This window comes from Hyperolius riggenbachi, chromosome 11, assembly GCF_040937935.1.
Source record: "Hyperolius riggenbachi isolate aHypRig1 chromosome 11, aHypRig1.pri, whole genome shotgun sequence".
NCBI classification, from domain to species: domain Eukaryota; kingdom Metazoa; phylum Chordata; class Amphibia; order Anura; family Hyperoliidae; genus Hyperolius; species Hyperolius riggenbachi.
This window is the reverse complement of record NC_090656.1, coordinates 205897241-206185598: the sequence shown is the minus strand read 5'-3', so window position 1 is coordinate 206185598 and position 288358 is coordinate 205897241. Positions and strand designations below refer to the sequence as shown.

The window sequence follows — 288358 nt, the reverse complement described above, 5'->3', positions numbered from 1 at the left end:
GAACTTCAGGGGCCTTGGTGCGGTGGAACGGCCGTATGTGCGCCCGTGCTGCACTGAGAAAAGTCATAAAGGCTTGCATCATATGGTCACACAAAGTCGTATACAGTGGGGAGGGGTACTGGTAATCTACTTGTAATTAAAATAATTAAAATGTTGCCACAAGTTAGTGAAAAATGACACTTTATGACTAAAGAAAAAAACAACCAAAAATAATTTCCATTTCTGCTAACCTGTGTGACAAAAAAAAAAAAAAACCTGCCATGGACTTACTATGCCCCTCAGTTCAGTGTATACCTTGAGGGGTCTACTTTCTAAAATGGGGTCATTTGTGGGGTGTGTTTACTGTCCTGGCATTTTTTTTTGGGGGGGGGGGGGGGGGGTAAATTGTGAGCACCCCTGTAAAGCCTAAAGGTACTCATTGGACTTTGGGCCCCTTTGCGGAGCTAGGCTGCAAAAAAGTGTCACACATGTGGTATCGCCATACTCAGGAGAAGTAGTATAATGTGTTTTGGGGTGTCTTTGCATACATACCCATCCTGTGTGTGAGAAATATCTCTGTAAATGACAATTTTTTCAATTTTTCTACTCAGAACTGTCCATTTACAGAGATATTTCTCCCAGCAGGAATGGGTATGTGTAAAAGCACACCCCAAAACACCTCGCGCTACTTCTCCTGAGTACGGTGATACCACATATGTACGGTGATACCACATATATTTTTTGCGGCCTAGATGCTCAAAGAGGCCCAAAGTCAAATGAGTACCTTTGGGATTTCACAGGGCATTTTTAAGGCAGACTACTTTTCACGGTTTAGGGCCCCTAAAATGCCAGGGCAGTAAAAATACCCCACAAGTGACTTCATTTTAAAAAGAAGGAATCCCAAGGTATTCCATGAGGGGCATGGTGAGTTCATAGAAGATTTTTTGTTGTTGTTGTAGTTGTCCGTGTATAAATGGTACCCCTTCTGGAATAAGGGTGACACCAAGTCCCAGACAATCTTGCCACTGCTCACCAGGTAGTCAGAGCATCCGACCGACTCCAATTTTGAGTCTTTTCCCTTAGAGACTCTAAAACGATGAGTATAGCCTGTGGCTCGTTCACAGAGCTTATACATCTTGACCCCATACCAGGCGCGCTTGCTTGGGTTGTACTGTTTGATGCCAAGGTGCCCGGCAAAATTTACTAGGGACTCGTCTATGCAGATGTTCTGTTTGGGGTTTACATATCTGCAAATCTGATACTGTATAGCAGGGGCGTAACAATAGACCCTGGAAGTGATGCAGCCGCAGGGGGGCCAGAAGCTGCAGGGGGCCCCATAGGGGAGAAGTTTCTTTTCCTTGTCCTGAGAGACTGACAACTAAAGGCATGGAGAGAAAAAAAAACTTTATGCTCTCTGCACAATTGTTCTAATGATTGCATTTGCTCAGCCATCGATAAGGAATCATAAAAAGTTTTGCAGGCAAAGATTTGTAGACAATCCCTATTCAGTGTTCAGCAAGGTCTTGTGTACAGCTTTGCTCTACTTCCAGCCTTTCCACCCCTCCCCAAGTACTGTGTATTGTAGTGATTGAGCTTGAGGAGTCTGGGCACGAAGAAAGAAAAAGGGGGGGAGGGGGCCCCATGCAAAGTTTCACAGGGGGGCCCAGTGATTTCTAATTACGCCCCTGCTGTATAGATCTGACTGCGATCAGTACTGATCACTTACAGATACTATATAATCCCAATGCTGATTAGTGACAGTGATGAAAATAATCAGTGACTAATTAGTGACTGTGGTGCGGTGGTATGGGCGCTAACTAATGCTAACTACCTAACAAAGGAGCCTAGCTAACTAACTGGCCTAACTGTTAATACTAGTGATACTGGGCAGCACGGTGACGTAGTGGTTAGCTCTCTCGCCTTGCAGCGCTGGGTCCCTGGTTCGAATCCCAGCCAGGTCACTATCTGCAAAGAGTTTGTATGTTCTCTCCGTGTCTGTGTGGGTTTCCTCCGGGCACTCCGGTTTCCTCCCACATTCCAAAAAACATACAGATAAGTTAATTGGCTCCCTCTAAAATTGGCCCTAGACTACAGTACTTACACTACATAATATAGACATATGGCAATGGTAGGGATTAGATTGTGAGCTCCTTTGAGGGACAGTTAATGACAAGATATAGATATATATATATATATATATATATATACACACACACACGGTATATACTGTACAGCGCTGCGTAATATGTCGGCGCTATATAAATACTAAATAATAATAATAATACTAAAACACTGAGTTTTCACTGATCACTGTTTTTAGATCACTAGGATAGTGAGAGGGGGGTGATTGGGGAGGTGATCTGGGAGGCGGGATCAGGGGTGATCAGGAGCTTGCAGGGGGCTTATTAGGGCCCGATCAATGGGTGACAGTGACAAGGGGCTGACAGGAAGCGATCAGGGGGTGATAAAAGTCTATTTACAGGCCTTACAGAGGGGTGATCAGATGTAAACAATAGCAGAGGGGGTGATCAGAGGGGGATCTGAGGGCAGGGGGGGATGATCAGTCCTTCACGTCCGCCTAACTACCTGTGACCTGGATCCTGGCCCAACACAGTTCATGTTAAACTGCCCCGACCTGTTCGTACCGGTATTCCTCAAAATTGTTAACTGTTCCTTACAATCAGGGATATTTCCTGCTTTACTGAAGGAAGCAATCATCAAGCCTCCTCAAAAAACCCTCCCTGGACCCAGATGCAATGACCAGCTACAGACCTGTCTCTAACCTCCCCTTTCTGGGCAAGCTAATTGAAAAAGCTGTATACCTCCAGCTAGAAGCCAGAATCCTACAAAATAACAGTTATGACCCATTCCAGTCTGACTTCAGGAAACACCACAGCACTTAAACTGCCCTCATCCAAATATGCAACCACCTGCTCATGGCAAGAGACAGAGGAGAGTGCTCGATCCTCATACTGCTAGACCTTTCTGCAGCCTTTGACACAGTTGACCATGACATCTTGATAAACAGGCTACAGGAATACTGCGGCATTGATGGCATAGTACTTCAGTGGTTCCAATCCTTCTTGAGTGGCAGAACCCACAAAGTGTCTATGGGGCCCTTCCTGTCCACCCCTGTAACACTTAAGTATGGGGTGCCCCAGGGCTCAATCCTCTCTCCCCTGCTTTTCACGATTTACATGCTACCGTTGGGAAAACGAATCCAAAAACATGGCCTGACATACCACTGCTATGCAGACGACACCCAACTATATCTTTCCTTCAAGCCTGGTGTGACAGACCCAACTCTAACTATAAACGCCTGCTTACGTGAACTACAACAATGGATGAATGACAACTGGCTGAAACTAAATGCAGACAAAACTGAAGTCCTTCTGATTGGAGGGCAGAGCATGATAACAAAACAACTTAACTTGCAGTCTTCACCACTGGGAATAGGAGGCACGGATCTACGCAGCTCTGATCATGTGCGTAGCCTGGGAGTTCTAATTGATGGGAATTTAAACTTCAGAACTCAAATCTCTGCTGTGGTGAAATCATCCTATTTTCACCTGAAGAACATTGCAAAAATCAAGCACCTCATACCCCCAGAAGATCTGCCAACCTTAGTCCACGCCTTCATCACATCCCGACTGGACTACTGCAATGCTCTCTACACTGGCCTTCCAAAAAAGGTCTTGTACCGCCTACAGCTGATACAGAATACTGCTGCCAGACTGCTAACCAACCAACCCCGTCACTGCCACATAACGCCAGTCCTGCATTCCCTTCACTGGCTACCTATAGAATGGAGGGTCCTATTCAAGATCGGCCTACTGACATTTAAATCCCTGAATAATCTAGGCCCTGGATACATGAAAGATATGTTACAGCTGCGTAGCAATCCCCGCATTCTCAGATCCACAGGTTCTAATAATCATACCCAGAGTCCACTTGGAAACTTTTGGTCCCAGAGCCTTCTGTCATGCTGCCCCTACGTTTTGGAACTCCTTACCTCAACAGATCAGGAAAGCCCCATCCCTGGATGTGTTTAAATCCAGACTGAAAACCCACCTGTTCAGTCTGGCATTTGCAGAAATATAACTTTTGTTGTGTGAATACTTCATCCTACTAATTACTGAATCTGAGAGAGCCTAAGCGCTTTGAGTCCTATGGGAGAAAAGCGCTATAGAAATGTTATTGTATTGTATTGTATTGTATTATCAGGAGCTTGCAGGGGGCTGATTAGGCCCGGGGGCTGACAGGAGGCGATTAGGGGGTTATAAAGGCTGTTTACAAGCCAAACAGAGGGAAGATCAGCGGTAAACAATGGCAGGGGGTGATCAGAGGGCAATCTAAGGGGGATCTGAGGGCGGTGGGGGGGGATCAGGAGCCTGCACGGGGATGATTAGGGCCTGATTGTTGGGTGACAGTGACAAGGAGCTGACAGGAGGCGATCAAGTGGTTATAAAAGGCTGTTTACAGGCCTTACAGAGGGGTGTTTAGATGTAAACAATGGTGGGGGGGGGTGATCAAAGGGCAATCTGAGGGGGATCTGAGGGCAGGGGGGTGATCTGGAGCCTGCAGGGAGCTGAATAGGGCCTGATCAGTGGGTGACAGTGACAGGGGGTGACCAGTGGGTGATTAGGAGGGGAAATCATGTGTAAACAATGACAAGGGGGTGATCATGTGGTCAAATGTGCGCAAATGTGGTGCAAATGTGTGCGTGCCTTTACTTACATGGCTGCTTGTCGTCTTGGATGGTCGATCGGCGCTAAAGAAACCACCAGAGGAGAAGGGAGCCAGTAATACTTTATTTGGCTGATGTCCGCTGCATTGTCCGCACTCCTCTTCCAGATTCGTAAGTGTTTTGTGCATGGTGGAATAGCTGGGCCGCCTCGCGGAACATCCAGGTGGCGGAGGAGGATGGCGGGACCAGTTAGCTTGAATGGGACTAGAGGAAGCCCCAGGTATGTATAATTTTTATTTTTATCTTCTCAGGTACACTTAAAGAGAACCAGAGATGAAGCACCCTCATGTATTTTATTACATTTATCAGTGGGAACATGACAGTAAACACCTACCCTGCTTTTAGTTTCATTGTTATCTGCTTAATTAGTCTATTAGCAACTGTGATAAGAATCCACCGACTATTCAGTCGAGGTTTGACCTGGAATCATTATAGCTGAGTCACTCTTCTGTGTAGTCTTTTCAAGCCCAAGCCTTCCCCTCTCCTGGCTTAGATTTCCTGCTTTGCATACTGAGAGCTGTGATGATATGGGAGAGGCTGCTGCTCCTGAGAGAGAAGCTCTGTGGCTGTAATATGATCCCTTTGTGCTCTGTGTGCACTAGATACTGATAATAACAGCAGTTTCATTCCTATGAGAGACACTTCCTACAGGCAGCTGTACATCATACTAAAATGAAAGCACATAGATGAAAGGCTGCATTTAGCCTAGATAGCAGCATAGTCTCATATGGCATAGACAGCACATCCAGAACAACTCATAACCCGTAAGGAGAAGAGATATGAGCCAGCGGCCATATTTGATTTTTCCTGGAGCAATAATGGATAAAAAACACTCAAAAAGGCACACCAGAGCGGCAAAATTATCAGGTACAGCATTTATTCTTTACAAGCTATCGACTGATATGTTTATTTTGTGTGAATCGTTCATCTCTGGTTCCCTTTAAAAAATAATTGCTGTGCGATCCCTGTTCACAACAATTTTATTTTACCATTGGGGGGCTGCGCGCCGCACCGAAAATGGGCGTGGCCATGACATTGTATGGGCGGAGCTAACGTAATGATGTAACAGCAAGGCATAAGAAAGCAGTGTTTATGCCATGATGTGGTCAAACGAGGATTCGCATCATGGGTGTGCAGAAACTGTGTGATGCTATTTAATAGTATACCGTAACCCCAAAGCAGCAAACAAAGCCAACTATGACCATTAAATAATAAATGCAGCAACAGTTACCCCAGACACCACAAAATAAACACAATGGGCAACATGTCAGCACAAAATAAACGTATTGCGGGCAACATGTCAGCACAAAATAAATGCATTGCGGACAACATATCAGCACAAAATAAACGCATTGTGGGCAACATGTCAGCACAAAATAAACGCATTGCGGGCAACATGTCAGCACAAAATAAACGCAATGTGGGCACATTTCACCTGGAAAAAAAGCTTTTACTCGCCTGACAGAAGTCTTCTCTCGCTCCCGGGTGGCCTCTGGTGCGCAGCTCCCCCGGACGATCCTCCTCCGCGCTCATAGGCAGAGCAGGGCTACGGGAAGATGGCGCCCGAAGCCCTGTACTGGAGACACAAATAGGGCTCTATTCTCAAAGACTTCCCGCATGCGGTAAAGTACATGCGGGAAGTTTGCGACCAAAACACCGTCAAGTTCACATTCTCAAAATGTCCCGCATGTTTTTTCCGCATGCGGAAAAAAGTGTGGTAAAAGTGCGGGATTCATGCGGAAAAATTTCCGCAAAAGTCTGTATTTTCCGCAATAACAAATCAATTCTCAAAACTGTTCAGGCGCATTATTTAGTCGTTATTTACCGATTTCTTTATCACCTACAAGTAGGTAGGTTGACTTTAATGAAGTCTGGAGGCTTAAGGGCTGTGCTTGCTTTTTTTTTTAAACACTTTTTCATGTGACCTTTTTACCACATGATTCCCGCATGAATAATGGCTGTTTACGCATCTTTTTTCCCGCATGCGGAAAATATTAGTGAATGTGGAAAAAATGCGGAGTTTACCGCTGGCGGAAATATAGCGGTAAAATTTTGCGGAAAATTTGGCTCTTTGTGAATAGAGCCCAGTCTCCAGTACACGGCTCTGCCTCCGAACGCCATCTTCCCGTAGCCCTGCTCTGCCTGTGCCTGCCGGAGGACAATGCAGGCTGCTGAAGCAGGGCTGCGGGGAATGAACTAGCGCAGCGTCTATGAGACACTGCGGCTAGTTCATTCAGTATGGTGGCCAGAGTCCCGAGGCCGGGACGTCCCACTGATAAAAGCGGGACGTTTCCCCGGGACCTCATGCAGCCTGGGACAGCACCCCCCGAAGGCGGTACGCGTCCCGGGTAAAGCGGGACGTATGGTCAGCATAACTGAATGCATCATGAGATCTCTAAACACTGCATTATGGAAGTTTCATAACTAGCATGAATATAATGTGTTTTTTTTCCTTTCTTATTTTCTTGACTAACATGGTACAGAAAACATTTTTTTTTTCCTCTTTGAGCTGTCAAGCAATCAGCTCACAACACATAAGCTAAAGCAAATATATCTCAGTCAGACCCAGTCACATATTGCATACTGCATTCACCCATAATAATCAGGGCACTTACCAGCTCTAACAAGCGCTATGAGCAACAGAGAGAGGACACTGAAGTATCTCATCATGGTTACAAACTAACGGACACCTTTCCCCACCATCTGCAGCTCTCTGGGAAATAGTGTTAGTTTCACTTTCAGCTTCCTGACAATGAGCAGCTGGATGGGGAGAGGCTGCAGTGCGACACCTGCTGGTAAGAGAGAAAACTCCCTGTATGTAGTGAGAAAAACAAAAGTTTTCTTTCTTAAAGAGGAACTGAAGAGAGGTATATGGAGGCTGCCATGTTTATTTCTTTTTGAGCAATATCAGTTGCCTGGCAGCCCTGCTGATCCTCTGCCTCTAACACTATTAGCCATAGCCCCTGAACAAGCATGCAGCAGATCAGGTGTTTCAGACTTTAAAGTCAGACCTGACAAGACTAGCTGCATGCTTGTTTCTGGGGTTATTCAGATACTACTGCAGAGAAATAGACCAGAAGGGCTGCCAGGCAACTGGTATTGATTAAAAGGAAATAAATATGGCAGCCTCCGGTATACCTCATACTTCAGTTCCCCTTTAACCACTTGAGGACCACAGTCTTTCTACCCCTTAAAGAGACACCGAAGCGAAAAAAAATATATGATATAATGAATTGGTTGTGTACTATGAATAATTACTAGAAGCAGTGGCGTCCCTACCATAGTGCGCAGGGGGGCGGGGCGCACCGGGTGTCAGACACCCAGGGGGGTGTCACCACGACCCCCCACAGCAGCACAGCAGGAGGGAGAAGCAGGGCTAGAAGGAGGGGCAGTGGGGGCAGCGGTGGGGAGGGGGAAAATATCCCCCCCCCTCCCTCACCTGGGACCCCTCCTTCTGCCTCTCTCCCCCTCCAGAATAGCAGCGACAAGTGCGGGGCGGCCGGAGGCGTATGAACAATTACTCACCTGATTTCCGCGTTCCAAGCGTGGAGCGCAGCGTCATGACGTCACAGGTCTCTGTCTTCAATGCCGCCCACTGTGCTTCCTGATTAGTGGAAGCACAGTGGGCGGCATTGGAGGCGGAGACATGTAACGTCATGACGCTGGGAACGCGGAGATTAGGTGAGTAATTGTCTATACGCCTCTGGCCGCCCCGCACTTGTCGCAGCTATTCTGGAGGGGGAGAGAGAGGCAGAAGGAGGGGTCCCAGGTGAGGGAGGGGGGGGGGATATTTCCCCCCTCCCCACCGCTGCCCCCACTGCCCCTTCTTCTAGCGCTGCTTCTCCCCCTCCTGGGCATCTTTACTGGGGGGGGGGGGGGGAACTGTACTAGCTATACTGGGGGCAGCTATACTGGGGGCAGCTATACTGGGGGCAACTATACCAGCTATACTGGGGGCAACTATACCAGCTATACTGGGGGCAACTATACTGGGGGCAACTATACTGGGGGCAACTATACCAGCTATACTGGGGGCAACTATACCAGCTATACTGGGGGCAACTATACTGGGGGCAGCTATACTGGGGGCAACTATACTGGGGGCAACTATACCAGCTATACTGGGGGCAACTATACCAGCTATACTGGGGGCAACTATACTGGGGGCAGCTATACTGGGGGCAACTAAACTAGCTATACTGGGGGCAACTAAACTAGCTATACTGGGGGCAGGTATACTAGCTATACTGGGGGCAGCTATACTGGGGGCAACTAAACTAGCTATACTGGGGGGGGGAACTAAACTAGCTATACTGGGGGGCAACTATACTAGCTATACTGGGGGCAACTAAACTAGCTATACTGGGGGCAACTATACCATCTATACTGGGGGCAACTATACCATCTATACTGGGGGCAACTATACCAGCTATACTGGGGGCAACTATACCAGCCATACTGGGGGCAACTATACTAGCTATACTGGGGGCAACTATACCAGCTATACTGGGGGCAACTATACCAGCCATACTGGGGGCAACTATACTAGCTATACTGGGGGCAACTATACCAGCTATACTGGGGGCAGCTATACTGGGGGCAACTAAACTAGCTATACTGGGGGCAACTAAACTAGCTATACTGGGGGCAACTAAACTAGCTATACTGGGGGCAGGTATACTAGCTATACTGGGGGCAGCTATACTGGGGGCAACTAAACTAGCTAGCATGGGTATGTGTAAAAATACACCACAAAACACATTATACTACTTCTTCTGAGTACAGCGATTTCACATGTGTGACACATTTTTGCAACCTAGGTGCACTAAGGGGCCTAACATCCTATTCACAGGTCATTTTGAGGCATTTGGATTCTAGACTACTCCTCACGGTTTAGGGCCCCTAAAATGCCAGGGCAGTATAGCAACCCCACAAATGACCCCATTTTAGAAAGAAGACATCCCAAGGTATTCCGTTAGGAGTATGGTGAGTTCATAGAAGATTTTATTTTTTGTCACAAGTTAGTGAAAAATGACACTTTGTGAAAAAAACAATAAAAATCAATTTCCGCTAACTTTTGACAAAAAATAAAATCTTCTATGAACTCGTCATACACCTAACAGAATACCTTGGGGTGTCTTTTCTAAAAAGGGGTCACTTGTGGGGTTCCTATACTGCCCTGGAATTTTACGGGCCCAAAACCGTGAGTAGTCTGGAAACCAAATTTCTCAAAATGACTGGTCAGGGGTATAAGCATCTGCAAATTTCGATGACAGGTGGTATATGAGGGGGCGAATTTTGTGGAACCGGTCATAAACAGGGTGGCCTTTTAGATGACAGGTTGTATTGGGCCTCATCTGATGGATAGGAGTGCTAGGAGGGTGACAGGAGGTGATTGATGGGTGTCTCAGGGGGTGGTAGAGGGGAAAATAGATGCAATCAATGCACTGGGGAGGTGATTGGAAGTGGGTCTGAGGGGGATCTGAGGGTTTGGCCGAGTGATCAAGAGCCCACGCGGGGCAAATTAGGGCCTGATCTGATGGGTAGGTGTGCTAGGGGGTGACAGGAGGTGATTGATGGGTGTCTCAAGGTGTGATTAGAGGGGGGAAGAGATGCAAGCAATGCACTGGCGAGGTGATCAGGGCTGGGGTCTGAGGGCGTTCTGAGGGTGTGGGCGGGTGATTGAGTGCCCTAGGGGCAGATAGGGGTCTAATCTGATGGGTAGCAGTGACAGGGGGTGATTGATGGGTAATTAGTGGGTGTTTAGGGTAGAGAACAGATGTAAACAATGCACTTGGGAGGTGATCTGACGTCGGATCTGCGGGCGATCTATTGGTGTGGGTGGGTGATCAGATTGCCCGCAAGGGGCAGGTTAGGGGCTGATTGATGGGTGGCAGTGACAGGGGGTGATTGACGGGTGATTGACAGGTGATTGACAGGTGATCAGTGGGTTATTACAGGGGGGATAGAGGCATACAGTAGACAGGGGGAGGGGGTCTGGGGAGAATCTGAGGGGTGGGGGGTGATCAGGAGGGAGCAGGGGGCAGTTTAGGGAATAAAAAAAAAATAGTGTCGACAGATAGTAACAGGGAGTGATTGATGGGTGATTAGGGGGGTGATTGGGTGCAAACAGGGGTCTGGGGAGTGGGCAGGGGGTGGGTCTGAGGGGTGCTGTGGGCGATCAGGGGGCAGGGGGGGGGGAAATCAGTGTGCTTGGGTGCAGACTAGGGTGGCTGCAGCCTGCCCTGGTGGTCCCTCGGACACTGGGACCACCAGGGCAGGAGGCAGCCTGTATAATAGGCTTTGTATACATTACAAAGCCTATTATACGCATGGATCGGCAGAGATTTGTATTCCTCCGCCCGCCGGCGCTGCCCTGTGCAGTGGGCGGTCGGCAAGTGGTTAAGGTGGCCATACATCTGTAGATTTGCCGGCCAATCGACCATCTGATTCGATAATTATTATCAAATGAAAATCAGTGCCACCAATGCCCGACTGACTATGGGATCAATTTTGGGTGAAAATATATATCGATATGCTATATCGAGTGTGAGATTATGCGAAGGATGAACTCGGAAACCCCCAGACGCTGTCCCCCTAATGTACATGTACCCCTCCCGGTGCCCCTACATTAATACTTTATCTGTCCAGTTCCCGCTGCAGTCCCTGCACTCCTCTTCCAGTTCCCGCTGCAGATTCGCCCCCCATGTGGTTGCTAGTGCATTGCATGCAGGGCGTGTGTGACATCACATATGTGACCCATGTATTATAATGCTAGAAGCCACATGGGACACGAATCCGGAAAAGGAATTCGGGCACAGTGGCGGGGACTGGACAGGTAAACAGGGCCGGACTTCCCATAAGGCACAGTAGACATGTGCCTACAGGCGCCTTATGTTAGTAAGGCAGCCTCCCTCCTCCCAGAATGTCCCTCTGGAGTCACATAAGGAGGCACCTGCTGCATCGCTTCCCTCCCTCCTATTAAAATGTACCCCCCCCCCCCCCCCTTCGCTCAGCTTCCCTCCCTCCAATTAAAATTTCCCTGCTCCGCTCAGCTTCCCATCCTCCCTTCATTTAAAATGATGTTCCCCCAAAACAATGCAAAACAATGGCAAATCGAATTGAATCGAATCCCAATCGGACATATCGGATTTAATCGGATTGTAAATAGAATCGTAATTGAATCGCACAAAGAATCATATCGTGCAGATGGGGCTTTAGTGATATGATTCTTTAAAGCACTACGGAAGATGTCAGTGTTATATAAATACATTAACTCATATGGTATGACAATAAACTATGGTTAGGATTAGATTTTGAGCGCCTCTAAGGAAAGTTGGTGACATGACTATGTACTCTGTAAAGTGCTGCCAAAAATGTCAGCGCTATATAACTACATAATAACAGTGCTGCTCGGATACCATTTTTCACTATTTAGATCTAATTCGGATCCAGAAACTCAGATATCCGATCCGGGTCGGATATCCGAGTTCAAAATTTTCCAATCCGAATCGGATATCCGACCTCAGTATCCGGGATATCCGACCTCAGTATCCGGGGTATCCGGCCGGATTCGGATATCTGAATGCTGAACGGGTTGCTTGCCTGGGCCATGTGCTCCCAAGCTCCTGCCATACTCCCTTGTGCAGGAGGGGAGTGACATTGCATGCGTTTCCTGCAGTATGGGATCCCAGAGTGGCAAATCCCCAGCTGCCACTAATTCTCCCACACCGTGATCCCAGCACTGCACCAGTTTGTGGTGGCAAACGTGGCCCTTTCGTTTGATCACGCCATGGGTGGCCTGGTCCATGTCACCGTGGACTCTTGGAGCCGCCTGTTCAGGACAGATCGCTACCTGTCCTTCACAGCTCACTGGGTCAGCTTGGTGGAAGTGGGTGAGGCAGCAGCATTGGGCACAGCAGCTGCCCAGTGGGTGGTGCCACCCTGCGGGGTCAGGGGAGATGCAGCAGGCTCCTTTGATCCTGTTTCCTCCTCTGGCACACCCACCAAATGGCCCCACCTCCGCAGCAGCGTGAAGCCCCGCCACTGCCAAGTGCTGCTGGAGATGACCAGCTTACGGAAGGACAAGCTGATGGCAGCTAATGTCCTGGTCGCCCAGAGGGAGCAGGAGCAGAGGTGGCTGAACCCCAGAGGCCTCAGAGTTGGATTGGTGGTGTCCGACAATGGGGCCAACCTGCTGGCTGCCATTAGTGTTGGGCGCAGAGCCGGGACAAGGTCCTCCAGCACCCAAGGCTGAGACACCAAAGTGCGCCCCTCCATCCCTGCCACCCCAGCCGTCACACACTGATTGCTATTAGACTAAGAGGCGCCACAGGGCCCACAACCTCCCCAACACCTTAATATCTAGTTATCTGGCTTGCAGTCACTGCCATGTATGCCCTTTTCTTATTTCTTTCTGCTTCAAACACAATTAGGAATGACAGCTGAATGAATTCTGCGCCCCCTCCTACACTGCGCACTGAGGCTGGAGCCTCTCCAGCCTATGCCTCGGCCCGGCCCTGGTTGGGCGAACAGTGTTCGCCACTGTTCGGGTTCGCCCGGATTTTTCAATGTTCGGGTTCGGGTCGGACTTCACCGGACACCTCATGGTGTTCAGGCATGTGTTTGGCCTGACAGCGCGTGACCGAAAGTTCCCCGAACGCTCGGCTCGTGCTGTGATTGGCCGAGCGGGTCACGTGGTTCGTACACGAACATGTGGCTCGCGCTGCGATTGGCCGAGCGGGTCACGTGGTACGGGTAAATAAATACCCGATCCACGTGATTTCGCCGCCACTTGGGTTTGGGTTTAGCTTTGGGTAGGCAGGCAGGTTAGACTCTCACCAGCCAGGCTAGCCAGGGCCCCCCAGCCTCATAGTGTATTGACACTATACTGTCATTCACTCAGCGTGTACTGCTGGGATCAGTAGTACTTCCGCCACCAGTATATAGCATTGTCTATTGCCACTGTACTGCCAGTCACTGTGCGTGTACTGCTGGGATCAGTAGTACTTCCGCCACCACCAGTATATAACATTGTCTATTGCCACTGTACTGCCAGTCATCGTGTCCTGCTGGGATCAGTAGTACTTCCGACACCAGTATATAGCATTGTCTATTGCCACTGTACTGCCAGTCAGCGTGTACTGCTGGGATCAGTAGTACTTCCGCCACCAGTATATAGCATGGTCTATTGCCACTGTACTGCCAGTCAGCATGTACTGCTGGGATCAGTAGTACTTCCGCCACCACCAGTATATAACATTGTCTATTGCCACTGTACTGCCAGTCAGCGTGTCCTGCTGGGATCAGTAGTACTTCCGCCACCACCAGTATATAACGTTGTCTGAAGCAAAAAAGGGGTGTCCGCACGATATCCCTTGAATCAAGTTCCTTTATTATGGACGTATCCACACGGAATCACACATCATATAGCTGACATGTTTCGAACTGAACAGTTCTTACTCATAGCTAAAAAATCAATGACACTAGACACCATATATACCATCCTCCTGTGGTGGGGGAGGTCTCGCAAATACAGACTCTCCCCTTAGTCACCACATCCAGGAAGGGATATTCACATCTCAGAGGGAAATAACTCTCTCTGGTAATGTGTCCTATACAGTATGTCTACACTCCATCAAGTTTTATTTAAAAATATGTAGAAAAAGCTCAAAAAATAAAATAAATAAAAACAGACAATATAAGAGCAAAGAGAACAAAGACAAGGGAGCAACTCTACATTACATTATCAATGCTAAATCCCAACGGGAATTTAAACCCTTTGGAATTCTCGTTCCTAGTCTGAAGATCCATAAAGTCTCTCGGCTAGTAAGTCGTTTAATCAAATCCCCCCTCTCTGAGCTGGAAGGATCCTTTCCAGGCCATGGAAGGAGAAAGAAGCCATATTGCCACCATGGACCTGGCGAAAATGCTTCGCTACATTCGAAATGTTGGAACTAAGCCAGCCTGGGCCGCAATATGTTCACCAATTCTAGCACGTAAAGATCTAGTAGTGCACCCCACATATTGTAGGGAACACTCCGTACACGTGATAAGATATATCACATACAGTGTGCCACAATTGATGAATTCTTTAATGGGGAACTTATGTCCATTTGAGGTTGATATTGCTTCCCGTGTTCGCTTATGTACACTGCAGTAATGACATGTTTTCACTCCGCATTTATAAGAACCAGACAGACTAAGCCAAGTTGAGGGTCTGGGTCTAGACTCAAACAGGCTGGGCGAAAGGGATTGGGCTAAAGTGGGGGCACGCCTACTGGCAAAACGTACTCCCTGTTGTAGAATAATACGCAGATCCTCATCCCCCTTTATCACAGGGAGATACTTTTTCAAGATGGAAACTATCCTGTTGAATTCCACACTGTAAGTTGTGACAAAGGTGGGCCTTGAATCTGTAGTGTTCCTTCCTCCAATTGTTGTCAGTAGGTGATCCCGACTTTTTTGATTGGCCCTAATTTTTCCCTTGTTAATAATCCACCCAGGATAGCTTCTGTCCAAGAGTCTATTCTCCACCCTCTTAAATTCTTCCCCGAGCCACGATTCCTCCGAGCAATTACGTCGCGCCCTGATAAATTCACCCACAGGGACCGCACAAATGGTATGCCTCGGATGGCAACTCGTGGCCCGGAGAGTGGTATTGCCACTACAGGGTTTTCAAAATGTCCTAGTATGTACTCTCCCCTGGACAGGATCCCCCACTAGAGTGACATCTAAGTAGTCTATTGAACTCACCCCCCAGTTGAGGGTGAACTGCAAATTTAAGGAATTATTGTTCAGGTCATCCACAAAGGCGGGGATATCCTCAGGGGCTCCCTGCCAAACCAACAATAGGTCGTCAATGTACCTCCCGTACCACGCAACACTCCCCAGGAGGCGACCCCCACCCCCAAAGATGTGGCATTCCTCCCACCACCCCATATAGAGGTTGGCCAGAGATGGAGAAAACTTGGCCCCCATGGAGGCGCCACATCTCTGGAGGTAGAAGCCACCATCAAACATGAAGTAATTGCGGGTCAGGAGGTACTCGACAGCCAAGTATATAAAGGTTCGGAGATCCTCAGAGTAAGAGGAATATCTCTCAAGATGATACCTGATAGCTTCAATAGCCAAATTGTGGGGGATACATGAATAAAGGGCCTTCACATCAATGGTAATCCATACATAATGTTTTTTCCACATAAAACTCTTCAAACTAGAGAGTAAATGTTTGGTGTCTCTAATAGCCTGGGAGACGCCTAACCAGTGGCTGTAACATTGAATCTACCCACTCACTCAGGCGCTCCCCCAGAGAGCCAATACCAGCCACAATGGGCCTGCCCTCCGGGGGAGCGCCGGTTTGTGGATCTTAGGAAGGTGGTGGAAGATTGGGGTGATCGGATCGGAGACACCCAAATAGTCCATCATTCTCTGATCTAATAGACCTAAACTTTGTCTAAAAGACAACAGATCAAACAATTCTCTCTGGAAAACTCTCATAGGGTCTGCCCCCAATTTCCGATATACCGCAGAGTCATTCAGTTGTCTGAGGGCCTCAGACCTGTAACTGTCACTATCCAGGATGACGACAGCACCCCCCTTATCCGCATTGCGGATAACTATGCTAGAATTACTCTGAAGATTAGAGAGGGCCTGTCGCTCCTGGTATGACAGATTCGGTCTGTTTTTACTCAAAGCCCCTTCCAATTCCACCAAATCTCTCTCCACCAACTCTTGAAAAGTTTCCACATGGTGTGTTCGGCTAGCCATGGGATAAAAAGACGTGTTACGAGCAAAGATCGGCTTGACATCATCTAGGGAGACTAAGCCAGTGCTTTCTGTGGCCAAAGAATCTAAGGCTCACCTTGCACTTAACTCCTTAAAATCTCTAATATCAGCAGCACCGTCCATAGCTCTATCAACCCGGCCCTCGACTGCCTCACTACCAAGGAAATGCTTTCGAAGTAGAACAGCTCTACTAAATCTATTTACATCAAGTATAGTCTCAAAAACATTCATATGTTTGGTTGGTGCAAAACAAAGGCCTTTCTCAAGGACCCGCTTCTCCACATCCGAAAGTACATACCGAGAGAGATTCACCACACTCTGTGTCCCCTCCCTCCCTGTGCTAGGCCTCCTGGCTCTATGTTTCTTCCCTGCCCGTCTGGACTTCCTTCTCTTCCTTTCTTGCCCTTCCTGCGGCTTTTCCTCTGTCCCCTGTGTTCGTTGGTTGGACCATGTACGTTTTTTGAAAAACCTGAGGCTGTAGGGGCCTGCAAGTAACGGTCATGTGTTCCAAGGACTGAATTATCAGACAGATCGGAGGCTTCTGGGGAACTAAAACTCACCCTTCTCCCTTGTTGTCTCTGTGTTCTACGGAGAATCGGTCTTGGTGATTTGGGTGATCTCGCTAAGGTCTTCCACTTACCCCACTCGTATATCTTAATCTTAAGCCTGAAATCAATCGGCTTTTCCTCCTCATAAGTGATGATGACATTTTCTATTGCCACTGTACTGCCAGTCAGCGTGTCCTGCTGGGATCAGTAGTACTTCCGCCACCAGTATATAGCATTGTCTATTGCCACTGTACTGCCAGTCAGCGTGTACTGCTGGGATCAGTACAAGCAAAATGAAGAAATCCAGTGAAAGAGGGAGGGGCAAGGGAAGAGGTGTTTCCCCTGACGGTTCACGTAGAGGCCGCAGTGGAGCACCTAAGAAAACCCACTCAATACCCCCATGCAGGGCCGGCCCTAGACTATTTGCCGCCTGAGGCAAAAAAAAAATTTCCGCCTACACCCCCCCCCCTGGTGGGGGGCGTGCTCTGGGGGGCCGCCGAGCTGGAGGGGTAGCTGGCAGGACGGGGGTATTGGGCCTAGCGGCGGGGAGGGGGTCGTACCCCCCCTCCCTCGCCTGGGTCCCCCGTGCTCCGCTCCCCTCCAGCCTTAAATACAAGCAGCCGCTATGTGTAAGAGGCACGGGCGGGTAGGACTCACCTCTTCCTCGTTCCAAGCGTGCGTTCCACTGACGTCACTTCCTGCAACGCTGCAGGAAGTGACGTCAGTGGAGCGCACGCTTGGAACGAGGAAGAGGTGAGTCCTACCCGCCCGTGCCTCTTACACATAGCGGCTGCTTGTATTTAAGGCTGGAGGGGAGCGAAGCACGGGGGACCCAGGCGAGGGAGGGGGGGGTCCGACCCCCCTCCCCGCCGCTAGGCCCAATACCCCCGTCCTGCCAGCTACCCCTCCAGCTCGGCGGCCGGCTCCCCGCACCCACGGACGGGCGGGTGCCGCCCCTGGAATTTTGGCGCCTGAGGCAAAAGTTTCACCCCGCCTCATGAGTGGGCCGGCCCTGCCCCCATGTTGTCCAAGGAAACAACCCTCACTAATCCACAAGAGCAGGACCGGATAATTAATTGGATGACCTCTCAAGCGTCCAGCAGCGGGTTAAGCAGCACCAGCACATCCTGGTCACGAACGAGGTCCTTTGCCAGTTACAAGGGAAAAAGGCACAAACCAAACTCACCAGCAAAGCAGGAGCTCCAAAGTCTGGGCTTTCTTCGAAGACTGCAGGGACGATGTTACCATGGTGATTTGCAAGGTGTACAGGACCCGACTGAGCAGGGGGAAAAATATCAACAACCTCTCCACCACCAGCATGCGCCGCCACATGGTAGCCAAACATAGCACAGCAACACTGCCACCGTTGTGGTCACCAGACCCTCCTCAGCAGCAGCCCAGCCATTACGTGGTGCACAAACATCCGTAGTAGATGACAATGTCAGTTTCCGCAATAGTGCTCTTGACGTTTCTCAGTCTTCAACGACGACGACAACAACCAACTGCCCTTCAGTGTGCGATCCTACAGTTCAGTTGTCTGTCCTGGAGATGTTTGAGCACAAGAGAAAATTGCCAGCAAATGACCCCCGGGCCGTGGCACTAACAGCCAGCATAGCCAAGTTTCTGGCCTGTGAAATGCTGCCATATCGAGTGGTGGAGACAAATAGCTTCAAGTGCATGATGGCGCTGGCCATCCCACGTTACGTGGTTCCCATCCGCTACTATTTTGTGCTGTGTGCAGTGCCAGCATTACATGAGCACGTGGTTAGCAAAATAACCCGAAGCTTGAAAAATGTCATTGCCTGCAAGGTTCACCTCACCACTGACACCTGGATGAGTGCGTTTGGCCAGGGTCGATACATCTCCCTTACGGCGCACTGCGTGAACCTTGTGGAGCCTGGCAGCGACTCCTCACCGACTACGGCGCGGGTGTTGCGGACGCCGCAAACTGCTAGTTCGGCGTCCCTCAGAGATGATAACAGCACCTACCTCTCTGACTCCTTCTCCTCCAACGCCTCTCAAAGCTGTAACTCATCCGGCAACGGTAACCCAGCAATAGGATCGTGGTAGCAGTGCAGCACAGCTGTTGCCATGCGTCAGCAAGCCTTACTGAAGCTGATCTGCCTTGGAGATAAGCAGCACACAGGTAAAGAAATTTGGAAGGGAATCAAGGAACAGACCGATTTGTGGCTGGCACCGCTGTGTGTGACAATGGGAGCAATCTCATTCGCGCTTTAAAGTTGGCTAAGCTGAGACACATCCCTTGCCTGGCACACGTTATGAACCTATTAGTTCAGCGGTTCCTGAGGACATACCCAGGCATGGCAGATCTTCTGCTGAAGGTGCGACGAGTGGCCAAACCTTTCCGAAAGTCCAGTACCGCTTTGTAGGGACTAACCAAGATGCAGGAGCGGTTCAATGTATCGAACCATCGCTTGGTGTGTGATGTACCCACGCGCTGGAATTCTACGCTGCACATGCTAGCACGCTTTTGCGAGCAGAAGAGTGCAGTGGTCCAGTACATGATGGTGCATCCGGACAGCTACCAAGCTTCTGTGGATCTGATTGGGCCACCATGTTGGACGTCTGCCAAGTCTTCCAAAATTTTGAACAATCCACGTTGCTTGTGAGCGGTGACAACTCTTCAGTCAGCATTACAATGCCACTGCTCTGTTTACTGAAGAAATCAATGTTGCAGATCAAGGAAGCCGCAGTCAGCATGCAAGTGGGGGAATCTCAAGAGGACAACGATCAGCGTGATGATACCAACATCAGGCAATCTGCCTCAGGAAACGCTGGTCCTAGCTATGATGAAGAAGAGGACGAGGAACAGCTGGAGTTGGAGCAGGACTTGGATGCCCCCACTGCCGAGGGACAGAGCGGTGCACGTTGGACTTCAACAATTAAGCGGGAATGGACAGCAGAAGAAGACGAGGAAGAAGGTGGACGACGGCGTGATGCTGGTGATGATGGTGCATCACAACAATCAAGCTCAGAAGAACATGATGAGGATTCTGTTAGGACTCGACAGACATGGCTCAATTCATGCTAGACTGCATTGAACGCGACCCGCGCATTCTTCGATTTCTGGACGACGTGGATTACTGGGTTTATACCCTTCTGGATCCACGGTACAAAGACAATGTTCCAAAACTGATTGGAGAAAGTGTCAGATGGGTCAAAATGGAAGAATACCAGCAGGCCCTTGTGGAGACATTAGAGAGGAGATTGACATCCTCCTCCTCCTCCTCTAGCCAGTTCAACGCCGACAGACTGACTTCCACAAACCCAGGACGAGAAAGGGAACAAAGAACACAAGCTGCAGCTAGTGCCCACAAGGGAATGGTATCAGCAGTGTCCTTGGAGTGGCAACATTTTCTGACATCCATGCAGCAGCCCACAGAACAGCAATCGCGCAGTTCCACCTCCAACACCGATCGCCTGCAGAAGATGGTCAAGGACTACATGTCAGATGGCGTAGCCGTGTTGAACAATCCATCTGCACCCTTCAATTATTAGGTCTCTAAGCTAAACACCTAACACGAACTTGCAATGTACACAATAGAGGTGCTGGCTTGTCCTGCAGCCAGCGTTATGTCCGAACGCTGTTTCAGTGCTGCCAGAGGCATCGTTACAGATCGGCGTATCCGCCTCTCCACAGCAAATGCAGATCATCTGACACAAATTAAAATGAATCAATCGTGGATTGGTAACGACTACGCCACACTCCCCGACCAAGGACCATGAACATCTGTGATGGGTTAGTGTTGCCACTTTCCGGAATATCTAATTTCTATAATATTTATCACTGCATGGCGACAAAATGCATTGCATTGCGCATGCATTTTGTCCTCAAAGCACACCAAATTTACATGATATCAGGACCGGGCTATGTTTTGGAGATCTGTGCTGCGTGGGCTCTGCAGCCCGCAGCACAGATCGTGTTAATGGGCGATCAGACTTCCCCCCCCTTTTTTCCCCACTAGGGGATGACCTTCTGGGGGGGTCTGATCACCGCCTCTCTGTGTGGCCGAGCAGGGGAGGGTCCTCAAAGCCCCCCTCCGCAGCGTTTTCCGCCCTCCTCACCTCTTCCTCCCTCTCGCTCGCTCTGGCTCTGATGTGCGCAGGACGGATATCCATCCTGTGCCTGATAGGATAGGCTTCAGCCTATCAAATGACGGCGATCCCCGGCCAATCAGAGGCCGGGGATCACCGATCTGCCCTACGGCGCTGCTGCGTAGCAGCGCCGTTTTGATGTAAACAGCGGGGATTTCTTCCCCGCGTGTTTACATTATGCATGCGAGCCGCGATCGGTGGCTCGCACACTGTTCACGGAGACACCCTCCGTGAACTGACATGGAAAGGCCGCTCGAACGAGCGGCCGTTTCCATGTAAATCCACTTAAGATGCCTATGGGCGTTAGCTGGTCGTTAAAGAGACACTGAAGCGAGACTAAATCTCGCTTCAGGTCTTATATATAGCAGGGGCACGTGTGCCCCTGCTAAAACGCCGCTATCCCGCGGCTTAACGGGGGTCCCTTCACCCCCAACCCACCCCCCGCAAACCTGGGTCGGAAAAAGGTCGCTGGAGCTGATCTTCCTGGAGGCAGGGCTAACGGCTGCAGCCCTGCCTCCAGTCGCGTCTATCAGACGCGCATCGCCGCCTCTCCCCCGCCCCTCTCAGTGAAGGAAGACTGAGAGGGGCGGGGGAGAGGCGGAGGTACGCGTCTGACAGACGCGCATGGGGCAGGGCTGCGGCGGTTAGCCCTGCCCCAACCAGGAAGCGCTCCCCCGCTGCTCGGAGGGGGTTTGGGGGGACAGGGACCCCCGTTAAGCCGCGCTATAGCGGCGTTTTAGCAGGGGCACGCATGCCCCTGCTAGCTATGAGGTCTGAAGCGAGATCTATTCTCGCTTCAGACTCTCTTTAAGTGGTTAAGAATAAAAGTGGGAATAAGAGGGGAAAAAAATATTCAAAAACACCTTATATTGTTTGAGAAAATCGATTTTTTTTCGATTTCAAAGGAAAAAAATGTCTTTTAAATGCGGAAAATGTCTTTTTTTTTTTACACAGGTAACAATCTTGTATTATTTTCATAGATTCCCCCAAGTGAGAAGAGTTATATTTACTTCGTTCTGAGTGTGGGTATTTAAAAAAAAAAAACACGTGAGGTCCCCCCTCCCAGACCTCTTTAACCCCTTGTCCCCCATGCAGGCTGGGATAGCCAGAATGCGAAGCACCAGCCTCAGGGTGTGGTGCCCCACGCGGCCGGTGCTCCGACAAGGGGTTAAAGAGGTCTGGGAAGGGGGAGTGGACCCCACGTCGTTTGTTTTTTTTAAAATTCCCACACTCAGAACAAAGTAAGTAAAACTCTTCCCACTTTGTGGACTCTATGAAAATAATACAAGATTAAACAATGGGTAATAATAGAATTGGAACAAATCCCGGATAATGAACCCCTCCCCTATTTGGAAGCCAGACTAAATTGGAAAATTCCCTTAAAAATTCCTAATCCTATCACAGCTAACTTTATTAGAGTATGGAAGGAGATGATCCACTACAGTGAAAAACATCCTTTATCACTACATATAGAAGTCCCATTACTTAATTTAGCAAAGGCCTTGAAAAATTTAGATTTAGAAAATTGGTCACAAAATGGTATAATTAAAGTAGCTGATCTCATGGAAAATGATAAGCTTAAATCCTTTGAAGAACTTACCTCAACATATGACATCCCACAATCTGACAAACCCAAATACTTTAGAATTAAAAAATTCTTAGATAAACACTCCCCTCAAAATATATCCTATTTACCTCAAATAAAAAAACTTTTAGACCCACAAAATAATAAGAAAAAGGGAATTGCCATATTTAATAAAACACTTTTACAACTTAAAGATGAAGGCCAAAGATGGCAACTGAATAAATGGCAGGATCTATTAAACATAGATCTTGATCAGGAAGAGTGGGAGAGGGCCTACAGGTCTCTTAAAAAATCAACTAAATGTGTCCTGCATTATGAAAACTTTTTGAAGCTTCTGTGGCAGTGGTATTATACTCCAGAAAAAATTTCTAAGTTTGATGGCAATACTTCCCCCCTTTGCTGGAGAAATTGCAATGAAACTGGATCTTTAATTCACATTTTCTGGTCATGTCCAAAGATCACTAATCTCTGGGGAGAGATAGAGACATTTCTTAAACAATTGCCTATGTTTCTGAGCACAATTTCACCTGAAATGGTATTACTCCATGTTAGAACATGGGACCTTCCCCCGAGTGAAAGGTTTATTTTCAACCACATTTGTGTAGTAACTAGAATATTGATTGCCGACAACTGGAAGTCACACTATGTACCAACATTAGAAGAAGTATTAAGGAAAGTGGAATCCAACATGAGAGCTGAAAGATCCTGGGCTATAAAAAACAGTACTATAGGTGCATTTTGGAAAAAAGCTTATCTATGGCCTACTATATATGTTGATTCTAAGATTCAAGAAGTCTAATCTCTTATCTAACCCTCACATGGATAAATGAATAGTGACTATTAATGTTGTTGTACTAGGGCATTGTCTAGAAACTTAGTGTTGTTGTTGCCTGGCTTGGACTCTCCACTGTTACATTACATCACTTGGACCTACAAAGTAATAAGATAAGTATATTACTGTTATTGTACAAGAATACCTCAGTAAGAACTGTGAAAAGTAATTTTCAGCTGTTTAGTATAGTTTAGTTTAGTTTAGTTTAGAATTAGTTTAATTATATTAGTTAAGTCATAACATTAATATCTGAATAATTAATTGGAATTGGGAAAGCAAGACGTATACCAAAATATCTACATGTACTCTATGTAGCCCAACTCGATGTAGTTTAACAGCTAAGTGAGATAGCAGTGATCCTGTGGGGACGGCAAGTATATAGGAATAATACTTAAAGAGGATGCGTCCTCTGGAGTCTTTGTAGGGAGGATTTAAGACCCCCATTCTCCAGAGGTACTGCTCCTACTAAACCTTAATTAACAATACATTTTAGGAATTCGTTAGAATGTAACTAACAGGATCACTGTTTAAAATAACAAAAATGACATTTAGGTTATTTTGGAAAGATAGGTGCTATTAGGCCTACAAAGATAAATAAACAATCCTTTCTTTAAAAATTTATGGTTTAAAATTGATTTAAACATTTTTTTTTCTTGAAATTTGCACTATTTGCATATTTACGCGCTATTTACGTGGTTTTTACGCGTTTACTAGGCGTTTTCTGCGCGTTTAGCGATTTTTGCGCGTTATCGCGCATTTAAGTGGCGTTTGACGCGTTTTTTACGCGCTTACGCGTTATTATGCGTAAAACCTCATTGGGTTGCACTCATGTGTATTTTTATGCGTATTCTTGCGTGTAGAGATGCACATATTTAACCTTTTAAGAATAGCAACAAGTATACTAAACTCAGCAATCATCTTAAGAGATACTAGCCATTGATTTATAAGGGAAAGTTATTATACACTGTTTATGTATAACTGAAACTGAATGTATATTTGAAAAATCAACAGTATATTTCTCATTGGACTGCTGTAATGTAAAAAGTAAGTTTATTTTTATATTGTTTTAATATGTCTTGGCATATTGTTAAAATTTTTTGGAAATTCCAATAAAAAATATTGAAAAAGAAAATAATACAAGATTGTTACCTGTGCAAAAAAAACCTGACATTTTTCGCATTTAAAAGACATTTTTTCCTTTGAAACTTAAAAATCGATTTTCTCAAAAACTATAAGGTATTTTTGAAAAAAAAAATGTTCCTCTTATACCCACCCCCCCCCCCCCCCCTGTCCACATACCCTGAAAATGTGGTGTATGTTGCATGTAAGGAGGCTTTGCAAAGCAGGAATGTTCGGGTCCCTATTGACTTCCATTATGTTTGGGATTCGGCCCGAAACATACCGAACATCGGGACACCGTTCGGCCGAACGTTCGCAAACCTGAACATCTGGATGTTCGCCCAACACTAGCTGCCATCAGCAGGGGAAACCTGACCCACGTCCCCTGTTTGGCCCACGTCCTGAACCTGGTGGTGCAGAGGTTCCTGCGCACCTACCCGGGGATGGAGGATCTGCTGGAAGGGGTGCTGACAATTGTTTGCCATTTCTGCTACTCCGCCACTGCTTCAGCGATCCTGGCTGACCTGCAGCAGGGCGAGGGCCTGCAACCACACACATCATCGCTGGAACTCCACCCTGGCAATGTTAGAGTGGCTGTGCCAGCACAGGAGGGCTGTCAGATACTACATTATTGAGGAGAATGTCTCCGGCACCACACACCTCCAGGTCATCTGAAATGCAGATTGAAGGCAGATGCATCAGGTGTGCCTGGTGTTGTCTCCCTTCCTTCAGGGAACCAACATGGTGAGCCGGGAACAGGCATCCCACGTCGAGTGGGTGCCCATGGTTTGCCTGCTGGACAGGGCAATTTTCGATCTGCTGGAAGAGGGAGAGGCAGCCCTGAACCAGCTGGATCAGCAGTCAGCTGCGCAGTCCACCTCTTAGGAGGAGGAGAAGGAAGACTTGCACTTGGTGGAGGAGGAGTTGGAGGTCCCTGGCTTGGCTGTTGAAGGGGAAGTGCAGAGTGCAGCTGCAGTGGTGCGAGGGTGGAGAGGGCAGGACGAGAGTCAACGACAGCGGGCACAACAGAAGGACAGGCGTGTTGTCTCAGATTGGGGTGAGGACAATGATGTGTCTGCTGTGTTACACCTCTTCTTCATGGCTGTGCACATGCTGCGCTGTCTGTGCAGAGACCCCAAGGTGATCCAGATGTGGGAATCCTGGACCCACGACTGAAGGACAAGCTGGGTCAGTTCATGGAGACCCAGAGCATCAAACAAAGGAGTTGCAGATGGCCCTTGTTTGCAGACTGGAGGAAGCCTTCCAACCCCCCAGCCCCTGTCCAGCCAACATAGCAGCCGGTGCCTGCAGCCAGGAGCAGCAGGTGCTGAGTAGAGATGGGCCGAACAGTTCGCCGGCAAACGGTTCCAGGCAAACTTTCCCAGAAGTTTGGCTCGCCCCCATAATGCTCCAATAGGGTCAATTTTGACCCTCTACATCACAGTTAGCAGGCATATTGTAGCCAATCAGGCTACACTCAGTCCTGGAGCCACTCCCCCCTGTATATAAGGCAGGCTCCGCCGGCAATTACACTCGTGTGCCTGCTATAGTGGGAGTAGGGCGAGGTGCTGCAGACTGTTTCTCCTAGGGAAAGATTAGTTAGGCTCTTGGCTTCTTAACTTGCTCCTGGCTGATTCTTATTGCTATAATAGCACTCCACAACAGCTCTTTTGAGAGCTAATCCTGTTCTTATGATTTTTTTTTTCTGTGTGTCACTGATACTTGTGTTGCATTATAGACAGCCTTGATAATTCATACTGTGTTTGTGCCAGCCCAGGCCCAGCACAATCAGACAGTGAGTCGGTGACTAGTGACACTGACTACCTGTGTCAGTCAGCTGCACATTGTGTAATACCCATTATTACTGCACTCGTGTTGCAGCAACAGCTTTTGTAATTCATACTGTGTGCAGTGCCACTGTCAGCCAGGCCCACCACATTCAGTGACTAACTGTATCAGCTGCACATTGTGACATTGTGTAATACCAATTATTACTGCACTTGTGTTGCGGCGACAGCTTTTGTAATTCATACTGTGTGCAGTGCCACTGCCAGCCAGGCCAACCACATTCAGTGACTAACTGTATCAGCTGCACATTGTGTAATACCAATTATTACTGCACTTATGTTGCGGCGACAGCTTTTGTAATTCATACTGTGTGCAGTGCCACTGCCAGCCAGGCCAACCACATTCAGTGACTAACTGTATCAGCTGCACATTACATCAGCCAGGCGACCATATGGGCATGAACACCGCCACGGCCTGCACTCTCGCCATGGTGTGCACCAGTCCAGCACAGCCGTCACTACACAATCAGCTGTTTGTGGTGCATTACACAATGAGTTTGGTCTGTCAGTGTGAAGCAGTACACTAATTACACTACCTGATTGATGTATACACATGCAAGATGTTTTAAAGCACTTTAGGCCTGCAATTTAGCATTCAATGTGATTTCTGCCCTTAAAACGCTGCTTTGCGTCATCCAGATTTCCCCCCGGGATTTTTGGCATGTATCCCTCTCCGCCATGCCCCCCTCCAGGTGTTAGGCCCCTTAAAACATATTTTCTATCACATTTCTGGACAGCATAAGTGTTTCTAGTTTTCTAAGTTCGCCTCCCCAAGTCTATTGCGGTTCGCGAAAGTTCGCGTGAACCAAACCTTTCGCGGAAGTTCGCAAACCCGGTTCATGAACCAAAAATCGGAGGTTCGGCCCATCTCTATTGGTGAGGAGATCTGCTGTGTCTGACTAGGGAACTCTACATTGTAGAGCTGCCTAGAGAGGAGGTGTCATCAGCAGCAGCATCCTCATCTAGTCAGCACCAGCGTATGACCCGTATGGTGGCAGACCATATGGGGTCCTTCAGTGGACTTGACACCGAGGCCCCCGTGGACTCCATGGGGTACTGGTCAAGAGGCTGGAGATCTGGAGGGAGCTCACGCGTACTGCACTGGAAGTCTTGTCCTGCCCCCTTCTAGCGTGCTGTCAGAGAGATGTTTTAGTGGCGTGGTCACAGAGAAGCACTGTGGTCTGTCCACACAGTCTGTGGACTCACCTTTCTCAAGATGAACCAGGCTTGGGTTGAAGGTGATTTCCTAGCCCCTGCTGTTGGCGAGAGGAAGACATGAGGTGGCTGGGAATAGTGCTATGGCAGACCAACCATCAACAGCACAACCTCCTGCAAATGAAATTAGGCCTGGTTCTTCTTATTTTTGCTGTGGTACCACCGTTAGGTGCCATGCTGTAATGCTGCTGCTGTCACACGCTCCTCCTCCTGCTGCTGCTGCTGCATGTACCTCCTACGGACTGATTCCACTGCTAGAGAAAAGTCCTCTAACCCTAAGTTCCATTTTGGGGTGCAGTATCTCTGGTTCTTGGAGGGCTAGTGACCCCAACTTCATTGTGCATGTAGGTAAATATGCCCTCTCTACCTGCATACCCAGTTTCAAAAGCCTGTCTGGTTCCTAAAAGAAAAGGCCTCCAACCCTAGCTTCATTTTTGGGGGTGTGGTATCTTTACTTCTGGGGGTGCTAGTGACCCCAAACTTGGAGTGCATGCGAGTCAAGTTTCAAGAGCCTGGCTGGTTCCTAACAGAAACAGCCTCCAACCCTATCTTTTCCTCATAGACTTACATGGAAAGCATCAAAGCTGGCAGCGGGGCAAGCTGGCCCAAATCTCTTAAGCCTCCCCTCACCCACACCTGGGTTAATTTCTAAGACCTCCTGGCAATCCAGGATCCAGTGGCGCTCTCCCCTGTTTGCTGGCAGGACCCACATTGCAAGCTGGCCCTATTTTCTGGCCAGAAATTACACCAAGTCCCATCTTTTGTGGGCCAAGCTGGCTCAAATGTCTTAAGCCTCCCCCCCACCCAAACCTGGGTTAATTTTGTAAGATCTCCTGGCACTCCAGGATCCAGTGGCGCTCTCCCCAGTTCGCTGGCAGGACCCATGTTTCAAGCTGGCCCTGCTTTCTGGCCAGAAATTACACAAAGTCCCATCTTTTGCGGGCCAAGCTGGCCCAAATGTCTTAAGCCTCCCCCCCACCCAAACCTGGGTTAATTTCTAAGACCTCCTGGCACTCCAGGATCCAGTGGCGCTCTCCCCAGTTTGCTGGCAAGACCCATGTTGCAAGCTGGCCCTGTTTTTTTGGCCAGAAATTTCTGGCCAAAAAACAGGGCCAGCTTGCAATGTGCGTCCTGCCAGTGAACTGGAGAGAGCGCCACTGGATCCTGGAGTGCCAGGGAGTCTTAGACATTAACCCAGGTGTGGGTGCGTGGAGGCTTAAGAGATTTGGGCCAGCTTGCCCCACAGCAAGCCAGTTGGGGTTAGGGTTATAGGGGAAACAAAGAAGAAAATGATGCTTTGCTGCTTTCCATGTAAGTCTATAAGCAGGGATGCTCATTCGGATCTCGGGTACCCGAATTAATCCGGATATCTGACCTTTTTCTATTATCCGGGTCGGATCTGGATTCCGGATAGTTCTGTAGATATCCGGATAGCTATCTGCAGATAGTTCCACCACCGATCAGGATACCCACAGATATCCGAATTACCCGGACTACCCGAATCACAGATTTAAAAAAAATCTCTCTCTCTCCTCCTCCTCCTCCTATTTGCCAAGGATGTGAGTACAGAAGTATTGTGGCTGTTCTGGCAACTTCAGCTGTTCATCAGAAATGCCACATTACTGCAACTCGGAAACTTTAGACTGGGATACTAAGACAGGAGGGGATATTGAAATGCTAAGTATAGATGACAGTTTGGTGGGGCAAACAAAGTTTGCAAACCAATGTTTGCAAATCCCCAGAGGTGCTCGGATACCTCTTTTTAAAATCTGAATTGCTCCGGATCCGGATGATCTGATGATCTCCCGCCAAACCTAGAGCATAAAGAACGGGATGGGTGGGCTGTCCGGTCACTGTTCCCAGAGCACAGAGAATGAGATAGGTGGGCTGTCCAGCCATCACCCTCAGAGCATAGAGAGCTGGATGGGTAGGCTGTCTGGTCACCGCCCTTGAAGCATAGAGAGCTGGATGGGTGGGCTGTCCAGTCACCACCCTCGGATTATAGAGAGCTGGATGGGTAGGCTGTCTGGTCACCGCCCTCGAAGCATAGACAGCTGGATGGGTGGGCTGCTCGGTCATTGCCCTCGAAGCATAGACAGCTGGATGGGTGGTTTGTCCGATCACCACCCTCAGATCATAGACAGCTGGATGGGTGGACTGTCTGGTCACCACCCTTGGATCATAGAGAGCTGGATGCAGAGCCGGATTAAGGTTAAATGGGGCCCTAAGCAAAGTAACTGATTTGGGCCCCCCATCATGTCGTAATAGAATCAGAAGATGCAGCTGCACAGCAACATGCCACACACACCTGGGCAGCCGAGCTACTGGTTGCAATGGGCAACAGCCCGCTTTCCTCTGTGGGTGCACAATGCAGGGAATAGCAGCGGCAAAATGCAGAGTGAGAGATGAATGGCTGGGACATTTGCACTCAGGGGCTGGGGCACCCCTGTGAAGAGGGTGCCAGATATCACACCAGCAGCACTTTTCCCCTGCATCTCCAGCCTGGCAATAGCAGAAAGCTCTGGACACTGCCAAACCGGAAGCCGTTCCCCAGACAGAATTACATAACCACCCCCACTACTGAACAACCAATTTTCCCCCAAACTAGACAGCCACCATGCAGCCTCCATCCCAGTGAATACGATAGTCCAGCAGAGAAGGCAGCCAAAGCGGGGGAGAATGACAGCACCAGATGACTCACATTCACCTATTGCGATCCAAGCAATAGAGGTCCCGTCATCTGGAGCCCATCTGTCTCCTCTAGAGTGCTGCCGCTCTGTTACTACTATTATTACTACTTCCTACTTTCTGTCTGATCTGAGAATCAGGAAGTTCAGAGCGAGCGGCTGCACTGTAGAAGAGACAGATGGGTTTCAGATGACGGGATCTCTATCGCTTGGATCATGGATAGGTGAGTGAGCGTTTTGCCATCTGCTGCTATCATTCTTGCTGCAGCTGTGGTTCTCTGTGGGAAGGGGGGGAGGGGTGGGCAGCGGCAGAGCGCACAGTAGCAGGAGGGGGACCTAGGAGGAGAGCCAGGCTCTGAAGACAATCAGCAGCGCACGGCATCATTTGACAAGACAAATAACATTTATATCGCGCTTTTCTCCTGGCGGACTCAAAGCGCCAGAGCTGCAGGCACTAGGACGCGCCCTATAGGCAGTAGCAGTGTTAGAGAGACTTGCCTAAGATCTCCTACTGAATAGGTGCTGGCTTACTGAACAGGCAGAGCCGAGATTCGAAATCTGGTCTCCTGTGTCAGAGGCAGAGCCCTTAAAGTAGGGGTCTCAAACTCAATTTACCTGGGGGGCCGCAGGAGGCAAAGTCAGGATGAAGCTGGGCCGCATAAGGAATTTCACAATCGCGGCGCATCGCCGCCTCTGCCCGCCCCTCTCACTCTTCCTTCACAGAGAGGGGCGGGGAGAGGCGGTGATCCATGCGGCGATTGACGTCAGGAGGGGCAGAGCTGAAAGCTCTACCCCTTCAAGGAAATGCCGGCGGATTGCCCCCCGGGCAATTTGGGGGCTCTGCAGCCCTTGTTTAGCGGCAGGGATGCGGCGGATTACTTGGGAGCACTGAAGCAAACTATAAAGAAGCTTTTGTCGGCGAGGGCCACAAAATATTGTATCGAGGGCCGCAAATGGCCCGCGGGCCGCGAGTTTGAGACCCTTGCCTTAAAGGGACTCCGAGCAGTGCCTGTGGGTATGCCTTTAAGCATACCCACAACTAATTAATTACATCCTCGCACCTACCAGCATGATGTTTGTAATTATATCCCCCTGGGTTCCTTATATTTCATTGCATTGTGCTGAATCGAGCTGCCGAATTTGGAGAAAAGTCGTCCTGTGTAATACAATGTAACTATGGAAAGATGCATATCATTTTGAAGCTCTCTTTCTCTGCTTTCCAATGATAGATAAACTGCCACCCTATGCCTTTTAGTTTTTGCTATTTTTGCAATCGAAATTGCCGTGGCCGCGATTTCGAACGCGAAAATAGCGAAAACTAAAAGGCATAGGGTGGCAGTTTTTATATTGGAAAGAGGAGAAAGAGAGCTTTAAAATGATATGCATCTTTCCATAGTTACTGCACTGCTCAGAGTCCCTTCAACCATTATACCATCCAGCCACTGCTGACAGGATGGCGAGGGCTGGTTTATATGCTGATGGGGCCCCTTTGACTCTGAATGGGGCCCCAAGCGACTGCTTTTGTTGCCTGGTTGGTAATCCGGCCCTGGCTGGATGGGTGGGCAGTCCAGTTACCACCCTCAGAGCATAGAGAGTTGGATGGATGGGCTGTCCAGTCACCATCCTCAGATCATAGAGAGCTGGGTGGGCTGCTCGGTCACCGCCCTCGGAGCATAGAGAGCTGGGTTCGTGGGCAGCCTGGTCATTGCCCTCGGAGCACAAAGAGCTGGATGGGTGGGCTGTGAGTTTATTTTTGCCAGTCTGTTCACAATCGTCCGATCGCTTGAACAATTCTTCACTAAAAACTGGACCATTAGTAGCCAGGCCACCTTTAAGGTTGCCACTATCGATCTAGTTTCTAGCAAAAAATCATTCAAGTGATCAGAAGTCAAATATTGTAATATATTGAACACCATCACAGGCCAATTTTTACTTCCCATTTATCACAGCCAACCATAAAATACAAATTTTGGTTTGACGATGGGTGGATCGATTGTGACCATCAATGGAGAATATTTACAACCAATCTGAACATATCGATCAGAATTATCTGATCGCTCAAATTATTTTTTTTGCCAGAAATTGGTTTGTTTTGGCCACGTTTAGGGTGCATACACATTCAATTTTGATTGTCCGATCATTAACCAATTTTACCACTTCCAGACACCTTACCTGTGCAATCTGCTCATTGCATTCAAAATCTGTTGGGCAAACATTGGTCAATCAAATTTGGATGTGTGTTGTGTGCACCTTAAAGAGAGTGACGTTTGACTAAAGCTTAGCAAACCCTTCCAATTATGATTTGCCAATCATTGACCGTGTAAGGTGCCCATATATCAGGTGACTTTGGAAGCTGATTGACCAAAAAATGTGAATATTATTAAAAAATCGGTTAAAAATCAATGCCGCCTAATGCAGGCCCGACAAACTATGTGACCAATTGTGGGCCGAAATTGGTCGTGTTACTCGATCGCACCTATTGCAAGATTTCAGTCCGAAGTTGGTTGGTCGGTGAGTGGCAGTATGGCGGCCAATTTGAGAACGAGTGACGAAACGACGAAAAAACCCTGCCGCTGCCACCATGTATAAATGTGCCCCCCCGGTGTGTGCATTTATACATTACCTGTGCTGTGTCAGCCTCCGCGTGGGGACCGTCCATCCTCCGGGTGGCTCTGCCGCATTCACGCTGGCGGCAGCGCATAGCGTGTGACACTGTGCGCCGCCACCAGCGTGTATGCGGCAGAGCCACCCAGAGGACAGACTGACACCATGTGGAGGCTGACACAGGAAAGGTAATGTGTAAATGCACACATTGGGGGGCACATTTATATAATTTATACATTAGGGGGCAGTGGCAGGGCAGATACAGCAGACTCAGACGATTCCCTGAAGATTTAATGCTGTATATGGCAGCTCGACAAAGATGCAGATCTCTCTCTAATCAGATTCGCTTACAGATAAATTTGCCTCTTTGTTGAATCTGCCCATAATCTACTGATGTATGGCTACCTTAAGTCTAATGTAACAAATATTCAATACTATGAGCACATTAGGTAAGTCCTCATATTACATGGAGTTGGTAAACTTGGTCAGTGATTGACCAATCATAAATGAAAGTGTGTATCAGGCCTTAGGCCTTGTTCACATTAGGCAAGGCATATGGCAGTGCCATACCGCGTTGCGCTGCAGATCCTATTAATTACAGTGAATGGAATCAGCAAGGTGCTTTGGCAAATATGCATTCACCAGTGCGATAGAGCACCACACTGCTGCGCAGCACGCAGTCTGAGCATCAGAAGTGCTCTCTATGCACTTCTGATGTTCTTGCTGATCGCATATTATACTTGCTGCTGAAATGTGCACGGCAGCGCGTATGGTGTGAATAAGGCTTAAGGTCTTGTTTACATTGAGCGTTTTTTATGGTCTAGTGCACACCAGAGCGGTTCGGCTGCGTTTTGCGATCCGCTTGCGGCTGCAGATACGCTTAGGTAATGTATTTCAATGGGCTGGTGCACACCAGAGCGGGAGGCATTTTGCAGAAACGCATACTCCCGGGGTGAGGCATTTTTAGGATTGTTGATGCGTTTCTGCCTCAATGTTAAGTATAGCAAAAACGCCTGTTCAGAGCGGTTTTGCCGGCGTTTTTGTTACAGAAGCTGTTCACTAACAGCTTTACTGTAACAATATATGAAATCTAGTACACCAAAACCGCTACAAAAAAACGCAAAACGCTAGCTGAAACGCTACAGAAAAAGAAGAAAAAGCATTTCAAAATCTGCTAGCATTTTGCGGATCTGCTAGCGGTTTTTGGAGTGCACCAGGCCTATTAAAATCACAAACGCGCCACATGTACCATTTTCTGAGCGCTTTAGCTCAATGGAAGGTATAGGGAAATCGCAAAGTGCTTGAAAAAGTGCTTTGTATAGTGATTTCCTGAGTGCTTTTATGAATATATAGATTGTATTTATTAATTTCCGGGTTAAACAGTTCACTTCCTGACTGACGTCAAGAAGTGAAAAAAATCCTCACTGAGCCAAAAGCGCTTAGAAAAGTGTTTCTCTAAGCAAAAAGCGCTGGGAAAAGCACTGTAATTAAAAAAAATAAAAATCACAGTATAAATCGGCTGACAGCACTTGCCATAGCTCTGTCGATTTGTAGTGTGAACAAGGCCTTAAGCCTTGTACACGCTTTCAATTATAATTGGCCAATCACTGACCAATGTTACCACCTCCATATAGTATAAGTTCCCCCACACAATTTGCTCATAGTATTCAATATCTGTTGACTCTCACACATGAAAATTGGTCACTGAAATTGGTCATTGATTAGTCAATTGTAATTGAAAGTATGTACCAGGCTTAAATCACATGCAAAAACGTCAACAATACATTTCTATGTGCTGTCCTTGATTTTAGGAAGCATCTCTGATTCAGCAATGCAATTTTTCATTGACAATGATTGCTACTGTGAAAAACACGGTCGGACACAATTATTATACTAACATACTTATTGTTTGAAAAATGGCATGTGAGAAATGGTTTGCATTTCCTGTCCTGATGACACAAGTGTGGACATTGACACTAGCACTGCATGAAGCGGAGCACATTTGTTTCTGTTGTCATGCACGTTTTCTGCATAGGAATACACATTTTAACTGAGAACCAATGTTAATCAATGGACTCGTTTACACTTAAAGAGACACTTAAGCCAGAAAAAAACTGTAATTAGCGCTATTGCGGGCCGCAAAAATACGCGTTGCTGCATTACGCACGCATAGGTAAGCGGCAACGCATATTTTTGTATGCATTGCGGCCCGCAATAGCGCCAATTACAGTCGGGAATGTGGAAAAAGCTACGCGTGGCCAGTCCTGACGGGCCTGTCGGCAAAAACGAAACTAGCTGGCAGCGGGGGACCAGAGGATTAGTGAGTGGCTGCGAGGGCACAGGACTGCTGCAGGGGGCTGGTAGAAGCCCCAGGTGAATAAAACTCATTTTTTTTCCTGACTTAAGGTTCACTTTAAGGTGGCCACACACCATATAATTTTTTTTTTACAGTATATATATATATTTCTTTTTAATTGAAGATTTACAATCAATTTTTCTGATTGATTGTAACATTCTAAAAATTAGAACAACATGCCATAATTTTTCCCGAATCATAGAAAAAAAAGATTGAAAACTCTGAAAAAAAATGGGTCCTGTCTCTACATTACAAAATTGTCAATCTACCACGCACAATACAATTTTTCCCCCAAAAAATTGATCAAAAACTTACACCACTCACGATCAAGAAAATCATGCTGACAAACAGGGGCGCCGCCAGGGGGGTGCAAGGGGGTGCTCGAGCACCCCCTAGAATTGTCCAAGCACCCCCAAAGCACCCCCTGGAGTGAACTGACTTCAGGCGTCTAAAAGACGCCAAGTCAGTTCACACAGCGGCAGCACGGAGCAGCAGGCAGGGCTACGGTAAGATGGCCGCCCGGAGCCCTGTTCTGCAGACTTCGAGTCTGCAGTGCATGGCTTCGGGCGGCCATTTTCCCGTAGCCCTGCTCTCTGCATGCAGGCAGGAAGTCTCGTCGTGACGTCGGGAAGGAAGAGGATCGTGGGCGCGCGGGCGCTGCGCGCCACAATGAGGTCGGGACTCGGGACAGGAGGTCGGGAAAGAAGGTCTTCTGGCTGTAGGTGAGTAAATGGGTTTTTCTTTTCTTTTTCAGGTGATGCTGATTGTGCATATTGGGGTCATATCTGCTACGAATTGTGCATATTGGGGTCATATCTGCTACGGATTGTGCATATTGGGGTCATTTCTGCTACCGATTGTGCATATTGGGGTCATTTCTGCTACCGATTGTGCATATTGGGGTCATTTCTGCTACCGATTGTGCATATTGGGGTCATTTCTGCTACCGATTGTGCATATTGGGGTCATTTCTGCTACCGATTGTGCATATTGGGGTCATTTCTGCTACCGATTATGCATATTGGGGTCATTTCTGCTACCGATTGTGCATATTGGGGTCATTTCTGCTACCGATTGTGCATATTGGGGTCATTTCTGCTACCGATTGTGCATATTGGGGTCATTTCTGCTACCGATTGTGCATATTGGGGTCATATCTGCTACGGATTGTGCATATTGGAGTCATATCTGCTACCGATTGTGCATATTGGGGTCATATCTGCTACCGATTGTGCATATTGGGGTCATATCTGCTACCGATTGTGCATATTGGGGTCATATCTGCTACCGATTGTGCATATTGGGGTCATATCTGCTACCGATTGTGCATATTGGGGTCATATCTGCTACCGATTGTGCATATTGGGGCCATATCTGATAACGATTGTGCATATTGGGACCATATCTGATAACGATTGTGCATATTGGGACCATATCTGATAACGATTGTGCATATTGGGACCATATCTGCCACCGATTGTGCATATTGGGACCATATCTGCTACCGATTGTGCATATTGGGACCATATCTGCTACCGATTGTGCATATTGGGACCATATCTGCTACCGATTGTGCATATTGGGACCATATCTGCTACCGATTGTGCATATTGGGACCATATCTGCTACCGATTGTGCATATTGGGGTCATATCTGCTACCGATTGTGCATATTGGGGTCATATCTGCTACTGATTGTGCATATTGGGGTCATATCTGCTACCGATTGTGCATATTGGGGTCATATCTGCTACCGATTGTGCATATTGGGGTCATATCTGCTACCGATTGTGCATATTGGGGTCATATCTGCTACCGATTGTGCATATTGGGGTCATATCTGCTACCGATTGTGCATATTGGGGTCATATCTGCTACCGATTGTGCATATTGGGGTCATTGGACGTGTTTTTTGTTAAAATCTGCTCACATTACGTGTATTTTCTTGAGAAAACCTGCACAATTATGTGAATTTTCTGGGAAAAGGGTCACCAAAACTTGGGCCCTCTGTCTTTGCGTTGCACTTTTAAAGGGAACCCGAGGTGAGAATAATATTGAGGCTGCCATATTTATCTCCCTTTAAGCAATACCAGTTGCCTGGCTGCCGTGCTGGTCCTCTGCCTCTTATTCTTTCAACCATAGACCCTGAACAAGCATGCAGCAGGTCAGGGGTTTCTGACAATATTGTCAGAACTGACAAGATTAGCTGCATGGCTTGTTTCTGGTGTAATTCAGTTCACTACTACAGCCAAATAGATCAGCAGGGCTGCCAGGCAACTAGTATTGTTTAAAAGGAAATAAATATGGCAGCCACCATATCACTCTCACCCTGGGTTCACTTTAAATTACAGTTAGCCCCGCCCTCATCCGGGCATGACCACGCCCATTTTTTCGCCGCGGCGCGCTTTGCGCGCCGCAGGTTGTAGCCACACCCATTTTTTGCCAGCGCGCCGCAGGTCGCCAGCTCCCCCGGAAATTGGTCCAGCACCTGCATAGCACCCCCTAAAAAAATTTCCTGGAGCCGCCACTGCTGACAAAGAATCATTTTTACTGACACACACCCCATGCAGCTGCAAAATGGGTGTGGCAATGAAAAGAACATGGGCACGGTCATGAGTGGTACCAAACATACATGACCTTAGCAGCCGTGTAAGTGCTCCTACGGAGGAAGTTTGCGCACCGCCATAGTGTTTCCCCCCAAAATACACATAATCTGACAGCATTTCACACAAAATGCACGTAATCTGGCAGATTCCCTCCAACATACACATAATCGAGCAACGGTTTCCCTCCAAAATAAACCAAGGTGACTACAACAGTTTTAACAATGGATCCATGACTGTTACAAATGTTACCATATATTTACGGATAATCCATAAAGGTGGCCATACATTAGGGGACTTGGTGGCCAAATGATCATCCGATTCAATTATAATCAAATCGGATGGAAATCGGTGCTGCCAAGTGCACGCCCGATTGACGATGCAATCAATTTTGTCCTGAAATTGGTGCATGAATTGGCCAGACAAGCTGCAAGGTGTAGGGCCGACTTCTTCGATCGGGTGTGCGGCAGTAACAAAGAGCGATGAAACCCCCGGAGCTGTTTCCACAGTGTAAAAATGTACATGTGTGCGTTTATACATTACCTGTCCCGTGTCACTGTGTCCTGCCCCTTTTCCATCAGCCCCATATATGCCATCAGCGTGTGTGATGGAAGAGCGGCGGATTGGGACATTGGATGGGCACTGCGACACAGGACAGGTAATGTATAAATGCACACGTGCACACTAGGGAACAGCTACAGATTGGGACGCTGGATGGTCACTGTGACACAGGACAGGTAATGTATAAATGCACACGTGCACACTAGGGAACAGCTACAGATTGGGACGCTGGATGGTCACTGTGACACAGGACAGGTAATGTATAAATGCACACGTGCACACTAGGGAACAGCTACAGATTGGGACGCTGGATGGGCACTGCGACACAGGACAGGTAATGTATAAATGCACACATGCACACTAGGGAACAGCGGCAAGGCTGCGCACTGGGTCGATTGCCAAAAGATTTTAGCATGAAATTGATTGGGAATCGGCCTGTGGTGTATGGGCAGCTGATGGATCTCTCTCTGATCAGAGAGCGATCTATCCCTTGGTCAAATCTGCCCATCACTGCTTGCTGTATGGACACCTTAAAGAGGACCTGTATCTTTAAATCATGTCTCCTGGGGTACTTACCATGAGATGGGGAAGCCTCTGGATCCTATTGAGGCTTCCCCATCCTCCTCCATCCCACGTTCGCAGTGCTAGAGGTCCCCGAACAGCAGCCATGTAAATATTAACCTTGCCGACTCCAGCTCAGTAGCGGCTCTAAGCTCGGGGTCATTCGGAAATAGCCAATCCCAATCTGATCTGCTCTACTGCACAGGCGCAATTCGCTTGCACAGTAGAGTGGTCCTGATCAGGATCTGGTATTTCCACCTGATCCCGAGCAGAGAGCCGCTACTGCGCCTTCGCTGGGGAAGGTTAATATTGCCACAGCCGACTTTCCTTGTGGCTTCGGGGGCCCAGCGCAGCCACTGTGGGATGGAGGATAGGGAAAGGAGCCAGAGGCTTCCCCTTCCCAAGATAAGTACCCCCCCATGGGTTGTTTTTGAAGTTATAGGTTCTGTGTGTGTGATACCTCAGCTGCAGCCACTCCATTGTCAGGGCTGCCATTGAAATGTGAGCTGCAGCTAGTGTTGGGCGAACATCTAGATGTTCGGGTTCGGGCCGAACAGGCCGAACATGGCCGCGATGTTCGGGTGTTCGACCCGAACTCCGAACATAATGGAAGTCAATGGGGACCCGAACATTTGTGCTTTGTAAAGCCTCCTTACATGCTACATACCCCAAATTTACAGGGTATGTGCACCTTGGGAGTGGGTACAAGAGGAAAAATTTTTTTAGCAAAAAGAGCTTATAGTTTTTGAGAAAATCGATTTTAAAGTTTCAAAGGGAAAACTGTCTTTTAAATGCGGGAAATGTCTGTTTTCTTTGCACAGGTAACATGCTTTTTGTCGGCATGCAGTCATAAATGTAATACATATAAGAGGTTCCAGGAAAAGGGACCGGTAACGCTAACCCAGCAGCAGCACACGTGATGGAACAAGAGGAGGGTGGCGCAGGAGGAGAAGGCCACGCTTTGAGACACAACAACCCAGGCCTTGCATGAGGACAAGAAGCGTGCGGATAGCAATTTGCATTTTGTCGCCATGCAGTCATAAATGTAATACAGATGAGAGGTTCAATAAACAGGGACCGGAAACGCTAACCCATCACAGATGTTCATTGTTCATGTTACTTGGTTGGGGTCCGGGAGTGTTGCGTAGTCGTTTCCAATCCAGGATTGATTCATTTTAATTTGAGTCAGACGGTCTGCATTTTCTGTGGAGAGGCGGATACGCCGCCGATCTGTGACGATGCCTCCGGCAGCACTGAAACAGCGTTCCGACATAACGCTGGCTGCCGGGCAAGCCAGCACCTCTATTGCGTACATTGCCAGTTTGTGCCAGGTGTCTAGCTTCGATACCCAATAGTTGAAGGGTGCAGATGGATTGTTCAACACAGCTACGCCATCTGACATGTAGTCCTTGACCATCTTCTCCAGGCGATCGGTGTTGGAGGTGGATCTGCACGCTTGCTGTTCTGTGTGCTGCTGCATGGGTGTCAGAAAATTTTCCCACTCCAAGGACACTGCCGATACCATTCCCTTTTGGGCACTAGCTGCGGCTTGTGTTGTTTGCTGCCCTCCTGGTCGTCCTGGGTTTGCAGAAGTCAGTCTGTCGGCGTACAACTGGCTAGAGGAGGGGGAGGATGTCAATCTCCTCTCTAAAGTCTCCACAAGGGCCTGCTGGTATTCTTCCATTTTGACCTGTCTGGCTCTTTCTTCAAGCAGTTTTGGAATATTGTGTTTGTACCGTGGATCCAGAAGGGTATAAACCCAGTAATTGGTGTTGTCCAGAATGCGCACAATGCGTGGGTCGCGTTCAATGCAGTCCTAGGCCGAAGAGGTCATAGCCTAGGGTCACAAAACCTGTTTATTGGGCAATTTCAATGGTGGCGAGTCTGACGTACATAAATCGCAGCAATGGCCGTTAGCAACGTCTGAATCTCACGAAATGTCTCATGCAGGTAGAAGACATATTGTTAGACTTGGGCTCCAAAGATGGGTTCCCTACATCTCTGCAAACCAGAGTTACAGGGCTCCAAATTTGGTAAAATCCCCCATAGGCTTTCATTGGGCCTCCTATTTACAGTTCCAAAATCTCACATCTTTTCAAAGGGCAATTACTCAGCAGTGGCAAATTTTCTAGCATTGTAGGGACCCTTAGGGGGAACATGACTGGTGAGTTTCGGGCCCCTAGGCCGAAGAGGTCATAGCCTAGGGTCACAAAAACCTGTTTATTGGGGCTATTTCAATGGTAGTGATGGTGGCGTACATAAATCTCAGCCATGGCCGTTAGCAACGTCTGAATCTCACGAAATGTCTCATGCAGGTAGAAGACATATTGTTAGACTTAGATTCCAAAGATGGGGTCCCTACATCTCTGCAAACCAGAGTTACAGGGGTCCAAAATTGGTAAAATCCCCCGTAGGCTTTCATTGGGCCTCCTATTTACCGTTCCAAAATCTCACACCATTTCAAAGGGCAATGGCTCAGCAGTGGCAAAACTCACCAGTCATGATCCCCCTAAGGGTCCCTACAATGCTAGAAAATTTGGTACTGCTGAGCCATTGCCCTTTGAAAAGATGTGAGATTTTGGAAAGTGAAATAGGGAGCCAATGAAATCCTATGGGGGATTTTACCAATTTTGGACCCCTGTAACTCTGGTTTGCAGAGATGTAGGGACCCCATCTTTGGAATCCAAGTCTAACAATATGTCTTCTACCTGCATGAGACATTTCGTGAGATTCAGACTTTGCTAACGGCCATTGCTGCGATTTATGTACGTCACCATCACTACCATTGAAATAGCCCCAATAAACAGGTTTTTGTGACCCTAGGCTATGACCTCTTCGGCCTAGGGGCCCAAAACTCACCAGTCATGTTCCCCCTAAGGGTCCCTACAATGCTAGAAAATTTGGTACTGCTGAGCCATTGCCCTTTGAAAAGATGTGAGATTTTGGAAAGTGAAATAGGGAGCCAATGAAATTCTATGGGGGATTTTACCAATTTTGGACCCCTGTAACTCTGGTTTGCAGAGATGTAGGGACCCCATCTTTGGAATCCAAGTCTAACAATATGTCTTCTACCTGCATGAGACATTTCGTGAGATTCAGACTTTGCTAACGGCCATTGCTGCGATTTATGTACGTCACCATCACTACCATTGAAATAGCCCCAATAAACAGGTTTTTGTGACCCTAGGCTATGACCTCTTTGGCCTAGGGGCCCGAAACTCACCAGTCATGTTCCCCCTAAGGGTCCCTACAATGCTAGAAAATTTGGTACTGCTGAGCCATTGCCCTTTGAAAAGATGTGAGATTTTGGAAAGTGAAATAGGGAGCCAATGAAATCCTATGGGGGATTTTACCAATTTTGGACCCCTGTAACTCTGGTTTGCAGAGATGTAGGGACCCCATCTTTGGAATCCAAGTCTAACAATATGTCTTCTACCTGCATGAGACATTTCGTGAGATTCAGACTTTGCTAACGGCCATTGCTGCGATTTATGTACGTCACCATCACTACCATTGAAATAGCCCCAATAAACAGGTTTTTGTGACCCTAGGCTATGACCTCTTCGGCCTAGGGGCCCGAAACTCACCAGTCATGTTCCCCCTAAGGGTCCCTACAATGCTAGAAAATTTGCCACTGCTGAGTAATTGCCCTTTGAAAAGATGTGAGATTTTGGAACTGTAAATAGGAGGCCCAATGAAAGCCTATGGGGGATTTTACCAAATTTGGAGCCCTGTAACTCTGGTTTGCAGAGATGTAGGGAACCCATCTTTGGAGCCCAAGTCTAACAATATGTCTTCTACCTGCATGAGACATTTCGTGAGATTCAGACGTTGCTAACGGCCATTGCTGCGATTTATGTACGTCAGACTCGCCACCATTGAAATTGCCCAATAAACAGGTTTTGTGACCCTAGGCTATGACCTCTTCGGCCTAGGACTGCATTGAACGCGACCCACGCATTGTGCGCATTCTGGACAACACCAATTACTGGGTTTATACCCTTCTGGATCCACGGTACAAACACAATGTTCCAAAACTGCTTGAAGAAAGAGCCAGACAGGTCAAAATGGAAGAATACCAGCAGGCCCTTGTGGAGACTTTAGAGAGGAGATTGACATCCTCCCCCTCCTCTAGCCAGTTGTACGCCGACAGACTGACTTCCGCAAACCCAGGACGACCAGGAGGGCAGCAAACAACACAAGCCGCAGCTAGTGCCCAAAAGGGAATGGTATCGGCAGTGTCCTTGGAGTGGGAAAATTTTCTGACACCCATGCAGCAGCACACAGAACAGCAAGCGTGCAGATCCACCTCCAACACCGATCGCCTGGAGAAGATGGTCAAGGACTACATGTCAGATGGCGTAGCTGTGTTGAACAATCCATCTGCACCCTTCAACTATTGGGTATCGAAGCTAGACACCTGGCACAAACTGGCAATGTACGCAATAGAGGTGCTGGCTTGCCCGGCAGCCAGCGTTATGTCGGAACGCTGTTTCAGTGCTGCCGGAGGCATCGTCACAGATCGGCGGCGTATCCGCCTCTCCACAGAAAATGCAGACCGTCTGACTCAAATTAAAATGAATCAATCCTGGATTGGAAACGACTACGCAACACTCCCGGACCCCAACCAAGTAACATGAACAATGAACATCTGTGATGGGTTAGCGTTTCCGGTCCCTGTTTATTGAACCTCTCATCTGTATTACATTTATGACTGCATGGCGACAAAATGCAAATTGCTATCCGCACGCTTCTTGTCCTCATGCAAGGCCTGGGTTGTTGTGTCTCAAAGCGTGGCCTTCTCCTCCTGCGCCACCCTCCTCTTGTTCCATCACGTGTGCTGCTGCTGGGTTAGCGTTACCGGTCCCTTTTCCTGGAACCTCTTATATGTATTACATTTATGACTGCATGCCGACAAAAAGCATGTTACCTGTGCAAAGAAAACAGACATTTCCCGCATTTAAAAGACAGTTTTCCCTTTGAAACTTTAAAATCGATTTTCTCAAAAACTATAAGCTCTTTTTGCTAAATTTTTTTTTCCTCTTGTACCCACTCCCAAGGTGCACATACCCTGTAAATTTGGGGTATGTAGCATGTAAGGAGGCTTTACAAAGCACAACAGTTCGGGTCCCCATTGACTTCCATTATGTTCGGAGTTCGGCCATGTTCGGCCCGAACCCGAACATCTAGATGTTCGCCCAACACTACACGTGACCCGTTCGGCCAATCACAGCGCTAGCCGAACGTTCGGGTAACGTTCGGCCATGCGCTCTTAGTTCGGCCATATGGCCGAACAGTTTGGCCGAACCCGAACATCACCCGAACAGGGTGATGTTCTGCAGAACCCGAACAGTGGCGAACACTGTTCGCCCAACACTAGCTGCAGCAAAGAGAACATTGTCTATACAAGGCTTCCTTAGCCATCCAATCTAGCCTCTGCAATGCTGGGAAATGCTCCTGCAGCCAGTCACTCACATAACCATCCTCACATTACCACATCCTCACGGGGCCAAATCGGAGGGAAAATAAACTGGAGAGATCATTGGCCAAGGGGAGGGACAAAGGCTGAGGCTGGGTTGCAGTAACTGGCTGGCTAAACTGAGGGGCGGGACTGTCTTATACAGCAGGGACCTCATATTGCAACATGTTGTGGGCGGGGCTTGGCACTAGCATCAGCCTACAGCTATCACTATGGGCTGAGGCTGAGCCTGTCACAATAAATTCCACTGCCCCTTGGCCAATCACTGGCAGGGGGCGTGGTTTTGATGTCAAAAGGAGGGAGATAGGAAAAAGCTTGAATAGCTCTGCCTCCTGCACTTGACTTGTTTGAAATGGATTCCTTTGGCGTGGAATCCCACAGCATGCGGCCTGTCTCCCCTGTACCTGCCATCTTATGCCTGCTCCAGCAGCAGAAGCTAGCCTCATGCCTCAGCAAGCAGCTACCAGGCAGAAGTGAGCAGTTGAGAGAGTATGAGAGGCATTTCACTGCCTTTCAGCGGTCTGTGGAAAGGAGGCCTAACTACCTGAGCTCACATACTCTCTGTCAGGGGGAGGGAGAGGGACACAGATTGTGCATGCGCAGCAGCAGCAGCAGCACCCATCACACAGCCAGCAGCAACAGCCCCCATCACACAGCCAGCAGCAACAGCGCCCATCACACAGCCAGCAGCAACAGCGCCCATCACACAGCCAGCAGCAACAGCGCCCATCACACAGCCAGCAACAGCGCCCATCACACAGCCAGCAGCAGCCGCCCCCATAACACAGCCAGCAGCAGCAGCCCTCCCATCACACAGCCAGCAGCAGCAGCAGCCGCCCCCATCACACAGCCAGCAGCAGCAGCAGCCGCCCCCATCACACAGCCAGCAGCAGCAGCCGCCCCCATCATACAGCCAGCAGCAGCAGCCCCCCCGGTCACACAGAAGCTGTACCTGCCCCCCCCCCCCATCACACAGCTATAAGCAGCTGCCCCCAGTCACACAGCAGCTGCAGCTGCCTCCCCCGGTCACACAGAAGCCACCTCTGCCACCTTCCCAATCACACAGCAGCCGTAGCTGCCTTCCCTGGTCACACAAGCTGCATCTGCCCCCTCCCCATCACACAGCAGCTGTAGCTGCCCTCCCGTCATGCCGTAGACACCGCTGCCCCATCACACAGCAGCAGTGCCCCATCACACAGAGATGTGGGGAGAGGCAGTGTGACGTGTAGCAGGGAGAGGAGAGCTGAGTTTAAAAGTGTAGGTAAGTAAGTGGCCAACTGCATTAGGACTGGGCTTGTGTCAGCTAGCTTAGCACAGCAAAAGCAGCCACCAGCACAGCTTAAAGGGATACCTGAGGTGAGAAGTATATGGAGGCTGCCATATTTATTTCCTTTTAAGCAATACCAGTTTTCTGGCTATCCTGCCAATCCCCTGCCTGTAATATTTTTAGCTATAGACCCTGAAAAAGCTTGCAGCACGTCAGGTGGTTCTGAGTGTTCTAACAAGAATAGCTGCATGCTTGTTTCTGGTGTGATTCATGCATTACTGCAACCAAATAGACCAACAGGACTGCCAGGCAACTGGCATTCTTTAAAAGGAAATGCATATGACAGCCTCCATATCTCTTTTGTTACAGTTGTCCTTTAAGTGATATATGGGAGGCGAATTAAAAAGGAGTGTTAAAGGGAACCCAGGGTGAGAGGGATGTGGTGGCTGACATGTTTGTTCCCTTTTAAATAATTAAGATTTGCCTGGCTGCCCGGCTGATCCTCTCCCTCTAATACTTTCAGCCATAGACCCTGAACAAGCATATGCTGATCAGATGTCTATGACAAATCTGACAAGATTAGCTGCATGCTTGTTCTGTGTGTGATTTACACCCAACTGACCAGAATTCTCAGGACTGCCAGGCACAGGCAACTGGTATTGTGTAAAAGGAAATCCATGTCAGCTTCCATAGGTCTCACACCTTGGCTTCCTTTTACATCAGGGATTTATCTACATCCCAGTAAGTAGCTGATGCCCCCTTTCCCACAAGCAATATTTACCTTTTCTCAAATAGATCAGGAGGGTCTGTATGGTGGATATTGTGGTGAAGCCCCTCCCACTGTGTGATGTCCTGACAGTTTGCTGTCTTTGACCCTCATTGCATTGTGGGAAATGGTGGCTTTTTTCAACCAACAAGCAAGCAATATCTTCCTCTGTGCATAGAACTCAGTAATGAACATTCCGTGCAGATCACCTGGCAGAACTAAAGATGTCACTCACCACCAGGGATATATTTCAGAATGTAAATCATCGAGAAGAAAGATTTTACAATGGGAACCACTTGCTAAATAATCAATAGATGAATATCGTAAGCAATAAGTAATTATGTTGTCATTTTCACTACAGTTCCTCATTTAAATCAGTTTAGCTTTACTTACCTGGAGCCTCCCCCAGGACTAGAAGTCTTGTGTAGTCCTCTCTGCAGTTCTGCTGTCACCCATTCTTCCTTTGTCCCCCTCAGCAGTGGCTTCTGTGCAAGCATGGGTGTGTGCGTGCAATGCTGAGTTCTCATGCCTGGGAGCATTCTGCACAAGGGCAGTACTACTGCACAGAACACTCCCAGCCACAGGCACATGAGCGGTGCATGCACCCATGCATGTGCAGAAGCCAGTGACCACTATGGAGTGGCCAACAGAAGAATGGGTGACAGCAGAACTGCAGCGAGGGACACAGACTTCTAGGAGCTGCAGGAAGCCCAAGGTAAGTAAAGCTACATTGATTTCATTTGCCTCATTTTTCCTTTAACCACTTGAGGACCCACCCTTTACCCCCCCCCCCCCCCCTTAAGGACCAGCACTGTTTTAGCTGATCTGTGCTGGGTGGGCTGTGCAGTCCCCAGCACAGATCAGGGTGCAGGCAGAGCGACCAGATCGCCCCCCTTTTTTCCCCACTAGAGGGATGATGTGCTAGGGGGGTCTGATCGCTCCTGCCTGCCTGGGTGTTGCGGGGGGGGCACCTCAAAGCCCCCCTCCGCGGCGAAATTCCCCCCCTCCCTCTCAACCCTGTCCCCCCTGGCAATCTGGGCTGCACAGGACGCTGTCCGTCCTGTGCAGCCAGTGACAGGCTGTCCCCTGTCAAATGGTGGCGATCCCCGGCTGCTGATTGGCCGGGGATCGCCAGTCTGCCTTACGGCGCTGCTGCGCAGCAGCGCCGTACAATGTAAACAAAGCGGATTATTTCCGCTTGTGTTTACATTTAGCCTGCGAGCCGCGATCGGCGGCCCGCAGGCTATTCATGGAGCCCCCCGCCATGAATTGACAGGAAGCAGCCGCTCGCGCGAGCGGCTGCTTCCTGATTAATTAGCCTGCAGCCGGTGACGCAGAACTGCGTCGCTGGTCCTGCAGCTGCCACTTTGCCGACGCACGGTATGAGTGCGCGGTCGGCAAGTGGTTAAGTGCACCGGTAGAATTTTTGTACCAAATTGAACCTCTATAAGGGAGATTTGGAACTGGGTATGCTAATGGGGGTTGGGGAGCACCATTTCTTACCTGGGGGCTGCTCATGTAGCCCCTTGTCCCTGTGATGATTGCCAGCTGCAGCTTGCCACACCTAAAAGAATCCCACTGTAGAGTGTGCTCCTGGCCGCACTGCATACTACAGCTCCCAGTATACATTGCGGCATGCATCTGCTGGCATGCATTGTGGCTGGTAGTCTACTCTACTGCAGGATTCTTTGAAGTAGCCCCCAGTAGGTAAGTAGTGGTGCTGCCCTTAACCCCGCCCAAAGCATACTAAGTTAGGAACCTCACTTATGGCAATTCTGTTTGCAAGAAAAATAAAGGTTTACCTTTTTTATGAATTAGTGCTCAATGGGCTCTATTCACAATAAGCAGTTCAGTAAGAAAAAAAAATTGGAGATAAAATACCCTTTTTATTCCAAATTCACAAAAGCTTTCTCCCATGAGGTAGAAGTTTGGTAATTTACCGAACAAACTGCCTCAATCTACTAAGCCCTGGTCGGTAAGTTTCACTTACCAGCCTTCTAGCAGGGCAGCAGGCAGGGAGCTGTGTGTGTGTGACTCAGAGGCTTTCCAGACTGTGCCGCCTGTCATCCCTTTAGATGTGCTGAAGCCACCAGGGGGAGCTCTTCTATGTTCTAAAATACAAATGTGCACATCTAAAGGGATGCCGGCAGAGTTGTAGCTTGTCTCTGCATTGATACACTGAAAGTCCCACCTGCATACCTATTGCATCCAATTAGCATGAGAAGCAGGCTGTGTGGCTCTCCCTATTGGCTGCCAGGTTCTCCCCAAAGGCTGTCTGTCAAGTTACTGCACAGAGACCGCATGAGGAGAACAGGTTGTCGGCTGCTGTGGGCTGGAGAAAATTACCAAACGCTTTTGTCCAGTAAATGAAGTGTGCAAATCATTGTGAATTGACATTTCTTGACATTTACTGGTGTAATTACGGCATAAGTTGGTAATTTACCTCACTAGTCAGGAACTGTTTTTTTTTTTTTTTTTTTTTTTTTTTTTTTTTTTTTTTGTGTGGTAACAAGTTTAGTGAATTGTAATTTAGGAAGGTGATCAGAAAAATCAGCTGTTTTGAGCATTAACAAATGCAGTAGTGCTTTCTGAATAGAGCCCATTGTACTTTAAAGTAGGGATGATCAATGAAACAAAAATAAGTTCATGTGGATTTGTCTAAATGTTTATGCAAATATATTCAGCTTGAAAATGGACCTGTGTGGGACTTGACTGGTCAAATTTCAAGATGAATATATTTGCATACAAATTTACATACATCCTGAGCTGTGGAGCCGAAGTCAGTTGAAACAATTTTGGTACCTGGAATCGTTGGTTTCACTAAACGGTACTTATCCGTTAGCCGGGCGCATCCGGCAGGTGGCGCTAATTACTATTCCTCCTCCAGGCCGACATGGATAGTAGGGAAAGATGTAACTCTGGTAGAGTTTTGTCGCCACCTAGAGGATGCGCCCGGCTAACGGATAAGTACCCACTAAACTGAGGAGTCAGAGTTGGATGAATTTTTTTACTTAATTCACAGCTCTGCATAAATCTGCATGAACTCAAATATTTGCATCTCATTGATCATCCCTACTTTAAAGTGCACAAGCATTTATACTTGGCACTTCCTCCAGCCCCCTGTGGGCTCCCTCGCCATCCTCCAGGGCTGCTCCATTTCTCCGCTGGCTGGCCTGGTTTAACGGAACCTTAACTGAGAGATATGGATGTTTCCTTTTAAACAATACCAGTTGCTTGACACTCCTGATGATCTCTTTTGCTGCAGTAGTGGCTGAATCACACACCTGAAACAAGCATGCAGCTAATCCAGTCAGAGCACCTGATCTGCATGTCTGTTCAGGGGCTGTGGCTAAAAGTATTAGAGACACAGGATCAGCAGGGGAGTCGGGCAACTGGTAGTATTTTTAAAGGAAAAATCCATATACTTCTCAGTTTAGGTTCCCTTCAAAGCTGTGACTGGGCTCAGTCATGTTCCCTTGTGTATACCTGACTGTGTGCAGCCCCAATGGTGCTTCTGTGGCCGGTTGTCTGCGCAGAATACTCCTAGCCACAGGCGTACGGCCACGGATGCTCACAGTCATGCATTTGCAGAACTCTCAGACTACCGAGCTGGACAGCGGATAAATGCTATGGGACTGGGAGGATGGTGAGGAAGCCCACGGCCTACAGGCGGCTGGAGAAAGCACCCCGGTAACTATAAATGCTTGCAGTCTGGAAGTCTTGGGTTTCCTTTAGGACAGACAAGAGGTTGAACTGTGTGCTTGTTGGGCAGTTCAGTGTCCCGTCTACTGCCTGCCAGTTGGTTTGGGCCAGCCATCCTGCAGCACAGTAGGTCAGGCCCAGTGCACACCGAGCGGATTTGGATGTGATCCGCCGGCCGCATCTGCCTGTAAATCCGTTTGACTAATATATTTTAATGGGCTGGTGCACACCGGCAGTATCAGTTTTTTTTCCAAATTGCAAACATGCCTCCTGCTGCACATTTGCGGTTTGCTAAAAACCTCAAACCGCCAGTGTGCACAAGCCCATTGAAATAAAATAGACAAGTGGATTTACAGGCGGATGCAGCTGGCGGATCGCATCCAAATCCACTCGGTGTGCACTGGGCCAAATCTCTGCAATCCGCACCAAAAAAACACTAGCGGTTTGTGGATCTGCTAGCAGTTTTGGTGTGCACTGGGCCTCACACAGCATAGCATCACCAGGTTAGTTGGTCACGCAGCCAGCTGACACAACACAGTCTGCATCACCAGCTCATTAAGGCCTCTTTACCACGAACTGTTGAGCTGTGTGCTCAGCAAGCAGTTGCCAGGCAGCAGTGAGCAGTTACCAGGCAGCGACAAGCAGTTACCCAGCAGCAGTGAGCAGTTGTGAGAGTTTGAGAGGCATTTCACTGCCTAGAAACCGTTCGTGGAAAAGAGGCCTAAGCCAGGCAGCACAGTTCCACAAGCTTGTTAAGCCAGCACTGCTCCCATCACTGCCAGTCCAGCCAGCACAACATTATCAGCAGGCCAGCTGAGAACAACACCCAGGCCAACACAGAAGCTCTCCATTATTGTAAAATGCTTCCTGTTTATGGTGTTTCTATGTGTGAACACGTGTCACAGCTTGACTCTGGCCTGGTGTCCCAGATCTCCCAGGGCCCTAGCAATGCCCCTGGTCAATGAAATGGTAACAATTTTGTGTTGATGTCAATTTTATATTGATTGGAGGAAATTTTTTGCTGCTTAGAATGTGACCATTAAAATATAGCCAGTATTTGTTATAGAGTCCCTGACTAGGGATCGGCAATGAAATGCAAATGATAGCAAGCTGGTGCAGTATTATGCAAAATTTACATGCAAATGTATGCATCTTGAAAATGGACAATCACCATGGCAGGATTTATCTGGCCAATTTCCAAGCTGTATATATTTGCGTATAAAATTGCATGATCCTGCATCAACTTGTTATCATTTGCATCTAATTGACCCTCCCTACTACCCTACTGCATTGTGGGAGTTCCTGCCTTCTGCACACAGGTGGTCTTAGCTCCAACTATAAGCTGTTTTCTGACCACCAGGGGAATTGATCTGGTGTGAAGTGCGTTCCTGAAGGTTTTTTTTGGGGGGGGGGGGAGGGGTGATGTGTTATTTTGGAAGGCGGGTGGGTTACACAGCAGTATACATGGTGGATTATGCTGCTCAGGTGGATAACAGGCCTGTATTAAGTGTGTGTGTATGTATGTATGTTCAATTGGATATAAATTATATGGGACCTGGATCAATATAATACACTTTTTCTATTGGTTTTCAGGGGTGCTCTGATACCCCTTTTCAAAATCCAGATACCCAGATATCCGGATCGAATATCCGCATCTGAACGTTTTGCTATCCGCGTTCATGTGGATATACAAACTCATTATCCGCGGATATCTGACCTATTCGGATATCCGCATAGAAAACCGGGAGTGGCCTGTAAATTGCTTTTAAAATGTTTTAAAATGCTTTTTTTTTTTTTTCAGGGTAAATGATGCATGTATCATCATCATTAAAGAGAAACACTGATTGTGGGGAGTTTTTAAAATGCACAAAAAAAAGCAAAAAAAAAAAAAAAAAAAAAAGCTGTCAATTAACATCAGGACGAGGTTCCAGACAGCGGCCGTGCAGCCCACATTGGCTATCATTCATAAAAGCAGTGCGGTAAAAAAAAATCTGTGTGGGAAAATACCGCATTCAGCATTTTAGACTTTTGTGCTCATTCATAAAAATGTTTACAGTTGCGATAGCACTGCAGTTTTTTAATGAACTAGGCTGGCTCTAGGGAGGCGGTAGGCTTGCGGAAACACTAGAAGCTGCCGAGTTGATACATTTTCTCCTCCAGAGACAGCGTTACTATAGAAGAGGCAGCCCCAGCATCCCTTTACATGTGCATTTTTCTTTTTAAAACTGCCTCTGTGTGCCCTGAATCTGTGCTGAATCTGTATATTAGTCTTTCTATTTACTTGCCACAGCTTGGAAGAACTTCAAAAAAATGTTACACATGCAGGCTTTGTGATGTGAAATAAATCTGAAAACAGGTACCAATTGGGTTAAAAAACACAGCCTTGGTATTCCAGAATGCCTTTTTTTGCACTGTTCTCACTGCTGCTGCTGCATGGGAGGTCTGTCTCATTAGCTTAGCTGTTCTCCACATGCTTATCGGCTCTGCCAAGGAAGCAGTATTATCCGTGCTGACCCTGCTTGCTCTAATCTTTATGAATTGACGTGTAATGACGTGTTAACATAATCACCGCACAAGACGGTAATTTATCGCACTGCTCGGTAATTGTAGATTTTCATACGGAAACAGCTTTTATGAATAGACATTTTGCTAAGTGCTCAGTAAATTCAGCTGATTTCAGCACTTCAGCATGCGGAAATGCTTTATGAATGATAGCCATTGTGTCCAAAGTCCAACCGCACAACTGGGACATCACAGTTTTCAGCCCAGACACCTCCAAAAAAATGACACTGCAATTGTGTTTTGGGTTAAATATAGGTGGTGGTATCAGCAGCAGTGGCCTGTGGCAGTGGGAGACAGCGCCAGCTTGCTTCAGCCTCTTGAACTCCTCATGCTCAACCCTTTTTTTTTTTTTGGCCAGATGGGTGATGTAGCTGGAGGTGCCATACTTGTAGGGGTCACTCACAACCTCTGCTCATCTGTAGTTTGCACACATTGCATGTGGCAAACGTTCTGTCCAATGAGGGCAGAGTGAAAAACAACCAGATTGGGGAGGTGAAGATTCCCCTGTGGCCTGAATGGGATGCTGCTGCTTTTCTCCCTGTGGCGGTTGAGTGGTGCAGCTGGTGGTAACGGCAGAAGGCTGTGGGTCCCGCATTCCATGGCCACTGCCTGCAATGCTGATCCTCCGTGCCAAACCCACCGACGCATCCTCCTCCTCAGAGTAAGAGCTGATATCCCCATCCTGTGGATGGTAGTCGCGGTCCTTCATCTCATCATCATCATCAACATACCCCCCCCCCCCCCCCCCTCCTCAAAACCCAGAACATCCTCCTCAAACTCTTTGCGGCTAACAGCCCTGAGTTTGATCGTGGCGCTTGGAACGAAAAGCTCACTGACTGAGGGTAGGCTGCCCGCTGAGGTCGACACTGACGCGGCAGACCTTCTGAGGGTGGCCACAATGTGTTGCTCCCTGTCCTCTTGCCCTTGCTGCCCCTCCCCCGGCTGCCGGTGCCAGCAGGCATAGTACAACTTATACGTGATGTCACCAGATGATGTGGGGTAGTTGGACTTTAAAGCAAATCAGAGTGACAGACCGCAGAGTAGAGGATAGTGCACACTATCTGTCTAACTGTCACCCTGACACTGCTCAGCACAGCAGTGCTGCAGTAATCTGTAGTAAGCTAACACCGTACTACTCTAACAACTAACTGCAGTACTAACTACACAATAACACAGTAATCCTATTCCCTAACCTATACTGTCCTGCTGGCCTGCACACACAGAAACAGGACCTAACTAGCAAGCTGCTGCAGCACAGGAATCTGACTGTCACCGAGTGAATGAAATCAAACAATTGCTAGCTAGCTAAAAAAAACAATAGAACAATAGTGTAGTGAAGGTGTTCAGCACTGAAAAGCTTTAGGTTTATCACTGTATACAGGCTAGCACTTTCTAGGCCAGCAGCACTAAAGCATGTCTCTCAGTGTGCATTCAGAAAGCTAGGACGATCTGTCTCATCATGGCAGCCCTCCTTATTATACAGGGGGGCTGGCCAGTGTTCTTTTCTGTGATTGGGTGCTAGGGCTTAGGGTGCATACACACATCAGACCATAGTCTTTGGAAAATGAAAGATCACAGCCCAATTTTAACCCCTTCCATGTAGTATGAGAGCCATACCTACATAGTCTATTCTATTGAGCTGAACTCCCCATCAGATGGAAATCTTTGCACGATGCTGGGCACAAAGATGCTGTACACATTCAAAAGATCAGTATTTGCAAAATATCTGTTCCTGCAAAAGATCCGTTCCTGCAAAATGCATTCATAGTCTATGATATCTGCAGATCCTCATACACACCTTGTTTAACAGAAATTCATCTGCAGATCAGACAATCATCTGCAGATCTGAAGATCCATCCTGGTGGATCTGATCTGCAGATGAAGGTCTGTTAAAGGACTTCCGAGGCCAAAATCCGGGCCCAAAACATTAAAAAAGTTAGCTACCTTCATGACTTTGTAAGGCACGGACGACGCCGTCCGCGCCCTCCGTGCCGTTCCGTCTGGTCCCCTCTGCTGAATAGCCCCCCGAAAGGCTGCAACCCCACGGTCCGGGTCGGCATCTTCTGCCTCCATAAAGATGGCCGCCGGAGCTGGCCACGGCTGCGCAGTCCGCATAGCCGCTACTGCGGCTGCGCAGCTCTAGGGACAACCCTCCGATCCATGCTGCCTGTTACATGATCTAGGTTGGCCCTAGAGCTGCGCAGCCGCACTAGCGGCTATGCGGACTGCACAGCCGTGGCCAGCTCCGGCGGCCATCTTTATGGAGGCAGAAGATGCCGACCCGGACCGTGGGGTCGCAGCCTTTCGGGGGGCTATTCAGCAGAGGGGACCAGGTGGAACGGCACGGAGGGCGCTGACGGCGTCCTCCGTGCCTTACAAAGTCATGAAGGTAGCTAACTTTTTTAATGTTTTGGGCCCGGATTTTGGCCTCGGAAGTAACCACTTCATCCTACAGCGTTGAAAATCTTAAAGGGTAACTGTTAGCCCCCAAAGTGAAATTTAAATCTGTACAGCAATGTTTTATTTAGTATTAAAGTGATCAAAAAAGCCAATGCGTTCTGCAAAAATCAATATAATTTTGCTACTATGTAGCCTTTTGCCCACGCTAACGACGCAATGCCGCATATCAGATACTGATGACGAGCATGCAGAGCATGCCTATGTTTGCCCGACCACCCTCTCCCCCCCCAGGACCAGGTGCCTAGGGATGAGCGTAATGACCTAATTACGAATTTCCGAAATTTCGCGAAATTACTACAATTACGATTTTAGCAGTAATCGAAATTTCGTAATTTTCGCAAATTTTCGTGATTACGAAATTTAGTATTTTAAAGTTTGCAAAGGTTTCTATCCCTCTAGATGCCTTCGTAATCGAAATTTCACTCCCGTAATGACGAAGTTCGTGTCTCCAACCGAAATTTTACTGTTTCAGGTTTGTAAGGGTTTCTATCCCTCTAGATGCCTAAAATGAATAGCACAGCCAGCCTCCTCCTCCTTCTTCTTCTTCCTCTCTCCCTCTCTCTCTCTCTCTCTCTATCTATCTGTAGTACTTCAAAACCATACTCACATTCATGACATGTCCAGGGATCAAACCCAGGCCAACCACATGGAAGACAGCTATGCTCACCACCATACCACCAAACACACACTAAATAGACTGCTAACCTAAATCTTACTTGTAGACAGTCATATGAGACACATGCTGGGTGCAGGGCTTTGTGATTGGACCATGCGATAGAGTGAGGTGCAAAAATGAAATCATGCCTAGCAGAGGATGGTTTCACAGTGCTAAATGCTAGGCTGGCTGTGGTGCAATTGGTTAGTGTGTCTGGCTGGTAACAGCAAGGTTACAGGTTCAATTCCATCCAGGCATGTCTTTTCCTTTTGCGTTCAACAGTTGTCCAAACAGAGTCAACAGAGCCCCAGATAGCCATGTAGAGTTAGGTCACTGCTAGCCTGGCTGTGGTGCAATTGGTTAGTGCGTCTGGCTGGTAACAGCAAGGTTACAGGTTCGATTCCATCCAGGCATGTCTTTTCCTTTTGCGTTCAACAGTTGTCCAAACAGAGCCAACAGAGCCCCAGATAGCCATGTAGAGTTAGGTCACAGCTAGCCTGGCTGTGGTGCAATTGGTTAGTGCGTCTGGCTGGTAACAGCAAGGTTACAGGTTCAATTCCATCCAGGCATGTCTTTTCCTTTTGCGTTCAACAGTTGTCCAAACAGAGCCAACAGAGCCCCAGATAGCCATGTAGAGTTAGGTCACAGCTAGCCTGGCTGTGGTGCAATTGGTTAGTGTGTCTGGCTGGTAACAGCAAGGTTTGATTCCATCCAGGCATGTCTTTTCCTTTTGCGTGCGCGCGCTGCGCCATTGAACCCCATGGGGTATTTTGCGTGCGTAAAACTTTACGCATGCAAAACTTTGTGCTCGGTGTTTGGACAACTGTTGAACTCAAAAGGAAAAGACATGCCTGGATGGAATCGAACCTGTAACCTTGCTGTTACCAGCCAGACACACTAACCAATTGCACCACAGCCAGGCTAGCTGTGACCTAACTCTACATGGCTATCTGGGGCTCTGTTGGCTCTGTTTGGACAACTGTTGAACGCAAAAGGAAAAGACATGCCTGGATGGAATCGAACCTGTAACCTTGCTGTTACCAGCCAGACGCACTAACCAATTGCACCACAGCCAGCCTAGCATTTAGCATTGTGAAACCATCCTCTGCTAGGCATGATTTCATTTTTGCACCTCACTCTATCGCATGGTCCATGGTCCAATCACAAAGCCCTGCACCCAGCATGTGTCTCATATGACTGTCTACAAGTAAGATTTAGGTTAGCAGTCTATTTAGTGTGTGTTTGGTGGTATGGTGGTGAGCATAGCTGTCTTCCATGTGGTTGGCCTGGGTTTGATCCCTGGACATGTCATGAATGTGAGTATGGTTTTGAAATACTACAGATCTCTGGGGAGAGAGAGAGAGAGAGAGGGAGAGAGAGAGAGAGGGAGAGAGAGAGAGAGGGAGAGAGAGAGAGAGGGAGAGAGAGGGAGAGAGAGGGAGAGAGAGGGAGAGAGAGGGAGGAGGAGGAGGAGGAGGAGGAGGAGGAGGAGGCTGGCTGTGCTATTCATTTTAGGCATCTAGAGGGATAGAAACCCTTACAAACCTGAAACAGTAAAATTTCGGTTGGAGACACGAAATTCGTCATTACGGGAGTGAAATTTCGATTACGAAATTGTAAATTACGATTTGAAAATTAATTACGAAATTACGAATTTGGGTCGTAATGTTAAATTTCGCATTCGTAATAAAAGCAGTTCGAAATTTCGAAAATTTCGGCTCATCTCTACAGGTGCCGCTCTATTTGCACCACAAACAGCTGACCGCTCTGACACGGAGACAGAGCGGCAGCACTTCCAGCGGGAGCACCGCAGAGCAGCCGCCACCGTGCATCTCTCACATGTGATTCTCTCACATGTGACTCGGCGGCGGCTGCTCTGCGGTGCTCCCGCTGGAAGTGCTGCTGCTCTGTCTCCGTGTCAGAGCGGTCAGCTGTTTGTGGTGCAAATAGATCGGCACCTGGTCCTGGGGGGGAGAGGGTGGTCGGGCAAACATAGGCATGCTCTGCATGCTCGTCATCAGTATCTGATATGCGGCTTTGTGTCGTTAGCGTGGGCAAAAGGCTACATAGTAGCAAAATTATATTGATTTTTGCAGAACGCATTGGCTTTTTTGATCACTTTAATACTAAATAAAACATTGCTGTACAGATTTAAATTTCACTTTGGGGGCTAACAGTTACTCTTTAAGCATCCGAGCAATGTTCACCTCCCATTCATTCGCCAATAACTTTATCGTTACTTATCACAATTAATTGATCTATAGCTTGTTTTTTCCGCCACTAATTAGGCTTTCTTTGGGTAGTACATTTTGCTAAGAGCCATGTCACAGGAGCCCTTGTGGCTGACCGCACTTAGCCTTCTAAACGGTGCCAGCGCACAGATCGTGCGAACTCTGGTCGCAGTCAATGCGCAGGAACCGTTAAGAATTAGCCGCAGACAACTCAGAAGGGAGCCTGTGAGACACGGGTGATTACAACTCACACACTAGTTCATGGGATCTGCCACCACCTCTGTTTCCTGAGACAGAGGAACTCACTAACTGACTAGTCCTGCGAATAAAACGGTTAACACACGATATTCTGTCTAGCCAACAACAACAAACAGTAGCGTATCTTCAGAGACCCGGGATCATTTCTGTGTGTGTGCTGATAAGCAGGGTAGCGGAAAGTGAATGACTTGGAGAAAGTCGTTTATTCACGCAATATAAATAATTAATATATACAGACAATTATTAAACAGTAATAGCCAGTATGAAAAATAAAAGAAGGGAGAAAAATACTTAGTTCCTGGGAAGATGTCCTTATTGTGGGAAGAATCATAAAGTCCTTGGTTTCAAAGTCCAGAGTTCAGACCAGGTGGATGCCAGCATATCCTCAAGCTGGCATCTGAAGAGTTCAAGATGTTTCAGAGTGGAGGACCCTGAGGTTGGCTCCTCTCCCATTCTTATGCCCCTGATTCAGTAGGAGGAAGTGAGGGCGGGCCCACACACCCCCTTAGAACATGAGATGAGTCCTGCCCTTGTCCTGGAGACCAGAAATCATGCCTTAACCATATATGGGCTCTATCTCACAGAACCGTACAGGTCAGGGCAGATTTACTAATATTTTCAGGTCTGCCTCGATGTACCCAGCAGTCTGATACCAAACATGAGGGGTGGGACCCCTGTGGTACCACTAGGGCACTGTTGAACTGCCTAACGGGCAGTCTTTACCTCAGAAGGTTCTGAAATGTTCTCAGAACCAACGCCAGGCAGGGCCCTACCTGCTCTGTTAGTTTGGAGGGTCTGCCAGCCTGGCAACACAGAAAATATGATACATATAGCAGTTTATGGAATATGAGAGACCCCTGGGATTTATACCAGGTCATTCCCAGGCAAAGGTTCTTTGAAGTTGGCAGCAGCAAGCCACATGTCGGCTCCCTGCTGGGAAAAGGAGTCGGAGTGTCAGAGTTTCCTCACTCTAAATTGGTTCTGTCATGGTGTTTGTCACCTTATACCTGATGGATGGGCCATCAGCACAGCTTGAAGCCAGGGACTCTCTGGGCCCAGGCTCATTAGCATATCAAAAGGGCCAACCAGCATTTAGGCTGGGGCTCTCTCTCTGCTGAGAAAAGACTGCAGCTGCCCCTACACACTCAACCCGGATTGTATCGATTTGAAGCGCAATCGATGCAGGAATCGAGTGCGATCGTTCTTTTCTTCACGGGCGGTTCCAGGACGCGCCTGCGTCCCCGCAATCGTCCGTGACAAGCCACTTTACTGTAAATGCATTTTAACAGGAAGATTAAGATAGAAATGGAAAAAAAATCATTATTCCTCAGTTTTTGGCCATTATAGTTTAAAATTAATACATGCTACAGTAATTAAAACCCATGCATTTTATGTGCCCATTTGTCCCGCTTATTACACCGTTTAAATTACGTCCCTATCACAATTTATGGCGCCAATATTTTATTTAGAAATAAAGGTGCATTTTTTCAATTTGCGTCCATCACTATTTATAAGCTTATAATTTTAAAAAAAATTATAAGATACTCTCTTGACATGTATATTTAAAAAGTTCAGACCCTTAGGTAACTATTTATGTAGTTTTTTTTTTTTTTTTTAATTGTAATTTTTTTTATTTTTTTTTTAAATACAAAAATGTATTTGGGTAATTTTAGTTTGGGAGGTAAATAGCTAATTTTAGATGTAATATAATGTATTTTTTTATTTAATTTAGGTATGTGGGTGCAGTTTACTATTTGGCCACAAGATGGCCACATTCAAAAAATTCCTAGATGCGAACGATCTCCCATCTAGGAACTATAAGAAGAAGGTGATGTTTCCTGGGGGCAGAAATACCGCGCTCTCTGATGAGAAAGCGTCGGTATTTCTGCCTGGGACTTAGATATATTCCCATTCACTGATCGGGGGGGGGGGGGGGGGGGGGGCAGCGGGAGGCAGCTGGAGCGCGCGCGGGCGCACGCCCAATCGCGCGCACCACACGGCTGCAGCAGCAGTGCCCATCTGGACGGATATATCCGTCCAGATAGGGCGAAGTGGTTAAACAAGGTGTGTGAGGATCTGCAGATATCATAATTATGAATGCATTTTGCAGGAACAGATCTTTTGCATGTGTATAGCATCTTTGTGGCAGCATCTTGCAAAGATTTCCATCTGATGGGGAGTTTAGCTCAATAGAATAGACCATGTAGGTATGGCTCTCATACTACATGAAGGGTGGTAAGATTGGTCTGTGATCTTTCATTTTCCAAAGACTATAGTCTGATGTGTGTATGCACCTTAGGTCTGGGAGCCCTCCGGCTCAATGAGGTCGGGGGGGGGGGGGGGGGCTGGCCAGAGTTCCCCTCTGTGATTGGTTGCTAGGGCTTCTGCTGGGAGCCCTCTGGCTGCAGGACGTCATCACCTTAGTTGCAGTTTTTCGGATCTGGATATCCGCAATATCAGTGTATATCCGCGTTATGCGGCCAAATATCTGCAGATAGCTATCCGGATTTCTAGAGAAATACGGAATCTTGAATCCGATCCAGATAGCGTAAAAAAGTTCGGATATCCGGGTTACCCGAATAGCCGAATATATACACATTACATGTTGGTGTATATACAATATGTTTGTATATATTGGGAATGCATATATACAAAATACATATTGCATGTAGTATGTATACTCCATACATGTTAGTGTATATTCTATGTACACACAATACATGTTTGTGTATATACTATGTATACACAATAGGTTTGTATATTTTGTGTGTATACACAATACATGTGTGTGTGTGTGTGTGTGTGTGTGTGTGTGTGTGTGTGTGTGTGTGTGTGTGTGTGTGTGTGTGTGTGTGTGTGTGTATACTCGATACATGTTAGTGTATATTATGTGTTTATATACTATGTATACACAATACATGTTTGTACATATATATGTGTATATTTTATGAATACACAATGTTTGTATATATTGTGTGTATAGTCTGTGCATGTTAGTATATACTATGTCTGTATGTAGTAGTATACACAATACATGTTTGTGTAATTATATAGTGTATATACTATGTATACAGTCCTGGCCTAAAGTTTTGAGACTGTCAAAAATATGAGTTTTAACAAAGTTTGCTGCTAAACTGCTTTTAGCTCTTTGTTTCAGTTAATGATGTAATGAAATATAATTATAAGCACTTCATACGTTTCAAAGGCTTTTATTGACAATTACATGAAATTTATGCAGAGAGTCAGTATTTGCAGTGTTGGCCCTTCTGTTTCAGGACCTCTGCAATTCGATTAGGCATGCTCTTGATAAACTTCTGGGTCAAATCTTGACTGATAGCAACCCTTTCTATCATAATCACTTCTTTGAGTTTCTCGCAATTAGTTGGTTTTTGTTTGTCCACCCGCCTCTTGAAGAATGACCACAAGTTCTCAATGGGATTCTGTTGAGTTTCCAGGCCATGGACCCAAAATTTCAATGTTTTGGTCTCCGAGCCACTTAGATATCACTTGCCTTATGACATGGTGCTCCATCGTGCTGGAAAATGCATTGTTCATCAACAAACCGCTGGATTGTTGGAAGAAGTTGCTGTTGGAGGGTGTCTGCTTTCCCAAAATCAAAGCGGAAAGGATATTGCTCCCGTTGTCGCACACCATGTTGCCGATCTCCAGCTGGTGCGGGGTCAGCCATTGCTCCACCTCTTTTTTTTTTAAGAGCACCCGGGAGAGCTGGGCCAGTGTGACTCTCCGCTTTGAGGCAAGACATGTCTAAAATGGCGTGACATCGTCGTACCTGGCATGCAGCGTGCAATACTGGTCTATGGAGAAATTTTAGCTTCCATCATAGTTTTGCATGCAAAAATATAGATATACTGGACATCTGCATTGTTTGTAACTACCAGGCTAGCAGCACCCATTGCTAACACAACACAACACAACACAACACAACACAACACAACACAACACAACACAACACAACACAACACAACACAACACAACACAACACAACACAACACAACACAACACAACACAACACAACACAACACAACACAACACAACACAACACAACACAACACGTTTGGGGTCTAGAGTCAAGACAGGAAGCAGGAACGGCCTGGAGGTGCCTCGCTGGCCCCGACTCGCGGTCCGCAGCCGTCGGCACCCCAGGCCTGCGGCCTGGAGGTGCCTCGCTGGCCCCGACTCGCGGTCCGCAGCCGTCGGCACCCCAGGCCTGCGGCCTGGAGGTGCCTCGCTGGCCCCGACTCGCGGTCCGCAGCCGTCGGCACCCCAGGCCTGCGGCCTGGAGGTGCCTCGCTGGCCCCGACTCGCGGTCCGCAGCCGTCGGCACCCCAGGCCTGCGGCCTGGAGGTGCCTCGCTGGCCCCGACTCGCGGTCCGCAGCCGTCGGCACCCCAGGCCTGCGGCCTGGAGGTGCCTCGCTGGCCCCGACTCGCGGTCCGCAGCCGTCGGCACCCCAGGCCTGCGGCCTGGAGGTGCCTCGCTGGCCCCGACTCGCGGTCCGCAGCCGTCGGCACCCCAGGCCTGCGGCCTGGAGGTGCCTCGCTGGCCCCGACTCGCGGTCCGCAGCCGTCGGCACCCCAGGCCTGCGGCCTGGAGGTGCCTCGCTGGCCCCGACTCGCGGTCCGCAGCCGTCGGCACCCCAGGCCTGCGGCCTGGAGGTGCCTCGCTGGCCCCGACTCGCGGTCCGCAGCCGTCGGCACCCCAGGCCTGCGGCCTGGAGGTGCCTCGCTGGCCCCGACTCGCGGTCCGCAGCCGTCGGCACCCCAGGCCTGCGCATTTTCAGCTGCCTTTAGAGAATTCTAAAATAATGGGGAGAACTGCAGTGTGTTTTTTGAACTCTTGGAGTGCTGTTGAGTAAACAGGTAGTGCATAAAAAGGCTATTTTGTGCTGTGTGTCTGTTCAAATAAAACCTTTGCTTCCCAGTCTCCATTGCAGCTGCAGTAATGTTAATCTGCTGCTCCTCCCTTTTGCCATGGTTTATCAGCCTCCACTGCTCATCACCAGTAGTTATCACCTCTAAATCTCTCAATTGTACAAATCTCCTCCAACCATGCTCCAGCGGGCCAGACTCTGTCACATTGTTGTGATAGTTAGTACGGCATGGTCATATTAGTAAACAGTAATTACAGCCTGACTCACTGAACCACATGGCGGCAGCAGTCAGCTGTGTAAGGGCGAGTTCACATTGGGAGCACAAATCGTGAATTGATTTTGCGGAATAATTTAACGTTTTTACTGTGATGTGAGTCCTGCTCAATAGAATGAGACTCACAGCTCCCCCCATGCTAATGCCTATGAGAAGTGGGGTCAAAATCACAAAGGTCTGGCACCACACAAGGTGAATAAAGCTTAGTGGTAGTTTATTGCAGCATCAAGCAATAGATACAAGGGCAACGACAGCCCGCTGTTTCGGCCTATAAGGCCTTTGTCAAGTTGCACCTTGACAAAGACCTTATAGGCCGAAACAGCGGGCTGTCGTTGCCCTTGTATCTATTGCTTGATGCTGCAATAAACTACCACTAAGCTTTATTCACCTTGTGTGGTGCCGGACCTTTGTGATTTTGAGATTGTTTGACCCCTAGGTACAGGGGTGAGGACCTGGCACACCTTTATCTTGGAAAGTGCTTTTTTTTCCTGGTGCTCCTGAACTGTTGTTTCTCTATGAGAAGTGGGGAAAACTATGGATCACAGCCTAAGGCCAATTTGGGGGAGGGAGGGCCGGATTACCGACCAGGCAACAAAAGCAGTTGCTTGGGGGCCCATTCAGAGTCAAAGGGACCCCATCAGCACATAAACCAGCCCTCGCCATCCTGTCAGCGGTGGCTGGATGGTATAATGGTTAAAGGGACTCTGAGCAGTGCAGTAACTATGGAAAGATGCATATCATTTTAAAGCTCTCTTTCTCCTCTTTCCAAAAATATATAAATGGCCGCCCTATGCCTTTTTAGTTTTCGCTATTTTCGCGATCAAAGTCGCGGCCACAGGATGACTTTTCTCCAAAGTCGGCAGCTCGATTCAGCACAATGCAATGAAATATAAGGAACCCAGGGGGATATGATTACAAACATCATGTTGGTAGGTGTGAGGATATAATTAGTTGTGGGTATGCTTCAAGGCATACCCACAGGCACAGAGCCGGATTAAGGCTAAATGGGGCCCTAAGCAAAGTAACTGATTTGGGCCCCCATCATGTCGTAATAGAACCAGAAGATGCAGCTGCACAGCAACATGCCGCACACACCGGGGCAGCCAAGCTACTGGTTGCTATGGGCAACAGCCCGCTTTCCTCTGTGGGTGCACAATGCAGGGTGAGAGATGAATGGCTGGGACATTTGCACTCAGGGGCTGGGGCACCCCTGTGAAGAGGGCGCCAGATATCACAGCAGCAGCACTTTCCCCCTGCATCTCCAGCCTGGAAATAGCAGAAAGCTCTGGACACCGCCAAACCGGAAGCCGTTCCCCAGACAGAATTACATAACCACCCCCACCACCGAACAACCGATTTCCTCCCAAACTAGACAGCCACCATGCAGCCTCCATCCCAGTGAATACGATAGTCCAGCAGAGAAGGCAGCTGCAGCGGGGGAGAATGACAGCACCAGATGACTCACATTCACCTATTGCGATCCAAGCAATAGAGGTCCCGTCATCCAGAGCCCATCTGTCTCCTCTGGAGTGCTGCCGCTCTGTTACTACTACTATTACTACTTCCTACTTCCTGTCTGATCTGAGAATCAGGAAGTACAGAGCGAGCGGCTGCACTGTAGAAGAGACAGATGGGTTTCAGATGACGGGATCTCTATCGCTTGGATCCTGGATAGGTGAGTGAGCGTTTGCCATCTGCTGCTATCATTCTTGTTGCAGCTGTGGTTCTCTGTGGGAAGGGAGGGCGGAGTGGGCAGCGGCAGAGCGCACAGTAGCAGGAGGGGGACCTAGGAGGAGAGCCTGGCTCTGAAGACAATCAGCAGAGTACGGCATCATTAGACAAGACAAGACAAATAACATTTATATCGCGCTTTTCTCCTGGCGGACTCAAAGCGCCAGAGCTGCAGCCACTAGGATGCGCCCTATAGGCAGTAGCAGGGTTAGAGAGACTTGCCCAAAGTCTCCTACTGAATAGATGCTGGCTTACTGAACAGGCAGAGCCGAGATTCGAACCCTGGTCTCCTGTGTCAGAGGCAGAGCCCTTAAAGGGACTCCGATTAGTGCCTGTGGGTATGCCTTTAAGCATACCCACAACTAATTAATTACATCCTCACACCTACCAGCATGATGTTTGTAATTATGTCCCCCTGAGTTCCTTATATTTCTTTGCATTGTGCTGAATCGAGCTGCCGACTTTGGAGAAAAGTCGTCCTGTGGCCGCGATTCCGATCGCAAAAATAGCGAAAACGAAAAGGCATAGGGCAGCCGTTTATATATCATTGGAAAGAGGAGAAAGAGAGCTTTAAAATGATATGCATCTTTCCATAGTTACTGCACTGCTCAGAGTCCCTTTAACCATTATACCATCCAGCCACTGCTGACAGGATGGCGAGGGCTGGTTTATGTGCTGATGGGGCCCCTTTGACTCTGAATGGGGCCCCAAGCGACTGCTTTTGTTGCCTGGTTGGTAATCCGGCCCTGCACAGGCACTGCTCGGAGTTAGAGTTGGGCCGAACCTCCGATTTTAGGTTCGCGAACCCTGTTCGCGAACTTCCGCGAAAGGTTCGGTTCGCGAAAAAGTTCGCGAACCGCAATAGACTTCAATGGGGAGGCGAACTTTGAAAGTTTAAAAAAATTCTATCAACTGGAAAAATGATAGAAAACATATTTCAAAAGCTCTAATACCTGGAGCCACACCTAATTGAGTGAAAGACACATCACTGCTGGAGGACCCGCCCACCCTTCCTTTTCCAAGCAAGGTCCTTTATACCATTTGCCTACCTACACTAATTAGTTATGGGACAGCTGCTACACACTCTGCTAGGGAGATTTTAATTGGCCTCCCTCCTCCCTCCTACCGGAGGGAGGAGGGTCTCTTCTGCCAGGGAATTATACTATTTTAAAAACCAGTATACATCATACCATAGCTGGGAATACATACATGAGTATACATCATACCATAGCTGGGGATACATACATGAGTATACATCATACCATAGCTGGGAATCGAACCCAGATCTCACTGTGTGGTGGGCATGTCACCCTAAGCACTGTACCACTACAGAAGTAAGTGAAGCTAGCCTAAAATTTAACATTTATGCTCAATGCAATAGAACGATTAGGTTGCTTAAAGGAGAACTGTAGTGAGAGGTATATGGAGGCTGCCATATTGGTTTCCTTTTAAGCTATACCAGTTGCCTGGCAGCCCTGCTGATCTATTTGGCTGCAGTAGTGTGAATCACACCAGAAACAAGCATGCAGCTAATCTTGTCAGATCTTACAAAAATGTCAAACACCAGATCATACCATAGCTGGGAATCGAACCCAGATCTCACTGTGTGGTGGGCACATCACCCTAAGCACTGTACCACTACAGAAGTAAGTGAAGCTAGCCTAAAATTTAACATTTATGCTCAATGCAATAGAACCATTAGGTTGCTTAAAGGAGAACTGTAGTGAGAGGTATATGGAGGCTACCATATTGATTTCCTTTTAAGCTATACCAGTTGCCTGGCAGCCCTGCTGATCTATTTGGCTGCAGTAGTGTGAATCACACCAGAAACAAGCATGCAGCTAATCTTGTCAGATCTTACAAAAATGTCAAACACCAGATCATACCATAGCTGGGAATCGAACCCAGATCTCACTGTGTGGTGGGCACGTCACCCTAAGCACTGTACCACTACAGAAGTAAGTGAAGCTAGCCTAAAATTTTACATTTATGCTCAATGCAATAGAACCATTAGGTTGCTTAAAGGAGAACTGTAGTGAAAGGTATATGGAGGCTACCATATTGATTTCCTTTTAAGCAATACCAGTTACCTGGCTATCCTGCAGATCCTCTGCCTCCAATACTTTTAGCCCTAGACCCTGAACAAGCATGCAGCAGATCTGGTGTTTGACATTTTTGTAAGATCTGACAAGATTAGCTGCATGCTTGTTTCTGGTGTGATTCACACTACAGTGGCTGGATAGTGTACTGGTTAAGGGCTCTGCCTTTGACATGGGAGACCAGGGTTTGAATCCTGGCTAGGTCAAGTACCTATTCAGTAAGGAGTTCAAGGCAAGACTCCCTAACACTGCAGGGTGGCCTCTTGAGCGCGTCCCTGTGGCTTGCAGCTCTTGAGCGCTTTGAGTCCGACAGGAGAAAAGCACTATACAAATGTTTGGATTATTATTATTACTGCAGCCAAATAGATCAGCAGGGCTGCCAGGCAACTGGTATAGCTTAAAAGGAAATCAATATGGCAGCCTCCATATACCTCTCACTACAGTTCTCCTTTAAGCAACCTAATGGTTCTATTGCATTGAGCATAAATGTTAAATTTTAGGCTAGCTTCACTTACTTCTGTAGTGGTACAGTGCTTAGGGTGATGTGCCCACCACACAGTGAGATCTGGGTTCGATTCCCAGCTATGGTATGATCTGGTGTTTGACATTTTTGTAAGATCTGACAAGATTAGCTGCATGCTTGTTTCTGGTGTGATTCACACTACTGCAGCCAAATAGATCAGCAGGGCTGCCAGGCAACTGGTATAGCTTAAAAGGAAATCAATATGGCAGCCTCCATATACCTCTCACTACAGTTCTCCTTTAAGCAACCTAATGGTTCTATTGCATTGAGCATAAATGTTAAATTTTAGGCTAGCTTCACTTACTTCTGTAGTGGTACAGTGCTTAGGGTGACATGCCCACCACACAGTGAGATCTGGGTTCGATTCCCAGCTATGGTATGATGTATACTCATGTATGTATCCCCAGCTATGGTATGATGTATACTCATGTATGTATTCCCAGCTATGGTATGATGTATACGGGTTTTTAAAATAGTATAATTCCCTGGCAGAAGAATAGGTAGAAGGGTAGAAGGAGGGAGGAGGGAGGCCAATTAAAATCTCCCTAGCAGAGTGTGTAGCAGCTGTCCCATAACTAATTAGTGTAGGCAGACAACTGAGTCAAATGGTATAAAGGACCTAGCTTGAAGGGAGGGTGGGCGGGTTCTCAAGCAGTGTGTTTGACAATAACATGTCTGCTGACAGTGAAATGGAGGCTAAAAATTTTGCTCAATACAGCATTATGGGGCAAATCGAACTTCCGCAAAAGTTCGCCTGATGCAGGCGACCGTGAACCCCCAAAGTTCGCCTGGAACCGTTCGCAGGCGAACCGTTCGGCCCATCTCTACTCGGAGTCCCTTTAAGGGCTCTGCCTCTGACACAGGAGACCAGGGTTCAAAAATCTCGGCTCTGCCTGTTCAGTAAGCCAGCACCTATTCAGTAGGAGACCTTAGGCAAGTCTCTCTCACACTGCTACTGCCTATAGGGCATGTCCTAGTGGCTGCAGCTCTGGCGCTTTGAGTCCGCCAGGAGAAAAGCGCGATATAAATGTTATTTGTCTTGTCAAATAATGCCGTGCGCTGCTGATTGTCTTCAGAGCCAGGCTCTCCTCCTAAGTCCCCCTCCTGCTACTGTGCGCTCTGACGCTGTCTACTCCGCCCTCCCTTCCCACAGAGAACCACAGCTGCAGCAAGAATGATAGTAGCAGATGGCAAACGCTCACTCACCTATCCATGATCCAAGCGATAGAGATCCCGTCATCTGAAACCCATCTGTCTCTTCTACAGTGCAGCCGCTCGCTCTGAACTTCCTGATTCTCAGATCAGACAGGAAGTAGTAATAGTAGTAGTAACAGAGCGGCAGCGCTCTAGAGCATAGGTTCTCAACGTGTGGTACGCGTACCCCAGGGGGTACTTCTGAGGGTTCTAGGGGGTACTTGGGCTTGATTATACTTAAAAAAAATAACAAATTTAGAGTTTTAGAAAATGATAAATCTTATTTAAACAGCACCAATTAGTATTTTAACTAATTAAAAGCAATAGTAAAAGCTTGGAAATGGTTTAGAACCAATTATCATGTACTACGATTAAATATATATTTGTCAAGGGGTACTTGTGATAATGTTTACTATGCTAGGGAGTACTTGGTGAGTACAGGGTTTTAAAAGGGGTACATACCAATAAAATTTTGAGAAACGCTGCTCTAGAGGATACAGATGGGCTCCGGATGATGGGACCTCTATTGCTTGGATCGCAATAGAATGTGAGTCATCTGGTGCTGTCATTCTCCCCCGCTGCAGCTGCCTTCTCTGCTGGACTATCGTATTCACTGGGATAGAGGCTACATGGTGGCTGTCTAGTTTGGGAGAAAATCGGTTGTTCGGTGGTGGGGGTGGTTATGTAATTCTGTCTGGGGAACGGCTTCCGGTTTGGCGGTGTCCAGAGCTTTCTGCTATTGCCAGGCTGGAGATGCAGGGGGAAAGTGCTGCTGCTGTGATATCTGGCGCCCTCTTCACAGGGGTGCCCCAGCCCCTGAGTGCAAATGTCCCAGCCATTCATCTCTCACTGTGAGAGATCACGGAAAAGCCGCTGCGAGTGCTACTAAGCAGGCGGCTGATTCTGCGTCCAGTGCGGCGGTTTGCACGCAGAAGCGTGTGTCTGGCGGCAGAGCGGGACGCGGAAAAGCTGCCGCATGCAACAGTCAGGTGTCTGATTCTGCGTCCAGTGCAGCGGTTTGCGATGCGAAATTACAGTAGCGTAATTGCCATTAAAATCGTAATTGAAAATACCGTAAGCGTAATTTTCAACGCGTAATTTCGCGTTTCGTTCATGCCGTAATTTCGCATTAAACGCTACCGTAATTTCGCGTTAAACCTAATGCTCCGTATAATATAAAAAAGCCGCCGACTTTAAGGGTTAATAGCAAAGCCCCCTTAAATGCTAAGAGCCTCAAATTTGGAGAATATATTAAGGAGATCAGGAGGAATAAGAGGAAAATTTTTTTTTTCAAAAAGACCTTATAGTTTTTGAGAAAATCGATTTTTAAGTTTCAAGGGTGAAAATGTCTTTTAAATGCAGAAAATGTCAGTTTTTAGTTTTTTGCACAGGTAACAATAGTGTATTATTTTCATAGATTCCCCCAAGTGGGAAGAGTTTTACTTACTTCGTTCTGAGTGTGGGAAATATTAAAAAAAAACGACGTGGGGTCCCCCCTCCCAGACCTCTTTAACCCCTTGTCCCCCATGCAGGCTGGGATAGCCAGAATGCGGAGCACCGGCCGCGTGGGGCTCCGCACCCTGACTATACCAGCCCGCATGGTCCATGGATTGGGGGGTCTCGGAAGGGGAGGGGCAGCCAAGCTTTCCCCTCCCCCTCCGAGCCCTTGTCCAATCCAAGGACAAGGGGCTCTTCTCCACCTCCGATGGGCGGTGGAGGTGGAGGCCGCGATTTCCTGGGGGGGAGGTTCATGGTGGAATCTGGGAGTCCCCTTTAAAAAGGGGTCCCCCAGATGCCCACCCCCCCTCCCAGGAGAAATGAGTATAGAGGTACTTGTACCCCTTACCCATTTCCTTTAAGAGTTAAAAGTAAATAAACACACAAACACTTAGAAAAAGTATTTTAATTGAACAAAAAACATAACCACGAAAAAAGTCCTTTAATATTCTTAATTAACCATTAATACTTACCTGTCCCTTTAAATAAATGATCCCTCGAAATAGCCTCGGAAATGTTCTATCAGTTACAATGTAACAAATTTATTACAATGTAACAACTTTGTTACATTGTAACTACGCCGCACCCGACGTCACTCGCCGCCGCCGCATACGCGTCTGCGCTGCACAGATTCCCGACAGAGCTCTGAGCTATATAGCTCAGAGCTCTGAGAAGCATCTTTGTATTTTGGCTCCAAGGAGCCCCATTGGTCCTTAGCAGACCAATGGGGTTCCTTCAAATCAAAAGGAACCCCATTGGTCTGCTAAGGACCAATGGGGCTCCTTGGAGCCCAAATACAAAGATGCTTCTCAGAGCTCTGAGCTATATAGCTCAGAGCTCTGTCGGGTCCGTGCAGGACGCTAAGTCCCCGCCGGCTCCGCTGCCCTCCCCGCCTCTCCCACATGTCACCCACATGTCACTCACATGTGGGTGACATGTGGGTGACAGATGTGGGCGGGGTGGACAGCGGGAGCTGCGGGGACTTAGCGTCCTGCACGGATGCGTAATTGCTGCGGCGGCTGAGCGGCGAGTGACGTCGGGTGAGGCGAAGTTACAATGTAACAAAGTTGTTACATTGTAATAACTTTGTTACATTGTAACTGATAGAACATTTCCGAGGCTATTTCAAGGGATCATTTATTTAAAGGGACAGGTAAGTATTAATGGTTAATTAAGAATATTAAAGGACACTTTTCGTGGTTATGTTTTTTGTTCAATTAAAATACTTTTTCTAAGTGTTTGTGTGTTTATTTACTTTTAACAGCTGTTGTAATCTACTCAACAGGTGAAAATCAACGGCTCTCTGCAGTTGGTTTGTGGACAGTCATGGCTAAGACAAAGGACCTCAAGCCCTACTACAGTATATTGTCTCTCCCCACTCTTTTTGAACCAGACAATAAGGGCCCTCTCACAGTATAAAGCGTGTAGGAAGGAGGCAATCGTTTTCCTGTGCACTTGTACTTTGCAATTGTACCAGCAGTAAAAGTTGTATTGATTGGTGTTGTATGGCATTATGGCAGAAATGCCACATTCAGAGAATGGGATCAGCTTTTCTCGGGATCTGGGATCAGCGATGGTGTCCTTGCGGTTGCATGTGGCTCAATAATCAGATGGAAACGCATGCGATGTGAAAGGGGCCGCATACTTCCTGTTGGCATTTGGATGTGTTTGGAACTGAATAACCCCTCTCTGTATGGTGCAGCTGCTGGCATTATTCTGACATCCGTAGCAGCTAATCAGGAGCCAGATCTGCCTGGCCAGGTTAGACTTCTGCAATGTGTGATGTGTAGGAGTGTATATTCCTGCGATGGTGCTGTGGTCATACAGAGGTCATTCAGCTGTAGCTAGCAACATAATGGTGGCTCAGGAAAGCCTCTGCTCTGTGTGTTTAGGTGGGAGCCGTGAGCGTCTCTAGTGCAGAATCATCACGATGGCGGCAGACCGTGCTGAGCGAGAGTAAGATGGCAGCCCGGAGATTGTATGGAGCGGTAACATCTTGGGATCTTTTACGGAGAGCAAACAGACACGAGACCTGTTTGTCAACCTGCAGATGTCCTGTATGGAGCCGGTGAGCAGAGAGGTGTGCGCACAGAGGTTTAAAGGTAAGCAAACCAGACTGCGAATCACTAGATCCATATGTGTGTGACTGCGGGACATAGTGAGTCCTGCTGATCCAGAATCTGTTTGGGGGTAGGGGTGGAGTAGTGTTGGGCGAACAGTGTTCGCCACTGTTCGGGTTCTGCAGAACATCACCCTGTTCGGGTGATGTTCGAGTTCGGCCGAACACCTGACGGTGCTCGGTCAAACCGTTCGGCCACATGGCCGAACTAAGAGCGCATGGCCGAACGTTCCCCGAACGTTCGGCTAGCGCTGTGATTGGCCGAACGGGTCACGTGGTTCGGGCCCGAACGCGCTCTGATTGGCCGAACGGTCACGTGGTTCGGGTAAATAAATACCCGAACCACGTCATATCTCCGCCATTTGTCTGTGGGTTTAGCTTTGGGTAGGCAGGCAGGGTAGTTCGCTCTCCAGCCACGCTAGCCAGGGTCCCCCCCAGTCATTGTGTGTCGCTGCTGGGAACAGTAGTACACCGCTCGCTCAGCCACACTATATATAGCATTGTTTACTGCCACTGTGTACCTCGCTCAGCCACGCTATATATAGCATTGTGTTTTCTGACACTGTGTACACGGCTCAGCCTGACTATATAGCATTGTGTGTACTGCCACTGTGCACCTCGCTCAGCCACGCTGTATATAGCATTGTGTTTACTGCCACTCTGTGTACACGGCTCAGCCAGACTATATAGCATTGTGTGTACTGCCACTCTGTGTACACGGCTCAGCCAGACTATATAGCATTGTGTGTACTGCCACTCTGTGTACACGGCTCAGCCTGACTATATAGCATTGTGTGTACTGCCACTGTGCACCTCGCTCAGCCACGCTATATATAGCATTGTGTGTACTGCCACTGTGCACCTCGCTCAGCCACGCTATATATAGCATTGTGTTTACTGCCACTCTGTGTACACCGCTCAGCCAGACTATATACCATTGTTTACTGACACTCTGTGTACACCGCTCAGCCAGACTATATACCATTGTTTACTGACACTCTGTGTACACGGCTCAGCCTGACTATATAGCATTGTGTGTACTGCCACTGTGCACCTCGCTAAGCCACGATATATGTAGCATTGTGTTTTCTGACACTCTGTGTACACGGCTTAGCCTGACTATATAGCATTGTGTGTACTGCCACTCTGTGTACACCGCTCAGCCAGACTATATAGCATTGTGTGTACTGCCACTCTGTGTACACGGCTCAGCCAGACTATATAGCATTGTGTTTACTTCCACTCTGTGTCTGCTGGGCCTGGGAACAGTAGTACACCGCTCATCCGCCACTGTATAGCATTGTGCTCTGTGTCGCTGCTGGGAATAGTGGTACACCGCTCACCCGCCACTGTATAGCATTATGCTCTGTGTCGCTGCTGGGAATAGTGGTACTGTATAGCATTTCTGTACTGCCACTGTACTGCTGCCAGTCAGCGTGTACTGTAAGGATAAGTGAAATGAGGAAGAAATCCGGTGAAAGAGGAAGGGGCAAGGGAAGAGGTGTTTCCCCTGACGGTTCACGTACAGGCCACAGGGGAGCACCCAAGAAAACCCACTCAATGCCGCCCATGTTGTCCAGGACAACAACCCTCACAGATCCAAAAGAACAGGACCAGATAATTACTTGGATGACCTCTCAAGCGTCCAGCAGTGGGTTAAGCAGCACCAGCACATCACGCACGAGGTCCGAGTCCTCAGCCAGTTAAAAGGAGCCAGTGGGCACAAAGCTGACACAACCGGCAGCGACACCACGCACACAACTGCCAGATAACCAGTCCGATGAATTACCTCAGGACACAATTGGGTATTCGCAGGAGCTATTCCCAGCCCAACAAACTTCCACCTTTCAAAGGTCAATGGAGGAACAGCCAGAAATGTTGTGCCCGGATTCACAACCATTAACTGTGGGAAATGCACCGCGCACTGAAATACAAGGCGAGTCCGAGGAGGACTCGGAAACCCAAATCCCAGAGCAAGTTGGGCAGGAGGGGTTGCAATTGCAGGAGGTCGGCCGAGAAGATCTGGAAGACGACGTTGGAGTGAGCTGCGCAGAGGTTGTTCTGGGGAGCTCTACTCCACGGCGGCGGCCCCCCACAATGACATATGACGAGTTTGAGGAGATGGAAGAGGAGGGTATGGACAATGTGGACAGAGACCCAGATTTTGTTTGTGAACGAGAACATCGCCGTCGTAGCAGCAGCACAGATGAGTCTGTTGAAGAACCCACTGCTGCACGAGTTCGCCTTGTACCACAAGGTAGGCGGCGCGCAATTTCAGGCACCACAAGCGTGGAAGTTCAAGTGAGAGGCAAAAGAGGAGCAAACAGAAATCGCCAGCAAGGCAGGTGCTCCAAAGTCTGGGCTTTCTTTGAAGACTGCACTGAGGATGTTACCATGGCGATTTGCAAGGTGTGCAAGACCCGCCTGAGCAGGGGGAAAAGTATTAACAACCTCTCCACCACCAGCATGAGCCGCCACATGCTATCCAAACATCCCACTCTGTGGGCAAACTCGGCAGGACAGGGTACCAGCAACACTGCCTCCCTTGGGTTCACCAGACTCACCACCAGACCCGCCTCAGCAGCAGCGGTAGCCCAGCCATTGCGTGGTTCACAACATTCACAAACATCAGACGACGCTGACACTGTCACTTTCCGGAGTAGTGCTCTTGAGGTCTCCCAGTGTTCATCAAACACAACAACCAACAGCCCTTCCGTGTGCAGCGCTAGGGTTCAGTTGTCTGTGTCGGAGATGTTTGAGCGCAAGAGGAAATTGCCAGCAAATGACCCCCGGGCCGTGGCAGTAACAGCCAGCATAGCCAAGCTTCTGGCCTGCGAAATGCTGCCATATCGAGTGGTGGAGACAAACAGCTTCAAGGGCATGATGTCAGTGGCCATCCCACGTTACGTGGTTCCCAGCCGCTACCACTTTGCGCGCTCTGCAGTGCCTGAGTTGCATGAGCACGTGGTCAGCAAAATAACCCGAAGCTTGAAGAATGTCGTTGCCTGCAAGGTTCACCTCACCACTGACACCTGGACGAGTGCGTTCGGCCAGGGTCGATACATCTCCCTTACCGCGCACTGGGTGAACCTTGTGGAGCCTGGCAGCGATTCCTCACCTGCTACGGCGCGGGTGTTGCCCACGCCGCAAACAGTTGCACCGCCGTCCCTCCCACTGGATAACAACAGCAGCACCTACCTCTCTGACTCCTTCTCCTCCAACGCATCTCAAAGCTGTACCTCATCCGGAAACGCTAACCCAGCAGCAGTAGGATCGTGGAAGCAGTGCAGCACAGCTGTTGGCATGCGTCAGCAAGCGTTGCTGAAGCTGATCTGCCTTGGGGATAAGCAGCACACAGGGGAGGAAATTTGGAAGGGAATAAAGGAACAGACGGATTTGTGGCTGGCACCGCTGGACCTGAAACCGAGCATGGTTGTGTGTGATAATGGGAGTAATCTCATTCGCGCTTTAACCACTTGAGGACCTACCCTTTACCCCCCCTTAAGGACCAGCGCTGGTTTGATTGATCTGTGCTGGGTGGGCTCTGCAGCCCCCAGCACAGATCAGCGTGCAGGCAGGGAGATCAGATTGCCTCCCTTTTTTCCCCCCTATGGGGATGATGTGCTGGGGGGGTCTGATCTCTCCTGCCTGCTGTGGGTGGCGGGGGGCTGCCCATCGGCGGCCCGCAGGCTATTCACGGAGCCCCCCGCCGTGATTTGACAGGAAGCAGCCGCTCGTACGAGCGGCTGCTTCCTGATTAATTAGGCTGCAGCTGGCGACGCAGTACTGCGTCGCTGGTCCTGCAGCTGCCACTTTGCCGACGCACGTTATGAGTGTGCGGTCGGCAAGTGGTTAAGGTTGGCTAAGCTGACACACATCCCTTGCCTGGCGCACGTGATGAACCTAGTAGTTCAGCGGTTCCTGAGGACATAACCAGGCGTGGCCGATCTTCTGTTGAAGGTGCGTCGAGTGGCCAAACATTGTAGAAATTCCAGTACTGCTTCGGGGGCACTCGCCAAGATGCAGGAGCGCTTCAATCTCCCCCACCATCGCTTACTGTGTGATGTCCCTACGCGCTGGAATTCTACGCTGCACATGCTAGCACGCTTTTGCGAGCAGAAGAGTGCAGTGGTCCAGTACATGACGGCGCAGTACCGAGGCGCATCCGGACAGCTGCCAAGCTTCTGTGGATCCGATTGGGCCAACATGTTGGACCTCTGACAAGTCCTCCAAAATTTTGAGCAATCCACGTTGCTTGTGAGCAGTGACAACTCTTCAGTCAGCATTACCATACCACTACTGTGTTTACTGAAGAGGTCAATGTTGAAAATCAAGGAAACAGCTGTCATGATGCAACTGGGGGAATCTGAAGGAGAAAACGATCAGCGTGATGGTACCAACATCAGGCCATCCGCCTCAGGGAACGCTGGCCCCAGCAGCTATGACGAAGAAGAGGAGGAGGAACAGCTGGAGTTGGAGCAGGAATTTCCTGCCACCACTGACGAGGGCCAGAGCGGTGCACGTTGGACTTCCACAATTCAGCGCGAATGGTCAGCAGAAGCAGACCAGGAGGAAGGTGACGACTATGATGCATCACAACAACTATCACAACGCTCACAAGAGGATGATGATTCTGGTAGGGCTCTGGCACACATGGCTCAATTCATGCTAGACTGCATTGAACGCGACCCATGCATTGTGCGCATTCTGGACAACACCAATTACTGGGTTTATACCCTTCTGGATCCACGGTACAAACACAATGTTCCAAAACTGCTTGAAGAAAGAGTCAGACAGGTCAAAATGGAAGAATACCAGCAGGCCCTTGTGGAGACTTTAGAGAGGAGATTGACATCCTCCCCCTCCTCTAGCCAGTTATACGCCAACAGACTGATTTCCGCAAACCCAGGACGACCAGGAGGGCAGCAAACAACGCAAGCCGCAGCTAGTGCCCAAAAGGGAATGGTATCGGCAGTGTCCTTGGAGTGGGAAAATTTTCTGACAGCCATGCAGCAGCAGCCCACTGAACAGGAAGCGTGCAGATCCACCTCCAACACCGATCGCCTGGAGAAGATGGTCAAGGACTACATGTCAGATAACGTAGCTGTGTCGAACAATCCATCTGCACCCTTCAACTATTGGGTATCGAAGCTAGACACCTGGCACGAACTGGCAATGTACGCAATAGAGGTGCTGGCTTGCCCGGCAGCCAGCGTTATGTCGGAACGCTGTTTCAGTGCTGCCGGAGGCATCGTCACAGATCGGCGTATCCGCCTCTCCACAGAAAATGCAGACCGTCTGACTCAAATTAAAATGAATCAATCCTGGATTGGAAATGACTACGCAACACTCCAGGACCCCAACCAAGTAACATGAACAATGAACATCTGGGATGGTGTAGCGTTTCCGGTCCCTGTTTATTGAACCTCTCATCTGTATTACATTTATGACTGCATGGCGGCAAAAAGCATTGCTGCTATAGCCGCACGCTTTTTGTCCTCATGCAAGGCCTGGGTTGTTGTGTCTCAAAAAGCATGGCCTTCTCCTCCTGCGCCTGCTCCTGTTCCATCACGTGTGCTGCTGCTTCTGCTGGGTTAGCGTTGCCGGTCCCTCCCTGTTTATGGAACCTCTTATCTTTATTACATTTATGACTGCATGGCGGTACAAAGCATGCTATCCGCATGCTTCTTGTCCTCATGCAAGGCCTGGGTTGTTGTGTCTCACAAAGCGTGGCCTTCTCCTCCTGCGCCTCCTCCTGTTCCATCACGTCTGCTGCTGCTGGGTTAGCGTTGCCGCGTGGTCCCTGTTTATTGAACCACTTATCTTTATTACATTTATGACTGCATGGCGGTACAAAGCATGCTATCCGCACGCTTCTTGTCCTCATGCAAGGCCTGGGTTGTTGTGTCTCACAAAGCGTGGCCTTCTCCTCCTGCGCCTCCTCCTGTTACATCACGTCTGCTGCTGCTGGGTTAGCGTTGCCGCGTGGTCCCTGTTTATTGAACCACTTATCTTTATTACATTTATGACTGCATGGCGGTACAAAGCATGCTATCCGCATGCTTCTTGTCCTCATGCAAGGCCTGGGTTGTTGTGTCTCACAAAGCGTGGCCTTCTCCTCCTGCGCCTCCTCCTGTTCCATCACGTGTGCTGCTGCTGGTGCTGGGTTAGCGTTACCGGTCCCTTTTCGTGGAACCTCTTCTCTGTATTACATTTATGACTGCATGGCGAAAAAAAGCATGTTACCTGTGCAAAGAAACATGACATTTTCCACATTTAAAAGACAGTTTTTCCTTTGAAACTTTACAATCAATTTTCTCAAAAACTATAAGCTCTTTTTCAAATATTTTTTTTTCCTCTTGTACCCACTCCCAAGGTGCACATACCCTGCTAATTTGGGGTATGTAGCATGTAAGGAAGCTTTACAAAGCACGAAAGTTCGGGTCCCCATTGACTTCCATTATGTTCGGAGTTCGGCGCGAACACCCGAACATCGCGGCGATGTTCGGCGAACGTTCTCGAACCCGAACATCTAGGTGTTCGCCCAACACTAGGGTGGAGGTGGGATTGCTGGGGTAATAGATTGAACTCTGCACTTGGGGATTAGGCAGGGGTAGGAGATGAGGAGCCTGTATGTCCCTTGTCGGAGTCTTACCATCCTCTCTTCTTTCATTGTAGTTATTATGGACAATTATCAGGAGCAGCCTCACCTTCTGGATCCACATCTAGGTAAGCTATTTTCATAACCATAGACAATAGGGTCAGGGCCAGCAAGGCACCTCCAGGCCACAGAGATATGTTGCTAATTTTAATAACCGTGTGGAGCCAGTTGACACTTCACTTTGTAAACAGATCACTTTGTGACCCTGTAAGGGCCGCTATATCAGGATCATGGCTTCAAAGTGATAGGTTCAGATCAGGGTCATGGCTACAGAGTCATTGCTTCAGATCAGGTTCATGATGTCAGAACAGGGTCAGCACTCCAGTCAGTGGCTCAGATCAGTCATGCCGTCGAGTCATGGGTTCAGAACAGGTTCATGGCTACAGTGTCGTGGGTAGAGATGTCGCGAACCTCCGATTTTCGGTTCGCGAACCCTGTTGGCGAACCTCCGCGGAAAGTTCGGTTCGAGAAAAAGTTTGCGAACCGCGATAGAGTTCAATGGGGATGCAAAATTTCTACTGGCCAAAATAATATTAGAAAACATGTTTCAAGTGTTCTAATACCTGGCCCTTCTACCCTTCTACCTATTACCTATTACCTCCTCCCTCCTACCGGAGGGAGGAGGGTCTCATCTGCCAGGGAATTCCAGTATTTCAAAAGCCAGCTAACATACCGTGGCTGGGGATTGAACTCAGGTTTCAGTGTATGGTAGGTAACTAACATATCCATTATACCACTAGAGTTGGGCCGAACGGTTCGCCTGCGAACGGTTCCATGCGAACTTCCGTGGTTCGCGTTCGCGTCCCGCAGGCGAACGTTTGCAGAAGTTAGGTTCGCCCCATAATGCACCATGGAGGGTCAACTTTGACCCTCTACATCAGTCAGCAGGCCCAGTGTAGCCAATTAGGCTACACTAGCCCCTGGAGCCCCACCCCCCTTATATAAGGCAGGCAGCGGCGGCCATTACGGTCACTCGCCTGCATTAGTGAGAGTAGGGCGAGCTGCTGCAGACTGTCTCTCATAGGGAAAGATTAGTTAGGCTTAGCTTGTTCCTGGCTGCATACCTGTTCTGTGAACTCACCACTGCATACCTGTACTGTGAACCCACCACTGCATACCTGTTCAGTGAACCTGCCACTGCATACCTGTTCAGTGAACCCACCACTGCATACCTGTTCAGTTAACCCGCCACTGCATACCTGTTCAGTTAACCCGCCACTGCATACCTGTTCAGTTAACCCGCCACTGCATACCTGTTCAGTGAACCTGCCACTGCATACCTGTTCAGTGAACCCACCACTGCATACCTGTTCAGTGAACCCACCACTGCATACCTGTTCAGTGAACCCACCACTGCATACCTGTTCAGTGAACCCACCACTGCATACCTGTTCAGTGAACCCACCACTGCATACCTGTTCTGTGAACCCACCACTGCATACCTGTTCAGTGAACCCACCACTGCATACCTGTTCAGTGAACCCGCCACTGCATACCAGTTCTGTGAACCCACCACTGCATACCTGTTCAGTGAACCCACCACTGCATACCTGTTCAGTGAACCCACCACTGCATACCTGTTCAGTGAACCCACCACTGCATACCTGTTCAGTGAACCCACCACTGCATACCTGTTCAGTGAACCCACCACTGCATACCTGTTCAGTGAACCCACCACTGCATACCTGTTCAGTGAACCCACCACTGCATACCTGTTCAGTGAACCCACCACTGCATACCTGTTCAGTGAACCCGCCACTGCATACCTGTTCAGTGAACCCGCCACTGCATACCTGTTCAGTGAACCCGCCACTGCATACCTGTTCAGTGAACCCGCCACTGCATACCTGTTCAGTGAACCCGCCACTGCATACCTGTTCAGTGAACCCGCCACTGCATACCTGTTCAGTGAACCCGCCACTGTATACCTGTTCTGTTCAGTGAACCCACCACTGCATACCTGTTCAGTGAACCCACCACTGCATACCTGTTCAGTGAACCCACCACTGCATACCTGTTCAGTGAACCCGCCACTGCATACCTGTTCAGTGAACCCGCCACTGCATACCTGTTCAGTGAACCCGCCACTGCATACCTGTTCAGTGAACCCGCCACTGCATACCTGTTCAGTGAACCCGCCACTGCATACCTGTTCAGTGAACCCGCCACTGCATACCTGTTCAGTGAACCCGCCACTGCATACCTGTTCAGTGAACCCGCCACTGTATACCTGTTCTGTTCAGTGAACCCGCCACTGCATACCTGTTCTCGCCATGGTGTGCACCAGTCCAGCACGGCCGTCACTACACAAACAGCTGTTTGCGGTGCGTTACACGGTGAGTTTGGTGTGTCAGTGTGAAGCAGTACCTTAATTACACTACTTGATTGATGTATACACATGCAAGATGTTTTAAAGCACTTTAGGCCTGTCATTTAGCATTCAATGTGATTTGTGCCCTTAAAAACGCTGCTTTGCGTCAAATCCAGATTTTTCCCGGGGACTTTTGGCATGTATCCCACTCCTCCACCTGGGGGTCCAGGTGTTAGACCCCTTGAAACATCTTTTCCATCACTTTTGTGGCCTGCATAATTTTTTTTTCTTTCAAAGTTCGCATCCCCATTGAAGTCTATGGCGGTTCGCGAACTTTTACGCAAACCGAACCTTCCGCGGAAGTTCGCGAACCCGGTTCGCGAACCTAAAATCAGAGGTTCGGCCCAACTCTATATACCACCAACACTTCTAGCCAGAGCCGGATTAAGGCTAAATGGGGCCCTAAGCAAAGTAACTGATTTGGGCCCCCATCATGTCGTAATAGAACCAGAAGATGCAGCTGCACAGCAACATGCCGCACACACCGGGGCAGCCAAGCTACTGGTTGCTATGGGCAACAGCCCGCTTTCCTCTGTGGGTGCACAATGCAGGGTGAGAGATGAATGGCTGGGACATTTGCACTCAGGGGCTGGGGCACCCCTGTGAAGAGGGCGCCAGATATCACAGCAGCAGCACTTTCCCCCTGCATCTCCAGCCTGGAAATAGCAGAAAGCTCTGGACACCGCCAAACCGGAAGCCGTTCCCCAGACAGAATTACATAACCACCCCCACCACCGAACAACCGATTTCCTCCCAAACTAGACAGCCACCATGCAGCCTCCATCCCAGTGAATACGATAGTCCAGCAGAGAAGGCAGCTGCAGCGGGGGAGAATGACAGCACCAGATGACTCACATTCACCTATTGCGATCCAAGCAATAGAGGTCCCGTCATCCAGAGCCCATCTGTCTCCTCTGGAGTGCTGCCGCTCTGTTACTACTACTATTACTACTTCCTACTTCCTGTCTGATCTGAGAATCAGGAAGTACAGAGCGAGCGGCTGCACTGTAGAAGAGACAGATGGGTTTCAGATGACGGGATCTCTATCGCTTGGATCCTGGATAGGTGAGTGAGCGTTTGCCATCTGCTGCTATCATTCTTGTTGCAGCTGTGGTTCTCTGTGGGAAGGGAGGGCGGAGTGGGCAGCGGCAGAGCGCACAGTAGCAGGAGGGGGACCTAGGAGGAGAGCCTGGCTCTGAAGACAATCAGCAGCGTACGGCATCATTAGACAAGACAAGACAAATAACATTTATATCGCGCTTTTCTCCTGGCGGACTCAAAGCGCCAGAGCTGCAGCCACTAGGATGCGCCCTATAGGCAGTAGCAGGGTTAGAGAGACTTGCCCAAAGTCTCCTACTGAATAGATGCTGGCTTACTGAACAGGCAGAGCCGAGATTCGAACCCTGGTCTCCTGTGTCAGAGGCAGAGCCCTTAAAGGGACTCTGATTAGTGCCTGTGGGTATGCCTTTAAGCATACCCACAACTAATTAATTACATCCTCACACCTACCAGCATGATGTTTGTAATTATGTCCCCCTGGGTTCCTTATATTTCTTTGCATTGTGCTGAATCGAGCTGCCGACTTTGGAGAAAAGTCGTCCTGTGGCCGCGATTCCGATCGCAAAAATAGCGAAAACGAAAAGGCATAGGGCAGCCGTTTATATATCATTGGAAAGAGGAGAAAGAGAGCTTTAAAATGATATGCATCTTTCCATAGTTACTGCACTGCTCAGAGTCCCTTTAACCATTATACCATCCAGCCACTGCTGACAGGATGGCGAGGGCTGGTTTATGTGCTGATGGGGCCCCTTTGACTCTGAATGGGGCCCCAAGCGACTGCTTTTGTTGCCTGGTTGGTAATCCGGCCCTGCTTCTAGCTGAAGCTATCTGAAGCTAGCCTAGCATGTACAATTTATGCTCAGTCCAAAAGAAAAATAACATTTATATTACACTTTTCTCCTGGCAGACTCAAAGCACCAGAGCTGGGGATTGAACCCAGGTATCAGTGTATGGTAGGTAACTAACATATCCATTATAGCATGCCCTAGTGGCTGCAGCTCTGTTGCTTTGAGTCCGCCAGGAGAAAAGTGTGATATAAATGTTGTTTTTCTTTTGGACTGAGCATAAATTGTACATGCTAGGCTAGCTGCAGCTAGCTTCAGCAAAAGTGTTGGTGGTATAATGGATATGTTAGTTACCCATACACTGATACCGGGGTTCAATCCCCAGCCATGGTATGCTAGCAGGTTTTTGAAATACTGGAATTCCCTGGCAGATAAGACCCTCCTCCCTCTGGTAGGGAATAGGTAGAAGGGTAGGAGGGAGGCAGCTGTCCCGTAAATAATTAGTGTAGGCAGACAAGTGAGTCAAATGGTATAAGGACCTTGCTTGGGGGGGGGCGGGCCTCCAGCAGTGAAAGCAGTGTGTTTGGGAATAATGTGCCTGCTGACTGTGATATAGAGGGTCAAAGTTTTGGTCAATAGAGCTTTATGGGGCGAAGCGAACTTCGTGAAAGTTCGCCTGTTGCAGGCGAACGCGAACCCCCAAAGTTCGCCTGGAACCGTTCGCGACATCTCTAGTCGTGGGTTCAGAGCAGGTGTGTGGCTCCAGAGTCATGGGTTCAAATCAGGATCATGGCTACTGAGTCATGGGTTCAGATCAAGGTCATGGCGTCAGTCATGGTTTGAAATTGGGGTCATGAGTTCAGATCAAGGTCATGGCTTCAGATCAGGGCAGTGGCATCAGTCATGGGTTCAGATCAGGATAATGATGTTTACATTTCAAACCAATTTCTGACTCTGATGCCTATTATAATTTGTATGTAATCAAAAGTAAACCCATTCAGTTATAAAGTTTTTATTAGTACTATTTAGTATTTATATAGCTCCGACACCTTACGCAGAGCTGTACACACTTTGTCTTTTCACTTAAAGAGGAATGTTAACCAAGGAATTAACTCCATTCCAGTCAGTAGCTGATACCCCCTTTCCCATGATAAATCTTTACCTTTTCTCTAACAGATCATCAGGAGAGTCTGTATGGCTGATATTGTGGTGAAACCCCTCCCACAGTGTAATGTCATGAAGTTTGCTCTCTGAGAACCTCATTGCATTGTGGGAAAGAACAGCTTTTTCCACCTGTCAAGCAAGCAGTATTTCACCTGGCAGAACTAAACACGTCACCACTAGTGATACATTTCAGAATGTTAATCAGGGAGAGGAAAGATTTTACAGTGGGCAAACACTGACTAAATAATCTGTAAATACTATTGTAAACCAATGTTTCTCAAACCTGTCCTCGTGACTCCCCAGCGGTGCATGGTTTGCAGGCAACCTCACTTATGCACAGGTGGGGTAGTTAGTGTCTCAGCTAGGTGGATTCCATGTAGCTGAGACACTAATTACCCCACCTTTGCATAAGTGAGGTTGCCTGAAAACCATGCACTGCTGGGGAGTCATAAGGACAGGTTTGAGAAACTCACAATAAGCAATGTTTTATTATTTTCACTACAATTCCTATTTAACTGTCCCCCAGAGGGGCTCACAATTGAATGCCTACCATAGCCCCATGCCTATATTGTGTAGTGTATGTATCATAGTCTGTATGTTTTTGGGATGTGGGAGGAAACTGGAGAGCCCAGAGGAAACCCATACAGACATGGGGAGAACATACAAACTCTGTCCTTTGTTATAAGGTTACTGAATAGCCAATAAGATGCAAATAATTCATAGATGTAGAATTATGCAACATTCTGGTAAGTTCATTTAAATGGCATATACAGGATCTTCTCAAAATTATCATGTCGTGATAAAGTTCATCATTTTCTGTAATGTACTGATAAACATTAGACTTTCATATATTTTAGATTCATTACACACAACTGAAGTAGTTCAAGCCTTTTATTGTTTTTCTTATTGATGATTTTGGCATACAGCTCATGGAAACCCAAATATCCTATCTCAAATGTGCATATTTCATCCGACCAATAAAAGAAGTGTTTTTAAAACAAAAAAAGTCAACCTTCAAATAATTATGTTCAGTTATGCACTCAATACTTGGTTGGGAATCCTTTTGCAGAAATGACTGCTTCAATGTGGCGTGGCATGGAGGCAATCAGCCTGTGGCACTGCTCAGGTGTTATGGAGGCCCAGGATGCTTCGATGCGTCTCTAAACTTTCTCTTCACAATATCCCACAGATTCTCTATGGGGTTTAAGTCAGAGTTGGCAGGCCAATTGAGCAGAGGAATACCATGGTCAGTAAACCATTTACCAGTGGTTTTGGCACTGTGAGCAGGTGCCAGACCGTGCTGAAAAATTAAATCTTCATCTCCATAAAGCTTTTCAGCAAATTGAAGCATGAAGTGCTTCAAAATCTCCTGATAGCTAGCTGCATTGACCCTGCCCTTAATAAAACACAGTTGACCAACACCAGCAGCTGACATGGCACCCCAGACCATCACTGACTGTGGGTACTTGACACTAGACTTAAGGCATTTTGGCATTTCCCTCTCCCCAGTCTTCCTCCAGACTCTGGCACCTTGATTTCTGAATGACATGTAAAAGTTGCTTTCATTCACTTTGGACCACTGAGCAACAGTCCTGTGCTGCTTCTCTGTAGCCCAGGTCAGGCCCTTCTGCCGCTGTTTCTGGGTCAAAAGTGGATTCATGCTCCATCTGCTGAAAAGCTTTATGGAGATGATTTCATTTTTCAGCACGACCTGGTTGTACCTGGTTGTGTAGGTGGGAGGGGGTCATATTTTACTTACCGCTCCCTCTGTTTCAAGCTGCGTGGCTCCGTTCCCCTGTTTCAAACCCCCGTTGCAGCTCCAGACCAGAGCGTCCAGTATGGAAATACTTCTGCCCTGTGAATGCGCTCCTCTGTCTTCCCTACTGCAGAGGGCTGTGGAATGCGCAGATGCCTGTAGGATGGGAGCGAGTGGGCGCGACTAGGAAAGATGGAGGAGAGCATTCACAGGGCAGAAGAAAGAAAATACTGTGCATGCACAGCGCAGTATTTCCATACTGGACTCTCTGGTTGGGAGCCGCAATGGGAGGTTGAAACGGGGGAACGGAGCCACACAGCTTGAAACTGAGGGAGCTGCAAGTGAACTATGTCACCCTCCCACCTGCATAATATTTTTTTTTTTAATCATAGAATGTTGGGCTCTGGTATCCTTTAAGCAATACCAGTTGCCTGGCTGTCCTGCTGATCCTCTGCCTCTAATACTTTTAGCCATAGACCCTGAATAATCATGCTGCAGATCAGGTGTTTCTGACATGATTGTCAGATCTGACAAGATTAGCTGCATGCTCGTTGTTGGTGTGATTCAGACACTACTGCAGCCAAATAGCTCAGCAGGGCTGCCAGGCAACTGGCATTGATTAACACGGAACAAATATGGCAGCCTCCATATCACTCTCACCTCAGGTTCACTTTAAGACCTGACCATAAAATGCATGATTTTTTTTTTTTTTTTTTAGAAAGATCGCAATATAAGCTCAACCCCCAAAATAAGCCCAGTTTGCAATGTCACCGTGGTCACTGGAATACGTAGTATACATTGCACACATAGTGAATAATTATTATTTGATTAGAATTGAGCGAAGTCATGGCTGGCAGTTTAGTGAGCTTTTCATGGAACTTCCATCGGTTGTCAAGAATCTCATACACTGGGAAATACAATTAGACAAAACATAAGTGAAACTATAAATCGCATCTTTTGATCAATATTAAGGGCTAAAATAGATTGAAACATTTCGCTTTGAGTTCCACTTGTTTACGGCTAAAACGATTGTTCTTGCTTTAACCACTTGATGACCCACCCTTTACCCCCCCTTAAGGACCAGCGCTGGTTTGATTGATCTGTGCTGGGTGGGCTCTGCAGCCCCCAGCACAGATCAGGGTGCAGGCAGGGAGATCAGATTGCCCCCCTTTTTTCCCCCCTATGGGGATGATGTGCTGGGGGGGTCTGATCTCTCCTGCCTGCTGTGGGTGGCGGAAGGGCACCTCAAAGCCCCCCTCCGCGGCGACATTCCCCCTCCCTCTCCTACCTGCTGCCTCCCCCTGGAGATCGGGATGTGGTCTGTCACATGGCGGCGATCCCCGGCCGCTGATTGGCCGGGGATCGCCGATCTGCCTTACGGCGCTGCTGCGCAGCAGCGCCGTACAAATGTAAACAAAGCGGATTATTTCCGCTTGTGTTTACATCTAGCCTGCGAGCCGCCATCGGCGGCCCGCAGGCTATTCACGGAGCCCCCCGCCGTGATTTGACAGGAAGCAGCCGCTCGTACGAGCGGCTGCTTCCTGATTAATTAGGCTGCAGCTGGCGACGCAGTACTGCGTCGCTGGTCCTGCAGCTGCCACTTTGCCGACGCACGTTATGAGTGTGCGGTCGGCAAGTGGTTAATGCGGCTACATGGGAAAAAATGTAGATAATTGTGTCGGTACACGAGCAAGGCGGGGAGCGCACGGGTTGTTGGGACTTTAGGTTTTTTTGCATTTTCTTCCTTTTTACAATTCTGTGTTCCACACATGGTTTTCGTTTCTTCTCTTATTTATTTATAACATTTTATTGAATTTTAACATCAACTTACAGCTTTATAGAAAAGACATTGTTTGATAAATTGTACATAAGGCATAAAATGGCAATAACCTTAATTGAAACAATGAACATGTCAATAACATATATTCTATTATCATACATCTGGCACGTCTGGTTAAGTAATGTATACTTTGAAGTATGATCTTATCTATAGTCTTTATTAAAGATAGAACTCTAGCAATCCCCTACTCAAACCTTCCCCGACCCTCTATCAAATAGAGGTGGAAGGCTGATAAGGGGTTTTGATTCGGTTTGCACAGATTTGAAGACCCTGTCTGGTATCCGCTTTAATATGGCGTTCCATCCTGTATCTTGATATCTTCAAATTAGATTAGTGTGAGGATGTTCATAGGTTCATCATTAACCACTGTATGGTCTCTCCTAGTAGGATTGGAGAGATGTATCATAACATTGGGTTCTTGTATTTAAACCAATAACATGAAACTTTAACCCAAACTATACTTAAACTAAACCTAAGTCTAACTACTTTAAGGTAGCTGCTTGGGGTTGTATTTAGTAGTGCCAGAATATTGTAATTTGGATGGTGGTATTGTGTTTTCACTTAAGGAATGGGCTCTGATAAAGGTCATTGGATTTACCCCTTCTAGTTCTTATAATAGATTCTAATTTCAGATTGGAATTGATCAAGGCTTGGAAGTGCGGCCATTATATGGGTTCTGTGGACTCCCAGTTTACAGTTATAAGGTAGATTGCCGCTAAAAGGAGATGGCATATTATAGGTTGAATGTGTGTGTGAATGTTTTTAAGACCAACAATAAAGAGGGCAAGTTCTGGCTTTAGTGAGAAAGCACTTGATATGTTTTTAAGAAGATCTCTAAAGGGTCCCATATTGATCTTACTAAATGGCAGTCCCAAAACATATGTTTTAGTGTCCCAAATAATTGTTACATTTCCAGCATGTTGGAGATTGGTTAGGAGTGAATAATGCTATTTTTCTAGGGGTTAGGTACCATCTTGTGAGTAGTTTTTGAAATGGTTCCCAGTGAGAAGCACTGTGTGCGAATATTTTTTAATCAATTTGCTTGCTGTAAAAACCTGATTTGGTGATTTGTTAACCTTTTAGATGGTAAGACCAAACATTGGTGTATTTAGTGAGCAATACTCCACACGTGGTTTTCAGTGGATTCTTTTATTACAGCATAATCTTGTTATAATAAACTCGGGTATAGTAAACTACCTCTCCAGGTCCCGGCCAATCTCCATTATAATTCTATAGGAGCAACGCCTGGTATAGTAAACTCTGATATAATAAAACTTCTGTTAAAGTAAACATGTTTTTTGGCCCGTACATGACGATGTCTCTGGATATAGTAAACACTGGGCGGTGCATGCATCATATGTCAGTGTGACACCCATGGTCTGCTGCTCTCTTCAGGCTGGTGCTTCAAGGCACGTGATGCAAGTCCCACCCACGGAGGTATCGGAGCCACTTGCAGAAAGTGGGCGGCTGCCTCTATTCAGTAACGGATGCAATTTTTAAGGAGCCATGGATACTGTACCAGCGATTTGTCCAGCCTGGCTATGCAGCCCTAAAAAGCTGTGCACTCTGTAACTTCTGTTCTGTTGGGTGGGGCCCTCGGGGCACCCGGAGAGTGCACAGCAAATTTGATGTAGCTGCGACTTGCGGATTGCCAGATATGGCCTTTTCTCCCAGGCTATTTTGCACCGCATGTTGAACAATCTCCTGCTACCAACATTGTAGGAACAGTTTGGGGAGGGCCCCTTCCTATTCTGATAGGTCTATGCACTGGTGCCTATAGCATGGTCCATAAAGACATGGGTGACTGGCCTGCATGGAGCCCTGATCTTAACCCCGCAGAGAGCACCTTTGGGATGAAGTAGGGACTGTGAGCCTTGCCTTCTCATTCAACATCAATGCCTGTGCATTAATTGATTGTTATATAATCAAAATATAATAAACCTTTGAATTAAGAACCGGGTGGCATTTAACTTCACTTGTGTAAAAAGGCAGTCAATGGCTCAACACATTTGGTGATCATTGGGTGTTTGTCCTTTGCGGTCAAATCTCTCTAATTACTAGACAGCTGCATGTGAAACTTGCAGTAAGGGCTGGAACCCACTAAAGCGATTTCCCCCCCCCCCCCCTGCGTTTTAGGGAGCATGGTAAATTGCTAGCTATTTCCCTAAACGCTCTGCCAATGTAAATGGATAGTGCAAATTCCACAGAAGCAATTGCGATTAGCAAAATCACAAACGCAGGACAAGCAGCATTTTGTTAGCGTTTGCGCTTCAATGTAAAGTATACAATCGCTCATCAAAACCTGCATGGAGCGATTTTGCAAGCGTTTTGAAGTTACTGCACACTGTAACAAAATTACAATTAATTGAAAGGACCAATCAGAATTTAAAATGCTAATCGCTTCACAACCGCTGGCAAACTAACCACTGCAGTCATAAAACCCCTTAAGGACCAGACACTTTTTTTTTTCCATTCAGACCACTGCAGCTTTAACAGTTTATTGCTCGGTCATACAACTTACTATCTAAATTAATTTTACCTCCTTTTCTTGTCACTAATACAGCTTTCTTTTGATGCTATTTGATTGCTGCCGTGATTTTCAGTTTTTATTATATTCATCAAAAAAAGACATGTGCTGACATTTTTCAATTAAAGGAAAATTTCTATGTACATTTTTGTCCAAAATTATTGTGCTACATATCTTTGATCAAAAAAAAAAAAATCCAATAAGTGAATATATATTGGTTTGGGTAAAAGTTATAGCGTTTACAAACTATGGTGCAAAAAGTGAATTTTCCCATTTTGAAGCATCTCTGACTTTTCTGAGCACCTGTCAGGTTTCTTGAGTTGCTAGAATTCCAGTATAGTATAAAAAAAACCCCAAATGACTCCATTTTGGAAAGAAGACATCCCAAAGTATTCACTAAGAGGCATGGTGAGTTCATAGAAGATATTATTTTTTGTCACAAGTTAGCGGAAAATGACAGTTTGTGACAAGAAAAAAAAGATTCCATTTCTGCTAACTTGTGAAAAAAAAATGAAATCTGCCACAGACTCACCATGCCCCTCTCTGAATACGTTGGGATGTCTACTTTCCAAAATGGGGACATTTGTGGGGTGTGTTTACTGTCCTGGCATTTTGGGGGGCGCTAAATTGTAAGCACCCCTGTAAAGCCTAAAGGTGCTCATAGGACTTTGGGCCCCTTAGCGCACTTAGGCTGCAAAAGAGTGTCATACCCATGCTGTGTGGGAGAAATATCTCTGCAAATGAGATTTTTTTTTTTTTTTTTACACACAATTGTCCATTTTAGAGATATTTCTCTCACCTAGCATGGGTATGTGTAAAAATACACCCCAAAACACATTATACTACTTCTCCTGAGTACGGCGATACCACGTGTGACACTTTTTTGCAGCCTAGGTGCGCTAAGGGGCCCAAAGTCCAATGAGTACCTTTAGGATTTCACAGGCCATTTTGAGGCATTTGGTTTCTAGACTACTCCTCACGGTTTAGGGCTCCTAAAATGCCAGGGCAGTATAGGAACCCCAAAAGTGACCCCATTTTAGAAAGACACCCCAAGGTATTCCGTTAGGTGTATGTGTGAGTTCATAGAAGATTTTTTTTTTGTCACAAATTAGCGGAATTTGATTTTTTGTAAAAAAAAAAAAATCAAATTCCGCTAATTTGTGACAAAAAAATAAAATCTTCTATGAACTCACCATACACCTAATGGAATACCTTAGGGTGTCTTCTTTCTAAAATGGGGTCACTTGTGGGGTTCCTATACTGCCCTGGCATTTTAGGAGCCCTAAACCATGAGGCGTGGTCTAGAAACCAAATGCCTCAAAATGACCTGCGAAATCCTAAAGGTACTCATAGGATGTTGGGCCCCTTAGCGCACCTAGGCTGCAAAAAAGTGTCACATGTAGAGATGTCACGAACAGTTCCTGGCGAACTTCGGTGGTTCGTGTTCGCCTGCCAAAAGCGAACTTTCCCGGAAGTTCGATTCGCCCCATAATGCTCTATTGAGCAGAACTTTGACCCTCTACATCACAGTCAGCAGGCACATTGTTTCCAATCAGACTGCACTCACTCCTAGAGCCCCCCCCCCCCCTTATAAAAGGCAAGGTTCTTGTGCCATTTGACTCACTCGTCTTCCTATACTAATTAGTTAAGGGACAGCTGCTACACACACTCTGCTAGGGACAGTTTAATTAGCCTCTTGTAGGCTCCACCCTCCAACCCTTCTACCTATTCCCTCCTTCCAGAGGGAGGAGGGTCTCATCTGCCAGCAGGGCCGGTTTAAGCAACAATGTGGCCCCAGGGCAAAATAAACCTGGGGGCCCCCCAACAGATACCCCGGAACACAAATCGGCATTAAGGGACCTTTTTTGCAGCCGGTATAGTCAGGGTATAAAGCCCTAATCGGTCGGAGCTCCACATTCTGGTTACCCCAGCCTGCATGGGGGACAAGGGGTTAAAAAGTTCCAGGAGAGGGGATCCCACATAACTTTTTTTAAAAATTACCACACTCTAAACTTAAAAAAATAAATAAATAAATAAAAAAATTGGGAAAATAGGAAAAAATGCCAGGGATCTTCATACAGCCATATTGCGGCTGTACAGCGATCCCTGGCCAAAGCGCTGTGGCTGTTTATGGACCCCCTGGAAACTCAGTCAGGAAGTTTATTGCTCCCTTTGATGCATGTAAAATTACACTACCGTTAGGTTTGCTACTAAATGTGACATTTACTGCATTTAAAAGTATACTTTTTTCCTTCAAAAATTTAAAATCGATTTTCTCAAAAACTATAAGGTCTTTTTGAAAAATAGTTTTTTTTTCTCTTATTCCCAATGATCTCCTTAACATTTCCTGCAAATTTAGGGCTTCTAGCATTTAAGGTGAATTTTCTATTAACCGTTAAAGTCGGCAGGTTTTTACATGTGTATTTTTTTTCCTTTGAAACTTTAAAATCGATTTTCTCAAAAACTATAAGGTCTTTTTGAAAAAAAAATTCTCTTGTAGCTACTGGGGGCCCCTACAAGCTCTGGGGCCGTGGTGCAATTGCCCCCTTTGCCTATATGGTAGCGCCGGCTCTGTCGGCCAGGGAATTACAGTACTTCAAAAGCCAGCTTACATATCGTGGCTGGGAATTGAACTCAGGTCTCAGTGTATGGTAGGTAACTAACATATCCATTATACCACCAACACTACTAGCTGAAGCTAGCCTAGCATGTACCATTTATGGTTAATCCAAAACAAAAATTAGACAAGACAAATAACATTTATATCACACTTTTCTCCTGGCAGACTCAAAGCGCCAGAGCTGCAGCCACTAGGGCACGCTCTATAGGCAGTAGCAGTGTTAGGAAGACTTGCCTAAGGTCTCCTACTGAATAGGTGCTGGCTTACTGAACAGATAGAGCCGAGATTCAAACCCTGGTCTCCTGTGTCAGAGGCAGAGCCCTTAGCCATTACACCATCCAGCCACTGCTTAAGGATTTGTAGCCAGGCATGGCCTTGCCTTTTGTGTTCAACAGTTGTCAAGAGAAAAATTAGACAAGACAAATACCATTTATATCACGCTTTTTCTCCTGGCAGACTCAAAGCGCCAGAGCTGCAGCCACTAGGGCACACTCTATAGGCAGTAGCAGGAAGACTTGCCTAAGGTCTCCTACTGAATAGGTGCTGGCTTACTGAACAGACAGAGTTGAGATTCGAACTCTGGTCTCCTCTTTCAGAGGCAGAGTCCTTAACCAGAGATAGAGATGAATCTACCTGGCTATCTGGGGTTCTCTTTGGACAACTGTTGAACACAAAATGCAAGGCCATGCCTGGCTACAAATCCTTAAGCAGTGTCTGGATGGTGTAATGGTTAAGGGCTCTGCCTCTGACACAGGAGACCAGGGTTAGAATCTCGTCTGTCTGTTGAGTAAGCCAGCACTTATTCAGTAGGAGACCTTAGGCAAGTCTTCCTAACACTGCTACTGCCTATAGAGTGTGCCCTAGTGGCTGCAGCTCTGGCGCTTTGAGTCCGCCAGGAGAAAAGTGTGATATAAATGTTATTTGTCTTGTCTAATTTTTCTCTTGGATTGAGCATAAATGGTACATGCTAGGCTCGCTTCAGCTAGTAGTGTTGGTGGTATAATGGATATGTTACCTACCATACACTGAGACCTGGGTTCAATTCCCAGCCACGGTATGTAAGCTGGCTTTTGAAATATTATAATTCCCTGGCAGATGAGACCCTCCTCCCTCCGGTAAGAGGGAGGAGGGAATAGGTAGGAGGGAGGAGGATCTTCCAGGTATTAGATCTCTTGAAATATGTTTTATATAATTTTTCCAGCCAGTAGAAATATTTCTAAATTTTTAAGTTCGCCTCCCCATTGAAGTCTATTGCGGTTTGCGAACTTTTCCGCGAACCGACCTTTCCGTGGAGGTTCGCAAACCAAAAATCGGAGGTTCGCAACATCACTAGTCACATGTGGTATCACCGTGCACTGGCGAACTGAGGGGGCTGTTCCGGGTGTCTGGAACCTCCCCCCTGCACTGAGCTGTGTATTCAGCCAGGGAAGCCCGCATAATATAAACAGCCTCATTCTCCCTCCCTTCTTACTTCTGGTGCTTCCCTCCAGCTAATAGAATGAGAGAGGCAGCCCATCTTACCTCACAAGAAGATGCAGCCTGCAGTGAGAGAATGTTGGTTATGGAGTCCTGGACTCTCCACAGCACAGAAGTGTCTGACATAATGAAATTAGAGTGCAGGCAAGCTGGTAAAATATGCACAGCATGATGCAGAGCTTGCCTGGACTCAGGGTCCGTGGGCAAACATCTGTCTGGTCTCTCCCCATTGTTATAATGACTGCATGTGTGGGTAAGGTGTTTAACAAGCTGAAAAGTTTTTGACAGTCCCTAGACTCCAGGAGGGCTTCTTTCTGACTTGTGTGAGAGACTGACAGGGACAGGAGTCCGATTACAGGCAAGTAGCCTGTCTGATGTGGGACTGCAATACAGATAAGTTCTCTGCTCCATCTCAGGCTATTCTCAATTTCTCCACTCCTCTCTCTGGGCTAGTGCAACGCCAAAATGACAATAGCAATCGCTAGCAATTTGTGAGTGTGATTTTGTGAAGTGATTTTCAGAGCGATTTTTGAATGAATTGCTCAAAAACATGCTACATGCAGTATACCTGCGATTTTGAAAAAATCACAACGCTGCTGTGGGAACACCCACATAGGGTAACATTAGTCAAGCGCTTTTCAAATCACTGTTGATTTGAAAAACGCTCAGAAGCACTCTTGGTGTGCACCAGCCTCCTTCATTTACCTTTGTTTCCCTCTTCCCCTAGAGCTGGCTGTGTCTTCTTGTCATACAGGAAAGCTAAATAAAAGTGCAATCCTGGTGAGGCAAAATATTATTATTTAGTATTTATATAGCGCCGCCATCTTCCGCAGATGCATATATCCCTGCATCATATGGCTATCGCTTGCGCTATGTGACACTATGTGGCATATTCCACTGAATTGTCCAAACTAAGTCTATCTCCCGTTCCTCTCTCGGGGAGTTGTTCCAGCGCTGTACCCCGTTCACATTTGCTGCTACCAGAAGCCCTCAGAAACACTCGTGTCCTTGAGTACTTCCAAAGATAGGCAGCTCCGTAATACGCCAGCGCACTTTTGTGCATGGGCAGTATGGAGCCACCTGTATTCGGAAGCACTCGGGGACATACGTGCTTCTGGACCTTTCAGGAACCCCCCCCTTAAAAATCCTGCGTTTGCCCCTGCCGTACTCAGTAGGAGTAGTATAATGTGTTTTGGGGTGTGTTTTTACTCATACCCATGCTGGGTGGGAGAAATATCTCCCAGCAGGGTGTGTCCTACCTGTCCATCATGTAGTATATCCCATTCATTATCCAGGGTTCTCCTATCTCCTCATAGTTCCTCCATATCCCCCCCTATCTGCGCATATGGCTGTATGCTAAAGCAATCTGATCGACACATTTGTCACCTATAAATCATGACTGTTAGATATTCGCTCCGATTTTTTTTTTCCTCGGGAGTCCCTCTTTTTGCTCTGTCTCATGCGACTTTATCAGTGCATATGGCTATGTGCTAAAGCGGCCTGATCGGCACATTTGTCACCTATAAATCATGATCAGGCATGCATAACTGTTAGATATTTGCCCCGATTTTTACCTCGGGAGTCCCTCTTTTTGCTCTGTCTCATGCAACCTTATCTGCGCATATGGCTGTATGCTAAAGCGGCCTGCTCGGCGCATTTGTCGCCTATAAATCATGATCAGGCATGCATAACTGTTCGTCCCGATTTTAACCTCAGGAGTCCCTCTTTTTATATAAGCTAGGTAGTGCCTCTCATTATATAAGTGGTGCTCAATAGCACCCAGGCATCTGTATATCTATATATCCAACAGCTTTATGGTTTATTCATTAGGGACACACTCGACAAGGGGTACCTTTTCATGGAAAACTGTAGGGAAGGAGGGGGAGAGAGGGCGAAGGGGGGGAGAGGGTGAAGGGGGGGGATAGAGGATAATGCTCATGGATCTTAAAAGTACTGTGCACTGGGCCCCTATATTAGGGCCAAAATCAGACCAAAAAGCTATATATACATATAAAATGTCATTTTTAGAAGAGTCAGTCTCACACATATATCCTTGTAGATTCACATTATACAGATCGCATCTAGTCCAAAAAGGGTGCATACGCAAACTAGTGTTGGGCGAACATCTAGATGTTCGGGTTCGGGCTGAACAGGCCGAACATGGCCGCGATGTTCGGGTGTTCGACCCGAACTCCGAACATAATGGAAGTCAGACCCGAACTTTTGTGCTTTGTAAAGCCTCCTTACATTCTACATACCCCAAATTTACAGGGTATGTGCACCTTGGGAGTGGGTACAAGAGGAAAAAAAAATTTAGCAAAAAGAGCTTATAGTTTTTGAGAAAATCGATTTTAAAGTTTCAAAGGGAAAACTGTCTTTTAAATGCGGGAAATGTCTGTTTTCTTTGCACAGGTAACATGCTTTTTGTCGGCATGCAGTCATAAATGTAATACATATAAGAGGTTCCAGGAAAAGGGACCGGTAACGCTAACCCAGCAGCAGCACACGTGATGGAACAAGAGGAGGGTGGCGCAGGAGGAGAAGGCCACGCTTTGAGACACAACAACCCAGGCCTTGCATGAGGACAAGAAGCGTGCGGATAGCAATTTGCATTTTGTCGCCATGCAGTCATAAATGTAATACAGATGAGAGGTTCAATAAACAGGGACCGGAAACGCTAACCCATCACAGATGTTCATTGTTCATGTTACTTGGTTGGGGTCCGGGAGTGTTGCGTAGTCGTTTCCAATCCAGGATTGATTCATTTTAATTTGAGTCAGACGGTCTGCATTTTCTGTGGAGAGGCGGATACGCAGCCGATCTGTGACGATGCCTCCGGCAGCACTGAAACAGCGTTCCGACATAACGCTGGCTGCCGGGCAAGCCAGCACCTCTATTGCGTACATTGCCAGTTCGTGCCAGGTGTCTAGCTTCGATACCCAATAGTTGAAGGGTGCAGATGGATTGTTCAACACAGCTACGCCATCTGACATGTAGTCCTTGACCATCTTCTCCAGGCGATCGGTGTTGGAGGTGGATCTGCACGCTTGCTGTTCTGTGTGCTGCTGCATGGGTGTCAGAAAATTTTCCCACTCCAAGGACACTGCCGATACCATTCCCTTTTGGGCACTAGCTGCGGCTTGTGTTGTTTGCTGCCCTCCTGGTCGTCCTGGGTTTGCGGAAGTCAGTCTGTCGGCGTACAACTGGCTAGAGGAGGGGGAGGATGTCAATCTCCTCTCTAAAGTCTCCACAAGGGCCTGCTGGTATTCTTCCATTTTGACCTGTCTGGCTCTTTCTTCAAGCAGTTTTGGAACATTGTGTTTGTACCGTGGATCCAGAAGGGTATAAACCCAGTAATTGGTGTTGTCCAGAATGCGCACAATGCGTGGGTCGCGTTCAATGCAGTCCTAGGCCGAAGAGGTCATAGCCTAGGGTCACAAAACCTGTTTATTGGGCAATTTCAATGGTGGCGAGTCTGACGTACATAAATCGCAGCAATGGCCGTTAGCAACGTCTGAATCTCACGAAATGTCTCATGCAGGTAGAAGACATATTGTTAGACTTGGGCTCCAAAGATGGGTTCCCTACATCTCTGCAAACCAGAGTTACAGGGCTCCAAATTTGGTAAAATCCCCCATAGGATTTCATTGGCTCCCTATTTCACTTTCCAAAATCTCACATCTTTTCAAAGGGCAATGGCTCAGCAGTACCAAATTTTCTAGCATTGTAGGGACCCTTAGGGGGATCATGACTGGTGAGTTTTGCCACTGCTGAGTCATTGCCCTTTGAAATGGTGTGAGATTTTGGAACGGTAAATAGGAGGCCCAATGAAAGCCTATGGGGGATTTTACCAATTTTGGACCCCTGTAACTCTGGTTTGCAGAGATGTAGGGACCCCATCTTTGGAATCCAAGTCTAACAATATGTCTTCTACCTGCATGAGACATTTCGTGAGATTCAGACTTTGCTAACGGCCATTGCTGTGATTTATGTACGTCACCATCACTACCATTGAAATAGCCCCAATAAACAGGTTTTTGTGACCCTAGGCTATGACCTCTTCGGCCTAGGGGCCCGAAACTCACCAGTCATGTTCCCCCTAAGGGTCCCTACAATGCTAGAAAATTTGGTACTGCTGAGCCATTGCCCTTTGAAAAGATGTGAGATTTTGGAAAGTGAAATAGGGAGCCAATGAAATCCTATGGGGGATTTTACCAAATTTGGAGCCCTGTAACTCTGGTTTGCAGAGATGTAGGGAACCCATCTTTGGAGCCCAAGTCTAACAATATGTCTTCTACCTGCATGAGACATTTCGTGAGATTCAGACGTTGCTAACGGCCATTGCTGCGATTTATGTACGTCAGACTTGCCACCATTGAAATTGCCCAATAAACAGGTTTTGTGACCCTAGGCTATGACCTCTTCGGCCTAGGACTGCATTGAACGCGACCCACGCATTGTGCGCATTCTGGACAACACCAATTACTGGGTTTATACCCTTCTGGATCCACGGTACAAACACAATGTTCCAAAACTGCTTGAAGAAAGAGCCAGACAGGTCAAAATGGAAGAATACCAGCAGGCCCTTGTGGAGACTTTAGAGAGGAGATTGACATCCTCCCCCTCCTCTAGCCAGTTGTACGCCGACAGACTGACTTCCGCAAACCCAGGACGACCAGGAGGGCAGCAAACAACACAAGCCGCAGCTAGTGCCCAAAAGGGAATGGTATCGGCAGTGTCCTTGGAGTGGGAAAATTTTCTGACACCCATGCAGCAGCACACAGAACAGCAAGCGTGCAGATCCACCTCCAACACCGATCGCCTGGAGAAGATGGTCAAGGACTACATGTCAGATGGCGTAGCTGTGTTGAACAATCCATCTGCACCCTTCAACTATTGGGTATCGAAGCTAGACACCTGGCACAAACTGGCAATGTACGCAATAGAGGTGCTGGCTTGCCCGGCAGCCAGCGTTATGTCGGAACGCTGTTTCAGTGCTGCCGGAGGCATCGTCACAGATCGGCGGCGTATCCGCCTCTCCACAGAAAATGCAGACAGTCTGACTCAAATTAAAATGAATCAATCCTGGATTGGAAACTACTACGCAACACTCCCGGACCCCAACCAAGTAACATGAACAATGAACATCTGTGATGGGTTAGCGTTTCCGGTCCCTGTTTATTGAACCTCTCATCTGTATTACATTTATGACTGCATGGCGACAAAATGCAAATTGCTATCCGCACGCTTCTTGTCCTCATGCAAGGCCTGGGTTGTTGTGTCTCAAAGCGTGGCCTTCTCCTCCTGCGCCACCCTCCTCTTGTTCCATCACGTGTGCTGCTGCTGGGTTAGCGTTACCGGTCCCTTTTCCTGGAACCTCTTATATGTATTACATTTATGACTGCATGCCGACAAAAAGCATGTTACCTGTGAAAAGAAAACAGACATTTCCCGCATTTAAAAGACAGTTTTCCCTTTGAAACTTTAAAATCGATTTTCTCAAAAACTATAAGCTCTTTTTGCTAAATTTTTTTTCCTCTTGTACCCACTCCCAAGGTGCACATACCCTGTAAATTTGGGGTATGCAGCATGTAAGGAGGCTTTACAAAGCACGAAAGTTCGGGTCCCCATTGACTTCCATTATGTTCGGAGTTCGGCCATGTTCGGCCCGAACCCGAACATCTAGATGTTCGCCCAACACTACACGTGACCCGTTCGGCCAATCACAGCGCTAGCCGAACGTTCGGGTAACGTTCGGCCATGCGCTCTTAGTTCGGCCATATGGCCGAACAGTTTGGCCGAACACCATCAGGTGTTCGGCCGAACCCGAACATCACCCGAACAGGGTGATGTTCTGCAGAACCCGAACAGTGGCGAACACTGTTCGCCCAACACTAACGCAAACCCCTCATTTAGCCCATTCGGAGCCATACAATTTAACTGGAAAATGAATTGACCTCATATGTCTAGACACTGCTGTTTCTCTTTTCCTGATATCGCCCACGTGTTCCAGAACTTGTGATTTGAAGGCCCTCCCTTTTTCGCCAATATACAATTTTTTTTACACGGGCATATTGCAACATAAATCACACTCTGTGTCACAGTTGATAAATGTCAGAATCTTAAGTGTTTACGTCACTGAAGTCCTTAACCACTTGCCGACCAGCCACTACCTATGGGCGTCGGCAAAGTGGCATGCCCAGGACCACGCAACGCCGATGAGCGTCAGGTCCTGGGTCACTGAACAACCAGGGATCGCGCGCATGGATGCGCGTGCATCCGCCGGCATTGGGCTCCGCCCACCCGCGACGTCAACCCACCGGCTGTTTAGAAGCGCCGGCGGGTTGTTAACACCTCGATCACCACGATAAAGCATATTATACAGGCTGCCTCCTGCCCTGGTGGTCCCAGTGATCGAGGACCCAAACACACTGATCTGGCCCTCCCTGCCCCCTGATCCCCCACAGCACACCTCAGCCCCCCCCCCTGACCCCAATCACCCCCCTAATCACCCATCAATCACTCCCTGTCACTATCTATCAACGCTATTTTTTAGATTAGATCCTAAACTGCCCCCTGGGGGCTCCTGATCACCCCCCCTGTGTACTATATACATCTATTTTCCCCTGTAATCACCCACTGATCACCTGTCAATCACCCATCAATCACCCCCTGTCACCACCTGTCACTGCCACCTATCAGATCCGACCCTAACCTGCCCCTTGTTGGCACCTGCCCACACCCTCAGATTGCCCGCAGACCCACCCTCAGATCACCTCCGAAAGTGCATTGTTTACATCTGCTCTCCCCTCTAATCACCCATCAATCACCCCGTCACCACCTGTAACTGCTACCCATCAGATCAGACCCTAATCTGCCCCTTGCAGGCACCCAATCACCCGCCCACACCGTCAGATAGCCCCCCAGACCCCCTCTGATCAACTTGCCAGTGCATTGCTTGCATATATTCTCCCCTGTAATCACCTACTGATCACCTATTAATCACCCCGTCACTGCTACCCATCAGATCAGACCCTAATCTGTCCCCATTATTACATCTGTTCTTCCCTCTAATCGCCCACTGATCACCCATCACCCCCTGTCACCGCTACCCATCAGATCAGACCCTCATTTGCCCCTTGCAGGCACCCAATCACCCACCCACACCCTCATATCGCCCTCAGAACCTCCCCCCACCCAATCACCTCCATAGTGCATTGCCTGCATCTATTCCCCCCTCTATTCACACCCTGAGACACCCATCAATCACCTCCTGTCACCCACTAGCACTCCTATCCATCAGATCAGGCCCTAATCTGCCCCCTGCAAGCTTCTGATCACCCGGCCAAACCCTCACCCGCCCCACCGCAGTGATAGAATTTTTTTTCTTCTGATCACTGCTGGTACGACTTAATTGTGGCTGAGACCAACCGTTATGCCACACAATACGCAATCGCCAATCCAAGAAGCTACTATGCCCAGCCTTTTCGGTGGAAGCCCCTCCAAGTTTCCGAACAAAACATTTTTGGGGCCTTCTCCTTAACATGGGTCTAGTCAATAAGAATGTATTGCGGTCTTATTGGTCTACGCACCCAATACATCACATGCCCATGTTCTCTGCTGCCATGTCCAGGTCACAATTTGAGAACATGCTGCGCTTCCTGCACTTCAGTGCCAATACAACCTGTCATGTAAGAAGCCACCCTGCTTATGACTGGTTCCACAAAATTCAGCCCCTCATAGACCACCTGTCATCAAAATTTGCAAATGCTTATACCCCTGAACAGTCATTTTGAGGATTTTGGTTTCCAGACTACTCCTCATGGTTTTGGGCCCCTAAAATGCCAGGGCAGTATAGGAACCCCGCAAGTGACCCCATTTTAGAAAGCAGACACCCCAAGGTATTCCGTTTGGTGTATGATGAGTTCATAGGTTTTGTTTTTTTTTGCCAAGTTTATGAAAAAAACAAAAATCAATTTCTGCTAACTTTTGACACTAACACAACTCGCTAACACATCTTGCTAACACAACACGCTAACACATCTGGCTAACACAACGCCACGCGCTAACGCCACACAACTCGCCAACACAGCATGCCAACGCAACACATGCTAACACGACACGCCAGCACAACAAAACGCAACATGCCAACACAGCACGCCAACACAGCATGCTAACACAACATGCTAGCATAAACCGCTAACACAACATGCTAAGGCCCGGTTCACACTTGCGTTTTGTTTAAAAACGGTTCGTTGGAACGGATCCGTTCCGGTCCATTCCGTTCTGTTCCAAAAACATCCGTTTGCCATCAGGATCCGGTCCGTTTACGGTCCATTTCCATCCGGATTTTCATTCGTTCTGCATGCGTTTGCAATCCGTTTGTTTTTTAAAGAGCTAAAGTACTGTATAAATACGTGGGGGTCTGGAAAGCGCTGGGGTAATTTTTTTGACAGAGCCTGCTGTGTGGACATCGTCCTTGGAGAGAGAGACTGCTGTGTGGACCATGGATCCAGTGATTTTATACAGCTTTTGGATTGGAGTAGCCTCGTTCCTGATATTTACCTACTACTATGTGGGAAGGGAGCGTGCTCCTATTAGGAGATTGTGGGTGCACCCTCTACTATCGAAGAGGCAGAGGAAGGGACAGTTCCAGGCCCTGTACCGGGACCTGAGACGACACCCAGACAAGTTCTACAGCTACTGCCGGATGTCCGTAACCGTGTAAGTATCCATACCTAAACACCCCCCCCCCCTTCCACAACCCCTTTCATACCTAAACATTCCCACCCTACTACCACAACACCCCTGCCAAACACACCACCCCCACCCTTCACACAACACCTTGTCCCACCACAAACTTTACAAGTTCTTCCTTTCCATCTCCTGTCAGGTTTGATGCCCTCTTGGAAATGGTGAAGGATGACCTAAGGAAGAAGGATACCCGGTTGAGGAGAGCTGTCCCACCCCAGGAACAACTAATGATCACTCTGAGGTATGTAAAAACATGTTTTTTTATTTTACAAGAAAAATCTTCCAACATGGAAGACAACCAAAATTTTTAGCATTTTTCAAAAATACAATATGGCCCCAATCTGGACAGTACCCATGTGCCCATACTAGACATTTGAGGGACAGTAGACCCTGGTATAGGCTCCCTTGGACATGGCCTTCAAATCCTGGGATACAGGAAAGTCGACATGACATGACAAGGCCTAGGTGTACTTTGGGCCATGCCGTCATGTTGTAGGTTTCCTGCCTCACAGGTTTTGAAGGCCATGTCCAAGGGAGTGCTAAGCTTGTGTAGTGGATTGGTCACATAACTTGGCCCACTGAGGCCAACAAGTGCAAAAAGTGTAGGAAAACCATATTCAAAAAAATGCAGTTAACTTTGGCCACTGAGGCCAACTAAAAACAGTCACAAAAGTGGCGTGAACTCAGGCCACTGAGGACAAAACTAGTAGTGATTTGAGGGACACTAGTCCCTAGATACTATTAAGTGAACAAATGTTTGTAGATATCCTCTTGGACACGGGCCTCTGAACCTGGGATGAAGGAAACGGGACAGTGCAAGACCTAAGCTAAGCCCTGTCCATATTGGGTCTCCTTCATCCCAGATTCTGAGGACCATGTCCAAGGTTGAGGACCAAGAGCCAAGTTCGTGCAGAGCTGCAGACAGTGTTGCCAGAAAGGACCACTGAGGACAAAGCTAGTAGTGATTTGAGGGACACTAGGCCCTAGATACTATTAAGTGAAGAAATGTTTGTAGCTATCCTCTTGTACATGGGCCTCTGAACCTGGGATGAAGGAAACCGGACAGTACAAGACACGTTAGGCAAGCCCTGTCCATATTGGGTCTCCTTCATCCCAGGTTCTGAGGACCATGTCCAAGGTTGAGGACCAAGAGCCAAGTTTTTGCAGATGCAGCAGACACCGTGCCCAAGACCCTAGATACTAAAGTGAACAAATGTTTGTAGATATCCTCTTGGACGTAGCCCTCTGAACCTGGGATCGAGGAAACAGGAGATGGCAAGACCAGAGGCCAAGCCAGGTCCTCATTTGTTTCCTTAATTCCAGGTTCTGAAGGCTATGTCCAAGGGGAATGACCAAGTGCTACATAGTCGTTTACTATTTGGGTTCTGCACCAGTTCCATGGAAAACAAGGCTAGGTGAAGCTGGGAAATCTGAAGTTTCAGGGGTACTCACACTGGAAGTGCTTGACCCTCTTGTTAACTGTGTGTATGTACCTCCTCTGTAACCCTGGTAGCTTTGGGACAATGATGTCCAGGGGATAGTTGGTGTTGCTCTGAACCCAGGCTGTTGACTGAACGGTTGTTCCATGTGCAGTTTGACAGCCTCTAGCAAGCTGGAGTGGCACGCTAGCATGTTGATAGCTGGTACTTTGTCCAAAAAACGGAATTAAGGACATTACGGTATGGTAGCCGGGGTGTGTCTGCTGTCGCATCAGTTCACAATTTTGCTGCTGCATCTGCTGTTGCATCTGCTGCATCTGCTGCTGCATCTGGAACACTTGTTGGTAGTGTTCAAGTCGCAATTGTTCGAACTGGGAATGATATTGCTCATGCAAAAGTTTAAGCTCGTCTTGGTAGTGCTTATGCACAGTCTCTAACTCTCTCTGCAGAGACTCAATATGTGCCCGATACTGCTCCATTAAATGCCCTCTGTCACCATCTGTCAGCTGCCTGGTCAGTATAGTCTCCTGGCTACGCAGAATGCCTAGTAGGCCTGAAACTGCCCTAGACATTTCTGCCTCCGTCTCTCTTCTGGTGGGGACAGGTCCAGGTCTATGCCTGCTTGGTGGTGTGTTGTCCTCTGTTCTGACTCTTCTTTGGGTGGGCGTAATGCGATGGGGCTGTTGCACCGGAATGTCCTCTGTTTGTTCTTCATCATCTGGGTCATTGGTCTCAGCCACGTCAGGGGTTGGGGTATCCCCGACTTCTTGGTCTGCAGGACCAGGTTGGGAATAGTCCAACATACCACCAACTAACTCATCGCTAGACCTCCTTGAGTCGGAGGAGTCCTGCCTTCTTCTGGTTGGAATGTAGTTGGCATCTGTCACAGGATCGTCGATCGTCTCCTCCCCGCTTGTGTCTATTAGCTCATGTGATTCTTGGGCCTCAAAGTTGTCTTCTGTCCTGTAGATAATACAAAGGAGAATGTTATCATATATTATGTTGTCAGTCATATCATATACAACCTCCGATGTTCGGTTCACGAACCCTATTCGCAAACCTCCGCAGTAGGTTCGTTTCGCGAAAAAGTTTGCGAACCGCAATGACTTCAATGGGGAGGTGAATTTGGAAAACTAGAAACACTTATGCTGGCCAGAAAAGTGTTGGAAAACATGTTTCAAGGGGTCCAACACCTGGACCCCCAGGTGGCAGAGTGGGATACATGCCAAAAGTCCCAGGGGGAAAAAATTTGAATTTGACGCAAAGCAGCGTTTTAACCACTTGAGGACCCAGCCTTTACCCCCCCCCCCCCCCTTAAGGACCAGCGTTGATTTTGCTAATCTGTGCTGGGTGGCCTCTACAGCCCCCAGCACAGATCAAATAGCAGGCAGAGCGACCAGATCGCCCCCCTTTTTTCCCCACTAGTGGGATCAGGGCCGGGCCGAGGCTGGAGAGGCTCCAGCCTCAGGGCGCAGTGTAGGAGGAGGCGCACAATTCATTCAGTGGTCATTCCCAATTGTGTTTGAAGCAGAAAGAAATAGGAAAAGGGGATACATGGCAGTGACTGCAAGTCAAATAACTAGAGATTAAGGTATTAGGGAGGTTGGGGGCCCTGGGGCGCCTCTTAGTCTAATAGCAATCAGTGTGTGACGGCTTAGGGGGAGGGATGGAGGGGTGCACTTTGGTGTCTCAGCCTTGGGTGCTAAAGGACCTTGTCCCGACTCTGAGTGGGATGATGTGCTGGGGGGGGTCTGATCGCTCCTGCCTGCTTGTGGCTGGCGGGGGGGGGGGCACCTCAAAGCCCCCTCCACCGCAGGATTCCCCCTCTCCCTCTCCTTCCTCCCTTCCCTGGAGATCGGAGGCTGCACAGGAATGGATCTGTCCTGTGCAGCCTCTAACAGGCTCCTGCTGATTGGCTGGGGATTGCTGATATAGTACAACGCTGCTGCTATAGCAGCGTTGTAAAAATGTAAACAAAGCGGATTATTTCCGCTTGTGTTTACATTTAGTCTGCGAGCTGCGATCGGCGGCCCGCAGGCTATTCACGGAGCCCCCCGCCGTGAATTGACAGGAAGCAGCCGCTCGCGCGAGTGGCTGTTTCCTGATTAATTAGTCTGCAGCCGGCGAAGCAGATGTGCGTCGCTGGTCCTGCAGCTACCACTTTGCCGACGCGCGTTATGAGTGCGCGGTCGGCAAGTGGTTAAGGGCAGAAATCACATTGAATGCTAAATTGCAGGCCTAACGTGCTTTAAAACATCTTGCATGTGTATACATCAATCACGTAGTGTAATTAGTGTACTGCTTCACACTGATACACCAAACTCACTGTGTAACGCACCGCAACCAGCTGTTTGTGTAGTGACGGCCATGCTGGACTACTGCGCAACATGGCAAGATTGCTCTTCCTCACTCAGTGATGTCAGGTAATGTGTGACTGCCTTATCAACTTTCCATGGCATTGTTAAAAAGCTTACTTTTTTTTTTAAATTACATTTTCTACTTGCTGTGTACTTGTTCAGTACCGCTACAATGAGAATCCTATGGAGGGCAAGTCTGCCATTGTGACCCCGGGTAATGGCCGGGGAATGAGGGTTTGAATCCGGTGTGGAGCCTGAGAATCGGCTACCACTACACATACAAGGAGGACAGCAGGCAGGCATGCTCGTCCCGAGGTAGTAACCAAAAATAACAATACAGGAGGACTATCGAGGGCTTGCTGTATTTGAAATGAGTTTACTTTAAATCCTTTAACGAGAACCAGTTATGGCGGGCAATTGTTATATGGTTAGCAGTCCAAAAGATTTCCTTTCACGAGAATCCTATGGAGGGCAAGTCTGCCATCCATTCAAGTCTAAGGTATGCACTGCCTGCCAGGTGTAATAAAATGTGCAGTCATAGATGCAGTGAAAGGTATGCAGTGACTGCAAACAGCCGTTTGTGTAGCGACAGCTGTGCTGGACTGGTGCATCCATGACGAGAGTGCAGGTGATGGTGGCTATACAGCCCATATGGTCGCCCGGCTGATGTAGCTGAATGAAAGAACAGTGACTGTCCAGCTGATCAAATTTGGTCTGACCACAATGAAGCAACGACCTTATTATCTTTGGAGTGCCACCCTCACCCGAGACACTCATATAGCCGGCGGTCATTGCTTCATTGTGATACGCAAGCCCCTTCACCGTGGCTAGGTAATGATCACAAAGGGGGGTGGGCACATGTACATGCCTTTTCGTTTTTTTGTTGCAGCTGCCCGCAGTGCAGCCAGAAAAATTAGGCAGGCATGTACACGCACCAGAAAAGTTAGTATAGCGGCCGCTGCTAGCGGCCTTAAAAATTCAGAGTCCTGGACCCTGTTGGTGGTGGCGGAGAAGGCAGTCAAGCGGCCTGCAGGCAGAGATGCTGTGTGTGGGGACTGACTTAGTCTTTGGTCATGCAGTAGCCCTCTGGGATCCATGCCTCATTCATTTTGATAAAGGTGAGGTGCTAAACACTTTCGTGACTTAGGCGACTTCTCTTCTCAGTGACAATGCCTCCAGCTGCACTGAAGGTCCTTTCTGACAGGACGCTTGCGGCAGGGCAAGAGAGAAGTTGGATGGCAAAGTGGGACAGCTCTGGCCACAGGTCAAGCCTGCGCAACCAGTAGAGCAAGGGTTCATCGTTGCTGCTCGCAGTGTCTACATCCACACTTAAGGCCAGGTAGTCGGCTACCTGCCGGTCCAGGCGTTGGTGGAGGGTGGATCCGGAAGGGCTATGGCGAGGCGTTGGACTAAAGAATGTCTGAATGTCCGACATCACCCCGAGATCGCTGGAGCGTCCTTTCCTTGTCTGCGTGGACTTGGGAGGAGGATGATTACTGCCAGTGGTACCTTTATTGCGTTGTACTGTCACATCACACTTAAACGCATTGTAAAGTATCATTGCCAGCTTGTTCTGCAAGTGCTGCATCCTTTCCGCCTTCTGTTGAGTTGGTAACACGTCTGCCACTTTGTGCCTGTACCGAGGGTCTAGTAGCGTGGCCACCCAGTACAGGTCATTCCCCTGGAGTTTTTTGATACGGGGGTCCCTAAACAGGCTGGACAACATGGAACAGGCCATCTGCACAAAGTTGGATCCAGACGTACTCTCTGTCTCCTCTTGCTCTTCCTCAGTGACGTCACGCAAGTCCTCTTCCTCCCCCCAGCCACTAACAATACCACGGGAACGTGGAGCAGCACAAGCCCCCTGTGATGGCTGCTGTGGTTGTTCTTCTGCCGCCGCCTCTTCCTCCTCCACAGAAACACCTTTCTCATCCAAGTTTGACTCCTCTTCTTTCCCACATGACTCCTCCTCTTCCTCCTCCTCCCCCCTCTGTGCTGCCGCAGGTGTCGAGGAAACATCTGGTTCGGATGAAAATCGCTCCCACGACTCATCCTGCCCTAACTGTTCCTGTTCACGCTCCTCCACAGCTTCATTCACCACTCGACGCATGGCCCCCTCCAGGAAGTAAGCATAGGGGATCAAGTCGCTGATGGTGCCTTCAGCGCGACTCACCAGCTTGGTCACCTCCTCAAACGGCTGCATGATCTTGCATGCATTTCGCATCAGTGTCCAGTTTGGTGGGCAGAACATTCCCATCTTCCCAGATTGTGTCCTTCTACTATAATTATACAGGTACTGGGTGACGGCTTTCTCCTGGTCTAGCAGGCGAGAGAACATGAGCAGGGTGGAATTCCAGCGAGTTGGGCTATCGCAAATGAGGCGTCTCACCGGCAAGTAATTTCTCCGCTGAATGTCCGCAAAGCGTGCCATGGCCGTGTAAGACCGCCTGCAAAGCCCACACAACTTCCTGGCCTGCTTTAGGACGTCCTCTAAGCCTGGGTACTTTGAGAAAAATCTTTGCATGACCAGATTCAGCAAATGTGCCATGCAGGGTACATGTGTCAGATTTCCCAAATTCAACGCGGAAAGGAGATTGCTGCCATTGTCACACACCACGTTGCCGATCTCCAGCTGGTGTGGGGTCAGCCATTGCTTCACCTCTTTAAGAGCAGCCAGGAGAGCTGGTCCAGTGTGACTCTCCGCTTTGATGCAAGACATGTCTAAAATGGTGTGACACCGTCGTACTTGGCATGCAGCGTAGGCTCTGGGGAGATGGGGCTGTGTAGCTGGAAAGGAGGAGATGGCAGCACCGCTAGAGTTAAACTGCTACTCAGCCAAGGGCAAGGAGGAGGAGGAGGTTGACAGTGAAGAGGATGTAGCATGAGGAGAAGGAGAGGAGGTGGCAGGAGGCCTGCCTGCAAGCCGTGGAGGTGTCACAAGTTGGTCCGCTGCGCAGCCACGTACTCCCTGCTTGCTGCCATCGGTCACCAGGTTGACCCAATGGGCTGTGTACGTAATATAGCAGCGCTGCCCGTGCTTGGCAGACCAGGCATCCATGGTCAGGTGGACCCTTCACCCAACGCTCTTCACAAGAGATGACACCACTTGCCTCTCAACTGCACGATACAGTTTGGGTATGGCCTTTTGTGAAAAATAATTGCGGCCTGGTATCTTCCACTGCGGTGTCCCAATGGCCACAAATTTACGGAAAGCCTCAGACTCCACCAGCTTGTATGGTAATAGCTGGCGAGCTAATTGTTCCGCCACGCCAGCTGTCAGACGCTGGGCTGGAGGGTGACTGGCAGAAATTTGCTTCTTACGTTAAAATACCTCCTTCATGGACACCTGGCTACTGCTGTGGGCAGAGGAGCAGGAACCGCTCAAGGGCAGAGTTGGTGTGGAGGAGGGTGGCTGTGAAGGTGCAAGGGAGAAAGCGGCTGAAGAAGATGATGCACCTGAAGGAGGAAGAGAAGGAGGGTGGCTGGTCTTTTGGGTGCTGCTTTTCTTCCCATAGCTGTTTGTGCCTTTTCTCCAGGTGCCTTCCTAAGGCACTTGTCCCTAAGTGAGTGTTGGCCTTTCCACGGCTCAATTTTTGGAGGCAGAGAGAACAGATGGCTTTGCTCTGATCTGAGGTACACACGTTAAAAAAAATTCCAAACCGCTGAAACCCCCTGGGGTGATGGCACTACGGTGGCATCAGCAGCTGACCTTGAAGGGCATGTTGGCTGCCTGTCCATAGCTGGCGATGCATGGCGCCGGACACTGCCCCCAGCTGTTTGAGGACGAGCTCCCTTTGCTTCTTTCATGGACTCTTCTCCTCCTACTCCTCTCTGGCTCCCCCTCTGAACTGTCCCCCTGGTCATCTCCTCTATTGGGAACATACGTGGCATCCGTATAATCGTCGTCATAATCCTCCTGCCCAGCTTCGCTTTCCTCAGACACCTCCTCAACTGCACCAACTTCAGGGGCTTCATCATACCCCTCCTCACACGTTACGTCCATACTATCGCCACCTAACTCAGACGTATGAGGTGGTGTAACTTGTTTAGTGCCTTCATCTTGTTGTAGCAGTATTGGCTGTGAATCAGTGATTTCCACACCAAATAACTCCTGTGTAGTGTCAAATGCACTGGATGTGGTGCTTGTTGTAGCGCTGGTGGCTGCGGGAGATGAGGTGTTCTGTGTTAAATACTCAACCACGTCCTCACAATTTTAGGAAGTGATGGCACGTGCCTTCTTCTGAGCACTGTACTTTGGGCCAGGTCCACATGAAATCACAGCAACACCACCTCGCACAGACCTGTCAGTGCCGGGTGGCCTTCCTCTGGGTCTGTCTCTACCTGGTTTGTCCATTTTGTCTATCTCGGGGGGATGCTAGGTATAAGTAGTGAGGTGGGTTCACTGAACACAAAGGTAGTTATATGCAGTGACTGAGGTGGGTTCACTGAACACAAAGGTAGTTGTATGCAGTGAGGTGAGTTCACTCAACACAAAGGTAGTTATATGCACTGAGGTGGGTTCACTGAACACAAAGGTAGTTATATGCAGTGAGCAGGGGTGCTCAGCAGGACTCCGAATGCGAATTTTACCCGAAAATTCGGGTGATTTTTCCGCGTTGCCGAATGCGAAGCCGAACCCGAATAATGGAAATCATGCCAAAAGCCAGTAACTTTCTCTGTTCATTGCTTCTCAGACCCCCTATGTTTGGTAATTGTTTGTAAGACAAGGTTTTGTGTTAAATATTAGTCAGATTGTCCTTGTCAGAATACTATGTGTTGTGCAACTTGTCTGATTCAGCAATACGTCTCCACATTACAATAGGTTATATACTTCTTATTAAAAGACAATCATATATCTTACTAGTCAATACACCTATGTTAACCTATAATAACCATACATTAAAAAGTCTGTCTTCTGTACCTAAGGGAAGGAAAATATTAGGTTTATTTTTATTTGATTATATATAGTTCAATTAATCGGAAAACGTTATTCCGCCATCTGGGAATCTCGACAAAATGCCGCCAGACCCTGCTCAGCGAGTCATTCCCCGGTGTGACCAAGGTGCTGCCTCCCACCCACAAGCGCATCCGGTTGCTGAACAGGTTGCTTGCCCGGGCCATGTGCTCCCAGCTCTTGCCATATTCCTTTGTGCAGGAGGGGAGTGACATTAGAGCACTGCTGCAGGTTGGGATCCCTGAGTGGCAAGTCCCCAGCTGCCACTATTTCTCCCGCAGGGTGATCCCAGCACTGCATCGCTTTGCCATGGCTAACGTGGGCCACGCGCTTGATCACGCTGTGAGTGCGTGGATCCACATAACCATGGATTCATGGAGCAGCCGTTTTGGGACAGAGCGCTATCTGTCCTTTGCGGCCCACTGGGTCAGCCTGGTGGAAAGCCTGAGCGAGGAAGCAGCAGGTCCACCCTCGGGCACAGCAGCAGCGGCACCAGTCTCCCACTATGTGGTGCCACCGTGCGGGGTCAGGGGAGAAGCAGCAGCTCCCGCCGCCAAGTGATCCCGTCTCTCCAGCAGCGTGAAGGCCCACCACTGCCAAGTGCTGCTGGAGATGAAAAGCCTGGGGAAAAACTCCTTGACTGCATCCAACGTGCTCCGGGACCTCAGGGATCAGGAGAGGACATGGCTGACCCCCAGAGGCCTTACTGTGGGATTGGTGGTGTCCGACAATGCCGCCAACCTGCTGTCTGCTATCAGCAGTGGAGACTTGCTCCACGTCCCTTGCTTGGCTCACGTCCTGAACCTGGTGGTGCAAAAGTTCATGCGCACCTACCTGGGAATGCAGGAGCTGTTAGAAGCGGTGCGGAAAATTGTGCACGCTTTCCGCAAATCAGCAGCTGCCGCTGCAAAACTGGCAGAGATCCAGCAGCTGGAGGGCATTCCACGACACCGCCTCATCATAGATGTGCCAACTCGCTGGAACTCCACCCTGGCGATGTTGGAGCGGCTGGTTGAGCAGAGGAGGGCTGTCAACCAGTACATCTATGATGCCACTGTCGCCGGCACCGGCAGCAGCAGCACCGCCAAACTCCAGCTACTCACCAACGCACAGTGGGGGAAGATGCAGCAGGTCTGCTTGGTGTTGGCTCCCTTCCTGCAGGGAACCAACCTGGTGAGTGAACAACGGGCATCCCTCTGCCAGTGGGTGCCCTTTGTTTGCCTGCTGATCAGGGAACTTGGCGATTTGGTGGATTTGGGAGAGGAGGCTTTGAAGCAGCTGGAACAGCAGCCGCCTGCGCAGGTATTTGAGTCCCTGGAGGAGGAGGAGTTGGAGGTGCTGGGGGGAACATCGGAGCGCAGCAGCAGTGGTGCGAGGGTGGAGAGAGGAGGAAGAGGCTCAGGGGCCAGAGGAGGAGGACCCTGATGTCTCTGTTGGGCGGTCCACCCTGTTCCCTATGGCAGTGCACATGCTGCGCTGTCTGTGCACAGACCCCAGGGTCAAGCGGATGCAAGCGAGGGAGGACGCCTGCATCTGCATGATCCTGGACCCACGGCTGAGGGGGAGGTGGGATCAGTTTCTGCCTGCTACAGACCATGAGTAGTGAGCAAGGGAGTTGTGGGAGATCCTTGTTCGGCGAGTGGAGGAAGCCTTCCCCCCGCCTTCCACCCCCTCTGTCCCTGTCCAGCAGCCAGCACAGCAGCCGGTGCCTGCGGCCAGCAGCAGTGTCAGGTGCCCAGGAGACCTGCTATCATTGGCGCAGACGTTCTACATGCCGGTACAGCAGCCGAGAGAGGAGGTGTGTGCAGCAGCCACCTTCTCTGAGAATCACAGCCAGCGCATGACCCGGATGGTGGCCGAATACATGGGGTCCTGCAATGGGCTTGACACCGGCAGCACGGAGTCTGGGGACCCCATGGAGTACTGGGTGGAGTGCTTGCACATCTGGAGGGAGCTGGTGCAGTACGCCCTGGAGGTATTGTCTTGCCCCCCTTCCAGCGTGCTGTCTGAGAGGTACTTCAATGTGGCCGGTGGCGTGGTCACCGAGAAGCGCTCTCGTCTGTCCACAGAGGGCGTGGACAGACTGAAATTTTTGAAGATTAACCAGGCCTGGATAAAAGGCACGTTCCTGGCACCTGTTGTCGGCGAGAGGAGGACATGAGGTGCCTGGGAATCACAATACATTGCCTGATGCCATACGTGACTCCTCCTCCTGCTGCTGCTGCATTTATTTATGTATGAATTTATCTATTTATTATATTTATACGTGACTCCTCCTCCTGCTGCTGCTGGCCTGCTGCATTTATTTATTTATGAATTTATGAATTTATCTATCTATTGTATTTATATGTGACTCCTCCTCCTCCTGCTGGCCTGCTGCATTTATTTATTTATGAATTTATCTATTTATTGTATTTATACGTGACTCCTCCTCCTCCTGCCGCTGGCCTGCTGCATTTATTTATGAATTTATTTATTTATTGTATTTATAAAGCGGCAACATATTACGCCGTGCTGATTTTCATCCTCCTGCTGTCAGTGGTCCCACCGCCAGGGTCCACACAATAAATTGCCTGCTGCCAGTGCCACACGTCACTCCTCCTCCTACTGCTGCTGCTGGCCTGCTGCATTTATTTATTTATTCATTTATGAATTTATTTATGTATTTATTGTATTTATAAAGCAGCAACATATTACGCCGCGCTGATTTTTATCCTCCTGCTGTCAGTGGTCCCACCCACTAATTTTTTACTGAATTTTGAGACCGACACCCGAACCGAATCCGAATCGAATTTTGCGATCGAAGGCGAATTTGAATCCGAATGTCATGCGGACCCGAATTTGAATGTACCCGAACCGAATTTTGGTACATCTGAGCATGCCTGGCAGTGAGGTGAGCTCACTCAACACAAAGGTAGTTATCTGCAGTGAGGTGAGTTCACTGAACACAAAAGGTAGTTCTATGCAGTGAGGTGGGTTCACTGAACACAAAAGGTATATGCAGTGAGGTGGGTTCACTGAACACAAAGGTAGGTATATGCAGTGATGAGGTGGGTTAACGAAACACAACAGGTACTAGTAGTAGGTATATGCAGTACTGTGTAGTACAATGTGCAGCTCCCTGTCACACACACAGGTAGTCACTGAATGTGCTGCTGGCAGTGGCACACACATAGTATGAATTTGCAATGCTGTCTATGCAATAACACAAGTGTCAGTTTAACACATAGAAAAAAAATATATATCACAACAACAGGGTTAGCTCTGAAAAGAGCTGTTGAATGAGGGGTGCTATTAAAGCAATAAGATTCAGCCAGGAGCAATTAACAAGCCAAGAGCCTGACTAATCTGTCCCTAGGAGAACAAGTCTGCAGGAGCTCGCCCTATTCTGACTAGCAGCAGGCACACGAGTGAGTGTAATGGCCGCCGGAGCCTGCCCTATATAAGGGGGGGTGGGGCTCCAGGGCTTATTGTAACTGGATTGGCTACAATGTGCCTGCTGACTGTGATGTAGAGGGTCAAAGTTGACCCTCATAGAGCATTATGGGGCGAATCGAACATCCGGAAAAGTTCGCCTTCGCCGGCGAAGGCGAACCACCCGAAGTTCACCTGGAACCGTTTGTCGACCAACCATTCGGTACACCTCTATTGTTGGTCAGCCTAAGGTCTTTGACGTAGGCGTCCCTGATGCTCCGCCATCTTGTTTTGAATTTTCCACTGCAAAGACAAAAAAATTAAATTTGATTTATCTCTCTTGTAGGTACGTGGCGACTGGACAAACTTATGCATCGCTACATGTCACATTCCGGATTGGGAAGAGCACGGTGGCGGGCATTGTTGTTAGGACCTCCAGAATCCTATGGAGAAGGCTGAGGGCCAGATATATGCCTGTGCCAGACACCAAGAAATGGGAGGAGATCGCCCAGCTCTTCTTGACCGTGTGCAAGTTTCCAAATTGTGTTGGTGCGCTGGACGGCAAACACATCAGGATTCAAAAACCCTTGAGTGGCAGCCATTACTTCAATTATAAAAAATACTTTAGCATTGTCCTAATGGCTGTGGCGGATGCAGACTATAAGTTTGTCTATGTGGATGTGGGGTCGTATGGAAGTTCCAATGACTCTTGAATACTCCAACGTACGACCCTGTTCCAGCGGATGGAGGAAGGAACACTGCATCTACCCAGAGTCAGACCGTGGCCTGGGAGAAGGGGACCCGCCTACCCCTTTGTGTTTGTTGGAGACGAGGCTTTCGCCTTGTCTGGCAACGTGATGCGGCCATACCCAGACAGGGGACTCAGTGCAAGGCAGACCCACTTCAATGCTCGGCTGAGCTGTGCTTGAAGAATGGTGGAATGCATATTTGGGATCCTGGTGTCCAAATGGAGGATGTTCCACACGCCATTGCTGCTGAAACCGGCTAACGCGGTCGATGTTGTGAAGGCAGCATTCATCCTCCACAACTTTGATCGCCAGGAGGAAGTGGACTTTCCAGACACGCCAAATGCGCTTCCACTGCAGCCAATGAGGTATGCTACAAGGCCCCGAACAGTCTGCCTTCAAAATAGGGACAGATTGGCAGACTACCTTGTGAGCCCTGAGGGACAAGCAATTTTGTAAATATGTATAAACTTGGTTTTATTTTATGTATACATGGTTTTATTTTTGGTAATTTGTAATGTTCTTCTTAATAAATGTGTGTGTGTGTGTGTGTGTGTGTGTGTGTGTGTGTGTGTGTGTGTGTGTGTGTGTGTGTGTGTGTGTGTGTGTGTGTGTGTGTGTGTGTGTGTGTGCGCAGAGCATGCGTGTCTTGCACCTGCGGCCCAGACACATGCATGATACAAAGGTGGCACTGAACGTGGCAGGGCCACGGGTGGGTGGGCAAGTTGAAACACACTACAAGCAAACAAAACAGATGAAAAACCACGAGCCCCCCCCCCCCCTTCCCCAAAACAATTGTTGTACACCTAACGTTTTTTTGCTCGGACTCAGGTCGTCAAACCCCTCCACATATTCCTTGGCGATTTGATGCCATAGCTTCCTACACAGCCGTACATTACTGTGGTCTGGATGCCCCATGTCCCACAGGGCAGACAATCAGGTACTCAATGGAGTATTCCCTGAGCTCTGCCATGTTCCCGAACAGCTCTATGAGAAACTGGGAGCTGTCCCACTCACACAACGCTGGGCACATGTGTCACTATCCAAGATGGCCACCTGTACCATTGAAAACACACAGGAAGTGGGATAGAACATCCTGCTTTTATCAGGCAGAGTGTTGTGACACTTCTGTTTTCTATTGGTTCCTGTTGTGCTGGGTTTTTTGTCCGTATCCGTTCCGGCATCGGAGGACGGAGGTACCAGTCAGGAAAATTGGAGCGTGTTGGAAAATTCCGGAACGCAGGCCGGACCGCAAAACGCTTCCGGATCCGGTGGAACGGACAAGTGCGTACGGATCCATTGATTAACATTGGACCCTTTCTCGTCCGTTCCGTTTCTGTTGTATGCGGTCCGGCTGCAGTCTGCAAAATAATGCTAATGTGAACCGGGCCTTACACAACACGCTAACACAACACGCGAACACAACACAACTCGCAGGAGTTATTTGGTGTGGAAATCACTGATTCACAGCCAATACAACAAGATGAGGGCGCTAAGCAAGTTACACCACCTCATACATCTGAGTTAGGTGGCGATAGTATGGACGTAACCTGTGAGGAGGGGGATGATGAAGTACCTGGTGTTGGTGCAGTTGTGGAGGTGTCTGAGGAAAGCGAAGCTGGGCAGGAGCATTATGATGACGATTATACGGATGCCACGTAGGTTCCCAATAGAGGAGATGACCAGGGGGACAGTTCAGAGGGGAAGTCAGAGAGGAGTAGGAGGAGACGAGTCCATGAAAGAAGCAGAGGGAGCTCGTCCTCAGAAACAGCTGGGGGCAGTGTCCGGCGCCATGTATCGCCAGCTATGGACAGCCAGCCAACATGCCCTTCAAGGTCAGCTGCTAATGCCACCATAGTGCCATCAATCCATCCTCGCCACTATCCCACGAAAAGCACAGTTTCCCGATCGGCTTCCGGCGTTGCTGTGGCGACGATCGGAGATGACGTCATGACGTCATCCGCAATCCTGATCGCCGTCATCGCAAAGCCTGAAGCCGATTGGGTGGCTGCGCCTGCGTGGGAACCCTGGGGGGTACATATACCGGAAGCTATTGCGGCCGATCGCGGGGACCGGAGAAACTTTGAGAATACGCTTAGTTAGCAAACCGCTAGCTGAAGCATATAGCAACTTTAAAAAAAACACCAAATTGTCCTGGGGCCATGTGATCCGCCGCTGCGGCTACCCCGTTTATAGCACAGGGTTACCGCTAAGGAGGTTAATAACGTTTCTATTGTTATCACCATGGTGATGAGGCATGTAGTATTCAGGATCTGGAAACTTTTTACCCCAGGCAAACCTAAAGTTAACTCTTCTGTCTTTAAAGAGGAACTCCAGTGAAAATAATGTAATTAAAAAAAGGGCTTCATTTTTACAAAAAATTATGTATAAATGATTTATTCAGTGTTTGCCCATTGTAAAATCTTTTAAATCCCTGATTTACATTCTGACATTTATTACATGGTGACATTTATTACATGGTGACATTTTTACTGTTGGCAGGTGATGTAGCTGCTGCATGCTTTTTTGGCAGTTGGAAACAGCTGTAAATAGCTATTTCCCACAATGCAACAAGGTTCACAGACAGGAAACTGCCAGGAGTACGTACCCAGTTTCTTGTGGGAGGGGTTTCACCACAATATCAGCCATACAGCGCCCCCTGATGGTCTGTTTGTGAAAAGGAATAGATTTCTCATGTAAAAGGGGGTATCAGCTACTGATTGGGATAAAGTTCAATTCTTGGTCGAAGTTTCTCTTTAAGTTAACTCGTCAATCTTTAAAATAACTCCAGAATTCTAACGGCTGTTAATTAACTGCATGTGAAAATAACTACAGAGGAGGTAACTTAAGGAATGAAGAGATAAGATAACTCTTACTGTGTGGTGGCAAGTTATCTCTTGCCTTATTATCTCCAGCATAATCTTAGTGAATTGAGGCCATTATGTGTACCCAGCATGATGTCCTACCATATTATTATACTATATTGTGTGTGGTTTAGGGAGACCTTTCAGGAATCCCCTCCTTGAAAATACTGGGTTTGCCCCTGTAGGGATTAGATTGTGAGCTCCTCTGAGGACAGTCCGTGACATGACTCATGACTATGTACTCTGTAAAGTGCTGCAGAAGATGTGAGTGCTATATTACATATTAATAATAATAACAATAAAAAATAATAATGTAGGACATTAGAATAGGACTATGGTAGGGATTAGATTATGAGCTCCTCTGCGGAAAGTCAGTGACTTGACTGTGTAGTCCGTAAAGTGTATTGTGGATCAAACACCAGATATTCGGGCTCGGGTTGGCTCGGCCGAACATGGTTCGGATGTTCGGCATATTCGGCCGAACACCGAGCCTGTTCCTCCTTTGTTGCCTGCAGTGCACGGGCGTCCCAGCTGGTGGTGGACAATGGGTGCCTTCCCTCTGGTGCCCGTGTGCAGTGACCTCATGACGCGTTTCGGCGCATCCACGCCTTTATCAAGTGACTTGATAAAGGCGTGGATGCGCCGAAAAGTGTCGTGAGGTCCACCACCAGCTGGGACAGCCATCCACTGCAGACCACAGAGGAGGAACGGGTTGCCACCCATGGTTGTCTTACAGGGTTTTCAGCCCATGGTCATGTATTATTGTCTTTTAGTCAGTGTTTTTAATACTTTGTGTGTTTGAGGATTAAAAGAACTTTAATGCACTACGTAGCGCTCCTTTTTTGTTTCTTTTTCCACTACCAGTTATTCCTTCAGCCAGGATCAAGGAGCTGCTAGTGACTGCATTATATACCCTCTAAGCCTCGTGTGATTAGCGCAAGATTGCACATCATTTTCTTGTTGGCCAATTATACTTGACTGCCAATAAAACTCCCAAAAAAAGGCATACATGTATGGGGAAAAACTGCACGCTTAAGGCCCCGTTTCCACTATCGCGAATCCGCATGCGTCTTGCGTATGCGGATTCGCATAGACAATATAAGTGAATGGGCCTGTTTCCACGCGTGTGGAATGCAGGCGAATCGCACACAATGTATTTAATAGGGAAATCGCATGCGTTTTCCCCATGCGTTTTTTGCCACGAATTCGCATGCGAATTCGCATAGGTACCAATGTAAATTCACACAGGCAGTGACATGGTTAAAATCGCATATACCCTCACCTATGCGAATTCGCATGCGAATTCGCGGCAAAAAACGCATGCGGAATCGCATCTGCATGCGATTTCATCAGCGGTGGAATTCAGGCGATTCTGCACCGCAATAGTGGAAACGAGCCCTTAGGCCAATGCAGTTTATCGCCATGCATTTATAAATTGTATACAAATGAGATCCTGAAAAGTTGTCCTAGTACTAATAGGACCAGCAACGCTAACCCAGCAGCACACAGGATGGAAGAGGAGGTACAGGAGAACAAGGCCACGCTTTGTGACACAACCCAGGCCTTGCGTGAGGACAAAATGCATGCTTAAAGTGAACCCAAGGTGAGAGTGACAAGGAGGCTGCCATATTTATTTCCTTTTAAGCAACACCAGTTGCCTGGTTGTCCTGCAGAATCCTCTGCCTCTTATACGTCCAGGCATAGACGCTGAACAAGCATGCAGCAGATCAGGTGTTTCTGACAATGTCCGACCTGGCAAGATTACCTGCATACTTCTTTCTGGTTGAATTCACACACCACTGCGTTCAAATAGATCATTATGAGTGCCAGGTGACTGGTATAGTTTAAAGGGAAATAAATATGGCAACCTCCATCTCATTCTCACCTCAGGTTCACTTTAAACCAATGCATTTTGCCACCAAGCATTGAAAAATATTATACAAAGGAGATATTCCTGAAAAGCAGTCCTATTCCTATCTGGGGCCGGCAACGCTAACCCAGCACAGATGTTCATGGTGGTTGGTCGGGGGGTGTTGCGAAGTCGGTTCCAATCCACGAATTATTCATTTTTATTTGTGTCAGACGGTCTGCATTTGCTGTCGAGAGGCGGATATACCTATCTATAACGATGCCTGAGGCTGCTGAGGAGGGTCTGGTGTCCAAAATGGAGGCAGTGTTGCTGGGGGCTGGAAGCGAGCCGGTACCCTGGCCTTGTGTGTCTGCCCACAGATTGCAATGTTTGGCTTCCATATGCCGGCACATTCTGGTGGTGGTGAGGTTGTTGACATTTTTTCCCCTGCTCATTGTGGACCTGCACACCTTGCAAACCACCTTGGTTACATCCTCCCTGCTGTCTTCAAAAAAAGACCAGACTTTTGAGGACCTACTGCTTTGCTGGGGAGTTTGGCGCATGGCTCTTTTGCGTCTCATTGGGGGCTTGTTGTGGTCGATATTCCCTGATTTGTGGCACAACCTGAACTCTTGCAGCAGTGGGTTCTTCAGACGACTCATCTGTAGTGCTTTGCCAACGGCGATGGCCTGCTTCCCATGTCGGGTCTGCAAACTCATCGTCCGTAACCTCCTCTTCCATCTCATTTGTGTGCACTGGAGTAGAGCTCCCAGTCAGAACAACCTCTGCGCACCACAATCCCATCTCTTCCTCATCTTGGCAGACCTCCTGCGATTCAAATTCCTGCGCACATTGCGAGATTTGGGTGTCTTCGTACTCTTTGCCTTTCAGTAATAATTGGTGCATTTTCAGTATCCACTGTTTGTGAATCCAGGCACAAGATTTGTGGCTGTTCCATTGACCTTTCACAGATGCAAGGTTGCACATGTTGGGGGTGGAATAGCTCCTGCGAATATCCCCTTGTGTCATGGAACAATTGGTCAGGCTCGGAGTCGGTGGTATGTGGCCATTGTGTGCATGGTGTAGCTGCCGGTTGTGACACGTTTGTGCCCACTGGCTCCTGGTAACTGGCAGAGGACCTCATGCCTGACAAGGATGGGCTGGTGCTTAACCCGCTGCTGGATGCTTGAGAGGTCAACCAATTAACTACCTGGTCCCGTTCTTGTGGGTTATTGAGGGTTGTTTATTCCCATACAAGATGGGCGGTATTGAGTGGGTTTTCTTTGGTGCGCAAACACGGCCTCCACGTGGACCGTCTCGGGAAACATCACTTCCCCTGCCCCTCCCTCTTTCAATGGATTTCTTCATAGTAGTCGTTAATTGTCACAAAGAAAAATGAAATACATTTATTTTTGTGGGCACAGCTGATCCCAGCTGGCACTGAAAGTATTTTTTTTTTTTTACAAGAGTGAGCAACAGTACAATGCTATAAACTGTGTTTTTTATGGGCACTGTGGCTGCCTGCTGCCAGTGGTAAGGCTGGGGCACTGTGGCTGCTGCTGGCAGTGGTGAGGCAGGGGCTCTGTGGCTGCTGCTGGACCATTGGCAGTGGTGAGGTTGGCAGGGGCTCTGTGGTTGCTGCTGGGCCGCTGCCAGTGGTGAGGCTGGGGTACTGTGGCTGCTGCCAGTGGTGAGGCAGTGACTATGTGGCTGCTGCTGGCAGTGGTGAGGCAGGGGCTCTGTGGCTGCTGCTGGACCGCTGGCAGTGTTGAGGCTGCTGCTGGCAGTGGTGGTGAGGCTGGGGCACTGTGGCTGGCTTAGCTGGCACCTAACCGCTCTGTCTCTCTCCGTCCTAGTCACTCCCTACCTACCCCAAGCTAAACCCAAATGCGAATGGCGGCGGAGCGAGCCGCGCTTCGGGTATTATATACCCGATCACGTGACCCGCTCCGCCAATCACAGCTATGATCACAGCCAGCTAGGCTGTGTGACCATAGCTGCGCAAAAAAGCATAGTCGCCACTTATTGGCTGCCTGAAGGCACCAATAAGCGAGGGGAGGAGACCGCGCTGTTCAGCTGAGCTCGAGCCGAACCTAAACACCCCAATATTCGGGGAATAACGAACAGTGGCGAACACTGTTCGCTCAACACTAGTAAAGTGTTGCAGAACATGTCAGTGCTGTAAAAGTGCATATTGATAATTATTTGTATTATTATTGATTTATTTATTGGTGCCAACATATTCCATGGTACTGTACAGAGTAAGAAACAAACATGGGGTGCATAATAATACAGACAATGGCATGCACAATATATTAACATTGGTAAATAATACAGCATGGGTAGACACAATTACAATGACAAATGTAACATGATGATCAAAATGTAAAGCAATTTCCAAGACACGAAAGGGTGAGAGAGCCCAGCCCTTGTGAGCTTAAAGTGTACCAGAGACGAGGAGTATCTCTGGTCAGAGGCGTAACTGGAGGGGGGGGGGGGGGGGGCAAGAGGGGACACATGTCCCCAGGCACAGCACTGTGAGGGCGCTCAGCACAGCCACTGCACCCCCACATGCGTGAGAGGCGGCTCGCTGGCTGCCTGAAGTTCCCCTGCATATTTCCCTCTCTCTGCAGAGTGCAGAAGCATTAATAGCAGCAGGAAAAGCAGGGCACATCTGGCAATGTAAAGGGGTGCAGGGGGATACATCTAGCTATCTAAACCGCATTTGTACATTTCACTCCACCCACGACCACATTCAGATGTGTGGACATGTCCAGAGGGGGCGCGAAAACTTTGTCCCTGGGTGCGGAAAACCTTTGCCTCTGTCTCTGATACAATACTTACCTGGGTATACCTTAAGCATACCTTCCAACATGTTAAAATTAGAAATCGGCACACAGGCCACACCCCTAGCCACACACCCAACACACACCCAACACACACCCTAACCACACCCCAACACATCCCCTAGTCACTCCTACCATAAAGTTTTTATGAAGATTTTTTTTTTAATATTGATGCACTTATATTTTTTAATAAATATATCCCTCATATACCCTGCCCGTGGATGGGGTTGACTGTAATGTAGTTATACCAGCTAATGTAGTTACATAAAAAAATATGAAGTAAATGCACATAATGACAGACAGCGTTTCCCCAAGTAAATGCATGTAATGAGAGACAGTGTTTCCCCACTAAATGCACATAAGAGACAGCGTTTCCCCAGTAAATTCACATAATAAGATACAGTTTTTCACTAGTAAATGCACATAATAAGAGACAGCTTTTCACCAGTAAATGCACATAAGAGACAGCTTTTCACCAGTAAATGCACATAAGAGGCAGCTTTTCACCAGTAAATGCATATAATAAGAGACAACTTTTCACCAGTAAATGCATATAATAAGAGACAGCTTTTCACCAGTAAATCCACAGAAGAGACAGCTTTTCACTAGTAAATGCACATAATGACAAACAGCCAGTGTCCCCAGTATATGTAGCCAGGGATATATGTGCCCAGTATATGTAGTCAGGGGGTATATGTCCCAGTATATGTAGTCAGGGGATATATGTTCCCAGTATATGTAGTCAGGGGGTATATGTTCCCAGTATATGTAGTCGGGGGTATATGTCCCAGTATATGTAGTCGGGGGTATATGTCCCAGTATATGTAGTCAGGGGGTATATGTCCCAGTATATGTAGTCAGGGGGTATATGTCCCAGTATATGTAGTCAGGGGGTATATGTCCCAGTATATGTAGTCAGGGGGTATATGTCCCAGTATATGTAGCCAGGGGTATATGTGCCCAGTATATGTAGCCAGGGGTATATGTCCCCAGTATATGTAGGCAGGGGTATATGTCCCCAGTATATAGGCAGGTGTATATGTCCCCAGTATATGTAGGCAGGTGTATATGTCCCCAGTATATAGGCAGGTGTATATGTCCCCAGTATATGTAGGCAGGTGTATATGTCCCCAGTATATAGGCAGGTGTATATGTCCCCAGTATATAGGCAGGGGTATATGTCCACAGTGTATGTAGTGGGGGGTATATGTGCCAAGTATATGTAGCCAGGGGTATATGTCCCCAGTATATGTAGGCAGGGGTATATGTCCCCAGTATATAGGCAGGTGTATATGTCCCCAGTATATGTAGGCAGGTGTATATGTCCCCAGTATATAGGCAGGTGTATATGTCCCCAGTATATGTAGGCAGGTGTATATGTCCCCAGTATATAGGCAGGTGTATATGTCCCCAGTATATGTAGGCAGGTGTATATGTCCCTAGAATAGGTAGCCAGGTGCCCCCCCCCCCAGCAGGAGGAGAGCAGCGCCGGGGGAGGGAGAGCTGTGGGCACAGCAGCGGAGAAGGGGGGCCATGCCCCCCCCCTTCCCTCACCTTAGGGTGCTCTCCCTCCCTCGCTCTCTCCTCCGGAACTAAGTACGGTGGCTGGCAGTGGGCGGAACTTACCTTCCGTATCTCCGTCTGGTCTCGTCGCAGGCGCGGGATGATTTGCCGCTACTCTGGTCTGATCCAGACCAGAGCAGCGGCTGCGGCACCAGAACTTCTGGCGCTGGGAGCGACACGGAAGGTAAGTCCCGCCCGCTGCCACCAAACGGCACTGCACTTAGTTTGCGAGAGGAGAGCGAGGGAGGGAGAGCACCCTAAGGTGAGGGAAGGGGGGAGATGGCCCCCCTTCTCCACCGCTGCCCACAGCTCTCCCTCCACTGTGCTGCTCCCCTCCTGTTACGGGCGGCTGTCAACACTGACAGCCGCCCGGGACTTGGGGGGCTCATACCGGGATAACGGGAGAGCCCCCCACAATCAGGAGAATCCCGACAAAAATGGGATGGTTGGGGGCTATGCCTTAAGCCCCGTTAGGGCTGCTCATCCCTCTCGTTTTAAACACAAATTTGCCCCGAAATGCGAAATTCCGTGATGGAAGTTTTGCTTACGGAATTCCAAATTACTGTTTGTATGGCAATTACAAAATCATGAATTCACGGCATGGCGGGGGGGAAGGATGTTTGACACAGGTCTTCTTGCTTCTATATATAACTGAGTAGAGGTCACTGGATAGGTAGGTGAGAGTCAATGCAGCCTGCTGTGGGTCCTTTAGAGCTGGTTCAGATGCATGCTTTTAGGCTTGTAGGCTTGTTTAGCCTCATTTTAACACTTTTCTGCTACTGCCCAAAAAGCTTTTGACTTTGTGTTCATTTGTCATTGCACCGCATTTAGAGCCCAAGTAGAGTACAAAAACAGAACACAGCCAACTCCAGCAGTATCATCATGTAGCATCCGGGAAAACAGATTGTTTCACTAAACTATGGCAAACGATGGTTAATGGTAGGAGATGATCCCTAGTGTTAGAGGATAGGGACCAATCCCAGAGACCAATCCCAGCCCTCACCATCAGAGGACTTTACAAACAAAACACCATTGGAGGCACCCAATATATATAAAAGAGTTAAAAACAGTTTAAAAAGGAGAGGCAGTGTCAGTCTTAGCTCTTAGTGTAGGTCTTCTTACCTGTAGAAAGTTTATTGAAGCACTTAAAATAGACAACGCGTTTCACGGGGTCCTACCCACTTCTTCAGGACAACCTCACGGCAGTGCATTAACTAAGTGCCTTAGGTATGAGCACCTAATCGAGGGGCACAGTGGCAAAATGACTTGTAATGGAAAATAATTATAGCTGCAGAGAAGAATAGAAACACATCTACTCTCTGAAAAAAAACAGGCAAAAAAAATAAAAATGAGTAAAAGTGCTTATAAAAAAAGCATTGAGTTTACTCTTCTAGTCTACTGTTCCACTACCATCCATACCAGGAAATGGTACAGCAGTGCTATTGCAATGGATAAACCCAACCTGCAATTTTTTTTCAGCCACAGCAGATGTGTTGCCATACACCTGAGTTAATAGAATGCATCTTGAGGGCAGCAGCAAGGCAGGGAGCACACTTATTTGACCCCTGTGCAACCACACTGGCCATTTGAAGTCAATGGCCCATTCGGGAATCGCATATTTTTCACATTTATCATCTGCATTTTTTTTCCACGTTTAAAATCAGACGACCTTCTGCTATTTTCCGCACATGGTGCACATACAGTATCCCATTTCAATTTATATCTTTGCAATCCAAAAAAATCATAAGCGAAAAAATTGCATGTAAAAAACACAAACACCACCAGAAAATATCCACAAAACTGTAAGGACAAGTGTGCTCCCTGCCTAAGAGCATTTAGAAGATGCCTGCAGTGCACTTCTTAGAATAGGTTTGAACCCTTCCTAATTCTATGTTCCCATTTTCTGCTAAAGGACCAATGTCAGACGTAGTCCTGGCTAGGAAAATTGGCTGCTGCTAGATGTAGTAGTTGTAGGCCAAAATCCTGCACAGCGTCATCTTCTACAGATCAATCTATGTCCAACACTCTCATCCCCATGGGTCCCATCCCTCACCGCTGTGCCACCTAATATAAAATATTACGTGGGCTGTAGTATAGAAGAAGAAAGCGTTGGTGCTATACCAGATAAAACGTCACCTTTATTGGAATCCGTTAAAAGGCACTACAGCTATCATTGTAACAAACAGATGGAGAGAGGTACAGGCTAGTTGGAACGATCTACAGCCGTTTCGCGCCATTAGAGTCTGTGGCGCATCATTATCGTCCTGATGATGCACCACAGACTCTAACGGCACGAAACGGCTGTAGACCGTTCCCACTAGCCTGTACCTCTCTCCATCGGTTTCTTACAATGATAGCTGTAGTGCCTTTTAATGGATTCCAATAAATGTGACGTTTTATCTGGAAGTGCACCACCGCTTTCTTCTTCTATACTACATTGCATTAACTACTTGGATTGGTGAGTTGCACTCCACAGTGCAGAGCCTGCTACTTGTGCACAGCTTTTTTGCCCTCTTTTTGTTGCTGTAAATATTAATTGGGCGCATTTGGGCTTATCACCCTGTGTGGATCTGACATTTAGATTTTTTCCAGCACCATGTAATAATGAAATTACTTTAGCATGCATGCAAGGGGGAGGAGCTACAGCACATAAGCTGGCACTCCCCACTGATTCTGAGTCCCCACCTCGCTCTAGTGCGAGAAAGTACAGGCCGTCCAGATCACTGCCGCCACCACAAATCCCAATCACCAGAGATGGATTAAGATGTAATAGGGCCCTAGGCAAGGCAGTAGATTTGGGGCTCCCATGTGGTCCTTTTGGTAAGCTGAAGTGCAGCAAGGCAGGTAAAGGTGAAGAAGGTGGCAGGTGAGCCTCTTGACACCCACTAGGCCCCAAGCACCTTCCTAGGTTGCCTGGTGGATGATCCTGCTCTGCCATTCACCCACGTCCCCTCCAGCACACCAGAAAAATCCATGTGCTGGGGGATGTGAGAGATTGGAGAAAAGGATGGGAACGGGTTAAATGTAATTATGTGGTACTCTCCTTTTAGTTTACCTTACCTTTCTGTGCTCTGTTTCCTCCAGCGCCCCTCCCATTCCCAATTACCATATAGACCAGAGTCTAAGACCACTTTTTAACCCTTAAAAATCTTCTGAAAAGTCGGGGGTTGTCTTATACGCTGGGTGTCAGTTTTTCAGTGTGAAGCTGCCGGGTGTCATGCAGAGCTTTAACCTCTTGCCGACCGTGTCACGCCGATGGGCGTGGCCGCAGCGGCAGTCCCAGGACCGCCTAACGCCAATTTGCGTAAAGTCCTGGGGCTCTGTTTTGCAGAAGATTGCGCGCAGGCTGTGCGCGCATCTCCTGCTAGGGGGGCGGAGCTCCACCCCGCCTTCAGTCTCCGAACAGCTATTGCCGCTCGGGAGACTGTTAGACGGTGTGATCGCCGTCTATTTATATGGTGCAGCGCTGCGACCATATACATACATACATACATGGCTGTCCCCCCTGGGGGTCAAGAGAGCGATCGGCTCTCATAGGGTGAAGCCTATGAGAGCTGATTGCCATGATTGGCTGGGGGGAGGGGGGGGAGGGAGGGAAGAGGTTTAAAGGAACAGGTTTTTTTTTTTTTTTTTTTAAACACGAACAAAAATATTTATTAAAAGAAATAAACAAGGGGGGAGCGATCAGACCCCACCAACAGAGAGCTCTGTTGGTGGGGAGAAAAAGGGGGGGGGGGGGAATCACTTGTGTGCTATGTTGTGCGGCCCTGCAGCTTGGCCTTAAAGCAGCAGTGGCCTTTTTTACTAAAAATGTCCTGGTCACTTGGGGAGTTTAGCCCTGCAGTCCTCAATAGGTTAAAGAGACACTGAAGTGGAAAAAAAAATGATATGATTTGTATGGGAAGTACAGCTAAGAAATAAAACATTAGCAGCAGAGAGGCATAAGTCTAATATTTGTTTCCAGTACAGGAAGAGTTAAGAAACTCCAGTTGTTATCTCTATGCAAATAGCCATTGAGCTCTGTGAAAGTGGCAGAGAGCTCTGACTGCTGATTAGGTTATCTCAGCTGTATTGTGTTTTTCTTTTGCAGAGAACAGTTAGACAGGACAAAAGGTCACTGCTTGTTCTGTAAAAACTTTTACAATGCAGAGTAATGTGTAAACTGCACATACCGTATTAGAGAATGATACAATGTTATTAAAAAAAAGCTGTATAACTGAAAATGAAAATGAGAATATTTTTTTGCTACCAATGTTCTAGTAATTACCCCTACTACACAACCAATTCATAATATGATCATTTCTTTTTGCTTCAGTGTCTCTTTAAATTACCTGATGCTGCACTGTGCCCTGAAAAGAAACATAGATCGCGCTTTCTGTTTTTAAAAAAAAGAAACCCTGTAATAGCTTATTTTCCTAACAGCAGCTCGTGCTGGTAGCAGTGCAGCTTCCAGGTCACATGACTGGTGATGTGTGCGCTCCACGATACATCCCGGCAATCTCATCATGTGTTAGTGTCATCAGTGGAGTTCATATGACCAGTCAGGTAACCCCGGAAGCCACTCTGCTAACCGCGTCAGCGGCTGCTCGCAAGAAGATATTACAAGAGTTGGGTTTTTTTTTTTTAAACAGAGAGTGCGATCTATGTTTTCTTTCAGCGGCACATTGCAGCATCAGGTCATTTACAGCTCTACATGACACCTGGAACCCTCACACTGAACTCGATTACAGAAGTCTCAAAAATAACTTGGTGATAATGTAAGTGATAAAAATGACATTTTAGCACATTAACCATCAAAATACTTATTCATAGCAAGTTGTTCCTGATTACCTTCATTTCAATACAACTTTTCTATTTATATTACATTTTTGCTCTTTAGGGGCCATCATTGATAAGGTGGAGACAGAGGAAAACAGGGGAAAAAGCTCTGTGAATCATGCCCATGGACTGACACTCGGCAAGAAGCTATGGGGATTACAGCAAGTTTTGCCAGTTTATGTAATGAAATTGCAAAGCGCAATCTCTTTTCCTTTCCCAGGATGACTTGGTGTGTGTTGGATGAGGGGTAGTCTTACATGGCGAGTACCGTATATACTCGAGTATAAGCCGACCCAAGTATAAGCCGACCCCCCAACTTTAACCTAAAAGACCTGGGCAAATTTATTGACTCGAGTATAGGCCGAGGGTAGAAAATGCAGCGTCCTTTTTAGTGTAAAGACGGACACTGCTGCAGATTACAGTTTATTTTTTACCTGATGGAAGGAGTTACTCATCGTATAAATTCCACATGTATAAACTATTACCTCAACAGTGTGGAGTCAGTGACTGCCACATATTACAGTACACCTGATAGCTCTATAGTAGATGACAGTCACCACCATGTACTACAGTACACCTGACATCTTTACAAATAGGAGGTAGCCATGACCACATACTATATTACTGTTACATATAACCTACCCCACTAATCATGGTCATTGTGAGGCCATTTGTTCCCATTTACCCAGGCCTAAAAAAGGATCAGTTTACATACAGGCATCAGTGATGCCACGTGCGGGTATGCATATGTTCTTGTAGTGGCCCCGACATAAGCAAAATGATGCACAGCGTGCTCCTTTAAGCAGCATCATATGTACTGGTGATGCTGCTGTATATAAAATCTCTCCTCTGCTCCTTGCTGCAGCGGTATGCACCTGTGATAGTTTCATCCTCCTCACCAGTGTCTCTTCCCCTCCCGGCATGTGTGCACCAGTTAGGGCAGTATACAGAAGTGATTGCGTTCCCCCACGTCCCCCGGGCTAATTGCAGAGCGGCATGTTTACAGAGGGAAACGTTCACTTACGGATCCTTGCCGACGGGATTCAGCTTCACTTCTCTATCACAGACTCATCTCTATGACGCCCTCTAGTGGCGCCTCACATTACACACGTCACTGGATCATAGAGATGCATCTGTGATAGAGAAGTGAAGCTGAATCCTGTCGACACGGATCGGTAAGCGAACGCTTCCCTGTGCAAAGGTGCCGCTCTGCAATTGCCCGGGGGACACTCGGGGGAACGCAATCCCTTCTTTATACTGGTGCGCACATGCCGGGAGGGCGGAAGAGACACTGGTGAGTGGAAGAAAACTATCACAGGCGCATACCGCTGCAGCCAGGAGCAGAGGAGAGATTTTATATAAAGCAGCATCACCAGTACATATGACGGGGAGTGGGGCACAGACAGCGTCAGTCACTCCTGCACCCTGGCTCAGACCATGATGTGAGTATAAGCAGAGACCCCCACTTTTGGGGCACTTTTTGGGGCTCAAAGACTCGGCTTATACTCGAGTGTATACGGTATATGCCAAACTCTTTATTGTAACTGGAAAAGTTGGGGGTTGTCTTATACGCCGGAATATACGGTAATTACTATTCTTTTATGTGACTGCCAGATAGTTGTATACAGCGGCCTGATAGAGTCCTCCCATATTCATCTGCATTTCCGTACCAGTCATAGTTGTGAATGAGCACATTTGTACCGAGCATGCCTGAGTTCATGAACTGAGCATGCTCAGTAAAAGGAACCGCTTATGTATAAAGACAGGAAGACATGCACAAGTAATGGAAGCCCTTTTATAGGGGAGCACTAGGATACTGCACACTGTGAGGAGGGGCATGATAATAGAGGTGTAGTAGAACCACTTTTAAAGACCATGCCCCTCCCACAAAATAAATCCCTTCTCTCCTTATATAACTTTAATACGGAGGTTCCCTGAGATCTGGAAATTTTTGAAAGGGTTCATCCAAGGCAAAAAGGTTGAAAAGGCTTAACGGTTTGATAGATATAAGCCACGTCCAATCTGATTGTACAGTCTATGTTGAAATCCTCTGATGCGAAGATGATGGTGGATGTACAGCCAGAGCCATTCTACCAGATGTCTATTTCCTCATCAACAGGGAAGATTCCTTTATACCAGGAGAAATGTTTCTGTGTCACATTCATTCATGGACAACAAGTGTGATCTTCTCACCCACACGGAGGCGCTCTGTCAGGCATTCAATTTGAATATCTTGTAGGTGGCCGCTATTTACCACCTGTGGGTTTAATAGTAGAAAAGACAAAGTCAGCATTTTATACAAAGACTAGTAAACCTGACCTAAGCCCGTTTTAAAACGGGCTCTAGGTCTGTGTTGAATCCCCTCCCCTTTCTTCCCTCTCACTCTCCCCGTGACCACCGCGCATGCGCGTACCCACTGCGCACGCACGCCGCACACCCGCTGCGCACGCACCCCTCCTGCCGGCCACCCGCCCGTCCTCCCTCAGCTCTCCTCAGTCTCTGCGTCCCTCCCTGCACATGAGCAGTAGCGCAAAACATGAGACACACACACACACAAACAGGAAGTGCAGGGATGGGATGCAGAGACAGTTGGGTTTTATTATAGAGGATTACAGCATATTTTTGTGTATAAGATGACCTGCGTATAAGTCAAGGTTCCTATTTTTTCCTTAGAAACCTGGAAAAAGTAATTGACCCGCAAATAAGCCCCCTCTCCAGTATAGCACCAGATGTGTGCCCCTAGTATGAGGTATCCCCCTCCCCAATATAAATAGCCAAATGTGCTTCCAGTATTAGGCAGCTCCACTCCCTATAGCCACATGTGTCCCCTTTATCAGGCAGCTTCCGTCATATTGGAAGCAGAGTGTCATTTGCACCTCCCCAACCCCTATTTGGACCTAAGCTGATTGATCTGTGCAGTAATCCTGCACCCATGTGCTGTGTCCATGCCCCCCTCCCCCTGCTGTGTCTGTGCCCACCTCCTTGGCAACACCATGAGCATCTAGCCTCGTCATGAGCAACAGCAAGAGCACAGTGATAGGATGACTGCTGACCTGTCTGGTTATGGTGGCTTCGGTGGAGCGGAGAAAGCATCAGCGTCATGTGCAGTGCCAGGACTGACTCCCCTTGCCCTTCTGTCCCGCTCGCTGTGTCAGCCTCACGTGCAGTGTCGGGATCTCCTTGTCTCTATATCCTGTTTGCTGTGTTTTAAGACCCCACTAGATAGTACCATAAATTTGAGATGCAGCGAGCGAGACAGAGAGGCAAGGGGATCCTTGGCACTGAACATGGTGTGGAAACAGCGAGCGGGAAAGAGAGGCAAGGGGAATCCCGGCACTACACGTGATGCGGGCACAGCGAGCAGGACAAGGAGACATGACAAGCAATGCAGCACTGCAAAAAAACAAATCAAAAAAAGTGTCCAGATGCATTTTGAGATGGTGGAGATGGGTGACCCCATTTACTTGAATTGGGCTGCTCCACAGTCATGTGACCAGGCCCAAATGCTGTGGGTTGTCTTTTTATACCTGGTGCAGTGGATGCCGAGATTGTGCCCCAGTCTAATGCTGGGTACACACGATGAGATTTCCCGTTCGATTTGCGGATCGATTCGATTATTTCAAACATGTTCGATTGGATTTCGATCGTTTTTTCCGTCGATTTTGCATACCTATCATGAAAAAAACGATCGAAATCCAATCGAACATGTTTGAAATAATCGAATCGATCCGCAAATCGAACGGGAAATCTCATCGTGTGTACCCAGCATTAGGGCTGGAACCCACTAGAGCGATTTTGTGAGCGTTTAGGGAGTGATTCAAACCGCTAGCGATTTCCCTGAATGCTCAGCTAATGTTAATGAATGGGCCAAATTCCACTGGAGCGAATGCTATTACCAAAATCGCAAACGCAAGACATGCAGCATTTTTAGTGATTAGCGTTAGCGGCAAGCGTTAGCGTTTCTGCAATGTAAAGTATATAAACGCTGGCATAATCGCTCTTCAAAACCCACTTATATTTAAATTAATTGAAAGGACCAATCAGAATGAAAAACGCTAATTGCTAATCGCTACACAATCGCTGGCAAAAAGCTGACACTTATTAAAACCGCTTCTGCAATCGCTCATGAAATCGCTTACAAACCGCTCATACAAAACCCTACCAATTGCGTTTAGCAATAGCGATTTGTAGTGGGTTCCAGGCCTCATGACAGCTTTATGTCTTATTGTTTTTGGTCACATGAAAGGTAAGTAGGTAGTAGCCAATCAATAACTTAAGCTCTCCTTGTAGCCTCATAGCGTCTAATACTGCAGGCGTTGTGGATTTTGTGGTTCTCTTGGGAGACATGTCTGTGGATCTCAACCATTGTCACAGCAGTCACTTCCACTGGGAAGGTGTGGAGGAGGACCAAACACACAAGATACTGGCATAATACGATAAATGAAGTGTGTTACCACAGAACACACACGTTAAAAGTGGCAGTGAATAATTTCTATGTACTATATGCTTCACTGGATGTGTTGCACCACAGGCATTATGTGTGTTGCGACGTTTCCCTCTCCATTGTGGTCTTTTTTTTCCCCTCAGGAAACACAATGCAACAGTGCTAAAGTAACCTTAAAGTTAACCCTTCCAGTACCTTGGAGACCAGTCAAATGGTTTTAGCTATTCATTTTACGCTGTGTTTAAGGGAAACCTGAGATCAACAAAAATAAAAAAATATATATACATACCTGGGGCTTCCTCCAGCCATCTTCAGGCTAATCCGTCCCTCGTTGTCTTCCCATGCCCCCTAGATCTTCCGTTAGGTGCCCTAATTATGCCATAAATTGGAGCGCACTGCGCATGCGCAGCCTGGCCATGCGCACGTGCCCCATTGTGGTTCAATCACTGGGAGAGTTCTGCACCTGCACAGTACTACTGTAGCCAAACTAAGGTGACTGGCCAAATTACTGGGCTGCCTTGTGGAAGATCCAGGCAGTGTGCGAAGACGGTGAGGGTCTGAAGGGGAGGGTCTGGTGGAAGACCCAGGTATGTATATATTTTTTATTTTAGCTGCTCTCAGGGGATCCATCTGAAAATGGCGCCTGTGAATAATGGCGCACGGTGTTGCCGCTAATCCGTTTGTTGCTTATCGCTATTTAATGTTAAAGCCTTATTGTTCTTTAGCTCTGTATATTTTATTGAAAATTAGCATTAACACATAGAGCCCTCTCTGTACCTATCCCTAACCCCTAAACCCCCCCTTGGTGGTGCCTAACCCTAACCACTTCCCTGGCGTTGCCTAACCCTAACCGCCCCCCTGGTGGTGCCTAACCCTAACCACCCCCCTGGTGGTGCCTAACCCTAAGACCTCCCTGGTGGTGCCTAAACCTAATCTTGACAGTGTTACATTAAATCCATTCACCGTTTTGCAATTAAATAACGCCTGCAGTTTGGCTTATGTAGGTTAGCTATTGATAAATAACGTTACTGTGCGAAATAACGTCTGCTGTTTGGCATATGAATGGCGCTATTGATAAATAACGTTAGTGTGTGCCACTATTGATAAATAACGTCACTGTGTGCCGTTTTTCTTCTTTTTTTCCCTGTGCACCATTATTATGCTGTACTAACGATAAATAGCGATAAGCGTATCTTTGTAATGTGGCGCCATTTTTATGCATAGTCGCTGTGCGCCATTATTCACTGATCCGGCTCTCAGGTACACTTTAATACTTTAGATAATAGATAAAGTGGGATTTCATGTTTTATATCTCTTTTCTGATATATTTACTACTTTTTCACTTGCTAGTTGCTGAAAAAAAGAGGAAAATTAAATATATTAAAATGAAAAGGTGATCTTCCTTTCCTAAGTGCTATCCACATGGAAGCATAACAGCTGGGGTGGAAGGCTGAGCAGGTTGGAGGGCAGAGCAATCCAGCTCAGCTGTTATGCTGCAGTGGAGACACCAAGAAAGTATGTTCGGGATAAAAGGAATAGCATCTCCTGTGAGAAAATGAATGGCAAAAGGTTAATTGAATCCGAGTCTAACTTAAAGTGGATCTGAGGTGAACTTTTACTCATTGCTCAATTGTGTTCCTTTCCTATTGTTTATAGGGCATTCCTCAAGCCAAATACTTTTTTGTTTTTGTTTTAATACTCTAATTCCCTATAAACAAAACAAGCCACGCCCACAGGGTTTCAGAGAGCCTTGGCAGTAGCAAGGGCTCATGGGTGCTCAGTCTGGGCAGGAGGAGGGGGAGGTGTTACTAGCCATTGATTTCAGAGGCAGAGGGGAGGAGGGAGGAGGAGGGGGGGATTAGGTTTTTTTCACAGGCTGAGTGCTCAAGATGCAGATAAGCCGGCCTCTGGGTAATGTTTACAAACAATATGGCTGCCATCATTGTATCACAGGAAGAAATAATCAATATTCTATTAAAGCTGTTTGCAGCTAGATTTGCTGTATAAACTATCTAAACTTTAGATAAGATATATAGACAAGTTACTTGTTATAGTTAGTTTTTCATCTCGGATCCGCTTTAACACAAAAATTGTACTGTGAAATATACTTGCTAAAAATTGAAAGTGTTGCTCCATCTCTATTATCATCCTAGACTGCTGAACAAGAGAACTCATCAGCTATCACCAGACCACAGACAGCTCCATACATGGACAGACATAACCAGGATTTCTAACGAATATCGCAGCAGATAGTTCCACCTACGCATAAGCCCACTGTAACGATTGGTGTCAGCACACAAAGAGAATCTGATTATTGATGATCTGCAGAATCATCAATAATACAGATGTATACTTGATTATGGATGATCTGCAGATTCACCAATAATACAAGTATGACTAAGCTCTGGACACCTAATGAAGTGTAAGTGTTTTGTGTAACTGTAGGCTATCTCCCATGAGGCGGGAGACACAGGCAGCTCGGCCAGGAACCACCTGAGGGGCAGGTGGCCCTCGGCTGTGCAGGGACTATCTCCTTGAGAGAGGGAATAAAGAGAACCTGGCAACCAGTGATACTTGGTGATCAGATAATAGACTGTACTGCAGCCAGGGGACTCTAGAGGAGTAGAGGCCACTGGCTGCTAGCAGGCCGGACTCTCTGAGGAGCAGGAGTCCTAACAGCTAACTGACACTTGGTGGAATAGTGTCACAGCTAGTACAGATAGACTGAGCACTTAAGGGATAAGTGACAGCCTGGAGGGTCGGGCAGGCCAGGTCGGCAACACACGAGCAGATAAGGTACAGAGACAGAAGGCTGATTCGGTAACCGGGTACAGGCAGGGTTTGGCAACAGGTAGGCAGATATGCAGAGGTACCGAATCAGAAAGCAAGAGAAAGGTCAACAGAGCAAATAGTCATAACAGATATAAAGCACAGTCCTAGTCTGAGGTGTGAGGTCCGTGGTCTCGACACCCAGGAACTAGTCTAGAGAATAACTCAGCAATGACACAGTAATCCTAAACTTGGGTGTGAGGTCCTTGGTCTCAACACCCCGGAACTGGTCTAAAGTATAACACAGCAGTAATCTGGCTAAGTGTGAATTCCCAGGTCCACCTGGTTCTAACACACTGTGGGATTTGACTGAGGTCTGAGTGCTCACACGTAAGTATTCGCAACGGCAGACAACCAGAGACTGACCAGCAAGATCTATATATACTGCAGTGCTCCTCCGCGCTGCCCTGCGCCACTCAGCCAATCAGTAAGCGTGCTGGGATCAGCTGATCGACCTGATCAGCTAATCGCTCTCCTATTGGCATAAAGGGCTTGCCTTCTAGCGCGTGCGCGTAGCTCTCCATCTGTGTGCACTAGAAGGCTGCCCCGCTGCCAGACCGAGCGGCGGCATCTCCGCAATCCATTACACCCACCCTTCCCCCACATACTTTGTCTACAAAACAGGCCAAAAGCTGTGACTCACCGGCACCCTAACCCCCATGCAGAGTGCACATTAGAGCGTTCTGATGAATGCAGAACGCACATTGGAGCATGCCAATTGGGGCCGTAACAAACACTGCCGCAGTGAATTAAACTGCGGAGGGACCCCGGAAGGAGAAGCTTGGGATGGCCAGGACCATTTTTGCGGGGCGAAGCACAGGAGGGGGGAGCACCATGTTGAGGAGGGCCCAATTCCTCTCCCTCACGTTGGGCCCTTCAGTGCTCCTCCCTCCAGAATGAGAGCACTGGACATGCATGGAGACACACCTCACTTCCGCATTCCATGGGCTGGATCTTCACGCGTGCCAGTCTTATCTGTTTCCACCGCTTACTCTACTTCCTGGTTAGCAGAAGTAGATTGAGCGGCAGAGACAGAGAAGACCGGCATGTTGTGGAGCTTTAGTGCATGGAACACAAGAGAGGTGAGTCTCTCTGCATGTCCAGTGCTCTTATTCTGGAGGGAGGTGCACAGAAGGGCCTGAGGTGATGGAGGGGGAGACGATCCCTCCTCCCCACCGCTGTGTGAGCCAGCTGCTCTACCCTCAAGGTTACCTATATTGGGGGCAACTATACCTGGCTACCTATACTGGGGACAACTATACCTGGCTACCTATATTGGGGGCACCTATACCTGTATACCTATATTGGGGGCACCAATAGCTGGCTACCTATACTGGAGCAACTGTACCTGACTAGCTATACAGGGGGCACCTATACCTGGCTAACAATACTGTCCACTGTCCGTAGTTGCCCGTATTTTCAATTAGGCATCCGTCCAAAACAGTTAACATGCTGCGATCTTGCGTGCACATGTGTGCACAGCGGCTACAGGCAATCTGGTCCCCGAGTAGCATGTCGGACAGCTCTGTAAGAAGCCCTAGGCTTCTATTTCCTACTCCCCCCCCCCCCCCCTCCAATCAGCTTTGCTCTTTCTGCTGCTTCTACCTCTCTCCAGCCAATGAGAGAGAGCGAGAGAAGCAGCCAAGAGAGCCCACCTCCCACAACTCCGGGCCAGGAACTGAAAGCAGCAGTAGCTGTGTAGGGGGCAGAGAAAGCCAGGTCCTCTCTGACAGAGCCTCTCAGTCTCTCCCTGAGCCTGATGCAACTGTGACCTCCTGCCCTGACTGCCAGCCCGCCACCACAGCATGCAGCAAGACCAGCCATACTGCCAGACTGAGTCAGGGAGTCACCACTCAGAGCCTGCCGACTCCCTGGACCCTGAGAGATGACCAGGGGTAAGGAATCTCCTACAGGGCCAGCTCCATCATGCCTACCTGGGCCCAGGGCCTGAACATTAAATGCTATGTGGGGGGGGGGGGGGGGGGCGGCCGCACGGGGGTGGGGGTGCTTAGCAGCACAGGAGTTAGACCTGCCACTGTTCGTGTACAATATATATATATATATACATATACATACATATATATACACACACATACACACACACACACACACACACACACAGAAGGGGTAGGTTAATTTTTCAGGGGGAGGGTGCAGCTATGGTTGCGACGAGAACGTGCGCGAGAGCAAGTACGGGAGCGAGCGGCAGTGGGCAACAGACTAATATCTGAAGTGCATATGAAGTCCTGCAGGACGTAGATATACTGCACAAGATGCAGTAACTAATTAAACTAACTCCACACAGTAGGAAAACCGACTACTCACTCTATATCCTCTGCGATGGAAAACCTGCAAAGAACAATAAATTGAACAGTTAGAAATATGGTCACGGTATAAATGACAACTAATTAAACATTCCTCCTTTACCTAATGCTCCCCACTAATGATAACATCTTTTGTGCCCAATCTTACCAAATCAATGTAGAAGAATGGTAAACTGAGTGAATATACAGTGGGCAACCTTGTTAATCGTCACGATTTTCCTGTATAAATCATTGGTAGTTGTGATAAAAAATGTCGGTTAAAAAAATCATTTAGGAGACACACACAGTCAGGGCCGGCCTTAGGTTTCACAGCGCCCTGAGCGAAACCTGATTTTTGTGCCCCCCTTCATCCTCTTTGTGCATAGGACAGTGGCTCCCAACATTTTGTGACGTTGTTACACATCACGCCAAATGCTCAGATCTCTGTGACACGTCACATATTTATAATAGAAAAAATACTATTAACCACAAATGGATGGAAAGAGTGCATTATCTTAAATATACTTGAAAATGAAGGCTAGAACCTTTTAGGAATATTAATAAAAACAGTGGGACAGTTAGCCACCCCCCCCCCCCCCACCATTTAGAATGACAAAGAAAGACAATTTGTACCACACGTTATAGCCGCGGTGTCCCTCCCCCCCCCCCAAAAAAAAAAAAAATAAATGCCCTCAGACTCAGTATAGGTAGGTAGCCAGGTGTAGGTGCCCTGCCCTCAATATAGGTTGCCAAGCATAGGTGCCCCCAGTACAGGAAGTCAGTTGAAGGTCTCCATCCCCCCCCCCCCATAGGTAGCCAGGCGTAGGTGCCTCCAGTATAGGTAGCCAGGTGTTGGTGCTCTCAGTAAAGGTAGCCAGCTATAGGTGCCCCCAGTATAGGAAATCAGGTGTAGGTGCCCTCAGTATAGGTAACCAGCTATAGGCGCCCCCTTGGAAGCCTGGCGCCCTGAGCGACCGCTCCGGTCGCTCATATCAAAGGCCGGCTATGTATGTCAATACTTCAGCAAAAGTTTACTTGTTTTGTATTACAGTGCCAGAACATCAGACACATAATAATGAGAATGTGCCTTCAGTTTGTATAAATGATGAACTGCACCAGCACAATGAGAAGAATTCACATCATGAAAAGGAAAAAGAACGGAATTCCTCTCACAGCTTTATCAGTTCTCTGACCTTTACGCCAACAGTGAACAAAGATGATGGGATGACCACCAATTATGGGACCTTCCACCCTGCAACACAGACAGAAGCAGAGAAAGAGCTGACTATAAGACCGACTGGTGAGTTACACAGAATCATTACTGCAGTGCCTTCACTCTTAGACTTTGAACTGCTAAGTATTGGGTGCCCATTGCCTACCCCCCCATCACCCCCATGTGAGGGCTATTATTTATTGTATGTAGTTGGAATAGGCATGCCATACATCTGTTATGTGAGGTAGCTGAGCTGACTGATCATTTGAACAGAAGTATCTTTGTATGTCTGCAAATGATCTGCTTAGACTCTGCAAAGGGACATCCGCCACACAGTGCACTGCTGTCATGGCTGCTATGAAGCATCTTTTGAGTAATATGTATTTGTATATAATCACATCTGGCTGTAGACTGACATCTAAAGGGCCATTCAATAGCAAAAGGGCTTGTGTAGCATAAATACATGTTATGTCAACAGGGCCGGCCTTAGGTTTCACAGCGCCCTGAGCGAAACCTGATTTTTGTGCCCCCCTTCATCCTCTTTGTGCATAGGACAGTGGCTCCCAACATTTTGTGACGTTGTTACACATCACGCCAAATGCTCAGATCTCTGTGACACGTCACATATTTATAATAGAAAAAATACTATTAACCACAAATGGATGGAAAGAGTGCATTATCTTAAATATACTTGAAAATGAAGGCTAGAACCTTTCAGGAATATTAATAAAAACAGTGGGACAGTTAGCCACCACCCCCCCCCCCCCCCCCTACCATTTAGAATGACAAAGAAAGACAATTTGTACCACACGTTATAGCCGCGGTGTCCCCCCCCCAAAAAAAAATAAATAATAAATAAATGCCCTCAGACTCAGTATAGGTAGGTAGCCAGGTGTAGGTGCCCTGCCCTCAATATAGGTTGCCAAGCATAGGTGCCCCCAGTACAGGAAGTCAGTTGAAGGTCTCCATCCCCCCCCCCCCCCATAGGTAGCCAGGCGTAGGTGCCTCCAGTATAGGTAGCCAGGTGTTGGTGCTCTCAGTAAAGGTAGCCAGCTATAGGTGCCCCCAGTATAGGAAATCAGGTGTAGGTGCCCTCAGTATAGGTAACCAGCTATAGGCGCCCCCTTGGAAGCCTGGCGCCCTGAGCGACCGCTCCGGTCGCTCATATCAAAGGCCGGCTATGTACACAGTGATATTTGAGAAGTGAAATTAAGTTTATTGGATTTACAGAAATGATGCAATAATTGTTTAACCATTTACCGCCATCCTAACGTATTAAAACGTCATGCTTACCGCTATTAACAGCAACATGACGTTTTAATACGTCGCGCATTCCCGCCGCTGCTACCGCCGTGTGTCCGCCGCTACCGCCGCCATTACCGTCGGGATCCCGTGCTGGGCGATTGGGGAAGAGGACTGAACAGTCCTCTACCCAATCGCAGTGCCTGGAGTGAATGGACGTGACCGCGAACAGCGGCTACGTCCATTCACATAAACAGGAAATGTAACAGTTTAATAAAGTGTGTAAAAAAAAAAAAAAAAAGTGAACACGTCCTATGAGTGTTCACCAGCGCCATCTTGTGGCCAAAAAGTATATTACACTTACAAAATACATACATTTTCAAGTATATACACATCATTAATAAAATTACACTTCCAACCCTCCCCCCCAAAAAAAACACTTGTAAAAAAAAAAAATCAGCTTAAAAAAAAAAAAAAATAGTTGCCTTAGGGACTCAGCTTTTTTTATTCTATATTTTATGGGGGAAAATTAATTTTAATTTATTACATAGGGGCTTGTAATTATGGCCAGAACAAACAGAAAAATAACCACTTATATTTCAAAATAATATACTGTCGCCATACATTGTGGTAGGGACATAATCTAAACGGTTTAATTATCGGGACCACTGGGCAAATACAACGTGTTTGTTTTATCCACAGGAGAATGTTTAATTTTAAAACTATAAAGGCTGAACACTGAGAAATAATGATTTTTTTTCTTTTTTTTTCTGTTTTTCTCATTAAAATGCATTTAGAATAAAAAAATTCTTAGCAAAATGTACTATCCACAGAAAGCCTAATTGGTGGCGAAAAAAACGAGGTATAGATCATTTTCTTGTGATAAGTAGTAATAAAGTTATTAGGGAATAAAAGGGAGGAGCGCTGACAACTGAAAATTGCTCTGGTCCGTTAGGATAAAAACCCTTGGGGGTGAACTGGTTAAATAAAATTAGGCAGGTGCATACATTTGGGCACGGTTGTCATTCTATTGATTCTAAAACCTTTAGAACTAATTATTTGAACTCAAATTGGCTTGGCAAGCTCAGTGTCCCCTGACCTACATACACAGGTGACTCCAATTATGAGAAAGAGTATTAAGGGGGTCAATTGTACGTTTCCCTCCTCTTAATTTTCTCTAAAGAGTAGCAACATAGGGGTCTCAAAACAACTCTGAAATGACTTGAAGACAAAGATTGTTCACCATCATGGTTTAGGGGAAGGATACAGAAAGCTGTCTCAGAGATTTCAGCTGTCTGTTTCCACAGTTAGGAACATATTGAGGAAATGAAAGACCACAGGCTCAGTTCAAGTTAAGGCTTGAAGTGGCAGACCAAGAAAAATCTTTGATAGACAGAAGTGACGAATGGTGAGAACAGTCAGAGTCAACCCACAGACCAGCACCAAAGACCTACAACATCATGTTGCTGCAGATGGAGTCACTGTGCATCGTACAACCATTCAGGCACTTTACACAAGGAGATGCTGTATGTAAGAGTGATGCAAAGGAAGCCTTTTCTGTTACACAAGGAGATGCTGTATGCAAGAGTGATGCAAAGGAAGCCTTTTCTCTGCCCACAGCACAAACAGATCTGCATGAGGTATGCTACAGCACATTTGGACAAGCCAGCTTCATTTTGGAATAAGGTGCTGTGGACTGATGAAACTAAAATTGAGTTATGTGGGCATATCAAGGGGCATTATGAATTGAGGAAAAAGAACACTTCTTTCAAAGAAAAACACCTGCCATCTACAGTAAAATATGGTGGTGGTTCCATCACGCTGTGGGGCTGTGTGGCCAGTGCAGGGACTAGGAATCTTTTCAAAGTTGAGAGACGCATGGATTCCACTCTGTATCAGCAGATTCTGGAGACCAATGTCCAGGAATCAGTGACAAAGCTGAAGCTGCACCGGGGCTGGATCTTTCAACAAGACAACCACCCTGAACACTGCTTAAAATCCACTAAGGCATTAATGCAGAGGAACAAGTACAACGTTCTGGGATGGCCATCTCAGTCCCCAGACCTGAATATAGTTGAAAATCTGTGGTGTCAGTTAAAGAGAGCTGTCCATGCTCGGAAGCCATGAAACCTGAATGGACTAGAGATGTTTTGAAAAGAGGAATGGTCCAAAATACTTTCAACCAGAATCCACACTCTCATTGGAACCCACAGGAAACATTTAAAGGGAATGTACAAGCAAAATAAAAAAAGAGTTTCATTTACCTGGGGCTTCTACCAGTCCCATGCAGCCATCCTGTGCCCTCGTAGTCACTCACTGCTGCTCCAGTCCCCCGCTGGCAGCTTGCCGACCTCGGAGGTCGGCGGGACGCATTGCGCACATTTTTACGCATTCCCGCTAGTGCAGGAACATTAACACATACATTTTTACGTGTTACTGGTTCAATGCGTAAAAATGTACGCATTGAAAGAGTAACGCGTAAAAATGTATGTGTTAATGTTCCTGCACCAGCGGGAATGCGTAAAAATGTACGCAATGCGTCCCGCCGACCTCCGAGGTCGGCAAGCTGCCAGCGGGGGACTGGAGCAGCAGTGAGTGACTACGAGGGCACAGGATGGCTGCATGGGGCTGGTAGAAGCCCCAGGTAAGTGAAACTCATTTTTTTATTTTGCTTGAACCTTCCCTTTAAAGGCTGTAATTTCTGCAAAAGGAGGATCTGCCTATTTTTGTTTAAACAATTATTGCACACTTTCTGTAAATTCAATAAACTTCATTTCATGTCTCAAATATCACTGTGGGTCTCTCCTATATGATATATTTAACTGACATTTTTTATCGTAACAACCAAAGCGTTATACAGGAAAATCATGATGATTAACAAGGTTGCCGAAACTTTTGCATCCCACTGTACTTTGCATGGATACTTTAGCTTGTCCCACATATTACACAGAAATGGTAAGATTGGACAAAAAAGACTGTATCATTAGTGGGCACCTTAAAGTGAACATCCAGACTAAAAATCTACTCAGCAGAACTGAAAAGTGCCGCCTGGGCATTTTTCCCCTGATGCTGTGCAAAGCATGATGGGTTTTCTGATGTTGCTGTTCTCGTTTTGCTGTTTTGGCGCACATTTGTTTTTTCCAAATTTTGAATTTGAGATTTGAAGCCTAGCGCACGCAGCTGGGAGCAGTGATCAGGACACAGGACAGTTGGAACTGTGTCTCATGCTCCTCGTCACCTCCTTTCAAGCAAAAAGATGGCTGCCCCCATGGAATCACAAACATTTGCCTGTTCTTTTAAAACAGTGTGGGTAAGAGATTATATTAATTATCTATTTTAATTAACATAACTAATGTAACTTAATGACAGTATGTTTGTTTAGGCTGAAGTTTCTCTTTAAGGTACAGTGGCTTGCAAAAGTATTCGGCCCCCTTGAAGTTTTCCACATTTTGTCACATTACTGCTACAAACATGAATCAGTTTTATTGGAATTCCATGTGAAAGACCAAAACAAAGTGGTGTACACGTGAGAAGTGGAACGAACAAACATTTTTTTTTACAAATAAATAACTGCAAAGTGGGGTGTGCGTAATTATTCGGCCCCCTGAGGCAATACTTTGTAGAACCACCTTTTGCTGCAATTACAGCTGCCAGTCTTTTAGGGTATGTCTCTACCAGCTTTGGACATCTAGAGACTGAAATCCTTGCCCATTCTTCTTTGCAAAACAGCTCCAGATTAGATGGACAGCGTTTATGAACAGCAGTTTTCAGATCTTGCCACAGATTCTCCATTGGATTTAGATCTGGACCTTGACTGGGCCATTCTAACACATGGATATGTTTTGTTTTAAACCATTCCATTGTTGCCCTGGCTTTATGTTTAGGGTCGTTGTCCTGCTGGAAGGTGAACCTCCACCCCAGTCTCAAGTCTTTTGCAGACTCCAAGAGGTTTTCTTCCAAGATTTCCCTGTATTTGGCTCCATCCATCTTTCCATCAACTCTGACCAGCTTCCCTGTCCCTGCTGAAGAGAAGCACCCCCAGAGCATGATACTGCCACCACCATATTTGACAGTGGGGATGGTGTGTTCAAAATGATGTGCAGTGTTAGTTTTCCGCCACACATAGCGTTTTGCATTTTGGTTAAAAAGTTCAGTTTTGGTCTAATTTGATCAGAGCACCTTCTTCCACATGGTTGCTGTGTCCCCCACATCGCTTGTGGCAAACTGCAAATGGGACTTCATATGCTTTTCTGTTAACAATATCTTTCTTCTTGCCACTCTTCCATAAAGGCCAGTTTTGTGCAGTGCATGACTAATTGTTGTCCTATGGACAGATTCCCCCACCTGAGCTGTAGATCTCTGCAGTTCGTCCAGAGTCACCATGGGCCTCTTGACTGCATTTCTCTCCTTGTTTGGCCTGTGAGTTTAGGTGGACGGCCTTGTCTTGGTAAGTTTAAAGTTGTGCCATACTCCTTCCACTTCTGAATAATCGTTTGAACAGTGCTCCGTGGGATGCTCAAGGCTTTGGAAATCTTTTTGTAGCCTAAGCCTGCTTTAAATTTCTCAATAACTTGTCTGGTGTGTTCTTTGGACTTCATGATGTTGTTGCTCCCAATATTCTCTTAGACAACCTCTGAGGTTGTCACAGAGCAGCTGTATTTGTACTGACATTAGATTACACACAAGTGCACTCTATTTAGCCATTAGCATTTATCAGGCAATATCTATGGGCAACTGACTGCACTCAGACCAAAGGGGGCTGAATAATTACGCATATCCCACTTTGCAGTTATTGATTTGTAAAAAATGTTTGGAATCGCATGATTTTCGTTCCACTTCTCACGTGTACACTACTTTGTACTGGTCTTTCATGTGGCATTCCAATAAAATTGATTCATGTTTGTGGCAGTAATGTGACAAAATGTGGAAAACTTCAAGGGGGCCAAATTCTTTTGCAAGCCACTGTATATATGTTTCAATTAATTTTGTTAATTTTTGCTTGGTATAATAACATAAGGTGTTATCAAGTGAGCAACTATCGACCCTAAACAGCTTTTATAATCAACACTTATGGTACATACACACGTCTGATTTTTCCAAACGACCGGTCATTCGGACCGGTCGTTTGTTGGACGGCAAATCAGGCATGTGTACAAATGGTCGTTCAGCTGATAAGGCTGTTTTTGACCCATCAAAATCAGCCTTATCAGCAGAACAATTGTTTGTACACACGCCCGATTTGTACACACACCCAAACGACTGGTCCGAATGACCAGTCATTTGGAAAAATCAGATGCGTGTATGCACCTTTATAGACCAGTGGCAAAAGATCATAAAGAACAGTTTCCGTCTGTGTTTCGGGAACGTCTGCAGGAGGCCGACACGCACGACATCAGACAGTGCATAGACTGCACTGTCTGATGTACACACTGCATGCGTTCTGGACCTGTGTGGGCCGGGAACGCATGTGCACGCATTTCTTTCCAAAACGTGCGGCTGTCCCATTCAGTGAATGGGATCAGCCACGCAACGCATACAAATGCGGTTGGAATGCGTTCTTACGCGTTGCGTTCCTAACGCAGGGCCACCCGCGTTTGCTAATGTGAACAAAGCCTAAGTATTATATCTGCATGGGTACATACGAAAATAGCGCCAGTGAATAATTGCGCACGGTGATGCCACTAATCCATCTTCCGCTTATTGTTAATTAACATTAACACTAAATCATTAATTACCGTTTTAAAAGGACACAATTTTTTCACTTTTTAAAAAAATAAAAATAAGATTAGGATGAGGAATAATAAAATATATATATATATATATATATATATATATATATATATATATATATATATATATATATATATATATATATATATATATATATATATATAAATAAAATAAAATATAATTGTTTTATTAAATATTACATTAGAATTGAATTAATTTACAGAACTTGCACTAAAGTTGGTCTAAGTTATGTCACAATGTATTTCGTTATTTACAGATTTAAAAAAAATTGCTCACCGATACACAATCACAAGGGGTAAATTTTCATTCATTTAATTAAAAAAATTGATATTTACATATAAACACATCACAGTATATTACTTTTTAGTTCTATTTAAAATGTAATGCAGTGCGCAGTCCAATCCTCCAAAGTCAAGGTGGAGTAGAGTTAATTAACGTTAAGACTACTGTACATTACAGGTACAAATTATCTAACGTTATTAATGTTAAGATTTTTTTTTTTAAAACCTCCAATCCTGCACAGTCACAGTGTATTAAAGTTAGTTAACGTTTACAGTACTGCACATTACTTGAACAAAGTTAATAACGTTTGTTCAAGTAATGTGCAGTACTGTAAACGTTAACTAACGTTATTAACTTTGTTCAAGTAATGTGCAGTACTGTAAACGTTAACTAACGTTATTAACTTTGTTCAAGTAATGTGCAGTACTGTAAACGTTAACTAACGTTATTAACTTTGTTCAAGTAATGTGCAGTACTGTAAACGTTAACTAACGTAATTAACTTTGTTCAAGTAATGTGCAGTACTGTAAACGTTAACTAAGTTAATAACGTTAGTTAACGTTTACAGTACTGCACATTACTTGAACAAAGTTAATAACGTTTGTTCAAGTAATGTGCAGTACTGTAAACGTTAACTAACGTTATTAACTTTGTTCAAGTAATGTGCAGTACTGTAAACGTTAACTAACGTTATTAACTTTGTTCAAGTAATGTGCAGTACTGTAAACGTTAACTAACGTAATTAACTTTGTTCAAGTAATGTGCAGTACTGTAAACGTTAACTAACGTTATTAACTTTGTTCAAGTAATGTGCAGTACTGTAAACGTTAACTAACGTTATTAACTTAGTTAACGTTTACAGTACTGCACATTACTTGAACAAAGTTAATTACGTTAGTTAACGTTTACAGTACTGCACATTACTTGAACAAAGTTAATTACGTTAGTTAACGTTTACAGTACTGCACATTACTTGAACAAAGTTAATAACGTTAGTTAACGTTTACAGTACTGCACATTACTTGAACAAAGTTGATAACGTTAATAACGTTACTATGGTTTTTTAAATCCTCAATCTGGGACATCTTTGGAATTTTTAACAGTGTTACATTAAGTCCATGCACCGTTTTGCAGTTAAATAACATCTGCTGTTTGACTTATGTACGACGCTATTGATAAATAACGGCACTGTGCGCCGTCTTCCTTCATTTTTCTCCATGCGCCATTATTATGCCGTACAATTGTTAAATAGCGTTAGGCGTGTGTTTTCAATGCAGCGCCATTTTAAAGCATAGGCGCTGTGCACCATTATTCTCTGATCCGATCTGCACAGTTCATTGGCTCTACCTAATATATTTAATCTACGGATCCACATGACTTATTTTCTCAACAAGTATTTGTGTCTGACTCTTCCTCTGGCACTATGGGAGGCATGGTCGATCATGTCCACCTGTACCTGTGCAACAGTATGCATATTTTCATAAACCTCATGCCACCACCTAGTCTAAGTTACTGTGAGGCTATTCTGTCTACAGAAGTCTTTGTACTGTTTTACCCACATAACCTAAGCCACATGATCATTTAGTGAAACTAACACCAAACATGGACTTACAATTAAAATGACCCCTAATGTTAAATCTTTGACCATTACTGGTATAGGTATTACCCTTATTCTCAATGCTATACATACAGTATAGTTTTCATTAACTTACTTACTTTCCTAAATTGTTTAATTAACTTTTCTTTTCTTTACCCTCTGTTTTCCCTTCTCTCTCCTTAAAGTGAACCTAAAGTCACCCACAAAAAATGAGATGAACTCACCTGGGGCTTCCCTCAGCCCCCTACAGACGATCGGTGCCCTCACAGCTCTGCTCCGATGTCCCCGGACCCGCCGGCGAGCACTTCCGGTTTCGCCGTCACCGGCCGACAGGCATGGGAACACGAGTGATTGTTCGCGTTCCCAGCCTGTATATCGCCCCCTATGCTGCTATTGCGGCCAGGAGGTCGCAATAGCAGCATAGGGGGCGATATACAGGCTGGGAACGCGAACAATCACTCGCGTTCCCATGCCTGTCGGCCAGTGACAGCGAAACCGGAAGTGCTCGCCGGCGGGTCCGGGGACATTGGAGCAGAGCTGCGAGGGCACCGATCGTCTGCAGGGGGCTGAGGGAAGCCCCAGGTGAGTTCATCTCATTTTTTGTGGGTGACTTTAGGTTCACTTTAACACCCTTTTGTAACATAACCTCACAAATGGTTGTTATATTACCGACAGCTCCAGCCTGGAGATAACATATTGAGTATATCACTTGTGTTACCTCATGTGTTGTCCTTCGTGAATTGACATTAGGTAGCTTTGTCTACAGTCAAGTGTGCTTTAATTTAAACATATCTAAATCTAAAACCTTTCCCAGTTTATTCAACAAAAAAGTGCTTCAGCTGGAATTCCACTTTCAATATTAAAGTTTTAAAATGAAAAGTGCTTCTTCTACTTACTGAGGTCTTTCAGGGTCCAAGTGACATGTGTCGGCTCTGCAGTTCCCTGTTGAACTTCACATCGGAACGTCTTCCACTCAAACGTTGTTGGGATGTATCTGACATTGGTGGTGACATGATACAAACCAGTGTTGGGTTCCTGAATGGGCTCACTGCGTTCTGATGGTAACAGTGAATCATCCACGTACCATGTGACTGTCATGTCTGCTGGGTTAAATGTATGGATTCCACAGGACAGATTCAGCTCTTCACCAAAATAAACGACTTCTTGCTTCTTCTGTATCTCATCCAACTGAGGAAATGCTGAAATAAATATCATTCATTAGTCAGGGACAGACAGAAAAAAAATACAAATAAAAAACAGCAAGTTGTGTATACAGCAAAGTCTCCGTTATCCAGAACTCAGGCATCAAAAGTATCCACTAGTCGGCATGCCTTAGGGCATAACAGAGACTTTGTGTTAGGGGTGTTTGCAGGTATTTAAATCCTTACTGAGCCTCCAATGACATCTTGCAGCCTTTCTGTTTCTCCTAGCGGCTTGTGGCATCTGTGCACAGCTCCCGGCCTGTCATGTGACCCGATGCGGGTCAGGTGACACACCGGATTCCGTGCACGGAGGATGCCAGAAAGCCACTAGGAGCAACTGGAAGACTGTCTGCAACACGTTGTTGGAGGCTCAGTGAGTGTTTGGGGGGAGGTTTGTGCTTTTTCGACTGGTTGTTGAAGCAACTTGCAAGCATATGTATCCGGCAGCAGGTGATCCCTGCCGGTGCCAGATATTGGGGACTTTGCTGTACATTTCATCAACTAAGCTTTTCAAGCGAGTGTTACAACACAAAGATGTTCAGCCCAAAAAAAGATTATACAGCATTTTTTGCTAGTTTTTTTTTTTTTTGTAATGGAATTTGAATGAATAAGGTGTAAATAAAATGTTAAGATAAACAGTTATAAAGAACTAATCCTAAATAGGACTTTCCCTGAATAAGATATTACATCGCCGCCGCGGTGGTGGAAGAAAAAACCAATCCAGGCGTCCAGACAGTCAACTATAAAAGCTCCCTGCCGCCCGCCGTGCATACCCTGCCGAGCCTGCCAGCCCGGGGAAGGCACACTTCCCCAGCGGCAGGAAAATGTTTTTGGCTGCTAAAGGGTTAAATGTAGATCACAAAAAATATGGGGGATTTGCTAAACTGAGAAACAAATGTTCTATTAATCCTTAAAGGAAATGCATAATGGACACAGCACAACACCATAGTTTCAGAAACGAGCGTGTGTGAAATAAGAGTGAAGGCACTGCAGTAATGATTCTGTGTAACTCACCAGTCGGTCTTATAGTCAGCTCTTTCTCTGCTTCTGTCTGTGTTGCAGGGTGGAAGGTCCCATAATTGGTGGTCATCCCATCATCTTTGTTCACTGTTGGCGTAAAGGTCAGAGAACTGATAAAGCTGTGAGAGGAATTCCGTTCTTTTTCCTTTTCATGATGTGAATTCTTCTCATTGTGCTGGTGCAGTTCATCATTTATACAAACTGAAGGCACATTCTCATTATTATGTGTCTGATGTTCTGGCACTGTAATACAAAACAAGTAAACTTTTGCTGAAGTATTGACATACATAGCCGGCCTTTGATATGAGCGACCGGAGCGGTCGCTCAGGGCGCCAGGCTTCCAAGGGGGCGCCTATAGCTGGTTACCTATACTGAGGGCACCTACACCTGATTTCCTATACTGGGGGCACCTATAGCTGGCTACCTTTACTGAGAGCACCAACACCTGGCTACCTATACTGGAGGCACCTACGCCTGGCTACCTATGGGGGGGGGGGGGATGGAGACCTTCAACTGACTTCCTGTACTGGGGGCACCTATGCTTGGCAACCTATATTGAGGGCAGGGCACCTACACCTGGCTACCTACCTATACTGAGTCTGAGGGCATTTATTTTTTTTTTTTTTGGGGGGGGGGGAGGGACACCGCGGCTATAACGTGTGGTACAAATTGTCTTTCTTTGTCATTCTAAATGGTGGGGGGGGGGGGGGGTGGCTAACTGTCCCACTGTTTTTATTAATATTCCTAAAAGGTTCTAGCCTTCATTTTCAAGTATATTTAAGATAATGCACTCTTTCCATCCATTTGTGGTTAATAGTATTTTTTCTATTATAAATATGTGACGTGTCACAGAGATCTGAGCATTTGGCGTGATGTGTAACAACGTCACAAAATGTTGGGAGCCACTGTCCTATGCACAAAGAGGATGAAGGGGGGCACAAAAATCAGGTTTCGCTCAGGGCGCTGTGAAACCTAAGGCCGGCCCTGTTGACATAACATGTATTTATGCTACACAAGCCCTTTTGCTATTGAATGGCCCTTTAGATGTCAGTCTACAGCCAGATGTGATTATATACAAATACATATTACTCAAAAGATGCTTCATAGCAGCCATGACAGCAGTGCACTGTGTGGCGGATGTCCCTTTGCAGAGTCTAAGCAGATCATTTGCAGACATACAAAGATACTTCTGTTCAAATGATCAGTCAGCTCAGCTACCTCACATAACAGATGTATGGCATGCCTATTCCAACTACATACAATAAATAATAGCCCTCACATGGGGGTGATGGGGGGGTAGGCAATGGGCACCCAATACTTAGCAGTTCAAAGTCTGTTTCAGTGCTGCAAAAAATATGTATAAATTAGCAGAAGATAATATGGATTTGTTGTATGTGGGTGTATGTATGTGAACAAACACATGGTGCAAGGCAACATGCAAGTGTACAGTGCATGAGGTCACAGCATGTAAGTGTAGAGAACAGGAAGTTACAGCATGTAAGTGTACACTTGGGGTTACAGTGCGTGGGGAAGGATTCAGTGCATATATGCATGTGGTGTACAGGGGATGGATAAGTGTAGAGTGCATGTGGATACTTCAATGGGTAGGCACATTTTTAAACCTACAAAGACTGTTTCTGGCCACAAAAGTGATGGAAAACTTCTTTCAAAGGGCCTAACACCTGCACAGGGGCATGCTGGAGGGGGATCCATGCCAAAAGTCTCACCAAAAATTACAGAGTTGACGCAGAGTCAGGTTTTAATCCCTAAAATGTTGGTGCTCCCCCTCCTCAAGCGCAACACGGAGGCCCTGCTGGATCAGCACCAGTTCGCATACAGAGCAAATAGGTCCACCGACGACGCCATCAATATCTGCTTGGAGCTCATCCACGACCATCTGGACAAACCTGGCACGTATGCTAGGATTCTCCTTCTTGACTTCAGCTCAGCTTTTAATACCATCAGCCCCAAAATACTTCAGGAGAACCTTGCCTCACTCAGGGTCCACCCCACTCTTCGCCTGTGGATCACAGACTTCCTCACCAACAGATCCCAGGTCGTAAAGCTAGGCACCATCTCCTCTCAACCTCGGATTACAAATATAGGAGCACCACAAGGGTGCGTCCTGTCGCCGCTACTGTTCTCCCTGTACACGAATGCTTGCAGATCCACAGCTGACTCCGTCAAAATGATCAAATTCGCCGACGACACCACCATTGTCGGCCTCATCACTAAAAATGATGAGGAAGCGTACCGACACCAGGTGGAGAGCATATGCCACTGGTGCAGGGAGAACGGGCTGGTCCTAAACACGGCAAAAACTGTTGAGATGGTTGTTGATTTTAGGAAGCACGCCAACGTCCCCCCCTCCAATAAGTATCGATGACAAAAAAGTTGAAAGAGTTCCCTGCGTCCGACTTCTGGGAACCACCATCTCCAATGACCTGAAGTGGAAGGCAAACACCTCCTCCATCCAGAGGAAAGCCCAGCAGAGGTTATTTTTCCTCTGTCAACTGAAGAAGTTCGGCATGTCCCCGAAACTTCTGACCAGCTTCTACTCTGCCACAATTGCATCTGTCCTCTGCTCTTCCATTCTAGTCTGGTATGCCAGCTCCTCTGCCAGCAACAGACACAAATTACAGAAAGTCATCAGATCAGCAGAGAGAATTATAGGAAAACCGCTACCCGCTCTGGACCTCCTCTACCACTCAAGGCTGAGCTCCAGAGCTTTGAGGATTGTAAATGACCCCTCACACCCAGGCAACCGGTTTTTCAGCCAGCTTTCTTTGGGCCGGAGGTATCGGTCCATCTACACCAGGACCACTAGACACAGAAATAGCTTCTTCCCCTCAGCTGTAAACTCACTAAACTCTCACCACGCACCCCCCTCCGCAACGTGATCATGTTTTTGCCGCCACACATATCCTTCATACACCTGAGTGCTGTGTAAATATGCATAGTTAGTAACTGAAAATTGGAAGTGAAAATTGAGTGTTGTTTGTTTGTATGTTTTTCTCTGTATGAAATGTCTGATATAGTGCTGATCCTTTTTGTGATGTATTCTGTGCACCCTATCCTACCTGTATCCTGTACATGCCAAGACCAATTCCGGGCACGACCCAGTCGTGCTTGGTGAAAATAAAGATTCTGATTCTGATTCTAAAGGGCAGAAATCACATTATGCACTGCTCTGGGTGTCAGTGGGCTGTGGAGTGTCTCACACAGACAAATGCAATACTACTGTCAGAATACAGTAAAATAGGAATGGTCGGAATGCCAATTTCCGATTCCGCTGTAAATCCGCATTCCGTCATGTACTGATTACCGTTTCCGCTACCAATTTCCACATTCCAAGGCGGAATTTCCGCCGGAAATCGCGGAAATTCCGCCCGACTTTAACATCGATTTTCTAAAAAACTATAAGGTCTTTTTGAAAACTTTTTTTTTGCATCTTGTTCAGAAGATTCTGTTTAATAAACCCTGAAAATTTGGTGCTTCTAGGACTTACGGGGGCTTTGCTATCAACTGCTAAAGTCGGCAGATTTTTACTATAATGTAAAATGCAGAAAATAGGCAGATGCAGATTTTCTGCATTTTACATTACAGTAAAAATCCGCTGACTTTAGTGGTTAATAGCAAAGCCCCCTTAAGTCCTATAAACACCAAATTTTCAGGGTTTATTAAACCGAATCTTGTGAACAAGGTGCAAAAAAAGTTTTCAAAAAGACCTTATAGTTTTTGAGAAAATTGATGTTAAATTCGGGCGGAATTTTCGCAATTTCCGGCAGAAATTTCCGCGATTTCCGGCAGAAATTTCCGCGATTTCCTGGGGAAATCCGCCTACGGCACTTGCATTATCGATTTCCGCATTTCGGAAATTGCATTTCCGCGGAATACGAATGAGCATCCCTACAGTAAAATAATAATGCACTGGAGTGGTTATGTGCATGCAACTTAATGAGGCAACAGCAGTATTGTGCACACAGCTCTGGGTGTCAGTGGGCTGTGAAGTGTCACACACAAAAAAAAACACAGGCGACCGATGTGCTAGCCCTCAAAACGGCTGTTTGCTTTCACAGTTAGTGACGAACAAGTGCACAGGCCTAAGCTTTCCCTTCCTATCTGCAGAAAGTCTGACCCTGCTCTCACTTACAGTCAGCAGCCAGCAGATAATTAATCCAATATGGTCACCACAACTTATTTTCCATAGGGAGGAGAGAGGGGGGGGATCCAGGAAGGGGTGCTAGCTGATTGGCTGCCATTTGTCTGCAGACGGTGAGGTAATGGGTCAAAGTTTAGTTCAATGATGATGTATAGGGGCGAATCGAACACGCCAAATGTTCGCCGCAAATGCGAACAGCCAATGTACGCAGAATTCTGCACGCCAGCGAACTGTTTGGGCCATCTCTATTAGTAACCAATGTTGCCTCCACTCAAGAAGATAGGTGACTCTAAATCAGATTCTCCTACTTCTCTTACCCACCTCCTGGGGGAGAGGCTACATATGTTACAGTTACTTTTTGGGTTGTTGTTTATTTGTTATCTTCTTACAGTTGAACAGTATGATTTTCTGGTTTTCATTCTCATACTGAATGTAATTTGCAGGGTGTACTCTATGCTTAGCTTCCTCACTATATATAATGGTGTTAAAAGTGATTTTCCATAATGTTGATGACTTTAATGCTGGTGGGAAGAGAGAGGAAAGCTTTGTTTGGATTACTGTATGCCTACAAGAATCTCACTTTAAATGCAATCCCATGCCTGCTTTTTATTACTTTGCTCCACAAATATCTTCCCATAGAGATCTCCAAAAAAGAAATTGAACCTTCCTGGTAGATACCTTACTATGTTGGGAAAACTAAGTGGAAAAGAGATTTGCATTGTCAATAGTTATTCACCCCCGAGAAAGTTTTTTTCACTGTTCTACTTATTTCCAAAAAAAACCAAAAAAAAACTTCTCTTAATATCCAATTAATTTGGTATGTGGACTTTAATATTACTTTAACCACTTGAGGCCCACAGTCGTAAAACCCCCTAAAGACCAGGCACATTTTAACTAAAATGGCCACTGCAGCTTTAAGGCCAAGCTGCAGGACCGCACAACACAGCACACGAGTGATCCCCCCCTTTCCCCCCCCAATAAATATTTATCTCCGTTTTTTAAAACAAAATATGCTTTTTTTTTTGTTATTCCCTCACTCCCTCCCTGCACCCAGCCAATCATGCGATCAGCTGTCATAGGCTTCTGCCTATGACAGCTGATCGCTCTCTTGTCCCCTAGAGGGACAGCCGTGTCACACGGCTGTCCCCAGTACAGCGCTGCTGCTGATCGCAGCACCGTACAAGTAAATAGACGGCGGTCACGCCATCTAACAGTCTCCCGAGTGGCAATAGCCACTCGGAGACTTAAGAGGGGGCGGAGCTCCGCCCTCCGAGCATGAGATGTGCGCGCGATCTCATGCAAATTAGAGCCCCAGGACTTGATGCCAAATTGGAGTTAGGCGGTCCTGGGGCTGCCGCCGTGGCCACGCCCATTGGCGTCAGCCAGTCGGCAAGTAGTTAAATTAACACCTGAATAAGTATGGGACTTCCCCTGATAAGCTTTCCAAACAACAAAGAATCAAATTTAATTCTGTTCTCAGAGAAGACCTCTAGTGGATGAGTGCAGGGAACTGTAGAGGTCCAGAAGAGGATAGTCACTCACCTATTTACAACTCATACACCAAAATCAATCACATCCTAATCTCCTCTAATCTAGCTCCAGCCCTCCTATTTCTTAAACACATTCAAGCTGTGTGGTCTGACCATGACCTCCCTCTCCTCCTAATGGGTTTAGTCTTCAAGGGCTCTCAACTAGAGATGGGCTGAACGGTTTGCCCGCGAACGGTTCCAGGCGAACTTTAGGTGGTTCACGTTCGCTGGCGAAGGCAAACTTTTGCGGACGTTCGATTCGCCCCATAATACTCCATTGAGCAGAACTTTGACCCTCTACATCACAGTCAGCAGGCACATTGTCACCAATCAGACTGCACTCACTCTTGGAGCCCCACCCCCCCTTATAAAAGGCAAGGTTCTCCTGTCGTTTTACTCACTCATCTGCCTCCAGTAATTAGTTAAGGGACAGCTGCTGACAGACTCTGCTAGGGAGAGTTTAGTTAGGATTTTGTAGATTTGTTCCTAGCTGATTGTTATTCCTTATCCTCTCTCCCTCACGCCCTCCTCCCGGAGGGAGGAGGGTCTCATTTTCCAGGGAATTGTAGTATTTCAAAAGACATCTTACATTCCGTGGCTGGGAATTGAACCCAGGTCTCAGTGTGCGGTAGGTAACTCATTTAGGGCTGGTGCACACCAAAACCCGCTAGCAGATCCGCAAAATGCTAGCAGATTTTTAAACGCTTTTTTTTATTTTTCTATGGCGTTTTGCTAGCGTTTTGCGGATTGCTGCTGCGGATTTCAGTATAGTAGATTTTATATATTGTTACAGTAAAGCTGTTACTGAACAGCTTCTGTAACAAAACCGCCTGGCAAACCGCTCTGAAGTGCCGTTTTTCAGAGCGGTTTGCGTTTTTCCTATACTTAACATTGAGGCAGAAACGCATCCGAAATCCAAAAAATGCCTCACCCAGGCATTTTTCGTTTCTGCAAAACGCCTGCCGCTCTGGTGTGCACCACCCCATTGAGATACATTGACCAAGCAGATCCGCAGCCGCAAGCGGATCTGAAAACGCCCAAAAAGCCGCTCGGTGTGCACCAGCCCTCTAAGCGGAATATAACCCTGCATTTCAACTTTGCTCTAAAACATTATTTACAGTATATTATATGCAACCAGCATTTTTTTTTTCTAGACCAGCATTGGAAGGGTTACACACAGCTTTAAAGTTCCTTTAGATTTCTGTAGACGCATCCGAAGCTGACATAGATACATTTTGTTTACATAAATGTATCTAAGTGTTGAATGTGACTCATCTCTCTGACTGAGGAGCTGGAGAACAGCCAAAGAATGTGTAACATTTATAACTTGTTACATTCTATTTAGTTAAAATGTATCTATCTGAACTTCTGCATATCTCTCCACGGAACTTTAAACCTCTGTGTTTAACCCTTCCAATGCTGGTCTAGTAAAAAAAAAATGCTGGTTGCATATAATATGCTGTAAATACTGAGTACTGATGTCATAAAGTAGTGTAGGCCTGCAATTGAACATTCAATGAGATTTCTGACCTTAAAATACGGCTTTGTATTAAATCCAGATTTTTTTCTGGGACTTTTGATGTGTATTTTACTCAACTATGTCTTCCTCCAGGTATTAGACCCCATGAAACATCTTTTCTATAATTTTTCCAATCAGCAATCAAAAATTTTTCAAAGAAAGTTCGCCTCCCCATTGAAGTCTATTGCGGTTCGCGAAAGTTTGCGCAAACCGAACCTTTCGCGGAAGTTCGCGAACCGGTTCACGAACCAAAAATTGCAGGTTCGGCCCATGACTCAAATCTTGACAGTAAAGGGGCCCATACACCTAACGATTTTCCAGCCGATATACAGCAGATTCGATCACTGTGATCAAATCTGCTGTGAAATCGTCGTGCAAACGCTGACAGAACAATCGATTTCCATCCCAAATCAATCATTCCTGTCGATTCCCGTCGATCCGTCCCTGCAGAAGATTTTTCTCGATCGTCGGCGGGTCGGGAGTGCGTCGATAGCGGCGTTCACATGCCCGACGACTGACGCAATACAGCGGAGATACATTACCTGTTCTGGCCAGCGCGACTCCCCCGGTCTCTGCTGTTTTCTTCTCCGTTCCAGGCTCCAGGTTCACTGAATTTCCTGTCCCGGCAGGAAGTTTAAACAGTAGAGCGCCCTCTACTGTTTAAACTTCCCCTGGACAGGAAGTTCAGTGAAGCAAGCCAGCCGAACCGGAGACCAGCGAGGAGGAGAAGACAGCTGAGACTGGGGGAGTTGCGCCGGCCAGATCAGGTAATGTATAGCTGGCGGGCAGGTGGCAGCGGCGGCAACGGCAGCTCCACAGATTGTGATCGGTTTCATGCTGAAATCGATTCACAATCTGTTTGCAGTAAAGGCAGCCATACGATCCCTCTCTGATCAGATTCGATCAGAGAGGGACCTATCTTTTGGTCGAATCTGATGGCAAATCGACCAGTGTATGGCTACCTTAAGACGAGTCTCTGTTACTGTACCCTGAAAACATTTCATTGCTATCCCAGGAGATTAAGGGCTGGTTCACATGGGCTTCTGCTGAGCTTCTGCTCAGTAGAGATGGCCCAAACATAAAATTTTGGGTTCGCGCACTTGGAATTCGAACTTTCATAAAAGTTTACGAACAGGCGAACCCCCATAGACTTCAATGAGCAGGCAAATTTTAAAACCTACAGGGACTCTTTCTGGCCACAAAAGTGATGGAAAAGTTGTTTCAAGGGGCCTACCACCTGGATCGTGGCATGCAGGAGGGGTTAACATGGTAAAAGTCCCATGGAAAATTACGTAGGTGATGAAGATTCATGTTTTAATCGCTAAAGGGCAGATATCACATTACACTCCTAAATTGGTGGAATAAAGTGATTTTAAACGTTTAGCATGTGTATACATAAATCAGGTAGTGTAAGGGTTAGGTCCAATTCACAGTGACAGACCAAATTCTGACAGACCAAATTCACCATTTAACGCCCGGCAAACAACCACAAAGAGTTGTCAATAGTTGACACTCTCAGAACATAAATGTTAGTCCTTATGGCGGCAATCTTTGTGTACTGGTGCGTATGTTCTTTAGAGTGCAGGTGATGGCGGTTTTCCAGCCCTTATGGGCAAGCGGAGGTAGTTCAATAATAATAAAGTGACAGAGAAAACACTGATTCTGCAGCGTGGGCCCAGTGTTGGCCTTGTAGACTTTATTAATCACCTGAGATGACCATAAAAAAATATTTGTTTTTGCCAAAACTTATCCAGCCAATCAAATTTAGTCTGTCCACAATGAAACAACGACTTTATCATCTTGGTTGGCACAACCACCAACACACTCATATAGGTCATTGCTTCATTGTGATACGCAAGCCCCGTCACGACAAGGTAATAATCACGAAAGGGAATTGACACATGTACATGCCATTTTTTGTTGTTGTTGCAGCCACAGTGCAGCACCAGAGGCCAGAAAAATTAGGCATGTACTCATGCCTGAACAATCGGGTATTGTAGCAGCTGCTGCTCTAGCAGCAGCCTGAAAGATTCAGGATTTACCTAGAGAACATGTTCAAAAACATTGCAGCTTGGACTCTAGTTGGTGGAGAAGACACGCAAGTCATGCTCTGTGCAGAGAAAAAAAAAGACAGCTGTGTGAGGACTGAGTCACAAGTCTTCTGGCAGGCAGTAACCCTCTGGGATCCATGCCTCATTCATCTTAATAAATGTCAGGTGATCTAGGCCAGTGTTTCTCAACATTTTATTGGTATGTACCCCTTTTAAAACCCCGTACTCACCAAGTACCCCCAGCATAGTAAACATTATCACAAGTACCCCTTGATAAATATATATTTAATTGTAGTATATGATAATTGGTTCTGAACAATTTCCAAGCATTTACTATTGCTTTTAATTACTTCAAACACTAATTTGGTGTTTTTAAAATAAGATTTGTCATTTTCTAAAACTCTAAATTTGTTATTCTTGGTCAAGTACATCAAGCCCGAGTACCCCCTGGAACCATCAGAAGTACCCCCTGGGGTACGTGTACCACATGTTGAGAACCTAGGATCTAGGCGACTTCTCTTGTCAGTGACAATCCCTCCTGCTGCGCTGAAGGTCCTTTCTGACAGGACGCTTGAGGCAGGGCAAGCCAAAAGTTTGATGACAAATTGTGACAGCTCTGGCCACAGGTCAAGCCTGCACACCCAGTAGTCCAGGAGTTCATCGCTCCTCAGAGTGTCAATATCCGCAGTTAAGGCCAGGTAATCCACTTCCTGTCGGTCAAGGTGTTTTCTGAGGGTGGATTCCGAAGGGCTGTAGTGATGCATTGGACTAAAAAAGGTCTGCATGTCCGCCATCACCCCAACACATCAGTAAAGCAGCCTGTCCTCGCCGTGTTGCCGTGGGAGAAGGATTACTTTCACCTCTTCACCTGTTAGATTACCATCCTGCTGTGACATCACTCTTAAATGCATTGTACAGCATAGTTTGCAAGCTGTTTTGAAAATGCTGCATCCTTTCTGGCTTTTGGTAATTTGGCAATATTTCCGCCACTTTGTGCTTCTACCGAGGGTCTAGTAGCGTTGCCACCCAATACATGACCTTGTCCTTGAGCCTTTTTATACAAGGGTCTCTCTGCAGCCAGGACAGCGTGCAAGACTCCATTTGCACAAGGTTGGACTGTCACACACAGACAACTGCAATTGTCAATCAGAAAACAGAAAAAAGAAATGCACTTATTTATGTGTGGTACAGTGCTTGCAAGGTACTGTGCCACCAATAGAAGTAGTGTGCACACCTGCTGTAAAGTTTGTGACCTGTGGACTGTCACACACAGACAGCTGCAATTGTACAATCAGAAAACAGTGAATAAAATGTACTGAAGGGGTACTATGCATGCTTGTTAATGTGGCAACAATAGCAGTAGTGTGCACAACTCTGGATTTCAGTGGGCTTTAGACTGTCACACACAGAGAAATGCAATAAAAAACAAAACAAAACAAAAAACAGGAGAACAACGTGACAACCCTCAAAAGGGCTATTTGTGGTGCTTTCTTAGCAAGTAGGTCAGTAAGGACCCAGAACATAGGCCTAGCTAATGCTTTCCTTATCTCCCCAGCAGCTTTCTCCCTGCTCTCACTCACACAGGAGCCTCATAATGAGCCTAAAGTGGCTGCCGAGTTAGCATTTTTATAGGGGGTCCGGGAGTGAGGGTATGCTGAATGGCTGCCATGTGTCTGCTGACTGTGAGTTAAGAGGTCAAAGTTTGGCTCCATGATGTTGTATAGGGGGCGGGTAAAACACACCATGCGTTCACCTGCCGACACAAACATGAACACGTGTTGTTGTTTTTGTTTTTTTTAAGAATGCCAGCGTTTAACAGCTAAGCTTTTAATGGCTTTTGAAGGTTTTTAATGGCTTTCATAAGAGTTGCGTTTTTTGGGCTTTTGGTGGCTTTTGCAGGAAGTATAGGGAAAGGCTAGGCTTTTATGGGCTTTCATTGGCTTTCACTGGCTTTTGCTGGCTTTCAAACTCCTTCTAGAAGCTGCATGTTGCTTTTGAGAGGAGATGAGATGCTGGGATTAACTACTATATACGTAAACCTCAGCGCTATTCAAATCGCCCCAATCCTTCTCCTGCAGCCTGCAGACGCCCAGTGCTCAACAAAGATATACAGTGTCCGCCACCATAGGACAAAACAATATGCCAGGCTCAGTAGGATTTTGTTCACAGGGGGTAAAAAATGTTTTTTTATTTCACACAATGGTAAAATTATAAACAAAACAACTTACATTGTGGGCCCATGCACACTGGCCCCACTTGCATAGAGATCGCTCATAAGGTTCTTGCACTTAATAAAAATTCTAAGTGCACCTTATTACTTAATTAAGGATGATGTGTTTGGAGTTAGCCCGTCTCTCCTTCCCTACTAGGTTTCGGCTCTATGCCGTCATCAGGGGATATGATTACGGCATAGAGCCGAAACCTGGTAGGGAAGGAGAGACGGGCTAACTCCAAACACATCATCCTTAAGTAATAAGGTGCACTTAGAATTTTTATTCAGTGCAAGAACCTTATGAGCGATCTCTATGCAAGTGGGTCCAGTGTGCATGGGCCCACAATGTAAGTTGTTTTGTTTATAATTTTACCATTGTGTGAAATAAAAAAACATTTTTTACCCCCTGTGAACAAAATCCTACTGAGCCTGGCATATTGTTTTGTCCTATGGTGGCGGACACTGTATATCTTTGTTGAGCACTCAGTGTCTGCAGGCTGCAGGAGAAGGATTGGGGCGATTGAATAGCGCTGAGGTTTACGTATACAGTTTATGCAGCTCCACTTTGGATTGGAACTACCTCTGGCAGCTCGATTTATTGCACCTACGAGTAGCGCTTGATAATTTCCTTTTGCAACAGGGATTAACTACTAGGCTTTCATAAAAGCCTGCAAAAGCTTGTATTAAATGTTCCCATTTACTTGCATGAGATGGCAGTAGATCCCTAAAAATGTTACTTTTAAATGCTGAGTTTAATGCCAACAAAACTTCTGTGTGAACCAGCTCTAATGCCTACTTTTCAAGAAATGACAATGAGGGTGTTTCTACTCTTACTTGCTGGTTAGCCCACAAAGGGCTTGATTCACAAAAGGTTGCTAAGTGTTATCACGCCTGTGAAAAGCCCCTTACCACCCATAAAGACACTTCGCACGTGATAATACGCGTGCAAAAATTTAGCGATGCGCAGTGCGCGCAAAATGTTGCACCGGGTGCGACTATAACGGCCCCTAAAGCGTTGCACCAGGTGTGCTCGAAACATTGCTCACAACCTGGTGCGATATTTTAGTTATTTGAACAAAGTTATTTGACACCACAAAATTCCTATGCCAGCCAGGTCCCTCTACCTAAATTCTCATCTAGGACTGGGCGTGACCATAAGTGGATGGAGTAGGACGTGCAGAGGAGGAACTTCTGCTCTTGTATCTGAAAAAATAAATTTACGGATAAACCCAGCTGTGCATACCACCTGAAAATCCTGCACTTTCCCCCAGTAACCTGCAGACATAGATTCCACATGGCCAGACACAGCTCCGAGGCAGCTGCATAACTACGCAAGTTTAGATACAAGTCCCAAGATGGCAACCATGAGTACTGACGTTGAGGCGCCACCACCTTCCCTGAAGCAAATAATGCAGAGTATCTCGTCCTGCCAGTCAGCACTCACGGCCTTTACAGTGAAGCTAGAGGAAATGAGAACGGACTTCTCTCTCTTCAGAGCAGACATACATCTTTGTGTTCTCTTCCTCGGCATGATCATAACTAACAACTTAAGATGGGAGCAGAACATCACCAACTACAGAAGATGGCACAGCAGAGACTATTGATTGAAAATATTTTGTTACTGATCTTTGATTAGCTAATTAAATATATAACTGTGACTTGTAAAAACTGCTCATTTCAAATTTCACTGCTAGAAATCAACAAAGTCAAATATTGCAAACCTCTGGCGAGGGATAGCAATACAGTCATTTTACAGTTGCAATTAGAGATGGCCAGAACTGTTCCACGGCAGACAGTTCCTAGCAAACTTTGCCTGTTCGCTGTTTGCATTTAACACAATTTTTTTGTTAAGAATTTGCGTTCCCATTTTTTACATTAAAGTCACTGGCCGCCCACTTTAGCAATTAATAGCAAAGCCCCTGTACATGCCAGAAACACCAAATTTGCAGAGTGACAGTGGGATCAAAAGGAAAATATATGTTTAGAGTGTGGGAAATATAAAAAAAATGACATGGGGACCCCCTCCCAAGCCTCTTTAGTATTATTATTATTTATTGGATTTAACCCCTTGTCCCCCATGCAGGCTGGGATAGCCAGAATGCTGAGCACCGGCTGCATGGGGCTTTGCACTCTGAGCTATACCAGCCCATATGGTCCATGGTATGGGGTCTCTGGAGGAGAGGGGCAGCCAAGCCACCCCCTCTCCTCTAAATCCCTTGTCCAATCCATGGACAAGGGGCTCTTCCCCACCTCTGGTGCCCCAGGAGGAGGTGGGGGCTGATGACTCCCTGGGGGTTTCATGGTGGCATCTGGGAGTCCCATTTAAGAAGGGGACCCCCAAATGCCAACCCCCTCCCCAGGAGAAATGAGTATAAAGGTACATAATACCCCTCACCCCTTTCCACAAAGGGATAGTGTACTGGTTAAGGGCTCTGACTTTGAGATGGGAGACCAGGGTTTAAATCCTGGCTAGGGTCAGTACCTATTCAGTAAGAAGTCCATGGGCAAGACTTACTAACACTGCAGGGTGTACATTTCAGCACGCCCCTAGTGTCCGCAGCTCTTGAGCGCTTTGAGTCCAACAGGAGAAGAGCGCTATACAAATGTTAGTAAGAGGATTAAATTAAATAAAACCCGACAATGAAAAAAGTCCTCTATTATTTTAAATTAACCATAAATACTTACCCGTACCTTTAAAAAAATGTTCCCACAGCAACATCCTTGGAAATATCCCACACCAATATCCTCTAATGAGCTTGATTGAAGATCTCCGTTGCACACCCGCCGACACACACACTGCTCCTCGCCGCCAGCTCTAGCTATACTAAGTATAGGTAGAGCAAAAACATCTTTAAGTTTGGTTCTGTTAATAGACTAAATGGGGAGCCTTGGAGCCAAATTTAGAAATGCTCTGAGCTTTGCTATACTTATACCATGCATATTTTGGTGTTTCTAGCACGTTCAGGGAGCTTTGCTATTGACCGTTAAAGTGGGCGCTATTAAAACATTTTTTATAGACTATAGACTATAGAATTGACATTGACCTTATAGAACAGGTAAAAAGAGAGGCAACTAAATTAATCAGAGGGATGTAAGATCTCACTTACCAAGAAAGGTTGCACAAACCGGGCTTATTTATCTTGGAAAAAGGGGGCTGATAGGTGATCTGATTAATGTGTAAAAACATCAGAAGGCAATGCAAAAGCTTGGCAGATGAGCTTTTTGTCCCTAGGGTTGTACAACAAACAAGGGGACATGATCTGCGTCTGAAAGAAAAAAAGTTTTGCCATCTATTTAGAAAGGGGTCCTTCACAGTGGAAGTGGTTAAAATCTGGAATATCTTCTCTAGGGAAGTAGTTATGGCAAACTCTATATCTGCATTTAAAGTGTACCTGAGATCTTTTAAAGTATACCTGAGAGGCTTTCTCCTGCCCCATGAGGTCCATAAAGTCCCTTGCCGTCCCCTCCTTGGCCCCTCCATTCTGCCATTACCTGAGCCGGTAATCCGGCCAGTCATGCCCCGTCAGCACATGCGCAGTTCAGCCGTGCCCGCCCCCTGTTGTGCTCCTGACACCCAAATTACTGTAAAAACAGCATATTTCAGCCGCCAGTAATAGCAGGAAGCAAAAGTATGTTTTTCTCCTGAGTTTACGGATGCCTGGAGGATTTCACCCTGCGGCCTAATTTTTTGGCACCATTTTTGCATGTATGTTCCAAGGGGAGAATTACTGTTCTTACAAACTGAGATTTGTTGTGACAGGTTTACTTTAAATCAATGCATGTAAAAAGTGCACAAAAGATATGTTATGTCCCACATTTTTCCTATATCCATTCATAATAAGGATATTAACTGCAGTGTTTCTGAAGCTTACAGGATATGACAACATAGAGCATGTTGTGTGCAGCAAGTCTCAGATGTTTCACCTTCATATGAGTGGTTTTTTTTTCACAGGCATGTGCTGATATATGGGCTCTTACCTGGAAGCCTTAATGTCACATTTCTTGTAAATGGTATATAAATATCCTTGTAATGTACACTACAGGTATAGATTCTCCCATAATCCTCTGCAGTAGGTGTTATCATCAGCGTACAGTCCAGTGATTCTCCTGGGCCTCGTGTCTCGTTCTGTATTCCTTTCACCGGCTTTCCTCCACCATCAGCCCAGGTGACTTTAGTGATGTTGTTGAGGTCACAGCCGGTCACATGCCAATTTAGAGTCAGGGGTTTTCCATACTCTCCTATCGTTGGGTCACTGGTGATCATACCCAGTACTGGGAGCCCTGAGGAGGAAGATAAATAATGGAAGAAAGAGGAAATGTAATCATTTTAGCTTTAGGCTAGGTGCACACATAGCAGATACGCTAGCATTACGGAAAACGCTGCGTTTTTGCTGCTAATGGAAGACTATTGGCCGCAGGAAAAAATGCATATCAGAAACGCATATGCTTTTTAAAAACCACTGGTTTTGTTGCATAATCTTCAAAAATAGAAAGGCAATGGTATGAGTTTCCCATGTGGTTTTCTATACATTTTTGGAAAAAAATGTTTTATGATGTACTGCATTTCCGCTTCCTGTTGTCTTCCTAGTGATTTGCATTAAACGCAAAAGAAAAACGCATACAAAACGCATATGCAAACCGCAAAAGCATTAAAACACTCGCAAAACGCTTGTAAAACGCATCTGCGGTAAAAAAAAAATGCTATCGCAAATGCACCGAAACCAAAAAAATGCACACAAGATAAAATGAAACTTGACATAAAACGCAGCGTTTTACGTTATGTGTGCACCCAGCCTCAATGTTCACTTGAATATGCATGTAATTTGTGGATCAGAAAACAGAAACATTTGCAAACACACACAAATCAAATGTACCTCATGCCCCCCTTGTACCTCTCATGTCCTCCTCTGCCCCCCTTGTTTCCTCCTGTGTCCCTCATGTGTTCACCTCTGTCCTCCTTGTGTCCTCCTCTCTGTCCCTTTGTGTCCCCCTTGTGTCCTCCTCTATGGCCCTTTGTGCCGCCCTGTGTCCCCCATTTGTCCACCTCTGCATGGGCACAGTACAGGGAGTATCCGACTTTGGGGCGGCTTGGAGGCTCGTATTGGCAGGCATTCAAAAATCAGGAACTCCCTGCATTTGGACTATAAGACGCAGGGACTTTTCCCCCCACTTTTGGTACAATTTTCTATCAGATAGACGGATCTATTAGATAATTTCCAACCGGTCAAATCAGATTGCAATAGATTTTAGGTACTTATCAATGCAAAATCTATCGCAAAATTGATCAGAAACAATTTGGATGCCTACTCACGATGCAATTTCTTATCAGATCACCGGCTGATCTGATGGAAAATTGTACCGTGTAGATGAGGCTTTATAGTCCAAAAAATGCAGTAATTCAAATGTATGTGAATATAAGGAGGTTGAAATCCAGATCGAACTTCAATTGGATCTGGTTTCTGACATTCTAATTGAACAAATATTGTAGACTATTCTATATATACAGTGGGTTGCAAAAGTATTCGGCCCCCTTGAAGTTTTCCACATTTTTTCACATTACTGCCACAAACATGCATCAATTTTATTGGAATTCCATGTGAAAGACCAATACAAAGTGGTGTACACGTGAGAAGTGGAATGAAAATCATACATGATTCCAAACATTTTTTACAAATAAATAACTGCAAAGTGGGGTGTGCGTAATTATTCGGCCCCCTGAGTCAATACTTTGTAGAGCCACCTTTTGCTGCAATTACAGCTGCCAGTCTTTTAAGGTATGTCTCATCTAGGCTTTGCACATCTAGAGACTGAAATCCTTGCCCATTCTTCTTTGCAAAACAGCTCCAGCTCAGTCAGATTAGATGGACAGCGTTTGTGAACAGCAGTTTTCAGATCTTGCCACAGATTCTTGATTGGATTTAGATCTGGACTTTGACTGGGCCATTCTAACACATAGATATGTTTTGTTTTAAACCATTCCATTGTTGCCCTGGCTTTATGTTTAGGGTCATTGTCCTGCTGGAAGGTGAACCTCCGCCTCAGTCTCAAGTCTTTTGCAGTCTCCAAGAGGTTTTCTTCCAAGTTTACCCTGTATTTGGCTCCATCCATCTTCCCATCAATTCTGACCAGCTTCCCTGTCCCTGCTGAAGAGATGCACCCCCCGAGCATGATGCTGCCACCATAGTTGACAGTGGGGATGGTGTGTTCAGAGTGATGTGCAGTGTTAGTTTTCTGCCACACATAGCGTTTTGCATTTTGGCCAAAAAGTTCCATTTTGGTCTCATCTGACCAGAGCACCTTCTTCCACATGGTTTCTGTGTCCCCCACATGGCTTGTGGCAAACTGCAAACGGGACTTCTTATGCTTTCTGTTAACAATGCCTTTCTTCTTGCCACTCTTCCATAAAGGCCAACTTTGTACAGTGCATGACTAATAGTTGTCCTATGGACAGAGTATCCCACCTGAGCTGTAGATCTCTGCAGCTCGTCCAGAGTCACCATGGGCCTCTTGACTGCATTTCTGATCAGCGCTTTCCTTGTTTGGCCTGTGAGTTTAGGTGGATGGCCTTGTCTTGGTAGGTGTACAGTTGTGCCATACTCCTTCCATTTCTGAATGATCGCTTGAACAGTGCTCCGCTGGATGTTCAAGGCTTTGGAAACCTTTTTGTAGCCTAAGCCTGCTTTAAATGTCTCAATAACTTTATCCCTGACCTGTCTTGTGTGTTCTTTGGACTTCACGGTGTTGTTGCTCCCAATATTCTCTTAGACAACCTCTGAGGCCCTCACAGAGCAGCTGTATTTGTACTGACATTAGATTACACACAGGTGCACTCTATTTAGTCATTAGCACTCATCAGGCAATGTCTATAGGCAACTGACTGCACTCAGATCAAAGGGGGCTGAATAATTATGCACACACCACTTTGCAGTTATTTATTTGTAAAAAATGTTTGGAATCATGTATGATTTTCGTTCCACTTCTCATGTGTACACCACTTTGTGTTGGTCTTTCATGTGGAATTCCAATAAAATTGATTCATGTTTGTGGCAGTAATATGACAAAATGTGGAAAATTTCAAGGGGGCCGAATACTTTTGCAACCTACTGTGTGTGTGTGTGTGTGTGTGTGTGTGTGTGTGTGTGTGTGTGTGTGTGTGTGTGTGTGTGTGTGTGTGTGTGTGTGTATATATATATATATATATATATATATATATATATATATATATATATATATAATTTTTTTTTTCATTGAATTTGGCCATTTTTTGTAAATTCATTAATATTCCTAAGTGTGGGAAATATAGCTTATTAGCAGTATGCATAATGGTGCCCATAGTAGATACAGAGCCCCCTGGAGTCGGGAAGGAATGTTTCCCTTTTGAGGCTAATTGGCCCAGGCCTTGTAATCATCTGGGATATGTGTGGGTTCAGGATGGTGTTTTGAAAATGCTGTGTAACTATGTAATTTATTCAAAACAGAGTAAACTGGCACTTAAGAAAGGTAAAATATACAAGCTCATATGCAATTAACTTTTCCTCCTGAGTTCTCTCCTAGGAGATCATTTTTCAACTTCTTTTTAACGTCATTTTTTAGCACTTTGCAATGGGAAAAGCACTAAAAAGTAGTTGAAAAAGTATCTTAAAATAATTTTGAGTATTTTCTTGCTTGCTGGTAGTTTAACCACTTCACTCTTTTGAGGGGTTTCCCCCCTCTGTACCAGAGCAATTTTCTCCTTTCAGCGCTCCTTACATTCATTCACTTATAACGTTATTAATACTTATCACAACAAAACAATCTATTTCCTATCTGTCTCCCTGGCAGCACTACTATGGGTCAGCTCCGCCCCCTGACCCCCACAGGACTGGTCTGTATACATTTCTAGCCCTCCCCTAGTCACATGCTTTTTTTCTTCCGTCCGCTCCACAGGACTGGATCTTTGTTTTTTGTTTTTTATGTTGCTTGTTTTACCTTTTATTTTTGCCATTCCCTGCTATGTCCTCACAGCTTGGGCGCTGTAAGAAATGTGTAGTTCCCACTGATGATCCTAAACGGATGAGGGCGGATAATAACTCCCCTCTTTCTGCTGGTCTTTCTGGGGAGACGATGGTCTGGGGCTGGGGCTGTAAATCGGCGCGTCATTTCGATTGGGCAGCGACGAGGGATGAGCTTCACATTGAGAAGCACAGCGCTTCCGCGTCTAGAGCGGAAGTGTGACTTCAGATCCTTCTGAGTGGTGCACGGGGCTCCTGGTGGCAGGAAGCGCGTCAGAGGGTCCAGCCTACTTCTAGGACGCCATCGCTCTGCTCGCTGTGCACCAGACGCTGGGGAAACAACACGCTGACAGGAGTGTTGGTAAGAGGCTGCACAGCAAATCTGCAAGAACCCGGTGAGATACATTTGCCTTACTCAGAGGTTATCTGTGCTATTCTTTAGGTGCAGTGTGTACCCCTCTGGTGAGCCCAATATCTGACAGTTGTTTCAGGATCTGTTTCAGGTATTTACTTTGTTCTACTACTCTTCCCTCTAATGGGTTATGCAGTAATACAGTTACAGAGTCACTTTAAGACCAGTAGAGGAATTTATACCGAAAGTATCTAGTTCCTTTCATTTCAATCAGGAGTGGAGTTTGCCTACTTTCTCGGAGTCTCAGGCGGAGAACCCAAACTCTTTAAATGTTCCAGAACTGCTGAAGCTCTACATAATGAAGACAGAGGAGATTCGTTAGACGGATAGGCTCTTCATAGTTCCAGTAGGGTACATAAGAGGTCAACCTGCAACTACCAGAACCATGGTTGGTGAGGGCTATAGGTCTGGCTTACAAAACTGTGGGGCAGGTTCCTCCTAAACAAGTGACGGCACATTCCACTAGGTCAATTGCGACTAGTTGGGCAGCAATGGTGAAGGTAAGACCAGAAGTAATCTGCCGAGCAGCGAATTGGTCATCAACCAGTACCTTCGTCTCACATTATAAAGTGGATCCAGGGGCACTATCCACAGTTCAATTTGGGATGGAGATCCTATCGGTTGCTACTTCTGCGGAAACTTGACTTTATATTATTTGTTTGTATGAACAAAACACCACACTGTTCGAATTACAGAACGTATGTATATTATTATTTGTTTTCTGGAAGACATATAATTAAATGAGTGTTAACAGTGTATTTGCCTCTTGTGTCATTTACTTATTCCCACCCCTTCTAAATAATATGAAAATCCTGTAGTAGTGCTGCTAGGGAGACAGATACGAAAACGGAAAATTGAATACTTTCCTACCAGTCATTTTCCTTTCCTATTTGTCTCCATGGCAGCACACGGAGGCCCACCCAATATTACGCTACAGTCTGTTACGGGACTACTAAAAAAGCATATGACTAGGGGAGGGCTAGAAACTTATACAGACTACTCCTGTGGGGGTCAGGGTTCGGAGCAGACCCGTAGTAGTGCTGCCATGGAGATAAATAGGAAAGTAAAATTACCGGTAGGTAAGTATTTAATTTTCCGTTATCTTGTTTTTTCTCACCCCCAATTAGGCTTTCTTTGGGTGGTACATTTTGCTAAAAATGATTTTATTCTAAAAGCATTTTAACGGGAATAATAAAAACAATTGAAAAATATCATTATTTCTCAGTTTTCGGCCATTATAGTTTCAAAATAATACATGCTACCGTAATCAGGGCCGAGATAAGGTCCTCCAGAAACCAAGGCTGAGACACCAAAGTGCACCCCACTATCCCTCCCACCACAGCCATCACACACTGATTGATATTAGACTAAGATTGGCCCCAGGGCCCCCAACACCTTAATCTCTAGCTATCTGGTTTGCAGTCACTGCCATGTATCCCCTTTTCTTTTTTCTCTCCGCTTCAAACACAATAGGAAAATGATAGCTGAGTGAGTTGTGCGCCCCACCCCCCCTACACTGCGCCCTGAGGCTGGAGCCTCTCTTGCCTATGCCTCGGCCCAGCCCTGACCGTAATTAAAACCCACACATTTTATTTGTCCATTTGTTCCAGTTATTGCAATGTTTAAAATATTGCCGTAGTACAATGTATGGTGCCTATATCTTATTTGGAAATAAAGGTACATTTTTTTTCAGTTTTGCGTCTTTCATTAATTACAAGCCCATATTTTCAAAATTAACAGTATTACACCCTCTTGACATATGTATTAAAAAGTTCTGTCTTTTTTTGCAAAAATTTGGGTTACTATGGGTAACTATGGAATTATGAGAGGTAAGGGGTTAATTTTAAATATGTGTTACTCAGCGTACCCACAGTACAGTACACAAGAGAAATGTTAGCGTAATTGAAGCACTCCCATCATTGGGGATGCATTTTAACTAAGCTTAGATACTGCTGTAAAGTAGCTGTTGAATAGAAATCAAAACTAGTCCTTAATAAGAGTACCTGTAGACAGGGCCACCATCAGACATTTTGGGGCCCCTCACACATCACCAGGCCTGGCCCCTCCTCCCAGGGCCCACCTATTGGCTGCTTTGTTCACCCACTAGCCACCCCACCCCCATGCCCGCTACCATTTACAAGTTGGTGTTGTACAGGTGTCACCCAATATAGACTAGCTAGGTACAGGTGTTGCCCAGTATAAGCTAGCTAGGTACAGGAGTCCCTATTTATAGGTTATCAAGGTACCCGTGTCCCCCAGTATAAGTTAGCTAAGTGTAGGGACCGCAGTAAAAGTTAGCTGGCAAGTGGGGAGCTAATATAGGTGCCCCCCCACCCCACCGATCTAGGCGCTGTTGCTCACTGTGCCTCTGTCAAGGGATCACTGCATCCTCCCCGCACAGCTCTGGTATTCTCTGTGGGGAGGATCGGGACTAAGCAGCGTCACATCATGGCGCTCAGTCTCAATCCTCCTCATAGAGAATCCCGTTGGACAGACGCTCGGTGAGTAACAGCACCTGGATCGGGGGGGAGGGGGGTCGGGGAGTGGAGGGCACCTATATTAGCTCCACTGGGGGAGACCTGTAGCTTTTAAAAACTCCTGAGTGGCATGGCAGACAATGTGGCGGGCATACAGCTTTCAGCAATTTTCAGGCAAACCGCTCAGCAGGTTGATGCCAGCATGTTAGGGTGGGGCAGTCACTCTAGTATTAGTTGTCCCCCCCCTGTAGGCCTGCTCTAGCCATTTTGTCACTCCAGACGAGAAATCCTGTGGCGCCCTGTGTTAGGGGAGAGGCCTAGCACCCATTATTGTAATGGGCCTTAGGTCTAGTGCTATATAATAAACCCGTTTCTCTGCGTCCGAAATTACTACAATACTAAATTTTGTCACTATACTATATATAGAGAGGGTGTATAACCACAATGGGAAGTGAGGTGATACATAGAGGTGCCAGAATTGAGTGTCACTGTAGAATACGGCACCTGGCCAGGTAATGTACTAGCTAGTGGCCTAGGATCCAGATATATATAATTGGGGGACACCAGAGCAATGTATATATATATTTTATTATAGTGGGTAATTATACCACCCTTGCGCCCATGGATGTAGGAAGGACATAGGGAGGAATTAGGTACAACGTATATGCACTGAGAAATGAGAAGAATGAAACGGGATATAAGGACCCCTAAAAATAATTAATGTTACACAACAAAGGGGGTGTGAATAAGGTATTCATGTGAAGGGAAATGCTTGGGTTACTCTCTGCAATAATACTAATGACATTCGCAGTCATTAAAGAGACTCCGTAACAAAAATTTTAGCAGTATTTCTCATATTCTACAAGTTCCTAAGGCTGTTCCATTGTGCTCTGGCTTACTGCAGCACTTTCTACTTGCACGGTCTTTGTAATAAATCAACTTATCTTTCCCCTGTCGGACTTGTCGGCTGTGTCTGGAAGGCTGCCAACTCTTCAGTAATGTGAACAAGTTAACTCCTTCCAAGCCCCTCCAGTGCTCCTGTGATTATTCCTCACAGACAATGTCCCTGCTCTCACTATCAGCTTGTCTGCTATCTGTGAGGCTGATAAACACAGACTGATAAACTGAACAAAGAATAGCTGGCTGATGAGGAAGCTGCCTGTCAGGCTGACACGAGTGCAGAGCCAAGACACAGCTTGTCATGCTTCATTGACACAGAGCTCTTTCAAAACTTGCACATAACCTCTGGAGACTGAATTCAATGTGTAACTCACTGAATTCTCTGTGTACTCACTGTGTATTAACTGAGTTCACTGCTTTGCTGATGTACTTCCTGTTTTGGTGGCCATCTTTTCTGTTTACAAAACAGTTTATTAAACAGTTTTTTTACCCTCTTTATTGCAGCGGAGAGCAGCAAAAATATTACAGAGGGGCTAGGAGATGACTCCAAACAGGCAGGGATGTTTGTTTATACTTCATTTTGTGAATACAGATTCTCTTTAAAGATAATGGGAATCCATATGTAAAAAAAAAAGTCAGATACTCACCTAAGGAGAGGGAAGGCTCGGGTCCTAAAGAGCCTTCCCTCTCCTCTCCAGGTGCCCTTGGTACTGGGCTGGCTCCCCAGTTCAACTTACCTGCCGTGGGGACTTCGGAAGTCTTCGAGAGGCTAGTCCTCCCTAAGAAAGGCGGCTCCATACTGAACATGCGCGAGTGCGTCATAGAGGGTGCTCGCGCGTGCGCAGTGTAGAGACGCCCATCTTCGGGAGCACTCGGGATCCCGAAGCATTTCCAAAGCCTCCCTTTGGCAGGGAAACAGCAGTATTTGACCCAAATGGTCAAATACCACTACGGGGGAGCCAGCGCAACAGCGGGGACCGGGAGAGGAGAGGGAATGCTCTATGGGACCCAGAGCCTCCCTCTCCTTAGGTGAGTATCTGACTTTTTTTTTAAATTTCGGTTCCCGTTAGCTTTAAAGAAAGGGGGTGGGTTTTGTGAGGTATATAATAGAAAGGTTATAATGTTCTCGTTTAATGATCGCATTAAAAGCATATCAAAATGGTTTAATAATGTTATTAAAATGTTTTAAGGTTTACAGATATTATGCTATAAGAGCAGGATGTGGCTTTGTTGGATGCTTAACAATGTGTAAGATCGTGACACCGCGATAAGTGATTACGCCACTCCAGGAAGTAATTAGCATCCAGAGGAAGCTATAGCGTCTCAGTCTGCCGCCCATGGACAAGCCCCTGATGAGTCATAGTGACGAAACCGGTTGGGCGGAGCGTCAGGTGGCAGACAAGGAGACGGTTGGAGAGCTGCGGTGAGGACGTCCTGCTTTGATTTTATATATGTGCATGTGATTTTATGATATGTGAGTGAATTTTTATGGTTTATACGTACAAATAAATACGAAGTTATGCTATGGGAGCTATCTGTTAGTTTCTTAGAGCGCAATCAGTGACCTGAAGACTGAAGTGTACATATATATGTAAAAGTGCTATGTGCTTATCCTTAATGGGCAGCAAATTGTTGCGGTGAGCCTGCATTCTAACTATTCTGTTCACTTCAGTGGGGTGCACTTGACATCATAGGGGGTGTGGAGAAATTTCACACTCTTGCATGAAAAGGTGGAGGTGATTGGAATATAGTATTCAAACTGGATTATGCTATGGTATGTCCGGTTTCTCTTTGAGGCATACACTGAAGGAAGCTTGGACAGTGAAATCTGAAAAGGAGTGTATTAAGCTTGTTATGCTGATCTGGGGATTAATCAGCCACTATATCTGGTGAGCATGTATTTCTTCTGATATAAAAGCACCGTGTGTACAGGTGTGGTGCACAAAGGATCTTACAAGGTAGTGTTTGGTGAGGGAAACCCACCTTTAAAGGAAAACTGGATTACGCTATGTTATGTTCCATTTTCTGTGTTTGAGCTATATATAGGAATATATATATATATATATATATATATATATACAGTGGTGTGAAAAACTATTTGCCCCCTTCCTGATTTTTTATTCTTTTGCATGTTTGTCACACTTAAATGTTTCTGCTCATCAAAAACCGTTAACTATTAGTCAAAGATAACATAATTGAACACAAAATGCAGTTTTAAATGATGTTTTTTATTATTTAGTGAGGAAAAAAAAACTCAAAACCTACATGGCCCTGTGTGAAAAAGTGATTGCCCCCCTTGTTAAAAAATAACTTAACTGTGGTTTATCACACCTGAGTTCAATTTCTGTAGTCACCCCCAGGCCTGATTACTGCCACACCTGTTTCAATCAAGAAATCACTTAAATAGGAGCTATCTGACACAGAGAAGTAGACCAAAAGCACCTCAAAAGCTAGACATCATGCCAAGATCCAAAGAAATTCAGGAACAAATGAGAACAAAAGTACTGTAATTGAGATCTATCAGTCTGGTAAAGGTTATAAAGCCATTTCTAAAGCTTTGGGACTCTAGCAAACCACAGTGAGAGCCATTATCCACAAATGGCAAAAACATGGAACAGTGATGAACCTTCCCAGGAGTGGCTGGCCGACGAAAATTACCCCAAGAGCGCAGAGAAAACTCATCCGAGAGGCCACAAAAGACCCCAGGACAACATCTAAAGAACTGCAGGCCTCACTTGCCTCAATTAAGGTCAGTGTTCACAACTCCACCATAAGAAAGAGACTGGGCAAAAATGGCCTGCATGGCAGATATCCAAGGCGCAAACCACTTTTAAGCAAAAAGAACATTAAGGCTCGTCTCAATTTTGCTAAAACAAATCTCAATGATTGCCAAGACTTGTGGGAAAATACCTTGTGGACCGCCGAGACAAAAGTTGAACTTTTTGGAGGGTGCGTGTCCTGTTAAATCTGTCGTAGAAGTAACACAGCATTTCAGCAAAAGAACATCATACCAACAGTAAAATATGGTGGTGGTAGTGTGATGGTCTGGGGTTGTTTTGCTGCTTCAGGACCTGGAAGGCTTGCTGTGATAGATGGAACCATGAATTCTACTGTCTACCAAAAAATTCTGAAGGAGAATGTCCGGCCATCTGTTCGTCAACTCAAGCTGAAGCGATCTTGGATGCTGCAGCAGGACAATGACCCAAAGGACACCAGCAAATCCACCTCTGAATGGCTGAAGAAAAACAAAATGAAGACTTTGGAGTGGCCTAGTCAAAGCCCTGACCTGAATCCTATTGAGATGTTGTGGCATGACCTTAAAAAGGCAGTTCATGCTAGAAAACCCTCAAATAAAGCTGAATTACAACAATTCTGCAAAGATAAGTGGGCCAAAATTCCTCCAGAGCGCTGTAAAAGACTTGTTGCAAGTTATCGCAAACGCTTGATTGCAGTTATTGCTGCTAAGGGTGGCCCAACCAGTTATTAGGTTCAGGGGGCAATTTCTTTTTCACACAGGGCCATGTAGGTTTTGAGTTTTTTTTCTCACTAAATAATAAAAACCATCATTTAAAACTGCATTTTGTGTTCAATTATGTTATCTTTAACTAATGGTTAACGGTTTTTGATGAGCAGAAACATTTAAGTGTGACAAACATGCAAAAGAATAAGAAATCAGGAAGGGGGCAAATAGTTTTTCACACCACTGTATATAGGAAGAAGGGTGATTGCTGGAGCAAGATTATCTGAAAATACTTACCCTGCTGATCTGTAATTAAATCAGCCATGAACGTCGGTGAGAGTATTTTGCATTATTTGTGTTTGGATTGAAACGTTAAAGAAATTTGGACTATTGTTCTCTGGCAGGAAGTTGGGATTGTTGTTATAGAGGAGTGAGTGCTGTACGGACATTTTCTATATAAGCATTATGATATATAACCAAACCCGCATTATGATATATAACCAAACCCGTACCATATCTCAGTTATTATTTGTTATATTTGTTCATATTTATTTATATGTATTTTCTGATAGTGGTTCCCATTCTTTCATGGGCGTTATCTTAATACTAACATTGTATGTCTTCTTGTGCTATAAGGTTTCAAAAAAACATTTTTGAAGCTATGGCTGGAAAATCAACCGGTTGACCAACAACATAACAAGAGGTCAATTTTGTGCTTACTCTATTGTTTTTTGTATATACCTTTGCTGATTTATAACATTGTGTTATGTTGCTACTGATTTTGATACCTCACTATACTTTATGCTATGCAGGGGCTTCCTGAAAGGTCTCCCTAAGCCATGCATAATACAGTACAATAATATGGTAGGACATCATGCAGGGTACACACAATGCAATTTCCCGTCCGACTGAAAGGATCTGACAATTATCTTCTCCTGATCGACAACGGGATCAAACAGGAGCAGTTTGGATACAGATAATAATGAGGACAGCCAACATTGGTAATGAAGGGGAAAGCAAAGCATTCACACAGCAGGTGCACAGGGCTGTGCTCATACATAGCTGTGTGCTCTTGTAAGTTCTCCAGAGCTGCTCCATGCTCTGTACACACTCTGCTGCTCCACCCAAAGTCAACTGTAGCAGGGAAAGCAGCTGTAACCCCCCCCCCCCCCCCCCCCCCCGAACTTGCTTTTTATTATAGCAATAAAGTTGACATGCTAAGTTAAAAGTGAAGAAAGAATACCTGTCTTTTATACAGAGGTAACTACAGCTGTGTGTACGAAAACAAACAAGTGTTAATGTGGAATTCTTCATATTATACACTCACCTCTAGCAACTTTGAGAATTCTCTGTACAGAGATTGGTGATTTCAGCTTTCGGTGTGTCACATGCACAGATATTTCTGCTCCGTTATCCTCATAGCTTGGAGTTATACTGAGGGAACACTCACAACAGCAGACATTATATTTGTCCTTTGTGATAAAAAGACACAACTCCGGCTGTAGAGGGTGTTCCTCTCCTTTGGCAGTTACAACTCCGGTGATAATTTTGTCACTGGTTTTGCAGGTGATGATGGTCTCCTCCTCCTGCTGTCCCGGTCTTCTGAGACCCACAGAGACTGTTAAGCCTGCTGGCCTATACTTCATCACCTGAAATGTCAGAGTCGTTCTCAACATGTGCATCAGCTCTTCATTCCCAGTGATGTCAGACAGAGTGGGGGCAACTGGAAAACACATACATCATTTAGTAACAGTTTATTGCTTTATCTGTACTGGAACGCAGTGAAAGCTACTGATAAAAAAAATATATGAACCCTCCTATGTGGAAATATTTATAGTCACCTCCAGCACATACCCTCTTTCCCTGAAATTAAGACATCCCCTGAAAGTAAGCCCTAGCTGCAGTAAAGGGAAAAAGTATGGCAACTTGTGTTATTAATACAGGCGATGGGCTCAAGGGCAGGATCATTGGGCCAATCACTGCACTCGCTGCTACTCAGCGAGTGCAGTGATCAGCCCAATAACAGAGCCATGAACCCAACTACGAGATCATCAGCTCCAGTAGAAATACAAGTTGCCATACTTCCCCACTATGAGATAATAATCAGGCCAAGAAATAGGTAAGGAAAGGCTCACGCAGCTAATGTATGATGAGTTGCAGAAAAGACAAATGCACTTCACTGGATTCTTATCTGATGCAATCAAGACGCAGGCTTCAACTCGCTAAAGGTGGGTACACACGTCAGATAAAAGTCTTTGGAAAAAGAAAGATCACAGACCAATTTTACCCCCTTCCATGTAGTATGAGAGCCATTCTCTACACAGTCTATTCTATGGAGCTGAACTCCCCATCAGATAAAAATCTTTGCAAGATGCTGCACACAAAGATGCTGTACACATGCAACAGATCAGTATCTGCAAAAGATCTGTTCCCGCCAAAGATCCGTTCCTGCAAAATGCATTCAAAGTCTATGATATCTGCAGATCTCATACACACCTTGTTTAACGACCAATTATCTGCAGATCAGATCCACCAGGTTGGATCTTCAGATCTGCAGATAATTGTCTGATCTGCAGATGATGGTCCATTAAACAAGGTGTAACAGCTAAGTCTCAATTGAGCAAACTAGCTACATCAGCTTGCACTTCGCGTTAGGAATAGGAAGCAGTGTGCATCACAGTTTGTAGTCTTTACTCCTAAATCCCTACCACCTCAGCCACCTCTTAATCTTCCTCTGACCCCATCCACTTAATTGTGAATAGTGTGCTCTGAACAGAGAGAGAAAAAATGGAAAGAAAAAAACAGAAAAAGGGGAAGAAATTTCTCTCACTCCCACTCCAACTCACCAAGCTAAAAATTATACAGCTCATTGCTGATAAAAACCTTCCCACTGCTCGAGTCAGTTCTAGATTTGCACTCCATGAAGGACTCCATCCTGCTTAGTCACTCTGCCAAATTGGAGGTGGCAGGGTTTCCTCTACTGTTCTGCTATTAAATCAGCTTATCTTGCAGCGCATTATGCATTCGGGTTTCCAGCCTAAACAAAGCAGCCAATTTATCAAACCTGAAATTTAGCTCATAATTGCTTTAGAGGAAGCCCTGAATATCCTGCCAGAGTTTCTGTATCTCCGGGAATGACCACCATACTTGTGAAAAGTGAACATTCTCCAGCAATAGCTCCACAGCACCAGCAGATGCTGTCAACCGTGGAACTCCCTCTCCAACTCATGGCTGGGGTCAAATACTACCTTATTATGATTGTATATTGTAAGAGTTAGTAAGCTGAAGATCCTGGGAGCCAGATTTCCCTCCAAGCCATTTCCCTATCAGAAGACCCTAATTTCCTTTCCAAGATACTGCATACCTTCACTGGAGATGTGGAGTCTACATTTTTTAACCACTTTATCCACCACTACAATATATCTATGTCCTCTGTGATTCCATCTAAGCCACGAGGACGTAGATATAAGTCAGGTGGCTGAAATATATCTGTGCAGAATTAAGCTTGCTCCTGTGCAAAACTTACAGCACCATCTGCTGCAGCACTAATTGGTGAAAGGGAATATATGTTCCCTGAGCCAATGAGATTGATTCTTACCATTAAAATTAATTTTATTTTCTCAGTGCATAGTGAAAAATACACACTGTAGCATTATTGCAGAATCAAATATGCTCACCATAAATTGTGATGGGAATTTAATCTATGTTTTGTTATAAACAGTAGAAATAGCCAAAGAAAATGTGTGCTTTTCATCTGCAGTAGTGCTTTTTGTTGTTAAACTGGAATTGGTTAAACTGAGAGATAATGTGGTTTTTTTTTTCTATTTTTTTTCCTCTTTTTCCCATTAAAATGCATAGAAAACAAAATTGTTCGAGGAAAAAAATGCCATTCAGTGAAAGCCTAGTTAGTCTTCAAAAACGATATATAATACATTTAGGTGTAATAAGTAGGGATAACGTTATTGTTGATTAAATTGGGACATGGCTAAAATGTCAAAACTGCTCTATTCCATAAGGATCTGGATGCAAAGTGGTTAATGAACTTGAACAACCATGACAACATTTTGCAAGGTTTAGTTTTGGTTAAAATGTACTTCTCAAAAATCATTATTTCATTATATTCAGATCAAATAGTTCCTTCCAATTTCCTAATGAAACTTTGGACCAGGAACCATATGTAATTCATGTTTCTCCTGAGTTTTCTCCTAGGAGATCATTTGAAAAACAATTGAAAAGTGCCAAAAAGAAGATTTAAAAAACGGTCAAAATCATTTGGAGTGTTTCCTAACTTGCTGCTGGTGGTTTAAAATGCATTTTAATGACAAGGAGCCGACAACGACCAACATAGCATCCACAACTCGTCCAATTGACCTAAATGTTCCATCTGGTCTAACTGTAATTTTGATTGAGATACATTTCAATGAGCTTTCTCCTAGATAATATTTTCACCCCTTGTCTATAAAATGTCTTTTAAACCACCTGCAAGCAATAAAATATACAAAATAATTTTGACGGTACCTTTTCACCTACTTTTTAACTACATTATTTTTTCAATCTGCAGAGTGCTGAAAAGTTATTTTAAAGAGGAGAGGAAAATGTGTCTTCTAGTAGAAATAGTTAATTGAACAAGGGCCACCATGTGGTGTTTTGATTCCTGTTACAGTTTGTTTTATGTAATGACAAGTTCACCATCACCATAGTTCAGGTTTGCTGTAAAACTTTGTTCTATTTTCTTAGTACGAATAAAATTATTGAAACACAAAACCTGAAGTGAGTAGAATGTGGTGGCTGTCATTAATGCCTTTTCCTAAAATTATATTTAAGTTAAAAAGGGGGCAAAAAAGAGCACATACATACATTCACTAAGGTATCCACTCCAGGACTGCCTCCTCTGTTTCCCCCGCAAGGCTCAGTTTTTCCACAATCTGTCCCATACTAGGCCCCCCGATCACAAGTGGTCAGAACCTTTGAACTGGATTTTCTAGCTTTTGCACATGAGCAGTTGGCTCCAAGACAGGGGCGTAACTAGAAATCACTGGGCTCCCCTGCAAACTTTGGATGGGGTCCCTCTGCAAAAATTTAGATGGGGCCCCCTAATATCCCCCCCCCCCTTTCTGCACAGATAAACTGAGAACCAATGCACAGGTAAACTCAAATGCATTCATTAGAACAGTTGTGCAGAGAATAGAAAGCTTTTTCTCTCCAGTGCCCAGGCTCCTCAAGCATCACTACAGTACACAGCACTTGGGAAGGGGTAGAAAGGCTGGAGGTAGTGCTATACACTAGAAGTCCATGCTGCACACTGAATAGGGACTGTCTACAAATATTTGTCTGCAATACTTTGTATGATTCCCTATCAGTGGCTGAGCAGATGCAGTCATTAGAACAATTGTGCAGAGAGCAGAAAGTTTTTTCTCTCCTTGCCCTTAGTTGTCAGTCTCTCAGGACGGGGCCCCCCTGTGGCTTTTGCCCCCCCCCCCCCTGCGGCTGCATCTCTTGCAGGGTCTATTGTTACACCCCTGCTCCAGGATGCCACTCTGACTGTGCTCTCATCTTCACATGCCCTGTTGATAGTGCTGTGAGTGTGCGGTGATCAGGAAGACACTGGGAGTGTGACCAGAAAGGAGACCCGGAGGCAACTGTGCATACGTGAAAGTTAGAATATGTGGTTCAAAGGTTGGGGCCTTGTGCAGGAGTAATTGTGGGAAAATGGAGCCTTGCAGGAGGGAAACAGAGGAAGCAGTCCTGGAGTGAATACCTTAGTGGATGACAATGACACATGTCACAATGACACGTGTAGGGATGCTATATTTTAAAGTAAGTGTCCAAGAAAAAAAAAAAAAAGATCCACTTACCTGGGGCTTCCTCCAGCTCGTGGCAACCGTCCTGTGCCCTCGCCGCAGCTCCGGAGGCTCCCGGTCTTCTCCGCTGCAAAACCCGACCTCGCCAGGTCGGGTTCTGGGCCAGCATCTTCTGCGCTCCACCGTGCGGGTCACGTGGTCCGGTCGTTGTCATCAGGACGGTAGAACTACTGCGCCTGCGCCTGGATGTTTCCTTTAAATTTGGAATAATCCTTCCCACTCCCCTTATCCTGGTGGCATAAAAAGCTTCAGATCAGTGACAGTGAAACCCACCTATATGCAATTCACTTTTTCTCTTCCAGGTGATATTCAATAAATATCAATAAAATGTCAGCAGCAATCAAGAAAATACTTTGAATAAGCATACTTCTTGGTGCTTTTTCAGTTGCAAAATGCTGAAAAGTAATTTTAAGCAGAAGATTAAAAATTATGTTCCAGCAGAAAGTTTGCTCCTAGGTGATATTTTCACATCTTATTTAAAAAAAAAAAAAAGTATTTTAAACCACCAGCAAATAAGGAAATCCTCAGTATAGAAATGTAATTGATGGTTGCTATGGGTTACCACCTTCATTACCACCTTCGTTCGGCACCATATCACAGGAACTTCGATAACTTGACATTTGTCAAAGCAGCAGCAGGCAAGGAAAGAAATCACAGATGTCCTCACACTTTAAGGAGTTTATTCAGCAATATACAGTTGGATGTGAAAGTTTGGGCAACCTTGTTAATTGTCATGATTTTCCTGTATAAATCGTTGGTTGTTACGATAAATAATGTCAGTTAAACATATCATATAGGAGACACACACAGTGATATTTGCGAAGTGAAATGAAGTTTATTGGATTTACAGAAGTGCGCAATAATTGTTTAAATAAAATTAGGCAGGTGCATAAATTTGGGCACCACAAAAAAGAAATGAAATCAATATTTAGTAGATCCTCCTTTTGCAGAAATTACAGCCTCTAAACGCTTCCTGTAGGTTCCAATGAGAGTCTGGATTCTGGTTGAAGATATTTTGGACCATTCCTCTTTACAAAACATCTCTAGTTGATTCAAGTTTGATGGCTTCTGAGCATGGACAGCTCTCTTTAACTCACACCACAGATTTTCAATTATATTCAGGTCTGGGGACTGAGATGGCCATTCCAGAATGTTGTACTTGTTCCTCTGCATGAATGCCTTAGTGGATTTTGAGCAGTGTTTAGGGTCGTTGTCTTGTTGAAAGATCCAGCCCCGGCGCAGCTTCAGCTTTGTCACTGATTCCTGGACATTGGTCTCCAGAATCTGCTGATACTGAGTGGAATTCATGCGTCCCTCAACTTCGACAAGATTCCCAGTCCCTGCACTGGCCACACAGCCCCACAGCATGATGGAACAACCACCATATTTTACTGTAGGTAGCAGGTGTTTTTCTTGGAATGCTGTGTTGTTTTTCCTCCATGCATAACACCCCTTGTTATGCCCAAACAACTCAATTTTAGTTTCATCAGTCCACAGCACCTTATTCCAAAATGAAGCTGGCTTGTCCAAATGTGCTTAAACATACCTCAAGCGGCTCTGTTTGTTCTGTGGGTGTAAAAAGGCTTCCTCTGCATCACTCGGGCATACAGCATCTCCTTGTGTAAAATGTGCTGAATGGTTGAATGATGAACAGTGACTCCATCTGCAGCAGGATGTTGTAGTTCTTTGGTGCTGGTCTGTGGGTTGACCCTGACTGTTCTCACCATTTGTCGCTTCTGTTTATCCAAGATTTTTCTTTGTCTGCCACTTCAAGCCTTAACTTGAACTGAGCCTGTGGTCTTCCATTTTCTCAATATGTTCCTAAGTCTAACTGTGGAAACAGAGAGGTGAAAGTTCTGAGGTAGATTTCTGTATCCTTCCCTTAAACCATGATGCTGAACAATCTTTGTCTTCAGGTCATTTGAGAGTTGTTTTGAGACCCCTATGTTGCTACTCTTCAGAGAAAATGAAAAGAGGAGGGAAACTTACAACTGACCCCCTTAAAGAGACTCTGTAACAAATTTTTCAGCCTTAGTTCTTCTATCCTATAAGTTCCTATGCCTGTTCTAATCTGCTCTGGCTTACTGCAGTCTTTCCTAACTGCACTGTCTCTGTAATAAATCAATGTATCTTTCCTCTGTCCTGTTTGTCGGGCTAAGGCTTGATTGTGTGGAATGTGCAGGGCTGCTTGTGATTGGTAGAAGCGATACACACCCTCTGCAGGCCCCCTGCACACTCTGAATGACTCACACACTATGCTTAGCTGAGCCTATTACAAGCTGGTTAGTTTGTTTGTAAACACTGCCTAAAACTGTTAATTACAAGCCAGGATTGCAGCAGAGAGTGGCAGAAACAGCACAGAGGGGCACAGGAGAAAATAATGAATAGAATGGTATGCTTTTTATTGTAAGAATATTAGAGTACAGATTCTCTTTAAATACTCTTTCTCATAATTGGATTCACGTGTGTATGTAGGTCAGGGGTCACTGAGGTTACAAAGCAAATTAGAGTTCCAATAATTAGTTCTAAGGGTTTTGGAATCAATAAAATGACAACAGTGCCCAAATTTATGCACCTGCCTAATTTTATTGAAACAATTATTGTGCACTTTCTTTAAATCCAATAAACTTCATTTCACTCAGCTCAGCGCTACTGTCGGGTAGCCGGACACGAGCGCCTGAAGCGTGCCTGCAGAGGCGTATCTGCCGCGTGGAAGGCCGCTTAACCAGCCCTTTCCTCCGCCTGGACCTCCACACCAATACGGTCGCCATGCGGAGTCCTCATCTGAAGACTCCCACAGGCAGGCTGGAGCAGGGCTGGCCTTACCCTCGGACTTGGAGCCCAGCGGTCTAGAAGATTGTATCCTGTCTGTCCAGGGGACAGGAAGGCACTGAGGATAGGTAGGAGGGTGTGGCTATTTCAAGATGTATGTTGTGCCTCCTGTCCCCTAGGCAGACGGGGAAATCTCCTGGTTTTACCCCAAAGCAGAGGCAAACAGAAAGACATATATGACCAATCAGTGGACAAAAAACACACAAACTGTCCAGCATTGACCTTTGTCAATATTTGGCCCTGTCCTTGACAAAAAAAACTGACAAAAAGTTTACACTTTGCAAACATGGCGACGGCCACCAGGATTGGTCAACTCCTTTTTTTCTACCTCCTGTTTGGTTCTATTCCCAATTACATCTATTGGGGAACTCCTGCTGCACCGATGTGTATGATGATTAACACCTTTAAATTAGAGGAATAACCCCTTATGTGACAAACACAGGGTAGCCCCCTTATTTGCCCCTACAAATCATTCTCAGGGAAGTATCTGAGGTCTATGTGACTTCGTGTACCTTGGTTGCACAAGAGCTGCACACTGTCTCATTAAACAGTCACATGCTGAAAGGAAATTAAACATTAAATATCAAAATAGTTATGAAAACCTTGCCATATATCAATAACCAAATTCACCTTAGATTCACTCTATAAACAAAATAACCCAACTCAGGGCAGGGCCTCGCCTCACACTCACTTATCACTTCTTGATAAGCTGTCAGCTTCTCGGCTTCTTCTTCTCTGATTTTTGCTGTGCTTGCTTCTGAATGTCCTCCTTGATAGACTCAGGGGCGTAACAATAGGGGGTGCAGAGGTAGCGACCGCATCGGGGCCCCGAAGGGCCCTCCCTCAACTACAGTATTAGCTCTCTATTGGTCCTGTGCTCATAATAATCACTTCTTTAGATACTTTGAGTAGTGGTAATCATTAACAAACTGTTCCCCATCCCCTTCTTACACCTCTGACACTGTAGTTGCCATTGGCAGGTTTTGGTGCACCGTATTAATTGCTATGTATTGAGTGCTTGGGGGGCCCCATTGTAAAACTTGCATCGGGGCCCAGAGCTCCTTAGCTACGCCACTGGATAGACTGACTCTCCTCCAGCTGGTTCTTTTCTGTCTTTTCTGAGAGACAGCTCAGAGACATGACTGGGTTTTTGCACCAACTGTAGAAATGTAATTGGTGGTTGCTATAGGTTACCATCTTCATTACCACTTTTGTTCGGCATCAAATCACAGGAACTGCAATTACTTGACATTGGTCACAGAAGCAGCAGGCAGGGAGGGAAATCACAGACGTCTTCACACTTTAAGGAGTTTATTCAGCAATGTAAGTATAGAGCAGAAATGCAGTCATATGTCTTTAAGGGTGCCTCTGCAAAGCAGGAATCTGAAGTTCATCTTGTGTTTCCTAGCCTCTTAAAACAGGTATAGTACTTAGGTTCATCTTAATGTTACCTCACTTTAAGACCGTAGCGTAGTGAAGCAGGAAGAGGAAGTAGCAGGAAGTTAGAAGTTACTAGAAGTGAGCTCTGCAGCTCTGGCTTGGATTCATATACTAGCCTCTAAAGAGTTAAATATGACATCACCTGGCAGGGCCTGAGCAGTCACACATTGCATCCTAGGCCTGCAATTGGCTGATAAAAGCATGTGATGTGAGACGTGCCACGTGCCTGTTCAGGTAGGAAGAGCCAATAAGGATTTTCCTTCCTTAATACAGGGAAACAATTGTTTTCTGTACCCTGGCCATTGTTTTCCTTGTTCCCCTCGGAATGTTTATACTTCCCCAGATTGAAAGTCTGGGTCCAATGCTGATAAATTGATGTTCTATGCAATTTGTGAAATATAAACAAAATGTGTCTCCAACACTCAGAACTGTGCTTACTCAAAATGTCTCTATGGCCCATATGCAATTAACTTTTTCTCTTGAGTTTTCGTCTAGGTGATATTTTCAAAATTGTCTTAAAAGGCCTTTTAAACTACCAGCAAGCAAGACAATACTCAAAATAATTTTGATAGTCCTTTTTTAACTACAGTCCTGGCCAAAAGTTTAGAGACTGTCAAAAATATTAGTTTTTACTAGGGGTGGGACGGCGAATCCACGAATCCCTCGAATATTGAGAAATATTCGAGATTCGTGGATTCGAATCCCGACGCCATTTCCCCCTAAACGAATCCGCCGAATCCCGCTGCATCCCCGCACCACCGCCGAGCCCCCGCTCGTCCTATTCCGACCCCCCCGCACCTCCTCCTCTCGCCGCTTGTATAGATGTGACCATTGGCTCACCTAACACCTGCCCTGGATTCCCTACCTGCCGCCAGCACAGAGCCGCAGACCTCTTGTTTCCTCCTCTGTTCCCCCTAGTGATCCGCTTTTGCATCGCGTCATCACTGAAGCGCCGGGCGGGTTACTAGAGGGAACAGATGAGGAAACAAGAGGTCTGCGGCGCTGCGCTGGCGGCAGGTAGGGAATCCAGGGCTGGTGTTAGGTGAGCCAATGCTCACATCTATGCAAGGGGCGAGCGGAGGAGGCGCGGGGGGGTCAGAATAGGGCGAGCGGGGGATCGGAAGAGGACGAGCGGGGGATGCAGCGGGATTCGGCGCTGGATCCCCTTGTTAGGTGAGCCGATGCTTTTTTTTTTTTCTTTGTAGGGGGTGAGCAGAGGAGGCGCACAGAGGGAGGGGTACCCTAGCTAGCTACACTGAGGGTCCCTATACCTAACTAGCTACACTGATGGTCCCTATACCTAACTAGCTATACTGAGGGTCCCTATACCTAACTAGCTATACTGAATGCCCCTATACCTAACTAGCTATACTGCATGCCCCTATACCTAACTAGCTATACTGAGGGCCCCTATACCTAACTAGCTATACTGAGGGCCCCTATACCTAACTAGCTATACTGAATGCCCCTATACCTAACTAGCTATACTGAGGGTCCCTATACCTAACTAGCTATACTGAATGCCCCTATACCTAACTAGCTATACTGAGGGTCCCTATACCTAACTAGCTATACTGAGGGCCCCTATACCTAACTAGCTATACTGAATGCCCCTATACCTAACTAGCTATACTGCATGCCCCTATACCTAACTAGCTATACTGAGGGCCCCTATACCTAACTAGCTATACTGAGGGCCCCTATACCTAACTAGCTATACTGAATGCCCTTACCTAGCTATACTGAATGCCCCTATACCTAACTAGCTATTACTGAGGGCCCCTATACCTAACTAGCTATACTGAATGCCCCTATACCTATCTATACTGAATGCCCCTATACCTAACTAGCTATACTGCATGCCCCTATACCTAACTAGCTATACTGAGGGCCCCTATACCTAACTAGCTATACTGCATGCCCCTATACCTAACTAGCTATACTGAGGGCCCCTATACCTAACTAGCTATACTGAATGCCCCTATACCTAACTAGCTATACTGAATGCCCCTATACCTAACTAGCTATACTGAGGGTCCCTATACCTAACTAGCTATACTGAATGCCCCTATACCTAGCTATACTGAGGGTCCCTATACCTAACTAGCTATACTGAATGCCCCTATACCTAGCTATACTGAGGGTCCCTATACCTAACTAGCTACACTAAATTCCCCTATACCTAACTAGCTATACTGAGGGTCCCTATACCTAACTAGCTATACTGAGGGTCCCTATACCTATCTAGCTACACTGAATGCCCCTATACCTAACTAGCTATATTGAGGGTCCCTATACCTAACTAGCTATACTGAATGCCCCTATACCTAGCTATACTGAAGGCCCCTATACCTAGCTAGCTATACTGAGGTCCCCTATACCAAACTAGCTATACTGAATCCCCTTATACCTAGCTATACTGAATGCCCTTTTACCTAACTAGCTATACTAAGGGCCCCTATACCTAACTAGCTATACTGAATGCCCCTATACCTAACTAGCTATACTGAATGCCCCTATACCTAACTAGCTATACTGAATGCCCCTATACCTAACTAGCTATACTGAGGGCCCCTATACCTAACTAGCTATACTGAATGCCCCTATACCTAACTAGCTATACTGAAGGCCCTTATACCTAGCTATACTGAATGCCCCTATACCTAGCTATACTGAATGCCCCTATACCTAGCTATACTGAATGCCCCTATACCTAGCTATACTGAATGCCCCTATACCTAGCTATACTGAAGGCCCCTACCTAGCTAGCTATACTGAAGGCCCCTACCTAGCTAGCTATACTGAAGGCACCTATGCCTAGCTAGCTATACTGAAGGCACCTATGCCTAGCTAGCTATACTGAAGGCACCTATGCCTAGCTAGCTATACTGAAGGCACCTATGCCTAGCTAGCTATACTGAAGGCACCTATGCCTAGCTAGCTATACTGAAGGCACCTATGCCTAGCTAGCTATACTGAAGGCACCTATACCTAGCTAGCTATACTGAAGGCACCTATGCCTAGCTAGCTATACTGAAGGCACCTTTACCTAGCTACCTATAGTGTGAGCACCTAGCCTGCCTACCTATACTGTGGGCAACCATTCCACGGAACGCAGGATTCGTTAGATTCGGGATTCGAAAGGTTCGAGATATTCGAGAACCTTTTTAGATTCGGATTCGGATTCGAAGAAATTGTGGATTCGTCCCATCCCTAGTTTTTACAAAGTTTGCTGCTAAACTGCTTTTAGATCTTTGATTCAGTTGTTTGTGTGATGTACTGAAATATAATTATAAGCACTTCATAGGCTTTTATTGACAATTACATGAGATTTATGCAAAGAGTCAGTATTTGAAGCGTTGTCCCTTCTTTTTCAGGACCTCTGCAATTCGACTGGGCATGCTCTCAATCAACTTCTGGGCCAAATCCTGACTGATAGCAACCCCATTCTTTCATAATCACTTCTTTGAGTTTCTCAGAATTAATTGGTTTTTGGTTGTCCACCCTTGAGGAATGACCACAAGTTCTTAATGGGATTAAGATCTTGGGAGTTTACAGGTCATGGACCCAAAATTTTAACGTTTTGGTCCACGACCACGAGCCACTTAGTTATCACTTTTGCCTTATGACACGGTTCTTCATCATGCTGGAAAATGCATTGTTCTTCAACAAACTGTTGTTGGATTGTTGGAAGTATTTGCTGTTGGAGGGTGTTTTGGTACCATTCTTTATTCAAGGCTGTGTTTTTTGGCAAAATTGTGAGTGAGCCCACTCCCTTGGATGAAAAGCAACCCCACACATGAATGGTCTCAGGATGCTTTACTGTTGGCATGACACAGGACTGATGGTAGCGCTCACCTTTTCTTCTCCTGACAAGCCTTTCTCCAGATGCCCCAAACAATCAGAAAGGGGCTTCATTGGAGAATATGAATTTGCCCCAGTCCTCAGCAGTCCATTCACCATACTTTCTGCAGAAGATCAATCTGTCCCTTATGTTTTTTTGAGAGCGAAGTGGCTTCTTTGCTGCCCGTCTTGACACCAGGCCATCTTCCAAGTCTTCACCTCACTGTTTATGCAGATGCGCTCACACCTGCCTGCTGCCATTCCTGAGCAACCTCTGCACTGGCTGCACTCCGATCCCACAGCTGAATCCTCTTTAGAATACGATCCTGGCGGTTCCTGGACTTTCTTGGACGCCCTGAAGCATTCTTAACAAGAATTGAACCACTTTCCTTGATGTTCTTGATGATCTTATAAATTGTTGATTTAGATGCAATCTTAGTAGCCATAATATCCTTGCCTGTGAAGCCATTTTTATGCAACGCAATGATGGCTGCACGCGTTTCTTTGCTGGTCACCATGGTTAACAATGGAAGATAAATGATTTAAAGCATCACCTTCCTGTTAACATGTCAAGTCTGCCATTCTAACCCAATCAGCCTGACATAATGATCTTCAGCCTTGTGCTCGTCAACATTCTCATCTAAGTTAACAAGACGATTACTGAAATGAATTCAGCAGGTCTTTTAATGACAGCAATGAAATGCAGTGGGAAGGTTTTTTGGGGGATTCAGTTAATTTTCATGGCAAAGAAGGACTATGCAATTCATCTGAACACTCTTTATAACATTCTGGAGTATATGCAAATTGCTAATATAAAAACTTAAGCACCAACTTTTCTAATTTCCAATATTTTTGACAGTCTCAAAACTTTTGGCCAGGACTGTACTTTTTAGTACTTTTTCAGTTGCAAAGTGCTGAAAATGTATTTAAATAGAATATGAAAAATTATCTCCGGGAGAAAACTCAGGAAAAAAAGTTAAGTACATATGGGACTATGTCTCTTAAAGAGACCCTGTAACAAAAAAAAGTTCCCCTGGGGGGTACTCACGTCAGGAGGGGGAAGCCTCAGGGTCCCAATGAGGCTTCCCCCACCCCTGTAGCTGCAGGCAGTCCAGCGCTGGCTCCCCTGAAGTGTGCTGGAATCCTCCCTCGACAAGCCAGACAAGCGCTGATAAGCGATGTTTTATTTACCTTTCCTGGCTCCAGCGGAGGTGCGGTTACGGCTCTGCGCACGGAGATAGGCGAAAATAGCCGAACTCCATCGAGTCCGCTCTGCTGCGCAGGAGACTTGCGCCTGCGCAGTAGAGCGGCCCGACAAGCGATCGGCTATTTCAGAGTATCTCCGAGTGGAGAGCCGATACTGTGCCTGCACTGGAGCCGGGAAGGTAAATATTTACATCCCCGCTGTTCAGGGAGCTTTATCTCCACCTCCGCGGGACCGAGGAGGATGGGGGAAGCCTCAATAGAATCCGGAGGCTTCCCCCACCCGAGGTGAGTACCCCCCCAGGGGAGGTTTTCTTCGTTACAGGTTTTCTTTAAAGAGAAACTCTGTATAGAAAGTCTCCGTCCAAACTATGGTTCACTAACACTAATAGGATATTGTCTGCTGCAAAAATCCAATCCATGAGATCGCTTTCTACACTGTACTTTTTCAGTTACAAAATGCTGAAAAATTATATTAACCTGCTTAACGGTAATGACGAGCTCAGCTCGTCCATGACCGCCGGAGGGCGCCGCTCAGGCCCCGCTGGGCTGATTTTGATTTTTTTTTTTTAAGTATGCAGCAAGCACACAACGGGATTTCCTTATGGGCAAGCACGCCGGCGGCAATCGGAGGGGTGGGAGGGACGCCGCAGGGAGAGGGCATCATGTAGCTGGCGCTAGGCTACCTACATGATAGAAAAAAAAATCCAAAAAATACTGCTGCGCAGCCACCCTGGCAAAATCAATAGAACGCCAGGGTGGTTAAACAGCAGATGAAGTAGTATCTCCTAGGAGAAAAAGTGAATTGAATAAGGGCCAATGTGCCTAACCGATTACTTATTGAGACACACTATCCGCCTTAAAGTGGATCCGAGATAAAAAAAAAACTAACTATAACAAGTAACTTGTCTATATATATATATATATATCTTATCTAAAGTTTAGATACCGTATATATTCGAGTATAAGTTCGAAGTGGGGGTCTCGGCTTATACTCGAGCCAGTCATTGGAGCCCCCTCCCCCGTGTGCACCCTTCACTGCAATGTGTAAAGAAAAAAAAAAGCTGAGCAGCGCTAATGCTCGCGCGGTCCTCTCCCCCGCTCGCTATGTGTAAAGTAATCCGCGTTCCTTCCAATTGCCGCTATGCGTATAGTAATCCATGTGCCCCCCCCCCCTCCTCCGCTTGCCACTATGTATAAAGTATGGTAATCCCCAGACTGGAGGGTATGGCCAACCTTTGAAATGTCCTCCGTGTCCCCCGGGTATCAGGATATGTAGCCGCGGCGCGAGCGATTCCAAACCACGATGGGTCGGGATGCCTCTTTTCCTGTCCGTCGCAGGCTCTTTGCTATGACACTTGCATTGGCACACGTGATAAGAGACGCAACTAGAGGGCGTCATAGCAACGAGCCTGCGACTGACAGGAAGAGGCATCTCAGCTTGGTTCGTGAAGAATCACTCACGCCGCGGCTGATACCCGGGAGACACAGAGGGCACTTCAAAGGTTGGCCATACCCTCCGGTCTGGGGGAGAGGGAATATCCTGCGGATTACCATACTTTACACAAAGTGGATAGCGGAGGAGGGGCACGTGGATTACTATATGCATAGCGGTAATCCGTGTGATGGGGGAGGCGGATTACTTTACACATAGCAGCAAGCGGGGGACAGGGGGCACTCTATCATTATTGCAGCTCAGCTTTTTTGCTACACATTGTGCTGGGGGTGCTCTCAAGGGATGTCAGCAAGCTGTTATTAGTGAAAGAAAAGCATCTGATAACAGGTTAGAGCTTTTCTGGATTTTTATGAACTGTGTCACTTTGGGTTCAAAGTTCCCTCTCTTCCTTCCCCTTGGGCAACCATGTTTAGTTTAATTGCTATGGTTATTATAGTCTATAGTAATCATTATTGTGCTTACATTAAGATATGTATTAAAGACACACAATGTGGTCCGTTGGGACTTTTTATGGCTGGTTCAAACAGATGGCAATTGCAATCGCCTAACAAATGTGCCATCGCTGCAGCACTCTGCATGTGATAACAACTATTTTATTGTACAAAATATGGATAGGAGGGAATGTGAGTTAAGTTCTCACTGGGCCTACATATTTTTTACAGTGTTTCTCTCTATAAATACAGTCATTGCTACTGACCTAATGCTCTTGCATTTCCTATACTCGGCCTATACTCGGGTCAATCATTTTTTCCAGGACTTTTTAGGTAATAGTGGGGGTCGGCTTATACTCGAGTCAGCTTATACTCGAGTATATAGGGTAGTTTACACAGCATATCTATCTGCAAACAGCTTCAACAGTTTATGATTATTTATTCCTGTGATACAATGAGGGCAGCCATGTTCTGTTTGTCACATTGTCACAGGCGGAGGCTGTAGATGCTATCAGCTTGCCTGTGTGTAAATCAGAATCAGAATCTTTTATTTCGCCAAGCACGGCTGGGCCGTGCCCGGAATTGGGTTTGGCAAGTACAGGGCTAGTGTGAGAACGAGCAGGACATAAACGATACATATATGTAAGCAGACAGACAATATAAAGGGTACAGTTACAGCATTTGGACACATTTGAACACGTGTATATGAAGTGTGCACCCGTGCGGTCAGGCTGGGTGCTACCAGACACCACTTGTCGTGGTAGGATGAGGAGGGATCTAAGAGTTCTAAGAGTTCAGATAATTTACGGCTGAGGGGAAGAAACTGTTCCTGTGCCTTGTGGTCCTGGTGTAGATGGATCGGAATCTCCGGCCTAGGGGGAGCCTACTAAAAAAAGCGGAAACCTGAGTGGGACGGGTCATTAGCGATTTTTTTTAGCTCTGGAGCGCAGTCTAGAGTTGAAAATCTGGTCAAGAGAGGGGAGTGGTTTCCCGATGATTCTCTCCGCTGATCTGATGACCCTCTGCAGTTTGTGTCTGTCGCTGGCGGCGGATCCAGCATACCAGACCAGGATGGAGGAGCAGAGGACAGATTCAATTGTGGCAGTGTAGAAGCTCGTCAGAAGCTCGCGGGCCATACCGAACTTCTTTAGTTGGCGTAGGAAAAATAGCCTCTGCTGGGCTTTTTTCTGGGTTGAGGTAGTGTTGGCTTTCCATGTCAGGTCCTAAGAGATTGTCGTGCCAAGGAGGCGTGCACAGGGGACGTTCTCAACTACCGTGCCATCAATGCTGATCGGGGGTGGGGTGGTGCTGCGTGTCCTAAAATCGACAATCATCTCGACCGTTTTTGTAGTGTTGAGGACCAGCCCGTTCTCCCTACACCAGTGGCAAATTCTGTCAATCTGATGGCGATACTCCTGCTCATCATTACCCGAGATGAGGCCAACGATGGTGGTGTCGTCGGCGAACTTGAAGACTTTGACGGAGTCCGCAGTGGACCTGCAATTGTTAGTGTATAGGGAGAATAGGAACGGCGACAGTACGCAACCTTGGGGGGCCCCTGTATTGGTGGTCCTTGGTTGGGAGATGATAGTGTCCAGCTTGACGGCCTGGGATCTATTACTTAGGAAGTCCGTGATCCAGAGGCGGAGGGTGGGGTGGACTCCGAAGGCAGCAAGATTTTCCTGAAGTATTAGGGGGCTGATGGTGTTAAATGCCGAGCTAAAGTCAAGTAGAAGGATCCTGGCGTATGAGTCAGGATTGTCCAGGTGTTCATTTACAAGCTCCAGGCAGATATTTATGGCGTTGTCAGTAGACCTGTTTGCTCTATATGCAAACTGAAACGGGTCCAGCAGGGACTCGGTCGATTGCTTGAGGAAAGGCAAAACCAAGCTTTCAAAGGCTTTCATGATGACTGAGGTGAGAGCCACCGGCCTGAAATTGTTGAGGTCTGAAACACCCTGTTTTTTGGGGACCGGGATGATAGTAGACCTCTTGAAGCAAGCAGGGACCCTGCCTTCCTGGATGGACTTGGTGAAGATGGATGAGAGAATGGGAGCAAGCTGCTGTGCGCAGGTTTTCAGACAGGCTGTTGACACTCCATCTGGGCCTGAGGTTTTCCTTGCATTAATCGCTGTAAGGTGTTTCCTGACATCATCCTCATACACCGCTGGGGGGGTGGGCTTGGATGTGGGGGTTCTAAGTCAGAGGAGGTGGCCGGAGGCTCTAGGGATCTTGCTGGATTCTCAAATCTGCAATAGCACTCGCTGAGGTTCTCAGCGAGCTCGGTGCTGGGAGTTGCATGCTGCGGAGGGGGCTTGTAGTTCGTGGCAGCCTTGAGCCCCTTCCAGACAGTTCGTGTGTCTTTTGAGGAGAGGTTCTGTTCCAGTTTTACAGCGTAGTTCTTTTTGGCGGCCCTCAGTTCCTTGTTTAGGGTGTTTTTTGCCCTCCTATACTCCTCCTGGTTGCCAGACTTGAACGCCAGTTCTTTGCTTCTGCGCAGATGCCGAAGTTTATTGGAGAACCAAGGTTTGTCATTCGGGTAGTGTTTGCGGATTTTTGTTGGTACACACTGCTCCTCGCAAAAGCTGATGTACGAGGATACAACGTCTGCCCACTCATCTAAGTTCGTGTGTTTCCAGAGCCTTCCAGTTCGTGCAGTCGAAGCAGGCTTGAAGTTGTTGTTTAGCCTCCTCCGACCAGACTTTGCTGGATCTTAGGACTGGTTTTGCGGTTTCCAGGCGTCTCCTGTAGGTGGGTATCAGGTGAATGATGCAGTGGTCCGATGAGCCCAGTGCAGCTCGCGGGGTTGCCTTGTAGGCATCTTTCAGGACCGTATAGCAGTGGTCCAGAGTGTTGGCGTTCCTGGTGGGGCAGGTGACGTGCTGGTGGTAGCGCGGAAGTTCATGGCGTAGGTTGGCCTTGTTGAAGTCCCCTAAGATAATGAATAACGAGTCCGGAAGGGATGACTCCCACTGTGTGATGGTGTCGCTGAGCACGCTCAGGGCCATTTTGACATCAGCGTCAGGAGGAATGTACACCCCAAATTCAGTCCCCTCTCCTCCTCCCTCCTTCCCTCTGCCTCTGAAATCTCTGGCTAGTAACCTCCTCCTCCTCTTGCCCAGACTGAGCTCCCATAAGCCCTTGCTACAGTGTCAAGGCACTGTGAAAATCTGTGGGCCAGGCTTGTTTAGTTTATAGGGGAATTAGAGTATTAAAACAAAACAAAAAATGTATTTGGCTTGGGGAATGCCCTATAAACTATATGAAAGGAACGCAATTATGCAATGAGTAGAAGTTTATCTCGGATCCACTTTAAATTGGTTTGGGACGTGAATTTAGAGTGCACAGGTGTCCCATGGCATCATTTAGCATTATATATTTGTAAATACGACACAGACGAATGAGTGTAGGATGATGCATTGTACCATGTTGTGACTTACCCCTTCCACTTAAGCCACTCTTTCATGTGTCACACTGTTGTTTCTCTGCCCTCTCTAGCATGTTCATGAGATTTTAGCCAATGGGCCGCCCATTTTATGTGAAGTTGAGTTTCTCTGGTTCTACCTGGGATTCTTAGGACCCATTCATAAAAGTCTTTTAAACGTAACTCTTGGCTTCAGGGCATCCATGCCAAGCTTTCACAGGAAAGAAGAGTATTGTGAATTAAAGGGCAAATGAAGCAAGAGGGATATGGAGGCTGACATGTTTATTTCCTTTTTAACAATGCACATTGCCTGGCTGTCTTGCTGATCCTCTGCCTCTAATACTTTTAGCCATAGACCCTGAACAAGCATGCAGCAGATCTGGTGTTTCTGACATTGTTGTCAGTCTGACAAAATTAGCTACACGCTTGATTCTGGTGTGATTCTGACACTTCAGCAGCCAATTAGCTCAGCAGGGCAGCCAGGCAACTGGTATTGTTTAAAAGGAATTAAATATGGCAGCCTCCATATTCTTCTCACTTCAGATCCCCTTTAACCACTTGCCGACCGCACGCTTATACCGTGCGTCGGCAAAGTGGCAGCTGCAGGACCAGCGACGCAGTATTGCGTCGCCAGCTGCAGCCTAATTAATCAGGAAGCAGCCGCTCGTACGAGCGGCTGCTTCCTGTCAATTCACGGCGGGGGGCTCCGTGAATAGCCTGCGGGCCGCCGATGGCGGCTCGCAGGCTAAATGTAAACACAAGCGGAAATAATCCGCTTTGTTTACATTTGTACGGCGCTGCTGCGCAGCAGCGCCGTAAGGCAGATCGGCGATCCCCGGCCAATCAGCGGCCGGGGATCGCCTCCATGTGACAGGGGACGTCCTGTCACTGGCTGCACAGGACGGATAGCGTCCTGTGCAGCCCAGATCTCCCGGGGGTGGCAGGTAGGAGAGGGAGGGGGAGGATTTCGCCGCGGAGGGGGGCTTTGAGGTGCCCCCCCCCCGCAAAATGCCAGCCAGGAGGAGCGATCAGACCTCCCCTGCACATCATCCCCCTAGTGGGGAAAAAAGGGGGGCGATCTGATCGCTCTGAGTGCCCTTTGATCTGTGCTGGGGGCTGCAGAGCCCACCCAGCACAGATCACCTAAAACAGCGCTGGTCCTTAAGGGGGGGTAAAGGGTGGGTCCTCAAGTGGTTAAGGACACCTAGCATCAGTCACTAGATCCAGCACTTTTCAGCCATATCAGGGTCAGCAATGCTATGTCTGATCATTACCTGCCATGACTACTGATGAGCCCTGTAGGAAAACCATTTCTCATTTTCCCTGTCCACCTCTGATAGGCAAGTCCCCGTGCTCAATGGTGATTGACAGGGGAACCATTATAAGATACAAACTAGTGGCTGGGTTATTAACATCCATCATTTAGTAATAATGATAACACTGATGTGGAATTTTAGCACTCACCGCCCTTGGAGCCAAGTATTCCCATTAAAATTACGAAAGCCACCGTCATTGGTACAGCTATTAGTCCAATCTTGCTTTTCTCTGCAATCAAACAAAATATTTTGGTAATAACGTCCTCCTTTTATGCAATTTAATCATTGGTGGCTCCAGCTTCAAATTTATTTATTTTTTTGGGGGGGGGGGGGGCACAATAGCTTTTCTGGTGGAGCACACTTTAGATGAGCAAATAGATTTGACCCTTGTTTTACTTAAAGGGACTCCGAGCTCAAAGTAAAAATGAAATTGGTACTCACCTTGGGCTTTCTGCAGCCCAGTGTAGGTTGGGAGGTCTCACGAAGGCGTCCTGGCTCTTCTCCTAGGTCTTTTCCTAGGTCTTCCCTCAGAAATGGCTGCCCGGCGGCTCCCCATGACACTGGGACCGAGTGTCAGGCTCCTTCTTCGGCCACCTCGCGTCATCATGGCGGCCGGCGTGACAGTACGATGCATGCGCGATTTAAGCCCGAGGCGGCCGCCGTGGTGACGTGTGACACATACGAAAGAAGGAGCCTGACACTCGGTCCCAGTGTCGCGGGGGACCGCCGGGAGCTGCCGGGCAGCCATTTCTGAGGGAAGGCCTAGAAGAGCCAGGACGCCGTCGTGGGACCTCCCGACCTACACTGGGATGCAGAAAGCCCAAGGTGAGTACCAATTTCATTTTTATTTTGAGCTCGGAGTCCCTTTAACGCCTGGTACACACCATGCAATTTCTCATCAGATAGATGGGTCGATAGATAATTTCCGACAGATCCGATCAGATTTCCGATCGTTTTTCTGACTGATTTTCTGATCACTTCTATTCAAATCCATCAGAAAAACTATCAGAAATCAGATCAAACCTGTCGGAAATTATCTAATCGACCCATCTATCTGATGGGAAATTGCATGGTGTGTACCAGGCTTACACCTACATAGACTCAGGCTGAGCAAAGCAAGTAGAAAAAAGTGGCTCCAGTTAAAACGCCAACTTATTTAAGTCCCATTAAATATCAATGCAATAATACAAAGCACAGCAGCATGGAGAGAGAATAAAGCATGTATGGAGGTCGACAGCTGTTTCGCACTCACTCAAGTTGAGTGGTTCATCAGGACCTTCATCAGTATATATACACATACACACAGTGCAGATTCTCTTCTCTCATCTCCATGTCATTGCTTATACCTACATACAAACCCCCTTGAAGTGCACCTGAGGCGACATGTGACAAGATGAGATAAATGTGTGTATGTACAGTGCAAAACATATTTATAACCAGGCTGGTTTACTTGTTTTATTTTGCTGCCTGAAAGAGTTAATTTCTAGGAAACGGAAGTGACAGCTTCTGTCTTGTCGGGAATATAGTAACCATCACTCAACATCACTCATAAGCAAATTACAGCCATAAAAAATGTCCTTATCCTGGAATACAACTTCTGAGAGAAAGGAAAACAGAAAAAGGCCAATAATGTATTTATTTTCATTTAGGGACCCTTAATAGGCTGCCAATGAGCAGAGACCACAAAACATTTAACCTAGTTTGTAAATGTTTAAATATAAAATAAAAATAAATAAATAAAATAAAACCATGGGATACCTAAAACAAGCCCTGTAAAGGGAACCTAAACTGAGAAGGATATGGATTTTTCCTTTTAAAATAATACCAGTTGCCTGACTCTCCTGCTGATCCTGTGTTTCTAATACTTTCAGCCACAGCCCCTCAACAAGCATGCAGATCACGTGCTCTGACTGAAGTCAGACTGGATTAGCTGCATGCTTGTTTCAGGTGTGTGATTCAGCACTACTGCAGCGAAAGAGATCAGCAGGACTGCCAGGCAACTGGTATTGTTTAAAAGGAAACATCCATATCTCTCTCAGTTCCCTTTAAGAGTAGGAGGATCAATACAATTGTTTATCTCATCAGGTTTTTTTTCCACTTCTGGTTCACTTTGAAGAGCCTACTCAGCCAAAATTTCACATTCTATGGATCCAATTCTCCTAGAAAGTTATGATTACTTGCCTAGTATTTTTCTTTTGAATCACTCCTGGAGCCCTTTGTCTGCTGCCTTCAGGCATGTAGCCCCGCCCCCTTGTTCAAAAGGGCCTTGATGCTTTTGTGGCACTTTCTCTATCTTGGATAGAGAAATCATTATGGTGCAAGGAGGCGAGGTTACATGCCAGCAGACACAGGGCCCTGAGAGTGATTCATAAGGAAAAGATCCGGCAGGTATTAATAACTTCATAGAAGAAGAGGATCCTGTAACGATTGGGGAATTATTTCCGTGGTCAGCGCACAAGATGCGCGCTGACACTGCGGAAATCCTCCACAAGCGTATAAAATAACAGAACCCAGCTATGGTGCTATGCACCTGTAGAGGGAAATTCCCACCGGCAGATGGAGCTGTGGAGTGCAGAGGAATAAACCCTCTGCACTGCCACAGATGCCAGGTGGGAATTGTACGAGGTGAAGCAATATAGGGCAAGATAGCCCTCGGAGAGAGAGAGAGAGCACAGAGACAGAATGTATGTGTATCCACCAATCTAGTCGCCACCCGGCGACGGTGAACACACAACAACGAAAACCAAGTGGGAACGCAATCGCAAGAATGGCGATTGCTAATAGCGACACCAGACTGAAGTAATACAGAGCAAAGTAACAGAATAAAGACAGAACTGATAACAAACAGTAATCAAACACACAGGAGCAGACAGGACTAACTACACGCGGTCACCACACGTTAAGTGCAATAGCGACAAAGCGCGTGCGTGGCACGGTCGCAATACGAGAAGCGCAATAGCGACAAAGCGTACCAACCCTGACTAACCAAAGAAGCACGAAAACAAAAGAGAACGGGAACGCTTGCTAAACGGTTACCTCACCGAGACGACATCAAGCGTTCGTTACAGACAGACAGACAGATGGAGCAGCCAGTAGCAACCGCTGCTCTGGCTACACTCCTAAGGCAGAATACAGAAGGAACAACCGCCTCTACCGCTAGGGCAAATGCGATCCAAACAGACAGACAGATGGAGCAACCAGTAGCAACCGCTGCTCTGGCTACACTCCTAAGGCAGAATACAAAAAGAACCACCGCCTCTACCGCTAGGGCGAATGCGATCCAAACAGACAGACAGATGGAGCAACCAGTAGCAACCGCTGCTCTGGCTACACTCCCAGACAGAGTACAGAAGGAACCACCGCCTCTACCGCTAGGGCGATCCCAACAGACAGAACAATTTCCTGGCGACAAGACAATCGCAACAGATAGACAGTACAAAGCAATACAGGTAACAAACAACCTGACTATGCTAACAGGAATGCTAGGGCACTCCCAAGGAACTACTCTAAGATAGCAATATTAGCAAACAGTAAGCAAAAGGCTGAGACTCCAGGTAAGTTAGCAGGAACAAACCATCATGACCAGCAATGAATTCTGGGAGGAAATGGTATTTATACTGCAAGCCATCAGAGGAAGCAGCTAAGCAATTTGCATGACAAGTGGATGCAAATTCCACACCAGAACAGCAACTCCGCAGCTTGCAGAGTGGAGACAGGTCTCTTTTCCAGGGACCTGCAGCACTCAGACCTAACAAATGGTCAAAAAGCTGTCTGCCTGTGCAGACAGCAGAGCAGATCATTACAGATCCATAGAATGTGAAATTAAGACTGAATAGGCTACCGGGCAAACGAGGAGGCGGAAGAGGATGCCGTGGGAGCGACCGGTGCAGAGGAGACTAAAGAAAGCCACATGAATGTATAAAACTTTTATATCATTACATCTCAGATACACTTTAAGGTCCAGACTGCTTTTTACAGTTTTGTGATGCCTGTTTTTTTGGGAGTTTAAATATCTCAGTCAGGTTTTCGGGTCTATCCTAAGAAATCTTTTTTTTTCCCAGGAATTTTTTTTTTTTTTAATACCACTTAATCATTTTGAAGTAGGAATTTTATTGTGCTTTTAAAGGGAACCAGAGATGAACCTGAGCCTGGAAAATGAAAAAGATGTTATACATACCTGGGGCTTCCTCCAGCCCCATACGTTCTGATCGATCCCACGCCGCCGTCCTCCGCTGCCCGCAACCATGGGAACCGGGTCCCATCACTGACGTCATTGGAGCCAGCTACGCAGGAGAAGTGCGCCCTCTACGTATCTCTCCAGCGGCTGCTGCAGAGATATGTAAACAGCGCACTTCCCTTACGCTTAGACTGGCTCCGACTGACGGCAGAGCGGGGAGCAGGTTCTCGTAGCTGCGGGCAGAGGAGGATGGTGGCGTGGGATCGATCAGAGCGTATGGGGCTGGAGGAAGCTCCAGATATGTATAAAATTTTTATTTTTTTTTCATCCCTGGTTCCCTTTAAAGTGTACCGGAGGTGACTTAAAAAAAAATTAAATATAAATATATATATAACCACGCCCACCTCTAGCACAGTTAAGCATATAAATGAGTGCATTGCACATGTTCAGAGAGTTCATTTGGTAGCTAGTGAAAGGTAAGGTGTTTTTAATTTCCTTTTTTTCCCATTTAGTTGACTCTTGGGTTTTTGGATTAGTTCCCACTAGACTGCTTATAAAAACTGGCATTTTGCATGGTAGAGTAGCAGGGGAGGACTGGGACGATTCGGCCTGGGGGGAAATCCTAACCTAGAGGCCCGGTCACAGAATCCCCAGCCCAAATACATTTGCATGCAATAAAGATATGTTTTTAATGGTAGTTTAAAGCAACGATACATTTTGCAGTTACGTTAAGCATTTTAGGCTGGGGGTGTAATTGCGTGGGGAACATTTACTTGATGCACTTTGGGCCTTTGAGGGTACAATCTGTATTAGGTTTGTATGTTCTCCCTTTGTCTACGTGGGTTTCCTCTGGGCACTTCAGTTTCCTCCCACATTACAAAAAAATACAGATAAGTTAAAAGGCTTACCCCTAAATTGTCTCTAGACTACAATGGACATATGTCTATGGTAGGTATTGGCTTGTGAGCTCCTCTAAAGACAGTCAGTGACATGACTATGTACTCTGTAATGTGCTGCAGAAGATGTCTGTTCTATATAAATACATAATAATATGGTAGGACATTAGACTATGAATATGGTAGGATTAGAGTGTGAGCCCCTCTGAGGGACAGTCAGTGACATGACTATGTACTCTGTAATGTGCTGCAGAAGATGTCAGTGCTATATAAATACATAATAATAATATGTAGGACATTAGACTATGACTATGGTAGGATTAGAGTGTGAGCTCCTCTGAGGACAGTCAGTGACATGACTATGTACTCTGTAATGTGCTGCAGAAGATGTCAGTGCTATATAAATACATAATAATAATATGGTAGGACATTCGACTATGACTATGGTAGGATTAGATTGTGAGCTCCTCTGAGGACAGTCGGTGACATGACTATGTACTCTGTAATGTGCTGCAGAAGATGTCAGTGCTATATAAATACATAATAATAATACGAGAGGACAATAGACAGGCTATGGTAGGGATTATATTGTGAGCTCATCTGAGGACAGTCAGTAACATGACTCTATAAAGTGCTGCAAAAAGATGCCAGTGCTGTATACATGCATTATATAATATGGTAGGATATTCGAGTATGACTGTGGTAGGATTAGATTGTGAGCTCCTCTGAGGGCAGTCGGTGACATGAATATGTACTCTGTAGAAGGGTGCTGCAAAAAATGATACTTTATAAATACTAAAATAATCTCCCTCAAAGTATTCCCAGGTGGTCTTATGGTCCCTCAATCTTCATATAGCTTTCCCTAGTGATCTTGTGGTCCCCCCTCCCATTTACAGTAAGCCCTGATTTGGTTGTTTAGTGGTCCCCTATCCTCATTTAGCTCCTTTAGTGGTTACCCTCCTACTCTCCCCCAGTATAAACAGAGCAGCTGCCATCATGCTCCTCCCCTTCCATAGCAGTGCCACAGCTTCCAGCATGCTTCTCTTCCTCCATATAGTATTAGATTGTCCCCCAGGGCTCCCCAGGCTTTTTTCAATGTGAATAAATGGTCCCCTGGCGCCCCTGTATTTGCAGTGGAGCGCACTCACCTGTCCTCCCTCTATCCGTGTGCTTCATCCTCATAGGCACCTCATCTCCGTGATCTGGTGACATGTACACACCCATGTGCCGCTGGGTCACTGAGATGAGACGCCTGTGAGGATGGAGACGTTAGCATACAGATGAGCGCGCCAGCTGGACCAGTGAGTGCGCTCCGCTATGAACACACTGCAGAGGCTCCGGGGGTCCACTATTCAATTTGGGGAGACCAAGGTGGGCCCAGCAACCAGCTGTGAGACCCTGGGGACAACCCAACAATATATGGAGGAGCGGTATGCTGGGACTTGTGGTGCCTCTTTGGAAGGAAGGGAGCACAATGGGAGCCGTGGTGCTTCTAGGGAGGGGCTTGCTGGGAGCTGTGGTCACTCTATGGAGGGAAAGGGGCATGCTGGGGCTGTGGTGCCTCTATGTAGAGGGATGGGCATGCTGGGAGCAGTAGTGCCTCTATGTAGAGGGATGGGCATGCTTGTAGCTTTAGTGTCTCTATAGGGGAAGGCGGGACATTGTTGGGGCTGTGGTGTCTCTATGGAGGGGGATGGCATGCTGGGAACAGTAGTGCCTCTATGGAGAAGAAAGGCCTGCTGGGAACAGTACTGGCTCTATAGGGGGAAGACTTGCTGGGGCTGTGGTGACTCTATAGAAGGGGGGAGGGGCATGATCGGAGCAGAAGTGCCTCTATGGAGAAGGGCATGCTGGCAGCTTTAGTGCCTCTGGAGGGGGAGACTTCCTGTGAGCTTTGGTGCATCTATTGAGGGAAAGGAGCATGCTTGGACTTGTGGTACCTCTATGGAGGGGAAGGACATGCTGATAGCAGCTGTGCCTCTATAGAGGAAGAGGGCATGCTGGCAGCTATAGATAGTGCTTCTATTGGGGAAGGAGACCTGCTGGGTCTCACTCTATAGAGAGGGAGGGCAAAATGGGCTACCTAATGCTGTGGAGTGGGGGAGGGGTGTCAAACTCACAGGCATGCAGCAGAAGGAATTCCCAGCCAGGCACCTGATCCTCTTCTCTGCACTGGGGAACTGGCTGCACTGAGAGCCTTGGCTGCTTCTCCCCATGTGAGCATACAGCAGCCTGACATGCCGTGTGTCCCAGCGTGGTCTCCACAGGCCGAGGGGGGCGGAGCCTACATACATACACACACAGTGCAGCAGAGAGGATGCTGGGAGGAGCAGGAGCTCTCAGCCAATGCCCTGCTCCCCGGCCCGACACACGGAGCTGAGTTGAGCCCATGAGAACAGCTGGGGGCTGGGCTGAATCCAGTGGCTGCGGAGCTGCTGATTTTTAATGTAATTCACCACCGCACCGGCCCAGATTGTTTGCGGTGGCGGCAGCCCGGGGGGAGAATGCCACCCGTCCCCCCGGGCCAGTCCGCCTATGTAGAGTAGGACTCACCAGACCGGGGACACCTTGGCGCAGTTGGTGAGCTTAAACGCGTTAAAGCATAACCAAGAGCCCCTGTCACTGTTTTCCTGTTGTGTGCTGCAGCCCCTCTGTAATTTTATATATATATATATATATATATATATATATATATATATATATATATATATATATATATATACTGAATACAGTACTTACCTCGTTGTTCTAGAGACCCTTCAGACCCATCTAAACTGGTTCAATCATCTGATCTCCTGCCCATGACTAGGACCAGTCAGAGCCCGACACATGCTCAGTGCATTCTGTGCACCCCTTTGTACTGTTACTCCAGCATGGCTGTGCACAGCAGCCATGACTGAAAGTGTCCAGAGCATATGCAGTTTGGGAAGAATCTGAACTGAGCATGCCCAGGTTGTTCTTAGTGACAGCAGCAACACACAGCTGTGCTAAAGCAAATACATGGTGGACATACGACTGGAGTTTCAAACAGGGCCTTCAGCGTTAAGACAGAGGGGTGGCTGGACTTAAAGGATACCACAACTGAAATGTGACATAATGAGATAGACATGTGTATGTACAGTGCCTAGCACACAAATAACTATGCTGTGTTCCTTTTTTTTCTTTCTCTCTCTGAAAGAGTTAAATATCAGGTATGTAAGTGGCTGACTCAGTCCTGACTCAGACAGGAAGTGACTACAGTGTGACCCTCACTGATAAGAAATTCCTCTTTTTATCTCTTTCTTGCTCTCAGAATCCATTTTCTGCTAGGAAAGTATTTTATAGGTGGAATTTCTTATCAGGGAGGGTCACACTGTAGTCACTTCCTGTCTGAGTCAGGACTGAGTCAGCCACTTACATACCTGATATTTAACTCTTTCAGGCAGAGAAAGAAAAAAGGAACACAGCATAGGTATTTGTGTGCTAGGCACTGTACATAAACATGTCTATCTCAACATGTCACATGTCAGTTGTGGTATCCTTTAAGAAGTAGCCTGAAGGGGAGTCTTTAGAACACAGAGATAAGTATACTGTATATCAAAAAACTTTCTTTCACCTCAGGTTTACTGACAAACATTGCATAAAATGTCAGTAAAAATGTATATGTTCTGAAATATTTAGCCCAAAAAAATATAAATATATTAAACTGCAAAATAAAGGCTAGGTTCACACTGGGGCTTTGTGTTTTGTACCCTGTAAAAACATGTGAGGCATACAGTTCAGGAAAAGTATGTTGCACCACATCTGTACAGGTATGTTGTCCAACTGGAGTGCCCTCAGGGAATAAAAAGTCATCGAGCAATAATGAATCGTAATCTTATGAGCCAATGGCACACAATTTTCTTCTTTACACCACCAAATGGGTCAGGTGCCTTTTCCCAGTTACTTGCTCAAAAAGTAAGAAAAAAAAAAGGAAAAAAAAAGGAAAACCAAAAACACTATAGCTCATTTGCTGTGATGCAAGGCTGAAACCAAGTGTACAGCTGTGGGAATGTGACTTGTGCTAGCTCTAGCCAGAATGGAGAGAAATCTGTATCATGTTCCAACACAGTACAAAGTTATACAAACTGATTTACCTGGTACGGCGATATTGTTCACAAACTTAAAATCTCGAAGTTTGACAATACAGCCATATGAACCTTCATCATCTGCTTCCACAGAACGAAGTGTCAGGTGACTTGTCATATTAAAGGTTCCGTCACTGTTGGCAATGGCAATGGGAGAATCAGTGTGTTGCTCTTCCAGAACTACGTATCCAGGGGAATCTTTATTGTATCGCACCCAGCGAATAGTCATAGTTTGTGGATAGAAATTGGTCACTTCACATGTCAGTGATGTCTCCTTCCGATGTTTGGTGGAAACATGGTTGAGTGTCGTCATAACATGAGGCAGAACTGCAGAATACCAAAATAGGAAACGTTTATGGAAATTTAGCTGAAAGATTTATCCACAAAACAATACATTTTACATTTCCATAAAATTATTTATGTATAGCTCAACGAGTCGGCATCACCAAAGTGCGAACAAGCTCTTGAGAAAGGGGTAGTATCCTGAAACGGCAGTCTGTCGCTGCTTGTAACCTGTATCTCTACTTTTGTACTGATACAATAAAAAAAAGCTTGTTTACACTTTGGTGGTGCCGACTACAAAATAACTATGTATACTACTAGTTGAAGACCCGGCATTGCCAGGTATGTATTTGGCTGTTGTTGGCTCCACCCATTTTTTTCTAACCTTAAAGAGACTCTGAAGCGAGAATAAATCTCGCTTCAGAGCTCATACTTAGCCCTGCTAAAACGCTGCTATCCCGCGGCTTAACGGGAGTCCCTTCACCCCCTTCACCCCCCCCCCCTCCTGCAAAATCTACGACCAACTTGGTCGTAGATTTTGCTGCTCCGAGAGGCAGGGCTAACGGCTGCAGCCCTGCCTTTCAGCGCGTCTATCAGACGCGCATCGCCGCCTCTCCCCCGCCCCTCTCAGTGAAGGAAGACTGAGAGGGGCGGAGGTACGCGTCTGATAGACGCGCATGAGGCAGGGCTATGAGGCAGGGCTGCGGCGGTTAGCCCTGCCTCTATGTGGATGAGATTCCGCTCTGTACGGGGGTGGGTTTGGGGGTGAAGGGGCCCCCGTTAAGCCGCGGGATAGCGGCGTTTTAGCAGGGGCACACATGCCCCTGCTAAGTATGAGGTCTGAAGCGAGATTTATTCTCGCTTCAGACTCTCTTTAAAGCAGGAAAGGTCAGCTATACTATGCCAGTAAAAAACACATATATAAGTAGATAAATACTTGATCTACTCACAAAACAGATGTATTGTACTGTCCACCTTTTGATTTCAGTGAATTTTATGTAGTAATTGAAGAGAATGCTGTTCTTGGCAGGGGCCATGTCTTTTTCCAATAGTGTGAAGTCAAATCTTGATGTAATTTCCTCCCTTAAGTTTTTTTTTTCTTTTCTCCTCCAATCTGCTGTGTCATCTCTGGCTTGTTTGTAAACACGTGTAGCACAGGATCTTGTTGCAGCCTCAGCCTGTCACACTGAAGGGTGCTTAGGTCAGTCAGTGAGAAGCAGGATGTGAGAGGGGAGATGGGAAGCTTTCTCCTATGCGATGGCATAGAATAGAGGCTGGATGACTGAGAAAAGATAACTACAGCAGAGACAGTCCTGAATAGATTGGAGAGCTTGCACTACAGGGTGAGATTCCTGGCAGCATTACAAACACATTGCAGTGTTTAAATGGAATTTTATTTTGTGGCTGACAATCCCGCTTTAACACACAGTCACTCAATGACCAAGTTAATGAGCTTTGGGGTCCTTGGCATCAATAATTAAAATTTTCAAATTGAAAGGAAGCAAATGTGTTTGGCTGTTTATGGTTGTGCCTCCTTTTTTTGAATTAGAACCCCAGTCACCCAATGATCGAATGTACCAGGGTTGAGGCCTGTGCCATTAATACTGTAAGAATGGCAGCAATTTAAATATTTATCTTGAAAATCAATAGTTGAATTTTAATTTGCTGCTGTTGGCAACACCAACTTTCCTGAATTTGAATCCTAGTTACCCAGTGACAAACGGTGGGAAGTTTGAGAACACTGCCATCGACTGTGTAAGATTTGCTCCAGTTTACATATTTGAGAACCCTGCCATTAACAGTGTAAGAATGGCTGCAGTTTACAATTTCCCTGTGGGAATTGTTATTTTATTCCACCTACGTTTTGTAACCTTGACCGAGTCACTCAATAACCAAGTCTGTGAGCTTTGGGGTTCCTGACATCAATAATGTGAGAATGGAAGTGGTTAAATCAAGCAAATAAATCTGATTTGCTATTTGAGCGCTGAACTGTATTGTGAATTTGAATACCAGTCACTTAATGACCGACTGTACCAGGTTTGAGCCTCTGTCATTAACAGTGTAAGAATGGCAGCAATTTAAATAGTCCCCTTGAAAACCAATAGGTGAATGTTGATTGCCTATTGTAGGGTCCACCCACTTTCCTGAATATTAACCAGCTGAGCGGTCTGGACGAGCTCAGCTCGTCCAACACCGCCAGCGGCTGCCGCTCAGGCCCTGCTGGGCCGATTTTAACGAAATAAAAAGCAGCACACGCAGCCGGCACTTTGCCAGCCGCGTGTGCTGCCTGATCGCCGCCGCTCTGCGGCGATTCGCCGCGAGCAGCGGCGAAAGAGGGCCCCCCTAGCCGCCTGAGCCCAGCGTAGCCGGAACAAAAAGTTCCGGCCAGCGCTAAGGGCTGGATCGGAGGCGGCTGACGTCAGGACGTCGGCTGACGTCGATGACGTCACTCCGCTCGTCGCTATGGCGACGATATAAGCGAAACAAGGAAGGCCGCTCATTGCGGCCTTCCTTGTTTATTCTGGGCGCCGGAGGCGATCGGAAGATCGCCTCCGGAGCGCCCTCTAGTGGGCTTTCATGCAGCCAACTTTCAGTTGGCTGCATGAAATAGTTTTTTTTTAATTTAAAAAAAACCCTCCCGCAGCCACCCTGGCGATTTAATCAGAACGCCAGGGTGGTTAATCCCAGTTACCCAGTGATCAACCTCCAGGTCGGCCTGACGTCATCGCCGGATAGGGAGCGAGCTGCGGCGAACAGCTGCGGGGAGAGCTGCGGCGCGGGACATGCTGGGAGCTTGGGCTGGAGGAAGCCCCCGGTAAGTAGCACTTATTTTATTAAATGTTCCCTGATGACTCCTTTAACTAATGCAGCCTGATTGGCTGAAGCCTCTTTTCTTTCTGTTTTCCCCTCCCACACCTCTGTTCCTCTTTGATTGGCAAATATTTCTCATGCTGAAACAATGCACTTTCTATAGTGAAGGGCGGGAAAATCAGGCAGAGGAGTGTAAGGGAGGAAAATACATCAGGATTGGCTTCAAAATAGACACAAAATGATAAATGCTAAGAAGGATTTTCTCTTTTTTTACTATAGAAAAATCACTAAAATAAAAAGTGGACAGTGCAGTACATTTGTTATGTAAGTAGAGCAAATATTTATCTACTTGTATATGTGTTTTTTTTTCTGAGATAGTATGGCTGACAGCTCCTCTTTACAATGGTTAATTTGCATATATTCAGCAGTGATGCACCGGGAGACATCTCAAGCTCACTCCAACCTGAATTATCGCAAATTCTTTCTGTTTTAGGAAAGCAAACTTTTGTTTTTCAGCTCCTCTTTAATACAGGCTTGAGTATACTAATTATCAATAAAATAAATAAGAATACACTTCACAAATAACCAAAATTAAGAAAGAAATAATAAAGTCACTGGGTAGGAATCCTGTGAGTTCACTGTGTTAGGTCCAGTCCTTTATAGCAAATGTATACAAATCCACTGCGCCCTCCCAGATATTCAAACCTATAAACAGTTAACATAGTGTAAAACTGCATGGCTTCACTTATGCTTCACCACTCATTGCAAGTGCAAATCTGTGTAATCAACCATTCTCCCACCACCCCACACACAGCGACGCTCACCTGATTCAAACCACCTCTTTACCACGTGGATCTCTCGCTTGCATGAATGTTTTACTAGGACGACATCGGTGATCCATACCCAATGCACAATATAAAGGATCTTTATTCCTCAAAAAAAACAAATAAGTCTTCATTGCGCAGTATGTCTACATCATTAAAAACCACAAACTGCTTCTCGCACTCTCCAGCAACTTACAGACCCCCAGAAGAAAAGCAGCATATCATAGCAGTGTCTCTCAGGGCCTGGGTGTATCGCAATGTGGTACCGGAGCGGCGTCCCGCTCTCACGGCTCCCTGCGTTCTACAGTGTATAAACTATTCTAAGTAATTTAACCCTCTGGGGACCGGCTACCTAACGCCCCTTAAGGACCAGGGCATTTTACCTGCTTGCACTGACTCTAAGTTCTGGGTCGCGGCTTGATGATGTCATCAAGCTGGGACCCGACACTTAAAGAGGAACTCCAGTGAAAATAATGTAATAAAAAAAGTGCTTCATTTTTACAATAATTATGTATAAATGATTTAGTCAGTGTTTGCCCATTGTAAAATCTTTAAAATCCTTGATTTACATTCTGTAAGGAGGATAAGATTCTAATAGTAGAGATCTTCAGCTTTATTTTAGTACTTAATTCACAGATATGGCTCACTTCGTATGCAACTATTATTCAACGTTTCAGAACTTGCCTACACTATATCAATTAATGGGATCCTGTGCCGAGCTGTGGGGCTGTAGCTAGAAGACAGAAATAGTAGAGATCTTTAGCCTTATGTAGCGGCTATAGTAAACGCTTGAAATGCAACATTCTACTAATTTTCTCCTCATGTTTATTAACGGCTATATGTGTAAATTTAGCTTTCATACCTTAGAGAAAAAGTCGGCTGTAGGGAGGATATCCTGTAAATTACAGTGATATAGGGCTGCGAATCACTGCTATTGCCAGCATATGCTCCCTATAGCCGCTTTTTCTCTAACATATAAAAGAAAAATGCACACACACAGTCCTTAATGTATGTTAGCCTTAAAATGAAAATTTGTAAAAAGTCCCTATTCAAGTCGTTATCAAAGCCGCTAAAACAAGGCTACACAAGCAGCTATAGGAAGGAAACATTGAAAATAGTACAGGTTAGTGGGAAATAAGGGCGCACAGTAAAGTTGTTGTAAAATATCATTATGAAATACTGATATTGTACTATATAAATGTAAAATATCTATATTGAATAACAATATTTTACTGCCCATACTGCCAGCCAGGCTGAAGCACTTGTCCCGATCCCTGCTGTGCTCTGCCTCAGCCACTTGTTACCTGTAAAGAGCACTGAATTCAGAGGAGATGGTGATCTGGTGTATGAAACTTTTCCACCATTGTCTGTATTCAGCATTTTGACTCTCATTCACTCCATAGATCGGATCTGAGCACCTGCAGGACTCCTAAGCTGACCTGATCTTTCCCGTTAGCTTTCAGCATTACTATTACAGGATCTGTATACTGAGATGAGTTATTACACTGTATAACATTGTTATACAGTTACATGTTACATTGTATTCCAGTTACTGTTACATTGTATTCCAGAAACCCCAGCTGATACATTGTATCCAGCCTGTTGATGTGGGAAATCCCATGAGACTTTGTTACATTGTATTTCAGCACTTTCCATCCAGGAACTCTAAGCTGATCTGAGTTGCTACTACTTGGGACCCCCTAAACACTCACCTTTGATTCAGCATTCTGTGTTTGTATTACAGCCTCAGAGTTGATCTGAGTTGTCACATGGTTTCTCAGCAGTCACAAATGCTTCTGACTAGTAACGCTTGGTGCCCTGTGGACTTTGCATTGTTCCAGAGGAGCTTCTCCAGTGCATAGAAGTGCAGTGTAGCCCATAGATGCGCCGAAGGTTTCAAGTTTACTGCCGAGAGGTGTCTCCAAAGTGCAGGCAATGAAGAGAGTGAGTAGCTGAGGAATGGCTAGCCCCTGCGGATCATGTTCCAGGATTATCCAGGGAGTTTTGACAGCTTGTCCCATGGTAGCAGAAACTCTCCAGGCCAGCCAGAGGGATATCCCATACCTACCTCTGTGCACCAGGTGAGGAGGGTGCCCATATCGGTTGTTGCTTCAACTTGCAGACAAATAGTGGATATTAGTCTATAGTGTAGTGAATTAACATTTTGTAGAAATAGCCGATAATGTACAAATTGTAACGATCGGTGCCAACACGCAGAGAGAATCTGATTATTGGTGGGCTGCAGACTCACCAATAATGCAGATATACACCGGATTATGAATGATCTGCAGAATCACTAATAATCCAGGTACGTCTAACCTCTGGACACCTAAGATGTGAGTGTACAGGATACCAGTAACACTTTGAGAGGAAACTGCCAGGAAGACTGGGGCAGTGAGGAGAAGGAAATCCACCCCTAACCGTGGGTGAATTCCTTTAGGCCAAAGGCTCCCTAGGAGAGGGACCTAGGCCTGGTTGCAGGAAGCCCTGCTGCTACTATGAACAGATTTGCCCTATCTGCTTGTGAGATCCTATCTCATCACAGCCTAGAGGCGTACCAAGGAGGTACAAGTATACAGTGCTAGTCTCGGGTGTGTGGTTCGTAGTTACAACACCCCGGAACTAGTCTAACACATAACATAGAATTGACACAGTATCCTAGTCTTGGGTGTGAGGTCCGTAGTCACAACATCCTGGAACTGGTCTAAAGCATAACATAGAACTGACACAGTATCCTAGTCTTGGGTGTGAGGTCCGTAGTCACAACACCCTGGAACTGGTCTAAAGCATAATATAGAACTGACACAGTATCCTAGTCTTGAGTGTGAGGTCCGTAGTCACAACACCCGGGAACTGGTCTAAAGCATAGCATAAAACTGACACAGTATCCTAGTCTTGGGTGTGAGGTCCGTAGTCACAACACCTGGGAACTGGTCTAAAGCATAACATAGAACAACATAACATGAGAAGGTAATCTAGCTCAGTGTGGATTCCCAGGTCCGTCCTGGTTCAACCGCACTGTAGGATCTGAGTGACTGAGGTCTGTGTGCTAACACGTAAGCATTTGCAATGGCAGACAATGTGAGACTGAGGGACAAGTGGTTATATAGTGCAGCGTTGGCTAGCGCCGCCCAGTCCCCTCCAGCCAATCTGCATCCAGCCCTGGATCAGCTGACCGGCGGGGTCAGCTGATCCCTCTCTGCTTCCCATAAAGCTCCTGTCTTGCCGCGTGCACGCGCGTATTCCGCAGCCTATGTGCACAGGAGGGCTGCATAACATCAGACACATGTCGCCGCGAGTAAACCGCCGGAGCAGAGGCGGAAACGGCCGCCATTTCGCCAGAGCACGCGGCGGCTATTCCGCGATTCTTCACAAAAATTAGATGAAGACATTCTACAGCGGCATTAAGTAGTAGGAAAAAAATTATAAATATAATTCTTGAATAATAATGGCTCTGGAGTAAAATTGTCAGAGAAAACACATACTATAGTTAGTGTTAGTTATTTTAAACAGTGGACAGAGGATCAGCGACTTGCCGCAGCTGGAATGCCATGTTATAAAGTGGCTGTAAATGTCATTGCTCAGAAGATAAGTAAGGTCCGCAGCTTGCAGAGGATCGAGAGAGAGTCAGGCACTCTGGAGTCAGCAGCTTGCAGGACACATAAATCTTGCTGACCACAGCGGGAGAGATTTCACTTTGGCTTGTAGTCCTCAGGGTACATGTACAGACTGGCTCTGTGCACACTCCGTGGATGGGCAGGTTGGGATGAGGTCTGCAAGGTTCAGTCCGTGCAGCAATAACAAGCCTTCTTTGACCGGTATTTATTTGACCGATATTATATTACCGATATTATTTGACCTATATATTCTTTGACCGATATATATTCTTAAACCGATATTCTTCTTTGAACAATATTCTGTTCCAATGTAAGCCAGCAGAAAGCAAAACTGGCTATGAAGTCTGGCAGTAAACTTAGATGCAAGTAAACCTGCAGTGCCAGCAGTGAGCAGAGTTTACCGATATTTGAACAGCCGCATATTGGAGAGAACAGTTGTTTCTTAGAAACCTATAATGTTCGGGTATATATATTAATAGTTTTAATTTGCCACTTGCTTTCCTGCTTCGGTAATGCACAGTTATGCAGGTATAACTAGTGTGGAGCAGGGATAATGAATAGCCGCGTTAATATCGGAAGGAAGTCATAGCCGTAAAATGTGCACATTTTATACAGTATGCGCCGTGAAAGAATGCTGTAGCCGATAATTACATTGACGGAATAGCCACGCCTGAATTAACTTGCGCTGTCATCAACGTGTTCGCAAAAAACATTTAGAGGCTGTCATTTCTGCAAAAGAAGGTTCTACTAATTTCATCGATTTCATTTCTTTTTTGTAGTGCCCAATTTTATGCACCTGCCTAATTTTGTTTAAACAATTATTGCACACTTTCTGTAAATCAAATACACTTCATTTCACTTCTCAAATATGACTGTGTGTGTCTCCTATATGACATATTTAACTGACATTTTTTATCATAACAGCTAACCATTTATACAGGAAAATCATGACGATTACCAAAGTTTGCCCAAACCTTTGCATCCCACTGTATACTGGGGTAACTATACTACCTATACTGGGGCAACTATACTCCCTACACTGGGGCAACTATACTACCTATACTGGGGTAATTATACTAGCTATACTGGGGCAACTATAATCCCTATAGTGGGATAACTATACTCCCTATACTGGGGCAACTATACTACCTATACTGGGGTAACTATACTACCTATACTGGGGCAACTATATTACCTATACTGGGGCAACTATACACCTAGATACACTAACTGTACCTGGCCACTTTCGCTGCGCCTGACCAACCCTCCTCCCCCCCAATGAAACCCACCTCACCCATGCAACCCCTCGCAGTGAGTAACTGATCTCCCACAATGCATCACAACTGAATATGCAAATTATCTCTTTATGCCTCTGAAGCCAGGCTTACATCCAGAACCACTGGTGTATAGCAAGTAAGCAAAAGGATCTGCAAGCCAGGCAGTGGTTGAACAAAACGCTGGTATTCTTTATTTGGAAACTCCACATGACAAGTGTAATAAAACCACAGGATCAACTAGTTGTCATGTGGAGTTTCCAAATAAAGAATACCAGCGTTTTGTTCAACCCCTGCCTGGCTTGCAGATCCTTTTGCTTACATGTATGGATTGGTGTGACTTACCAGATCCTGCACCCATTGGTAGGATTCAATTGGGGGTTGAGCGTTATTGAACTTTCCTTTCACTGGTGTATAGCAAGCCTATAGCTCATAACATTTACAGAGCTGGGTTGATGTGGCTCTGTAACATTTATAAGCTGTAGCCTGGCTTCACAGAATGCCCACTCTATAAACAATAAGACAGCCATTATTGCGGACCTTATTCAGACATGCGATTTTTCATGCATCACCAAAACTTGGATTGATGCCAATGCGGGCCCCATATTGGAAGTAACCATCCCAAACAATTACTCAGTCTTAAGTGAGGGAAGACGAAACTGCAGAGGAGGAGGTGTAGCAATTTGTGGCAAAACAACCCTGCAGCTCAGAGCCCTGAATGTTGGCTCAACAAAGTCCTTTGACTTTATAGGTGCCCAGATCTCAGCTAGTAAAGGCTTCAACATTTTAGTGGTTTATCGTCCCCCTGGAGATGCTGACCCATTCCTACAGGAATTCTCAGAACTTCTGGCCATGCTGAGTCTGTCTTATGCGAGATGGATCATCCGTGGTGGCTTCAACGTCTGGGCTGATAACACTCAAGGGTGCAGACTAGAAAGACAGTGACGTAAATCAGGGTCTGAGGAGCACAAATCTAGCCTAGTTCAACAACTCAGACTTCATCTCTCACAAAATATCTACAGCCAATAACAGAGCTGCTCAACTCTTCCACACAGTGGAATCACTCTGCAATCCTTCCTGCCTAAAAGCCCCAGACATAGTTGTCCCCAGTATAGATAGCTAGGCGTAGTTTTCCCCAGTATAGTTGCCCCATTATAGGTTAGCCAGGTAGGTGCCACCAGTAGGTAGGCAGTATAGTTACCCCCCGTATAGGTTGCCAGTATAGTTGCCCCCAGTACCGGTTAGCCAGGTAGGTGCCCCCAGTAGGTAGACAGTATAGGTTGCCAGATATAGGTGCCACAATATAGGCTAGCCAGGCATAGCTGCCACAGTATAGGTAGCCAGGCATAGGTGCTCCCAGTATAGGTAGCCAGGTGTAGGTGCCCCCAGTATAGGTAGCCAGGCATAGTTGACCCAGTATAGATAACCAGGCACAGTTGCCCGCAGTATAGGTAGCCAGTATAGTTGCCCCTCAGTATAGGTTAGCAAGGTAGGTGCCCTCAGTAGGTAGCCAGTGTAGTTGCCTTCAGTAAAGGCAGCCAGTTTAGTTACCCCCAGTATAGGTTAGGCAGGTATAGTTGCCCCCAATATAGGTAGTCATTATAGATTCCCCCAGTATCGGTATCCAGTATAGTTACCCCTAGTATAGGTAGCCAGTATAGTTGCCCCCAGTATAGGTTAGCCAGGTAGGTGTACCCAGTAAGCAGCCAGCCTGCTCCCTCTCCCTCCCTCGCCAAGGCCACCGCTCATTTTACCTTCTGAGTTGGTGGCTGCCTCCTCTAGGACAGTCCCCGGTTCCCCTTACTAGCCACTACAAGACATCTATGGATGTTCGACATATGATATAAAAACAACATTTTATGTTCTGCCATAATGTGCTGAAGTCGTGCATATCAATCATGCCTGTTTTACCAGCTTTCCTGTCTAGGGGATTGATATCTCAAGCTGTGGACCTGCTCGAAGAATCATTAACATCTTCAAAGGTGTATTGACCTTGGTGTATTATTCACTATAATCCGTGACCACCTGCGGTCCTGCTGTTCCTAAATATTCCTTAAATTATGTCACAATGTGTAATTATACAGTATATACCATAGTTGAATCAGAGCACAAAGGATTGCATCTTCATCTGACAGGAATTTGCCAAGGATCTGGTTTGCTGGCTCCCTTTAATGTAGAACCCAAAGAATGTGAGGGGTCTGCTTCAGGGAAGAAGTAATTTTTTTTGCCCCTCTCTCCAGCAGAAATGTGAACAGTCACTTCCTATAGAAAGTTCATGACAAAAACACTTCCTTTTTAAGTCAAACTAAACCAAAGGGGTATTCCCCAGCACACCTTTGTGTGCATGATTTTGTACGATAGGCGTCTAGCGCAAGTGAATCCATTACAGCGTGTTTGGAGGAAAAAGAAGGATAAGCTACAGCCCAAGAACACAATCCCTACTGTGAAGCATGGTGGTGGTAACATCATGCTTTAGGGGTGCTTTTCTGCAAAGGGGCCAGGACGACTGCACTGTATATGAGAGGATGATTGGGGCCATGTATTGTGAGATTTTAAAGAAACAACCTCCTTCCCTCAGTCAGAGCATTGCAGGTGGTTTGTGGCTGGGTCTTGCAACGTGACAACGACCTGAAGCACAAAGCCAGGATAACCAAGGAGAGGCTCCGCAAGAAGCATATCAAGGTCCTGGAGTGGTCTAGCAGTATCCAGACCAAAATCCAATAGTTCATCTTTGGAGGGAGCGAAAACTCAGTGTTGCTCAGTGACAGCCCCGAAACCTGACAGATGTAGAGGAGATCTACGTGGAGGAGTGGGCCAAAATCCCTGTTGCAGTGTGTGCAAACCTGGACAAGAACAACAGTTCATGTTTGACCTCTGTAACTGCAAACAAAGGCTTTTGTACCAAATATTAACACTGATTTCTCAGGTGTTCAAATACTTACAGTATGTGCAGCAGTGCAATACAATTAAATTCTTTAAAAATCATACATGTGATTTCCTGATTTTTTTTTTATGCGTTCTCTTACAGTGGGAATGCACCTACAATGTGAATTTCAGACCCATCCACGATTTCTAAGTGGGAGAACTTGCAAAATCGCAGAGCGTTCAAATACTTACGTTCTTCACTGTAAACTACAGGAATGACCGATATAAAGATCAGTGCTGCGTAATATGTTGGCACTTTATATAAATAATAAATAAATAAATGATTGATTGAAATGAACATTTTATTTGCAGCCCGGTTTAAGATTTTGGGAGTAAGGGTAAGCTGAATTCAAGCAGCAGCTAGTTTAGCCTCTATATATAGTAGATCTATACTGTATAGCAACGGCCAATCATTGATGATTGATATCGCAAAAGGTGACTGCAGGATGTTAGATGCATTTATTGCTCTCATCTAAGCTATTTATTGACATAGTTACATAGTTATTTGGGTTGAAAAAAGACATACGTCCATCGAGCTCAACCAGAGAACAAAGTACAACTCCAGCCTGCTCCCTCACATATCCCTGTTGATCCAGAGGAAGGCGGAAAACCCTTACAAGGCATGATCCAATTAGCCCCAAAAGGGAAAAAAATTCCTTCCCGACTCTAGATGGCAATCAGATAAAATCTCTGGATCAACATCATTGGGCCTTACCTAGTAATTGTAGCCATGGATGTCTTTCAACGCAAGGAAAGCATCTAAGCCCCCTTTAAATGCAGGTATAGAATTTGCCATAACTAGTTCCTGTGACAATGCGTTCCACATCTTAATCACTCTTACTGTAAAGAACCCTTTCCTAAATAATAAACATAATATTTCCAGTATTTGTATAGTGCTTTTCTCCTGGCGGATGCAAAGCACTAGCAAGGCAGCCACTAGGGAGTGCTCTATAGGCAGTAGTAGTGTTAGGGAGTCTCGCCCAATAATTCCTTATTGAATAGGAAGAGCTGAGATTATGCATCTAACAAAAGGGTCCATAGCACAATATTTCTTCCTCAGTTTGCCCCAGTTTATTCCTGTTTGTTTGGCATAAAAATATGTTTACACGCTGTACCTTAAAGGACCACTATCGCAAAAAATCGTAAAATTTTAAATGTATGTGTAAGATTTGATAGACATCCATGGCTACAATTACTAGGTAATGCCTAATGATGTTGATCCAGGGATTTTATCCGATTGCCATCTAGAGTCGGGATGGATTTTTTTTCCCTTTTGGGTCTAATTGGACCATGCCTTGTAAGGGTTTTTCTCCTTCCTCTGGATCAACAGGGATATGTGAGGGAGCAGGCTGGTGTTGTACTTTGTTCTCTGGTTGAACTCGATGGACGTATGTCTTTTTTCAACCCAAATAACTATGTAACTATGTAAATTTGTTCCAGAGTAAAATACAGTACAAAATACTATTTTACTATATTGCTGTTACTAACATGTGCCAGATTTTTACTGCCTACTATTACATGTTTTTGGAATCCTCATGAGGGATTCTCAAGGTTTTCTTTATTTTCAAAAGCACTTACTTTGCTTGATTATACTGCTAGAATAGCCTGCAAGTTAGTAGTGAAGCTGGCTGGCATCCTTATATACCGTACATCCTTTCTAGGGGGTAATTTTGTTAAAGACTAAGGCTACTTACACACCAAGACGTTGTATTTTAGGGGACGTTATGGTTGCATAACCTCCCCCTAACGCAACGCATGGTGGTGTTAAAGTTGGACGTCAGAATGAGCTGCGTTATGCAGCTCTCAAAGCAGCCGCTCCAGGTTAGTGATAGGAAGTCCGGATCTTTTAAAGGATTTGGATCATTTGAATCAGATAATTGAAAAGATCTGGATCTTTGAACCGAATCATTTGAATCATTTTACTAGGGAAGCAGACTGGGTGACATGACTAGCAGGACAGGACTTTCCCTGCACTGTACGTTCTGTATGTTCCCGTTTCTTCCAGACAGACATCCACTGTGAACCGAATCTTTCATTGTGATTATCCGGATGATTCGACTCACAAAAAAGATCTGGATCAAATGAACGATTCGTTCAAGTTCCGGACAACACTACAGTCCTACCACAGAGTCTCTGCAGTGCAGTGAATATTAATTAGCCATGTGGCTGGCCGCAGAGGAGGAGGGGAGACCTCCTCCTCCAACATTACTGAGCATGTGCAAGCAGTCTAACGCTGCTTAGCCCAGTATAACGTACAGCATGCAGCACTTTGTTTAAACGTGCTGCGTTACTATGTAACGCAACGTGGGCACTGTGAACAGCACAATTGATTTTACAGTGCTGTGAGTTAGGCTGCGTTACTGGCTGCTGTAACGTGGGACTTTAACGTCCCACTGTGAAACCAGCCTAAAGGAAACCCTGAGAATCGTCTATGAGGAGATGGACTAGTCTAAAATTTGTCAGATCTGTCAGATTTTCGCTGCCTACTGTAAGCGGCAACAACATGTAAGAAAAGTAATTTATGGTGCATTTTATTCTGGGAGAATTGGTATTTTACAATGTTTCACAATGGTTCAAGACATAATGAACCAGTTCTGCCCTGGATATAGATCAGATTCCATTCATGTTGACAGTGGAAATGTTCTTGACTGTTAAATCTGTTGTCTATCAAATCTGATATCTTTGTCAAATAGAAATCAAACACCATAATGGTAAAATTTATATATAATTTTAGTGGGCTCAATCATAGACGTTGCGCTCACAATAGCAACATACTATGCCCCTAGTGCCATTCTGCTTATTTTCTACAAACACACTTCCATCATCTTGAAGGCACGCTTATTCTACGTGGGGATCCATACCTTTTTCTTAACTGTAAAGGGGCCCATACACCTAACGATTTTTCCGCCGATATACAGCAGATTCGATCACTGTGATCGAATTTGCTGTGAAATCGTTGCGCAAACGTTGACCGAACAATCGTTTTCGGACTGAAATCGATCATTCCCGTCGTTGCTGTCCGTGCGGAAGATTTAGCTCGATCGCCGGCGGATCGGGAGTGCATCGATAGCGGCGTTCGAATGTCCGACAACCGACGCAATATAGCGGCAATCCATTACCTGCTCCGCCGCCGCGTGTACCCGCTGTCACCGCTGTCCCTTCTCCGCTGGCCTCCGAGTCCGGAAGGCTGCACTTCTTCCTGTCCCGGCAGGAAGTTTAAACAGTAGAGCTCTGTCACGGACGGTTGCGGGGCCGCAGGCGCGTCCTGTAACCGCCCGTGAAGAAAAAGCGATTGCACTCGATTCCTTGCATCGATTGCGCTTCAGATCGATAGAATCTGGGTTGATTGTGTAGGAGGTCTGCAGTCTTTTCTCAGCAGAGAGAGAGCACCAGCCCAAATGCTGGATGGCTCTTTTGATATGCTAATGAGCCTGAGCCTAATCTGCCCCGGAGAGTCCCTGGCTTCAAGCTGTGCTGATGGCCCATCCATCAGGTATAAGGTGACAAGCACCATGGCAGAAGCAATCTAGTTGGGGGAAAAACCAGACCCGCTGGCTCCCTCCCAGCAGGGGAGGTGACACCTAGCTGGCTGCCCCAAACTTCAAAGAGCCTTTGCCTGGGAATAACCTGAGTCTCATAGCATATCCATAACTTCCCAGATCTGTCATATTTCTGGGGTTCCTGAGATGGCAGCTTCGCCAAACGTGGGGGAAGTGTAGCATGAGCCCCGGTGCTGGTTCTGAGGAAGTTTCAGAACATTCTGAGGTAAGGACTGCCAGTTAGGCAGTTTGAAAGTGCCCTGATGATACCACAGGGGTCCCACCCCTCATGTCTGGTATCAGGGCGCTGGGTAAATCGAGACAGACCTGAAAATGTTAATAAATCTGCCCTGACCTGTACGGTTCTGTGAGATAGAGCCCATATATGGGTAGATATGATTTCTAGTCCCCAGGACAAGGGGAGGGCTCATCTCATCTTCTAAGGGGGTGTGTGCAGTGGCGTAGCTAAGGTGCTGTGGGCCCTGATGCAAGTTTTACAGTGGGGCCCCCCAAGCACTCTATACATAACAATTGCCACTGCGCAACAAAACCTGCCAATGGCAACTACAGTGTCAGAGGTGCAAGAAGGGGATGGGGAGCAGTTTGTTAGTGATTACCACCATTCACAGTATCTATAAAAGTGATAATTATGAGCACAGGACCAATAGAGAGCTAATACTGTAGTTGAGAGAGGGCCCTTCGGGGCCCCTCTGGCCCAAGGGCCCCGATGCGGTCGCTACCTCTGCACCCCCTATTGCTACGCCCCTGGGTGTGTGGCTCCCCGCCCTCACTCCCTCCTACTGAATCAGGGGCATTAGAATGGCAGAGGACCCAAACTCAGTGTCCTCCACCCTGAAAACATCTTGAACTCATCGGTGCCAGCTTGAGGATATGCTGGCATCCACCTGGTCTGAACTCTGAACTTTGATTGAAACCCAGAACTCTGTTTTTCCCACAAAAAGGACATATTTCCAGGAACTAAGTATTTTTCTCCCTTCTTTTATTTTTATACTGGCTATTACTGTTTTAATAATTGTTGATTTTAATAATTGTCTGTATATATTAATTATTTATATTGTGTGAATAAAAGACTTCCTCCAAGTCATTCACTGTCCGCTACCCTGCTTATCAGCACACACAGAACTGATCCCGGGTCTCTGAAGATACGCTACTGTTTGTTTGTTGTTGGCTAGACAGAATACCGTGTGTTTAACCGTTTTATTCGCAGGACTAGTCAGTCAGTTAGTGGGCTCCACGGTCCCATGGTAACCGCGGTGGTGGCAGTTTACTCTGAACCAGTGGGTGAAGTTGTAATCACCCGTGTCTCACAGGCTCCCTTCTGAGTTGTCTGCGGCTAATTCTTAACGGTTCCTGCGCATTGACTGCGACCAGAGTTCGCACGATCTGTGCGCTGGCACCGTTTAGAAGGCTAAGTGCGGTCAGCCACTAGGGCTCCTGTGACAAGCTCCCTCTACTGTTTAAAGGACAACTGAAGTGAGATGGATATGGAGGCTGCCATATTTATTTCCATCTAAGCAACGCCAGTTGCCAGGCCCTCCTGCTGATCCTCTGCCTCTAATACTATTAGCCATAGCCCCTGAACAAGCATGCAGCAGATCAGGTGTTTCTGCCATTAATGTCAGATCTGACAAGACTAGCTGCATGCTTGTTCCTGGTGTTATTCAGATACCACTGCAGAGAAATAGAGCAGCAGGGCTGCCAGGCAACTGGTATTGATTAAAAGGAAATAAATCTGGCAGCCTCCGTATACCTCTTACTTTAGTTCCCCTTTAAACTTCCCTGGACAGGAAGTGAAGCTGGAGCCGAGCGCGGAGAAGAAGACAGCGGAGACCGGGGGACTCGCGCCGGTCGGATCAAGTAATATATAGCTGGCGGGGGGTGGCGGCAGTGGCAGCTTCACAGATTGTGAATCGATTTCATGCTGAAATCGATTCACAATCTGTTTGCAGTAAAGGCAGCCATACGATCTCTCTCTGATCAGATTCTGATCTGATGGAAAATTGACCAGTGTATGGCCACCTTAAATTAGATCGAAAAAGGCCTGCAGCCTCTCCTAACACTGTTAAGGCCATTACAGTTACTAGACAATTTAGGAAGCTAATTGCTTTATAGTCTATCAGACTGCTGTCGAGAAAGCCACCCAACTAAAGATTACACATTCTATTCTAATCCTCATAGGTCCTACTGATCACTGTTTTATACAGTCGGTTGTTAGGACAAAAACTAACCCAATTCCCTGGTCCGATCGTGACTTGGTATGCTTTAATATGCAATCTATGATCCAGGCCTAAAAGTAACAAATGGTCGCTAAGTGAGGCACTCTTTTCTCACCTTGAAGTTTCATATCTGATAAGTAACGACAAGAATTTGCAATCCAAAGATGACCGCTAAAATTTTTGTAGTTACTGATATGTAATTAATTTTCTCTGACAGGCAAACTTAATCAATCAGAAACAAACAAACAAAAACATTACAGAACCATAGGCTTGAATATCAAAACAGATTCCATAAGCTTGTCATCGGGTCATGATGGTTGTGGTTCCTGTAGTACCATAGACTGCAGAGTGGCTGCAGCAGCAGGGAATACTGGGCCTGTACCGTCCAGAAGCCCAAAGACCTAGCCAGCACCATTGCTGCAAATACTCACATGGAGGGCCAGTGTACCAACATTTCAGCGTAGCAGATTGCAGCAAGTGACTGAATCAGTGCTACGCTGGTGTTATGGGTACCTATTTGGAGGACAGGATCGGGAGGCAAGCGAGAGGACGGTAATATACCGGCAGTCATAGCAGGAGGTGCTGTGCTAGAGGTATGGGTGTCTGCTTGGATGGTGGGATTGGGAGGCCAGCAGAAGGGTAATATACTGTCAGGCAAAGCGTAAGGTGTTGTGCTGGCAGTATGGGTGCCTGCTTGGAGGACAGGATCGGGAGGCAAGCGAGAGGACGGTAATATACCGGCAGTCATAGCAGGAGGTGCTGTGCTAGAGGTATGGGTGTCTGCTTGAATGGTAGGATTGGGAGGCCAGCAGGAGGAGGGTAATATACTGTCAGGCAAAGCGTAAGGTGTTGTGCTGGCAGTATGGGTGCCTGCTTGGAGGACAGGATCGGTAGACCAGCGGAAGGAGGGTAATATACCGGCAAGTAAAGCAGGATGTGCTGCGCTACCAGTATGGGTGCCTGCTTGGAGGGTGAGTGTGAGAAAACGCGGAAAAGCCGCCGCGTGTGCTGAAAGCAAGGCGGCTGATTCTGCGTCCAACGCGGCTCGTTTGCAGGCGTAGGCACGCGTCTGGTAGTGTGGCAGAACGCAGAAAAGCCGCGGCATGTTCTAACAGCAAAGCGACTGTTTCCGCGTCCAAAGTGGCGGTTTGTACGCAGCAGCGTGCCTTTGGAGTGGCTGGGTCTGTTAGTCCACATAGATGGATGAAGAGCTATGCGCGCGCGGGCCAGAAGTCAGGACCTTTATACCAGCAGGGGAAGTGTCAGCTGATCAGGACGATCAGCTGATTCCTGCTGGACTCATGATTGGCTGAGTGGCTCGGGCGGGGCAGCAGAGTTCAGCTACTATATATTCTGCTTGCTTGTCAGTTGCTGGTTGTCTGCCATTGCAAACACTTTGTGGAAGCATTCAGACCATAGTCAGATCCTTACAGTGTGTTTGAACCAGGTGGACCTGGGAAGTCACACTGAGCCAGATTACCTTGTACTGTTATTATTTGTTAGACCAGTTCCAGGGTGTTGAGATCAAGGCCCTCACACCCCAGACTAGGAATACTATGTATCTTCTGTGTATTCTCTAGCATAGTTCCAGGGTGCTGAGATCAAGGCCCTCACACTTAAGACTAGGGAACTGCATTGTCTTTGTGTTATATTCCAGACTAGTTCCAGGGTGTTGATGATCACGGGCCTCACACCCAAGACCAGGGAATTGTATTATTATTTATGTTATGCTCCAGACTAGTTCCAGGGTGTTGTGACTATGAACCTCACACCCCAGACTAGGATTGTGCTATTACTGTATTACGTTAGCCCAGTTCAGGGCAAAACCTTTCATATTAGCTGCAGGGCTTCCTACAACCCAGCCTCGGTCCCTCGCCCAGGGGTCCACAGGCTGCAGGAATATCACCCACAGTCAGGGGTGAATTCCTCAGGAGTCTTAGGTCGCCAGCTCCTCTGGTGGTCTCCACTCAAAGTATTACTGTTGCACCAAACACTCATAACACTCTCACTATTCTGGTGTCCAGAGGTTAGTAATACATCTGTATTATTGCTGATTCTGCAGATCATCGATAATCAGGCGTATATCTGCATTCTTGGTGGTACTGCAGACCGCCAATAATCAGATTCTCTCTGCGTGCTGACACCAATCGTTACAGTGAGATTGGGAGGCCAACAGGAGGAGGGTAACATACCGACAGGCAAAGCAGGAGGTACTGTGCTGACAGTGTGGGTGCCTGCTTGGAGGACATGATTGGAAGGCCAGCGAGAGGAGGGTAATATAACGGCAGGCAAAGTGGGAGGTGCTGTAATGGCAGTATGGGTAAGGGCCCGTTCAGACTGCAAACGTTTCCAGCTGCGTTTGGAAACGCGTGCAGAAGGCCAACACGCACGACATCAGACAGTGCATAGAGTGCACTGTCTGATGTTCACACTGCATGCGTTCCGGACCTGTGCGGTCCGGGAACGCATGCTGCACGCAGATTTAGCAAAAACGCGCGGCTGTCCCATTCACTTTTCAGTGATGGGATCAGCCACGCAACGCATACAAACGCGGATGGCGTGCGTTCGTACGCGTTGCGTTCCGCATGCGTGGCCGTCCGCGTTTGTAATGTGAACCGGCCCTAAATGCTTGGAGGATGAGATCGGGAGATCAGTGGGAGGAGGGTAATATATTGGCAGGCAAAGTGGGAGGTGCTGCGCTGGCAGTATGGGTGCCTGCTTGGAGGACGTGATTGGGAGGCCAGCATGAGGAGGATAATATAGCTCACATGCACGCGTACCACGTAGTTGCCGGCATAATGTGGGTGCATGTGTAACGTCACACCTAAAACAACATTTGAAAGAATTTGCAAGTATTCCCTGTATGTAAAATTGTTTATTTTCACTACAGCTGGGAAAGTCGGGAACTGTACATTGGAGGCAAAGTCTTGGGATTTTGTAAAGGAAAACCTTTGTGTCATTTGTAGCCAGTCATGTTACTGCTGCACTTTTCATTGAAATATAGGTATTTAGGTAGCTTTTTCATCCTACTCAAATTGCATAACTAGAGAAAGACAGTAAGTTAATAAAACTGACAATGAGCAAGGTTGTCTTCTTCTCCACCCACAATACGCTCGCAACCACTTGGAGCACATGGCTGTGAGGAAGAGGACAAAGCCAGCAGCGGACACCGACAGGTAAAGTATTTTACACTGGGGGGACAGTGCCGGGGCAGCTGAAATTCATTGAGAATCAGCCTGCAGTGTATGGGCAACTGACAAATCTCCTTCCGGTCGGATTCAATCAGAGAGACATCTGTCTTGTCTCTAGATGTATGGTGACCTTTACTGCTTCTTGCTGCCCTCCACAGATAATCTCTACACTGATTAGTCTGTGTAAACAGTCTACATGTGGATGTGGCATCATTTCACCTGTAATTCCAAGACAAATATATAAAGCAGAGAAGAAGACAACCTTGCTCATTCTTCTGTTTTTACTAACTACAGTTTTATTAACATACTGTCTTTCTCTAGTTATGCAATCTGAGTCTGATGAAAAGGCCCCTGAATACCTATATTTCAATGAAAAGTGCAGCGGTAACATGACTGGCTGCAAATGACAGACAGATTTTCCTTTACAAAATCCCAAGACTATGCCTCTAAAGTACAGTTCCTGCCTTCCCTAGCTGTAGTGAAAATAAACAATTTTGCATGCAGGGGATACTTGGAAATGCTTTCAAATGTTCTTTTAGGAAACGAAGAGTGGTTATGAAAATTTTACTTTTGTGAGAATAATCTCACTTTAAGGGCATTAAGTTTTATTCACATTTGCTGCAATGGATACTGATCTGAATAATTATTCATTTACTTACAATTTTGTCTTCAGACATTTTTACATTTGAAAAAAAAAGTGTTATAGTGAGACTCACCGGACACCTGTAGATCAGTTTTACTTGATGCATACCGGGGTGTGTTGGTCACATTACAGGTGTATTCTCCATCATCTGATATCTGGATGTTTGGGAGGTACAGCTCAGCATTACCCTTCAGGATCTCCTCCACATCCATGTAACTTCCTTCTCTATGTGCCGTCATACGTCCACCTTCATAATCATGCACAACCTTCTCAGTGCCATTCTCTAAAGTCTTCTTCCATTCTACTCTTATTGGTTTCTTGTCATCTATGCTAGTTATATTACAGGGGATGGTGACATTCTCTCCTCTCAGGGTGGGTATCGGTGATGTTCCTATTGTGACTTTCAGATCTTAAAAACACCAAAAACATAAAAAATCATGACTTGCAAAGAAAAGCTCATTGCAAACATTACATTATTTTACCTAATAAATTCCATGTCTCGTGCATTTCCAAAGTTTTGGCACTTTGGGTCTGATGCACTAAACTACGGTAAAGTTGCCATGCGCAGGGAGCACACAGCACATTTACCGTTACTAGCACATGGGGAGCACCAGCTGTTAACCCATTAGTGGCATGTGCATTGTTATGGTAACTCACATTACTCTGTGTGTTACCATAAAGTGTGCGTAAACCCAGTAATGCACATGCCACTAATAAGTTACCGCTAGTACGGCGACATTGCTGTGCGCTCCCTGTGTACGCTAACTTTACCGTACTTTAATGCATCAGGCTCCTTTTGTCCCCACAGGCTGTGCTAGATAAATCTGACTGGATAGGAGTCGGCAAAGGCGCACTCTGCCATTGTGTGAATATACCGACAGTGGGAGGAGTGGATAGTTTGAGGATGGGATTGTGTGGGTTATATCGGTTGCACTGTGCACCATAATTTTGTGGCGCTATTTTTACATGTGTGCCATGATTCTCCAAACTGTCACTTAACTACTTCTTGCCATAGGCTGAAGGGTTCAGATGTGCGCATGTGTACTATCGGGAGGACATGTGCACTGTACTAGGCCTCATTGGTGACGTGATACATGCATTTGAAAAGTCTCTAACCACTTCTGGTTTCAGCGCCGTAGGAGATACAGGCTTAGTCTGGGAGCGCCGTAACACCCGCTCGTGCACAACACTATCCCAGCAGCTGCGAGACGTTACATCACCCCAACCCACACTTGAGATGACGGAGGAAGCGACAATGGATCATTATGTCTGCTGCACTCCGCGGGAGAAGCAACCGTCGAAAGCAGGGAAGACGGGACTTAAGGGCGAGGCGTCCAAGATGGGGGATACAGAGACTGACCATGAGGCCTCGGATGGGGAGCAGGAAAATGTGCGCAGCCAGCAGCCCGACATCGACTACACATTTCTGGCACAAGAGGTGAAGCCGGAGCTGACATCCACCATAGCTAATGTATGGGGATTCAGCTGTGCGCACTGCAGCACTGTGGCACTGCATGGCTGTTTCCAATGCACATGACAGTACAAAGTTGTCTCCTTCTGAAAAAAAGGAAGTCAATATGAGACAAGGGTGATAATAGAAAAAGGTTAGAATCTAATAGGCCTTGTGCGAGGAATGAGTCTGGTAATCTTTGGGCTCTGATCCCCAAATGGTTGATGTTCTACTGCAGGTTTATTAGGGGGATGTCTCGACCCCACCTCACTCCCCCACAAATGGTGCCCTGTTGCTTGCTAGGACTGCAGGAGACACCAGTTTTTTCAGTTGTATTCATACAGATACAGACCTCTTTTTGAAAATGGTATTACATGAAGTTGATAACATGGAAATTTAGAGGTTTAAAGAGAACCAGAGACTAAGCACCCTCATGTATTTTATTACATTTATCAGTGGGAACATGACAGTAAACACCTACCCTGCTTTTAGTTTCATTCTTATCTGCTTAATTAGTCTATTAGCAGCTGTGATAAGAATCCCTGACTGGCTCAGTCTAGGTTTGACCTGGAATCATTAGAGCTGAGTCACTCTTCTGTGGAGTCTTTTCAAGCCCAAGCCTGCCACCTCCTGGCTCAGATTTCCTGCTTTGCATACTGAGAGCTGTGATTACATGGGAGGGGCTGCTGCTGCTGAGAGAAAATCTCTGAAACAGACACGTGTGGCTGCAATGTGTGCTCTGTGTGCACAGATTGTCTGCATAGATACTGATGATGACTGCAGTTTCATTCCTATGAGAGAGACTTCCTACAGGCAGCTGCACATCATACCAAAATGAAAGCACACAGATGAAAGGCTGCAGCCTTTCTCATATAGCCTAGATAGCAGCCTAGTCTCATATAGCCTAGACAGCACATCTAGAACAACTCATAACCCGGAAGCAGAAGGGATTTGAGCCGGCGGCCATATTTGATTTTTCCTGGAGAAATAGTGGATAAAAAACACTAAAAAAGGCACACCAGAGCGGCGAAATTATCAGGTAGAGCATTTATTCTTTACAAGCTATCGACTGATGTTTATTTTGTGTGAAACGTTCATCTCTGGTTCTCTTTAAGAACACTCCAAAATGCTCTCAAGTACTGAGACATTTAGATAAGATGAAAACTGACTTAGCTATACTTCAGGAATTTCATCTGAGGTACCATGAGATGTCTAAAATGTGGGTTGGTCAAGTCCTGGCAGCCCTTTCTTCAGGGAGGAAAGCAGGAGTTATGTTGCTATATGCAGAGGTTTTCAGGGGTAAGTGATTTACCATGACACCATCGAAGGTAGATGGTTTAAGGTTCAGCTACAGATTGAAAAATGAACCTTACTTATTTGGGAGGTTTATGGATAACTTGAGCATTTTATCTCAATTGAGGGCCGATGTACATTCCTCCCCTGCACATGCATATTGTGTGGTAGCTGAGGACTTCAATGCAGACCCATTCCCAGAGGAGGACAGGCAGAAAGCCCGTGCAACAGATGTGAGAGTTTGGTGCCCAAGATAAAAATCATAAATTATTATTAAATACCACGACATTGAGAGATGGTTGGAGACATCTTCTCCCTTTTGATAGGGATTACTTACATTATTTAAAAGTTCATGTTTCTTATTCCCGCATTCAGGGCCGGCCCACTCATGAGGCGGGGTGAAACGTTTGCCTCAGGCGGAAAACCTCTAGGGGCGGCACCCGCCCGACCGTGGGTGCGGGGGGGGGGGGGGGGCGGCCGCCGAGCCGGAGGGGTAGTGGGCAGGACGGGGGTATTGGAGCTAGCGGTGGGGAGGGGGGGTCGCCCTCCCTCGCCTGTGTCCCCCGATCTGCGCACGCTGGAACGCGGATAAGGTGATTCCTCCCCGCCCGTGCCTCTTACTATTGGGCATCGGCAGCTTCCTATTACAGCTGGAGGGGAGCGCAGATCTGGTCTGACCCCCCACCCCACCGCTAGGCCCAATACCCCCGTCCTGCCCGTTACCCCTCCGGCAATTTTTTTTATAAATTTGCCTCAGGCGGCAAAAAGTCTAGGGCCGGCCCTGCCCGCATTGACCTTGTATTGGTATCTGAAAATCTCCTATTGTCCCTAAATTAAGTAGAAATCAAGGCATGGTACTATCTGACCCTACCCCCGTCTCAGCCTAAATTCAATTTCCATTGCGTAGAACAGCTGGTACATGGAGATTTCCTACATTCCTATATAATGATGAACAGTTTGGGGGCATCGATTTGAACAGGTTTGATCCAGTGGATTTAGCTTACTCCTGGTATTAATGTGTATGGGTGGGGGATGGTGTGAATGTTCCCTCTGGGTGCCAGTACCTCTACTGTGAAATGCTAACATGCACTTTCTGGAGGGTCTAGGATCCAACCAGGTTTACAAATGGGGGCATCAATGTGTCATGGAAACAGATGGGTTGAATGGTAACTGGATCTACCGTTTGAAGAATATGTTTTACAATGTTTTTATTTTTACCATTTATTGGGATAATTTTCATTGCGCAGGTTTACAGTTGCTTCTGCTAGCGACACTGGTAAGCCACCATTTATTTGATTTGTGATGGATAACATGCAAAACCTGATCTGTTATCGCTACATTTTCTGTTTCTTTTATAAATAAAGAATCTTTAAAAAAAAAAAAGTATCAGACAAAATATTGGTAAGTTTTTAAACATCTGTGCAGAACTGTCTCAGACCTCTTATGAAACCTTTACAACGTGCAGTTTGTTTCTTAAAGGACAACTGAAGTGAGAGCTATATGGAAGCTGCCATATTTATTTCCTGTTCAACAATACCAGTTGCCTGGCAGCCCTGCTGATCTATTTAGTTGCAGTAGTGCCTGAATCACACCAGAAACAAGCATGCAGCTAATCTTGGCAGACTGACAATAATGTCAGAAACACCCGATCTGCATATGCTTGTTCAGGGTTTATGGCAGTGATGGCGAACCTTTCAGAGGCCGAGTGCCCAAAATCGACTTATTTATCAACAAGTGCCAACATAACGGTTTACTGTTAATTGAATTGAATTGAATTAATTGAATACTGGCTGCCCGGCACCACGTGATCCCTGGCCGGGCTGGGAGAAAAAGCATGGGTGCCTCTAGCCATTTTGTCACTCCAGACGAGAGAACCTGTGATTCCCTCCCCCGCCCCCCCCCCCCTCCCCGTGGTTCTCTTCACCCCCATGAAAATAATCTCAATCAGGCAATGTTTCACCATAAAATAGTCATACTATAGCAAACTTTCACCAGAAAATAATCATAATGCAGCAATGTTTCACTAGAAAATAATCGTATTGCAGCTATGTTTCACCATAAAATAATCGTAATGCCGCAATCTTTCACCAGAAAATAATCATAATGCATGCAGAAATGTTTCCCCAGAAAATAATCGTGATGCAGCAATGTTTCACAAGAAAATAATCGTAACACAGCAATGTTTCACCATAAAATAATTGTAATGCGGCAATCTTTCAACAGAAAATAATCGGGATGCAGCAATGTTTCACAAGAAAATAATCGTAACACAGCAATGTTTCACCATAAAATAATTGTAATGCTGCAATGTTTCACCAGAAAACAATCGTAATGCGGCAATCTTTAAACAGAAAATAATCGTAATGCAGCAATGTTTCACCATAAAATAATCGTAAAATGGCAATCTTTCACCAGAAAATAATCTTAATGCTGCAATCAGCAATCTTTCACCATAAAATAAATTAAGATTATTTTCTGGTGAAAGATTGCCATTTTATGATTATTTTATGATGAAATATTGCTGTGTTAAGATTATTTTCTGGTGAAAGGTTGCCGCATTACGATTGTTTTCTGGTGAAACGTTGCCGCATTACAATTATTTTATGGTGAAACATTGCTGTGTTACGATTATTTTCTAGTAAAACATTGCCGCATTATGATTATTTTATGGTGAAACATGCAGCAATCAGCAATCTTTCACCAGAAAATAATCATAATGCAGCAATGTTTCACTAGAAACTAATCGTAACGCAGCAATGTTTCACCATAAAATAATCGTAATGCAGCAATCTTTCACCAGAAAATAATTGTAACACAGCAATGTTTCACCATAAAATAATCGTAAAATGGCAATCTTTCACCAGAAAATAATCTTAACGCAGCAATCTTTCACCCGAAAATAATCATAAAATGGCAAACGTCACCAGAAAATAATCTTAATGCAGCAATCAGCAATCTTTCACCCGAAAATAATCATAAAATGGCAAACGTCACCAGAAAATAATCTTAATGCAGCAATCAGCAATCTTTCCCCAGAAAATAATCATAAAATGGCAAACTTCACCATAAAATAATCTTAATGCAGCAATCAGCAATCTTTCACCAGAAAATAATCATAAAATGGCAATCTTTCACCTGAAAATTATCTTAATGCAGCAATCAGCAATCTTTCACCAGAAAATAATCATAAAATGGCAAACTTCACCATAAAATAATCTTAATGCAGCAATCAGCAATCTTTCACCAGAAAATAATCGTAAAATGCCAATCTTTCACCATAAAATAATCATAAAATAGCAATCTTTCACCAGAAAATAATCTTAATTAGTGTTGGGCGAACAGTGTTCGCCACTGTTCGGGTTCTGCAGAACATCACCCTGTTCGGGTGATGTTCGGGTTCGGCCGAACACCTGATGGTGTTCGGCCAAACTGTTCGGCCATATGGCCGAACTAAGAGCGCATGGCCGAACGTTACCCGAACGTTCGGCTAGCGCTGTGATTGGCCGAACGGGTCACGTGTAGTGTTGGGCGAACATCTAGATGTTCGGGTTCGGGCCGAACATGGCCGAACTCCGAACATAATGGAAGTCAATGGGGACCCGAACTTTCGTGCTTTGTAAAGCCTCCTTATATGCTACATACCCCAAATTTACAGGGTATGTGCACCTTGGGAGTGGGTACAAGAGGAAAAAAAAATTAGCAAAAAGAGCTTATAGTTTTTGAGAAAATCGATTTTAAAGTTTCAAAGGGAAAACTGTCTTTTAAATGCGGGAAATGTCTGTTTTCTTTGCACAGGTAACATGCTTTTTGTCGGCATGCAGTCATAAATGTAATACATATAAGAGGTTCCAGGAAAAGGGACCGGTAACGCTAACCCAGCAGCAGCACACGTGATGGAACAGGAGGAGGGTGGCGCAGGAGGAGAAGGCCACGCTTTGAGACACAACAACCCAGGCCTTGCATGAGGACAAGAAGCGTGCGGATAGCAATTTGCATTTTGTCGCCATGCAGTCATAAATGTAATACAGATGAGAGGTTCAATAAACAGGGACCGGAAACGCTAACCCATCACAGATGTTCATTGTTCATGTCACTTGGTTGGGGTCCGGGAGTGTTGCGTAGTCGTTTCCAATCCAGGATTGATTCATTTTAATTTGAGTCAGAAGGTCTGCATTTTCTGTGGAGAGGCGGATACGCCGCCGATCTGTGACGATGCCTCCGGCAGCACTGAAACAGCGTTCCGACATAACGCTGGCTGCCGGGCAAGCCAGCACCTCTATTGCGTACATTGCCAGTTTGTGCCAGGTGTCTAGCTTCGGTACCCAATAGTTGAAGGGTGCAGATGGATTGTTCAACACAGCTACGCCATCTGACATGTAGTCCTTGACCATCTTCTCCAGGCGATCGGTGTTGGAGGTGGATCTGCACGCTTGCTGTTCTGTGTGCTGCTGCATGGGTGTCAGAAAATTTTCCCACTCCAAGGACACTGCCGATACCATTCCCTTTTGGGCACTAGCTGCGGCTTGTGTTGTTTGCTGCCCTCCTGGTCGTCCTGGGTTTGCGGAAGTCAGTCTGTCGGCGTACAACTGGCTAGAGGAGGGGGAGGATGTCAATCTCCTCTCTAAAGTCTCCACAAGGGCCTGCTGGTATTCTTCCATTTTGACCTGTCTGGCTCTTTCTTCAAGCAGTTTTGGAACATTGTGTTTGTACCGTGGATCCAGAAGGGTATAAACCCAGTAATTGGTGTTGTCCAGAATGCGCACAATGCGTGGGTCGCGTTCAATGCAGTCCTAGGCCGAAGAGGTCATAGCCTAGGGTCACAAAACCTGTTTATTGGGCATTTTCAATGGTGGCGAGTCTGACGTACATAAATCGCAGCAATGGCCATTAGCAACGTCTGAATCTCACAAAATGTCTCATGCAGGTAGAAGACATATTGTTAGACTTGGATTCCAAAGATGGGGTCCCTACATCTCTGCAAACCAGAGTTACAGGGGTCCAAAATTGGTAAAATCCCCCATAGGATTTCATTGCCTCCCTATTTCACTTTCCAAAATCTCACATCTTTTCAAAGGGCAATGGCTCAGCAGTACCAAATTTTCTAGCATTGTAGGGACCCTTAGGGGGATCATGACTGGTGAGTTTTGCCACTGCTGAGCCATTGCCCTTTAAAATGGTGTGAGATTTTGGAACGGTAAATAGGAGGCCCAATGAAAGCCTATGGGGGATTTTACCAATTTTGGACCCCTGTAACTCTGGTTTGCAGAGATGTAGGGACCCCATCTTTGGAATCCAAGTCTAACAATATGTCTTCTACCTGCATGAGACATTTCGTGAGATTCAGACGTTGCTAACGGCCATGGCTGAGATTTATGTACGCCACCATCACTACCATTGAAATAGCCCAAATAAACAAGTTTTTGTGACCCTAGGCTATGACCTCTTCGGCCTAGGGGCCCGAAACTCACCAGTCATGTTCCCCCTAAGGGTCCCTACAATGCTAGAAAATTTGGTACTGCTGAGCCATTGCCCTTTGAAAAGATGTGAGATTTTGGAAAGTGAAATAGGGAGGCAATGAAATCCTATGGGGGATTTTACCAATTTTGGACCCCTGTAACTCTGGTTTGCAGAGATGTAGGGACCCCATCTTTGGAATCCAAGTCTAACAATATGTCTTCTACCTGCATGAGACATTTCGTGAGATTCAGACGTTGCTAATGGCCATTGCTGCGATTTATGTACGTCAGACTCGCCACCATTGAAATTGCCCAATAAACAGGTTTTGTGACCCTAGGCTATGACCTCTTCGGCCTAGGACTGCATTGAACGCGACCCACGCATTGTGCGCATTCTGGACAACACCAATTACTGGGTTTATACCCTTCTGGATCCACGGTACAAACACAATGTTCCAAAACTGCTTGAAGAAAGAGCCAGACAGGTCAAAATGGAAGAATACCAGCAGGCCCTTGTGGAGACTTTAGAGAGGAGATTGACATCCTCCCCCTCCTCTAGCCAGTTGTACGCCGACAGACTGACTTCCGCAAACCCAGGACGACCAGGAGGGCAGCAAACAACACAAGCCGCAGCTAGTGCCCAAAAGGGAATGGTATCGGCAGTGTCCTTGGAGTGGGAACATTTTCTGACACCCATGCAGCAGCACACAGAACAGCAAGCGTGCAGATCCACCTCCAACACCGATCGCCTGGAGAAGATGGTCAAGGACTACATGTCAGATGGCGTAGCTGTGTTGAACAATCCATCTGCACCCTTCAACTATTGGGTATCGAAGCTAGACACCTGGCACAAACTGGCAATGTACGCAATAGAGGTGCTGGCTTGCCCGGCAGCCAGCGTTATGTCGGAACGCTGTTTCAGTGCTGCCGGAGGCATCGTCACAGATCGGCGGCGTATCCGCCTCTCCACAGAAAATGCAGACCGTCTGACTCAAATTAAAATGAATCAATCCTGGATTGGAAACGACTACGCAACACTCCCGGACCCCAACCAAGTGACATGAACAATGAACATCTGTGATGGGTTAGCGTTTCCGGTCCCTGTTTATTGAACCTCTCATCTGTATTACATTTATGACTGCATGGCGACAAAACGCAAATTGCTATCCGCACGCTTCTTGTCCTCATGCAAGGCCTGGGTTGTTGTGTCTCAAAGCGTGGCCTTCTCCTCCTGCGCCACCCTCCTCCTGTTCCATCACGTGTGCTGCTGCTGGGTTAGCGTTACCGGTCCCTTTTCCTGGAACCTCTTATATGTATTACATTTATGACTGCATGCCGACAAAAAGCATGTTACCTGTGCAAAGAAAACAGACATTTCCCGCATTTAAAATACAGTTTTCCCTTTGAAACTTTAAAATCGATTTTCTCAAAAACTATAAGCTCTTTTTGCTAATTTTTTTTTCCTCTTGTACCCACTCCCAAGGTGCACATACCCTGTAAATTTGGGGTATGTAGCATGTAAGGAGGCTTTACAAAGCACAAAAGTTCGGGTCCCCATTGACTTCCATTATGTTCGGAGTTCGGGTCGAACACCCGAACATCGCGGCCATGTTCGGCCTGTTCGGCCCGAACCCGAACATCTAGATGTTCGCCCAACACTAATCTTAATACAGCAATGAGCAATCTTTTACCATAAAATAATCTTAATGTAGCAATCTTTCACCCGAAAATAATCGTAATGTGGGCAGCGTTTCTCTAGAAAAATTGTAACCTGTGAAAAGAAAAAAGCATTTACTCACCTGGCAGAAGTCTTCTCTCCCTGCAGTGGCACGCAGCTCCCCGATGATCTGCCTGCATCCAGCTGAAAGTCCTGCATTGACAGGATACGCTGATGTCAGACCAGGTGCCCCTTGTCTGACGAGCGGGGAGGGGGTGGGGTGGAACAGCATCACTCATGCCTGGATTCTAGTCCTGCTCCGCCCCCTCTAGACACGCGGCGGCGGTAGATCAGTGGTGGTGGTGGACACAGCATGCGTGCCCACAGAGACGGTTCCGTGTGCCACCTCGGGCACGCTTGCCATAGGTTCGCCATCACTGGTCTATGGCCAGGGCCAGATTTACAGCTCAGGAGCCTATAGGCACATAAGCTCTGGTCCCAATGTTACTGCTGCGCTCACCAGACTCTGTTACTTGTAGTGTTAAGTCAAATCAAAAAAGCTATAATTTATCTTACAAAAGTCCTCAGAATTCCGTTCAGAACAATTCATCCACCTTTAGAATTGCCGCTAGAAGTTCACTGGAATGGTACAGTTGAACTCACCACTCCTAGAAAAATACAGAAATTCTCCACATAGGGTGATAACGTTCAGATTATCAATAGTAAGCAACACACCACCCAGAAGTGCTCAAGTGAATTGTGAGGGCTGGTGTTAGTTGTTTATAAACCCACACCCCTTCTGCTTATATGCTCACCGGATTCAAACCACCTCAATTATTGGTGGGTCTTAGGCAGTGCTCAAATCCGCATATAGATAATAATGGTCCTATAAGAAAAAACAATTCTCGACATAGGGTAATACTGTTCATATACAAATGTGCTTCTCAGCAGTGTCCCTCTGTGTAAACTGTGCTCTCATTCCATGCAGTGGGGATCCCACTCCCTGCACGACAATCTGCTCACCAGATAGAGCCCACCTCTACAGACAGGTGGAAATTGCGCTCAGTGATGCCTTGCGAACAAAGTTTCCTCACTCCTATTCATAAAATCTAACCTCTCCTGAGGTCTTTTATTCCAATGGATCTCAAATAAAACACATAAAAACAAACATAGTGTAAAACTGTAGATGCTTGCCTCTGGGCGCACATAGACATACACTTACGCGTCCAGGGCAAGTTCAAGTATCTGACAAGCCTCTTTTGCCAATGCCCATCCGCTGAAGCAGTAAAGGATTTCCCGATCCGCGGCGTCCCGCTCTATTCCTTCCTCCACTCGGCTGGAGGAAGGAATAAAGCGGGACGCCGCGGATCGGGAAATCCTTTACTGCTTCAGCGGATGGGCATTGGCAAAAGAGGCTTGTCAGATACTTGAACTTGCCCTGGACGCGTAAGTGTATGTCTATGTGCGCCCAGAGGCAAGCATCTACAGTTTTACACTATGTTTGTTTTTATGTGTTTTATTTGAGATCCATTGGAATAAAAGACCTCAGGAGAGGTTAGATTTTATGAATAGGAGTGAGGAAACTTTGTTCGCAAGGCATCACTGAGCGCAATTTCCACCTGTCTGTAGAGGTGGGCTCTATCTGGTGAGCAGATTGTCATGCAGGTGTAACGATTGTGGAATTCTCTCCGTGATCAGCGCACAAGACGTGCGCTGACACGGCGGAAATCCTCCACAAGCGTATAATTTGCGGGAACCCAGCAAAAGGTGCAATGCACCTGTAGAGGGAAATTCCTGTCGGCAGGTGGAGATGTGGAGTGCAGACGAACAGCTCCTCTGCCCTGCCACACACGCCAGACAGGAATTGTACGAAGGGAAGAAACGCAGGGCAAGATAGCCCTGAAAGAGAGAGATCAAAGCGACAGAGGGTATGTGTGTCCACCAATCTAGTCGCCACCCTGCGACGATGAACACACAACCATGAAGAACAGGTGAGAAGGCAATCGCCAGAGATGGCGATTGCTAACAGCGACACAAGACCGAATAAGCACAGATGAGGAATGTATGTATGTCCACCAATCTAGCCGCCAACCTGCGACGGTGGACACACAACAGAAGAAACCAAGTGAGAACGCAATCACAAGAGAAGCGATTGCAGAAGAGAATGAGCACAGTGACAGAATGTATGTATGTGCCCCAATCTAGTCGCCAACCCGCGACAGTGCACATACAACAGCAGATATTAAGTAGGAACGCAATCGCGAGAGAGGCGATTGCCAGAGGTGACACAAGGCTACAGCAAGGCAGAGCACGAGAGTAGCAAAGGCACAGCAAATAATACAATGAGGAGATAAGGAAAATAACAAACGCTAACTAAACGCGAACACCGCACTCATTCGCAACAGTGCACGCGTTTATGAGCGGTCTCCGCGTGTTAAGCACAACAGAGATAAGCACGCCTAACTAACCACCGACAGACAAACATGAAACAGAGGACACGAGCGCTTGTTTAACGGTTACCTCCCTGAGCCTCCAGCAAGCGTTCGTAGCAGACAAGACAGATACACGAAAACAGGAATAAGTGAGAGATAGGATCCACAGCACTAGCGCAAGAGGCTAGTGCGATCCAGGAATACAGAACAGAAGGATCCACAGCACTAGTGCAAGGCGAGTGCGATCCAGACAAGACAGATCAGATAAGATAGCTGGTAGCAACCGCTGCTCCAGCTATACTCCAAGAATAAAGATCAGAACGACTTCCTGTCGACCACCGCTGGAACAGGACAATCGCAACAGACAAACAAAACAGATATGCAATCCTAACTGCACTAGGGAGCCTGCCTAGTGCAGTCCCACGAACTACTCTAAGCTAATCTTTAAACAAAGAGCAAAGCTGACACTCCAGGAGTGTTTCACAGGACTAACCCTTATGACCAGCCCAGGTCTGTGATATCACATGGTATATATAGAGCAAGCCTACAAAGGATGTGGCTAGGCAATCTGCATGACAAACATATGCAAATTCCTCAGCAGCAAGCTGCAAAACTGACAAAAGGTCTCTCTTCCAGAGACCTGCAGAATGCAGACCTGAACAGTGGTCAAAAAGCTGCCTGCCTGCGCAGGCAGCTGAGCGGATCCTCACAGCAGGGAGTGGGATCCCCACTGCATGGAATGAGAGCACAGTTTACACAGAGGGACACTGCTGAGAAGCACATTTGTATATGAACAGTATTACCCTATGTCGAGAATTGTTTTTTCTTATAGGACCATTATTATCTATATGCAGATTTGAGCACTGCCTAAGACCCACCAATAATTGAGGTGGTTTAAATCCGGTAAGCATATAAGGAGAAGGGGTGTGGGTTTATAAACAACTAACACCAGCCCTCACAATTCACTGGAGCACTTCTGGGTGGTGTGTTGCTTACTATTGATAATCTGAACGTTATCACCCTATGTGGAGAATTTCTGTATTTTTCTAGGAGTGGTGAGTTCAACTGTACCATTCCAGTGAACTTCTAGCGGCAATTCTAAAGGTGGATGAATTGTTCTGAATGGAATTCTGAGGACTTTTGTAAGATAAATTATAGCTTTTTTCATTTGACTTACGGTAACACTACAAGTAACAGAGTCTGGTGAGCGCAGCAGTAACATTGGAACAATATTTTGGATATCTCTGCAGCGACCCCAGAAACTGGTGATAGATTAACTATATAAGAGTTTTGTGGACTGTGGCGCAATAATTAAGTATTATACATAAGCTCTGGTGCCCTAAACTCCACCCCTTAACACAGGTCACACCACCTTTTTCTACACTGTGGTGTACCGTATAGCACTCTCACCTTGCAATGCTGGGTCCTTGGCTCCAATCACAGTCAGAGTGCTATCTGCATTGAGGTTGTATGTTCTCCCCGTGTCTGTGTGGCTTTTCTCTACAGCCCAAAAACATACAGATAAGGTAATTGGCTTCCCTCTAAATTGTCACTACAATACATACACAACACGATACATACATAGACATGGCTATGGTAGGATTAGATTGTGATCCCTCTAAGGGACAGTTATGCGACAAGGCAATATACTCTGTACAGAGCTGAAGTAGATGTTGGCGCTTTGTAAATACATAATACAAAAATGCCAAATAACTGCAGTGTTAGGAGGTTGTAAGGAAAGTGCAAACCTGAGTGAATGGCCACCTGTGAGTGACCAAGTTGCAAATAAACTGTAGCCTGATAAGAAAAAAAATAGCTCTAAGGGTTAAGGCTGCAGCATAAAAAGGAGTGATGTAGGGAGAGGGGACTGCTGGGGGAGAGATGAAAGTAATGTCCAAGTAACAGTGTCTGTACAGAAAAAAAACCACAGAGCGCAATGAGAGACATCTCACCAGGGACCAATTTGCTGCATGTCCACACCCCACTGTCCTAAGCAGCTTTGGGGAAAATGAAGTGTCTGTGCAGGCTGGAGCAGAATGTGTCTGGCTGGCTGCAGGGAGAATGGCAAGGGACAGAGCATGAGTAGCAGCGTGACCTCAGGAAGCAGGAAGAGCCTGTTTCCAAGACAACATAGACGCTCTGCTATGCTGATATGAGAGATGCTGGGAGGGGGCGCTGCTGAAGGGACAGGAGGTGGTGGTGAGTGTTCTTCTTATGCGCTCCTGCTTGTCTCTCTGTGGAGGGAGCTGCTGCTGGAGGTATGAAGGAAGGGAGAAGGGGACACTTGCGGCCAGTATGCCGCCTTTCACATACTGCTCCACTTGTAGGCACGTGCCTGCAATATATATATGTAAATCCGATCCTGTCTATGGCTAAATGTATTACAGGCAGAGGATCAGCAGGATAGCCAGGCAATGTGCATTGATTAAAATGAAACAAATATAACAGCCTCCATATCCCTTTCGCTTCAGTTGCCCTTTAAAAACTGTTCTAAAATAGGGAGAGTTAGTAAGTTTTCTCAGACAGTGCAGTGTGTGAGGGAAATTGCTGTTGCTGAGGCAGGTCCGGTGTAATGTCTGATTGCGCTGCCAGGAAGCTCCCTTCCACACTGAGTAGCACGCATGCTCAGTGTAAAGTCAATTATGCTGCTGGTGGTAAAATACTAAATATCTCTGCTTCTTCACATCCTACACTCACCAAATTTTCAGGGTCGGGAGGGGACCCCCCGAACTACCTCTATGCCAAATTGCAGCCCCCGAAACCCACTGGTTCAGGAGATAGATTAGAGAAACCTATCTTCTGAACCAGTGGGTTTCGGGGGCTGCAATTTGGCATAGAGGTAGTTCGGGGGGTCCCCTCCCTACACTGAAAATTTGGTGAGTGTAGGATGTGAAGAAGCAGAGATATTTAGTATTTTACCATCAGCAGCATAATAAAATAGGAACTATGGCCACACAGTCTCCTACTGCGCATGCGGGGCAGCGCAAATCCAAAGGCAGCGTAATCAGACACAACACCGGCAAGTAGAAGAAGGGGGGCGCAGGCAGAAGGACATAACCGCTAGGGAGCTGGTGATGCGCGGTGCAGCCAAATGGAAGAAGAAAGAAGATTACCAGTGCGATCACCTTCCTTGACTCCTCCTGGGTTGCCTGCGTCAGACGTCAAGTCATCATCACGTCACCAAGCCAAGCCGGGACACGGCACTTAGCGTCAGTACAGTAGGGATGCCGGCCAGAGCGGAGGGGAGCGCCGATCGTCGGGGGAATGGCAGGAAAGTGAGTGGATCCTCTTTTTTCTCCCCTACCACCACAGATCTGTAAGTGATCACTATGATCCGCCGGCGATCATAGTGATCAGGTGATCAGAAGCCATACGCGATGGCTTCTGATCACTGAGGGGAGATGTCAGCTGTCATATGACAGCTTAATCTCCCCTCTCATATGCGCAAGATCGCAACGGGACACTTCGTTATCACGGAGGTTGAATCTACGTCCAGTCAGCACCACCTGCTGGATGTAGATTCAAGCTACGTCGGTCCCCAAAAGGTTAAGGTTATCCATGGGGTAGGTGGTTTAGATTAGGCATCAGTAGAGATGGGGGTTCAGTGTGAAAATAGGGTTAAATACATCTAGTGAAGCTGAAAAAAGCTTGTGCCCTTTTTTCCTCAGCGCCCTTTTTGCATAGATGCCTACACTGGTAAAACAATCATTCATCAGTCATTTCTGATTAATCTGTGGGAGAATTAACTTTCTCTCATGGCACAGTTTTATTAATGGCATGTGTGCATTAGACCTTACAGATAGAAGCTAATACAGTATAAGGTGCGTACACATGGCTGATTTGTTTAAACGACGGGTCGTCAGACCCGCCCGCGGGGCGGACGTTCTGCCGACAGTTTCCTCATGTGTACAGTCTGTCGGCAGGCTGATAAGGCTGGTTTTGACTTATCTGCACTGCAGACAGACTGTATACACGAGGAAACTGTCAGCAGAACGGCCGCCCCCGGGGCGGGTCTGAGTGACGACCTGTTGTTTAACCAAATCAGCCATGTGTACGTAAGCTTTACAGTACATGCAGATTATATACACACCCTGATCACTGACACTGAATACAAACACAATGCAAACATAGCTCACAACATTTTGAGATAAGAAAGAGTGAAATATTAAGACACGCACAGTGGCATAGCTGAGGAGCTTCGGGCCTCAGTGCGAGTTTCCCATGGGGCCCCAACCACTCTATTGATATGAAGCCCCAAAAAGTACCAAGGACAGTTTCAATGTCAGAGAGGTATAATCAGAGTAAGGAACAGTTAGGGCCCTTTCACACCAGAGGGCTTTTTCGGCGTTTTAACGCCACGGCCGAAGTTGGCGTTTTCCTAGGTAAAAGGAAAGTCCATAGACATTCATTTTACCATTCACACTTAACGCCGCGTTTTGGAGCATTGCGTTTCAACGCTCCCAGGCGCTTTTTCTGGGCCTACCGCGGCGTTTCTCATTACAATTGATACTAATGTATGGGCGTTAAAACGCCTTAAAAACGCCTTGAAAACGCCAGCAGCCAAAACGCAGCGTTTTACCTTTTCTCTGCTGCCTGTAGTGTGAAAGAGCCCTTAGAAAAATATGCTTTGTAATTCAAACCACACTGGTCCTTTCTTTTCTAGTCCATTATACTTTATATTAACATTTGAAAATAAGAACTATATCAATTTTAAGCATGGGAATAAATGAGGAAGAAAGAGGGACAGAGAGACAGGGTCCCCAAAGAGGGACTGTCCCTCCAAAAGAGGGACAGTTGGAAGCTATTGTTAAGGATAACTACAATTCAATGCACATATAGAGGAGTTTATTACAAGTATAACACCAAGGAAAAGCTTCTAAGATGGATGAAGGAGGGCCCCTGATCGGTCTCGGTGCGGTTGCAACCTCTACAAACCCAATTACAACGCCACTGGACACGCCCCTGTCACACCCTAACCGCGCCAACCTGGAGCGTTCCGTCCATTGGGCGCCAGGACCGGGTCACTGACAGAGAGGGGGTGTCACAAAGGCCTCCACAGAGGTCATGAGGAGGAGGGGAAGCAGCATGAGAAGGAGGGACTGTGGCAACAGCGGCAGGACCCTCCCTTCCATGCTCTCCCCCCTTTAAGCAGCAGGTGCGGCTGGTGGAGAATAACTCACCTGACTTCCGCATTCCAGGTGCTGGAACACTGCGTCACCCTCACATGGCACAGGTCCCCGCCTTCAATGCCGCTCTCTGTGCTTCCTAAATGAGTGGAAGCAAAGTAATCGTCATTAAAGGCGGAGACCTGTGTCATCTGAGGGTGACGCAATGCTCCAGCTCCTGGAACGCAGGAGTGCGGTGAGGGATTCGCCACCCGCCGCGCCTGCTGCATATGGGGGGGGGGGGGGAGCGTGGAAGGAGGGGACCCAAGTGAGGTGGGTGTCAGGTCCCCCTCCCTACTGCTGTCTCCACTGCCCCTCCTCTTGTGCTGCTTCCCATACTGGGGCCTACTATGCAAGCTATACTGGGGGCAACTATACTAGCTATACTGAGTGCACCTACACCTGCATTATCCGCCGTTGCATGCTTAGTATGCCGCACTCACTCCTTTTCTTCTTTTGGGGGTGTCAAATGCCCTAGGTACGCCACTGCGCCCATCACACCCATCATTATTCATATTACAAAGAATTCAGAAGCAAAAGATAGTTTTATCATTTAGACCACACTGGTCCTATCATCAGTTGCTTCCTTCATTTTAATGTTTTAAAATATGAAATATATAAATTTAAAGTGATAAAGTTAGTTAAAGTGTACCTGAGACGATAAACGTCTCAGGCTCCCTACTTACTTGGGACTTCTCTAAGCCCCCTTAAAGAGACACTGAAGCGGAAAAAAATGATGATATTATGATTTGTATGTGTAGTACAGCTAAGAAAAAAAACATTAAGATCAGATACATCAGTGTAATTGTTTCCAGTACAGGAAGAGTTGAGAAACTCCAGTTGTTATCTCTATGCAAAAAAGCTATTAAGCTCTCCGACTAACTTAGTCGTGGAGAGGGCTGTTATCTGACTTTTATTATCTCAACTGTAATTGAACTGTTTTCTTTTCCTCTGCTAGAGGAGAGTTCATTACTTCACAGACTGCTCTGAAAGACTCATTTTGAATGCTGAGTGTTGTGTAATCTGCACATATTATAGGATGATGCAATGTTAGAAAAAACACTATATACCTGAAAATAAAAATATGAGAATATTTTCTTTGCTGCTAATCTTCTAGTAATTATTCCTAGTACACAACCAATTCATTATATCATATATTTTTTTTCGCTTCAGTGTCTCTTTAGGTCCGCTCGTCCCTTGCCAGCTCCCCGTGTGGCTCCAGTCCCCGTAATTCAGCCTCCCCCATCTCACTCCCGGCCTCCCGTGGCTGGGAGGGCTCTGCCCTTCTGCAGTACTACTGCGTCGGTGCAGAATGCTCCAGGTATGGGGGAGCGCATCTGGCTGGGCCGCGCATTCCCGAAAAACCACTACTCGGCCTGGTTTTCAGGCTGAATTGCAGGGGGACCGGAGCCCCCAGGGAAAACCGTGAGGGACGGGCGGCCTAAAGGGGGCTTCCCAGGTAAGATTGAAACCTGAGACTCCTCTCGTCTCATACACTATCCGAGAGGATACCAGGGAAATTGTAACTCCTCTCGTCTCGGTTCCCTTTAAACACAATTTTTAGCAGAAAAATACATACAGTATATTTACACAGATCTATACGAGTCCTGAAAAAGGGACAAATGAGAAAGAAAGAGGGACAGGGGAGACAGCCTGTCGCGTGGATCGGGGGGGGGGGGGAGGCCCTAGAGCTGCGCAGCCGCACTCGCGTCTATGCGGAATGCGCAGCCGCGGCCTATGTGGTTCCTGGCGGAACTGCACGAAGGACGCGTATGGCATCCTCTGTGCATTCAAATTTCATGCAGGTACTTACCGTACTTTTTTTTTTTTTTTTTTAATTTGGCCTCTTAAATCCTTTAATGACAATTTTCTGATTCATGTACAGCAGGGGTGCCCACACTTTTTCGGTGCCGAGGCCAGGAGATCTACCAACGGTTTAAATGCTAAGCACGCCCCCTCCCCCCCCCCCCCCCCCGCGTAGGTTAGCCAGGTATATGTGCCTGCAGCATAGGTTACATGCTCTTAGTATAGGTTAGCCAGGTATATGGGCCCTCAGTGTAGATTAGCCAGGTATATGGACCGCCAGTGTAGGTTAGCCAGGTATATGGGCCCCCAGTGTAAGTTAGCCAGGTATATGGGCCCCCAGTGTAAGTTAGCCAGGTATATGGGCCCCCAGTGTAGGTAAGCCAGGTATATGGGCCCCCAGTGTAGGTTAGCCAGGTATATGGGCCCTCAGTGTAGGTTAGCCAGGTATATGGGCCCTCAGTGTAGTTAGCCAGGTATATGGGCCCTCAGTGTAGTTAGCCAGGTTGATGGGCCCTCAGTGTAGTTAGCCAGGTATATGGGCCCTCAGTGTAGGTTAGCCAGGTATATGGGCCCTCAGTGTAGTTAGCCAGGTATACGGGCCCTCAGTGTAGGTTAGCCAGGTATATGGGCCCTCAGTGTAGTTAGCCAGGTATATGGGCCCTCAGTGTAGTTAGCCAGGTATATGGGCCCTCAGTGTAGGTTAGCCAGGTATATGGGCCCTCAGTGTAGGTTAGCCAGGTATATGGGCCCTCAGTGTAGGTTAGCCAGGTATATGGGCCCTCAGTTTAGGTTAGCCAGGTATATGGGCCCTCAGTGTAGTTAGCCAGGTATATGGGCCCTCAGTGTAGTTAGCCAGGTATATGTGCCCTCAGTGTAGGTTAGCCAGGTATATGGGCCCTCAGTGTAGGTTAGCCAGGTATATGGGCCCTCAGTTTAGGTTAGCCAGGTATATGGGCCCTCAGTGTAGTTAGCCAGGTATATGGGGCATCAGTGCAGTTAGCCAGGTATATGTGCCCTCAGTGTAGGTTAGCCAGGTATATGGGCCTCAGTGTAGTTAGCCAGGTATATGGGCCCCCAGTGTAGGTTAGCTAGGTATATGGTCCCTCAGTGTAGGTTAGCCAGGTATATGGGCCCCCAGTGTAGGTTAGCCAGGTATATGGGGCCCCCAGTGTAGGTTAGCCAGGTATATGGGCCCCCAGTGTAGGTTAGCCAGGTATATGGGCCCCCAGTGTAGGTTAGCCAGGTATATGGGCCCTCAGTGTAGGTTAGCCAGGTATATGGGCCCTCAGTGTAGTTAGCCAGGTATATGGGCCCTCAGTGTAGTTAGCCAGGTATATGGTCCCTCAGTGTAGTTAGCCAGGTATATGGGCCCTCAGTGTAGTTAGCCAGGTATATGGGCCCCCAGTGTAGGTTAGCCAGGTATATGGGCCCTCAGTGTAGTTAGCCAGGTATATGGGCCCCCAGTGTAGGTTAGCCAGGTATATGGGCCCTCAGTGTAGTTAGCCAGGTATATGGGCCCCCAGTGTAGGTTAGCCAGGTATATGGGCCCCCAGTGTAGGTTAGCCAGGTATATGGGCCCTCAGTGTAGGTTAGCCAGGTATATGGGCCCCCAGTGTAGGTTAGCCAGGTATATGGGCCCCCAGTGTAGGTTAGCCAGGTATATGGGCCCCCAGTGTAGGTTAGCCAGGTATATGGGCCCCCAGTGTAGGTTAGCCAGGTATATCAGCCCTCCAGGTATATGTACCTGCAGCGTAGGTTAGCAGACAGGCAGAGAAGAGGCGGCGAGGAGAGACTCTGGCAGGCCAATGGGATGCAGGAGAGAAGCGGCGGCGGAGAGAGAGGCGGCGCGGCCGCTACGTCATGGCTGGGGGCGGCGCCGGGCACGTTACAAGCACGCACGTTGCAGGCTGCCCGTCGCTGCCCCCAGCCGTGACGTAGCGGCCGCGCCGCCTCTCTCCTCCCTCTCTCCTCGCCTGCATCCTTATTGGCCAGCAGCTAAACATGATGAGCTGCTGGCCGCAACAAACATTTACGAGACGCGGCCAAGAGGCCGCGATCTACCAAGAAGGCGGTCGCGATCTACCGGTAGATCGCGATCGACCTATTGGGCAGCCCTGATGTACAGTAACTGCCCCTGCAGCTCTCCTCTGTACATACAGCCAGATAAAGGAACAAGATCTCTGAAAGATGCATTTTATGGAATAATTTTTACAAATATAATTGTTTTTTGTTTATTCTAATGTGATACAGACACATTGTTCTCCTGTAATTCAGGACCATGCATATTAAAATCTACGTCCTGTCATTGAATGCTAGCTTCTGACACATTGTAGATTTTTACTCCGCCATTCTTGTGTACTTTGACAGCTGACACCTTCAGGAATGAATGAGGAACGATTTTGATTGGCTCCTGATCACTGGGATCACCACATAATTATCACTTTTTTTGCTCTTAAAATCCTAATTTTCACCTCTATTTAGTGCCTCTGCAGTGTACCTAAAAAATAAATACACAATTTCCTTCCATGCCAATGTCAGCATACTACGGGGGTTAGTCCCGCCCTATGAACCCCTCCAGGACCTGTCAGTATAAATTTTGAACACTCCCCCCAATGGTTGCTTTTTTTTCTCGTCCTCCTCCAGGACTGTCACCAGGATTATCAGTGAGGAAGGTTTATTGTTTTTATATTTTACTCGTTTTGTTGTTTGCCTCACCTGCTGCTTTCTTGGCAGCCATCCATGCAGCTCCTCTGCGTGAAGTCCTTGCTGGTCCGCCTTAAAGAGGTGTAGGCGTCGGGATCCCCCCCTCTTTCTGCTGGTCTTTCTGGGGGGAAGTAGTTGGCTCAGCCGCGCTGTAAAGCAGCGCCGTACAGGAGTGGGCAGCGGCAGTAGATCTAAGCGTTCCACTGCAGAGCGCTGGGAAGCTTCCGGGAGGAAGTGACATCACGACACCACTTCCGGTTTTTCGTAGGGCAGGAAGTTTAAATGCCCAGCGTCCCGGCGTGCAGTAACAGCGCAAAGGGTTGCGGAGTGCTGTGGAGACGCTGGAATCAAGCGACAGAGACAGCGGGCATAGGTGAGTGACACAGGGCGGCAGTTTTGTGAGTAGACCGGCCGCACTGTGTCAGAGACTACATGACATTGTGTATTTCTTGTTTACTACAGGTCTATTGGAGTCTGTGCTGCGATCTATACACCTTTTATACACTGTACAACTCGGCATCAGAACTTATTAAGGTGTGTAGACAACAAGGTGTTTTTTTTCTGCTGCATGTATTGATTTTTCTCCCATACTGCTATTAGTCACCACTATGTCTCTCATATGTTTTGTAGAAATATTCTACTTTTTGAGACATGGATTCGGTGGCTGCTGCCTACGAAACAGATCAGCCTGATAATGATAGGTGAGGCACGGTAGTTTTAGTTAGAATAGAATTTTTTCCTTTTTTTTTTTTGAAGACTCCAGTTTCTAACAGAAATCTATATTTCTGTTTAATCCCATACAGTTCCTCCCAACCTGAAGATAATCCATCTGCGTCTAAACACGGATGCTCTTCAAGATCCAGTAAAACCCGATCATCTAGAGACCCTCAGGTTCAAGATAAGAGCCAGAGATCAAAGAAAGAGTGCTGGGCTTGCGGCAAGGGATGCATGTGTTCGAGATGATCTGCGGACAGTGGGGAGTGCCACAGATAGATCTTATGGCGACACCGGGGAACTCCAGATGCTGGAGATTTCTGTTGAGATACAAGTTCCGGCAAGCGGAGGCGTGGGACGCACCGTCGGTCCCATGGAATTTCAAGATAGCATATATCTTCCCTCCAACTCCTATGATTCACAGGGTACTGAAGAAGATCCAGCAGGCGCAGACAACAGTATTAGCAATACTCCCATACTGGCCCCGAAGGCCATGGTTCCCTCTACTGCAAAGACTGACGACGGATCCTCCCTTACCGTTACCGAATCGGCCGGACCTGCTCGTACAGAACAGAGTATTCCATCCGCATCCGGAACTCCTCAGTTTGACGGCATGGAGACTGAGAGGAGAAAGCTAACAGAGTTAGGATGTTCTACAGAGGTGGTCAATACCTTACTAAGAGCCAGAAAGGGGACAACCAACTTTTCCTACCATAGAACTTGGGAAAGATTTGTGAACTTTTTGAACGAGAAAAATCTACAGAGGAGTGAGATCCAGATAACCACTATTCTGGAATTTCTGCAGAGGGGGGTGGATTTGGGCCTCAGTCTTAGTACCATTAAAACACAAATATCCGCTATTTCTGCCTTAACACATAGAAGATGGGCTACTGAACCACTTATGATACAGTTCATACAAGCAGCAACTAAGATGAGACCTCCTAAAAAGAACTGGTACACCCAGTGGGACCTACCATTGGTACTGAAGGCACCAACAGGGCCTCCGTTTGAGCCGGTGGAGAACTGCACGCTAGTTGACCTAACGATGAAGATAGTGTTCCTGACGGCGATCACATCGGCAAGACGTGTTTCAGAGATACAGGCCCTCAGTTGCGATCCTCCCTTTATACAATTTTTTCCAGACAGAGTGACTTTACGTCCAGTAGACGAATTCATTCCAAGGGTGTCGAAGGAATATTATTTCAATCAGGATTGGCACTTGCCAGCTTTTCACGACAAGTGATATCAAAAGAATGCCCTATTTTTCCAGAAAAAGAAAAGACTGAGGCCTCATTCACACCTAAAATCAAAAATGCAAACGCAAGCGTTTAGCATTTTTGTGCGTACCGTCCCCCCACACACACACACCTCCCGGTGATCCACTGCTTTTCTAAGCGCTTTTCCAGAGCGGTTTTGTAATTCACTCCCTGTCACAAGTCAAGAAGTGAACTCTTTGACCCGGAAAAAATAGATACAATGTATTTATTCTAAAAAGCAAACACAAACGCTGCATAAGGCTCCCTGCACACTGCAAATCCGTTTTCTGATTCCGATTCCGTTTCCGATTTTCAATTCCGATTTTCCCTGAATACATTCAACAGAAAAACGTATCAAAAAAACGCAGCATGCAGTAAAGATTAAAAATCTGAATCGGAATCGGATGTAAAAACAGATTAAAAAGCGGAATCGGAAATGTATGCAGTGTGCAAGAGGCCTAAAGCAGTTTTGTGAGCATTTAGCACTCTTCCTATACCTTCCATTATAGCAAAAATGCCCCAAAAATGGTACAGGCACCGCTTTGCTAAACGCACAGCGCATGAACGCAACTATATGAACCTTCTCATAGAGATTAATTGCACAAGCGTTTTGTGATTTTATTTTTTTTTAAACGCCTGCGCTTGAAAAAAGGCCGAAACCCCCCTAGTGTGAACGAGCCTTAACTATGTTTGGGTAGACTGAAAATTGCCCAAGATCTATAGGCAATAGCAGAATTATGAAAAATTGGCTTGGTCCTGAAGGGGTTAACTTTTAAGCCATCCGTTTATAGCAATTAGGCTACAGCAGCAGGTTCCTCAGGCCACACCTATGCAGTGCACTCTATACACCCATATAATAGTAAAAGCAAGGAGGAGACTTACCTGCCATGACATGTGCATTGAGCAATAGGTAGAAGATATTCACGATCACAAGCCTTGTCATGATCATCAAATTTGTGCCTCCACGAGTCCACCCTTCTCTCTCTGTCAGAGCTCTGATAGCTGCTGCTGGGGAGAAAAGCTTCTGACAATGGAGCAGAAACGCAAACAGAGGCCACAGTGCGACCCCTGCTGGTGACAGAGAGAGGAGAGGAGTGTGTGATGTACAGGAGGGACCACAACTGGTACTTTCATAAATGCTGTCATGTTGCCATCAGGAATCTAGCTCTGCACAGCACAATAACTCACCTTGCGTTGCACACAGTAGTGACACAGTGGCTAAACCTAAGCTCAGTCAGTTTAAAGACAAAGGCAGATGACTTCAACCTGCATTGAATTGAAACTAAAGCTGGCCGTACACATATCGATTTTTACCAGCAGATGCGATCACTCTGAATCTGCCAGTTATCTATGATGTACCAAGTCACATTGATCTTTATTTTGATCGATTTGTGACAGAAAAACGATTGAACGTACGATCGGACAGTAGATTTATATCTATCTGACGCTACAAATCAATATAAATAGGGGGAGGCAGTAGATCGACAGCCCATACATGTTTACTACAGTGCAACGCTGCAGCTCAATAGATTTTCAATAGATTTCATGGTGGGTACAGGGGGATTCGACCTTCTTTGACCAGGAACAAGTATTACCCGTGCATGTGCAGTTCGTTGTTTACTGATGCATGTGAGACTGCTGCATTTAAAGTGTCCAACAAAAAGCTTGTTTACCTCCCACAAGTTGTCTTGTTCATTGAGGCAAGTGATTTTCCTGCCATTTTTAAATGATTTCCAGCTATTCTTTTTTTTGTGGAAGATATCACTTCCCTCCCAGTATATCCATTACCACCCTATTATTGGGTGGGAGGGGATGGGGGGCTATGTTCTAAGTTCCCTTGGTTACTTTTAATTGTTCTGTTTTTTAAGGGGCCCATACACTGGTCGATTTCAGCCATCGATCAATCAATTGATTCTATAGAATCAATTGATCAATCGGAAATTGATTCTATCAAATTTATTGATCGATTTGCGGCCAATTTCGATCGATTTTATCTATCTGACAGGATGGAAAATCTAGGTCGATCTACTGCTGGTAGCAGATCCATGGCCCATACAGTTGCATTATAATGGTCCAGTAATGCATTTAGATTTCCAATAGATTTAATTCTGAAATCTATTCGAAATCTGTTCCTAGTGTGTGGCACGTATCAGCAGGGGTGAGCCTGGGGTGCCTGGCACCTGGGTGCAAGATTTTCTCTGGCGCCTATGGGAGTGGTTAAATTAACCACGCCCAACCACATAACCACACCCATGTCCTTCCTAATCACACCCACACCTTCCACCTCTTTACGCATGCATGTGATACCCCATTCCTACCCCTCTTCCATGGGCTTGCTCCTGGCTGGCTTTGGCTTCCTGCGAGTGACAGTCTGCTAGTCTCTGGACTGACTCAGGCTGAGAGGCTCTGCGAGTGCGACGCAGTCACACACTGCGTATTTATGGCTGCCTGCGGCCACCCTACTCTCGCTCGCTGACATCGGCTCCTCCCCCCTGCCAAGCCCAAGGTGGGCTGCCTGTATCTTTCCCGTTGCGCCACACAGCCTGCCAGTGTTGCCAACCTTTCACGTTATTTTTTACTGACAAATACCTAAAAATTTACTGACAAAAGATTATTTTTACTGACAAAAATTCCCCACTAAATGCACATAAGAGACAGCTTTTCCCCATGTAAATGCACATAACGAGAGACAGCTTTTCCCCATGTAAATGCACATAACGAGAGACTGCTTTTCCCCATGTAAATGCACATAACGAGAGACTGCTTTTCCCCATGTAAATGCACATAACGAGAGACTGCTTTTCCCCATGTAAATGCACATAACAAGAGACTGCTTTTCACCAGCAAATGCACATAACAAGAGACTGCTTTTCACCAGCAAATGCACATAACAAGAGACTGCTTTTCACCAGCAAATGCACATAACAAGAGACTGCTTTTCACCAGCAAATGCACATAACAAGAGACTGTTTTTCACCAGCAAATGCACATAACAAGAGACTGCTTTTCACCAGCAAATGCACATAACAAGAGACTGCTTTTCACCAGCAAATGCACATAACAAGAGACTGCTTTTCACCAGCAAATGCACATAACAAGAGACTGCTTTTCACCAGCAAATGCACATAACAAGAGACTGCTTTTCACCAGCAAATGCACATAACAAGAGACTGCTTTTCACCAGCAAATGCACATAATGACAAACAGCCAGTGTCCCCAGGATATGTAGCCAGGGGGTAATATGTGCCCAGGATAGGTAGCCAGGGGGTAATATGTGCCCAGGATAGGTAGCCAGGGGGTAATATGTGCCCAGGATAGGTAGCCAGGGGGTAATATGTGCCCAGGATAGGTAGCCAGGGGGTATATGTGCCCAGGATAGGTAGCCAGGGGGTATATGTGCCCAGGATAGGTAGCCAGGGGGTATATGTGCCCAGGATAGGTAGCCAGGGGGTATATGTGCCCAGGATAGGTAGCCAGGGGGTATATGTGCCCAGGATAGGTAGCCAGGGGGTATATGTGCCCAGGATAGGTAGCCAGGGGGTATATGTGCCCAGGATAGGTAGCCAGGGGGTATTATGTGCCCAGGATAGGTAGCCAGGGGGTATTATGTGCCCAGGATAGGTAGCCAGGGGGTATTATGTGCCCAGGATAGGTAGCCAGGGGGTATTATGTGCCCAGGATAGGTAGCCAGGGGGTATTATGTGCCCAGGATAGGTAGCCAGGGGGTATTATGTGCCCAGGATAGGTAGCCAGGGGGTAATATGTGCCCAGGATAGGTAGCCAGGGGGTAATATGTGCCCAGGATAGGTAGCCAGAGGGTAATATGTGCCCAGGATAGGTAGCCAGGGGGTAATATGTGCCCAGGATAGGTAGCCAGGGGGTAATATGTGCCCAGGATAGGTAGCCAGGGGGTAATATGTGCCCAGGATAGGTAGCCAGGGGGTAATATGTGCCCAGGATAGGTAGCCAGGGGGTAATATGTGCCCAGGATAGGTAGCCAGGGGGTAATATGTGCCCAGGATAGGTAGCCAGGGGGTAATATGTGCCCAGGATAGGTAGCCAGGGGGTAATATGTGCCCAGGATAGGTAGCCAGGGGGTAATATGTGCCCAGGATAGGTAGCCAGGGGGTATATGTGCCCAGGATAGGTAGCCAGGGGGTATATGTGCCCAGGATAGGTAGCCAGGGGGTATATGTGCCCAGGATAGGTAGCCAGGGGGTATATGTGCCCAGGATAGGTAGCCAGGGGGTATATGTGCCCAGGATAGGTAGCCAGGGGGTATATGTGCCCAGGATAGGTAGCCAGGGGGTATATGTGCCCAGGATAGGTAGCCAGGGGGTATATGTGCCCAGGATAGGTAGCCAGGGGGTATATGTGCCCAGGATAGGTAGCCAGGGGGTATATGTGCCCAGGATAGGTAGCCAGGGGGTATATGTGCCCAGGATAGGTAGCCAGGGGGTATTATGTGCCCAGGATAGGTAGCCAGGGGGTAATATGTGCCCAGGATAGGTAGCCAGGGGGTAATATGTGCCCAGGATAGGTAGCCAGAGGGTAATATGTGCCCAGGATAGGTAGCCAGGGGGTAATATGTGCCCAGGATAGGTAGCCAGGGGGTAATATGTGCCCAGGATAGGTAGCCAGGGGGTAATATGTGCCCAGGATAGGTAGCCAGGGGGTAATATGTGCCCAGGATAGGTAGCCAGGGGGTATATGTGCCCAGGATAGGTAGCCAGGGGGTATATGTGCCCAGGATAGGTAGCCAGGGGGTATATGTGCCCAGGATAGGTAGCCAGGGGGTATATGTGCCCAGGATAGGTAGCCAGGGGGTATATGTGCCCAGGATAGGTAGCCAGGGGGTATATGTGCCCAGGATAGGTAGCCAGGGGGTATTATGTGCCCAGGATAGGTAGCCAGGGGGTATTATGTGCCCAGGATAGGTAGCCAGGGGGTATTATGTGCCCAGGATAGGTAGCCAGGGGGTATTATGTGCCCAGGATAGGTAGCCAGGGGGTATTATGTGCCCAGGATAGGTAGCCAGGGGGTATTATGTGCCCAGGATAGGTAGCCAGGGGGTATTATGTGCCCAGGATAGGTAGCCAGGGGGTATTATGTGCCCAGGATAGGTAGCCAGGGGGTATTATGTGCCCAGGATAGGTAGCCAGGGGGTAATATGTGCCCAGGATAGGTAGCCAGGGGGTAATATGTGCCCAGGATAGGTAGCCAGGGGGTAATATGTGCCCAGGATAGGTAGCCAGGGGGTAATATGTGCCCAGGATAGGTAGCCAGGGGGTAATATGTGCCCAGGATAGGTAGCCAGGGGGTAATATGTGCCCAGGATAGGTAGCCAGGGGGTAATATGTGCCCAGGATAGGTAGCCAGGGGGTAATATGTGCCCAGGATAGGTAGCCAGGGGGTAATATGTGCCCAGGATAGGTAGCCAGGGGGTAATATGTGCCCAGGATAGGTAGCCAGGGGGTAATATGTGCCCAGGATAGGTAGCCAGGGGGTAATATGTGCCCAGGATAGGTAGCCAGGGGGTAATATGTGCCCAGGATAGGTAGCCAGGGGGTAATATGTGCCCAGGATAGGTAGCCAGGGGGTAATATGTGCCCAGGATAGGTAGCCAGGGGGTAATATGTGCCCAGGATAGGTAGCCAGGGGGTAATATGTGCCCAGGATAGGTAGCCAGGGGGTAATATGTGCCCAGGATAGGTAGCCAGGGGGTATATGTGCCCAGGATAGGTAGCCAGGGGGTATATGTGCCCAGGATAGGTAGCCAGGGGGTATATGTGCCCAGGATAGGTAGCCAGGGGGTATATGTGCCCAGGATAGGTAGCCAGGGGGTATATGTGCCCAGGATAGGTAGCCAGGGGGTATATGTGCCCAGGATAGGTAGCCAGGGGGTATATGTGCCCAGGATAGGTAGCCAGGGGGTATATGTGCCCAGGATAGGTAGCCAGGGGGTATTATGTGCCCAGGATAGGTAGCCAGGGGGTATTATGTGCCCAGGATAGGTAGCCAGGGGGTATTATGTGCCCAGGATAGGTAGCCAGGGGGTATTATGTGCCCAGGATAGGTAGCCAGGGGGTATTATGTGCCCAGGATAGGTAGCCAGGGGGTAATATGTGCCCAGGATAGGTAGCCAGGGGGTAATATGTGCCCAGGATAGGTAGCCAGGGGGTAATATGTGCCCAGGATAGGTAGCCAGGGGGTAATATGTGCCCAGGATAGGTAGCCAGGGGGTAATATGTGCCCAGGATAGGTAGCCAGGGGGTAATATGTGCCCAGGATAGGTAGCCAGGGGGTAATATGTGCCCAGGATAGGTAGCCAGGGGGTAATATGTGCCCAGGATAGGTAGCCAGGGGGTAATATGTGCCCAGGATAGGTAGCCAGGGGGTATATGTGCCCAGGATAGGTAGCCAGGGGGTATATGTGCCCAGGATAGGTAGCCAGGGGGTATATGTGCCCAGGATAGGTAGCCAGGGGGTATATGTGCCCAGGATAGGTAGCCAGGGGGTATATGTGCCCAGGATAGGTAGCCAGGGGGTATATGTGCCCAGGATAGGTAGCCAGGGGGTATATGTGCCCAGGATAGGTAGCCAGGGGGTATATGTGCCCAGGATAGGTAGCCAGGGGGTATATGTGCCCAGGATAGGTAGCCAGGGGGTATTATGTGCCCAGGATAGGTAGCCAGGGGGTAATATGTGCCCAGGATAGGTAGCCAGGGGGTAATATGTGCCCAGGATAGGTAGCCAGGGGGTAATATGTGCCCAGGATAGGTAGCCAGGGGGTAATATGTGCCCAGGATAGGTAGCCAGGGGGTAATATGTGCCCAGGATAGGTAGCCAGGGGGTAATATGTGCCCAGGATAGGTAGCCAGGGGGTAATATGTGCCCAGGATAGGTAGCCAGGGGGTAATATGTGCCCAGGATAGGTAGCCAGGGGGTATATGTGCCCAGGATAGGTAGCCAGGGGGTATATGTGCCCAGGATAGGTAGCCAGGGGGTATATGTGCCCAGGATAGGTAGCCAGGGGGTATATGTGCCCAGGATAGGTAGCCAGGGGGTATATGTGCCCAGGATAGGTAGCCAGGGGGTATATGTGCCCAGGATAGGTAGCCAGGGGGTATTATGTGCCCAGGATAGGTAGCCAGGGGGTATTATGTGCCCAGGATAGGTAGCCAGGGGGTAATATGTGCCCAGGATAGGTAGCCAGGGGGTAATATGTGCCCAGGATAGGTAGCCAGGGGGTAATATGTGCCCAGGATAGGTAGCCAGGGGGTAATATGTGCCCAGGATAGGTAGCCAGGGGGTATATGTGCCCAGGATAGGTAGCCAGGGGGTATATGTGCCCAGGATAGGTAGCCAGGGGGTATATGTGCCCAGGATAGGTAGCCAGGGGGTATATGTGCCCAGGATAGGTAGCCAGGGGGTAATATGTGCCCAGGATAGGTAGCCAGGGGGTATTATGTGCCCAGGATAGGTAGCCAGGGGGTATTATGTGCCCAGGATAGGTAGCCAGGGGGTATTATGTGCCCAGGATAGGTAGCCAGGGGGTATTATGTGCCCAGGATAGGTAGCCAGGGGGTATTATGTGCCCAGGATAGGTAGCCAGGGGGTATTATGTGCCCAGGATAGGTAGCCAGGGGGTAATATGTGCCCAGGATAGGTAGCCAGGGGGTAATATGTGCCCAGGATAGGTAGCCAGAGGGTAATATGTGCCCAGGATAGGTAGCCAGGGGGTAATATGTGCCCAGGATAGGTAGCCAGGGGGTAATATGTGCCCAGGATAGGTAGCCAGGGGGTAATATGTGCCCAGGATAGGTAGCCAGGGGGTAATATGTGCCCAGGATAGGTAGCCAGGGGGTAATATGTGCCCAGGATAGGTAGCCAGGGGGTAATATGTGCCCAGGATAGGTAGCCAGGGGGTAATATGTGCCCAGGATAGGTAGCCAGGGGGTAATATGTGCCCAGGATAGGTAGCCAGGGGGTATATGTGCCCAGGATAGGTAGCCAGGGGGTATATGTGCCCAGGATAGGTAGCCAGGGGGTATATGTGCCCAGGATAGGTAGCCAGGGGGTATATGTGCCCAGGATAGGTAGCCAGGGGGTATATGTGCCCAGGATAGGTAGCCAGGGGGTATATGTGCCCAGGATAGGTAGCCAGGGGGTATATGTGCCCAGGATAGGTAGCCAGGGGGTATATGTGCCCAGGATAGGTAGCCAGGGGGTATATGTGCCCAGGATAGGTAGCCAGGGGGTAATATGTGCCCAGGATAGGTAGCCAGGGGGTATTATGTGCCCAGGATAGGTAGCCAGGGGGTAATATGTGCCCAGGATAGGTAGCCAGGGGGTAATATGTGCCCAGGATAGGTAGCCAGGGGGTAATATGTGCCCAGGATAGGTAGCCAGAGGGTAATATGTGCCCAGGATAGGTAGCCAGGGGGTAATATGTGCCCAGGATAGGTAGCCAGGGGGTAATATGTGCCCAGGATAGGTAGCCAGGGGGTAATATGTGCCCAGGATAGGTAGCCAGGGGGTAATATGTGCCCAGGATAGGTAGCCAGGGGGTATATGTGCCCAGGATAGGTAGCCAGGGGGTATATGTGCCCAGGATAGGTAGCCAGGGGGTATATGTGCCCAGGATAGGTAGCCAGGGGGTATATGTGCCCAGGATAGGTAGCCAGGGGGTATATGTGCCCAGGATAGGTAGCCAGGGGGTATATGTGCCCAGGATAGGTAGCCAGGGGGTATATGTGCCCAGGATAGGTAGCCAGGGGGTATATGTGCCCAGGATAGGTAGCCAGGGGGTATATGTGCCCAGGATAGGTAGCCAGGGGGTATTATGTGCCCAGGATAGGTAGCCAGGGGGTATTATGTGCCCAGGATAGGTAGCCAGGGGGTATTATGTGCCCAGGATAGGTAGCCAGGGGGTATTATGTGCCCAGGATAGGTAGCCAGGGGGTATTATGTGCCCAGGATAGGTAGCCAGGGGGTAATATGTGCCCAGGATAGGTAGCCAGGGGGTAATATGTGCCCAGGATAGGTAGCCAGGGGGTATATGTGCCCAGGATAGGTAGCCAGGGGGTAATATGTGCCCAGGATAGGTAGCCAGGGGGTATTATGTGCCCAGGATAGGTAGCCAGGGGGTAATATGTGCCCAGGATAGGTAGCCAGGGGGTAATATGTGCCCAGGATAGGTAGCCAGAGGGTAATATGTGCCCAGGATAGGTAGCCAGAGGGTAATATGTGCCCAGGATAGGTAGCCAGAGGGTAATATGTGCCCAGGATAGGTAGCCAGGGGGTAATATGTACCCAGGATAGGTAGCCAGGGGGTAATATGTGCCCAGGATAGGTAGCCAGGGGGTAATATGTGCCCAGGATAGGTAGCCAGAGGGTAATATGTGCCCAGGATAGGTAGCCAGGGGGTAATATGTGCCCAGGATAGGTAGCCAGGGGGTAATATGTGCCCAGGATAGGTAGCCAGGGGGTAATATGTGCCCAGGATAGGTAGCCAGGGGGTATAGGGTCCCCGTTTAGGTAGTGACAGGAGCGCACCCAATCCTCCCCTCCCGCCGCTGCTGCCTCTGCCGCCGCCGCTCCCTCCTCACCTTGCAGCAGCTTCAGACCTCAATCAGCGGGCGACCCGACCAGTAAGAAGGCGCCAGGCGCACCCGCTCTATATGCGGAAGTGATGTCACTTCCGCATATCAGTGCGGCGTGCTAGGTCCTAGCGCCCGCCCGCCTGATCGAGGTCTGACGCGGCGCCGGCGGCTAGAGGGAGGGAGGGAGCGAGCGAGCGGCGGCCACAGGGGGAGAGCGGCGGCCGGGCGGCGCCTCTCAGAGGCAGGCGCCTGGGTGCCTTGCACCCGCAGCACCCGCCCAGGCTCGGCCCTGCGTATCAGATCGATGCCCGTCAGATTCGACTTGACAAGCACACTGACAGAAATCTATCTGATGGTCGAATCTGCAGCAAATCTATAAGTGTATGGCTACCTTTAGGGCCCGTTTCCACTTGTGCGGTGCGGAATCGCTGACGAAATCGCATGCGGGTGCGATTCAGCATGCATATTTTACCGCGATTTCGCATAGGTTAGTAGTGATGCGATTTTAACCATGTCACTGCCTGTGTGATTTAACATTAGTTTCTATGCAAAATCGCGGTAACATACGCATGCCAAAACCGCATGCGATTTCCCTATTAGATACATTAGCAGCGATTCACATAGCGGTGTGCGGGATGCGAATTCTGACGGCTCTTCCGTGCAGATTTCTCCCGCACAGAAAAACGCTCAGGATTACTGACAAGTGGAAACAGGGCCATCCACTTGTATTGGCTATGCGAATCCGCATGCGGACAACGCAAGCAGATTCGCAATAGTGGAAATGGGCCCTTAGAGTGCAACCCATTCAACTCATAAAAGACTCATGCTAGGTACACACGATATAATTTTCTAGCAGATTTACCTGCCAGATCGACTATTTCCAATATGTCCGATATGAATTTCAATCGATTTTCCATTCACTTCTAAGGAAATTGATCAGAAAATCGATTGAAATTCAGATTGGGCATGTTGGAAATAGTTGAACTGGCAGGTAAATTGTATTGTGTGTACCTAGCATAAAGGACCTGAGTGAGGACTGGCTTTCCTAGTGGCTGCTAGTAGAGATGTCCCGATCGGTTCGCCTGCGAACGGTTCCAGGCGAACTTTGGGTGGTTCGCCTTCGCCGGCGAAGGCGAACTTTCCCGGAAGTTCGAATCACCCCCATAATGCTCCATTGAGCAGAACTTTGACCCTCTACATCACAGTCAGCAGGCACATTGTCGCCAATCAAACTACACTCCCCGTTTTACTCACTCGTCTGCCTACAGTAATTAGTTAAGGGACAGCTGATGACAGACTCTGCTAGGGAGAGTTTAGTTAGTCTCTTGTAGGCTTGTTCCTAGCTGATTGTTATTCCTTATATTACTCCCTCATTCCTCCCGGAGGGAGGAGGGTCTTGTCTTCCAGGGAATTGTAGTATTTCAAAAGCCAGCTTACATACCTTGGCTGGGAATTGAACCCAGGTCTGTGCGTGGTAGGTAGCTCACTTCACCACTATACCACCACCAACACTACATGCTGAAGCCAGCCTAGCATGTACCATTATGATATATCCAAGAGAAAAATGAGTTTGCTTAAGGATTTGTAGTATGTCAAAAGCCAGCTTGCATAACTTGGCCAGGAATTGAACCCAGGTCTGAGTGCGTGGTAGGTAGCTCACTTCACCACTATGCCACCACCAACACTACATGCTGAAGCTAGCCTAGCATGTACCATTATGATATATCCAAGAGAAAAATGAGCTTGCTTAAGGATTTGTAGTTTGTCAAAAGCCAGCTTACATACCTTGGCCGGGGATTGAACCCAGGTCTGAGTGCATGGTAGGTAGCTCACTTCACCACTATACTGTGATGGATTGCGGAGAAGCCGCCGCGTGTTCTGACAGTGAGGCGGCGGTGTCCATTCACAGAGCGGCGGTTTCCCCGCAGCAACATGCGTCTGGCTTGTCTGGACCTAGTAGTGCACACAGATGGAGTGCTACGAGCGCGCGACGCAAGACAGGCTCTTTATGCCAATAGGAGAAGGGTCAGCTGATCGAAGCGGTCAGCTGATCCCAGCCCAGCAGATGATTGGTTGATGGGAGCTGGGCGGCGCTGTGGGGCGCTTTGCTATATATCTCTCTTGCTGTTCAGTTACTGGTTGTCTGGCGTAGCAAATGCCTATGTGTTAGCACTCAGACCTTAGTCAGATCCTTCAGTGTGGTGGAACCAGGTGGACCTGGGAATCCACACTTAGCCAGTTTACTGTATATCATCTGTGTTATTCTCTAGCATAGTTCCAGGGTGTAGAGACCACGAACCTCACACCCCAGACTAGGAATACTGTATATCATCTGTGTTATTCTCTAGCATAGTTCCAGGGTGTAGAGACCACGGACCTCACACCCCAGACTAGGAATACTGTATATCATCTGTGTTATTCTCTAGCATAGTTCCAGGGTGTAGAGACCACGGACCTCACACCCAGACTAGGGAACTTGTTATACATCAGACTAGTTCCAGGGTGTAGAGACCACGGACCTCACACCCAGACTAGGCATTGTTTGATATCTGTTATGACCTATTGCTTTCCTGACTACTCCTCTGATCCCTGATTCGGTACCTTGCATATCTGATACTCTGTTGCCAAACCCTGCTTGCCTTGGATACCGAATCAGCCTTCTGTCTTTGTACTTGTCTGACCGTGTGTTGCCGACCTGGCCTGCCCAACCTTTCTGGCTGTCACCCATACATAGGGTGTCCAGTCTCTCTGCAGGGGTCCCCTGCTCCGCAGAGGGAGCCCTGCTGCAAAATCAGTCAGGGACTCCCCCTTCAGGAGCCCTTGACTGCAGTAGAGTCTTTCTCTACTTATTGGACCACCTGCTACCCCGGTGGTCCAATACTTACTGTTGCACTAAACACTTACATGCTTCAGGTGTCTAGAGGTTAGTTATACTTGGATTATTGGCGATTCTGCAGATCCTCAATAATCAGGTATATCTGTATTCTTGGGGATACTGCAGATCGCCAAGAATCAGATTCTCTCTGGTTGCTGACACCTATCGTTACAGAACGCCAGACCCAAACAATATGGATGCACTTAGCAGTCGTCTGGACACGCTCACCACCTCGGTGGAAAATCTCATCAGAGTGATGAACGGTCAGCAGGCCCAGATCTCTGCTTTATCTGGGTCACTACAAGTCCTACAGACGACTGTAAATTCAGTGCGATCCCCTCCAGTCACAGACTTAAGAATGTCTGTACCTGAAAAGTTTTCTGGCCATAGATCTGACTTTCAGAATTTCAAGAATCGTGTAATGTCATATTTTGAACTGAGGCCTAATCTGTCAGGAACAGAGGCACAGAGAATTACCTTTATTAAGACCTTACTCTCAGGGGATGCTCAGACCTGGGCGTATAGTTTACCGTCAGGGCATGAAGCACTCAGGTCAGTTGAGGAGTTTTTTAAATCCATGGCTATAATTTATGATGACCCAGACATTGCCTCTACCGCTGAGCGGAAGTTGAAGACCTTGCGCCAAGGCAAGGATCCAGTGGAGGTTTATGCAGCTGAGTTCAGGAAGTGGTCGGTGTCGGCTAGGTGGGGGGCTTTTGCGCTGCTGGATTGTTTTTTATCAGGGTTGTCAGATGCAGTCTCTGGATTGATGATGGGATACCCTGAACCAAAAACCAAGAAGCAATCTCTTTGGCAGTATGTATAGATCGACGGGTACGATATCAAAAACAGACCCGTGGTAAAGACAGGATTAGATACGTCTCCTATGCCACTTCTCCACCTGCCTCACCGTCACCTGAGCCAATGCAAATTGGTCAGTCCAAATTGACGCGGTCAGAGAGGAATCGCAGGTAAACAGAACAGCTCTGTTTATACTGTGCAGAGGAGGGTCATAGAGTGCAGAATTGTCCCAAAAACTCGGGAAACGCTGCCGCCTAGGAGTAGTTAGCGGTAATACCCTAGGCGCACAGTCTTTACCTCTACATAACAATCGTCTGCTACTTCCCTGCTCGGTCACTAGGGAAAGTCAGACTGTTTCCACGGAAGCTTTCATTGATTCCGGTTCAGCGTCTAATTTTATAGATTACGAGTTTGCTAAAAAAATTGGGAATACCCATGCTCCCCTTGGATCAACCGATCCTGGTCACTGCTGTAGATGACATGTGTGTTGCCGACCCGGCCTGCCCGACCTTTCTGGCTGTCACCCACACATAGGGTGTCCAGTCTCCCTGCAGGGGTCCCCTGCTCCGCAGAGGGGGCCCTGCTGCAAAATCAGTCAGGGACTCCCCCTCCAGGAGCCCTTGACTGCAGTAGAGTCTTTCTCTACTTATTGGACCACCTGCTGCCCCGGTGGTCCAATACTTACTGTTGCACTAAACACTTACACGCTTCAGGTGTCTAGAGGTTAGTTATACTTGGATTATTGCCGATTTGGCAGATCCTCAATAATCAGGTATATCTGTATTCTTGGGGATACTGCAGATCGCTAAGAATCAGATTCTCTCTGGTTGCTGACACCTATCGTTACATATACCACCACCAACACTACATGCTGAAGCCAGCCTAGCATGTACCATTATGATATATCCAAGAGAAAAATATGCTTGCTTAAGGATTTAGGGTTCGCGAACCGAAAATTGGAGGCTCGCGACATCTCTAGCTGCTAGTACTGCAACCCATATATGAGAACTTCTCCCCTATACTTACTAACATTTTCTGGTGCAATTTATTACTACACTATTATTTTGGTTGAAAAAAGACATACGTCCATCGAGTTCAACCAGAGAACAAAGTACAACACCAGCCTGCTCCCTCACATATCCCTGTTGATCCAGAGGATCACTATATGGGCAAGGCAGATAAAAGTGGCGCCTCTCAGCGGAGGACATTTGGCACCGCCATAGGCTATAGTGGAAATTACAGCTATAGCAGCGCTCACTGTAGTAGAAAATACAGGCGCTACTTCCAAAGTGCTGTGGTTATGCTACCCAGATTCGGATATCCGAACTAGGTATCCGGATTGCTATTCGGATACCGCATGCGAATCCGGATACTGCATTCCGGATTTAGCCAGCTATCCAGAATCCAGATCCAATAGCTGAAAAAGTTCGGATAATCTGGGTAGTTCGGGTACCCGGAATCCGGATGAGCATCACTGTTCCTATACAGTCTATTCTATCCCCATCAGATACAAATCTTTGCAAGATGCTGTACACAAAGATGCTGTACACATGGAAAAGATCTGTATCTGCAAAAGATCAGTTCCTGCAAAATGCATTCATAGTCTATAATATCTGCAGATCTCATATACACCTTGTTTAACAGACATTCATCTACAGTGCTTTAAAGGGAAGGTTCACGCTAATTAAAAAATACAAATCCACTCACCTGGGGCTTCCTCCAGCCCTTGGCACTGCTCCGGAGGCTCCCGGTCTTCTTCGGTAGTGCACCCGACCTGGCCAGGCCAGCTTCCAGGTCGGGCTCTTCTCTTCTCTTCTGCGCTCCAAAATCCTCCGGGCTGTACTGCGGAGGCGCAGAATTACGTCGGAGAAGTCAGCGTGCACCAGTGAGACGCACAATGGAGTGCAGAAGAGCCCGGCCTGGAAGCCAGCCTGGCCAGGTCGGGTGCGCCATCTAAGAAGACCGGGAGCCTCCGGAGCGGCGCCGAGGGCATGTCCTGGCTGCCACGGGCTAGAGGAAGCCCCAGGTAAGTGGATTTGTATTTTTTAATTAGCATGAATCTTCCCTTTAAAACATTTAAAGCACTGCAGAAGATGTCAGTGTTATGTAAATACATTAACCACTTCCCTACTTTTGCCACAATTATCTACATCCCACAGGGGCGTAGATAAGTGTCTGTTTACTTACCGCTTATCACATCTCCCCCGTTTGCATTTGCCGCAATCCTGTCCCTCCGTGATCGGGGAATGAAAAACAGCTGTTCTCAAACCCGATTTCTTTGCCTGTTATGAATCAGAGCCTCCTACTGTTGCTTAAACGTTGTAATAACCAGGACAAATGGGCAAATAAAATGTGTCTGTTTCATCAACAATAGCTCATTTTATTTTTAAAGCGGGATTGTCACCATAAAAATCAAATTTCAACAGCGACTGGTCTGAGTGTATTAAGTGATAAAGATGCTAATCCTGCATTCAAAACTTTCAAAACATTTTCTGCTGTTATGATTTGGAGTTATCACATACTTAAGAAGCACTGGCCCTTTAGTAGTCAGTGCCAAACAGTTGCCTGCTGGGGTCCTTTTTATCTATAATATATTCCTCCTCTTCCATTTATTTCCCTGCCTAGCTGCTTAACTGAAACACTATCCCCTGCTCACTTGTGTTTACAAGCAAGGCTGGGGTGACTCAGCGATTGGAGGAGAAAAGAAAGAAAGTAAAGGGCAGAAATGACTGCAGGATTTAGCCTAAACTGTTGGCAAAGGTTCCCACAAGGGACAGAATTCTCTTCATTTACTATATAAAATTCAATGAAATCACTGAAAACAGTACAATACATGTGTTAAGTAAGCAGATCAAGTATTTATCTACTTATATATGTTTTTTTCCCCTGGCATAGTATGGCTAATCCTACTGCTTTAAACTACAAAAGCTGAAAGCTGAGAAATGGTGCATATTTTCAGTTTTTCTTTTCTTCCTCTTCCCTGCAAAATACATATAAAATAATTCTTAGCAAAAAGTACTGCACAAAGAAAGCCTAGTTTGTCCCCCCAAAAAATAATATATAGATCATTTCAGTGTGATAAGCAGTGATAAAGTTGCTCTGAAAGTGAAAAAATTGCTCTGGTTTTGAAGGGGGGAAAAACCTGTGGTAGGGAAGTGGTTAAATCATATGGTATGACATTAGACTATGGTAGGGACTAGAGTGTGAGCGCCTCTGAGGACTGTCAGTGACATGACTATGTACTCTGTACTATATAACACAGTAATAATATAATAATAATAATGTAGGACATTAGACTAGGACTATGGTAGGGATTAGATTATGAGCTCCTCTGTGAAAAGTCATGGATATGACCGTGTAATCTGTAAAGTGCTTCAGAACATATCAGTGCTGTATAAATGCATAATTATAAATATTTTTATTATTATTGATTAGCCAATCACCTGGTGTTGCTCAGGTATGTATTTGGTTGTTGTTGGCTCCACCCACTTTCTCTGAGCTTGACACGCAGTCACTCAATTTCCAAGTTTGTGAGCTTTGGGGCCTTTGGCATCAATAATGTAAAATTTCACATTGAAATTAAACACATTTGATAGGCTGTTTGTGGCTCTGCCCCCTTTTGTAAATTTGAACCCAGTCACCCAATGACCGACTGTGCCAGGTTTGAGGCCTCTGCCATTAATGTAAGAATGTCAGCAATGTATATATTACCCTTGAAAATCAAAAGGTGTATTTTGATTGGCTGTTGTAAGCTCCACCCACTTTCCTGAATATTAAAGAGACACTGAAGCGGAAAAAAAAATATGATATAGTGAATTGGTTGTGTACTATGAATAATTACTAGAAGATTAGCAGCAAAGAAAATATTCTCATACTTTTATTTTCAGGTATATAGTGTTTTTTCTAACATTGCATCATTCTATAATATGTGCACATTACACAACACTCAGCATTCAAAATGAGTCTTTCAGAGCAGTCTGTGAAGTAATGACCTCTCCTCTAGCAGAGGAAAAGTAAATAGTCCAGGAACAGTTGAGATAATAAAAGTCAGATAACAGCCCTCTCCACAACTAACTTAGTCGGAGAGCTTAATGGCTTGTTTGCATAGAGATAACAACTGGAGTTTCTCAACTCTTAAGGTAGCCATACACTGGTCGATTTGCCATTAGATCGACCAGCTGACAGATCCCTATCTGATCGAATCTGATCAGAGAGGGATCGTATGGCTGCCTTTACTGCAAACAGATTGTGAATCGATTTCAGCCTGAAACCGATCACAATCTGTTGAGCTGCTCCTGCCGCCTGTGCCCCCCCCCCCCCCCCCCCCCCGTATACATTACCTGACGCTGGCTCCTGGGCATCTTCTCCGCGCTGCACCGCACCGCTCTGTTCTTGCTCCATCCCGGCGCTTCCTGTGTCAGAGCGCCCTCTATTTGAACTTCCTGGTCACTGCAGTGACACAGGAAGCGCCGGGATGGAGCCGGAACAGAGCGGTGCAGCGCGGAGAAGACGCCCGGGAGCCAGCGTCAGGTAATGTATACCTGATAGGATCGGCCGCCGCTAGCGACGCGCACCCTACCCGCGAGCGATCGAGGGTAATTTCCCGCACGCCGCGATCGACGGACCGTTCCGATTTCGGGAGGAAATCGGATCGGCGGGTGCGTTTAGCGCGAACGATTGGCAGCAGATTCGATCCCAGGATCGAATCTGCTGTCGAAACGGCCGCGAATCGGGCCAGTGTATGGCCACCTTTACTGTACTGGAAACAATTACACTGATGTATCTGATCTTAATGTTTTATTTCTTAGCTGTGCTACACATACAAATCATAATATCATCATTTTTTTTTCGCTTCAGTGTCTCTTTAATTCCAGTCACCCAGTGACCAAGTGTGCCAAGTTTGAGAACCCTGCTATTAACAGTGTAAGAATGGCTGCAGTTTACATTTTCCCTTGTAAAAAAAATGGTTGTTGCTGACTCTGCCCACTTTTTTGAATCTTGACACACAGTCTCTCAGTGACCAAGTTTGTGAGCTTTAAGGGTTTCTGGTATCTATGGGAGAATTGGAAGCAGTTTGCCAATCAAACAAATGTGATTGGCTATTTGTGGCTCTGTCCTTTTTTCTGAATTTGAACCCCAGTCAACCAGGTTTAAGGCCTTTGCCATTAACAGTGTAAGAATGGCAGCAGTAAATAAATAGGTAAATTTTGATTGGCTGTTGTAGGCTCCACCCACTTTCCTGAATATTAATCCCAGTCACCAACTGTTCTAAGTTTGAGAACCCTGCCATTAACAGGGTAAGAATGGCTGCCGTTTACATTAAAAATGAATTGCTGTTTTATGCTCCGCCCACTATGACTGAATTTTTTACCTTGGTCTCCAAGTAACCAACTGTGCCAAGTGTGGGGACTCTGGCCTTATTACTGTGAGAATGGCAGCCTTTTACATTTTTTCCATTGACATGAATGTGTGAAATCTGATTGGCTGTTTGTGGTTCCGCACAGGTGTGCAGGGGGATGTGAGATCACCAGAACATATCTTTCCAGGTAGGTAAGGGATCTATATATCAAGTTTCATAAAAAAATGGGTTAAGGAGTTTTCGAGTGATGGTGGCACAATCTCATATACGCACATACATATACACACACACATACGCACATTTGATTTTATATATATAGATTTATAAAGTGCCAATATATTCTGTGGTGCTGTACAGAGTAAGAAACAAACATGGGGTACAGAATACAGACAATGGCGTACACAATATATCGACATTGGTAAGTAATACAAAGTGAGTAGACACAATTGCAGTGGCAAATGTAACATGATCAAAATGTATACCAAATTCCAAGACAAAATGGGTGAGAGAGCCCTGCCCTTGTGAGCTTAAAATCAGAATAAGGAGGAAAGAAGAGGTGGGGAACATATAATATGTATACGTAGAAGAAGTGTGTTTTGTAGCATATAATAGTAAGCATAAGGCCTCGTTCACATTATACGCGCTTCCGTGCGGATATGGAAGCGCGTATGATGTGCTCAAACACAGGAACGGCAGAAGGGCATAGACTGCCCTTCTACCGTTCACATCTACTGCGCTGTGCAGCAGTACGATGCGCTGGGAAGCGCTTGCGTACTGCTGCATGCATTTTGCCTGAAAGCGCAGAGCTGATCCCATCACTGTCAATGGATGGGATCAGCAGCGCAGAGGGCAGCGGCGCAGATGGCGTGCGATCGGATGCGCTGCGTTCGGATCGCACGGCCATCTGCGCTCCTCAGATGTGAACGAGGACTAACTTGGCTAGGGGTTGATAATAATAATATGGGATAGGTGGAGGAATATACATACGTTATATAATACAGAGGGGCTGCAGAACACAAGAGGAAAACAGGGACAGGGGCTCTCGGTCACGCTTTAAAACACTTAAAGGAGTTGTCAGGCCAAATTGAATAAAATAAACGCTACTTACCGGGGGCTTCCTCCAGCCCCAAGCTCCCAGGACCTCCTTCGCCGCAGCTCTGCCCGCAGCCGTTTGCCGGAGCTCTGACCCGGGTTCCGGCGATGACGTCAGAGCGACCTGGAGGTCGCTCTGTACTGCGCGATCGGCGCCGTCAATAACCGGCACATGGGCCGGAGCGGACTGCGAGGTCCTGGGAGCTTGGGGCTGGAGAAAGCCCCTTGTAAGTAGCGTTTATTTGATTCAATTTGGCCTGACAACTCCTTTAAGCTCACCACAGGGTCCGACCCGCTTCTTCAGGTCAATCTCACAACAGTACCTTAAAGTTACGGCCAAAAAGTCTGAGTGCCTAATCTAGGGGAAAAGTGACAAAATGACATGTTATGGAAAACAATTATAGCTGCAGAGAATGGCAACACATCTACTGTCTAAAAAAATAATGCAGGTCATTGTTATGTTGTAACAATGCAACAGATAAACCCTGATCTAGTACAAAAAATTGTGTGAAAGTGCAAATCAAATAGCACAGTTTAATTTACATGTCCACTGTTCCTCTACCATCCATACCATGAAATGATCCAGCAGTGCTAACGCACGGGACAACCCCAGCCTACAAAGTTTTTTTCAGAAAGAGTGGATGCCTTGCCATACATCTTAGATAATAGAATGCATCCACTCTTGAGTGCAGAGGTAAAGCAGGGAGCACACTTATTCGACCCCTGCAACACCACACTGTCCATTTGATGTCCATGGCCCATTCAGGCATCACGCATTTTTCACATTTATTATCTGTGTATTTTTTGCACATCTAACAATCGGACGACATTCTGCAATTGTTGCGCACATGTTGCACCTATCCAATTTCAACTATGTCTAACACTCTGATTGCCACGGGCCCAATCTCCCGCCACTGTGCCACCAAATATAAAATATTGCATAGGCGCTTTTGGGCTGATCCCTCTATCTGGATCCAACATTTTGATCCTCTCCAGCACCATTTAATAATGAAATCATGCTGGCACATGTGCAATGGGGAGGAGCTGCAGCACATAAGCTGGTGCTCACCACAGATGCCGGGTCACTGTAACGATCGGTGTAACACAGAGAGGGTCTGATTACCGGTGATCTGCAGTATCACCGAGAATGCAGATATATACCCGATTATTGATGATCTGCAGTATCACCGATAATCAGCTATATCTCTAACCTCTGGACACCTGAGTAACAAGTGAGTGTTTGGTGCAACAGTAATACTTTGAGTACTGTACCTCAGGAGAAGGTACAGAAGCAGTAAGGAGTACTGCACAGAGGTAAGTTCCTTCCGTTGGCCTAGACTCTCCCGGGGGAGGAGCTAGGCTGAGAGTAGGAAGGACAGAGCGTGAGTGACACCAGTGAGAGGGTGTCACTAACAGGTCTGGGAACTGCCTCTAACAGTAAGGCCAGTTCTCGAGGTCGGGCAAGCCAGGTTGTTAACACACAGACAGATAAGGTACAGATGCAGGAGACAGATACGGAATCCAACGAACAGGCAGGGTTTGGCAACGGAGTATCAGAATAGCAAGGTACAGAATCAGGAGGCAAATACAGAGTCCAGGAACGAGCAGAGTTTGGCAACAGGATATCAGAAATAGCAAGGTACAGAATCAGAGTTCAGAGGAATAGTCAGGCAGGCAGAAGGTCATAACAAATAATACAGTTCAATATTCCTAATGCTAAGGTGTGAGCTCCTTGATCATCAACACCTTTGGAAACTATGCTAGAACACAGATACAGACAAGGTCTGAGTGCTACCACGTAGTGATCGCAACGCCAGACACCAGAGAAATTACCAGCACCTAGTATATATACTATAGCGCTCTCCAGCGCCACCCTTAAGTGCTGGACCAATGGAAAGTGGTGAAAATGTCAGCTGACTCTTTTCTGGCTGTCATATAAGCTCTGCCTCTCAGCACGCGCGCGCGTCCTTCTGAACCTGTGTGGACTAGCAGTCCCAGCCACACCAGACATGTTTTGCAATGTATCCGCTGATTCGGGCGCGGGGGCCGCCGCACCGCTCTCCAAGCAAGCGGCGGCTTCCCTGCGTCCAACCACAATGTCAGTAGTATTGCTATGCGCGCAATCCGCCGCATCCTACGCAGACTCCACCGCTCTGCCCATGCGGCAGTTTCTTCGCGTTTGTGCCGCCATGTTGGACGCGGAAACAGCCGCCTCACTCTGAGCACTTGCGGCGGCTTTTCCGCGTTTCCTCACAGTACCCCCCCCCCCCGAGGAGTGGACTCCGGACAGCTCCTACCAGGCTTCTCAGGATGCAACGCGTGGAACTCCCTTCTTAATTTGTCAGCATGCATGCGACATTCAGGTACCCATGATCTCTCCTCAATACCATACTCTTTCCAATGAACCAGATATTGTACTGAGTTCGTACTCAGGTTGGTCATCTATCATCACAGGAGGAGGAGGAGTGGGACCCACATGGACTGCTGGCTTAAGCAGGGACACATGAAAGGATCTTACGCCACGCATACTGGCAGGAAGATCAATGGCATAAGTAACATTGTTGATCTTTCTAGTTACTGGAAACGGACCCACAAACCTGGGCCCCAACTTGGCTGAGGGCTGTTTCAAGGTCAAGTGACGTGTGGACACCCAGACTAAGTCTCCTGGTTGAAACCTCCACTCTAAGGAACGTTTTTTGTCAGCTTGACCTTTTTGACTTTGAAACGCCTTCTCCAAATTATTTTTCACGATCCATCACATGTCTTTAAATGACCTTTGCCAGGCCTCCTGAGCTGGAAACGGAGTGGAGGCGACTGGCAATGGGGAGAATTTAGGCAACTTCCCGGTCACTATCTGAAATGGACAAAATCCCGAGAAAGAACTTTTCAAATTATTGTGCGCAAATTCTGCGAAGGGCAAAAACTTGACCCAATCATTTTGCGTTTCTGCAACGTAACACCTCAAAAACTGTTCCAATGATTGATTGACTCTTTCAGTCTGACCATTGGTCTGTGGGTGGTAGCCCGACGAAAATGACAGTTCCATGCCCATTTGGTGACAAAATGCCCTCCAAAATCTCGAAACAAATTGGACTCCCCGATCTGACACTATGTTTTCCGGAATGCCATGCAATCGGAAAACGTGGTTGATGAACAAATCGGCCAACTCCTGGGCCGAGGGGAGTCCTTTCAAGGGCACAAAATGGGCCATTTTACTAAAGCGGTCGACTACCACCCAAATGACTGACATGCCCTCAGACCTGGAAAGCTCACCCACAAAATCCATGGACAAGTGGGTCCACGGCTCACTTGGGGTGGGCAAGGGCTGCAACGTTCCCACAGGTGCCAGCCGGGAGGGCTTACTCTTCGCACACATCGCACACTCTCTAACATACTCCTTGCAATCTGTTGCCAGAGAAGGCCACCAAGCGCACCTGGCAACAAGATCCTGTGTTCTGGAGGCCCCAGGGTGTCCCGCATTTTTGTGTGAGTGTTACATCTGTAAAATCTGAAGACGGAATGGCAGTGGTATAAACATAACCCCTTTGGGCTTCCACTCCGGGACGTCCTGCTGAAATGGACCTAAAGTCTCTGTCCAATATTTCCAAGTCTCAGTTGTTGCTAGTACCAGTTTCTGTGGGACAATGGTCTCTGGGGCGGAGGGCTGTGCTGATTCCGTCTCAAAGCATCTGGACAGGGCATCTGCCTTAATGTTTTTGCTACCCGGAGTGTACGTAATTATAAATCTGAACCTCGAGAAGAACAATGACCATCGAGCCTGACGGGGGCTTTATCTCTTAGCTCCCTCGATGTATTCCAAATTTTTGTGATCAGTGTAAACTGTAATCGTATGTTCTGCTCCTTCCAACCAATGATGCCATTCTTCAAAGGCCAAGTTGATGGCCAGGAGCTCCCTGTTACCTATATCGTAGTTTCTCTCTGCCGGAGAGAACCTACGAGAAAAATAGGCACATGGGTGCAATCTACCCTGCAACCCTGACCGCTGGGACAGCACAGCCCCTACCCCGACCTCCGAGGCGTCCACCTCAACAATAAAGGGATAGAAGGTGTCCACGTGTCTTAGGATGGGTGCAGAGCAAAACAAATCTTTCAAAGTGGAGAATGCATGCAGAGCTTCTGGAGACCAGTGGGTAGTATCTGCCCCTTTCTTAGTGAGACTGGTGAGGGGTGCAATGACAGTGGAGTACCCCTTTATGAACCTTCTATAGTAATTGGCAAAGCCTAAAAATCTCTGGAGAGATTTTAACCCCACTGGTTGAGGCCATTCCAACACAGCAGAGACCTTGGCAGGATCCATAGACAGGCCCGAGGTGGAAATTATGTACCCTAAAATGGTGACAGAGGTTACCTCGAAGATGCACTTCTCCAATTTAGCGTAAAGCATGTTTTGCCTTAGTTTGTCCAATACAAACTTGACATGTGTCCTGTGCTCAGAGAGGTTGTTTGAGAAAATAAGTATATCATCTAGGTATACTAACACAAATTTGCCCAACACCTCCCTGAATACCTCATTAATTAGTTCTTGGAAGACGGCCGGGGCGTTACACAGCCCGAAGGGCATCACTAGGTACTCGTAATGCCCGTCGGGCGTGTTAAAGGCCGTCTTCCATTCATCGCCCTTTCTAATCCGCACCAGGTTGTATGCACCCCGTAAATCCAATTTTGAAAAGATCTTAGCGTCGGTAACCTGTGTAAACAAGTAATCTATCAGGGGCAAAGGGTAGCGATTCTTCACTGTGATTTTATTCAGGCCCCGGTAATCAATACATGGCCGCAGGCCTCCGTTTTTTTTCTTAACAAAAAAAACCCTGCGCCAGCGGGCGACCGGGAAGGGCGAATGAACCCCTTGGCTAAATTTTCACGAATGTACTCCTGCATGGCCACTTTCTCTGGCCCAGACAAATTGTAGAGATGACCCCTAGGGGGCATACAACCAGATCGGAGATCGATGGGGCAATCAAACGGGCGATGTGGAGGTAACTTATCAGCAGCCTTGGGACAGAACACATTGGAATACTCGGAATATTGTACTGGTACACCCTCCAAATGAATCCTGGTCTGGCCCAGTGTCACCCTCCCTAAACACTGCTGAAAACAATGAGTTGACCAGCTAGTTAGCTGACCAGTAGCCCAATTGATCTGTGGGGAGTGAAGGTGCAACCATGGCATGCCAAGGATGACTGTGGAGGTGGTCATGTGTAACACAAAAAACTGCAGTTTCTCCTTATGTAGCACCCCTATAGTGACTTCCACCTCTGGTGTCTGAGACACGCGGATGATTACTTTGCAGGGGGGAATCATCTACTGCCGTAACCTGAATGGGTGGTTTTACCGGGGTGAGCGGAATACCCAATTTCTTTACAAATTTGAAATCCATAAAATTAGCTGCAGAGCCTGAATCAACAAAAGCCTCAGAAACCTCAGATTTATCTTCCCATGTAACAGTACAAGGAAGAAGTAACCGTTTATCTTCTAGGGGTAAAAGTTGCGCGCCTATGGTGTTACCCCCTACAACTCCTAGGCGGTAGCGTTTCCCGACTTGTTAGGGCAATTACGTACTCTATGACCCCCCTCTGCACAGTAAAAACACAGCTGCTCAGACATCCTACGTCTTCGCTCCACTTGGGGTAGTTTCGACCGACCAATTTGCATTGGTTCGGGTGGAGGCGAGACGGGAGGAGGTGGAGTTACTGGAGGCGCAGCGTAGGACACCATTCTTACATGACTACTACCCCGGGTCTGTTTCTGATAGCGCAGCCTGCGGTCGACTCGAATGGCCGATGAAATGGCCTCATCGACTGTTTTTGGTTCAGGCAGACTTAACATGAGATCTGAGACCTCATCTGACAACCCTGATAAGAAACAATCTAAGAGGGCATAGGTGTCCCACCTGGCTGAAACTGACCACCTCCTAAATTCGGCTTCGTAATCCTCGACCGGACCCTTGCCTTGACGCAAAAGCTTGAGCTTCCGCTCAGAAGTCGCAGCAAGGTCTGGGTCGTCGTAAATTACTGCCATAGCTTTAAAAAATTCATCCACTGAGGTGAGGGCTAAGTCTCCGGTGGGCAGACTGTACGCCCACGTCTGAGAATCGCCTGATAACAAAGTCTTAATAAATGTGACCCTTTGGGCCACAGTTCCAGAAGATCGGGGTCTCAACTCAAAGTAAGATAACACTCTACTTCTAAAATTTCGGAAGTCAGATCTGTGACCAGAAAATTTCTCAGGTACAGGCAAACGTATGTCAGAGCTAGGAGGGAATCGCACCTCATCCACTGCTGTCTGGAGGGTTTGTAAAGAACCAGACAAGGCGTCAATCATAGTCTTGTGACTACCCAGCACTTAGTTGATGTTTTCCACCGAAGTGGCAAGTGCGCCCAGACGGTCAGTGTGTGCGTCCATTTGCATTTTGGTCTGGCGTTCTGTAACAATCGGTGTAACACAGAGAGGGTCTGATTACCGGTGATCTGCAGTATCACCGAGAATGCAGATATATACCCGATTATTGATGATCTGCAGTATCACCGATAATCAGATATATCTCTAACCTCTGGACACCTGAGTAACAAGTGAGTGTTTGGTGCAACAGTAATACTTTGAATACTGCACCCCAGGAGAAGGTACAGAAGCAGTAAGGAGTACTGCACAGAGGTAAGTTCCTTCCGTTGGCCTAGACTCTCCCGGGGGAGGAGCTAGGCTGAGAGTAGGAAGGACAGAGCGTGAGTGACACCAGTGAGAGGGTGTCACTAACAGGTCAGGGAACTGCCTCTAAAAGTAAGGCCAGTTCTCGAGGTCGGGCAAGCCAGGTCGTTAACACACAGACAGATAAGGTACAGATGCAGGAGACAGATACGGAATCCAATGAACAGGCAGGGTTTGGCAACGGAGTATCAGAATAGCAAGGTACAGAATCAGGAGGCAAATACAGAGTCCAGGAACGAGCAGAGTTTGGCAACAGGATATCAGAAATAGCAAGGTACAGAATCAGAGTTCAAAGGAATAGTCAGGCAGGCAGAAGATCATAACAAATAATACAGTTTAATATTCCTAATGCTAAGGTGTGAGCTCCTTGATCATCAACACCTTTGGAAACTATGCTAGAACACAGATACAGACAAGCTCTGAGTGCTACCACGTAGTGATCGCAACGCCAGACACCAGAGAAATGACCAGCACCCAGTATATATACTATAGCGCTCTCCAGCGCCACCCTTAAGTGCTGGGCCAATGGAAAGTGGTGAAAATGTCAGCTGACCAGCTTGGTCAGCTGACTCTTCTCTGGCTGTCATATAAGCTCTGCCTCTCAGTGCGCGCGTCCTTCTGAACCTGTGTGGACTAGCAGTCCCAGCCACACCAGACATGTTTTGCAATGTATCCGCTGATTCGGGCGCGGGGGCCGCCGCACCGCTCTCCAAGCAAGCGGCGGCTTCCCCGCGTCCAACCACAATGTCAGTAGTATTGCTATGCGCGCAATCCGCCGCATCCAACTCGGACTCCACCGCTCTGCTCATGCGGCATGCGGCGGTTTCTTCGCGTTGTGCCGCCATGTTGGACGCGGAAACAGCCGCCTCACTCTGAGCACTTGCGGCGGCTTTTCCGCGTTTCCTCACAGTCACCTCCTCAGTACAGGCCCTCCGGATCAATGTATCACCAAAAATTCCAATCACCAGAGATTGATTAACTAATTAACCACTAAGGGGCTAACCCCTAAGGACTAGAGCAATTGTCACATTTCAGGGCTCCTCCCTTTCTTTCGCCAATAACTTTATCACTACTTATCACAATAGATTGATCGATATCTTGTGTTTTAGCCACCAATTCGGCTTTATTTGGGTGGTACATTTTGCTAAGAATAATTTTATTCTAAATGCATTTTAACTGGAATAATACAAAAGAAATGGAAAAAAAAGCATTAGTTCTAAGACTTTGGACATTATAGTTTTAAAATAAAACGTGCTACTGTGGATAAAACCCACACATTTTATTTACCTGTTTGTCCAGTCATTACAATGTTTAAAGTATGCCCCTAGTGCAATGTATGGTGACAAAATATATTATTTTTTCTTTTATTTTAAAGGTGTATTTTTTCAGTTTAATTACAAGCCCTTTTTTTGCAAAAATAACAGTAATATACCCTTCTAAACTATATAAGTTGAGTCCCACTTGAGTCCCACTTATGTATTTCCTAATAAATGTCACCTTTTTTATGTATGCAAGTGTTTTATTTTGGTAACTATGGGAGAATGGAGGAGGTAAGGGGTTAATTAACTGGTCTACGACTGCGTCATACTGATGGGCGTGATTGCGGCGACAGCCCATCGGCGCAAAGTCCTGGGGCAGGGTTTTGCAGGAGATCATGCGCACCGATGAGCGCACATCTCGTCTTGAATGACAGAGCTCCCCTTCACCATCAGTCTCCCAGCGGCGATCACCGATGGGAGACTGTTAGATGGCAAAACCACCATCTATTTACTGTGTACAGCGCTGTGATCCACGGCAGCACTGTACTGGGGACCGCCGTGTCACACAGCTGGTGACAATGACAGAAGCAATCCGCTGTCATAGGCTGGCAGGGGGAGGGAGGGAGGGATAAGAAAATTATTTTAAAAAATAGGCCTGGTCACTAGGGGGGTTTAAACTAGTGGTCTTCAAGTGTTTAATGGGGGATTTTATGTATTTTTATTTCATTTGAAGCTATGTAAGTGTAATTTTACTATTTGGCCACTAGATCTGCCCACCCACTTTATTTCTTCTGTGTACTGTAAACAGTAGACAGGAAGTTGTGTTTGTATGTTTTACTTTCACCTTGTCAATGTCCACCGGCATCTCATTGATGCCGGTGATCAATGATGATTACAGGCACTTTGATCGGTGAATGGGATCTGTCTTCCCATTCACTAATCAGTGTACTAACGGGCGGAGGCGAGAATGCGCTCACACGCGCAGGATCGCACAGGAGCATGCGCAGCAAAGGTACATATATCTACGCCCCTGGGACTTTAGTTTAAGTCCTGTGGGGCGTAAATATACTTCCTCAGAAATGGTCACTTGTTAAAACGTAATGGGGCTCTAGGCAAGGCAGTAGATTTGGGGTAAGCTCAAGTGAAGAGAGGTCAAAGAAGGTGACAGGTGAGCCTCTTGACACCCACTAGGCCCCAAGCACCTGCCTGGAGGATAATCCTGCTCTGCTAATCACCCACGTCCCCCCAAGCACACCGGAACAATACACGTGCTGGGGGTGGGGGACGTGGGATATTGGGGAAAAGGATTGTAATAGGTTAAATGCAATTATGTGGTACTCTCCTTTTTAGTTTAACTCATCTTTCTGTGCTCCTCTGTTTCCTCCAGTGTCCCTTCAATTCCTTTCAATTCCCAATTATTTCCTATTGTTATGCAGATGACACACAACTGTATCTGTCCTTCAAGCCTGGCACCCAAGACCCATCAGCATCCATAAATGCGTGTCTAGTGGATTTACAAAATTGGATGAACACCAGCTGGCTGAGGCTGAACTCTGACAAAACAGAGGTGTTGGTGGTAGGTGGTCCACACATGATGGATAAAGTTCAAAACGCTCACCACCTCAAACTAGCAATTGGGGGAGATACTGTACAGTATAAAGACTCTGTGCGAAACCTTGGGGTGATCCTGGATGGAAATCTAAAACTCAGACAGCAGGTATCAGCTGTCGTCAAGTCTTCCTTCTTCCATCTAAGAAATATAGCGAAAATCAAACACCTTATCCCAGCTGAAGACCTTCCTGCCCTGGTTCACGCATTTGTATCTTCCCGCCTAGACTACTGCAACGCCCTGTTCATCAGATCTACAGATAAGGTTCTGCACCCCTTACAGCTAGTACAGAATGCTGCAGCCAGACTCCTAGCCAATGCCCCCCGCAGCTCACACATCACCCCAGTACTGCAAACTCTTCACTGGTTGCCAGTAAAATGGAGAATCAATTTTAAGATCTGCCTGCTGACATTCAAGGCTCTACACCACATGGGACCCAAATACATAGCGGATCTATTGGAACTTTATGCCCCTCCACGCACCCTCCGCTCTGCCAACAAGATGAAGCTGGTTATTCCAGTGCTGGTCGTAATGGAAAAATCTACGCTTACGGATCATTCCGCGTAATTTTACGCTATTACGCATTACGCAATTACGGTTACGACGTATGAAATTTTTTACGGTACATCACTGTAATTACGCGTAAACTTACGAAGTTACGCGTAAGGATACCGTAAGTGTCCCATCTAACTTCGCATCTCCGCGTAGCTATCGTAGCCGTATGCGTAACATTATGCTCGCATGCGGATTTTCTTTACGCGTTACCCGTGATTGTACCGCGCATGTGCGAACTGGATTGCCAACGATGCGTATGGTGTAGTCGGCAAGCGTAAAGCCTTCCGTATTCCCCTCTGGAAGCACTGCGCACGCGCATGCGTACTTTGCCTCCGTACGCGTACGTACACGCGTACGTCACAAGCGGAAGTTTTGATTGGCTGATGCGTAGAGACAGGAAGTTGGCCAGAGCAGGCACCGGCAAACGCGTGGAGAGGACGCATCACACGCATCAGCACTGCCATCGCACACAGCACTGTCTGCCATCAACATGCCTCCTAAGATTCCCCTCAGGATGAAAGTTATGCTAATTGAGGTAAGCAATCTATTAACAGAATGTATAGTTTTTGGCTACTGTTTCTGACTGCATTTCTCTAATCTTTATATGTCCCATGTAAAAGGATATCATAGGTGTTGTAGTAGAGAATTGTTTTTAGTTTATCTCTGTAACTTTGCATTTTGTAGCAGTACTGTTGTTAATAGTAGAGTGAGACATATTCACTACAGTGACCCGTTTTTTCTGGGTCCAACCTGGGACAAGTGAAGGTGGGGGGTGGGCTGTGGACGGCTGGGGAGGGGGTCGCAGCGCGCCGGAAAACGGGCCTGGGGGGGGGCGTGTGCGGCGCGCATAGTGCGCCCCGCCAAAAAATGGGCGTGGTCATGACATTGTATGGGCGGAGCGTAACCGTAACCCCAAAGCAGCAAATATAGACATTTTAGCAGAAAACAAACGCAATTTAGGCCAAATTTTAGCAGAAAACAAACGCAATTTAGGCCACATTTTAGCAGAAAACAAACGCACTTTGGGCCACATTTCAGCAGAAAATGAACGCACTTTGTGCTGCATTTCAGCAGAAAATAAACGCAATTTGGGCCACATTTCAGTCGAAAATAAACGCTATTTGGCCCACATTTCTTCAGAAAATGAACGCAATTTGGGCCACATTTCAGCAGAAAGTAAACGCAATTTGGGCCGCTCACCCCCCTGTAGCCGCCGCTCACCCCCTCCTGGCCGCCGCGTCAGACCTCGATCAGGCAGCGACCAGCCGTGCGGGCGCTAGGACCTAGCACACCGCACTGATATGCGGAAGTGACATCACTTCCGCATATAGAGCGGGTGCGTCTGGCGCCCGCACTTACTGGTCGGGTCGCCGCTGATCGAGGTCTGAAGTTGCTGCAAGGTGAGGGGGGAAGAGCGGCGGCTAGAGAGAGGGAGGGGGCACCTGTCGCTCACTGCCTAAAGGGGCTCCCTGTCACTCACTGCCTAAAGGGGTCCCTGTCACTCACTGCCTAACCTGGGGGTCCCCTGTCACTTCCTAACCTGGGGGTCTCCTGTCACTTCATAACCTGGTGGTCTCCTGTCACTACCTTACTGGGGGTCCCTGTCACTACTTTACTGGGGGGGTCCTTGTCACTTCCTAACCTGGGGGTTCCTGGCGCTACCTAAACTAGGGGACAGCATTTACTTCAACCAGCCAAGCACAGCCCAGCATCACCGCCAGCCAGGTCACAGCATCACCGCCAGCCAGCCTGGCCACAGCATCACGCAAGGCCTTTCAGCCCGCACGTCATCCCCAATCCAAGCAAAAACAGTATTGCCAGGCACAACAGCCAGTAGAGGAGAATTGAGAATCCAGGTGAGAGGTGTCTACCATACTAAGGGGGCATTCTGCCTATTTATGTGAAATCCTGTCTATTTATGTGCCTCATGACTGCTGAATTTGTCTTGTTGGGGGCCTCATGATTGCTGAATTCGTCTTGTTGAAGGCCTCATGATTTTTTGGGGGCCTCAAGATTGCTGAATGTCTTGTTGGGGGCCTCATGATTTGTTGGGGGCCTCATGATTGCTGAATTTGTCTTGTTGGGGGCATCATGATTGCTGAATTTGTCTTGTTGGGGGCCTCAAGATTGCTGAATGTGTCTTGTTGGGAGCCTGTTGATTTCTTGGGGGCCTCATGATGATTGCTAAATTTGTCTTGTTGGGGGCCTCTGGGAAAAGCTGAATCATTATCCTATGAGACAATAGCATTAAACCTACATTTTTGCTTTTTAAAACGGAAAATAAAACTGTGAGGTTCTAAAAAACGAATACATTTTTCAGGAGTAGGATGAAAGAAATTGTTTATCTTCACAGTTTATTTTCAACTTGGATTTTCAATAATGTTCATGTATGAGTTAAAACGTTTGTATGAAGTTTTAAATTGCTGTTGCCACTTTGCGATAGATAAATTGACTTTTGGGTTGCAGTTTGGGCACTCAGCCTCCAAAAGTTTCGCCACCACTGTCCTAATCTAATGTCCCACATTGCTAAGTAAACGAAAATTTGTCGCCACCCATGGCCACACCCACATTCTGGTCCATGGCCGCACCCATTTTTGGGGGCGGCGCGTACGTGCGCCGCACAACATAACCCTCAGGTTTTTCGGCGCACACATCTTCTCTAAAATTTGCGGCGCACCACTTCTTCCCTGCCTTTTTGCACCCCCCCCCCCCCCCTGGAAAATTTTGTGCGGACGCCCATGGCTATGAACTGGCACAAAGTCTATAGACGCCGCGGCCAGTTCATGGAATCCATTCAATTATATATTTGATGCTTGCTGTCACAGGATCTTCTCTGTCAGTCCAATCACACATGAAATGAAATGATGTAGTTATTATGGCTAGCAATGTCAGCAGTTATAGGTGGCAC

At 46.8% G+C, this 288358-nt stretch overlaps 3 protein-coding genes across 9 annotated transcripts in view; all 3 read right to left on the bottom strand.

Annotated features, from left to right (window-relative positions):
• The window catches only part of LOC137539229 (natural cytotoxicity triggering receptor 3 ligand 1-like), a 162992-nt gene extending 155566 nt beyond the window's left edge, over positions 1 to 7426 (bottom strand). Inside the window, exon 1 of the mRNA XM_068261767.1 lies at positions 7342 to 7426. Coding sequence (XP_068117868.1) covers positions 7342 to 7396 — 55 coding nt within the window. The 5' untranslated portion in view covers positions 7397 to 7426. The remainder of the gene's footprint in view (positions 1 to 7341) is intronic.
• A 96755-nt stretch (positions 7427 to 104181) lies between these two features.
• On the bottom strand, positions 104182 to 131778 carry LOC137538198 (PH and SEC7 domain-containing protein-like). Its single transcript, XM_068260231.1, has 2 exons — positions 131741 to 131778; positions 104182 to 106268 (listed from the first exon to the last, which is right to left on the bottom strand). The coding sequence occupies exon 2, from the start codon at positions 106106 to 106108 to the stop codon at positions 105305 to 105307; it is 804 nt and encodes a 267-aa protein (XP_068116332.1). The 5' UTR covers positions 106109 to 106268; positions 131741 to 131778; the 3' UTR covers positions 104182 to 105304.
• A 271-nt stretch (positions 131779 to 132049) lies between these two features.
• LOC137538195 (uncharacterized) lies at positions 132050 to 256559 on the bottom strand. Of its 7 annotated transcripts, XM_068260225.1 has the most exons (12): positions 245881 to 246024; positions 245339 to 245428; positions 241639 to 241709; positions 231714 to 232049; positions 210307 to 210624; positions 201267 to 201347; positions 180640 to 181035; positions 168051 to 168353; positions 152594 to 152842; positions 151274 to 151576; positions 140315 to 140338; positions 132052 to 132973 (listed from the first exon to the last, which is right to left on the bottom strand). In XM_068260225.1, exons 3-11 carry the CDS (start codon positions 241694 to 241696, stop codon positions 140316 to 140318), a joined length of 2067 nt encoding a protein of 688 aa, XP_068116326.1. In that variant the 5' UTR covers positions 241697 to 241709; positions 245339 to 245428; positions 245881 to 246024; the 3' UTR covers positions 132052 to 132973; position 140315. The 7 variants fall into 7 exon arrangements, with proteins under 7 accessions (XP_068116327.1, XP_068116330.1, XP_068116326.1 ...); XM_068260226.1 differs by lacking the exon at positions 245339 to 245428 and having other exon boundaries at positions 132050 to 132973; positions 152594 to 152686; XM_068260223.1 differs by lacking the exon at positions 245339 to 245428.
• Between the last annotated feature and the right edge of the window lie 31799 nt (positions 256560 to 288358).

Bases quoted from the DNA above. Each gene is read 5' to 3' on its own strand.
- LOC137538198 (XM_068260231.1), bottom strand. From the start codon at position 106,108: ATGTTGGACTATTCCCAACCTGGTCCTGCAGACCAAGAAGTCGGGGAT.
- LOC137538195 (XM_068260223.1), bottom strand. From the start codon at position 246,008: ATGCTCTGTCCCTTGCCATTCTCCCTGCAGCCAGCCAGACACATTCTG. The intron at 201,348-210,306 runs GTAAATCAGTTT...GTTTGATTGCAG, and splicing joins GAACAATATCGCCGTACCAG to AGAAAAGCAAGATTGGACTA. The intron at 151,577-152,593 runs GTGAGTTACACA...TATTTATTTCAG, and splicing joins GCTGACTATAAGACCGACTG to CATTTCCTCAGTTGGATGAG.